The following is a 288,358-nucleotide window of genomic DNA, read 5'->3' as shown; positions in this document are numbered from 1 at the left end:
ATAAATATTCAGCTAATCTCTTCCACTGCTCGTTTCATCACTGTCCCACAAAGAGAGGTTGCAAAGGTCAGTGCGTGTACTGCTGTGGTTGTGTCATGGAGTTAAAGTCTCACCAGAAAACGATGCCCTGACATACTCATGCAAAGTGCAGGAAATACCGAAACACAGTTTTAAAAGGTTGAAATGCTCAGACAAGAACATTAGGTGTCCATAATTTCTAAAAACCAGCTCACAGCTCAAAAGATGATACTGAAAAATCACATACTGATCTCCTAGTACATGTTTTTTTTGTGGCTTGCTTGCAATGCAATATCATTTTTTTCTAACAATGTTTTAAAGGGTGTAGACACATTTGGAGTCATTTTTTTTATTGATTTAGATGTACTTTGTATTAAAAGATGCTTTGTAAAGGGTGTTTCTGAAAAGATTTCCTTCTGTATCATTTATGTTTCACAATATATTGCAGCCGCAGAATGCCGTTCTGTGATAAATCCGACAAGCTGGCTAATGGCTTGCTTTCCATCCCTTCTCTGACCTCTGCTGAATGAACTTCTAAGCTGATTTATGACCAATTAAAGTACCCTAACATGGCACATACTGTAGCTATGCCATATTGGCTGTGTCACAAGCCGTGAGGGTACAACAGGAGCACAATAACGAGAAGATCACTGTAGTCTCAGTCTTCATTTTAGAGACAGTGGGGGGGGGGGGGGGGGGTCACTAAATGTTTATGGTAAGAAAATCTCTTTCTATCACATACAGTCACTATCTGTGGCAGAATACCACATTTAAACAGTCAATATGGAATACCTTATCAGGTAGATTTCTGAGTTTACAGCGTCAAATGTGGACAACACTAATGCACAACACCATACTATAACATCATGCTAATAAGTGATCGATAAATGATATTTCTTCATCCGATATATAAAGTATACTACTACTATAGTTAGTAGACACCTTGCAGTATTCTTTCAAGACCAGTACGTTTGGTTATTTAGCTGTAATTTCTCTGGTCAACTCTTTAAACATATTTGCAAATGCAAAGAACTTTTTAATAACTTTTTAATCTTGAATACAAAAAAAAAACCTTTTCTGAAGGCAAGAACCAAATAGGCAAGAGTACTTTGAAACACTGGGTTTTAGGTGAAGACAGTGCTAGTCTTTGAGGAAGGTTAGGTCAAGGCATGACATAAAGGGCATAGAGGTCTTTGTGATGATAGCAAAAAGAGACAAGAGAGCCTATAGAAAGAAATGTGCTGAAGGACATATGCCAGGAAGGGAAAGAAGGTTACGTGGGTGGGGGGAATGCTTGAGACATGATGAAGATGAAGGGGTACGGGAAGTGCTTGTTATTACTACAGATGTGCTTGGTAGGCTAGCTCCACAATGCAGAGCGTGGCTGGTGACCTTTGAGGCAAGTCACAATGGTTTCAGCTTACAGCACCTGTCACTCTGAGCTGTGAGGAAGTGGTCTCCAAACTTTCTTTCTACCAAGTCATTAATCAGAATATCGTGGACACCTATAACGGTTGATGAGTTATTAATACTATGATATTTCACACTCCGGCCACGTGTGGAAACATTTCTTTCTCACATACATGCACAATAAGTATATGACTATATATTTAAAGGGAACCTGTCACCTGGATTTTGGGTATAGAGCTGAGGACATGGGCCGCTAGATGGCCGCTAGCACATCCGCAATACCCAGTCCCCATAGCTCTGTGTGCTTTTATTATGTAAAAAAAAAAAATATTTTATAGATATGTAAATTAACCTTAGATGAGTCCTGTTTCCTCTGTGCTTCAGAGATGAGTCCAGCGTTCTCTGACTCTGAACCCAGCCACGCCCAATGTGAAGTAGCCCAGCACCGCCCCACATCCTCCGAATCTCCTCCTTGCTCCCCGATGTCACAAAGCTAGAGCGCTGTAATCTCGCAATGTGCGAGCTAGCGCATGCACAGTTCCTTCCCTGAGGCTGATGCCAGCACAGGGAAGGAACACTATGCCGACACTGCGCATGCGCTAGCTCGTGCATCGCGAGATTACGGCGCTCTGGCTTTGTGACGTCGGGAGGCAAGGAGGAGATTGAGAGTATGCGGGGCGGTGCTGGCCTCCTTCACAGTGGGAGTGGCTGGGCTCTGAAAATGTTAGTAGCCTCATTTACATATACATAAAATCGTTTTTTTTACACAATAAAAGCACACAGAGCTATGGGGACTGGATATTGCGGATGTGCTAGCAGCGATCTAGCAGCCCATGTACTCAGCTCTATACCCCAAATCCCGGTGACAGGTTTCCTTTAATGTAGTTACCATGTTACAAAACCACACATGTAATACAGAGTTTACACACTCTGTGGTTCAACAATGATGCCCCGTGTAGCATAAGCGGGTCATTCAGAAAGTTCAGTTGTAAAATACTCAGTGGACAACATGTGACATCATTAATCTGATTGTAGATTTTATTTTCTATACTATTGCTATCACTTTAAGAGGACCTGTCCGCTTTCCTGACACGTCTGTTTTAGTAACTACTTGCATTCCCCATGTAATAACAGTTATGGGTCATCTAACCTTATGACTATAAGAGGTGTCATTCCTGTATTGATCCTCTAGATTTTATGAATGAATTACTAGCAATTTGTAATGAAGGTCCAGATGGGTATTACCAGTTGGGGGCATGTCCCTGCACAGACTGACACTGGCAGCACTGATTGGACTGTGCAAAGATGCATAGAAATCAAAGTTATTTTGAGGTATACCAGTCAAAAAGCCCTTTTCTGCAGACTAATCAGACTAAGGTTAGTTTCACACTAGTATTAAAATCCAGATACTGACTTTCCCTATCGTAACCCATTGACTATAATGGGACCCGATGAGGATTCAGCCTGTTTCCGACATTAGTGGTGGGTTTCAGCCAGAAAATAAAAAACGGTGCTGGCACTAATGCCAGAAACAAGCTGGATCCCTGCTGGGTACAATTATAGTCAATGGGGCCCTTTATGCTACACTGGATACAATGAACTCCGGCAGACTGTACCTCTCCCAGAATATCCTGCCAGTGAGAAACTAGCCTTAGGGTCCATTCACACATCCGTGTGTGTTTTGCGGATCCACGGATCCGCAAAACACAGACGCATTTTGCGGACCGCACATTGCCGACATTGACAGAATATGCCTATTCTTGTCCGCTATTGCGGACAAGAATAGGACATGTTCTATTTTTTTCAGGATCGGAATTGCGGACCCGGCAGTGCGGGTCCGCAATTCCGGATCGGGGCCGCACGAGCCATAGAAATGTATGGGTCCGCATTTCCGTTCCGCAAAATGCGGAATGTAATTGCGGATGTGTGAATGGAGCCTTAGAAGTTTATAACAGATTCAGGTGTTAGTGAGAAACAGGCTAAAGATCCCTGTTGCTCTTAAATACATTGTTGTCTGCCAGGGTGCGTATGCCTCATACTGTATTTGTTTCTTGCAATCATCCGGTAGGTATTCAATTCTGCCTTGAGAATCAAGAGACACTGTTGGTACGTGGGAAAGGTGACTACTATAGGTGAAGTCCAGTTCTGTGGTCTTGTGAACAGCTGATGCTGTTACTCTCTACTTTCACGATTGGAGGTTTGCACAGCACAGAAAACAGAATGGGAATCATTACAATTTTTACACACTATGTATTAGTTCAGAAAAACTATTGCTAAACTCATCTGAAACAGGTTTAGTTTCTACTTAAAGGGGTTGTCCAAGTTATATTTATTGATGACCTATCCTCAGGATCCTACACCCGGTACCCCCCGCCGATCAGCTGTTTGAAGAGAAGGCGCGCGCGCCGTGCTAGCGCTGCCTCCTCTTCGCTGTTTACCTTCTAGCCGTTGCATCTGCAGCAGTGAGCAGGTGTAATTACACGTAACCATCCCATTCATTTCAATGGTACTCATCGCTGTATAGGAGCGATCCATCCCATTGAAATGAATGGGACGGTTACGTGTAATTACACCTGCTCACTGCTGCAGATGCAACGGCTAGAAGGTAAACAGCGAAGAGGAGGCAGCGCTGGCACGGCGCGCGCCTTCTCTTCAAACAGCTGATCGGCGGGGGGTACCGGGTGTCGGACCCTTGCCGATCTGATATTGATGACCAATCCTAAGGATAGGTCATCAATAAATAGAACTTGGACAACCCCTTTAATTCAGAAAACTATTTTTGGTTTCAGTCTCATGAGAAATGTCAGGCCATATCATAGCTACATTCAATTGCTATATGCACTGGCGTATAAGCTGTGGCACATTGTTCCTCCATGTGCCTGAAGCCTGTTTTAGGCTACTTTCACAATCGCGTTTTGGCTTTCCGTTTGTGAGATCCGTTCAGGGCTCTCTCAAGCGGTCCAAAACGGATCAGTTTTGCCCTAATAGATTCTGAATGGAAAAGGATCCGCTCAGAATGCATCAGTTTGCCTCCAGTCACCATTCCGCTCTGCCTGCAGCGCTTTGGTGTCCGTCTGACAAAACTGAGCCAAACGGATCCGTCCTGACACACAATGTAAGTCAATGGGGACGGATGCGTTTTCTATGACACAATCTGGTACAACAGAAAACGGATCCGTCTCCCATTGACTTTGAATGGTGTTCAAGACGGATCCGTTTTGGCTATGTTACAGATAATACAAACGGATCCGTTCTGAACGGATGCATGCGGTTATATTATCTGAACGGATCCGTCTGTGCAGATGCATGACGGATCCGCACCAAATGCGAGTGTGAAAGTAGCCTTAGGTGTACGCAAAATAGAAATGTGCCTATAATTTAGTAAATATCTTTTCAAGGTTGATGGTGGTCAGAAAGATGATCACAATAATGTAAATTATGAATGCAAATAAAATGTTACATACTAAAATTATTTATTTTTTTATTCCAAAGAGGAACCATCATTAGTTAAGTATTCTCTTTATTTGCGGTTGCTAATTTTGCCTGCTTTGATCACCCCTGTGCACCGGAACAGTTCTCCCAGGTATGTAGAGAGATGTGGCCCCTTTGTAACCTCTGCTGTTTGAGACAACCTAATTAGGCTTGAAGATACAGATGACCCTTTCAAGTCCTGTAAACTGAGCCTCTTTACCTTATTGCAGGTAGATAGCCATTATTATGATGTGCATCACAAAAAGAGGAGAGAAAGGACCTTGTTTATTTTCTATGTCTCAAGGTAGATCATTTCTAACCCCAGGGGAGGAGAAGGTGACCAATGACATGGCTGAACAACTTACTTTAGTATATTAAAAAAAGCCAGAAGTTGAAACAAAAAGTGATATTGAATACTGTGTAGACACAGGGCAACTGTGTGTTTGTAGTTCATAGGGCAAGAAACAAACAAACAGGGATCTTCATGAAGAAGAAAAGTGATGAGAAAAAAAAACTAACTTAGGCCTATTGCACACGACCGTATGGCTTTTTCAGTGTTTTGCGATCCGTTTTTCACGGATCCATTGTTCCGTTTTTTGTTTCCGTTGTGTTTCCGTTTCTGTTCCGTTTTTCCGTTCCGTTTTTCCGTATGGCATATACAGTATACAGTAATTACATAGATAAAATTGGGCTGGGCATAACATTTTCAATAGATGGTTCAGCAAAAAACGGAACGGAAACGGAAGACATACGGATGCATTTCCGTATGTGTTCCGTTTTTTTGCGGACCCATTGACTTGAATGGAGCCACGGACTGTGATTTGCGGGCAATAATAGGACATGTTCTATGTTAAAACGGAACGGAAAAACAGAAATACGGAAACGGAATGCATACGGAGTACATTCCGTTTTTTTTGCGGACCCATTGAAATGAATGGTTCCGTATACGGACCGTATACGGAACGCAAAAAACGTCCAGTAAACGGGAAAAAAAAACGTCCGTGTGCAATAGGCCTTATTGGAGACAGAAGAAAGAGGGACTTGTGGGGGCAGCTGTGCCCATCCCCGATGGATCTGCAAGGAAATATAGTGGTTGATGAAGAGGGATTATTGATATTCTGCTTTCCGAAATGTCAAATATTTATTGATAATCCCGACATCTTGTATCTGCTATGGATTGTTCTCACTTGTGTTTCATCTGACTTTCTGTCTGCCATCAATCTTTAATCATGAGTCCGTAGACAGCTAGCCCTGATACCGAGTCAGCAGACTGTAAGTGCAGACTGGAGGAGTTTAGTCATAAGGGGTAGACAGCAGTGGCGTATCGCCAATGGCGGCAGACCACGCGATCGCTATGGGGCCCGTGAGGTTGGGGGGGGCCCGGCAGGGCTGAATGGCCCCGCCCCCTCACTTTCTAGTCTTACGGCTTACAAGCTGGTTTACACAGCAGCAGAGGAAGGGCGCATCAGTGGCATACTAAGGGAGGGGCAGTCTGCCCCGGGTGCCGGCTCTCAGGGGGGTGCCAGAAGTAATGAGCGCTTATTATCTTCAGCTGGGGGCTAGCCGACTAGCTTGAAGATCAGAATTTTGATCGAGTGGTCAATAAATAATGTGAAAAGAGGTTCAGCTAGGGGTCAGCTTTATTCATGTAAAGAATTTTTCAATATGAGACAAAAGTTCTGAAGTACTTTGCTGAATATGAGCAGATAATATTGCTCGAAACACTTCAGAATTCATCCTGCTGCTTTTGTCAGCAGTCACATCATCAATAAATACAAGAGAACAAGTTCCATTGGCAGCCATACATGCCCACGCCATGACACTACCACCACCATGCTTCACTGATAAGGTGGTATGCTTAGGATCATGAGCAGTTCCTTTCCTTCTCCATACTCTTCTCTTCCCATCACTCTGGTACAAGTTGATCTTGGTCTTATCTGTCCATAGGATGTTGTTCCAGAACTGTGAAGGCTTTTTTAGATGTTGTTTGGCAAACTCTAATCTGGCCTTCTTGTTTTTGAGGCTCACCAATGGTTTACATCTTGTGGTGAACCCTCTGTATTCACTCTGGTGAAGTCTTCTCTTGATTGTTGACTTTGATACACATACACCTACCTCCTGGAGAGTGTTCTTGATCTGGCCAAATGTTGTGAAGGGTGTTTTCTTCACCAGGGAAAGAATTCTTCTGTCATCCACCACAGTTGTTTTCCATGGTCTTCCGGGTCTTTTGGTGTTACTGAGCTCACCGGTGCGTTCCTTCTTTTTAAGAATGTTCCAAACAGTTGTTTTGGCTATGCCTAATGTTTTTTCTATCTCTCTGATGGGTTTGTTGTGTTTTTTTCAGCCTAATAATGGCTTGCTTCACTGATAGTGACAGCTCTTTGGATCTCATCTTGAGAGTTGACAGCAACAGATTCCAAATGCAAACAGCACACTTGAAATGAACTCTGGACCTTTTATCTGCTCATTGTAGTTGGGATAATGAGGGACTAACACACACCTGGCCATCGAACAGCTGAGAAGCCAATTGCCCCATTACTTTTGGTCACTTAACAAGAGGGAGGCACATATGCAAACTGTTGTAATTCCGACACTGTTCACCTGATTTGGATGTAAATACCCTGAAATTAAAGCTGACAGTCTGCAGTTAAAGCACATCTTGTTTGTTTCATTTCAAATCCATTGTGGTGGTGTATAGAGCCAAAAATGTTAGAATTGTGTCGATGTCCCAATATTTATGGACCTGACTGTATATTCAGTATCTCACAAAAGTAAGTACACCCCTCTCATTTTTGTAAATATTTTATTATATCTTTTCATCGGACAACAGTGAAGATATGATACCTTGATGCAATGGAAAGTAGTCAGTGTGCAGCTTCTATAACAGTGTAAATTTGGAGTACCTGCAAAATAACTCAACACACAGCCATTAATGTCTAAACCGCTGGCAACAGAAGTGAGTACTCCCTTAAGTGAACATAGCCAAATTGTGCCCAATTAGCCATTTTCTCTCCCCGGTGTCATGTGACTCGCTAGTGTTACAAAGTCTCAGGTGTGAATGGGGAGCAGGTGTGCTAAATTTGGTGTTATTGCTCTCACTCTCTCTCTTACTGGTGACTGGAAGTTCAACATGGCACCTGATGGTAAAGAACTCTCTGAGGATCTGAAGATATGAATTGTTGCTCTACATAAAGATGGCCTAGGCTATAAGAAGATTGCCAACACTCTGAAACTGAGCTGCAGAACTGTGGCCAAAACCATACAGCGGTTTAAGAAGACAGGTTCCACTCAGAACAGGCCTCGCCATGGTCGACCAAAAAAGTTGAGTAGACGTGTTCAGAGTGATATCCAGACGCTGTCTTTTCAAAATAGACATATGAGTACTGCCAGCATTTCTGCAGAGGTTAAAGGGTTTGGGGTCAGCCTGTCAGTGCTCAGTCCATATGCCGCACACTGAATTAAATTGGTCTGCATGGCTGTCATCCCAGAAGGAAGCCTCTTCTAAAGATGATGCACAAGAAAGCCCGCAAACAGTTTGCTGAAGACAAGAAGACTAAGGACATGAATTACTGGAACCATATCCTGTGGTCTGATGAGACCAAAATAAACCTATTTGGCGCAGATGGTGTAAAGCGTGTGTGGCGGCAACGAGGCGAGGAGTACAAAGACAAGTGTGTATTGCCTAAAGTCAAGCATGGTGGTGGGAGTATCATGGTTTGGGGCTGCATGAGTGCTGCTGGCTGTGGGGAGCATTGAGGAAACCATGAATGCCAACATGTACTGTGACATACTGAAGCAGAGTATAATATATAGAATTTAGACTCCTGTACTCCACTTGATTTTCAAGAATAATGCTTTTATTAGTGTGCGGTTCCAGTCTGACTGGAACCGCACACTAATAAAAGCATTATTCTTGAAAATCAAGTGGAGTACAGGAGTCTAAATTCTATCATTATCTGGTTTGGGAACCATCTCCTACCACCCACGCTATCAGATTGGAGTACCATCCAACCTTATACTACTTATACTGAAGCAGAGTATGATACCCTCCCTTTGGAAACTGGGCCGCAGGGCAGTATTCCAACATGATAACAACCCCAAACACACCTCCAAAACAACCGCTACCTTGCTAATAAAACTGAGGGTAAAGGTGCTGGACTGGACTAGCATGTCTCCAAACCTAAACCCTATTGAGTATCTGTGTGGCATCCTCAAACAGAAGGTGGAGGAGCGCAAGGTCTCTAACATCCCCCGGCTCCGTCATGTTGTCATAGAGTAATGGAAGAGGATTCCAGTGGCAACTTCTGAAGCTCTAGTTAACTCTATGGCCAAGAGAGTTAAAGGGGTTCTCCGGGCTTTTAATATTAATGACCTATCCTCAGGATAGGTCATCAATATCAGATCGGCGGGGGTCCGACACCTGGCACCTCCGCCGATCAGCTGTTTGAAGAGGAGGCGCGCGCCATGCCAGCGCTGCCTTCTCTTCACTGTTTAACTTCTCGCCATCGCCTCTGCAGCGGTGAGCAGGTGTAATTACACCTAACCGTCCCATTCATTTCAATGGGACGGATAGCTCCCATACACTTGTATAGGAGCGATCCGTCCCATTGAAATGAATGGGGCGGCTTGGGTGTAATTACACCTGCTCAACGCTGCAGAGGCGACGGCGAGAAGGTAAACAGTGAAGAGGAGGCAGCACTGGCACGGCGCGCGCCTCCTCTTCAAACAGCTGATCGGCTATCATGAGGATAGGTCATCAATATTAAAAGTCCGGAGAACCCCTTTAAAGCAGTTCTGGAAAATATTTACACTTTGGAACAATTTAGACATTTTCAGTTAGGGATGTACTAACTATTGTTGCCAGCGGTTTAGACATTAATGTCTGTGTTGAGTTATTTTGAGGGAACAACAAATTTACACTGTTATACAAGTTCTACACTGACTACTTTACAGTGTATCAAAGTGTCAGATCTTCAGTGCTGTCCCATGAAAAGATATAATAAAATATTAGCAAAAATGTGGGGGTGTTCTCACTTATAAAGTCAAAATATTTTTATTAAGGAATATCATCAAAAATATAGAATACAGATGGTGCTGTTCTACACTCGCAGGTGAGTACAGTCATACATGAGCATGTAAATCCCATACAAGGGAATGAAGACATAGATCTGCACAAATGATAAAGTAAATTAACAAATAATACAGAAATAATAGAAACAGTTCCTCAGAGTGTACCAATAAGGGGATGGAAGGAAGGGAAGTATATGAGTGAGGGTTTTCATCTTACTTTAGCGAGGAAGATCAGGAGGGGGACTTCCACAATCTCCACGTTTTTTCATATTTCTTTGTGTTACAGGTAGCATTATTAGATGCAGAGGCCATAATTTGTTCATAGAGACAGGTTTTATTGACCCTTTGGGTTACTTCGAGAATAGTAGGCGGGTAAAGAGATTTCCACTTTAAAGTAATAGCTAACTTGGCTGAGAGGAGGATACAAACTAGGCCCCTGTATGATATGGGTATATCCATGATGTCAATCATCAATAATGGAAGAGAGGGGGAGGAAGAGTTCAGAGTTGACTTTGAATCTGAGAGCTGGGAAATCAGGGAGAAGACCTCAACCCAAAAAGGCTTAACTATTGGACAGTCCCATAAAATATGAAACAGCGTACCCTTACGACCACAGTCCCTCCAGCATAAAGGGGAGACTGACGGGTATATAGTATGCAGCCTTTCAGGGATTGAAATACCACCTTAGAGCGGTCTTTACAAATGACTGATATTGAGTTACACAGGTTATGTTCTTTGAGACATTTAAAAGCTGATTGCCATTGTAAAGGTGAGTATTTGGACTTTAGATCTTGTTCCCAAGATAACAGCGGTGCGGATTTAAGTGTCCTTACTACTAAGCTGAGAGTATAAAGGACGTAGGGATTTAGAAATTTGGCTTGGTAGTGACCATATCTCTAATATCCGTCTGTTGATGGCTGGTATAGTGGGGTTTTCAGCTAGGAAGTGCCTAATTCTAAGGTATTTATAAAATTCAACATTGGAGACCTTAAATGTGCTATATAGACAGTCAAAGGAGGTCAGACTGTCAACTTGATATAGTTGGGGGATTTCTGTCAAACCATATTTGCTCCACATTCCCACACCCAAATCAGGGATAAGATGGTCTAGAACAACTAATGGGGTTGGGCCCAAAGTGGAATGAGTGTCTTTGGTGGTGAGGGTATGATATTTTATCCAACAGTCTAGGGCATTAGAGGCGAGGAAGGACAATTCTGGTCTAATAAAAGTCTTCGATAGCAAGGCTACCAATAAGGCTCTAAGGTTGCCCCCTAAAACCTCTGTGGAATCAATATGAGTCCATTGTTTAGAGAAGTCCAACTTCCACCAGCTCTCCAATGGGCCTATTTGTGACGCTAGATAATAGTCATGGATATTTGGCAAACTGATGCCTCCCAATTGTTTCCTGGTGTGCAGGATTTTTGACGCAATTCTAGGCTTCTTGCCATGCCACAGGAAAGCATTTAATACCTTGTTACACTGAGAGAAATATGATATAGGGAGTTTAATGGGGAGAACCCTAAATAGATAGAGAAGTTTAGGCAATGCAAACATTTGGAAAGTGGCCAATCTGCCTAACCAAGATATTTTAAACTTATCATATTGTTCTAGGTCTTTTTTAATACCAGATAGCAAAGAGGGGTAGTTGGCCAGAAATAGTCGATGTGTTGAGGAGGTAAGGTTAATACCCAAATACTGAATTTGGTCAGGTTGCCAATCTAGAGTGAATTTTTCTTGGAGAAGTTTAACTGTTTGGGGGGTCAAATTAAGGGGTAGAGCTTGGGATTTGGATGAGTTCAACTTGTAGTAAGAAAGTTGACCAAAAAGGGTAATAATGTCTAGGGCTGAGGATAAGGAGGATGCAGGGTCTGTAAGCGTAAGTATCACATCGTCAGCATACAAACTCAATTTATGATTGCGGTCTGCTATCTGAATACCTGATACCTCCCTCTCCAATCGTAGAGCCTGGGCAAGGGGTTCAATAGATAAGATGAACATTAGGGGGGGAAAGGGGCATCCCTGTCTGGTTCCATTGGAAATGGAAAATGGCTTAGAAAGGGTCCCATTTACCCAAACTCTAGCAGATGGGTCTTTATATAAGGCCTGGATAGAAGCAAGGACAGGGCCCTCTATCCCCATTTTGGATAAAACCGCAAAGGAAAAAGACCAACAGATGCAGTCAAACGCTTTTTCAGCGTCAAGTGTCACGAAAAGTGCCGGGGTTTTCTTTTTTTGGATATGGGAGAGTAGATTCAGGACTCTTCTAGAGTTCTCTTGTATTTGGCGGCCTTTGACAAACCGACCTGGTCAGAATGTACTAATGAAGGGATTAGGGGGGCCAGTCTAGATGACAGGATTCTGGCAAATATCTTTATATCCGTGTTGAGGAGTGATATGGGACGGAAATTTTTTGGATCATCAATTGGTTTGTTGGGTTTGGGAATAGTCGGTGTACTCACTTTTGTGAGATACTGTATATATACATATATATATATATTTTATTTATTTAATTTTTTTTCATATATATATATATATATATATATAGCAGCACTCCGGTCTTGTAAAGAAATTCAGTGACGTTTATTCACACTTATTTGCAATGCAGCATTTCAATGCACATGGTTGCTATGGTGACATGGTAACAACAATATTGGTTCCGTTCCCGTAGACATGCGCATTGGCGTGTTGCCAGTGTGCTGATTGTGACCGCGCGGGGCACATGCGCGAGAAATGGAGAGATCTCGCGAGCCCTGCTGGGCCCCGACGCGTTGCGCACTAGACGCCAGGGGACGCCAACATTGAATCGCTAACGGTTTTCATGACGTGGGTTTGTCCCTCTTTTAATTTCTTTCTTATTGTTTTGATATATACACACACTTTGGCACAGCTGCACTTTATATAATAATCAGCGATACTTATGTTGTTATGCTGATCTAACATGAGTTTTTAAAGTTGTGTTCACATTGACATATACGCTACGTTTGAACTATAATGGCACATGTATATGTATACACTGTAATGAATTGTATTATCATGTTTTATATGGATATGTGTAAATTGTATTTAATGATTAATCATGTTACCTTAATTGGACTCACCCACATAAATATGTTTGAGAACACTGTGTTCACTAGCTTGACAAAGGCTCCATTGAGAGGGCTGAAATGCTGCATTGCAAATAAGTGTGAATAAACGTCACTGAATTTCTTTACAAGACCGGAGTGCTGCCATATTGTTTCTATTTCTATTGAACGGCTCCTATCCAAGAGCAACTGTGGAATTGCACCCGGAATCCAACAGAGTGCTGCTGATTTATTTTCTATTTTTATATATATATATATATATATATATATAAGCAATAAAAGATCCGCCGCACTCCTTGAGGAATGAAAAAAATGTGCTATTTATTCACACATATCAAGTGACAACGTTTCGGTTCTCTCACAGAACCTTTTTCAAGTCAGGTGAAACATAAAGTGCAAGAGTGCTAGTATACACTCACCTAAAGAATTATTAAGAACACCATACTAATACGGTGTTGGACCCCCTTTTGCCTTCAGAACTGCCTTAATTCTACGTGGCATTGATTCAACAAGGTGCTGATAGCATTCTTTAGAAATGTGGGCCCATATTGATAGGATAGTATCTTGCAGTTGACGGAAATTTGAGGGATGCACATCCAGGGCACGAAGCTCCCATTCCACCACATCCCAAAGATGCTCTATTGGGTTTGGATCTGGTGACTGTGGGGGCTATTTTAGTACAGTGAACTCATTGTCATGTTCAAGAAACCAATTTGAAATGATTCGAGCTTTGTGACATGGTACATTATCCTGCTGGAAGCAACATTTTTCCAGTCTTCAACAGTCCAATTTTGGTGAGCTCGTGCAAATTGTAGCCTCTTTTTCCTATTTGTAGTGGAGATGAGTGGTACCCGGTGGGGTCTTCTGCTGTTGTAGCCCATCCGCCTCAAGGTTGTGCGTGTTGTGGCTTCACAAATGCTTTGCTGCATACCTCGGTTGTAATGAGTGGTTATTTCAGTCAACGTTGCTCTTCTATCAGCTTGAATCAGTCGGCCCATTCTCCTCTGACCTCTAGCATCCACAAGGCATTTTTGCCCACAGGACTGCCGCATACTGGATGTTTTTCCCTTTTCACACAATTCTTTGTAAACTCTAGAAATGGTTGTGCGTGAAAATCCCAGTAACTGAGCAGATTGTGAAATACTCAGACCGGCCCGTCTGGCACCAACAACCATGCCACGCTCAAAATTGCATTAAAAGTGCATTAAAAACATTTACATAAAAATATACCTTGTTGGGAGATTGCAGCTGTATGTAGCAAACGAGGAGGATAAAACTTGCTTTAACTCAGAACTGGGCCCCCCACCCAAATATAAAGACCAAAAGTTTGGACACACCTTCTCATTCAAAGAGTTTTCTTTATTTTCATGACTATGAAAATTGTAGATTCACACTGAAGGCATCAAAACTATGAATTGACACATGTGGAATTATATACATAACAAACAAGTGTGAAACAACTGAAAATATGTCATATTCTAGGTTCATCAAAGTAGCCACCTTTTGCTTTGATTACTGCTTTGCACACTCTTGGCATTCTCTTGATGAGCTTCAAGAGGTAGTCCCCTGAAATGGTTTTCACTTCACAGGTGTGCCCTGTCAGGTTTAATAAGTGGGATTTCTTGCCTTATAAATGGGGTTGGGACCATCAGTTGCGTTGAGGAGAAGTCAGGTGGATACACAGCTGATAGTCCTACTGAATAGACTGTTAGAATTTGTATTATGGCAAGAAAAAAGCAGCTAAGTAAAGAAAAACGAGTGGCCATCATTACTTTAGGAAATGAAGGTCAGTCAGTCGAAAAATTGGGAAAACTGGCCTGACCGCGGACTGGAATGGCTGCGTGAGTTAGAGCTCTCCCGCCACACACACACACTCGTATAGCCTGGAATACCACATTTACAGCTTAAAGATGGGCAAAGTTGGACGTTTTCCACAAGGGGAAAGTAGAGCTTTGGGTAAACCGCCTGTGAACCAGGGGGATGTTACCTATTTCTTTGAAAAGCGGCACAAGCAAACCCCCGCGTCTCCCTCCAAGATGGCGCAGCCAGAGCGGGAAGAGGGGAGAACCTCGAGTGACGAAGAGGAAACGGCCGGAGAGCAGGCACTCACAGCAACGGTCTTGAAGGAGACTCTGCGGCAGGCACTACAGCCGGTGAGAGACGATCTAGCCGAAATAAAAGCGGATCTACAAGCCATAGGCACCCGTACAGAGGCCCTGGAAAATAAATGCCTCAGCCTGACCTCTCACGCCGAGACCCTCGCAGCCAGATCAAATCAATTAGAGGTGCATGTGAATACTGCCCTCACCCTGATAGAAGATCAGGAGAACAGGAGTCGCAGGAGGAATATAAGATTTAAAGGTTTACCTGAATCCTGGGCAAAAGACGCTCTCCCTAAAGTGGCTCTAGAAATATTTGCTGACCTGTTAGGCCCAGAGCGCGCAGACAAGATCACTATTGAATGCATTCACAGATCCCTCCGGCCTAAGCCCAGACAAAATGAAGCTCCCAGAGATGTTATCTGTGGATTGCTATCTTATGTGGACACTGCTCTTATATTACAAAGTGCAAGGGAACAAGCCCCAATACACTATGGAGAAGCAGAGGTGGCCCTTTACCAGGACATAGCACCATCCACACTGCGAAAACGCAGAATACTAAAACCGCTGTTGGATCAACTTAGAGCAAGAGACCTGCAATATTCATGGCTATTCCCTTTCGGATTGTCGATCCTTAAAGAAAATAAGCGCATAGTCATAAAAACTCCTGCAGATCTTGAAGATGCCTGGCAGAAGCTGGAGATGACTCCGATCGACATACCTTCCTGGTCGCTAGAAATGGACGTAGAGGCCTTACCCTCCTTGCCTGCAAGAGAAGAGTGGACCACTGTGACGCGTCCTAAGCCTCAGAGACCCAGGCCTTACAGAGGAGCCACGTCTACACCACACCGCTGAAAAGAGCGCTGATGAGTTATGCCTTCTACATCTTTTCCCATGCTTGTGATGAACACCCAAGAAGTTCTCCAAGAATGTGGCCTAAATTTTGTCAAGAGGACGTTTAACCTGCAGATCACCTATAGAAGAAGCAGAACTGTTCACCCTTAAAGCGCCGAATCACGTATAGTATCATAATACCATGCTGAAGCGATCCTTTTATCCTTCCCCCCCCCCCTTGCTCTCTTTTCCCACTTCCCCCCCCCTTTTTTCTCCCTCCCCCCCCCTTTTCCTTACCTTTCCTACAACCCTCCTTACCCTATTTTAGATTATATGGGTGGTACATAACAGTTCTAATTCATAGGCAGATAATGCACTGCAGTATAGGTCATATAATGGCTAAGTTGCAAATTGTTGTGTTCTCTTTTATTACCCCTCATGATGGTGGTTTAGACGCTGAGGGATAGTTCTTGTTACAGAAATGTACATTGAGAGGTTCTTTTTTATTTATCTTGCAATTAATGTACATTTGTTAAGTAATGTTAAATGTGCAGAAATGTGCTTTCAGAGAGAATACATCACAGCTATCATCTGATAGCTATATAATGGATAGATTACTATTTGCTCAATATGCATCTGTCTGTAATATTAAATGTGTAGAGATGTTCTTCCAGAGCCTACATGGAGAATTAGATGCTCTCTGGAGAGACAACTTAAAACTCCAGCCCATCTACATTAGTCGAGCCACAAATAACTACAAACCCAGAGGTAGTGTGTTCAGTCACATATTAAGGCAAATTAAACGGATTAGAGGAACTAGAGTAACCTACAAGGTTCTTATCAGATAACTACTCAAAGCCCAAACATGATAAGACACCCCTTTTCTCATTATGTCATAAATGGCACTGAACCCATACTCTAGGGCTTGGCCCCTAGTTGTAGCGCTGTATGAGTGTGTGCCACAGGTCAAGGCACAAACTAATTTTGACCGACCCCACCCTTCGCCCTTCATTTTTGAACAAACACACAGGTTCAAGACAGAAGCAGCTCAAATTTGATCTCTATAGGTCAAGTAAAATCTTTCCACCTTTTATTATTCTTTTACTCTTTCTTTCTTTTTCTTTTTCTTTTTCCAACTACCCTAGCAACTCCCTTCCTCTTCCCTTATCCTTCCCTCTCACCCAGCACCACATTGAGAGCCTCTCAGTCGTATAGGGGGAAAACACAATTAGTGGTAGCCACACTAAAATCCGGAACACCTTTAACAATAAATAGCTGGTTCTTTTTTCGCCTCTCCTTTTCCTCTCCTCACATTAAGAAGTCCAACTTCCCATTATCTGTCATCTCAGGGGGATAGGAGGCAGTGAAATCATGAGCAGCCTAGGAATAGTTTCCTTTAACGTTAGAGGTTTGAACACTCCTAACAAGCGATACCATGTATTGTAATGGATATAGCCAAAAGATTGAAGGCCTCTGTGGTTTTCTTACAGGAGACACATTTTAAGCAGACTAAAATACCCAAATTGCAAATGAAATTTTTCAATAGCTGGTTCCACTCATGTCACCCTATCTCCGCCTCCAAAGGCGTGTCAATCGCCATACACAAATCTTTACCACTAAAAGTGACGGGTCAGTTTTCTGATTCCGAAGGTCGTCTACTTTTTTTAAGGGCTCAGATATACACAACAAGAATCACGTTAGCAAACATTTATGCTCCTAACCAGGACCAGGTCCCCAGGCATTGGATTCTCTTCAACTATTTGCAGAAGGACCAATCATACTAGGTGGAGACCTCAATACACTACTTAATCCTCTACTAGACTCATCTACCGCAAGATCATCTACTTCTATGACTGCTCTAGCTAAATTACGCTCTAAACTGACTGATCTTTCTCTTGTAGATGCATGGCGTACCTGGAACCCCTCCGCCCGTGACTACTCCTTCTTCTCGCAGGTTCACAATTCTCATCAACGACTTGACTATTTACTGGTACATAAGTCGCTCCTTCCATGTATCACAGCCACAGGTATCTCGGTCATCTCCATTTCAGATCACGCACCAGTACACTTGTCCCTTAGTTTGACAGATCTCCCGAAAAAAATGTGCCGCTGGAGACTTAACGAATGCATCCTGGAGAATGCTGAGGCCTCAGCAGATGTTGAATCCCAGCTAATAGAATATTTTAAATATAACAATGACTCAGGCCCTTCAACACCGTATATTTGGGAAGCCCACAAAGCTTTTATAAGAGGTATTTTTATTTCCTGGGGCTCAAAACTAAAAAAGGATAGACAAAAAGAAATAGACAACTTACTAAACCAGATAGCAGAATTAGAAAAGGAACATAAACGTACCAGATTACTTAGTACACAGTCTGAACTAAAAATACTGAGAGAAAAACTTATATCGGCCCTCCAGGATAAGTCAGCGAAAGCATACCTACACTATAGATACAGGTTATATGCGCACGGTAATAAAGGTGGGAAGCTTATGTCCTCCTTACTAAAAAAGGAAAGAGCTAGGCAACACATTCATGGAATTAAGAAAACAACAGGGTTGATGACTTCATCTCCCCTGGAGATGGCTGAAGCCTTCCATCAATATTATTCAGCATTGTACAACCTAGAACAGAAGTCTCCCCCAGACGAAACCCTACCAAAACAAGAACTAATTGATAGTTTTTTGAAAGACTTGAATATGCCGGATCTAGATCAGGCAATGGCGAATTCGCTTATAGTCCCAATAACCGAGGAGGAGGTACGAGCGGTTGTCTCATCCTTCCCCCCGGGCAAGAGCCCCGGACCTGACGGTTTGCCACTGCTTTACTACAAAAAGTTCAATACAATATTGGTCCCTCAACTCACTAAATTGTGTGAATCTCTAATGAGAGGGGAATCCCTACCCAAACAGTCGCAAGAGGCTCACATCACACTTATTGCCAAGGAGGGTAAGGATCCCGTGGATTGCGGAAGCTATAGACCTATCTCACTCCTCAACCTAGATATCAAAATTTGGGCAAAGCTCCTCTCGGCTAGGATCAAGGTGCTTCTTCCGCATCTGATTGGAGACGAACAGTCCGGATTTGTCCCTGGCAGAGAGGGCAGAGCTAACACCGCGAAACTCCTTACAGCAATACAACATGTATACTCCTCAAATATTCCGATGGTCCTTCTCGGTGTAGACGCCGAGAAGGCGTTCGATAGGGTGAGTTGGGCATTCCTGAAATCTGTTCTTCTCAAAGTGGGTTTCCCAACCATATTTTTAGATGCAATATTCACCTTATACTCCCAACCATCAGCCTCTATAATTGTAAACGAACACCTTTCTGCCCCCTTCGTAATCACTAATGGCACACGCCAAGGGTGTCCACTGTCTCCCTCACTTTTCATCATAGTGATGGAAGCCTTGCTACAAAGCGTTAGACAAAATCCCACCATCAGTGGAATTAGTACACTTAAGGGTGAACTCAAGATGTTAGCCTTCGCAGATGACCTGCTATTCCTCCTTACGGATCCTTTAAAGGGTCTTCCGGAGTTAGTACAGATATTTGATAGCTTTAGTGATGCCTCTAACTTCAAGGTGAACGTGTCAAAATCAGAGATTTTAAACATAACACTGGACAGACGTCGCGTAGAGTTACTCAAAAATAGCTCCCCTTTTGCTTGGGCTAAATCAACTATTAAATACCTAGGGGTCCATATCCCATCCAAACTAGCTAAGATATATGATACCAACTTTAAACCCCTATTAGAGGAAATAAAATCAACCTTGGCAGATTATGACATACCTTTAATATCATGGATAGGAAGAAAAAATGTCATACAAACGTATGTAATTCCCAAAATAACCTATAAGCTACAGATGCTTCCAATTACTCTTCCACAGTCCTTCTTCAAGGCTGTGAAAACTGCCTTCTCGGGATACTTGTGGAAACAGAAGAAACCGCGCTTAGCTCACTCGCTACTAACCAAAACTAAGGATAGAGGTGGACTCGGACTGCCTGACGTCCAGACCATCTATAAAGCAATACAACTGGGGCGTTGGTTGACTATGGCCTTTCCACAAGATTATAGTCCAAACAAAATAGAGATGTCAGACACTTTGAAGGGGTCTTCTCTCAGGAATCTATGGCTCCCTCCCAAACATGGTAGACGAATCAACAAATCTAAAGAAGACTTGTTGAGGGGAGGACCTTCACAAACCTGGCACTCACTTTCCCCACATCTAGCCCCTCTCACCTCACCATTACTTCCGGCGAGCCTGATACCTGTGGCTGTGGGGAGAGACTCGCCGTCCTTCGAACCAATGTGGGAACATTTCAGCCACGTGCCGGTTGGGGAGTTCCTTGCGGGCGGAGTGGTTCCTGACCTGACGAATATGAAAGACTACCTATCAAACTTCTCACCCACATTCCTACACGTCGCCCACTTCAATAGATGTTGCAAAGAATTTATTGGCAGTTTCTTCCCCTTAAGGGAAAAGACAGAGTTTGAGCTATCAATATCCAGGCCTGAATGTCGCGTGAGGAAATTATCAAAACTATTGCTTTTATACAGAGAGGCAACGGACACGGGTATCCCGGGATACATAGCCTCTTGGGAAAAGGAATTGGGCGTCACGTTCTCAAGTACAGATAAAAAACATATACTTCAAAACTTGCACGGTCACTCAAGGTGTGTCCGGTTACAAGAGACTCAATATAAGGTTACCTCAAGACGGTATAAAACCCCTGAATTTCTTTATACACATGGTTTGTCGCCCACAAACTTATGTTGGAGGTGCAAGACAGAGATTGGCACACTCACTCTTATATGGTGGTCTTGCCCCGAGATTAAACCCTTTTGGAATGATGTGGAGCGAGTGATAAATGAATTCAGAGAGAAACACTTGTCTTTAACCCCTATTGTAGCTCTGCTAGATGGTGTCTCGGAAAACTATAAACCTTCTGTCTCAAATTTGATAACCCATATGCTGATGGCAGCCAGGTCCTTGATCCCCCTGAGATGGCTAGATACCTCACCTCCCACATTGGATCAATGGTTGGAGAAAGTAGGACAAATATGCAGATTCGAGGAGATGTGTAGCAGATCATCCAGATCGCATCACAAATATCTCTCAGTCTGGGCTCCATGGCTATCATCCCACCACGGCAAGAGAAATAAGTGAAAAGTTGAAATCTGGAATGAGACGCTATCAGTTGCTGTCATTGTCCCCCCCCCCTCCCCCCCCCCTCCTCCCTCGTCCTCACCCTTACACATCTCTTTCTTTCTTTCTCTTCTTTACTCTGCTATAATTTTAATTCTAATTTTATTTCACTTACCACTTTAGGAAGCTCTTCTATACCAAATCTCAATATAGCAGCACTTAAACTGAAAAATAACAGCCCATAGAGTGTTTGGTTCTCATTGATTATGTTGATATACATGTAATTTGTTACTCGCATTGATCAATATAAGTACCAGTTGTTGGAGAGATAAGAGATTGTCCGTATGCAAACGATACACTCTGTAAATGTCTGACACTGATGTTTTCTGGAGTCTGCAAACTCCTTTATTACCCTTCTACTGCCTGATCCAATGTAAGTTGTAACTACTGTTTTGTTGTCAATAAAAACATAGTTGACAAAAAAAGAAAAATTGGGAAAACTTTGAAAGTAAGGGCTATTTGACCATGAAGGAGAGTGATGGGGTGCTGCGCCAGATGACCTGGCCTCCACAGTCACTGGACCTGAACCCAATCGAGATGGTTTGGGGGGAGCTGGACCGCAGAGTCAAGGCAAAAGGGCCAACAAGTGCTAAGCATCTCTGGGAACTCCTTCAAGACTGTTGGAAGACCATTTCAGGGGACTACCTCTTGAAGCTCATCAAGAGAATGCCAAGAGTGTGCAAAGCAGTAATCAAAGCAAAAGGTGGCTACTTTGAAGAACCTAGAATATGACATATTTTCAGTTGTTTCACACTTGTTTGTTATGTATATAATTCCACATGTGTTAATTCATAGTTTTGATGCCTTCGTAGTCATGAAAATAAAGAAAACTCTTTGAATGAGAAGGTGTGTCCAAACTTTTGGTCTGTACTGTATATATACACACACACACATACACATTTGTCTATGGGGGACATTCTGTGTCTGTAGGAGGGTTGTTGCTATTAGAGCCATACCGCAAACCTCCTCCCCCATGGGTATTTATATATACAGTATATATATATATATATATATATATATATATAGAGAGAGAGAGAGAGAGAGAGAACAAAGAAGTAGGACTGCACTCCAAGATAGTGATAAAATCAGCAAGTGGTTTATTCACCCATAATATGGCAAGTCTTGCGACGTTTCGGCTCACAAGAGCCTTCCTCAAGCATGGTAACAGTGAAAGTGAGAGCATTATAAAGGCATTTACAAAGTGTCCAACCCATAAGGGTGTGGTTACAATCAATTACAATTGAAAACATACGATGCATAGCAATACAAATAAAGTGATGTGCATAAAGTGAGCAGTGGTATACAATTCATGACTAAGGGATGCCATCCCTACAAAGTGTATTAAAATGTATGCGATACTTCATCTAAGCTAAAATCACAATTATATAAGTGATAGTATGATGAAAGTGGATCACAGAAGTCAAACCGTAGGAAGCGATGGGGCCTGCATATACCATGGCGTTCTTTGTGCGTCTCCAGGTCCTCATTGCGCATGACCACACTGACATCATCCGATGCATCACAGTGTAAAGGTCAAGCGCAAGCGCTCTGCCTGGGTCGACATGAGAGCGCCATTTTACATAAGGGAAAGATACCTAAAGGTTACGTACAGGTTGTCTATTTAACTGTTGTCCACACGGAACAATCATATCTCCGACCGCTGCAGGGATCTCCTACATATATCAGCAAATGGACAGGGGTCCCGTCCAAATGGGCGGGACACCTGACCAAAGCGCCATTACAAGCACAATTGCCAAAAAAATAGCAGTCGTAGAGGGATGATCCCTCAATTATACCAACAGCCTTATCTTAGTGAAATATAATGACATATCTGGAGTAACGCATTAATACAAGAACGCTGATGTCCACCTCGGGTCGCATAGCTTCCAAAGGGTCTGGTTCTAGGATCCACATCCAATTTAGTGAAAATATAAAATCCTAAAAAGCAGAGAAAAAATATTTTAGTTTCAAAATAGATCTTTTTCATAATTGCAGATAAATCTTTCACGGTTATCAAGCACCAATATACAAAAATGAGAAAGACAAAGCGCAAACATGCCAAGGGACCGGGGGCCAGCCACAGATCCTAGGTCTCTCACCTGAACTCCATATTGAGACCCCTGGGATGCAGGCTATCCAGATCATATATCCAGCGTAACTCTCTTTTCTTCAAGAGTGTCAGGCGATCACCACCTCTTCTAGGAAGCCTGACCTGATCAATGATCCAGCATCTTAGATCACGCTCGGTGTGTCCGAGGGATCCAAAATGTCTGGACACTGGTAGGTCAGTACGTTTCTTCCTTATTGAATTCCTGTGGTTATTCAACCCTACTTTCAATTCTGTGGAAGTTTCCCCGACATATAATAGGTTACAGGGACAAGCCAACACATAAACTACATATGACGAGGAGCAGTTTAGATGGAACTTTATCGGATACTCTTTGTTGGTAAGCGGGTGTGTGAAAGATCTAGTTTTACATATATATCGACAATTGACACAACCGAGACACGGATAACATCCAAGTCTCGGCTGTGTCAATGTCCGCTGTATGCTGGTTTTCTTTGGACCTGCATCCGCTCTGACCAAGTGGTCTTTAAGATTTTTGTTTTTACGGTACGATAAAAGGGGCGGAAGCTTAAACTCTGGTACATCTTTAATAGACCTGCTTAGGATACCCCAGTTGTCCTTCAGGATACGTCCTATCTCCATACTACATCCAGAATATGTGGACATAAATGGTATCCTCTGAGTTTTTTTAGAGGTGGTATGTGTTATTTCAGTATTCATATGTAGGATTTTGTTCTTATGTGCATCTAATAATCTGCGAGGATAACCCCGCTCCCTAAACTTATCTGACATCGTATCCAGTGTAGTCTCCAACTCAGTGTGGTCTGAAACAATGCGTTTCGTACGGAGGAACTGCGAATGGGGGAGGTGTTTAACCAGGCTGCGTGGATGATTGCTTTCATAACGTAGGATAGTATTTCTATCTGTCGATTTGACATATAAGCCTGTGCCAACCATACCATCAATTAGCTTGACGTTCGTGTCTAGAAATGACAATTGCGTTTTAGAGTGTGATATAGTATACTGAAGATCAGGATCTATATCATTCAAATATGTGTGAAACTCCCTCAATTGTGGTTCAGTGCCCGACCACAGGAGGAAGGCGCTTTGGTCAGGTGTCCCGCCCATTTGGACGGGACCCCTGTCCATTTGCTGATATATGTAGGAGATCCCTGCAGCGGTCAGAGATATGATTGTTCCGTGTGGACAACAGTTAAATAGACAACCTGTACGTAACCTTTAGGTATCTTTCCCTTATGTAAAATGGCGCTCTCATGTCGACCCAGGCAGAGCGCTTGCGCTTGACCTTTACACTGTGATGCATCGGATGATGTCAGTGTGGTCATGCGCAATGAGGACCTGGAGACGCACAAAGAACGCCATGGTATATGCGGGCCCCATCGCTTCCTACGGTTTGACTTCTGTGATCCACTTTCATCATACTATCACTTATATAATTGTGATTTTAGCTTAGATGAAGTATCGCATACATTTTAATACACTTTGTAGGGATGGCATCCCTTAGTCATGAATTGTATACCACTGCTCACTTTATGCACATGCACTTTATTTGTATTGCTATGCATCGTATGTTTGCAATTGTAATTGATTGTAACCACACCCTTATGGGTTGGACACTTTGTAAATGCCTTTATAATGCTCTCACTTTCACTGTTACCATGCTTGAGGAAGGCTCTTGTGAGCCGAAACGTCGCAAGACTTGCCATATTATGGGTGAATAAACCACTTGCTGATTTTATCATATCTTGGAGTGCAGTCCTACTTCTTTGTTCTCTATACCATTGGGGATTGCCGTTACCCTACGTTGGACCTTGCACCCACATGCTGGCTGGTGCTCCCACTGGACTTTTTCTTCTCTATATATATATATATATATATATATATATATATATATATATACACACACACACATACACTAGTACAATAATTGTTCTTTATATTTGGGTGGGGGGCCCAGTTCTGAGATTCGCTATGGGGCCCTTGAATTCTATGTATGCCCATGGTAGACAGGTAGACAAGAAACCATGGTCAGCGACATCTTTGCAGACTTCAGAAAACAAAGGGACCTTGTTACATGTCCAGGAAGACATGTCCTTTAAATGCTATTTACATAAAATTCTGCATGAAAAACGAGTTACCGTACTTTTCTAATTTGCTTTCTGTTCCAGTTGTGAGATATTCTAATGGTGCCTCCTAGTGTTTAATCTGTAGAGTAATGTGTGTGTCCACCTAATGAGGATGCTCAGTTCCATGTTTCAACTGTGACCAGCCGTATCTCCTGTTAGAAGCTGTGGCAGTTACAGGGAGAGACCTGCAGCAGAAAGGTCACAACCCCAGAGCTGCCCGTCTGCAGATAATGATTGGGGAGACCTCATGATCCATGTGAGGTACAGTTATGGTTTTAGCTTTATTAGAAAGATATTTTATAATGTCTGATTTTCATTAAAAAAAATTATATCAATCATGACATGCGCCTTTTAAGACATGGTCCTGTAAAGCATTCACGTGTATTTAGTGATATACATTTATAATGCTATAACAATTATTGTGTTTTTGTACATTTTTTAAAGCATGTTACTAATTAACTATTGACAACCTTATCCTGTTTGCTTTTCAGTTTCTTAACTTAGGTACACAGCTTATGTCTGCCCATCTAATTCATAAAGTTTATGGCCTGTTTTAAAATTATGTTTTCTTGATAAAGTGATGTCCTTGCACATTATACTTTGTCAAACAGTAAGTAAAATTTTGACCTACCTAGAAATAAAACATGCTGCCTTCTCATTTTTAAGCAATTAACTGAAGGTCACTTTTGCTGAAGATCAATAAGTAACTAGAGGAGAAGTGTGAAGATGTGTGAGTTTCACTTAACAACAAGCTAAAGACTAGCCAGGTGTGATTAACTGAGACATATGTACATACACACATTTGTCTATGTAACTATAAAGCTATATCCACATGTGCGATATTTTCAAGTTTAGACAACAGAAAATAAGGAGAACTAGATTTAAACTAATTTAGTCTAGGTTAATGTAGGAGGTCAATGCCAGCTTCCCTAATCATCTGGTACAGTACACGGGTTAATGTCAGTTTTAGAGTTGAGCAAATCAATTCTAAATTAATCCGAATCATCACAAATTTCACAAAAAAATTTCTTCCAAACCAATCCTAGGTTTTGGCGATTTACTTTGGATGAATTGCCAAAAAAGAGTGCCGCTCATTTTACATTTACATATCAGTGAACTAGTGAGGGAAGAAGCACAGAGAAGAAGAAGACTGGGAACATATGACCCCAGGTGGGGCTTCTGCCAGGGGGCTTGTCCACAATGCTTTTCAGTTGGCCTGAAAGCCAATAAGAAGGGAGGATATTGGCCGTTCTATCAGGCTGTATGCTGGCTCTGAAGCGCAGACTCTATTGTAAGCTCAGCTACTGATGAGACAGGACATGTCTGTTCTATCTGCAGTAGACACAAAAGATTACAGCCATATTAAGGTCTTGCAAGGACAGTGAAGAAGATCTATTCAGTTGACCAAAAAGTCAATTTTTCTTATTGGGGACAGCATATGAACAGTTGGTGTTCTGTGTCTCTTACATTCAGGATAGGTGTACCATGTGCTGGAGTGTACAAGACAAGACACAGAAGCTTTTAAAGAGACAGTACTCTTTTTTTGTGCAGCCAGCCTTTTTTGTCCAAAAACTGTTGCAAAGCTTCTAAAGTTCATAGTGTGAAAAAGGCATATTTCCCAGCATCATCAGCAATATATATTTCACTGCATATGCTGTGCAGATACACCTTTTACTTTCCAAAAACCTGTTGCAATTTTTCTATTGTATATAAGTGCACAATTGAATGTATTTTAGTGCGTCATCCTCCATCAGGTGATAGATTATTATTGATGACAAAGAGGATGACACTGTGGACTGAATGTCACAGCAAGATGATATTAATGTCACATCTGTGGTTGACTGAGCCTTTGAACCAGGTGTCAGTGCATTCATTCTGCGCCTTCTTGCAGTTCCAGAGAAGTCTTTTATTTATATTATCTTTGTCTTCACCGCCCCTCTTAGTGGGGCACCTTTTTTGAGCTAATAACATCCCATGTTCTTCAGAAATGCCATGAAGAGGAGGTTCTGACAGAGGCAGGAGACCTAATAACTAAAATACATAGCTGTGTTGGTGGTGGTGGTAGTAGTAGTGGCACTTGTAGCCATGGTGTTAGCGCTAGGGGCACTGGTAGCAAAGAAGGGAATCTTAAGGGGGGGCAAAGAAGCCCATGATAATATATTACAGTCTGATATAAGTGGCAGAGAGAGTGAGGATTATGATGGTTGTGTGTTGGACAGGACCTGGACATGGGAACAAGATTGGGGTACTAAGTAGGAAGTGTCATCAGATGAGGAGGATGTGGGCGCAGTGGAAATAAATAGCAGAGGAAACCTATGGCCAGACATAAAAAAAAACTGAAAGGGCCAGATCTGCTTCTATTGCAGTCATACTGTGAACTGGTGATGTCACTGACAAAACCACTGCCATGTGCAGGATCTGCATAATCAAGATAAGTCATGGGCATCCAAACACAAACCTAGGCACCACAGCTGTATTGTGGCACATGAGACAGCATCATCAGATCCAGTCAGAACAGAACTGGCCAGCAATCGGAACAAGACTGTCCTCCTTCTCCCAGTCTTCTTTGTGCCAGTCAGGCTGCCTCCACAAGCAGTACAGTGTCCTTGTCATCGTCATCTACTGCTTCTCCTTCTCAGATTACTCCTCCTCCTGGCCAGCAATATGCTTGTGCGCAAGCTGAACTCCCACCTGTCACGGCTGAGGATGGGGGAAATCCTCAGCCGCGTGGAGCCCGCTGATGTTTCGGCTGCTTGGCCATGAAGACAGGATTAGGGAGCAGGTCACCTCCTAAGGCATCCCTAACCTGACCCTAGCTCCTAGCTGCATGGGCCAACCTTGATGGTAGGAGGGCCCATGCTCCGGAACCTAAAAGTCCCTGCTAGCCCTCAAGATGACCCTCACCTAGGAGCTAAGTAAGACAAGCCCACTCCTCCTAGACACGGAGGAGCAGGAGTCTCAACGGCCAAGCTGCAGGAAAAGGGGAGACATAAACAGCTCTATGGATATGGCAGGTGAACAAGGAGTTCCACCTACCTGCCACAGCCTTGCTGACTGGATCCCTGTGTTAGCAGGGTGCAGATCACAAACGCATCCCCACACAGGGACCCAGATCCATAGCTGCACAAAATCACATATAAAACATCACACGGACATCACACATAACTAGAAATAACTTAAAGCGACATTATGGTTATGACATTAAGGTTTTGACATAAAGGTTTATGACCACAGGGGTGGCTCTTACTGGCAGGTAATAAATACATGAGGCTGCTCTCAGCTAAGCATGGCTGAAGCAACCTGAAGGCCTGCAAAAGCAGTGAGGCTTTATAGGCCAAGAAGCCACACCCCACAGTCGGACACACCCAGTGATCACACACACTAGGAAGGGGATTAACCCTTCCAACACCAGGGAAGGGAAAACACCACTTAAAGGGAACGTGCACACAATAACATAAAACACAGTGCACACATCCACACATCACACACAAAACCGCATGCGCAGCGTAGCGAGCTGCATGGCACAGCTCAGCCTGCTACGCTGCCACATACATACTGTTGCCAGCGGCAACCACAGGTGAGGCCAATACCACAGCCCTCACCTGTGATTGAACACCAATGAAAACCGCTGACAACCGCATGCGGTTCAGGAGTCACGGTCATAGCCATGGCCGTGACACCACCTGACCTAGTTGCGGATGGTGCACTTGTTGCCATACAACTTATTGGATTACACTGCCTCAGTCTCGATGGAAGATACCAAGCCATCATTATTTCTCAAAAAAAGCCATTCCTTCCTTGTAATCTCACATGGCAGAGAATGTGGGCCACTCCTTGGAATTGTCACTGTTGCAGCAAGGTGCACACCACCATCAACACCTGGAGCAGCTGTTACATGCAGGAATAGTACATATCTTTCACAGACCACTGGGTCAATGTTTTGCGCAGCAGTGGTGATGCAGCACCACATCAATGAGAATAGGTCCTAATGACATGTTTGTGTTGGTCTTGTTATCCACCTCCTCTATGACCTTCTCAATGGACATCCTCTCAAACCCAACAGAAACTTCCACTCCGCCTCCTTCCTATCATATGTGTAAACTGAAGCATTGCCATGCAGCATGGTGGCTCAGTGGTTAGCATTGGTGCCTTGCAGCACTGAAGTCCTAGGTTTAAATCCGAGGGAGTTTGTATGTTCTCCCCGTGTCTGCATCGGTTTCCTCTGGGTCCAAAGACATACTGATAGGGAATCTAGATTGTGAGCCCTATTGGGGACCATGAGTGATGATAATGTCTATAAAGTGCTATAGAATATGTCAGTGCTACATAAGTGAGTAAGATAAATAAATGAAAAAAATAAATGCTGTCTTAAAGGGCATCTATCAGCAGATTTGTACTTATGAAACTGGCTGGCCTGTTACATGTGCACTTGGCAGCTGAAGGCATCTGTGTTGGTCCCATGTTCATATGTTTCCGCATTACTGAGAAAAATGATGTTTTTATATATGCAACTGGGCCTCTAGGAGCAACGGGGCGTTGGATTCGTGTTTTGCATTACCTGTCTATTCTGGAGTTCTGGCAGCTGAATCTACCATCAATAACTACATGCATATCCAGAAACAGGGTGCCCTGTTACAGGCTGCGGCTTGCATGAAGAGGTTCGCTGACCTTTATTTTCTCCTAGTAAAACGGTTCTCTTCCAAAAATATCAGACTCAAAGTGCGCTTGTACAATTGGCACCCCAGTATATTGGTCCTTTTGAGGTTTTGAGACAGTTCCTTCATCTCTACATATCCCTAATTCTTTTCATTGATCTCCACAGCACCCTGCCCCCTTAACAGTGACCTCCACAGCACCCCACCTCCTTAACAGTGACCTACGACCTGCCCAGTGCCCCACCCCCCTAACAGTGACCTTCACAGCGGACCTCCTTAAGGCCCCTTAACACGAGCGAGAATTCCGAGCGGGTGCAATGCGTGATGCGAATGCATTTCACCCGCACGGAATCCGGACCCATTCATTTAAATGGGGCTGTTTACGTGAGCAGTGGTTTTCACGCATGACTTTTGCGTTGCGTGAAAATCGCAGCAATTTCTATATTCTGCGATTTCACGCAACGCTGGTGTCACGGTCCCTCCCGTGACAGAGGTGAGAAGATCGGATAGACTTGCTGCACGTGAGGCTATCTGACAGGTCTCTCTGTTTTCCTCTTAGAATGTTGTTGTTTGGCAGGATCTCACCTCTCCTCAGGTTCTGCTCGTTTATCAGTAATGAGGCTCTATTTAGGTCTACCTCACACTCAGAGACGTAGCTAAAAGGTCATGGGCCCTGGTGCAAAAGTTCATCCTGGGCCCCCCTTCCCTCAGTGCTTTGTGGCCAGGGGCAGGGAAGCACATAGCCTTCCTGCTGCCTGAGGCAAAAATTGAAACGGCAACCCTCCCCATGCCAAATTCTTGACCCAACCCATTTCCTCCAGCCAGAGGTGTAACTTGACCAGCATACGCTTTCTATAATACCGGTGTCTTCTTATGTGACACAAGGGTCTTTGGGGCCCCTCAGGCCCCTGGGCTTGGTAGCAACTGCTACCTATGCACCCCCTATAGCTACGCCCCTGCTCACACTGCTGACCATGCTGTTGATATTTCCTGTTGGAGTTGCTAGAGCTTGTTTGTTTTGGCTTTCCTGTTTCTCCAGACATCCCAAAGCTAAGTATTTGTTGCCTTTTCTGTTTGTTGTTCGCTTGTTCGCTGGTTTCTGTTTTGTTCTAGGCCTCAGGGAGACGTGGGTTCCTTGATCTTGGAAAGAACCAGCTGTCTCGTCTTCTGCTACCTATCCTAGGGATCGTCAGTTTCAGCAGGGTCTACGTATCCGGCGTATGAGCATTTCCACCATCAGGATCTGCTCATACTGGCAGAACTTAGGGAAAGGCCTAGGGATAACTAGGAGGTCACCATCCCTCTTCTTTAACTTTTGAGACCTAGACTGTTGTCTATTTCTTTTGTGTGTATCTGGTGTTTTCCCCTTCCCCTTACCCGTTACATTTTAGTAGTTACAACAGAAAGCGACGTGCTGAGACAGTTGTCAATGCAGTAAACACTCCAATCGAGAATCTGTCTCGCTTGCCAATCGATGGTAGGGTTATTGTTTGGTTAACCATGGTAAACCTAGGACCAGAGGGGCAGGCAAGCCCTCCAGCACAAAACATGAAATGGATTCAATATGAGAATCTCCCACCTTTAGGCAAATGTCCTGCCCTATTTGAAACAGACACTTTTGAGAGACAGGGGCGGAATCAATCGCAAACATAGAAATATCTTTGTCTAATGCGCTTGTTGTCAAACCATGCATACGGACAAACTGACCATTCACTAGGTTAACCCCTGCCCCACTGTCAGTAAATACTTCCATTTCCACAGTTTTGGAGTCTAGCGCCACCTTGCCAGGCAGGACAAATCTGGAACTACTGGTAAATGACAAAAGTACATTCTCAGATTCCCCAGCCACACTACCAAGAGTGAGAAGAGGACTAAACACATTAGACTTTTTTTTCCCCTTTTCACCTTGATGGTTAACATAAGTACATACAGTACAGACCAAAAGTTTGGACACACCTTCTCATTCAAAGAGTTTTCTTTATTTTCATGACTATGAAGGCATCAAAACTATGAATTAACACATGTGGAATTATATACATAACAAACAAGTGTGAAACAACTGAAAATATGTCTTATTCTAGGTTCTTCAAAGTAGCCACCTTTTGCTTTGATTACTGCTTTGCACACTCTTGGCATTCTCTTGATGAGCTTCAAGAGGTAGTCCCCTGAAATGGTCTTCCAACAGTCTTGAAAGAGTTCTCAGAGATGCTTAGCACTTGTTGGCCCTTTTGCCTTCACTCTGCGGTCCAGCTCACCCCAAACCATCTCGATTGGGTTCAGGTCCGGTGACTGTGGAGGCCAGGTCATCTGGCGCAGCACCCCATCACTCTCCTTCATGGTCAAATAGCCCTTACTTTCAAAGTTTTCCAAATTTTTTGGCTGACTGACTGACCTTCATTTCTTAAAGTAATGATGGCCACTTACTTACTTAGCTGCTTTTTTCTTGCCATAATACAAATTCTAACAGTCTATTCAGTAGGACTATCAGCTGTGTATCCACCTGACTTCTCCTCAACACAACTGATGGTCCCAACCCCATTTATAAGGCAAGAAATCCCACTTATTAAACCTGTCAGGGCACACCTGTGAAGTGTAAACCATTTCAGGGGACTACCTCTTGAAGCTCATCAAGAGAATGCCAAAGCAGTAATCAAAGCAAAAGGTGGCTACTTTGAAGAACCTAGAATATGACATATTTTCAGTTGTTTCACACTTGTTTGTTATGCATATAATTCCACATGTGTTAATTCATAGTTTTGATGCCTTCAATGTGAATCTACAATTTTCATAGTCATGAAAATAAAGAAAACTCTTTGAATGAGAAGGTGTATCCAAACTTTTGGTCTGTACTGTACGTTAACAAAATGTCCTCCTTTACCACAGAAGAAGCAAAGTCTTTTCTTAACCCTAAAGTTTTTATCACCTGGTCCAGGAGTGACCTGCCCCAATTGCATTGGCTCATCAGACATGAGCTCGAGTGTCTCTTTACCCAGAGTGTCAGAAGCGGCCACTTCCCCATATGATAGTACGTCTCGAGCGAGAGGAACTTTAGATCTCTCCCTCAGGCGTCTATCAATACGTACAGCTAGCGACATAGCTGCCTCCAATGATTCAGTATTTTTGTGAAATACCAAGGCGTCCTTCAGGTTCTCAGACAGCCCTTGACAGAATTGATTACGGAGAGCTGGGTCATTCCACTCTGTATCAGTTTCCCACCTCCTAAATTCAGAGCAATAGGATTCTGAAGAACGTAGATAAGCCCCAGAGTTCTGAAAAATTAATCTACTGACCGGAGGGATTGTGATCTGGTTGGCAAAGAGAAAGCCCAAGACTGAGCGTCACCTTTCAGTAATGAAATAATGATCCCTACTCTTTGATTCTTGTCCCCAGAAGAGTTAGGACGTAGTCTAAAATATAATTTGCATGACTCCTTGAACCGAACAAAGTTGTCACTTCCCCCGGAAAACCTATCCGGGAGAGTGACCTTAGGTTCAGGGCAGGCCTGGTTCCCGCTGCTGGAACCCACCGCCTATGGTCTCTGAAACTGGGCAACAGCCATGCGGAGGTCAGCCACCTCCAAAGACAGCCCCTGCATACGATCGAACAGTGCAGAACCAGTATCCATAGCTGCACTGACAAAACAAAGGAAATGCCTCACCAAAATTTTTATCTGCCAGGTAAAACCAGATAGCGACACATATCTTTTTTTTGTAATCTGATTTAATTTTGCACATTTATGATTGCACATTTTTTTATTCTTTTTTTTTTTTTTTATATATTTTCATAACATGATTATGGGAGCTGCCCTCTTGCCTGAGCTGTTATTAACAACATTTGCAAAGTATAAAAAAAAATGCTTTATGGCACCCCCATGGTCCATATACCCAGTGGTCAGGAGGGGACCCTATTGACTTACATGGGAGAGTTTTCTAGGCATGCTCTGTGACCCGTGCAGAGGTAATTGTACAAAGAAAGAATAGATAAGATCTGACAATCACCCATTGTGAATGGTGGATCCTGTCTTATCTATACACAGAGATATAATTACAGACAGGAATAGAATTATATATAACTGCAGTAAAGTGATCTGTATAAACTAAGAAGTGGCGCCAATTATTAGGCTTAGTGGCCAGTGTGAAAATTGCAGGAGTTTATGTTTTTTGTTTAAATATAAATATTGACCTGGAAAATTAAAAATAACCATCAATAATTCTTTAAATATATGTTAAACTTAAAAACATGATTTAAATAATGTCATTTTCTGATGACACATTCCCTTTAACAGTGACCTCCACAGTGTCCCGCCCCTTAACAGTGACCTCCACATCAGCTAACCACCTTAACTGTCCTTAACTGTGACCTCCACAGTGCCCCACCCCCTTAACTGTGACCTCCAAAGATCCACACCCCCTTAACAGTGACTTATAACAGCGAAGAAAAATGGCTGAGTTATTATAGAAAACAAGTGTATGTCAGTGAGATGAAGACGGAAGAACCTGCAAGCATCTATTGGCTAATAGGGGTCATGTGACCAAGTATACACTGCGTGCAGAATTATTAGGCAAATGAGTATTTTGACCACATCATCCTCTTTATGCATGTTGTCTTACTCCAAGCTGTATAGGCTCGAAAGCCTACTACCAATTAAGCATATTAGGTGATGTGCATCTCTGTAATGAGAAGGGGTGTGGTCTAATGACATCAACACCATATATTAGGTGTGCATAATTATTAGGCAACTTCCTTTCCTTTGGCAAAATGGGTCAAAAGAAGGACTTGACAGGCTCAGAAAAGTCAAAAATAGTGAGATATCTTGCAGAGGGATGCAACACTCTTAAAATTGCAAAGCTTCTGAAGCGTGATCATCGAACAATCAAGCGTTTCATTCAAAATAGTCAACAGGGTCGCAAGAAGCGTGTGGAAAAACCAAAGCGCAAAATAACTGCCCATGAACTGAGAAAAGTCAAGCGTGCAGCTGCCAAGATGCCACTTGCCACCAGTTTGGCCATATTTCAGAGCTGCAACATCACTGGAGTGCCCAAAAGCACAAGGTGTGCAATACTCAGAGACATGGCCAAGGTAAGAAAGGCTGAAAGACGACCACCACTGAACAAGACACACAAGCTGAAACGTCAAGACTGGGCCAAGAAATATCTCAAGACTGATTTTTCTAAGGTTTTATGGACTGATGAAATGAGAGTGAGTCTTGATGGGCCAGATGGATGGGCCCGTGGCTGGATTGGTAAAGGGCAGAGAGCTCCAGTCCGACTCAGACGCCAGCAAGGTGGAGGTGGAGTACTGGTTTGGGCTGGTATCATCAAAGATGAGCTTGTGGGGCCTTTTCGGGTTCAGGATGGAGTCAAGCTCAACTCCCAGTCCTACTGCCAGTTTCTGGAAGACACCTTCTTCAAGCAGTGGTACAGGAAGAAGTCTGCATCCTTCAAGAAAAACATGATTTTAATGCAGGACAATGCTCCATCACACGCGTCCAAGTACTCCACAGCGTGGCTGGCAAGAAAGGGTATAAAAGAAGAAAATCTAATGACATGGCCTCCTTGTTCACCTGATCTGAACCCCATTGAGAACCTGTGGTCCATCATCAAATGTGAGATTAACAAGGAGGGAAAACAGTACACCTCTCTGAACATTGTCTGGGAGGCTGTGGTTGCTGCTGCACGCAATGTTGATGGTGAACAGATCAAAACACTGACAGAATCCATGGATGGCAGGCTTTTGAGTGTCCTTGCAAAGAAAGGTGGCTATATTGGTCACTGATTTGTTTTTGAATGTCAGAAATGTATATTTGTGAATGTTGAGATGTTATATTGGTTTCACTGGTAAAAATAAATAATTGAAATGGGTATATATTTGTTTTTTGTTAAGTTGCCTAATAATTATGCACAGTAATAGTCACCTGCACACACAGATATCCCCCTAAAATAGCTAAAACTAAAGACAAACTAAAAACTACTTCCAAAAATAATCAGCTTTGATATTAATAAGTTTTTTGGGTTCATTGAGAACATGGTGGTTGTTCAATAATAAAATTAATCCTCAAACATACAACTTGCCTAATAATTCTGCACTCCCTGTATGTCGGTTAGGATGTGACTGAAGGACCTATGAGCTTCTATTGGCTAATATTGTTCATGTGATGATGCCATATTTGCATTTTTTGGGAATATCTCAAGAAATGAGAGTTAAGACTCAGTCTAAAACCTTTCTAAGCACCTGATTTACCTATATGCCAAATTTGGTGCAGATTGGTCCAGTTGTTTGGCCAGGCATAAAGAACAGACAGACAACAGACAGAAATTCATTTGTATATATATATATATTGTGGGGGATTAGCTCTTTTCCGGGGGGTTGCAATCACACACTTCTTCACAGACACCAGGATTTAGGGGCCAAACTGTGCTTTATTGTGGCACACGGCATAAAGAAAAACACACAAAGCCAAAATAAAATACCTTGCCCGTCTGGGCCCTATCTAAACACACAGGTTTCCCTGACTCACCTAAAGCGTAACACAGTTCACACCCGTGATGAGATGCGGCTTTCCCAGCCCAACCTCCAGGCTGCTCCCACACCAGTGTCTCTTGTGGGATAGTGGTCTCTCAGCCCTCCCGGCTCAGACCACACAGAGCCACTCCAGCCTTCTGTGTGCAAGTCCCCCAATGTCCAGGCTATTGCCTAGCCTCGTGTCCCCTCAGCCTTGCCTAGCTGAGACCACACTGACAGAGCCTCACCAGGCCTCTGTCTGCACACTCTCCAGAGTGAGACACACCCAAGATCCAGTAGCAGGATTAAATAGGATCCCTGGACATGAGCATGCCCTAAGTCCCGGACTGGAACCTGGGGAAACACCACCTCAATGTTCACATTGCCACATATCCCCCCCCTCTGTTCAAACCTGTGGGGGTGAACACATGTACCAACTGGATGCTCATGACAGGGCATCCACATTTTCTTGCCATTGCCTGGCTCAACCTTCCCCCTGGAAGATGTGGTCAGCGTCAGAGGCTTCCCTTTATTTTGCCAGACCCATGCCATCAGTGCTTGGTTTGTTACCCACACTGACATCTTGCCCAAGAGACATTGTCTAAAATGTTCCCATGTCCATGTGACAGGCAGACCCTCTCTTTCTATTTTTTTATCTTTCTCCCTCTTTGACTTACACAGCTGCTTCAGCCGAGCACGCTTCTTATGACTCGCCTCTTTTTGTCTCTTTATTTTAACAGCAGATCGTACGTTTCTTTTTCCTTTACTCTTAGAATTTCGATCTCGGCTTCTGGAACTCCCTTCAGAATATATTTTTATGCAAACGACAGACTCTCTGTTTGACTTCACTGGCTCTTCCAGACGCTTAGGCCTTTTCTTTTTGTCTTTGCGAAGCTCCGTCAGCAGAGCTGGCTTGCCCCCGCTCGCTTCTTTTCCAGCAGTGGTTTTCTCAGATGGTGCCTCAGTTTCAGGGTCTTCTGCCTCTTCACTGCCTCTCCCCACTTCGGCTTTACCCTTGATCTCTGGAACATCCAAGGATTTCTCCCACTTCAAGAGCTCGGCCTTAGCTTCCTTGGCCTCTGTCTCTTTGGCCTTTACTTTATTAGCCTTCTCACCATTCAGGGACATGGCATCATATCCTTGCTTTCTTAATTCCTCCTTCCCTGTCGCATCAAGGTTGGAGGCACTGGGGTCTTCAGCATACTTCTTGTCTTCTGGCGTTTTCTCCAGAGGCTCACCCAGGACACCGGTCTCCTTTTGGGGAGGAGTCAGGAGAGACAGCCCATCGTAATAACCCGGATCCGAAAACTGATCGTTCACCTCCTCGTACTTCTTACCCAGCAGCCTGCTGGCTATTTGGAAGGCCTTGTATGCAGAGGGGACGTCTTCCAGGCCTAGGCTACACGCTACCACGGGTCTGTGGTCTTCGGCATCCACATCAGCCCCATCATCTGGTTTAGCAGAAGCATCTTCCATCTTCTCTGCCACAGCCAGCACCACAGTGCCACCATCTCCAGACCCATTCTTAACAGGCTCTGGCTTAGACTTCTTCATCTCATAGACGTTCTTCCTGACATCATCCTTTGAGCTCATGAGATCTTCCATCCCTGCTCCGAGTTGTCTGTTCAGCCTCTCACATTCATCTCGCTCCTCAAGCGCTTCTTCAAGGGATCGAGCCGAGGAGAGGGTCTCCTGTTCCAGATGCTCTTCACTTGGCTCTGCTGCAGCCGATGTAGGAGTATCACCATTCCCCCCTGTGGGGGTTTCACGCAGGGTCTCTTTAAGCACTTTGTTTGTATCTACTGCAGTCTTCTTCGGTGACTCTGTGAAGACATCTAGTCCCTTCTCTATCATATCTAGGGACTGTGTGGAGAGAGAAAAATCTTCAGGATTGCAGCTGTACTGACGTGTCAGGTCATCTACCCCTGTCTGGGTATGGGTCTCAGACACTAGGCTGCCATCTCCCCACTCAGCTCTCGTCACGTCATGTATAACTGTCGTCTGGTCGCTACTATTGACCACCTGAATTTTGCAATACCTTGACTTGGTAGCTTCCTTCTCGGAGTTGCTAATAGTCACAGCACATATATCGCCTATGTCACTGGTGTCATTATTAACACTGAATTCTAGAGGCACTGCCGAGTTAATCCCTACCTGGGACATTACATTATTGACCATAAAACACTGTGGAGACTGCATGTCCACCTCTGGTACGTGTGATACTCCCTCTAGGACTGCTACCCTTTCCCCATGACAGTCAATGTGCAGCTCCCTTAGACCTTCATTTACACGGGCAAGTACAGGTTCTGCAGGAGTTTCGTCACTATCTGCAGAAGTGTCTACCTTGCCCCATAACAACGAAACGTTATCACAACCCAACATCACATCATATAAGAACATATTGGTAACATCAGGTCCACAAGACCCAGTTCTCATGGTAGTCTCACACTCAGTGACAATCATCGGACAATTCTTATTAACTGCATGACTGTCCCGTACACTTAGCATTATATTACTTTCCATATGGTCACACACTTTTGAGACAGTTTCTAGCCTCGGTGACATATCACCCACCGGCCCAGCGGGTAGCAACTGCCGCCTGCTCAATGTCACTGGGTCTGTTACACACGGGATAATCGGAACGATCTTACTGATTGTCGGCACGGATTCGGCACTCACGGGAGATGAGAGGAGTCCAGGAATATCTCCAGCACGGTCATCACCCTTCTCCTTGATATAGTAGTTGCCACGGGAAACGCCTTGGCCTTGACTCCAGCCTTTTTCCAGACAGTCACTCCATCCGCACCCTTTAGGACTTTGCGCACACGTGCAGGAAACATAGGATCTCCTGAGAGCTGCACCACTCTCCATCTCCTTTTCTTCCCGACGGTTGCCCTTGGCAACGGCATATCTCTGCTTTTTCTCTGGCGTTCTCAACACACTGCCAACCTCTGGGAACTTTGTGCAGGGTCCATACAGCGTTGAGGACCCTCTATTTAGGGCTAGCTGCAGCTGCGCCTCCAGAGCCTCTCGCTCAGCATCAAATTTCGCCAACTCACTTGGGGTACAACCCATCTGTTTTACCAGTTTTTCCTGCCGTTTAATCTCCCACGTCCGTCGGACGTATTCTTCCCCGAGACCCATGGCAACAAACAGTCTTGTAGCAGGAAAAACTTTTAGCAGCGAGTCCCCTTTTTCTGGGCTACTGGCCCTTTAATTCACTGCACAGTAACTCCTTTGCAACCCAGCAAAAAGTGTCCAGAACAGCATGAGCAGCACCTGCTCCTTTCAGTGAGGTCGTTGTCCCTAGCAACCACGTTGTGTTTTTTTTTCAGCACGGACATGTGCCCGCATCCGACACCATATGTGGGGGATTAGCTCTTTTCCGGGGGGTTGCAATCACACACTTCTTCACAGACACCAGGATTTAGGGGCCAAACTGTGCTTTATTGTGGCACACGGCATAAAGAAAAACACACAAAGCCAAAATAAAATACCTTGCCCGTCTGGGCCCTATCTAAACACACAGGTTTCCCTGACTCACCTAAAGCGTAACACAGTTCACACCCGTGATGAGATGCGGCTTTCCCAGCCCAACCTCCAGGCTGCTCCCACACCAGGGTCTCTTGTGGGATAGTGGTCTCTCAGCCCTCCCTGCTCAGACTACACGGAGCCACTCCAGCCTTCTGTGTGCAAGTCCCCCAAAGTCCAGGCTATTGCCTAGCCTCGTGGCCCCTCAGCCTTGCCTAGCTGAGACCACACTGAGAGAGCCTCACCAGGCCTCTGTCTGCACACTCTCCAGAGTGAGACACACCCAAGATCCAGTAGCAGGATTAAATAGGATCCCTGGACATGAGCATGCCCTAAGTCCCGGACTGGAACCTGGGGAAACACCACCTCAATGTTCACATTGCCACAATATATATATATATATATATATATATATATACACACAGTACAGACCAAAAGTTTGGACACACCTTCTCATTCAAAGAGTTTTCTTTATTTTTTATGACTATGAAAATTGTAGATTCACACTGAAGGCATCAAAACTATGAATTAACACATGTGGAATTATATACATAACAAACAAGTGTGAAACAACTGAAAATGTCATATTCTAGGTTCTTCAAAGTAGCCACCTTTTGCTTTGATTACTGCTTTGCACACTCTTGGCATTCTCTTGATGAGCTTCAAGAGGTAGTCCCCTGAAATGGTTTACACTTCACAGGTGTGCCCTGTCAGGTTTAATAAGTGGGATTTCTTGCCTTATAAATGGGGTTGAGGAGAAGTCAGGTGGATACACAGCTGATAGTCCTACTGAATAGACTGTTAGAATTTGTATTATGGCAAGAAAAAAGCAGCTAAGTAAAGAAAAACGAGTGGCCATCATTACTTTAAGAAATGAAGGTCAGTCAGTCAGCCGAAAAATTGGGAAAACTTTGAAAGTATGGGCTATTTGACCATGAAGGAGAGTGATGGGGTGCTGCGCCAGATGACCTGGCCTCCACAGTCACCGGACCTGAACCCAATCGAGATGGTTTGGGGTGAGCTGGACCGCAAAGTGAAGGCAAAAGGGCCAACAAGTGCTAAGCATCTCTGAGAACTCCTTCAAGACTGTTGGAAGACCATTTCAGGGGACTACCTCTTGAAGCTCATCAAGAGAATGCCAAGAGTGTGCAAAGCAGTAATCAAAGCAAAAGGTGGCTACTTTGAAGAACCTAGAATATGACATGCTTTCAGTTGTTTCACACTTGTTTGTTATGTATATAATTCCACATGTGTTAATTCATAGTTTTGATGCCTTCATAGTCATGAAAATAAAGATAACTCTTTGAATGAGAAGGTGTGTCCAAACCTTTGGTCTGTACTATATATATATATATATATATATATATATATATATATAAAAGAAAGAGATAAAACATAAAAGAGCCAACACTCCATAATGTAAAACCCAGATATTAAAAAACGTAAACAAGATATTACAGCCGCTAACCAGATAGAAATAATTAAACACCAAATACACATGTGGGTGATAGTTCCCGGCATGCTTTACATTCCAATAATGGCTGCTGCTCCAGACTGGATCCACAGATCAATGAGCAGGAGAGGATAATTTGGGGCACCGATGTATCTGCCATACCAGACTTTTTGGAATATGTCAATGAGAATCTGTACTGTCTTAGATTTACCCACTCATATGATCCTTATTTAATAAGTTTTTTGGATCTGAGACTTACAAGCATACATGATCAGACTGTTCTTACCCAGGTAATACCATTTTGAAAGCTAACAGTCATCACCCTATACACACCCTTAAGGCGATTCCAACCGGTGAATTTATTAGGGCAAGAAGAAACTGTAGCACTTCAACAGCATTCAACGAAGAATGTATCCAAATTAAATGTAGACAAAAAAAACGGGGCGACCTGGACTGGATGCTGATAAGGGCATTTAGTATTGCATCCAAAAAATCGAGAGAGGAATTGTTATTTAAATGGAAATTTACTAATGTATATAAAAAAGCTAAGGATTCAGATCAACCTACTCTCGTTCTAACTTATAGCTGCCAGTTCACACAGGTCCAGCAAATGATACAAAAATGCATACCTATTCTATTTGAAGATGATACACTTTAGGCTACTTTCACACTAGCGTTCGGAGCGGATCCGTCTGATGTTTCATCAGACGGATCCGCTCCTATAATGCAGACGTTTGCATCCGTTCAGAACGGATCCGTCTGCATTATAACTTAGAAAATTTTCTAAGTGTGAAAGTAGCCTGAGCGGATCCGTCCAGACTTTACATTGAAAGTCAATGGGGGCGGATCCGCTTGAAGATTGAGCCATATAGTGTCATCTTCAAGCGGATCCGTCCCCATTGACTTACATTGTAAGTATGGACGGATCCGCTCGCCTCCGCACGGCCAGGCGGACACCCGAACGCTGCAAGCAGCGTTCAGGTGTCCGCTCACTGAGCGGAGCGGAGGCTGAACGCTGGCAGACTGATGCATTCTCAGCGGATCCGCCTCCACTGAGAATGCATTAGGGCCAGACGGATGCGTTCGGGGCCGCTCGTGAGCCCCTTCAAACGGAGCTCACGATCGGACACCTGAACGCAGGTGTGAAAGTAGCCTTATGCGGTTTTGAAAAAAGGTTGCAGAGTAGTTTCTAGGCGACCTAACACTAACTTTTCTTTGAACCCAAGGGTGTAGGTACCCCGATAAATCAAGAAGAACACATCAGAATGATATTACTCTATAATAGACAATATAGAAAAATAGAAGCTATAATAAAAAAGCACTGGCACCATATACTAAGAGACAAAGTGATTGGCCATTTATTAACCAATGGTCCACAGATCACTTACACAAGCTCCCCAATTTATCACTTAAAATTGCACCTACAATAACCAAGAAAAAACATAAGGAGCCTACTGCACATGGATGGTATAACCTGAAGGGTTTTTATAGATGTGACCATTGTAACAACTGTAAAATGACGGAAAAAAACCAAAAACAAAACACAAACGTACTTTCATCAAACAACACCTTTTCCTGGGACATCAAAGACTTTTTAACATGTAATTCAACAAGTGTAATTTATGTAGTAGAGTGTCCATGCAAAAAACTATATATCGTCAGGACAAAAAGAACTTTAAAGGGATGCTGTCACCTCGTTTTCGGTTATAGAGCTGCGGACATGCACGGCTAGATCGCCGCTAGCATGTCTGCAATATACCTGTCCTATAGGGCTGTGTCCTTTTATTTTGTTTAAAAAATGATTTTAGAGATATGTAAATGAGCTTTGTAAGGTGCCCAAGGGGCTGCACTAACCTTCCTGGTGCCCAGCCACGCCCCCCTGTGCAGGAGCCCAGCACCGCCTATGTCCTCCGAATCTGCTCCTTTCGTCACAGTTAGATTGCCGTAATCTCGCGATGCGCGAGCTCGCGCATGCGCAGTGCCGGTTTAGTGTTCCTTCCCTGTGCTGGCATCAGCCTCAGGGAAGGAACTGCGCATGCGCAAGCTCGAGCATCGCGAGATTACGGCAATCTAACTGTGACGAAAGGAGGAGATTCGGAGGACATAGGAGATGCTGGGCTCCTTCACAGGGGGGCGTGGCTGGGCACCAGGAAGGTTAGTGCAGCCCCTTAGGCACCTTACAAGACTCATTAACATATCTCTAAAATAATTTTTTTAACAAAATAAAAGCACACAGCGCTATAGGACCGGTATATTGCGGATATGCTAGCGGCGATCTAGCCGTGCATGTCCGCAGCTCTATAACTAACGAGATGACAGAATCCCTTTAAAGAAGAGAATTTCTGAACATATAACAAACATCAAAAAAGGATACGAAAAACATTCTTTGTCCCTACATTTTAAACAACAACATAATAGGGACCCTACAGGGATGACATTTGCAGCTTTAGGCCTCATGCACACGGCCGTTGTTTGGGTCCGCATCCGAGCCGCCATTTTGGCGGCTTGGATGCGGTCCCATTCACTTCAATGTGGCCGCAAAAGATGCGGACAGCACTCCGTGTGCTGTCCGCATCCGTTGCTCCGTTCAGCGGCCCCGCAAAAAAAATATAACATGTCCTATTCTTGTCCGCAAAACGGACAAGAATAGGCAGTTATATCAATGGCCGCCCGTTCCGTTCCGCAAATTGCGGAAGGCACACGGGCGGCTTCCGTTTTTTTGCGGATCCGTGGTTTGAGGACCGCAAAAAATGGCATGGTCGTGTGAATGTAGCCTTAGAAAAAGTTAAAACACATTGGAGAGGTGGGAATCATGTCCTAATGATGTCTAGACAAGAATCTAGACGTATTTATGAATTTGACACTTTACTACCAGGGGGCCTGAATTCAGATTTTGAACTATATGGATTTTTATAGAAACGGGGGAGTGTCCCACCCTAATGGAACATCGTGTGTCTGGCTGTTCTATCAGCACCACGATCTTCCCTCGGGGTGGGACCCTACCACCCTTTTATCTTCTAACAATGCACCACCTTGTCAAAAGCAAAAGAATAAGACAATAGAAACAAAACAACTTATGGACCTCTAAAGTTATGTGGCAAAAGGAATAAAAAAAATTGTGATCTATTTTATGCATTTCAGTATGGTATATATATTTTTTATTCACATTTTTATTCATTTTTTTAATCTAATATTTTTTTATCTTATATTTTATTCATACTCCGATTTCGAATTATGGAAGGGTATCTAAACGTGAAAAAGCAACTAAAAAGCAAAAAAAAGCATTATAATGAAAAAAACGCATACAAACCGCAACAAAAACGCAGATCAGTTTTTTTAAAAAGTTTTTGAAATCTCATCTTCCCAAATAAGGTGTTATATGTAATAAGGCCTCTTTCTGTATTGCCGTTGCTGTATTACGGAACGCATTTGCAGATCCGCAATACACGGGTGCCGTTCTGTGGGCATTCGGCATCACGGATGCGGACCCATTCTCTGCTCATCAAACCCAATACTTTTCACGCATCGCGGGGCAGTGGTGGGTGGACTTGCGCCGTTCCGTCATGCGCATCTCCAGTGACGTCAGACGTTGGCTGCCCTTGCTGGAGGCGCGCGATCGGAAGGGCGGAAGTCCCATTATAACCCGGCCTGCTGGCTATCGCGATGCGCCGCATATGGAGTTAATACTAGATAGACCATGTGACCAGTAGTAAACCCACCATTGGCTAAAAGATAGTTAAAAACCTCCAACATCAGAAAGTAGCCACTCCTCCTGAAGAAGCAAACGCGCGTAGAGGGGCACGCCAGGTAGCAACAGCTCATCCACTCAGCATATCCGGTAAGAAAGATCCAGACTTGTTTAGCATGCTCCTGATAAAATATCTTCACTTTGAATGTTAGTTGGACTTTGCGCAAGTCATTACTGCCCGCCTGACTCACCTCACGTTTCGGGGATCTCATGATAGATACTCGTATCCCTCACATACATGTTGTTGAGTTATAGATTATCCAGTTGTATGCCATATGTGATTTTATGAGCTGCCGGCACAGGCACTTTATTTGTTTCCACATGTTTGTACATCTGTATGTATGTCTTATATGTCTTTTATGCTTTATTTAATAAACTTTGATATTTGGGTATTTTTGCAGTACCAGTACTCTTTGTTGATTTATGTTAAAATATAATACAACCGGATCCGTTCTGAATGGATGCATGCGGTTATATTATCTGAACAGATGCGTTTGTGCAGATCCATGACGGACCCGCACCAAACGCGAGTGTGAAAGTAGCCTTACCTGTGTTTTGGGGAAAGACCAGTGCTCCTTGTTATACATATTCTTTTCTCTTTTTATAATTTTAGAAGTTTTTGAAGAAGCATCTGAGCTTCATGAAGACGCCACCCAGTATAAAATCCCTGTATGTGTTTATTGTGTTTTATTTTTTTCCATGATGCAGTATTTCTATTTATCGCGTTTATGGTACGGATCAAAAGCGTTAGGGAATTCCTTATGTATGTCCCCATTTGCCTTTGCCTCGGGTGGGGGATGAGAGACACTTAACCGTGCCGCTCTCCTCCATGGGGGCCCCTTCGGAGGAGGACTCCATGTGAAATGGAGCCCTCGTCCGTCTGGGCAATCTTGGTAGACTTCACATTTATGTGGTTATCCCTGGTCCCCCCTCAGAGATATTTAGAGATATGGTGGTTGAGGATGGGTGGCATTTATGATGCCGGCGGTCCCCCTACCATGATGGGAAGGACACGATTCCCAGTTTTTACTGGGGCTTGATGTCCCCTGTTGAGACATCTCTTATCTCTGTTGATAATAATGGATAAGCCAGATTTTTTTGACCTGTTATTAAACTCTGCGAACTTGTTTACTCTGTCCCCATGGTTACCATTGATAGAACATCACGATCCGCCCCGACATACGCAGTGAGCAGCTTATGGGTGGCGAGTCCCATTACAACTATGGGCAGAGACACCGTATCACTCTCTTGACACATGCACGAGAGTGGTCGGTGTTCTCGCGCTACTTGCGGTTAGAGCAAGCGCACAGAGCCTCATGGAACGCCGTATATCTTACACATGGCTGGTATTATGGGTCAGCGCTTCATGAATTTAAAAACAAACACACATATGCACTTTATTTGCACAGGTGCACTTTATAATTAGTGTTGATGACTCACAATTATGAATTTTTATATTTACACAGTACTATGTAATTGGAAGTTACGTTTTAAATTAACTATTAAATTTGTTCACTCAAAGTTGACACTATGATCATGTAATACACGTTGATTTGATTTAGATGATGTTTATGATTGATTGAACAATGAATCCATTATTTGTACCTTGATACTTACCTTTCTATATGTACACTGATTGTGAGCACTGTTATCACTGCTTGACAAAGGCTCCATAGAGATGAGCTGAAACATTGCATTGGGTTTAATATAGATCCACCTTTTTTCACTGAAGACCGGAGTGCTGCCTTGCCATCTGTTTTTCTCTCTCTCTATATATATATATTTTTTTTTTATATATAAAGCAGAGTATATGTATGTCTGCTAAAGGAATCCGCACCGTCACATTTACAATCACGAAATTGGGCACACAGGTACATCAGGTGTCTGGGAAGGTTTTAGACCAGGTCTCAGCTCTCTAGGACGTACTGTTTCTGAGATATTCCCCAAAAAATGCAAATATGGCACCATCACATAACCTGCATTACCCAATAGAAGCCTGCAGGTCTTTCACTCATATCCCAACTGTAATACACATGGTCACATGACCCTTATCAGCCAATAGAAGCTCACAGGCCCTTACTCTGAACATACACACAGTTTTACACCAGGTTTCCATAACAACCTAGCCATTTTTCTTCACTGCTGTAGGTCAGCTTTAAAGGGGCAGGGCACTGTGGATGACACTGTTAAGGGAGCAGAGTGCTGTGGAGGTCACAGTTAAGGGGGCAGGCTGCTGTGGAGGTCACAGTTAAGGAGACCGTCCGCTATGGAGGTCAGTGTTAAGGGGCAGATTGCTGTAGAGGCCACTGTCAAGGGGGCGGGGTGTTGTGGAAATCACTGTTAAAGAGATGGGGTACTGTGGAGGTAACTAATAAAGGGGTGGACCGCTGTGGAGGTCACTGTTAAGGGGATGGGATGCTGTGGAGGTCACTGTTAAAGGGGCGGGCACTGTGGAGGTTACTGTTAAGGAGGCAGGGGACTGTGGAGGTCACTATAAAAGGGGCAGCTGCTGTGGGGGTCACATTTAAGGCAGTGGGGTACTCTGGCAGTCATTGTTAAAGGGGTGGGCGCTGTGGAGGTCTCTGTTAAGGGGGCAGGGAATGGTAGAGGTCACAGTTAAGGGGACGGTCCACTATGGAGGTCAGTGTTAAGGGGCAGGGTGTTGTGGAGGTCAAATTTTAAGGGAACGGACCTCTGTGGAGGTCACTGTTAAGGGGGCGGGTTATTGTAGAAATCACTGTTAACCAGATGGGGTACTGCGAAGGTCACAAAGGACAGGGGATGTAGAGGTTACTGTTAAGGGGGCGGGGGACTGTGGAGATCACTGTTAAGGGGGCAGGTTATTGTGGAAATCACTGTTAAGGAGAAAGGGTACTGTAGAGGTCACTAATAAAGGGGCGGCCGCTGTGGGGGTCACTGTTAAAGGGAAGGGCACTGTGGATGTTACTGTTAAGGGAGCAGGGGACTGTGGAGGCCACTATTAAAGTGGCAGCAGGGTACTGTGAGGTCACTGTTAAGGGAGCGGGGTACAGTGGAGGTCACTGTTAAGGGAACGGGGTACTGTGGCAGTCACTGTGGAGGTCTCTGTTAAGGGGGCTGGGAATGGTGGAGGTCACAGTTAAGGGGACTTAGTGTGCCTCCCTGTGCCTCCCCCACGGACTCCATGCTGGCGGAGCTGCTTCCTCTTCCATCTTCTTCTTGCCCCACACAGATTGTCCTGATGCAGCTGAATCAAGACATAGGAACACTGTGGCCATGGTGATGGTGACACACACACACACACACACACAGGGAGACACACACACACAGGGACACACACAAAGACAGACATACAGGTAGAGACACACACAGCGACAGACACACAGGTAGAGACACACACACAGCGACAGACATACAGGGAGAGACACACCCAGAGACAGACACACAGGTAGAGACAGACACACACAGGGGCAGATACTGGGACAGTCAAATACACTAAGAGACAGACACACACACTGAGACTGTCAAATACACATAGGGACAGATACACTTTTTATTTTTTTATTTCACCTTTTAATTTTGTGACTTAAAACCATAAAAAGTTAGGAAAGACCTTTGACGGACAACTGTCACTATTAGGCCTCTTTCACACGGGCGTTGCGGAAAAATGTCCGGGTGCGTTGCGGGAACACCCGCGATTTTTCCGCGCGAGTGCAAAACCTTGTAATGCGTTTTGCACTCGCGTGAGAAAAATCACGCGTGTTTGGTACCCAAACCCGAACTTCTTCACAGAAGTTCGGGCTTGGGATCGGTGTTCTGTAAATAGTATTATTTTCCCTTATAACATGGTTATAAGGGAAAATAATAGCATTCTGAATACAGAATGCTAAGTAAAACAGGGCTGGAGGGGGTTAAAAAAAATAAAAAATCATTTAACTCACCTTAATCCACTTGCTCGCGATGCCGGGCATCTCCGTCTGACTCTTTTACTGTCTAGGACCTGTGGAGAGCATTAACTATAGTTTAAGGACCTGGGATGACGTCACTCTGGTCATCACATGGTACGTCACATGATCTTTTACCATGGTGAATCACCATGGTAAAAGATCATGTGACGTACCATGTGATGACCGGAGTGACGTCATCCCAGGTCCTTAAACTATAGTTAATGCTCTCCACAGGTCCTAGACAGTAAAAGAGTCAGACGGAGATGCCGGCTACGCGAGCAAGTGGATAAAGGTGAGTTAAATGACTTTTTTTTTTTTTAACCCCTCCAGCCCTGTTTTACTTAGCATTCTGTATTCAGAATGCTATTATTTTCCCTTATAACCATGTTATAAGGGAAAATAATAAGGTTCGGGTCTCCATCCCGATCGTCTCCTAGCAACCGTGCGTGAAAATCGCACCGCATCCGCACTTGCTTGCGGATGCTTGCGATTTTCACGCAACCCCATTCATTTCTATGGGGCCTGCGTTACGTGAAAAACGCACAAAGAGGAGCATGCTGCGATTTTCACGCAACGCAAAAGTGATGCGTGAAAATCACCGCTCGTGTGCACAGCCCCATAGAAATGAATGGGTCAGTATTCAGTGCGGGTGCAATGCGTTCACCTCCCGCATCGCATCCGCGCGGAATACTCGCTCGTGTGAAAGGGGCCTTAGGGTTGTGCTGGGTCTTGCGACGGTACAGCTACACAACAGGTTTTTTGATGCAGTTTTTGAAACAAAATGCAGGAGTGGATAAGAAAAGGAGAGAAAGTATTATCCACTCCTGGTTTTGGCTTCAAAAACTGCGTCAAACAACCTGAACGTGTTGGTCATACCCTTACACGCAGCAGCATGGACAAGTGACCACTCTCGAGAAAAACATGACTGATAGGATCATTGGAGAGAACAGTTGTGCTACTGCCTCCACTGTATATATAGTGTTCTCATGAGTGCTGTTTATATAGTGACTATGAAGGCAGAGACTATAAAATAGCTGTCTCTGATGGTCACACACTCAAGCTAAGACTACATGAACCCACAAGTACACAAGCTAACCTTGCTGTAGAACAAGGCCTTGAAATGATAGACCTAAAAAGCCATACTTGATGACTAAGAAGTTCATATTAGAAGCAGAAATCTCCACTATGTTTTCCTGACAGCAGATAACTAAAAGACAATAAACACAAAACCAGTAAATATCAGTTTTTCTATATAAATTGACATTGACACAATGCATTCTTCAAGGAAACCACCAGAGGGCAGGCTATGTTCACATGTTCAGGTTTATTTTACACAGAAGTCATTAATTATTGAGGTTTTCATTTAATTTCCTCTACCACCTCTTTTCTCATATTGTTGTTTTTCCTCCTTTGATTTTTACCCCTTCTCCCACCATGCCATAAATATACGACATTGCAAGCTGATGTCATAACAATTCTAACAATTTTTGGGGTGCTTTTTATTTTTAACTTTTGTAAAAATGAAACATAACTTTATTTTTCCATCCACATAGACGTTTAAGGACTTTTTTTGGTGTGGGGCAGGCTGCACTTTCTCACCTTGTATACAATGTAGTGGGAAGCTGGAAAAAATTCCAAATGGGGTGAAATAAAAAAAAAAAAAAAAGCTATTCCACCATAGTTAAATTTTTACGGCGTTCTCTATGTGGTAAAACTGACCTGTGTTACCTGTGCCTTAATTTCCCAGGTAAGTACAATTACAGTGATATCACATTTATATATTTATATTGTTTTTTTTCTTGCGTTTTAGTACTGAAAAAAAAAACTTTTTTCATATTTCCCTCTATTGAGCTGTCCAAGGGCTCATTTTTGGTGGGGCAAGCTGTAGTTTCTATTGATACCATTTTGGAGTGTGTATGACCTTTTGATCACTTCTACGAAAAAAAACTGCAATTTAGCCTTTGATTTTTTTTCCATCACAGTACAGGATAAATGTACTTATATTTAAAAAGTTCTGGTGTTTTGGGCTGTGGTGGTGCATATGATCCTTATTTTTTTTATACATTTATTTTGATTATGGGGAAGGGGGTGATCTGAATTGACATTTTTTTTTATATATTTGTAAAAACTTATTGTTGACTTTAGTTTTTAAGTCCCCCTCCCAAGGTGCTTGAATTTGCCATTGTCAGACCGCTTTTCGCATACAATGCAATGAATCAGCATTGAAATGTATTCTTATGGAGCTCTGCCACCTGCAGGCCTCCAGAAGGACTACAGCTATCATAGCGTGTAACTGTTCCATGTAATTACCACAAACAAACCGCTTCCCCAATCTCAGCTAGGGGTCCCTGGGAAAGCCGCCTCAGATAATGTGATCACAATTGACCACAGCATCTGAGAAGTGAAGATTAGCCCCAGGTGTCTCCTGTGTCTGGCGCATGTCATCAAGGGGTTAAAAGCAGAAAACTTAAAATTTGGAAAATTGAAAATTTTGTTAACCACGACCAGGCCATTTACCATCTTCCTGACCAAGCTTAATTTTACAAATCTGACATATGTCACTTTATGTGGAAATAACTTTGGAACACTTTTACTTATATAAGCCATTCTGAGAATGTTATTTCGTGACACATTGCACTTCATGTTAGTGGTAAATTATACAGTAGGCATAATCTGATTGGCTGCTATGGGCAATGAAGCCAGTTTTCCTTTACACCAGTTTTAATAAATCTCCCTGTGCATGTTTTACCTTTATTTATGAAACAAATCCAAAATGTACCTAAAATTTTGAAAAAAATCACCATTTTCAAAATCTGAATCTTTCTGCTTTTTAAGACAGTGATGACAATATAAAGTATTTTATAAGGTATCATTTTGCTAATGTGATTTAATTTTTTTAGGATGTCAGAAGGTTCAGGCCTCTTTCACACGAGTGTGACGGATTAGGTCCGGATGCGTTCAGTGAAACTCGCACAATTTTGCAAGCAAGTGCAGTAAGTTTTGTCTGCGATTGCGTTCAGTTGTTCAGTTTTTTCCACGCGGGTGCAATGTGTTTTGATGCATTTCTCACGTGCGTGATAAAAAACTGAAGGTTTACAAACAACATCTCTTAGCAACCATCAGTGAAAAATGCATTGTGCCCGCACTTGCTTGTGGATGCAATGCGTTTTTCATTGAGGCCCCATTCACTTCTATGGAGCCAGGGCTGCGTGAAAAACGCACAATATAAAACATGCTGTGTTTTTCACACAACGCAGAACTGATGCGTAAAAAAAAATGCTCATGTACACAGACCTATTGAAATGAATGGATTCAGTGCAGGCGCAACGCGTTCAACGTCACGCATTACACCACCTCTGAAAACTCGCTCATGTGAAAGGGGCCTTTAGAAGCAAGAAAAAGAAAATTTCCAAAATCAACTTTTTCTCAACATATCTCATTGGCCTATCCCATCCCGCATTATGGCCTACTGAGTGGGCTAATTTTTACTTCCTCCCTTATTGGTGTCAGGTTCGTATTGCTCCTCCCATAGTTAACGCCACCCACTGATTTCACATTTTTGCGATAGTTTCTCACATCCTGCGCATGTCAATGGACTTAGAATAGTTCTCATTGCAGCGCATTATCTGTGCATGCTCGAGAACTTAGGTTTTTTCAGCTTCGGAATTCATTTCACAGCGCTTGCTCGCAGTCTTTACTTCTGAGCCCGGTTTAATTACCACTACACATGGGAGGAGCAATACGAACCTGACATCAATAAGAGAGGAGGTAAAAAAAAAAATAGCCCACTCCCAGAAGGCCATAAAGCGGGATGCGATAGGCCAATAAGATATGACGTAACAGGAAGAATTAAAGGATCCTGCCACGCCCATCTAGCACATACTGCCCGATTCCCTGAATATGCCAGAGCAGTTGGCGAAACATGTCGAGGGCAGTGCCTGAGGGATGATGTTTTAGGACAGGAGTGAAGCCCAGTATGTGTTATACTATAGTCTAAGGCCCCTTGCAGACGAGCGTGTCCGCGCGAGTAGGTACCCAATTGCAGTCAGTTTTGACTGCGATTGCGTTCCGTTGTTCAGTTTTTATCGCGCGGGTGCAAAGTGTTTTGCATGCGCATGATAAAAAACTGAATGTGGTACCCAGACCCGAACCCGGACTTCTTCACAGAAGTTCAGGTTAGGGGTTGTGTAGATTGTATTATTTTCCGAAAATAATAGCATTCTGAATACAGAATGTATAGTACAGTAGGGCTGGAGGGGTTAAACAATAATAAAAAATAATTTAACTCACCTTAATCCACTGGTTCGCGCAGCCGGCATCTCTTTTGTCTTCTTCTTTGAGGAATAGGACCTTTGATGACGTCACTCCGGTCATCACATGGTCCATCACATGATCTTTTACCATGGTGATGGATCATGTGATGAGCGCAGTGACGTCACCACAGGTCCTTTTCCTCACAGATGAAGGGAGAAGAGAAGCCGGCTGCGTGAACAAGTGGATTTAGGCGAGTTATATTTTTTTTAACCCCTCCAGCCCTATTGTACTATGCATTCTGTATTAAAGAGGACCTTTCACTAGAATAGAAAATGTAAACTAAGTATACAGACATGGAGAGCGGCGCCCAGGGATCTCCCTGCACTTACTGTTATCCCTGGGCGCCGCTCTGTTCTCCCGGTATAGACTCCTGTATCTTCATATGTTCGGGTCCACCCAGTTGAGCCTGCCGGCGTCTCTTTCTCCCATGCTGTAGCGCTGGCCAATCGCAGCGCTCAGCTCATAGCCTGAGAGGTTTTTTTTTCTCTCAGGCTATGAGCTGAGCGCTGCGATTGGCCAGCACTCCAGCCTGGGAGAAAGAGACGTCGGCAGGCTCCACTGGGTGGACCCGAACATATGAAGATACAGGAGTCTATACCGGGAGAACAGAGCGCCGCCCAGGTATAACAGTAAGTGCAGGGAGATCCCTGGGCGCCGCTCTCCATGTCTGTATACTTAGTTTACATTTTCTATTCTAGTGAAAGGTCCTCTTTAAGAATGCTATTATTTTGCCTTATAACCATGTTATAAGGGAAAATAATAAAGATCGGGTCCCGATCGTCTCCTAGCAACCGTGCGTGAAAATCGCACCGCATCCGCACTTGCTTGCGGATGCTTGCGATTTTCATGCAGCCCCATTTACTTCTATGGGGCCTGCGTTGCGTGAAAAACACAGAATATAGAACATGCTGCGATTTTCACGCAACGCACAAGTGATGCGTGAAAATCACCGCTCGTGTGCACAGCCCCATAGAAATGAATGGGTCCGGATTCAGTGCAGGTGCAATGCGTTCACCTCACGCATTGCACCCGCGCGGGAAAACTGGCTCGTGTGAAAGGGGCCTAAGTCATAGGCAAGGAAAATAGTAAGTGAAGGAGTCTGGAGCCAGTGCGGGGCTGCCAGCCTCTAACTACAATAAGATAGCATTATAAAATCAGAAGTTAAAAAACATTCTAACAAAAAAGGCGACACGACTGAAATTTTAAACATTTAGTTTATTGGTCAATAGGAAGATTATAAAAAGTAACATTAAAAGTTGAGTTTTATGGGAACAAATAAGACATATGTCAAGTTAAGGCGAATAGTAGTCTGACTGACTAATTGTAAATAATGATCTAAGGTGACTTTACACATGTCTGGGTCAAATCTATATACTGTCCATGTCTATATGCATCACCTATGTTATGCCTATGTATAATGTATGTAAGACCTATATGTATCATGTGTTTTAAGTCTATGGGGGAGATCAAACTGGTGTAAAGTAGAACTGACTTAGTTTCCCAAAGCAACCAATCAGATTCCACCTTTCATTTTTGACAGCTCCTTTGGAAAATGAAAGGTGGAATCTGATTGGTTGCTATAGGCAACTAAGCCAGTTCTACTTTTACACCAGATTGTTAACTCTTGACCTATATGTATCATGTATATTACATGTATAATACACTCACCTAAAGAATTATTAGGAACACCATACTAATATGGTGTTGGACCCCCTTTTGCCTTCAGAACTGCCTTAATTCTATGTCGCATTGATTCCACAAGGTGCTGATAGCATTCTTTAGAAATGTTGGCCCATATTGATAGGATAGCATCTTGCAGTTGATGGAGATTTGAGGGATGCACATCCAGGGCACGAAGCTCCCGTTCCACCACATCCCAAAGATGCTCTATTGGGTTGAGATCTGGTGACTGTGGGGGACATTTTAGTACAGTGAACTCATTGTCATGTTCAAGAAACCAATTTGAAATGATTCGAGCTTTGTGACATGGTGCATTATCCTGCTGGAAGTAGCCATCAGAGGATGGGTACATGGTGGTCATGAAGGGATGGACATGGTCAGAAACAATGCTCAGGTAGCCCGTGGCATTTAAACGATGCCCAATTGGCACTAAGGGGCCTAAAGTGTGCCCAGAAAACATCCCCCACACCACCACCAGCCTGCACAGTGGTAACAAGGCATGATGGATACATGTTCTTATTCTGTTTACGCCATATTCGGACTCTACCATTTGAATGTCTCAACAGAAATCGAGACTCATCAGACCAGGCAACATTTTTCCAGTCTTCAACAGTCCAATTTTGGTGAGCTCGTGCAAATTGTAGCCTCTTTTTCCTATTTGTAGGGGAGATGAGTGGTACCCGGTGGGGTCTTCTGCTGTTGTAGCCCATCCGCCTCAAGGTTGTGCGTGTTGTGGCTTCACAAATGCTTTGCTGCATACCTCGGTTGTAACGAGTGGTTATTTCAGTCAACGTTGCTCTTCTATCAGCTTGAATCAGTCGGCCCATTCTCCTCTGACCTCTAGCATCCACAAGGCATTTTTGCCCACAGGACTGCGGCATACTGGATGTTTTTCCCTTTTCACACCATTCTTTGTAAACCCTAGAAATGGTTGTGCGTGAAAATCCCAGTAACTGAGCAGATTGTGAAAATACTCAGACCGGCCCGTCTGACACCAACAACCATGCCACGCTCAAAATTGCTTAAATCACCTTTCTTTCCCATTCTGACATTCAGTTTGGAGTTCAGGAGATTGTCTTGACCAGGACCACCTCCCTAAATGCATTGAAGCAACTGCCATGTGATTGGTTGACTAGATAATTGCATTAATGAGAAATAGAACAGGTGTTCCTAATAATTCTTTAGGTGAGTGTATATCATCCATGCAATGTACAGTCGTGGCCAAATGTTTTGAGAATTACATAAATATTGGAAAAGTTGCTGCTTAAGTTTTTATAATAGCCATATGCATATACTCCAGAATGTTATGAAGAGTGATCAGATGAATTGCATAGTCCTTCTTTGCCATGAAAATTAACTTAATCCCAAAAAAAACTTTCCACTGCATTTCATTGCAGGACCTGCTGAGATCATTTCAGTAATCGTCTTGTTAACTCAGGTGAGAATGTTGACGAGCACAAGGCTGGAGATCATTAGGTCAGGCTGATTGGGTTAAAATGGCAGACTTTACATGTTAAAAGGAGGGTGATGCTTGAAATCATTGTTCTTCCATTGTTAACCATGGTGACCTGCAAAGAAACGCGTGCAGCCATCATTGCGTTGCATAAAAATGGCTTCACAGGCAAGGATATTGTGGCTACTAAGATTGCACCTCAATCAACAATTTATAGGATCATCAAGAACTTCAAGGAAAGAGGTTCAATTCTTGTTAAGAAGGCTTCAGGGCGTCCAAGAAAGTCCAGCAAGCGCCAGGATCGTCTCCTAAAGAGGATTCAGCTGCGGGATCGGAGTGCCACCAGTGCAGAGCTTGCTCAGGAATGGCAGCAGGCAGGTGTGAGCGCATCTGCACATACAGTGAGGCAAAGACTTTTGGAAGATGGCCTGGTGTCAAGAAGGCCAGCAAAGAAGCCACTTCTCTCCAAAAAAAAACATCAGGGACAGATTGATCTTCTGCATAAAGTATGGTGAATGGACTGCTGAGGACTGGGGCAAAGTCATATTCTCCAATGAAGCCTCTTTCCGATTGTTTGGGGCATCTGGAAAAAGGCTTGTCCGGAGAAGAAAAGGTGAGCGCTACCATCAGTCCTGTGTCATGCCAACAGTAAAGCATCCTGAGACCATTCATGTGTGGGGTTGCTTCTCATCCAAGGGAGTGGGCTCACTCACAATTTTGCCCAAAAACACAGCCATGAATAAAGAATGGTACCAAAACACCCTCCAACTGTCACGGATGGTGTTGCAGAAACCTAGAAGTCACAAATAAAGATCCGACTGACTTGATCCCAAACTAAGGAACATATGGGTGAGCCCTATAAAATCCCTAGAGCTCTCCCTGACTGCTCAGCCCATGCAAAGATCTTTATGATAGAAAATTGCATGCCCACGTACCTAGACTGAGTGACACCTGAAAACCCTATAATAGTGAGGGGACACGACCACCAGCTCCCTGCACTCAATACGGAGGGAGTCAGGGTCAACTAGAATCAAGCCAACAGGAAAGCACAAATAAAGAAATAGACTTATCTGAGGAACCAGCAGTTGCAGCATCTAGCAGTGATCACAATCCAGGAAGTAGTATAAACCGCAAAGTGAGGCAGTATGGGAGGGGATATAAAGGGAGGCAATCACTGCTAATAGATGACAGCTGGGAGAGGGAGAAGAGATGACAAAACGAAACGAAAACAAAAGAACATCATGCAAGAGGTACTGAAGAACGTCTGTCAGAACTTCTCAGAGATTTGGCGGTGACACCAACAGCAACTTCTTCCAACAATCCAACAACAGTTTGGTGAAGAACAATGCATTCTCCAGCACGATGGAGCACCGTGCCATAAGGCAAAAGTTATAAGTAAGTGGCTCAGGGACCAAAACGTTGACATTTTGGGTCCATGGCCTGGAAACTCCCCAGATCTTAATCCCATTGAGAACTTGTGGTCAATCCTCAAGAGGCGGGTGGTCAAACAAAAACCCACTAATTCTGACAAACTCCAAGAAGTGATTATGAAAGAATGGGTTGCTATCAGTCAGGAATTGGCCCAGAAGTTGATTGAGAGCATGCCCAGTCGAATTGCAGAGGTCCTGAAAAAGAAGGGCCAACACTGCAAATACTGACTCTTTCCATAAATGTCATGTAATTGTCGTTAAAAGCCTTTGAAACTTATGAAGTGCGTGTAATTATATTTCACTACATCACAGAAACAACTGAAACAAAGATCTAAAAGCAGTTTAGCAGCAAACTTTCTGAAAACTAATATTTGTGTCATTCTCAAAACTTTTGGCCACGCCTGTACATCTAGATGTAATGCATTATACATATACAGGTGAAATTCAAAAAAGTTGAATATTGTGCAAAGTTCATTTATTTCAGTAATGCATCTTAAAAGGTGAAACTAACATATGAGATAGACTTATTGCATGCAAAGTGAGATATTTCAAGCCTTTATTTGTTATAATTTAGATGATTATGGCTTACAGTTTATGAAAACCCCAAAGTCACAATTTTGAGGTACCCTTTACTCAGGGGGTATGGATTAATTAGCTGACTAGAGTGTGATACTTTTAGCCTAGAATATTGAACCTTTTCACAAAATTCTAATTTTAAGCTGCATTAATGCAATTCCTTTTAATTTGCATTACTGAAATAAATGGACTTTTGCACGATATTAAAATTTTTTGAGTTTCATCTGTATATACATCTTGAATGTAATATCTGTTTGTAATGTTTAAATACATGTATGTAATGTCCATGTGTGTCATGTCTATACGTACCATGTGTGTCATGTCTATACGTACCATGTGTGTCATGTCTATACGTACCATGTGTGTCATGTCTATACGTACCATGTGTGTCATGTCTATACGTACCATGTGTGTCATGTCTATACGTACCATGTGTGTCATGTCTATACGTACCATGTGTGTCATGTCTATACGTACCATGTGTGTCATGTCTATACGTACCATGTGTGTCATGTCTATATGTATCATGTCTATATGTATCATGTATGTAATGTCTATACGTATCATGTATGTAATGTTTGCCTGTATTGTGTTTGTAATGCCTGTCAGTATCTATTATGTCCATCTGTATGTAATGTATCATGTATATATGTCTGTATGTATACAGACCTCCCAAGTGTCCGTCTTTTTGACCCAAGTCCCTCTTTGCTCCTTAAAGAGGACCTTTCACCAGAGGAAAGCCTAGCCAGGCTATGAGCTGAGCGCTGCCATTGGCCAGCGCTACAGCATAGGAGAAGAAGACGCCGGCAGGATCAAGTGGGTGGAGCCTAACTACTTACATACCGGAGGCTATACCGGGCGAACGGAGCGCGCGCCCGGGGATAACAGTAAGTGCAGGGGGATCCCTGGGCGCCGCTCTACACCTCTGTATAGTTAGTTTAGAGGCTTTCCTCTGGTGAAAGGTCCTCTTTAAATATCCCTCTTTTTGATCGGAGGTTTAGATTTACATTATTACATTTACAATATGTGTTTCCCTGGTTCCTATATATATGTATCTTAAAGAGGACCTTTCACCGATTCTTACCCTATGAACTAAGTATACAGACATGTGGAGCAGCGCCCGGGGATCTCTCTGCACTTACTATTATCCCCGGGCGCCGCTCCGTTCTCCTGCTATGCCCTCCGGTATCTCCGTTCCCTAAGTTATGGTAGGCGGAGTCTGCCCTAGCGCTGGCCAATCGCATTGCAGAGCTCACAGCCTGGGAGAAAATAACCTCCCAGGCTGTGAGCTCTGCGCTGCGATTGGCCAGCGCTAGGGCAGACTCCGCCTACCATAACTTAGGGACTGGTATCTCCGCCTACTATAACTTAGTGAGCGGAGATACCGGAGGGCATAGCAGGAGAACGGAGCGGCGCCCGGGGATAACAGTAAGTGCAGTGAGATCCCCGGGCGCCGCTCTACATATCTGTATAGTTAGTTCATAGGGTAAGAATCGGTGAAAGGTCCTCTTTAAAGCCCCCTTGCATATTATTTCAGTATTTGAAGCAATTGGGATTTTAGACATTTTTATATTCATATAGTTTTTGCGCTATTGTGTAAAAAAAACTAATCAAGTATATAAATATACAGGAAAAGTGGATCTTTCATATAATAAACTAAGTCTCCCTCTTTGACAGTCGAAAAAGTTGTATGTAGTGTATCATATATGAATGCCTGTACATGTAATAACTATTTGTATGTAGTGTACCATGTATGAATGTCTGTACATGTAGTTCCTATCTGTATGTAGTGTATCATGTATGAATGCCTGTACATGTAGTAGCTATCTGTATGTAGTGTATCAGTATGAATGTCTGTACATGTAGTATCTATCTGTATGTAGTGTATTATGTATGAATATCTGTACATGTACCTATCTGTATGTAGTGTATCATGTATGAATGCCTGTACATGTAGTACCTATCTGTATGCAGTGTATCATGTATGAATGTCTGTACATGTAGTACCTATCTGTATGTAGTGTATCATGTATGAATGCCTGTACATGTAGTAGCTATCTGTATGCAGTAGGGCTGCAACAATTAATAGACTTTATCGATAATATTCGATAACGGGATTCGTTGTCGACGAATCCAGTTATCGAATAATCGCTGATTCATTGCTATGCGGGCGGTTTACTTTAAATCAGCGCATCTTTATTTTACCTTACAATAAAGCTCCAGTAACAGGCAGAGCGGACAGCGGCGTAACGTCACTTACTCACGTGACGCGCCTGCTCTGCCTCCTTCATTCATAAAGTGGGCGGAGCAGGTGCGTCACGTGAGTGAGTGACGTTACGCCGCCGCCCGCTCTGCCTGTTACCTGAGCTTCATTATAAGGTAATAAAGATGCGCTGAGTAAAAGATACTGCCAGAATAGTCTGCTGTGAGCAGCGGGGCTGGGGCTGTTATGGGGAGGGGGATCTGTGTATGGCACTGCTATGGGGAAGGGGATCTGTGCACTGTTATTGGGAAGGGGATCTGTGCACTGTTATTGGGAAGGGGATCTGTGCACTGTTATAAGGAGGGGGATCTGTGCACTGTTATAAGGAGGGGGATCTGTGGATGACACATATAGCATAAGATGCTATATAGTGTCATCTATAGATCCCCCCATATCAGTGCCATCCACAGATCCCCCTCCCCATAACAGTGCCATCCACAGATCCCCCTCCCCATAACAGTGCCATCCACAGATCCCCCTCCCCATAACAGTGCCATCCACAGATCCCCCTCCCCATAACAGTGCCATCCACAGATCCCCTCCATAACAGTGCCATCCACAGATCCCCCATAACAGTGCCATCCACATATCCCCTCCATAACAGTGCCATCCACAGATCCCCTCCATAACAGTGCCATCCACAGATCCCCCTCCCCATAACAGTGCCATCCACAGATCCCCTCCCCATAACAGTGCCATCCACAGATCCCCCTCCCCATAACAGTGCCATCCACAGATCCCCCTCCCCATAACAGTGCCATCCACAGATCCCTCCATAACAGTGCCATCCATAGATCCCCTCCATAACAGTGCCATCCACAGATCCCCCATAACAGTGCCATCCACAGATCCCCTCCATAACAGTGCCATCCACAGATCCCATCCATAACAGTGCCATCCACAGATCCCGTCCATAACAGTGCCATCCACAGATCCCGTCCATAACAGTGCCATCCATAGATCCCCCATAAGTGTCATCCACAGATCCCCCATAATAGTACCATCCACAATTTGTTTTAATATGGCCTTTGAACATAATTTTTCAAGTAAAATCATATAAACCTTTTTGTTTTGTAATTTTGGTGTTTTTCCCGATTAAATTATAGACAACTAATCGATTATTCAAATAATCGTTAGCTACTACATGTACAGGCATTCATACATGATACACTGCATACAGATAGGTAAATGTACAGGCATTCATACATGATACACTGCATACAGATAGGTAAAGGTACAGGCATTCATACATGATACACTACATACAGATAGGTACTACATGTACAGGCTTTTATACATGATACACTGCATACAGATAGATACTACATGTACAGGCAAATGAAAAGAAGGAAAAAAGGAGGAAGTTTATTCAGACACTAAAGGATCTAGAGGGAAAATTCCCCTTGTGTCTGACAGTAGGCGCCGACAGTGGTGGTGACTGAAGTATAAAGTAGCGCAAGGGTGGCAGCCAAAAAAATGTCCAAGCAGGGCACTCAATGTAGATTTTGAAAAAACAAAAATAGGGGTGGGGGGGGAGGTATAGAAAAGGCGCCAAACCGAGCAAAAATGCACTAAATTTTTTTTTTTTTTTTTTTTTAATATATCATGGTGCTAGTGTGCTAGCATAATAAAAAAAAGCTTCTATATATAAAACCACAAAATAAAATAATGATAATAAGAATTATTGATAATTAATAATGAAAAATAAAAAAAATTAAAATTAAAAATGAAAAGAATAAAATGAATAATGAAAAAAAAATATTAATAAAATTGATAATGAAAAAAATTGATAATGAAAAAAATAATAAAAAAAATAAGGAAAAAAAAAAATAATAATAAAAAATATTTTTTTGTGAAATGAATGCGGTCCCTGCTGTGATGAACACAGAGGGTTAAAACCAAGGTTAAAAGAAAGGAATAAAATGGATGAATGAACATCCAGTGAGGCACTTACTTCACTGGGGGGTCGTCAGCAGGATAAGCATAAAACACCTGTGACGATTCCCCCCTGGCCAGGATCGTGTGTAGAGTCTTAGTGAATGATGGCAGCAAGGCAGTGTGCTTCTGATCAAATCACCTTTATTGGATAAGTGGCTCAACGCGTTTCGGGGATCAATGTTTCCCCTTCATCAGGAGCAAGTGGCTATAGATGTACAGGCAGTCATACATGATACACTACTAGGGCTGCAGCTATCTGTATGCAGTGTATCATGTATGAATATCTGTACATGTAGTATATATCTGTATGTAGTGTATCATGTATGAATGCCTGTACCTTTACCTATCTGTATGTAGTGTATCATGTATGAATATCTGTACATGTAGTATGAATGCCTGTACCTTTACCTATCTGTATGTAGTGTATCGTGTATGAATGCCTGTACCTTTATCTATCTGTATGCAGTGTATCATGTATGAATGCCTGTACATGTAGTACCTATCTGTATGTAGTGTATCATGTATGAATATCTGTACATGTAGTATATATCTGTATGTAGTGTATCATGTATGAATGCCTGTACCTTTACCTATCTGTATGTAGTGTATCATGTATGAATATCTGTACATGTAGTATGAATGCCTGTACCTTTACCTATCTGTATGTAGTGTATCATGTATGAATGCCTGTACATGTAGTATATATCTGTATGTAGTGTATCATGTATGAATGTCTGTACATGTAGTATGAATGCCTGTACATTTACCTATCTGTATGTAGTGTATCATGTATGAATGTCTGTACATGTAGTATGAATGCCTGTACATTTACCTATCTGTATGTAGTGTATCATGTATGAATGCCTGTACATGTAGTACCTATCTGTATGTAGTGTATCATGTATGAATGCCTGTACATTTACCCTGTAGCGTATCATTACCCTACCTCGTGAGATTTCCCTACCTCCTGACTTCCTGTCGCATCGGAGATGACGTATGGGGGCGTCGAGCCGAGGTAGGGAAATATTACGGCCCAGTGCGCAAGCGCGGTTAACTCATGAAAATCCACCCGATATACGCGCCTGCGCAGTGTGGGGGTAGGGAAAAATTACGTCCTAGTTCGCAAGCGCCGAGGGTAGTATAAATATCCATTTCAAAAGCGCTTTTAACCCTTTGCAGGAGCTATTCTCATATTGGTTCTTGAGTGATTGTTATCTTATATATAGGTTCTATTATATAGGGGGTCTGTCTGCGCAGTATATGGGGGGGTCTGTCTGCGCAGTATATGGGGGGGTCTGTCTGCGCAGTATATGGGGGGGTCTGTCTGCGCAGTATACGGAGGGGGATGTCTGCGCAGTATACGGGGGGGGGGGATGTCTGCGCAGTATAAGGGGGGGATGTCTGCGCAGTATAAGGGGGGGGATGTCTGCGCAGTATAAGGGGGGGATGTCTGCGCAGTATAAGGGGGGGGGATGTCTGCGCAGTATAAGGGGGGGATGTCTGCGCAGTATAAGGGGGGGGATGTCTGCGCAGTATAAGGGGGGGGATGTCTGCGCAGTATAAGGGGGGGGATGTCTGCGCAGTATAAGGGGGGGGATGTCTGCGCAGTATAAGGGGGGGGGGGTGTCTGCGCAGTATAAGGGGGGGGATGTCTGCGCAGTATAAGGGGGGGATGTCTGCGCAGTATATTGGGTGGTGTCCGCCCAGTATATTGAAGTTGTGGGGTCTACGCAGTTTATTGGGGGGCTATCTACGCAGTATATTTGAGTGGTCTGTGCAGCATATTGGTGTGCTTTCTGTGCAGTATATGGGGGGATGGATGGGCAGTATATTGGGGGATGGATGTGCAGTATATTGGGGGATGGATGTGCAGCATATTTGGGGGGGGGGGGGGCAGTGTATTATATTTGTGGGCTGTGCGTTAGATGTGGAAAAAATAAAAAATAATTCCCTAGATCTCCTATGCCATGGCATGTTTTTTGCTACGAAACTGCAGCCATCTCGTCACTCGGAGAAGGATGAGAAGCTGCCCCCCAGCCAGAGGGACTGCCCCACATCTGCCACCAAATCAGTCGCTCACTGGATTCAGTAATCTCCGTCTCTGTGTCTCCCACAATCCGTGTGTCTGTCTGCTGTGTATATGTGGACCGTTAGTCTGCATGCAGTGCGTCTGTTCTGCCATTTACTCTAACCATTTAAATTTTTTTTTTTTGTGTCACAACTCTGACCAGCATGTTCTCCTATGGAACACGAAGTACCTGAAGTGGAATGAAGAAGCCCATGTTTGAGGCCCGCGCCCCTGGCTGGAGCAGTGAAGGGGCATCTGACAGGTGACAAGCTGCTCCTGTTTGCACCGCTACTTCAGCATTGTGTACGGTGATCACCGCGAGTTCAGAGGTCGGCAACCATAGGCCGTCCACATGCTGTGAATTACATCGCCCATCATGCTGGCAAAGCAGTATGGGAGGTGTAGTCCAAAACATCTGGAATACCAAATGCGTATGAATGAAAAGTATGGTGTGGGTGACTGGTCAGTAACAAGGGTTGAAGCCTTGACGTGGCGTTACTGCTCACATGTGTATCCATGTGCCAATTCAACCAATGTGAGTGACTGTAATACTGATGAGGTAACTAAATACTGTGACGATGGAGAATTAAACGACCGTATCTCCTACACACTGCTTACACCGTGACCGTATCTCCTACACACTGCTTACATCGTGACCGTATCTCCTACACACTGCTTACACCGTGACCGTATCTCCTACACACTGCTTACACCGTGACCGTATCTCCTACACACTGCTTACACCGTGACCGTATCTCCTACACACTGCTTACACCGTGACCGTATCTCCTACACACTGCTTACACCATGACCGTATCTCCTACACACTGCTTACACCGTGACCGTATCTCCTACACACCGCTTACACCGTGACTGTATCTCCTACACACTGCTTACACCGTGACCGTATCTCCTACACACTGCTTACACCGTGACCGTATCTCCTACACACTGCTTACACCGTGACCGTATCTCCTACACACTGCTTACACCGTGACCGTATCTCCTACACACTGCTTACACCGTGACCGTATCTCCTACACACTGCTTACACCGTGACCGTATCTCCTACACACTGCTTACACTGTGACCGTATCTCCTACACACTGCTTACACCGTGACCGTATCTCCTACACACTGCTTACACCGTGACCGTATCTCCTACACACTGCTTACACCGTGACCGTATCTCCTACACACTGCTTACACAGCAGAGCTACCCTGTTTTGGACAGCCAACTTATGGTGTAATGTAGACGTAGCATCGGACATGGATGGTGTTTTTAAAGGTCAGTTTTATTATTTATTTATTTTCATACAGAACTAAGAGCAGCGCTCTGGAGACTGAACAAACTCCTGATGCGGAAAATTAATGGATCGCCAACACCAGACCTCCTGTCCCTCATGCATCTGCTCGGGAGAATCCGGGTCCCCTACCGGATCCCTCTGCTCAACAGATGCTCTTAGGTTGACATCCAAATTTAAGAGCCCTGCTGAGCATGCAGAGATCCGGTGTGCCAAAGCAAAATGATTATGTGGACCGTGTAGAGGTTGTTTCCAACACTGTAGAAGGTTTGGACGAACATCAGAAGGAGTTTGGTGCTGCCTTGATTCGCCGCTGGGAGGGGGCAAAGTCGGCGATCCAATGCAGCCCTAACTACCATTATGGGGTAAGCATAATCAATTTGGTGGACTCAATGACGCCCGAGCAGTTGCATGAGTTTAATATCAGGCTAGAGAATGTGTCACAGAAATTGGCCACCGCCCCCACAACCCCATCCCACACCAGTGACCATTACCGACAACCTTCCCATTCCCAGCCCCCGAGCATGTGTTCCCTTCTGTCTCTTATTCTACTTCTCCGTCCCACTATTTCCCCCCCACCTCTACACATGCTCGGGTACCCTCCTCCTCAGACCCTTATACAACCCACAATTTCAACCTGCATCCTTTCCTGTGGACTGTATTTTTAGCTCAGAGAATAAAGAGGACAGGGGGGCTACCATTGCCAGCTCCAGACCACCTACCCGACAGTCCAACTCCCCTCAAAATGTACATATTTTTTTATAGTATATATATAAAAAATATATATATATATATTTTTTTATATGAATATATTTTAATTTATACAAAAATAAAAAATTAATAGTTAACTTCAGTGTATTTGTGTTTTCATTGGCTGGTACAGGTTAACAGTAACCTTTGGGACTACAGCTGCGGTGACATTAAAACTACCATAGGGTCACTACTGTGCGTTTATTAAAAAGTTTATTAAAAAGTATATTTTTTTTCAAAACAGCATTATTGCCAAAGGTGGCTGAACCATGAACAATACAATCAATAATGAGCTATCTTTTGGCTCTTTATTGATCGTAGACCCTATGATTGGCACATGAACAACAAATGCTTGTTCGTTGTTCAATCTTGCCCCTTTTCATACGAGCCCTTGTGGGAGTCACGGTCCATCAGCATCAGGAATTCATTAACAAATGGTAATTTTACAGTTTGATTAATGATTTCCCTATGACGCTATGACATAACTAGTGTGATTACCACAATGGACGCACAAGGGACTAACTGCTGTTAAAGGGGTATTCCAATCAATGGTGGCATATCGCTTGGATATGCAACCATTGTCTGATAGGTGTGGGTACCACTGATGGGACACGCACCTATATTGAGAACGGAGCAGGTAGCGCTGTGGCTGGAGGACACCAGATTTAATGGGGCCCGTCGACCACTGTTTGCTAATCCACAACTCTCACATAGAAAAGAATGGATGGCGGCAGAGCATGCGCATTGCGCCATACTCCAATTTCGGGGATCAGTTCTCAATATAGGTGCGGGGAACAGCACCTAAAAGACAATGGGGGCATATCCAAGCGATATGCCCCTATTGTCTGAGATGAGAAAACCCATTTTAAGGCCTCTTTCACACGACTGTATTCCCTACAAGAGGGCCATATGTCCCGTAGTGGCATTGATCGTGCCAACAGGAGTACACACAATCATAGATGACAATGATACTGTGCAAGTCGAGCTTCCGGTGGGACTATTGTTTAGCACTGATAGATCATATGAGTGCGGGACAATAGCCTATTGTGAGGCACAACATGAACAACATCATGATGCCATGTACTCCTGTTCGCACCATCAATATGGCCCGTTAACTAACACTATGCATGTTTTAGTGCATATAGTCGTGTACAAGAGTCCAAAAGGTGTGGTCCGTGATCAGAGCTGAAACCGGACAGAATTAAAATTTCAAGAAGACGGCCCCCGCGAGATTTGCAACGGAGCATTTACATGATTCAAAGCAAATGACAACCCTGGGATCTGAATACATGAAGTGGGGGGACAGATTGTAATCCTACTCAATCAAGAAAGGATCAGCTGAACGGAGGCAAAAATGGAAACGAACATGACAAAATGATCCGCATTACGGATGCTCGGAATGGCTTTCGTACGTTTCCATTTAGTCATTTTATATGCAGTGTGTAGGAGATACGGTCACGGTGTAAGCAGTGTGTAGGAGATACGGTCACAGTGTAAGCAGTGTGTAGGAGATACGGTCACAGTGTAAGCAGCGTGTAGGAGATACGGTCACGGTGTAAGCAGTGTGTAGGAGATACGGTCACGGTGTAAGCAGTGTGTAGGAGATACGGTCACGGTGTAAGCAGTGTGTAGGAGATACGGTCACGGTGTAAGCAGTGTGTAGGAGATACGGTCACGGTGTAAGCAGTGTGTAGGAGATACGGTCACGGTGTAAGCGGTGTGTAGGAGATACGGTCACGGTGTAAGCGGTGTGTAGGAGATACGGTCACGGTGTAAGCGGTGTGTAGGAGATACAGTCACGGTGTAAGCAGTGTGTAGGAGATACGGTCACAGTGTAAGCAGTGTGTAGGAGATACAGTCACGGTGTAAGCGGTGTGTAGGAGATACGGTCACGGTGTAAGCAGTGTGTAGGAGATACGGTCACGGTGTAAGCAGTGTGTAGGAGATACGGTCACGGTGTAAGCAGTGTGTAGGAGATACGGTCACGGTGTAAGCAGTGTGTAGGAGATACGGTCACGATGTAAGCAGTGTGTAGGAGATACAGTCACGGTGTAAGCGGTGTGTAGGAGATACGGTCACGGTGTAAGCGGTGTGTAGGAGATACGGTCACGGTGTAAGCGGTGTGTAGGAGATACGGTCACGGTGTAAGCAGTGTGTAGGAGATACGGTCACGGTGTAAGCAGTGTGTAGGAGATACGGTCACGGTGTAAGCAGTGTGTAGGAGATACGGTCACAGTGTAAGCAGTGTGTAGGAGATACAGTCACGGTGTAAGCAGTGTGTAGGAGATACGGTCACGATGTAAGCAGTGTGTAGGAGATACGGTCGTTTAATTCTCCATCGTCACAGTATTTAGTTACCTCATCAGTATTACAGTCACTCACATTGGTTGAATTGGCACATGGATACACATGTGAGCAGTAACGCCACGTCAAGGCTCCAACCCTTGTTACTGACCAGTCACACACACCATGCTTTTCATTCATACGCATTTGGTATTCCAGATGTTTTGGACTACACCTCCCATACTGCTTTGCCAGCATGATGGGAGATGTAATTCACAGCATGTGGACGGCCTATGGTTGCCGACCTCTGACCTCGCGGTGATCACCGTACACAATGCTGAAGTAGCGGTGCAAACAGGAGCAGCTTGTCACCTGTCAGATGCCCCTTCACTGCTCCAGCCAGGGGCGCGGGCCTCAAACATGGGCTTCTTCATTCCACTTCAGGTACTTCGTGTTCCATAGGAGAACATGCTGGTCAGAGTTGTGACAAAAAATAAATAAATTAAATGGTTAGAGTAAATGGCAGAACAGACGCAGTGCATGCAGACTAACGGTCCACATATATACAGCAGACAGACACACAGATTGTGGGAGACACAGAGACGGAGATTACTGAATCCAGTGAGCGACGGATTTGGTGGCAGATGTGGGGCAGGAGATCTAGGGAATTATTATTATTTTTTTGTTAAACTAGGGTTGTACACATCCAACACACAGGCCACAAGTGCTGCACAGCTCCACATCTAACGCACAGCCCACAAATATAATACACTGCCCCCCCAAAAAAAAATATGCTGCACATCCATCCCCCAATATACTGCACATCCATCCCCCAATATACTGCCCATCCATCCCCCCATATACTGCACAGAAAGCACACCAATATATTGCGCAGACAACTTCAATATACTGCGTAGATAGCCACCCATATACTGCACAGAAAGCACACCAATATGCTTCACAGACCACTCAAATATACTGCGCAGACACACACAATATACTGCGTAGATAACCCCCCATATACTGCATAGATAGCCCCCCAATAAACTGCGTAGACCCCACAACTTCAATATACTGGGCGGACACCACCCAATATACTGTGCAGACCTGCCTATATACTGCGCAGACATCCCCCCGTATACTGCGCAGACATCCCCCCGTATACTGCGCAGACAGACCCCCGTATACTGCGCAGACAGACCCCCGTATACTGCGCAGACAGACCCCCCCATATACTGCGCAGACAGACCCCCTATATAATAGAACCTATAATAGATAACAATCACTCAAGAACCAATATGAGAATAGCTCCTGCAAAGGGTTAAAAGCGCTTTTGAAATGGATATTTATACTACCCTCGGCGCTTGCGCACTGGGACGTAATTTTTCCCTACCCCCACACTGCGCAGGCGCGTATATCGGGTGGATTTTCATGAGTTAACCGCGCTTGCGCACTGGGCCGTAATATTTCCCTACCTCGGCTCCCCGACGCATGCGCAGTGTCCCGGTGTGCTGCTAAAATCAGCAGAGATTTTCCCGATACTGTCCTTTTGCGCATGCGCTGATGGTCAACCCTAAGGCACGCCCCCATACGTCATCTCCGATGCGACAGGAAGTCAGGAGATAGGGAAATCTCACGAGGTAGGGTAATGTAACGCTACACCGGTGTAGCGTTATACTACCCTACCTCGTGAGATTTCCCTACCTTCTGACTTCCTGTCGCATCGGCGATGACGTATGGAGGCGTGTCTTTGTTTTTACTATCTGCGCATGCGCAAAAGGCCAGTCTAGGGAAAATCTCATTGCCGATTTCAGCAGCACACCGGGACACTGCGCATGCGTCGGGGAGCCGAGGTAGGGAAAAATTACGGCCCAGTGCGCAAGCGCGGTTAACTCATGAAAATCCACCCGATATACGCGCCTGCGCAGTGTGGGGGTAGGGAAAAATTACGTCCCAGTGCGCAAGCGCCGAGGGTAGTATAAATATCTATTTCAAAAGCGCTTTTAACCCTTTGCAGGAGCAATTGTCATATTGGTTCTTGAGTGATTGTTCTCTTATATATAGGTTCTATTATATAGGGGGTCTGTCTGCACAGTATATGGGGGGGGGGGTCTGTCTGCACAATATATGGGGGGGGGGTCTGTCTGCACAGTATATGGGGGAGGGGTCTGTCTGCACAGTATATGGGGGGGGTCTGTCTGCACAGTATATGGGGGGGGGTCTGTCTGCACAGTATATGGGGGGGGGGTCTGCACAGTATATGGGGGGGGTCTGTCTGCACAGTATATGGGGGGGGTCTGTCTGCACAGTATATGGGGGGGTCTGTCTGCACAGTATATGGGGGGGTCTGTCTGCACAGTATATGGGGGGGTATGTCTGCACAGTATATGGGGGGGGTCTGTCTGCACAGTATATGGGGGGGGTCTGTCTGCACAGTATATGGGGGGGGGTCTGTCTGCACAGTATATGGGGGGGGGGTCTGTCTGCACAGTATATGGGGGGGGGGGTCTGTCTGCACAGTATATGGGGGGGGGGTCTGTCTGCACAGTATATGGGGGGGGGGTCTGTCTGCACAGTATATGGGGGGGTCTGTCTGCACAGTATATGGGGGGGGGGTCTGTCTGCACAATATATGGGGGGGGGTCTGTCTGCACAGTATATGGGGGGGGGGGGTCTGTCTGCACAGTATATGGGGGGGGTCTGTCTGCACAGTATATGGGGGGGTTCTGTCTGCACAGTATATGGGGGGGTTCTGTCTGCACAGTATATGGGGGGGGGGTCTGTCTGCACAGTATATGGGGGGGGGGTCTGTCTGCACAGTATATGGGGGGGGTCTGTCTGCACAGTATATGGGGGGGGTCTGTCTGCACAGTATATGGGGGGGTTCTGTCTGCACAGTATATGGGGGGGGGGGTCTGTCTGCACAGTATATGGGGGGGGGTCTGTCTGCACAGTATATGGGGGGGGTCTGTCTGCACAGTATACGGGGGGGGTCTGTCTGCACAGTATACGGGGGGGGTCTGTCTGCACAGTATACGGGGGGGGTCTGTCTGCACAGTATACGGGGGGGGGGTCTGTCTGCGCAGTATACGGGGGGGGTCTGTCTGCGCAGTATACGGGGGGGGTCTGTCTGCGCAGTATACGGGGGGGGTCTGTCTGCGCAGTATACGGGGGGGATGTCTGTCTGCGCAGTATACGGGGGGGATGTCTGTCTGCGCAGTATACGGGGGGGATGTCTGTCTGCGCAGTATACGGGGGGGATGTCTGTCTGCGCAGTATACGGGGGGGATGTCTGTCTGCGCAGTATACGGGGGGGATGTCTGTCTGCGCAGTATACGGGGGGGATGTCTGTCTGCGCAGTATACGGGGGGGATGTCTGTCTGCGCAGTATACGGGGGGGATGTCTGTCTGCGCAGTATACGGGGGGATGTCTGTCTGCGCAGTATACGGGGGGGATGTCTGTCTGCGCAGTATACGGGGGGGATGTCTGTCTGCGCAGTATACGGGGGGGGTGTCTGTCTGCGCAGTATACGGGGGGGATGTCTGTCTGCGCAGTATACGGGGGGGATGTCTGTCTGCGCAGTATACGGGGGGGATGTCTGTCTGCGCAGTATACGGGGGGGATGTCTGTCTGCGCAGTATACGGGGGGGATGTCTGTCTGCGCAGTATACGGGGGGGATGTCTGTCTGCGCAGTATACGGGGGGGATGTCTGTCTGCGCAGTATACGGGGGGGATGTCTGTCTGCGCAGTATACGGGGGGGATGTCTGTCTGCGCAGTATACGGGGGGGATGTCTGTCTGCGCAGTATACGGGGGGGATGTCTGTCTGCGCAGTATACGGGGGGGATGTCTGTCTGCGCAGTATACGGGGGGGATGTCTGTCTGCGCAGTATACGGGGGGGATGTCTGTCTGCGCAGTATACGGGGGGGATGTCTGTCTGCGCAGTATACGGGGGGGATGTCTGTCTGCGCAGTATACGGGGGGGATGTCTGTCTGCGCAGTATACGGGGGGGATGTCTGTCTGCGCAGTATACGGGGGGGGGGTCTGTCTGCGCAGTATACGGGGGGGATGTCTGTCTGCGCAGTATACGGGGGGGATGTCTGTCTGCGCAGTATACGGGGGGGATGTCTGTCTGCGCAGTATACGGGGGGGATGTCTGTCTGCGCAGTATACGGGGGGGATGTCTGTCTGCGCAGTATACGGGGGGATGTCTGTCTGCGCAGTATACGGGGGGGATGTCTGTCTGCGCAGTATACGGGGGGGATGTCTGTCTGCGCAGTATACGGGGGGGATGTCTGTCTGCGCAGTATACGGGGGGGATGTCTGTCTGCGCAGTATACGGGGGGGATGTCTGTCTGCGCAGTATACGGGGGGGATGTCTGTCTGCGCAGTATACGGGGGGGGATGTCTGTCTGCGCAGTATACGGGGGGGATGTCTGTCTGCGCAGTATACGGGGGGGATGTCTGTCTGCGCAGTATACGGGGGGGATGTCTGTCTGCGCAGTATACGGGGGGGATGTCTGTCTGCGCAGTATACGGGGGATGTCTGTCTGCGCAGTATACGGGGGGGATGTCTGTCTGCGCAGTATACGGGGGGGATGTCTGTCTGCGCAGTATACGGGGGGGATGTCTGTCTGCGCAGTATACGGGGGGATGTCTGTCTGCGCAGTATACGGGGGGGATGTCTGTCTGCGCAGTATACGGGGGGGATGTCTGTCTGCGCAGTATACGGGGGGGATGTCTGTCTGCGCAGTATACGGGGGGGATGTCTGTCTGCGCAGTATACGCGGGGGATGTCTGTCTGCGCAGTATACGGGGGGGATGTCTGTCTGCGCAGTATACGGGGGGGATGTCTGTCTGCGCAGTATACGGGGGGGATGTCTGTCTGCGCAGTATACGGGGGGGATGTCTGTCTGCGCAGTATACGGGGGGATGTCTGTCTGCGCAGTATACGGGGGGGATGTCTGTCTGCGCAGTATACGGGGGGATGTCTGTCTGCGCAGTATACGGGGGGGATGTCTGTCTGCGCAGTATACGGGGGGATGTCTGTCTGCGCAGTATACGGGGGGATGTCTGTCTGCGCAGTATACGGGGGGGATGTCTGTCTGCGCAGTATACGGGGGGGATGTCTGTCTGCGCAGTATACGGGGGGGATGTCTGTCTGCGCAGTATACGGGGGGGATGTCTGTCTGCGCAGTATACGGGGGGGATGTCTGTCTGCGCAGTATACGCGGGGGATGTCTGTCTGCGCAGTATACGCGGGGATGTCTGTCTGCGCAGTATACGCGGGGGATGTCTGTCTGCGCAGTATACGCGGGGATGTCTGTCTGCGCAGTATACGCGGGGGATGTCTGTCTGCGCAGTATACGCGGGGATGTCTGTCTGCGCAGTATACGCGGGGGATGTCTGTCTGCGCAGTATACGCGGGGGATGTCTGTCTGCGCAGTATATAGGGAGGTCTGCACAGTATATTGGGTGATGTCCGCCCAGTATATTGAAGTTGTGGGGTCTACGCAGTTTATTGGGGGGCTATCTACGCAGTATATGGGGGGTTATCTACGCAGTATATAGTGTGTGTCTGCGCAGTATATTTGAGTGGTCTGTGCAGCATATTGGTCTACTTTCTGTGCAGTATATGGGGGGCTATCTACGCAGTATATTGAAGTTGTCTGCGCAATTTATTGGGGGATGGATGTGCAGTATATTGGGGGATGGATGTGCAGTATATTGGGGGATGGATGTGCAGTATATTGGGGGATGGATGTGCAGTATATTGGGGGGATGGATGTGCAGTATATTGGGGGATGGATGTGCAGTATATTGGGGGATGGATGTGCAGTATATTGGGGGATGGATGTGCAGTATATTGGGGGATGGATGTGCAGTATATTGGGGGATGGATGTGCAGTATATTGGGGGATGGATGTGCAGTATATTGGGGGATGGATGTGCAGTATATTGGGGGATGGATGTGCAGTATATTGGGGTCTGTCTGTGCAGTATATTGGGGGATGGATGTGCAGCATATTGGGGGGGGGGGCAGTGTACTATATTTGTGGGCTGTGCGTTAGATGTGGAGCTGTGCAGCACGTGTGGCCTGTGTGTTCGATGTGTACAACCCTAGTTTAACAAAAAATAAAAATAAATTCCCAGCCAGAGGGACTGCCCCACATCTGCCACCAAATCCGTCGCTCACTGGATTCAGTAATCTCCGTCTCTGTGTCTCCCACAATCCGTGTGTCTGTCTGCTGTGTATATGTGGACCGTTAGTCTGCATGCACTGCGTCTGTTCTGCCATTTACTCTAACCATTTTAATTTTTTTTTTTTGTGTCACAACTCTGACCAGCATGTTCTCCTATGGAACACGAAGTACCTGAAGTGGAATGAAGAAGCCCATGTTTGAGGCCCGCGCCCCTGGCTGGAGCAGTGAAGGGGCATCTGACAGGTGACAAGCTGCTCCTGTTTGCACCGCTACTTCAGCATTGTGTACGGTGATCACCGCGAGGTCAGAGGTCGGCAACCATAGGCCGTCCACATGCTGTGAATTACATCGCCCATCATGCTGGCAAAGCAGTATGGGAGGTGTAGTCCAAAACATCTGGAATACCAAATGCGTATGAATGAAAAGCATGGTGTGTGTGACTGGTCAGTAACAAGGGTTGGAGCCTTGACGTGGCGTTACTGCTCACATGTGTATCCATGTGCCAATTCAACCAATGTGAGTGACTGTAATACTGATGAGGTAGCTAAATACTGTGACGATGGAGAATTAATCTACCGTATCTCCTACACACTACTTACACCGTGACCGTATCTCCTACACACCGCTTACACCGTGACCGTATCTCCTTCACAATTATGTCCGGTTTTAGCTCTGATCACGGACCACACCTTTTGGACTCTTGTACATGACTATATGCACTAAAACATGTATAGTGTTAGTTAACGGGCTATATTGATCGTGCGTACAGGAGTACATGGCATCATGATGTTGTTCATGTTGTGCCTCACAATGGGCTATTGTCCCGCATTCATATGATCTATTCTCTATTTGTGCTAAGCAATAGTCCCACCTGAAGCTCGACTTGCACAGCATCATTGTAATCTATGATTGTGTGTACTCCTGTTGGCATGATCAATGCCAGTGTGGGACATAAGGCCCTCTTGAAGGTAATACAGTAGTGTGAAAGAGGCCTTAAAATGGGTTTTCTCATCTCAGACAATAGGGGCGTATCGCTTGGATATGCCCCCATTGTCTTATAGCTGCTGTTTCCCGCACCTTTATTGAGAACTGGTCCCCGAAATTGGAGTATGGCGCAATGCGCATGCTCTGCCGCCCTCCATTCTTTTCTATGTGAGAGTTGTGGATTAGCAAACAGTGGTCGACAGACCCCATTAAATCTGGTGTCCTCCAGCCACAGCGCTACCTGCTCCGTTCTCAATATAGGTGCGTGTCCCATCGGTGGTACCCACACCTATCAGACAATGGTTGCATATTCAAGCGATATGCCACCATTGATTGGAATACCCCTTTAACAGCAGTTAGTCCCTTGTGTGTCCATTGTGGTAATCACACTAGTTATGTCATAGCGTCATAGGTAAATCATTAATCAAACTGTTAAATTACCATTTGTTAATGAATTCCTGATGCTGATGGACCGTGACTCCCACAAGGGCTCGTATAAAAAGGGGCAAGATTGAACAACGAACAAGCATTTGCTGTTCACGTGCCAATCATAGGGTCTACGATCAATAAAGAGCCAAAAGATAGCTCATTATTGATTGTATTGTTCATGGTTCACCTTTGGCAATAATGTCGTTTTGGGGAAAAAAAAAAAAATACCAAGGGCTTTTTAATAAACGTACAGTAGTGACCCAATGGTAGTTTTAATGTCACCGCAGCGGTAGTGCCAAAGGTTACTGTTACCCTGTACCAGCCAATGAAAACACAAATACATTGAAGTTAACTATACATTTTTTAATTTTTGTATAAATTACAATATATCCATAAAAAAATAAAAATAAAATATATACATACTATAAAAAAAATAATGAAATTTTTTGTGGAGTAGGACTGTCGGGTAGGTGGTCTGGAGCTGGCAATGGTAGCCCCCTGTCCTCTTTATTCTCTGAGCTAAACATACAGTCCACAGGAAAGGATGCAGGTTGAAATTGTGGGTTGTATAAGGGTCTGAGGAGGAGGGTACCCGAGCATGTGTAGAGGTGGGGGGGAAATAGTGGGACGGAGAAGTAGAATAAGAGACAGAAGGGAACACATGCTCGGGGGCTGGGAATGGGAAGGTTGTCGGTAATGGTCACTGGTGTGGGATGGGGTTGTGGGGGCAGTGGCCAATTTCTGTGACACATTCTCTAGCCTGATATTAAACTCATGCAACTGCTCGGGCGTCATTGAGTCCATCAAATTGATTCTGCTTACCCCATAATGGTAGTTAGGGCTGCATTGGATTGCCGATTCTGCCCCCTCCCAGCGGCGAATCAAGGCAGCACTAAGCTCCTTCTGATGTTCGTCCAAACCTTCGACAGTGTTGGAAACACCCTCTACACGGGCCACATAATCATTTTGCTTTGGCACACCGGATCTCTGCATGCTCAGCAGGGCTCTTAAATTTGGATCTCAACCTAAGAGCCTCTGTTGAGCAGAGGGATCCGGTAGGGGACCCGGATTCTCCCGAGCAGATGCATGAGGGACAGGAGGTCTGGTGTTGGCGATCCATTCATTTTCCGCATCAGGAGGTTGTTCCGTCTCCAGAGCGCTGCTCTTAGTTCTGTATGAAAATAAATAAATAATAAAACTGACCTTTAAAAACACCATCCATGTCCGATGCTACGTCTACATTACACCATAAGTGTGCTGTCCAAAACAGGGGAGCCAAACGCTCTGCTGTTAAAGACAGTCCCTTAAATTAAATTTCTGTTTACATTTCATTTACATTTCTTTTAAAAAAATATATAATTTACCTTCTTTGTGCCATTGTGCGTCGTCGTAAACCGTCGTCGACATCCTATGCACTGCAACTCCAAAAACTGTCAGTGAACAGCTGAGACTTTTAGGAGGGTGCACAGGTCTAGTTAATAAATATTACTAATCAATTAAAGAACTACATGAGAAAATGGATAACCGTGATTGATATGAGGGGTGCCTGGTGCTGTCCCATTATTACAGAATAAATATGAGGGGGGAATATAGTGCAATGAGGAGGGTATATAGTGCAGAGCAGGAGGGGGGAAATGAGGGGACTGGATTGTAACGGACCGTTTCAGCAGACAAGGGGTTAAAATCCGTTTAGGCGATATGCCCCTTTCTGAGAGACAGGCCCAGCTACTGCAGAACACCAATGTCCCGAACTGGATACAAAGTAGCACTCCAAACTGGAACCTCACGAATAGCTGCTAGCAGACGAACAGGAATCAGCTTACACCCCTGGCAATCAGTCTCTAACAGCATACAGCGGATCCCCCCAATAACGAGACAAGGCTCCGTGTTGAGGGTCAAGCAGTGGTCTGAGGTGCTGGCACACCCAGCCTAGTTTTTATTACAGTTGTTTGCAAATACAGGTCCGCCCACAGGGAGGTATAAAACAACCAAGCATATCTGGTGTACACACCCCTAGGGGACCAGAATGAAGACTGTGACATAGGACAGATATGCAGCACTGTAGGATACACAGAGACAATACATCCCCACAATGCATCATGGTTTCCTCCTCTCTGCCCTGGAGACACCCGAGGCGTAATCCAATTATCTCTCAGGACAAAGGGAGATCGCCAATACACATGTGGATATAACAGGACAGACATCACCATTTAAACACACAATGGGACAATAGAAACCCACCCAGCATATTCCTCCCAAGCTGACAAGTTACACTTATTATAAATTGTTACAACTTTGTGAGTTTACATTGGCCATACATATAACTAACATCAATTTAAACAGTATAACTTGGGGACAAACCTATCCAAAATTCACTTGAATAGGTTCAGGGGTTTAAAAGTTAGTATGGGCCATAATCCTGAGGCAAGAGGCTTTTAAACAGGCCTCTCCAAAACCCAGTGGCGAGGTTGGTTTCGCCACATGGATATACTGCGCAGACAGCCCCCAAACATATACTACGCAGACAGCCCCCCAACCATATACTACGCAGACAGCCCCCCAACCATATACTGCGCAGACAGCCCCCCAACCATATACTGCGCAGACAGCCCCCCAACCATATACTGCGCAGAGGGGACTGGATCACCGTGATTGATAAGAGGGGGCACATTATATAGGGAGATCTGCACAGACACCACCCCCAATATACTGCACAGATCTCCCTATATAATGTGCAGACACCCCCCGCAATAGCAGTATATTGCGGGGGGTGTCTGCGCAGATCTCCCTATATAATGTGCCCCCTCCTATCAATATTATCCTATCAGTATGTTGCAGACACCACCCCTGCAATATACTGCACAGAGGGGACTGGAACACCGTGATTGATAGGAGGGGGTATATAGTGCACTGAGGGGGTATAGATTGGGAGGTTGGTAAAAATAAAATATTTTGTTACCTTGTGTCCTGGTAAGCCTTCGATGACTGATGCACCCACAGGATGGTGAGAGGGTGATAATTGTAGATGAGTAATATATAGGTTTTCAAACCTGCAGTATGAGAGGACAATCAATCAAGAACCAGCTCATATGAGAATAGCTCCTGAAAAAGGTAAAAGCGCTTTTGAAATGGATATTTATACTTACCCTTGGCGCTTCCGCACTGGAACATAATTTTTCCCTACCCCCACAATGCGCAGGCACGTATATCGGGTGGATTTTAATGAGTTAACCGCGCTTGCGCACTGGGCCGTAATTTTTACCTACCTCGGCTCCCCGACGCATGCGCAGTGTCCCAGTGTGCTGCTGAAATCGGCAGTGAGATTTTACCTAGACTGTCCTTTTGCGCATGCGCAGATAGTGAAAACTAAGGCATGCCTCCAGACGTCATCTCTGATGCGACAGGAAGTCAGGAGGTAGGGAAATCTCACGAGGTAGGGTAATGTAACGCTACAGTGGGTACCACCGATGGGACACGCACCTATATTGAGAACGGAGCAGGTAGCGCTGTGGCTGGAGGACACCAGATTTAATGGGGTCCGTCGACCACTGTTTGCTAATCCACAACTCTCACATAGAAAAGAATGGAGGGTGGCAGAGCATGCGCATTGCGCCATACTCCAATTTCGGGGACCAGTTCTCAATATAGGTGCGGGAAACAGCAGCTATAAGACAATGGGGACATATCCAAGCGATACGCCCCTATTGTCTGAGATGAGAAAACCCATTTTAAGGCCTCTTTCACACGACTATTACCTTCAAGAGGGCCTTGATCATGCCAACAGGAGTACACACAATCATAGATTACAATGATGCTGTGCAAGTCGAGCTTCAGGTGGGACTATTGCTTAGCACGAATAGAGAATAGATCATATGAATGCGGGACAATAGCCCATTGTGAGGCACAACATGAACAACATCATGATGCCATGTACTCCTGTACGCACGATCAATATGGCCCGTTAACTAACACTATACATGTTTTAGTGCATATAGTCATGTACAAGAGTCCAAAAGGTGTGGTCCGTGATCAGAGCTGAAACCGGACATAATTGTGAAGGAGATACGGTCACGGTGTAAGCAGTGTGTAGGTGATACGGTGACAGTGTAAGCAGTGTGTAGGAGATACGGTCACAGTGTAAGCGGTGTGTAGGAGATACGGTCACGGTGTAAGCAGTGTGTAGGAGATACGGTCACGGTGTAAGCAGTGTGTAGGAGATACGGTCACGGTGTAAGCAGTGTGTAGGAGATACGGTCACGGTGTAAGCAGTGTGTAGGAGATACGGTCACGGTGTAAGCAGTGTGTAGGAGATACGGTCACGGTGTAAGCAGTGTGTAGGAGATACGGTCACGGTGTAAGCAGTGTGTAGGAGATACGGTCACGGTGTAAGCAGTGTGTAGGAGATACGGTCACGGTGTAAGCAGTGTGTAGGAGATACGGTCACAGTGTAAGCGGTGTGTAGGTGATACGGTCACAGTGTAAGCAGTGTGTAGGAGATACGGTCACAGTGTAAGCGGTGTGTAGGAGATACGGTCACGGTGTAAGCAGTGTGTAGGAGATACGGTCACGGTGTAAGCAGTGTGTAGGAGATACGGTCACGGTGTAAGCAGTGTGTAGGAGATACGGTCACGGTGTAAGCAGTGTGTAGGAGATACGGTCACGGTGTAAGCGGTGTGTAGGAGATACGGTCACGGTGTAAGCAGTGTGTAGGAGATACGGTCACGGTGTAAGTAGTGTGTAGGAGATACGGTCATTTAATTCTCCATCGTCACAGTATTTAGTTACCTCATCAGTATTACAGTCACTCACATTGGTTGAATTGGCACATGGATACACATGTGAGCAGTAACGCCACGTCAAGGCTCCAACCCTTGTTACTGACCAGTCACACACACCATGCTTTTCATTCATACGCATTTGGTATTCCAGATGTTTTGGACTACACCTCCCATACTGCTTTGCCAGCATGATGGGAGATGTAATTCACAGCATGTGGACGGCCTATGGTTGCCGACCTCTGACCTCGCGGTGATCACCGTACACAATGCTGAAGTAGCGGTGCAAACAGGAGCAGCTTGTCACCTGTCAGATGCCCCTTCACTGCTCCAGCCAGGGGCGCGGGCCTCAAACATGGGCTTCTTCATTCCACTTCAGGTACTTCGTGTTCCATAGGAGAACATGCTGGTCAGAGTTGTGACACAAAAAAAAAAAATTAAAATGGTTAGAGTAAATGGCAGAACAGACGCAGTGCATGCAGACTAACGGTCCACATATACACAGCAGACAGACACACGGATTGTGGGAGACACAGAGACGGAGATTACTGAATCCAGTGAGCGACGGATTTGGTGGCAGATGTGGGGCAGTCCCTCTGGCTGGGAATTTATTTTTATTTTTTGTTAAACTAGGGTTGTACACATCGAACACACAGGCCACACGTGCTGCACAGCTCCACATCTAACGCACAGCCCACAAATATAGTACACTGCCCCCCCCCCCCAATATGCTGCACATCCATCCCCCAATATACTGCACAGACAGACCCCAATATACTGCACAGACAGACCCCAATATACTGCACATCCATCCCCCAATATACTGCACAGACACACCCCAATATACTGCACAGACACACTCCAATATATTGCGCAGACAACTTCAATATACTGCGTAGATAGCCCCCCATATACTGCACAGAAAGTAGACCAATATGCTGCACAGACCACTCAAATATACTGCGCAGACACACACTATATACTGCGTAGATAACCCCCCATATACTGCGTAGATAGCCCCCCAATAAACTGCGTAGACCCCACAACTTCAATATACTGGGCGGACACCACCCAATATACTGTGCAGACCTCCCTATATACTGCGCAGACATCCCCCCTTATACTGCGCAGACATCCCCCCGTATACTGCGCAGACATCCCCCCGTATACTGCGCAGACATCCCCCCGTATACTGCGCAGACATCCCCCCGTATACTGCGCAGACATCCCCCCGTATACTGCGCAGACAGACCCCCCCATATACTGCGCAGACATCCCCCCGTATACTGTGCAGACATCCCCCCCGTATACTGCGCAGACAGACCCCCCCATATACTGCGCAGACAGACTCCCCCCATATACTGCGCAGACAGACCCCCCCCCATATACTGCGCAGACAGACCCCCCGTATACTGCGCAGACAGACCCCCCATATACTGCGCAGACATCCCCCCGTATACTGTGCAGACATCCCCCCGTATACTGCGCAGACAGACCCCCCCATATACTGCGCAGACAGACCCCCCCCATATACTGCGCAGACAGACCCCCCCATATACTGTGCAGACAGACCCCCCCATATACTGTGCAGACAGACCCCCCCATATACTGTGCAGACAGACCCCCCCATATACTGTGCAGACAGACCCCCCCATATACTGTGCAGACAGACCCCCCCATATAATAGAACCTATATATAAGAGAACAATCACTCAAGAAGCAATATGACAATTGCTCCTGCAAAGGGTTAAAAGCGCTTTTGAAATAGATATTTATACTACCCTCTGCGCTTGCGCACTGGGACGTAATTTTTCCCTACCCCCACACTGCGCAGGCGCGTATATCGGGTGGATTTTCATGAGTTAACCGCGCTTGCGCACTGGGCCGTAATTTTTCCCTACCTCGGCTCCCCGACGCATGCGCAGTGTCCCGGTGTGCTGCTGAAATCGGCAATGAGATTTTCCCTAGACTGGCCTTTTGCGCATGCGCAGATAGTAAAAACAAAGACACGCCTCCATACGTCATCGCCGATGCGACAGGAAGTCAGAGGGTAGGGAAATCTCACGATGTAGGGTAGTATAACGCTACACCTGCCACGAATGGCTCTTGTCCGCTGCATGTCGTCACTAGGACGCGTCCACATCTCTTCGTAGACAGATCGAGAGGAGGCTCCTGAGAGACTCTTCCTCCTTGGAGTGTGCCGCCTGGTCCTGGTCCTCAGCCCCCGGAGAAGATGCAGCAGTCCCAGGCCTTCAGCTACCCGGAAGTCGCCCGAGACGAGAGCGCAGTGAGTGCGGGTGCACAGCATCCATTACCGGCTGCAGGTCCTCCATAGCGGCGGAAAGCGCATTGTCAGGAGCCTGCTTCCTCACACACTGCAGCCGTTACTACCGGAGGCCATGATGCCGGTGTGAATAAAGCATCAGCTGCCAGTGTACGGTCTCGTGTGTATCTCTGCAGAGCCATAGACTATGCTGTAATGATGCCATCAGCACCGGTGTACGTTGTACAGACCCCGAGTGCCCCCTTTGCTCCTTAATGACCTTTTTGACGAAGTATAGATCGGCATTATTAAATGTACACTATTGATCCAGGAAGCATGTGTCTGGTTCCTCTCTGTATATTGTGTAAAAGAAAACGATTGATACAGATACGAGGAACAACGGATCTTCCACACAATGAATCATCAGTGTCCCTCTCTGACCATCCGAAAAGTTAGGAGGTGAGGGCAGAGCTACGGCGAAGGGGGGCCCGGTGAGGGCAGAGCTACGGCGAAGGGGGGCCCGGTGAGGGCAGAGCTACGGCGAAGGGGGGCCCGGTGAGGGCAGAGCTACGGCGAAGGGGGGCCCGGTGAGGGCAGAGCTACGGCGAAGGGGGGCCCGGTGAGGGCAGAGCTACGGCGAAGGGGGGCCCGGTGAGGGCAGAGCTACGGCGAAGGGGGGCCCGGTGAGGGCAGAGCTACGGCGAAGGGGGGCCCGGTGAGGGCAGAGCTACGGCGAAGGGGGGCCCGGTGAGGGCAGAGCTACGGCGAAGGGGGGCCCGGTGAGGGTCATTAAAGGGGTTATCCAAGATCTATAATGACCCTCCATATGCCTGGGCCCCTCACAGAGCTGGTACTTACCTCGCTCCCCGGTACCTGTGCCGCTTCTGATGCTCACATAGCTGCTGCTGCATCTCCCCGAGTGTCACCCATGATGCCATTTAGGCTCATTACCGTTGTGGCCTGCTATTGGCTCATCAGCCCCTCCCCTTCCTCAGCGGCGGCTGTGCAGCATCAGAAGCAACGCGGGTGCCGTGGAGCGAGGTAAGTACAACATCTGTGAGGGGCCCGGGCATATGGGGGCATTATAGATCTTGGTTAACCCCTTTAAGGAGACTGGGTGTGAATAGTTATGCTTTGGGTGAAGTTAGAGGTGTGGCTTAGTATGAAAAAAAACTTGCTGCACATATTGTCCCTCTGCGACTTTCTAACATTGGGAGGTATGCATTGTACAGTGTGTAGTACTCAATGGCGGATCTACATTTACACTCGGACTACAACAATGCCGACATTAAAGTCAGTTACATAGGAATTACATTCAACCATTGCCAACATTCCAACCATGGAAGAATTTTTGCAATAGTGAAAAGGTTGATGCTACTTTATTTTTCTGTATGGCACAACGGAAGGCTCCTGAATTTGATGCAACCCGCGTGCTCCTTGAAGACGTCGTACAGCCTGAGTTTGGATTATTGCATATTGTGAAGAATACCACACCTCGTGCCCTCTTGACGTCAACTACGTCGAGCTCACGAGACGTGGTATGGTCACGGGTCTACCAAAAATGTGAAGTTACGCCCTCCAGTGGAGCACGTAAGGTCAGGTTGGTATAGCTTACACACACCTTCTGTCCACGCGGGCACAGAGAGGCAACAAGCTGAGAGAGCCTTTTCACTGCCGCAGTGAAACAGCGACTCCTCAGCCCGGGTATCTGCCACCAGTTCTCGTTTAATATAAGCCCGGTCCGCTAACGGGATTATATAGGGTCAGAAACCAACCCGCGGTAGCTTATAACTAGGCCAAAACACGGACGTGGAGATTCGTGATCGAGATACAAGATAGCACAAGATTAAATTATAGATTTAATCGCCGTATGGGCACACTAGATTTAACACAATATACACAGACAATATATACAGTGGTCCGAGGTTACAGATTACAGGTAACTTTCACACTAGCGTTCGGAGCGGATCCGTCTGATGTTTCATCAGACGGATCCGCTCCGATAATGCAGACGTTCGCATCCGTTCAGAACGGATGCGTCTGCATTAAAACTTAGAAAATTTTCTAAGTGTGAAAGTTGTCTGAGCGGATCCGTTCAGACTTTACATTGAAAGTCAATGGGGAACGGATCCGCTTGAAGATTGAGCCATATGGTGTCCTCTTCAAGCGGATCCGTCCCCATTGACTTCCATTATAAGTCTGGACGGATCCGCTCGCCTCCGCACGGCCAGGCGGACACTCGAACGCTGCAAGCAGCGTTCAGGTGTCCGCTCACTGAGCGGAGCGGAGGCTGAGCGCTGGTAGGCGGATGCATTCTCAGTGGAGAATGCATTGGGGCCAGACGGATGCGTTCGGGGCCGCTCGTGAGCCCCTTCAAACGGTGCGCACGAGCTGACACCCGAACGCTAGTGTGAAAGTAGCCTTATATGGTTACAACAGGGTTAAGCAGTGTAAAAGTCAGTTACCGGGTAAGATGAAAGTTCCTTTTGGTTGGGAGATGTTCTTTGCTGGAGTCCACATGAAGGGCCGTGATCTCAGCTATTTCCTGGGTCCCTCTAAACACATTTGTAGGATGTGACCCCTCTTCAGAGAAAGACCAGCCTACTTGCTGGCACCAGACTTTTAACCTGTAGCCGGCCCCTCCCGGCCTCAGGGAGGGGTCCACTCCCCCTCTTCTGGGCTGGCAGCAAATGACACACAAAACCCTTTAGGGTTCATAGCTCCAGACCAGAGGGTCATAGGAAGATGGTTCTGGGACCAATGGACCTGCCTGGGTTCCGGCTACAAGTAGAGCCCAAACCTGGTATCCTATGTGGTTTCTATGGGGAGATACGGAGATCTCCCTACCCTGACCTCGTCCCATTAACCAAAGACCATGGGAACGTACCTCATGGCCACCGGGACACAAATATGTATCCGGTTTGCGCCTGCGATGGCCAGGCGGTTCATAACTCCTTATGAAAGGTAGGTGCCAACATGTCTGGGAGGTCTCATTGATTCGGGGCAAGGGCGGATACCCCCTGCTGGGGGTTTTCCTGCAGGATTCAGTTGGCTCCAAACTGGTGGAGGTGAGGTGTGACCTTCTCCTTGAAGCCTGGACCCCCTGGGGGGGGGGGGGGGGGGGCGGCTTTCTTCCTTGCCATCTGACACTCAGGTGGCTGGGGGGTGGAAACTAATTTTGCATGTACACTGAACATGCCGAGAGGTGCATCAGATGACAATCAGGCCTGGGGCTTTGAAGCAGGGCCCTCCTGTGGAGTTCACTACCTCCGCTATCTGTCAGCAAATGGGGGTGTGAGGACATGGCTGACAGTAAATATTAATCCATATTCCTCACATATATTATAGTGCATGCACTTGTTTGCTGCTCAGCTACACCACCAGATGTGACGCTTGTACTGAAATTATCCTTGTGTGTCCTGCAGATAGACGACTACCATGGGGTGAAAGTAGCTGATCCGTACAGGTGGCTGGAAGATCCAGACAGTGAGCAGACCAAGGTATTTCCTGTACCTGACACCCCGGCGTACCATATAAAATGGATTTAGGTTTTGTTCAGCTTCTCTCGGGGGCACTTACCTCACGCTTCCTTCTCTTCAGACAGCTGAGACCCCTGCCAATCTGATATTGATGACCTATGCAGGGTGGGACAACCCCTTTAAAGGGCTTCTGTCAGCCCACTAAACCGTTTTTTTTTTTTTGCTTAATAATAACCCCTACACTGCGATTTATCCATACATAAGTAAAATAATAATTTTGGTTCAGTAGAATTTGCTAAAACCCTATTTTTATAATATGTAAATTACCTTGCTACCAGCAAGTAGGGCGGCTACTTGCTGGTAGCAGCCGCATCCTCCGATGGTAATGACGCCCCCTCTGCTTGTTGATTGACAGGGCCAGGGAACGGAATAGTTCTCTGCTGGCCCTGCCTGTTTTCATTCAATATCTGGCGCCTGCGCCGCGGCCGTACCTATCTTCAATCTGCGTAGGCGCACTGAGAGGCGGCCACTCACTCGGCCGCTTCATCCTCAATGCGCCTGCGCCGATGACATCACATCTACACCCGGCGCAGGCGCATTGAGGATGAAGCGGCCGAGTGAGTGGCCGCCTCTCAGTGCGCCTGCGCCGATTGAAGATAGGTGCGGCGCAGGCGCCAGATATTGAATGCTAACAGGCAGGGCCAGCAGAGAAAGATCCCGTCCGCTGGCCCTGTCAATCAACAAGCGGAGGGGGCGTCATTACCATCGGAGGATGCGGCTGCTACCAGCAAGTAGCCGCCCTACTTGCTGGTAGCAAGGTAATTTACATATTATAAAAATAGGGTTTTAGCAAATTCTACTGAACCAAAATTATTATTTTACTTATGTATGGATAAATCGCAGTGTAGGGGTTATTATTAAGCAAAAAAAACCAAAAAAACGGTTTAGTGGGCTGACAGAAGCCCTTTAAGGCCCCTTTACACTGCTTGATGGAGCAGACGATCGGAGGCAAACTGATGCATTCTGAGCTCATCCTTTTCCATTCAGAATTCATTAGGGCAAAACTGATCCGTTTTGAACCGCTTGTGAGAGCCCTGAATGGATCTCGCAAACGGAAAGCCAAAACGCTAGTGTGAAAGTAGCCTAACATGAACGATATGTATTGTCTCGAGGTGCGTTCAGTGAAAGTCGCACCATTTTGCAAGCAAGTTCAGTCAGTTTTGTCTGCGATTGCGTTCAGTTTTTTCCACGCGGGTGCAATGCGTTTTGATGCGTTTTTCACACGCGTGATAAAAAACGGAAGATTTACAAACAACATCTTTTAGCAACCATCAGTGGAAAACGCATTGTGCCTGCATTTGCTTCCGGATGCAATGCGTTTTTCACTGAAGCCCCATTCACTTCTATGGAGCCAGGGCTGCGTGAAAAACGCAGAATATAGAACCTGCTGCGTTTTTCACACAACGCAGAACTGAACCCTTCCTAAGCCAGTTTTCGTTTACACCAGTTACACCAGTTTGATAAATCTCCCCTAATGATTATAGGTGTAGGCTGAAAGACTAGAACAAGCGTTTATACAAATGCTCACCCCTGATTATTGGTTCGTGTAAAATGACCTCGAATGCGCCAAGCATGAATTAGCTGGCAGCACATCTCCACCAATTTTCTGGCTGCTAATTCTAATCTAAAGGAAGTCAGCTAAGAGTTGGTATACAATGAGAAAAGAGGTGAAAGTCCTAAAAAGATTCACCAGATCTATTACTCAGCTTGCACCTCTGTGATAAATTTGGTAGCTATTGTGACTACCTGCTCTAATGGTCCCTTTACACGGGTCGATGATCTAGCGTTTCTTCCTGACAATTACTGCTCACTGGTGGAGGAGACCCATGCATTTACATCCAGCCCCTCCAGAGAAGGGAGAGGAGCGATCACTAATGCCATCGCTCTTCCCCATACTGTCTTGTTGTTTCCCGGCAGCACATCGTGTTTGTACAGCACTATCTGCCACTGGAAACGTAGTTAAAGGGGTTCTGCACTTTCATTTAACTGATTATCTATCCTCTGGATAGATCATCAGCTTCTGATCGGCGGGGGTCCGACACCCGGGACCCCCGCCGATCAGCTGTTTGAGAAGGCAGCGGCGCTCCAACAGCGCCGCGGCCTTCTCACTGTTTACCGCTGGCCCAGTGACGTCACGACTAGTATCAACTAGCGTGGGCGGGGCTAAGCTCCATTCAAGTGAACAGAGCTTAGCCGCGCCCACGCTAGGTGATACTAGTCGTGACGTCAGTGGGCCGGCGGTAAACACTGAGAAGGCCGCGGCACTACTACCTTCTCAAACAGCTGATCGGCGGGAGTCCCGGGTGTCGGACCCCCGCCGATCAGAAGCTGATGATCTATCCAGAGGATAGATCATCAGTTAAATGAAAGTGCAGAACACCTTTAAATAGTTAATACATTTGAAAAAAGACATACGTCCATCAAGTTCAACCAAGGGATAGGTGGGGACGCGAATCCCAAAAGGAAGTGAGACTCAGATTTCTACACGTTTTCATAAGCATTAATGTTTTTTACTTTAAAGGGATTCTGTCACCAGGTTTCACCCCCTCCAGATAAAAATCTGGTTATGTTCAGGGAGCTTTAACCATTCCTAATGTGGTCTTATAAATGTAATCTGTAGGCTCATTTTGCTAAAAATACGCTATTACTAACCTGTCATTCATAAAAATAAGGTGCCCAAGGGGATGTAAATGGCTCCAAGCTGCCGCCCGCACCTGCTGCCGTTCGTGCCCAGTGCCGCCTCCTGCTCTCCCTCCCCCCCTCCTCCTGCTGTAAGATTGCTGTGACGTCTCCTGCTCTCCCTCCCCCCCCCCCCTCCTGCTGTGACGTCTCCTGCTCTCCCTCCCCCCCCCCCCTCCTGCTGTGACGTCTCCTGCTCTCCCTCCCCCCCCCTCCTCCTGCTGTGACGTCTCCTGCTCTCCCTCCCCCCCCCTCCTCCTGCTGTGACGTCTCCTGCTCTCCCTCCCCCCTCCTCCTGCTGTGACGTCTCCTGCTCTCCCTCCCCCCTCCTCCTGCTGTGACGTCTCCTGCTCTCCCTCCCTCCCCCCTCCTCCTGCTGTGACGTCTCCTGCTCTCCCTCCCTCCCCCCTCCTCCTGCTGTGACGTCTCCTGCTCTCCCTCCCTCCCCCCTCCTCCTGCTGTAACATCGCAATGTTACAGCAGGAGGAGGGGGGAGGGAGGGAGAGCAGGAGACGTCACAGCAGGAGGAGGGAGGGAGAGCAGGAGACGTCACAGCAGGAGGAGGGGGAGGGAGAGCAGGAGACGTCACAGCAGGAGGAGGGGGGAGGGAGAGCAGGAGACGTCACAGCAGGAGGAGGGGGGAGGGAGAGCAGGAGACGTCACAGCAGGAGGAGGGGGGAGGGAGGGAGAGCAGGAGAGGTCACAGCAATCTTACAGGAGGAGGAGGGGGGGGAGGGAGAGCAGGAGGCGTCACAGAAGATTATGAGGCGGCGCTGGGCATGAACGGCAGCAGGTGCGGGCGGCAGCTTGGAGCCATTTACATCACCTTGGGCACCTTATTTTTATGAATGACAGGTTAGTAATAGCGTATTTTTAGCAAAATGAGCCTACAGATTACATTTATAAGACCACATGACGAATGGTTAAAGCTCCCTGAACATAACCATATTTTTATCTGGAGGGGGTGAAACCTGGTGACAGAATCCCTTTAAGAATTCGTCTAAACCAGGCATGCTCAACCTGCGGCCCTCCAGCTGTTGTAAAACTACAACTCCCACAATGCCCTGCTGATGGCTGTAGGCTATATAAACCTACAATGTTGTTAGAGAACAAACAACAAAAGAATGCCCAAAATATTCCAAAAATATTATTTAGTTCATTGTAATAAACATATCATGATTTATAAAATACTAGAAATAACAAAAAATGAAGAACCAGCATAAAAACAGGGCTCAACTCAAAATACAGTTAAGGAAAAATAAAACAGACGCTAGAATCTAGCAATAGAGGGAGAGGTTAAACGCTCAAAAGATAATAATGCACAGAACCTTATAATAAAGGATATAGAGGAGCACAGCAAATAACTACTGATAGAAATCAAAGCATACCACAAGACATGATGGGGGGTGAAAACAGCAGGCACAGGTCAGGATAGGAACCTCGACGCGTGTTTCGCCTCAGCTTCGTCGGGAGGTGAATGAAAATGTAGCCATATCCCCCTATTTATATCTCCCATAGATCCCAAACACATGTGGTGTCAATAGAAAATCACAGCAGCTGGTGCCTAATATCGAGCGCTCCATACCTGATGATGCACGCCGAGCCCACAATGACGACGCCGCACTCGTCAGGAGGAGGGGTGGAACGCACGCTTCCCAAGGAGATGTAGTAATCTCTCCCTCTATTGCTAGATTTTAGCATCTGTTTTATTTTTCCTTAAAGGGAACCTGTCACCAGGATTTTGTGCATAGAGCTGGGGACATGGGCTGCTAGATGGCCGCTAGCACATCCGCAATACCCAGTCCCCACAGCTCTCTGCGCTTTTATTGTGTTAAAAAACCTTTTTGATCAATATGCAAATGACCTGATATGAGTCCTGTGTCCGGAGATGAGTCAAGCAGAAAGGAGCCCAGCACCGCCCCGCGTCCTCCGAATCTCCTTGCTGGCTGACGTCACAGAGCTGGAGCGCCGAAATCTCGCAATGCGCGAGCTAGCGCATGCGCAGTGTCGGCATCATGTTCATTCCCTTTGCTGGCATCAGCACAGGGAACGAACTACGCATGCGCTAGCTCGCGCATCGCGAGATTTCGGCGCTCCAGCTCTGTGACGTCAGCCAGCAAGGAGGAGTTTCGGAGGACGCGGGGCGGTGCTGGGCTCCTTTCTGCTTGACTCCTCTCCGGACACAGGACTCATATCAGGTCATTTGCATATTGATCAAAAAGGTTTTTTAACACAATAAAAGCGCAGTGAGCTGTGGGGACTGGGTATTGCAGATGTGCTAGCGGCCATCTAGCAGCCCATGTCCCCAGCTCTATGCACAAAATCCTGGTGACAGGTTCCCTTTAACTGTATTTTGAGTTATGTACCAGGGTGATGACCATATGTTTTTTTACTCAGCAGTAGCAGCATCATTAGTGCTACTTCATGTGGAATCACCTTGATATACACCATCGGCATACTTGACATGTCTTCCATCTTTTGGTGGGTAACAGCGGCATAGGCCTGTGGATTGCGGCATCCGTTTTTCTGCTGGTTCTTCATTTTTTGATATTTCTAGTATTTCATAAATCATGATATGTTTATTACAATTAAATAAATTATATTTGTGGAATATTTTGGGCATTCTTTTGTTTGTTCTCTAACAACATTGTAGGTTTATATGGTTTCTAATCCCTTGCCCTGACTTATAGTTTGTACATTGAGGCGTTCTTTTTGGTTCTATATTGATAGCTGTAGGCTGTTCAGGCATGCTGGGAGTTGTAGTTTTGCAACAGCTGGAGGGCCACAGGTTAAGCATGCCTGGTCTAAGCCCTTTTTGAAACTGTCCACTGTTCCTGCTGTGACCACGTCCTGAGGAAGTCTATTTCCTCTCCAGTTGGAGGCAGCGCCCCCTTGTCTTTTGAGGGCATTTTACTTGGAACAGTTTTTCTCCATATCTTTTGTATGGCCTATTTATATATTTGTATAGGTTAATCATGTCCCCCCTTAGACGTCTCTTCTCAAGACTAAATAAATTCAATTATTTTAATCTTTCTTCATAACTAAGACCCTCCATTCCCCTTATCAGTTTAGTCGCTCTCCTCTGTACTTTTTTCAGCTGCAGTGCATCCTTTTTATGGACTGGTGCCCAGAACTGAACTGACCACAACAACGCTTTGTAAAGTGGTAATATTACATCTGTGCCCAAACGATGATAGTTAGTGCCGCACAAAAGATACAATTACCCGATGAACACACGTTTTGCTCGTTCATCAGGTAATGAGCGGTGAATTTACAGCCCCAGATCACTAGTAATGCTGGTTAGCGATGATCTTTTCAAATGTCAGCCCATGTAAAGGGCCCATTAGTTTACAATGTCTGTTAGACAGCATTCGTAAACGTGGGTCTAAGTGTTCAATTTCCCTGCAGCACTACCACTTGAGAAGCTATGGATAATAGTCGAATTAGTAGGATGTTTAGCATGACCGGTCTTCCAGAAATATTTGTCTGTAGCTGCTCTCCACTTTGGGCAACAGATTAGGATCCTGAATCAGAAGATATTTTATCTTCAAATTTACTAAAGGGGTAAATAAAGATGGGGTTTTCTAAAGTAGACAACCACTCAAAAGGAGTTTTACGGTAAAAAATTTTTTTTAACAAGCTCCTATGGCTTGGCTCATGAGACAGAAGATTCATACTTACCTGCTCCAGAGGTCTGCACTACCCCCGCTGTCTCCATCTTCTGTTCCCGGCACTGTTTACCTCTAGCTGGCTATGGGAATGGTCACTTGCATCACTCCTGCCATTGACTGACTTCAGCGGAGACACCCTGCTTGTGGCCACATCACTAGTGAAACCACAGCGTGGAGCAGATAAGTATGAATCATCTGTTTCAGAGGCCATGCTGAAGGAACGTGTTAAAACGTAATTTTGTACCAGAAAATCCCATACCAGGCCCTTAAATAATAAGTACTTTTATAAATACTTTATTAGAGAACATGAATGAATAAAGCAAGGGCTACATGGCCCCAGCAGGGTTCGAATTCTTGCAACTGTTGGGTCATGGCAACTTGCAGTTCACAGTTCGACCCCATTCACTTTCAGAAGTTGCAATGTAACATTGAACTGCAGCCATCTTTGGCCGTACATTTCATCTTTGGTCGCATATTGCTTGTAGCCCAAGCCTTAATCCCACAGTTTCTTGGAATTGTTGGAATGCTGCAAATTTTTGTTTCTTCATGCATGGGTTAAAGAGGTTATCCAACTTAAAACTTTTGTAAGACCCTTTTAGAGTGGCTGGACCCGCATTAGGGTTCATGCTGGATTCCAGCTCCATGGCCACCTCCACATTTCACCTGTCTCTGGGAATCAACATCCTGTTGAATGGGCCTTACATGTCCACTGTAGCCAATTGCTGGACACTGAGGTGACGTGTCATACACGCGGTATGTCACTGGGTCACTGCTGCTGCCAGTGATTGGTTGCAGCATGCAGTCTGTCAATAGTATGTTCATTCTCAAAGATCCGGAACCTGTGGAGGTGGCCATTGAGTGATAGAGCTGGGACCCAGCAGCGGGGACCGGGCCAATCTGAAGGGGACTGATAACGTTTTTAAAGTTTGATAGCCGCTTTAAGTGGCAGATTTATTTATTTTATTTTTGCAACTTTATATGATTGAGGTTTGGAACAATCCAGTGCATGTGGCTGAAACAAGCTATCCACATATCGATCGCATATTTATTACATTTTTGGTAGTTGAAGTTAGACTACGAGAACCCTCCACTGATTCCAAGAAGGGTCTTTTAGCCCTCACCAGTCTGATATTAAGGTGGCTCTCAAATCTTAACTTGCGCCTGTCTCTAATATTTCAAACGTTTTCTAAACTCTAGTTACTCTGTAAATCTTTTTCCTGTATGTAATACTGGATGTCAGTTGCGTGACTGTGTATTTCTTTATTTCTTTTTTCAGGCCTTTGTTGAGGCGCAGAACAAACTTACTATGCCATTTCTTGAACAATGCCCTGTCAGACGGCTATTTAAAGAACGAATGACTGAGCTGTACGACTATCCCAAATATAGCTGCCATTTCAAGAAAGGGAAGAGGTAATTAAATGACCACATAGATGAATGCGTACTGCTTATTTTTCTTTTTTACCTATTACGAATTTTAGAATTATTTTATTCAGCTGAGGGATCTTCTACTTATTTAACCACCTCCGGACCGCTGTACGCACAGACGCGTCCTGGAGGTGGTTGATTCATTCCGAGTGGACGCATATACGCGGCATCTCGCGAGACGCGAGATTTCCTGTGAACGCGCGCACACAGGAACGGAAGGTAAGAGAGTTGATCTCCAGCCTGCCAGCGGCGATCGTTCGCTGGCAGGCTGGAGATGTGTTTTTTTTAACCCCTAACAGGTATATTAGACGCTGTTTTGATAACAGCGTCTAATATACCTGCTACCTGGTCCTCTGGTGGTCCCCTTTGTTTGGATCGACCACCAGAGGACACAGGTAGCTCAGTAAAGTAGCACCAAGCACCACTACACTACACTACACCCCCCCCCCCCCGTCACTTATTAACCCCTTATTAGCCCCTGATCACCCCATATAGACTCCCTGATCACCCCATATAGACTCCCTGATCACCCCCCTGTCATTGATCACCCCCCTGTCATTGATTACCCCCCTGTAAAGCTCCATTCAGACGTCCGCATGATTTTTACGGATCCACTGATAGATGGATCGGATCCGCAAAACGCATCCGGACGTCTGAATGAAGCCTTACAGGGGCATGATCAATGACTGTGGTGATCACCCCATATAGACTCCCTGATCACCCCCCTGTCATTGATTACCCCCCTGTCATTGATTACCCCCCTGTCATTGATCACCCCCCTGTAAAGCTCCATTCAGACGTCCGCATGATTTTTACGGATCCACTGATAGATGGATCGGATCCGCAAAACGCATCCGGACGTCTGAATGAAGCCTTACAGGGGCATGATCAATGACTGTGGTTATCACCCCATATAGACTCCCTGATCACCCCCCTGTCATTGATCACCCCCCTGTCATTGATCACCCCCCTGTCATTGATCACCCCCCTGTCATTGATCACCCCCCTGTCATTGATCACCCCCCTGTCATTGATCACCCCCCTGTCATTGATCACCCCCCTGTCATTGATCACCCCCCTGTCATTGATCACCCCCCTGTCATTGATCACCCCCCTGTCATTGATCACCCCCCTGTCATTGATCACCCCCCTGTCATTGATTACCCCCCTGTCATTGATTACCCCCCCCTGTCATTGATTACCCCCCCCTGTCATTGATTACCCCCCCCTGTCATTGATCACCCCCCTGTCATTGATCACCCCCCTGTCATTGATCACCCCCCTGTCATTGATCACCCCCCTGTCATTGATCAACCCCCCTGTCATTGATCACCCCCCTGTAAGGCTCCATTCAGACATTTTTTTGGCCCAAGTTAGCGGAATTATTATTTTTTTTTCTTACAAAGTCTCATATTCCACTAACTTGTGACAAAAAATAAAATCTCACATGAACTCACCATACCCCTCACGGAATCCAAATGCGTAAAATTTTTTAGACATTTATATTCCAGACTTCTTCTCACGCTTTAGGGCCCCTAGAATGCCAGGGCAGTATAAATACCCCACATGTGACCCCATTTCGGAAAGAAGACACCCCCAGGTATTCCGTGAGGGGCATATTGAGTCCATGAAAGATTGAAATTTTTGTCCCAAGTTAGCGGAACGGGAGACTTTGTGAGCAAAAAATAAAAAATATCAATTTCCGCTAACTTGTGCCAAAAAAAAAAAATTTCTATGAACTCGCCATGCCCCTCATTGAATACCTTGGGGTGTCTTCTTTCCAAAATGGGGTCACATGTGGGGTATTTATACTGCCCTGGCATTCTAGGGGCCCCAAAGCGTGAGAAGAAGTCTGGTATCCAAATGTCTAAAAATGCCCTCCTAAAAGGAATTTGGGCCCCTTTGCGCATCTAGGCTGCAAAAAAAGTGTCACACATCTGGTATCGCCGTACTCAGGAGAAGTTGGGGAATGTGTTTTGGGGTGTCATTTTACATATACCCATGCTGGGTGAGATAAATATCTTGGTCAAATGCCAACTTTGTATAAAAAAATGGGAAAAGTTGTCTTTTGCCAAGATATTTCTCTCACCCAGCATGGGTATATGTAAAAAGACACCCCAAAACACATTCCCCAACTTCTCCCGAGTACGGAGATACCAGATGTGTGACACTTTTTTGCAGCCTAGGTGGGCAAAGGGGCCCATATTCCAAAGAGCACCTTTCGGATTTCACTGGTCATTTACCTACTTACCACACATTAGGGCCCCTGGAAAATGCCAGGGCAGTATAACTACCCCACAAGTGACCCCATTTTGGAAAGAAGACACCCCAAGGTATTCCGTGAGGGGCATGGCGAGTTCCTAGAATTTTTTATTTTTTGTCACAAGTTAGTGGAAAATGATGATTGATTTTTTTTTTTTTTTTTCATACAAAGTCTCATATTCCACTAACTTGTGACAAAAAATAAAAACTTCCATGAACTCACTATGCCCATCAGCGAATACCTTGGGGTCTCTTCTTTCCAAAATGGGGTCACTTGTGGGGTAGTTACACTGCCCTGGCATTCTAGGGGCCCAAATGTGTGGTAAGGAGTTTGAAATCAAATTCTGTAAAAAATGACGAGTGAAATCCGAAAGGTGCTCTTTGGAATATGGGCCCCTTTGCCCACCTAGGCTGCAAAAAAGTGTCACACATCTGGTATCTCCGTATTCAGGAGAAGTTGGGGAATGTGTTTTGGGGTGTCTTTTTACATATACCCATGCTGGGTGAGAGAAATATCTTGGCAAAAGACAACTTTTCCCATTTTTTTATACAAAGTTGGCATTTGACCAAGATATTTATCTCACCCAGCATGGGTATATGTAAAATGACACCCCAAAACACATTCCCCAACTTCTACTGAATACGGAGATACCAGATGTGTGACACTTTTTTGCAGCCTAGGTGGGCAAAGGGGCCCACATTCCAAAGAGCACCTTTCGGATTTCACTCGTCATTTTTTACAGAATTTGATTTCAAACTCCTTACCACACATTTGGGCCCCTAGAATGCCAGGGCAGTATAACTACCCCACAAGTGACCCCATTTTGGAAAGAAGAGACCCCAAGGTATTTCGTGATGGGCATAGTGAGTTCATGGAAGTTTTTATTTTTTGTCACAAGTTAGTGGAATATGAGACTTTGTAAGAAAAAAAAAAAAATCATCATTTTCCGCTAACTTGTGACAAAAAATAAAAAGTTCTATGAACTCACTATGCCCATCAGCGAATACCTTAGGGTGTGTACTTTCCGAAATGGGGTCATTTGTGGGGTGTTTGTACTGTCTGGGCATTGTAGAACCTCAGGAAACATGACAGGTGCTCAGAAAGTCAGAGCTGCTTCAAAAAGCGGAAATTCACATTTTTGTACCATAGTTTGTAAACGCTATAACTTTTACCCAAACCATTTTTTTTTACCCAAACATTTTTTTTTTATCAAAGACATGTAGAACAATAAATTTAGAGCAAAATTTATATATGGATGTCGTTTTTTTTTGCAAAATTTTACAACTGAAAGTGAAAAATGTCATTTTTTTGCAAAAAAATCGTTAAATTTCGATTAATAACAAAAAAAGTAAAAATGTCAGCAGCAATGAAATACCACCAAATGAAAGCTCTATTAGTGAGAAGAAAAGGAGGTAAAATTAATTTGGGTGGTAAGTTGCATGACCGAGCAATAAACGGTGAAAGTAGTGTAGGTCAGAAGTGTAAAAAGTGGCCTGGTCTTTCAGGGTGTTTAAGCACTGGGGGCTGAGGTGGTTAAAACATACATGAGGTTGATTTGGCAGATGAAGTCATTTTGCTGGATGTGTTTCAAAATCTTAAAGGGTAACCTGTCACGTGGAATCTGATCTGCAGGCAGCATGTTATAGACCAAGAGGAGTTGAGCAGTTAGATATCTAGTTTTAGGTGAAAAGATTCAGCAAGGCTACTTTCACACCTGCGTTTAGGTCGGATCCGTCTGGTATGTGCCCAGACGGATCCGCACCTATAATGCAAACGCTTAGATCCGTTCAGAACGGATCCGTTTGCATTACCATGAACAAAAAAATATATATATTTATTTTTTTTTTTTTTGTTCATGATAATGCAAACGGATCCGTTTTGACTTTACATTGAAAGTCAATGGGAGACGGATCCGTTTGAAAATTGAGCCATACTGTGTCAACTTCAAACGGATCCGTCCCCATTGACTTACATTGTAAGTCTGGACGGATCCGTTTGCCTCCGCACGGCCAGGCGGACACCTGAACGCTGCAAGCTGCGTTCAGGTGTCCGCCTGCTGAGCGGAGCGGAGGACAAACGGAGCCAGACTGATGCATTCTGAGCGGATCCGCATCCACTCAGAATGCATTAGGGCTGGACGGATCCGTTCGGGGCCGCTTGTGAGGCCCTTCAAACGGAACTCACAAGCGGAGCCCCGAACGCTAGTGTGAAAGTAGCCTAAAACTTGTAATTTATTCATTTAAATCTCTGCTCTTTTTAGGCTTAGAAGCCCAGACGGGCATTCCAATTCAGTGATTGACACACAGATATAGCTGTCAGTCCCTGAATAGGACTGCCCATCTGGGCTTCTAAGACTGGAAAGAGCAGAGATTTAAATGAATAAATTACAAGTTTTACTGAATCTTTTCCCATAGAACTATACATCAGTCTGCTCAGCTTCTCTTTCTCGGGACTCCAAGAACAACATGGCCGGTTCCCTTTAAGGGTACGTCGCAAAAAGAAATGCTAAAAATGTTCAGTCTTCTCTCTCCTTCAGTAATAACTATTTGTGTGGGTGCACACTCAGGCCCAAAGGTGCCCATACACCTTCAGCTGAACCCTCAGTAAGACAGATGCACCCTTCGCTCAGCCTTGTTTGCTTGTGTTCTCTGGTGGTGGCTTATCTCCTTCTAGAACAGAATGATCAGGCATTGAACTTCAGCATGTTCGATCCTTCTTTCCCCCAGCATCATCTGTCAGGGGAGGGTCCCTTACACTTTACGCTTACATTTATGGGCATCTTAAGATAATGTGACGTCCAGAAAAGATACAGACACTTTGCTAAAGTAAAAAAATAAAAATGTTAAGCACATCATTACCAGGGTGTTATACCCTGCTGGTCTTTGTTCACATGCTGTGGAATAATATACAGATCCCAAAAATCTGCAGCTTATTCTGCACACCCTAATGTCTCTCTATGTATTTTTCATTTTTATTGCATTAGACTATAGTATACAAAAAGTGCAGGAAATCCACCCCATTTGAACATGGCCTTAAAGAGGTTTTCCAGCAGCATGGCCCTAAAACAGAAGATTCATGCTGACGTGCTCCACACTTCTCTAGTCCTCCGTGTTGCCCAAGCTGTCTCCACCTTCCAGTTCTCATGCTGTTTACATCTGTCTGGCTATGGGCATAGTTACGTGCACCACTCCAGCCAATGGCTTCACCGGTGACGTGCTGCTTGTGGCCACATCACCGCTAAAGAAAGACATTTGCGAAGTGGTGCATGTGACTACGTCCATAGCCAGCCAGATGTCAATAGTGTCAAGATCGAAAGATAGATACAGCATGGGTAGCGCAGAGGACTGTAGTGTCATGAAGCAGGTAAGGCTACTTTCACACTGGCGTTTTGGTTTCCGTTTCCGAGATCCGTTCAGGGCTCTCAAGCGGTCCAAAACGGATCCATTTTGCCCTTAATGCATTCGGAATGGAAAAGGATCCGCTCAGAATGCATCAGTTTGCCTCCGTTCCGCCTTTATTCCGATTTGGAGGCAGCCACCAAAACGCTGCTTGCAGCGTTTTGTTGTCCGTCTGACAAAACTGAGCCAAACAGATCCGTCCTGGCACACAATGTAAGTCAAAGGGGACGATCCGTTTTCATTGACACAATCTGGCACAATAGAAAACGGATCCGTCCCCCATTGACTTTCAGTGGAGTTCAAGAAGGATCCGTTTTGTTATGTTAAAGATAATACAAACGGATCCGTTCTGATGCATGCGGTTGTATTATCTGAACGGAGGCGTTTGTGCAGATCCATGACGGATCCACACCAAACGCGAGTGTGAAAGTAGCCTAAGTATGAATCAGGGGGCATGCTGTGGGCACTTGATAAAAAAAAAAAGTAATAATTTTTACCGGAAAACCCCTTTAATGACTAGAAAAGTTACGGTAAGTGCATTTTGGTATGTGCTTTATTTTTTTTGGTCTTTTTGTTAGGTTATCTAAATCATTTTTGCACTTTTTTCCATGAATCTCTGTACTATTTTAAATGAAATGTGTGATCTGAAAATGACCTAATCACCTTTTTATGTTAAACATATTTTGTAGAATTTCTGGGTGATTTTTATTTATTTATTTTAAATTTATATTGTTAAAAATTTAAAAATCGCCCTATTTCTGCACTGGCCACTAGATCTAAAATATTTTAGCTGCATGGGCCATAGACATAATAGACTGGAGGAGACTGAATTTTCTAGGGCATGTTCTGTGACCTGTGTAGAGGTCCGGCGGGAATAGTCAGGGTGCATTCACACGACTGTCCTTGTTATATCATTTTTTTGTGGACCTATTTTAACAATACTTATTTTTCAGGGGTGAATTGGGAACTTAAAGTGGCCCTGGAAAAAATACTAAAAGTGGCCCCGGTTTGTAGTCTGAGGAAGGTAGGGCCAGCAATATCCTATTGCGGCGCATTATACCACCCCAACAGAGCCAAATACCACAGTCCATCACAAAATATTGCCAGCATCACAAAATACACTGCTCAAAAAAATAAAGGGAACACTTAAACATCACAATGTAACTCCAAGTCAATCACACTTCTGTGAAATCAAACTGTCCACTTAGGAAGCAACACTGAGTGACAATCAATTTCACATGCTGTTGTGCAAATGGGATAGACAACAGGTGTAAATTATAGGCAATTAGCAAGACACCCCCATTAAAGGAGTGGTTCTGCAGGTGGTGACCACAGATCACTTCTCAGTTCCTATGATTCCTGGCTGATGTTTTGGTCACTTTTGAATGCTGGCGGTGCTTTCACTCTAGTGGTAGCATGAGACGGATTCTACAACCCACACAAGTGGCTCAGGTAGTGCAGCTTATCCAGGATGGCACATCAATGCGAGCTGTGGCAAGAAGGTTTGCGGTGTCTGTCAGCGTAGTGTCCAGAGCATGGAGGCGCTACCAGGAGACAGGCCAGTACATCAGGAGATGTCGAGGAGGCCGTAGGAGGGCAACAAACCAGCAGCAGGACCGCTACCTCCGCCTTTGTGCAAGGAGGAACAGGAGGAGCACTGCCAGAGCCCTGCAAAATGACCTCCAGCAGGCCACAAATGTGCATGTGTCGGCTCAAACAGACTCCATGAGGGTGATATGAGGGCCCGACGTCCACAGGTGGGGGTTGTGCTTACAGCCCAACACCGTGCAGGACGTTTGGCATTTGCCAGAGAACACCAAGATTGGCAAATTCGCCACTGGCGCCCTGTGCTCTTCACAGATGAAAGCAGGTTCACACTGAGCACATGTGACAGAGTCTTGAGACGCCGTGGAGCACGTTCTGCTCCCTGCAACATCCAATGCCAAACCGGTCATGCTGGAGGGTCAGTAATGGTGTGGGGTGGCATTTTTTTGGAGGGCCGCACAGCCCTCCATATGCTCGCCAGAGGTAGCCTGACTGCCATTAGGTACCAAGATGAGCTCATCAGACCCCTTGTGAGACCATATGCTGGTGCGGTTGGCCCTGGGTTCCTCCTAATGCAAGACAATGGTAGACCTCATGTGGCTGGAGTGTGTCAGCAGTTCCTGCAAGACGAAGGAATTGATGCTATGGACTGGCCCGCCCGTTCCCCAGACCTGAATCCAATTGAGCACATCTGGGACATCATGTCTCGCTCTATCCACCAATGTCACATTGCACCACAGACTGTCCAGGAGTTGGCAGATGCTTTAGTCCAGGTCTGGGAGGAGATCCCTCAGGAGACCGTCCGCCACCTCATCAGGAGCATGCACAGGCGTTGTAGGGAGGTCATACAGGCACGTGGAGGCCACACACACTACTGAGCCTCATTTTGACTTGTTTTAAGGACATTACATCAAAGTTGGATCAGCCTGTAGTGTGTTTTTTCCACTTTAATTTTGAGTGTGACTCCAAATCCAGACCTCCATGGGTTGAAAAATTAGATTTCCATTTTTTTATTTTTGTGTGATTTTGTTGTCAGCACATTCAACTATGTAAAGACCAAAGTATTTCAGAAGAATATTTAAGTGACTCAGATCTAGGATGTGTTATTTTTGTGTTCCCTTTATTTTTTTGAGCAGTGTATTTTGGATTATTAGGGGGGGAAATGACAAAAATTTACATTTTCTAAAATGGTTGTAGTACAAGCCCTTTCTCCATGTATTTATGTATTGTATTGCATTGGTTTACTATTCAAAGTAACACTCAATCTTTTCCATTTAAGGTATTTCTATTTCTACAATTCTGGCCTTCAAAATCAAAGAGTGATGTATGTTCAAGATAATCTAGATGCCGAACCCCGGATTTTTCTGGACCCTAATACATTTTCTGAAGATGGCACTGTTGCATTGCGAGGTTAGACAACTTTGATATTGCAAGAAAAATGCTTTACAGCGTACCTAACCTTTCAACAAACTTTGCATTGATCAATACTGCAGTGTGTGTATGTGAGGAATAGCACTATTTCTGGCCATTATATCACTTGTATCTGGCATTTTTAGCAGTTTTCTACTTTGCAGGCTGTGTCTCTAGTTTGCCGTTTTTGTACATCTGGTGGGTGGAGACTAGCTCTCATCCACTACACACAGTAAACAGAGTAATCTGTTACCCTAACACACACATTCAGAAGCAGCCCCAAGATCATGGAGAACATTAGAGAGGTTTTGACCTTCATGGATGTGGATTTAGCACTTAGTCTGAGAGAAACTACCGTATTTTTTGATTTATAAGATGCACTTTTCCCCGGCGCCAACAGCACTTACAGGAGGGTGTCCCCACCCTCAGGACAGGAAACGGCGCAGGAGCACATGATTTAAAAGGCCTCCTCCCCTTACCTATTCAGTTGTTGTTTTCTGTCCTCAGGATGCGTGGGAGCTTCTCCTGCAGTGACAGGAATGTATTTTTCTTTCGCCCAGCCTTGCTTCTTCCCCACATTAGGTGGGAGGTCTGGTGCAGGGAACAGGTACCCCGGGGACGCGCTGCCACCCTTACCCCGGGGACGCGCTGCCTCCCTTACCCCGGGGACGCGCTGCCTCCCTTACCCCGGGGACGCGCTGCCTCCCTTACCCCGGGGACGCGCTGCCTCCCTTACCCCGGGGACGCGCTGCCTCCCTTACCCCTTCCTCGGAGTAAGCCCTGCAGGCATCCCCGGGCTCGCTATATTCCCAGGTAAGGGGAAATCGCTCGGGATCCTGACCCGTGACGTCACCAGGCGAAATTCTCCTTGGACAAGAGAATCTCGCATTAATGCGGCGGCTTCTGATAAGAGCGCGACTGCTGAATCATTCAAATGCAATAGGCCGGCTGAACAAGTGTGCGCTCACCGCCTGCAGTCATGCTTGCCCCCGTGGATACTGACGCCGCAAGAAAGCCTGGAGATCCCGCTGCCTCTGCCCTCAGCTCAGTAAACCTCCTCCCCTGGCGGAGTTATTTTTTCTATCTTTTCTAGGTCTTTTAGTATGCACAGCTCCTTGGGTATTATTGGTGGCAGTGAAATTCCACCCTGGTGAATGTGGTGGCCTTTTAAATATTCATGGACCTATAGCCCTTTTTTTATTTAAATCTTAGGGCACTGAGACCATGGCACCTAAACCAGCTAGTGGAGATTCAAGACACAGAAAGTGCGCCATCTGCAGGAAGTTATTTTCCTCTAAATCTAAAAAAAAGCCTTATGTCAGAAGTGGACCGAAAAAGTGGTTACAGAGGGAGTCGTCTTCCTTCCTTGATTCCATGAGAGCTATTATTAAGGAGGAAGTTAATGCGGCAGCGGACTTAAGAATTGCACCACAATCCCCACGTCCATCCACGTCTCATAAATCCCATACTTCTGAGGTGGCATTTGATCTGGATGAGGGGGAATTATTATCTGATCCGGACTCTGCTTCCTCAGATGATGGCTCGGGTAGACCTTTGTTTCTCCCAGAAGAAACAGTCTGTCTTCTAAAGACATTTGGTTCCACCATGGATATTCAAGATGTAAAGGAAGCCCACTCCATTCAGGATCAGATGTTCCAGGGTCTGGGAGAAAGAAGAACGGTCTTCCCCATCCATAATAACATTAAGTCTCCGATATCCAAAGAGTGGAGAGATCCTGAAAGGAGAACGGCTGTAACAAACTCCTTTAAAAGAAAATATCCTTTTGCAGAGACTGAGTTTAATCTGTGGGACGAGACGCCAAAGGTTGATGCCCCAGTTGCCCGCATTTCTAAAAAAATCTCTCTCCTGTTTGACGATATGGGGCTCTTACGAGAGCCCATGGACAAGAAATCGGAGAGTTTATTAATAAAAGCCTGGGAGACAAATACGGCTCTGCTGCGCCCTAGTATAGCTTCTACCTGTACAGCCAGAACACTGTCTGTCTGGCTTAATCAGTTTGAGGACCACTTAGCTGCGGGTACCCCAAGAGAAGAAATCTTGGCCTCCTTGCCTATGTTAAAAAAAAAAGCTTTAAATTTTTTAGCCGACTTGTCTGCTGACTTAGTCAAATTTTCCGCCAGGTCAGCCGCTCTGTCTAAGGCGGCTTGTAGAGCGATCTGGCTTCGGTCATGGTCAGGTGACGTGAGCTCAAAAAGCCGCCTGTGCTCAATTCCCTGTGAGGGAGATGGCTTGTTTGGCTCAGGGTTAGATGATATCCTAGAAAAGGCCTCTGACAAGAAAAAAGGATACCCCTTGGAAAGCCGTTATTTTCATCAGAGGCGATCCTTTCAGAACCAGAAAAGAACAAGACTGGATCAAAAGAAGAAAGAAGGATCAAGGAAGTGGCAGCCTTCTAGGGTCAGAGGAAGAGGATTCTTATTTAATCTTGAGAGCTCCTGCCGTCCCATCCAATGACAACAGAGGACAGGTAGGAGGCAGGTTAACAGGCTTCACTTCAGCCTGGGAACAAATAGGAGCCTCCCCGTGGGTATTAACTACCCTAAAAGAAGGTTTAAGACTGGAGTTTTTATCCCCTCCTCCAGATCGATTTATGATGAACAAAAAACTGTCTCAAAAACAAAGACAGTCATGTATGAATCAGAAATCTCTTCCCTGGTAGAAAAAGAGAGTTCTCCTTTCAGTTCCAGAAGATCAGTGCGGCAAGGGTTTCTATTCTCAGATATTTCTAGTACAAAAGCCAAACGGATCCTTCAGTTTAATAATAAATTTAAAATCCCTGAACAAATCCATCCTCTACAAGAAGTTCAAGATGGAGACTAAAAAATCAACCATCAACTTGCTCCCTCAAAATTGTTACATGGTAATGATGGATCTCCAGGATGCTTACTATCATGTTCCAATATATCTACTTCATCAGAAATATTTTAGGATCGCTGTTTTCATAGGAGAACATCTAAGCCATTTCCAGTTCAGAGCTCTTCCATTCGGTCTCTCCTCAGCCCCAAGGACAGTGCTTCTCCTGTCTAACATAGTGTCCCTGCAGCCGCCCCCCTCATACATATTCATGCATCCTGCACAGCCTCCACTCCTCCTTCGATCTGCCCCCTCATACATATTCATCCTCTTGCCTCATATTCCTCCCCCATATGTACGCCCATAAACTTCTCCTTGCTCTATCTCTGGCATCTGTCATGTGCTCAGTGTTTGCAGAGCTTAGAGACAATCTGACACACTGTAAGGGACACGCTCCCACATGCATCCATAAACATACCTGACATAATCACACTGTAAGGGGCACGCTCCCATATGCATCTATAAACATACCTGACACCATCACACTGTAAGGGGCACGTTCCCACATGCATCCATAAACATACCTGACACCGTCGCACTGTAAGGCCTCTTTCACACTGACGTTGCGGGAAAATGTGCTTTGCGGGAACACCCGCGATTTTTCCGCGCGAGTGCAAAACATTGTAATGCATTTTGCACTCACGTGAGAAAAATCGCGCATGTTTGGTACCCAAACTTCACAAAAGTTCGGGCTTGGGATCGGTGTTCTGTAGATTGTATTATTTTCCCTCATAACATGGTTATAAGGGAAAATAATAGCATTCTGAATACAGAATGCATAGTATAACAGCGCTGGAGGGGTTAAAAAAATAATAATAATAATTTAACTCGCCTTAGTCCACTTGATCGCGTAGCCGGCATCTCCTTCTGTCTCCTTTGTTGAACAGGACCTGTGGTGAGCATTAAAGGGACACTGACAGGCCTAATAAGCATATTTAGGTATATATATGACAGTACAGGTCTTATAAAGTGTATTAGAATCATCTAAGTATCAGGCCTGTCCACCTTATAACTATAGTAATGTGAAGTTTTATAACCTGCTTGAATCGTCTTCAATCTGCCCAAGGGGCGGCGTTTCATCTCCACATGCGCCCAGCCAGCCTCACCCCAACTGCCGTTTTGAAGCGCCGGCCAGCTCATCAATATTCACTTCGCTGGGCGGCTACTCTGAAGCGCTGCTCTGAACTGTGCCCGGCGCATGCGCATAAAGCAGAGGCTGCATCGGCCTCTGAGATGTGATCCCGGCCAGTGAGGGTGCCGGGCGCATGCGCTGAAGATGAGCCGGAGGCCGATGCCCATAGGATTGTATTGGGCATGCACCGGATCTTGTGAATATTGATGAGCTGGGCGGCGCTTCAAAACGGCAGTTGGGGTGAGGCTGGCTGGGCGCAAGTGGAGATGAAACGCCGCCCCTTGGGCAGATTGAAGACGATTCAAGCAGGTTATAAAATTTCATTTTACTGTATTTATAAGGTGGACAGGGGGGATACTTAGATGATTCTAATACACTTTATAAGACCTGCACTGTATGTGTATATATATATATATATATATATATATATATATATATATATATATATATATATATATATATATATATATATATATATTTTTATACACCTAAATATGCTTATTGGGCCTGTCAGTGTCCCTTTAATTACAGGAACAGGACCTTTGATGACGTCACTCCGGTCATCACATGATCCATCACCATGGTAAAAGATCATGTGACGTACCATGTGATGACCGGAGTGACGTCATCAAAGGTCCTGTAACTGTAATTAATGCTCACCACAGGTCCTATTCAACAAAGGAGACAGAAGGAGATGCCGGGCTACGCGATCAAGTGGACTAAGGTGAGTTAAAAAAAATTGTATTTATTTTTTTTAACCCCTCCAGCGCTGTTTTACTCCGCATTCTGTATTCAGAATGCTATTATTTCTCGTACTTTTTTCCATTGATTTTTCCCTTATAACCATGTTATAAGGGAAAATAATAATGATCGGGTCTCCATCCCGATCATCTCCTAGCAACCGTGCGTGAAAATCGCACCGCATCCGCACTTGCTTGCGGATGCTTGCGATTTTCACGCAACCCCATTCACTTCTATGGGGGGCCTGCGTTGCAAAAAAAATTCAGAATATAGAGCATGCTGCAATTTTTCACGTAACGCATAAGTGATGCGGGAAAATCACCGCTCATGTGAACAGCCCCATAGAAATGAATGGGTTAGTATTCAGTGCGGGTGCAATGCGTTCACCGCACGCATCGCATCCGCACGGAATACTCGCCCGTGTGAAAGGGGCCTAAGGGGCACGCTCCCACATGCATCTATAAACATACCTGACACCGTCACACTGTAAGGGGCACGCTCCCACATGCATCCATAAACATTCCTGACACCGTCACACTGTAAGGGGCACGCTCCCACATGCATCCATAAACATACCTGACACCGTCACACTGTAAGGGGCACGCTCCCACATGCATCCATAAACATACCTGACACCGTCACACTGTAAGGGGCACGCTCCCACATGCATCTATAAACATACCTGACACCGTCACACTGTAAGGGGCACGCTCCCACATGCATCCATAAACATACCTGACACCGTCACACTGTAAGGGGCACGCTCCAACATGCATCTATAAACATACCTGACACCGTCACACTGTAAGGGGCACGCTCCCACATGCATCCATAAACATACCTGACACCGTCACACTGTAAGGGGCACGCTCCCACATGCAGCTATAAACATACCTGACACTGTCACACTGTATGGGGCACGCTCCTCTATATATATTTCAAGGTATATTTCAAGGTTATTTATTTCAAGGTAAACCTTATATACTGACCTGGCAATCAGTTGAAACCGATGTATAACCACAGGAAAGTGAAATGCACACACTGCAACTCCAAAAGGAGAATGTGCAAAAAAGATTCATTCCAAAACACAAGTACAGGGATAAAAAATATATTTTAAACTAGACAAAAGCAGCCTCATTACATAAATAGGATTCTCCGTTTATTTCAAATCAACAAAAAAAAAGCAGACTGATTACACTATTACCTTTTTCTTTCAACTGAGCCATTGTTTTTATTATCTTTTTTTTTTTTTTTACACAATCAACATGCCATTGTCTAAATGCTATATATGCAATTGGCATGGCCATGTCATCCTGTGGTGAAAGGAATTCCTCCTTTCTAAAGCCTTCTGCCCCATTAGCTAGTAATTCTGATGGGAGGCGTTTTCTATGCTAACAAGCATAGTAATCCTCCTCCATTCATTGTAATGCTGAAGGTCAGGTGATGTCACCTACTGGGGGCGGGGCTTAGCGCGATGACGGCTGGACAAGTTACCGCCCCTCCAACCTCTCTGCATAATTATCTAGACTGCCAGTGACGTCACCGGGCTCCCTGAGCAGAGGAGGCTTTGCTCGCCTGCCAGGCTATATATGCAATTGGCATGGCCATGTCATCCTGTGGTGAAAGGAATTCCTCCTTTCTAAAGCCTTCTGCCCCATTAGCTAGTAATTCTGATGGGAGGCGTTTTCTATGCTAACAAGCATAGTAATCCTCCTCCATTCATTGTAATGCTGAAGGTCAGGTGATGTCACCTACTGGGGGCGGGGCTTAGCGCGATGACGGCTGGACAAGTTACCGCCCCTCCAACCTCTCTGCATAATTATCTAGACTGCCAGTGACTTCACCGGGCTCCCTGAGCAGAGGAGGCTTTGCTCGCCTGCCAGGGACCCGGGACGTCACTGAAGATAAGAAAATACTCACTTCTGGCCATGAATTGAAAGGAGGAAAACAGGGCTTCAGCAATATGTTCTAAAGGTACCACATGCATGTTTGTAATGTTTATTAGATTACTAATAGACAAATGTCCCCAATCCCGGGGAACCCCTTTAACTGCGGTCCATGTCAAAGGAGAAGACAATATAGTAGCCGACTTTCTCAGCCACAAAACTTTGAAGGAAGGAAAATGGTCCCTAAATTCTCAAATATTCCAGATGATCTGCGAAAAATGGGGCATACCAGACCTAGATCTATTCGCCACAAGGGTCAACACACAGACCAGGAGATTTTGCTCCCTCTCCCGTCAGGATCAGCCTTTATGGATAGGTGCTCTCTCCCAGCCATGGCCGAAGACGCTACTTTATGCATTCCATCCCTTCGGTTTGATTCCAAGAACTCTGATGAAGGTAGAGGAGGAAGAGGCTCAAGTAGTTTTCATTGCTCCATTTTGGCCAAGAAGGTCTTGGTTCACCCTGCTGCTCCGGCTGTCTGCGGGAATATTCTCGCCCTTGCCTTAGATCCCGGATCTTCTCCATCAAGGTCTGGTATTTCATCCAAAGATAAGCAAGCTCAACCTGACGGCCTGGCGACTGAACACCTCGCCTTGAAGAAGAAAGGGTTGTCGGATGATGTCATTACCACTTTAATGTTGATTCGCAAGCCTATAACATGCAAAATCTATTTAAGAACCTGGAACGCTTTTTTTTATCCTTCTCAAATAATAGCCTTTATCCAGACCTACCTCAGATTCTTGGTTTCTTACAGGCAGGATTGGATAAAGGTCTTTATGCCTGCTACACTCAAAATACAGATATCAGCTTTAAGTGCTTTTCTAGATAGAAAGTTGGCAGACTCGCCTCTTATTAAACGTTTCCTAAAGGGGGCTACGAGAAGGTTGCCTACTATCCGTTCAGTCATTCCACCCTGGGACCTAAACTTGGTCCTCTCAGCCTTGATGGAACCTCCATTTGAACCAGTGGATCAGATTCATTTGAAACTACTCACCTACAAAACAGTTTTTCTAGTAGCAATAACAACTGCAAGAAGGATTGGAGAAATCCAGGCATTTTCCTGCAAGCCTTCATACCTTTTGGTCCTGGACGATTGTATAATTCTCAGACATTGTCCTTCCTTCCCAAGGTTGTTTCCAGGTTTCATTGTGAACAGTAAGTATCATTGCCTTCCTTTTGTCCATTTCCAACTACTGAAAGAGATACAACCTGGATGTTAGAAGAACCGTGTTATCTTACCTGGATGCCGCAAATACAGAGTGGGCCATTTATATGGATACACCTTAATAAAATGGGAATGGTTGGTGATATTAACTTCCTGTTTGTGGCACATTAGTATATCTGAGGGGGGGGAACTTTTCAAGATGGGTGGTGACCATGGCGGCCATTTTGAAGTCGGCCATTTTGAATCCAACTTTTGTTTTTTCAATAGGAAGAGGGTCATGTGACACATCAAACTTATTGGGAATTTCACAAGCAAAACAATGGTGTGCTTGGTTTTAACTTAACTTTATTCTTTCATTAGTTATTTACAAGTTTCTGACCACTTATAAAATGTGTGCAGTGTGCTGCCCATTGTGTTGGATTGTCAATGCAACCCTCTTCTCCCACTCTTCACACACTGATAGCAACACCGCAGGAGAAATGCTAGCACAGGCTTCCAGTATCCGTAGTTTCAGGTGCTGCACATCTCGTATCTTCACAGCATAGACAATTGCCTTCAGATGACCCTAAAGATAAAAGTCTAAGGGGGTCACTGGATATGTGAAATTGCTACATGATGATGTGTTTCCCTCTTTATGCACTGAAGTTGGCACGTTCCCTGAGTTTTTCCAGCAAGATGGTGCACCCACCACCACATTATGGGTGTCAGGTCCGAGCATTCCTAGATGAACAGTTTCCTGGAAAGTCGATTAGTCGTCGTGGGCCAGTTGAATGGCCCCCAAGGTCTCCCGATCTGACCCCCTTAGACTTTTATCTTTGGGGTCATCTGAAGGTAATTGTCTATGCTGTGAAGATACGAGATGTGCAGCACCTGAAACTACGGATACTGGAAGCTTGTGCTAGTATTTCTCCTGCGTTGTTGCTATCAGTGTGTGAAGAGTGGGAGAAGAGGGTTGCATTGACAATCCAACACAATGGGCAGCACATTGAACACATTTTATAAGTGGTCAGAAACCTGTAAATAACTCATGAAAGAATAAAGTTACGTTAAAACCAAGCACACCATTGTTTTTCTTGTGAAATTCCCAATAAGTTTTGATGTGTCACATGACCCTCTTCCTATTGAAAAAACAAAAGTTGGATTCAAAATGTCTGACTTCAAAATGGCCGCCATGGTCACCACCCATCTTGAAAAGTTTCCCCCCTCATATGTATTAATGTGCCACAAACAGGAAGTTAATATCACCAACCATTCCCATTTTATTAAGGTGTATCCATATAAATGGCCCACCCTGTAGTTTCAGACAATCGGATCCGCTCTTCCTCCAATACCAAGGTCCTAACAAGGGAAAGGCGGCCAGCAAGTCATCCATAGCAAGATGGATCAGGGATGTTATTTCCTTAGCCTATGTCCAGAAGGATCTCCATCCCCCTGCCAGAATAAGAGCTTACTCAACTAGCGCTGTGTCATTCTCCTGGGCAGAGTCTGCTTCAGTTTCTCTTGACCAGATCTGTAGAGCAGCTACGTGGGCAAGCCCTTTGACTTTTTTCAATCATTACAAACTAGATATTCTTAAGAACCAAGACTTGTCTTTTGGTCGTAGAATCCTTTCTGCTGTTGTCCCTCCCTAGAGTTGATTACTCTGTTAATCCTCCTGTAAGTGCCATTGTGGAGGCGCTGGGGAAAAGGGTTAATTACTCTTACCAGTAATTGTTTTTTCCAATAGCCTCCACAACGGCACAGGGTTTTTCTCTCCCTTTTTTTTTCTATTTCCGTTTTTTGTCAAATGATGTAATTTGATGTTTAATAATTTTTTTGCTTATGCATCACTTCTATGTCCTCTCTTATTGACTGAATAGGTAAGGGGAGGAGGCCTTTTAAATCATGTGCTCCTGCATTGTTTCCTGTCCTGCGGGCAGGGACACTCTCCTGTAAGTGCCGTTGTGGGGGCTATTGGAGAAACCAATTACCGGTAAGAGTAATTAACCCTGCCCCCCCCCCCCCCTCCCAAAAGTGGGGGGAAGGAAATGGCCATGTGTCTTATAAAGCGAATACTAGTGACCGCTTCCATTATGGAAGCGCTCACTAGTATACATTAGGAGCGGGGAGTGAAGCATTGCGAGTGCTTCTGGTACTCGCCCTCCCTGGTCTGCACTCTCCTGACCCCGTACAGCATCAGGACATAGTGCTCGCACTATGACCTGATGCTGCACGCAATCAGGTGACCGTGCAGCGTGGGCCAGAGTAGACATGGGAGTGTGACTGCTGCCGGAGATGGAGAGGAGCCACGGCGCAGGAAAGGTAAGGAGTTTTATTTTATTTTATTCTGGTCTGATGGTTCTGGCAAGGAACTCTGATTGGGGGTCTGAGTGAGGGCTGATGCGGTCTGACATTGAAGGCTGATCTGAGGTCTGATGGGGGTCTGAAATAAAGGGCTGATGGGGGTCTGACTTTGAGGACTGATCTGAGGTCTCATGGGGGTCTGAAATAAAGGGCTGATCTGAGGTTTGATGGGGGTTTGAAATAAAGGGCTGATATGGGGGTGTGACATTGAGGGCTGATATGGGGGTGTGACATTGAGGGCTGATATGGGGGTGTGACATTGAGGGCTGATATGGGGGTGTGACATTGAGGGCTGATATGGGGGTGTGACATTGAGGGCTGATATGGGGGTGTGACATTGAGGGCTGATATGGGGGTGTGACATTGAGGGCTGATATGGGGGTGTGACATTGAGGGCTGATATGGGGGTGTGACATTGAGGGCTGATATGGGGGTGTGACATTGAGGGCTGATATGGGGGTGTGACATTGAGGGCTGATATGGGGGTGTGACATTGAGGGCTGATATGGGGGTGTGACATTGAGGGCTGATATGGGGGTGTGACATTGAGGGCTGATATGGGGGTGTGACATTGAGGGCTGATATGGGGGTGTGACATTGAGGGCTGATATGGGGGTGTGACATTGAGGGCTGATATGGGGGTGTGACATTGAGGGCTGATATGGGGGTGTGACATGGAGGTCTGATGAAAAATATTTTTTTCTTATTTTCCTCCTCTAAAACCTGGGATGCGTCTTATCAGGTGAATCTAATAACACGAAAAATACATTATGTATTCTCTCATGCTGTTCCTGTCTCTAAATTCCTGTTCACCCCTCCCCCCTTCCTTGTCAATAAACTTGTATTGACATGTAATTTGATCCTTCAGTGTGCTGGTCCATCCTGGGTGGTTTCAAGACAAATATCAAAGAAAAAAGCATTTACCAATGGGTAGGGGGGGGGATAAACAGCTGATAACAGGAGAACTATGCATTTCTCTCTGATAAGATTTATTACAAACTTTCTGTTAGTCATTGATATTATCGATTTATGCAAAGTTGTGTGAAAAGTTAGTGGACATTTAAAGTGTACATAAACTTACAACTAAATGTTATTAAAACTTATTCTAAATGTGCTGAAAACAATATTTGTAATATACTTAATAATTTTTATATTTTATAATTTTTTTACTTTTGCTAGCAACATAGTCACCTGAAGTTCGGGTATCTATTGCAATTCATACTCTTGTACACCGCTGTGTATGGGAGTACAGATTTCCCTGGGGCCACACTGAGCAATGTACAGACTGGAGCATTGTTTCTCTGTCCTGTACCAGGGCTGCTCTGCTAAAGCCTGGTATAAATGGGCTATGTCTTTTGCAGAGCTGACACAGGCAGGAGGAGCGATGTTCTGTGCTACTATGCAGTTCCCTTACTTAAATAGCGAAATGTAGGTGACAGATTCCCTTTTAAGTAAAAAAAAAATAAATGCCTTTCCCGCTTAGGCTACTTTCACACTTGCGTTCGGAGCGGATCCGTCTGGTGTCTTCACAGACGGATCCGCTCCTATAATGCAAACGATGGTATCCGTTCAAAAAGGATCCGTCTGCATTATATTTCACAAAAAAAAAATCGAAGTGTGAAAGTTAGTCAGACGTTCCGTCCAGACTTTGCATTGAAAGTCAATGGGGGACGGATCCATTTGAAAATTGCACCATATTGTGTCAACTTCAAACGGATCCGTCCCCATTGACTTACATTGCAAGTCTGGACGGATCCGTTTGCCTCCACACGGCCAGGCGGACACCCGAACGCTGAAAGCTGCGTTCGGGTGTCCGCCTGCTGAGCGGAACGGAGGCTGAACGCTGGCAGACTGATGCATTCTGAGCGGATCCGCATCCACTCAGAATGCATTGGGGCTGGACGGATGCGTTCGGGGCCGCTTGTGAGAGCCTTCAAACGGAGCTCACAAGCGGAACCCCGAACGCAAGTGTGAAAGTAGCCTTACAAACACTTTTTTATATGGAGAAAAAAGACTACATACAATTAGTATGACTGCGTCCACAACAACCCATACAGTAATAGGATCATTGGGGGAGATTTAACTGGTTTAAAGTAGAACTGGCATAGTTTCCCATAGCAACCAATGAAATCAGATTTCAACTGTCATTTTTCACAGAAAAGGAAAGGTGGAGTCTGATTAGTTGCTATGGGCAACTAAGCCAGTTCTACTTTACGCCAGTTTGATCAATTTCCCCCATTATTTTTTATTCGTATGATGAGTATAGTAAAAAAGAAAAGTACATGAAATGTATGAATGAATGGAAAAATGCCAACTTTTTTGTTCATTCCTCCTAGAAGCAGTAAAAAGTGATCATATCTACCCAATGGCCAATGACACCATTAAAAACTATAACTGACCCGAAAAAAATAAGCCCCCACACAGACAGAATGTTCTCTCTTTGGCAACACAAAAGCAAATAATTTTTAAGAAATTAAATTTTTTCGTGTAGAAGGAAAACATAAAAATTAGCGTACTTTTACTGAACCACCATAGAATAAACTCTATTATACCACATGGTGAACAACCTACAAATAAAACCCCAACACAATGGTGGAATTGTTGTGTTTTTGCACCGAATTTTTTTTTTATAAGTATTATGCAGTTCATTATCTGTACCCCCAAAATGGTACTATTAAAAAAAGTGTGATTAAGGCCTTGTTCACATCAGCGTTCAGCCTTTCCGTTCTCCTGCTCCGTTATAAGAGCAGGAGAACGGAAAGGACGGATTCGGCTCATAACTGAGCCGAGCGGAGCCTACGGACCCCTTAGACTATAATGGGGTCCGTTAGGTTTCCACTCAGAAGATGATTTTGGAGCGGAGACAAAAGTTGTGCATGCAGGATCATCTTCTGAGTGGAAACCTAACGGACCCCATTATAGTCTATGGGGTCCGTAGGCTCCGCTCGGCTCAGTTATGTGCCGAATCAGTCCTTTCCGTTCTCCTGCTCCTATAACTGAGCAGGAGAACGGAAAGGCTGAACGCTGATGTGAACATAGCCTTAATATACAATAACACTAACAAATCACATACAGAATAAAAAAAAGTAAATATCACTAACCTAAATATGGGGTAGGGATCTGGTCGATCATGCTATAACACATGGCTGTCTACCACGTTTTAACACATGACAGACACCCCAGGGTGTACAAGATAAAGGGCAAATCAGTACTTACATCCTACCTTGGATGAAGTGCCTGGTGGAATCCCAATTAATTGTTAGCACAGACCACAATTATTCCCATCAGCCCCTCCTCCAGTGTGCATCATGCATGTCTCTGAGATCACTCAGGAATGTGTTCTTATCAGCACAATGGAGGATGAGTACTATATTTACAAGGCACATCATTACACAGAATGGTAATAATAAAAGGGAACAGAAATAAAGGGACAGAACCAATCAATACTTAAAAAATACCCTTACAATGCAATTTTATAACCATATAGCAATGCTGGTGCAGCTGACATTTTTTATATACCTATGGCCAGCTATGACCTAATGGAGCATGGAGTTGGTTCAGCACCTGGGTGTTATTTTAATATAGAACAGAAGTAAACCTGGTTTTTCAGCTCTGCTCAAGGCCATTCAGAAGTACATTACACTATTATTTCTCACTATATGTAAATGGCATGGGCTTACAGTCTACATTTACACTGTTGAATAGTTATTGGACTGCAGTAGTTCATGGTCTACTAATTAAACATGTTACCTTTGTTCAGGCTATGCGTTTACCGAAGACGGGGAGTATTTTGCCTATGGGTTAAGTCACAGTGGCTCAGACTGGGTTACAATCAAGTTCATGAAAGTTAGCAATCAAGAAGAGCTCCCAGACGTTCTGGAAAGAGTAAAGTTCAGCTGCATGTCTTGGACCCATGATGGCATTGGGATGTTCTACAACTCTTATCCTAAACAAGAAGGCAAAAGTGATGGTGAGTTACGTTACGAGTGTGATTTTAAAAAGCACCTGTCATTACACAGCAAAAGCCACAATCTTCAGGCGGTTTGCTCTTTACTTGTATAGTTTGGGTCTTTTTTTACATCCATTAGGGTTGCCTCTTAAAGGGGTTGTCCAGGTTCAGAGCTGAACCCGGACATACCCATAACCCATAATTTCACCCAGGCAGCCCCCATGATGTTAGCATCAGAGCATGAAATGCTCCGATGCACTCCCTTGCCCTGCGCTAGGTCACGCAGGGCAAGGGCTCTTTTATTTACAATAACACACTTCCGCCCAGCAGTGTGTTCAGTGACGTCACCGGCTCTGATGGGCGGGCTTTATTGCTGCCCTAGCCATTTTACAGGCTAGGGGAAGCGCTGAAGCCCGCCCATCAGTGTCGCAGACGTCACCGGGCTCACTGCTGGGCGTAAGTTTTCGGCTGGCAGCCCCATGGAGAGCCCAGTTAGTCACCGGAACTCCAGAAAATGCCTTTGCCCTCCGCAATTTAGCGCACTGCAAAGGAGAGCGTCGGAGCATAAAAATGGATGTCTGAAAACCCCACTCACATGTATTTTAGTGTACATTGTTGCAGATTTTTGACACCAAATAGCATCTGCATCTATACATGGCTTAAACCGTAGACTTTTGTGTATGGACTACGTCTTTAAACATCTACGTTCACTTTCACGTTTGTGTCGGGTTATATAGCATGTTCTGCTTTTTTGTTCTGGGAAATGCTGGGCAACATGACAGAAACCCAACTGAACCAATTATAGTCCAATGGGAGCCTTTCACTTTAGATGTTTTCCTAGTTCTGCTCCTGTAATGTACAGTGCTGCCCATAATTATTCATACCCCTGACAAATTTTTACTTAGTTACTTTAATTCAACCAGCAAGTAATTTTTTTTACGGGAAATGACATAAGTGTCTCCCAAAAGATAATAAGACTATGTACAAGAGGCATTATTGTGGGGAAAAAAAACATTTCTCAGCTTTTATTTACACTTGAGCAAAAAATACAAGATGTTCCGCACTGTGGAAAATCTCAGAGGACGTGGTCGGAAGCCAAAAGTGACACCTGTGCTGGCCAGGAGGATAGTTAGAGAGGTGAAAAAGAATCCAAGGATGACCACCAAGGCCATCCTGGTGAATCTGGGCTCTGCTGGTGGCAATGTCTCAAGGCAGACAATCCAACGGACACTGCACACTGCTGGGTTCCACTTTTCCAGATAAGGCACACAAAAGCTCGCTTGGCCTTTGCAAAAGCTCATCTGGACAAAGAAGAAAACTTCTGGTCTTCTGTGTTATGGTCAGATGAAACAAAAATTGAATTGTTTGGTCACAATGATGTTTCCTTCATTTGGCGTAAAAAAGGAGAAGCCTTCAACCCAAAGAACACCATCCCCACTGTCAAACATGGTGGTGGGAACCTAATGCTTTGGGGGTGTTTTTCAGCCAATGGACCAGGGAACCTAATCACAGTAAACGGCACTATGAAAAAAGAGCAATACATGAGGATTCTCAACGACAACATCAGGCAGTCTGCAGAGAAAATTGGCCTTGGGCACCAGTGGACATTTCAGCATGACAATGACTCAAAACACACAGCAAAAGTGGTGAAGAAATGGTTAGCAGACAACATTAACGTTTTGGAGTGGCCCAGCCAGAGTCCAGACTTGAATCCAATTAAGAATCTAAAATGCAGAGAAGTGGCGCACTGGATTGGTGCTAACAACTGGAGAGGTGCTCTCAGTAAAAAGGAATCACTCTCTGAAGCTTGGCTATATGAGCTTATTACGCTCACCTGCACAGCAAGCCCAGCGCGGAAAAAGGAGGCTGTAAATTTATCCAAGTGCCGGCTCTTAGACTTCACGGAGCGGCGCCGGAAAGACAGACAACAGATCGTGACCATCACAAGACATCCCCGAATTCAAAGCACCGACACAGCGGCGGAGCACAATTTCACAGCGAAACAGTGAGTAATAGCGGGACGCCGCATCAACAAATCACTGCATCATTAGCTGTATTGCATCATTAGCTGTATTGCTACTTCGTTCCGTGGAGATTTTTGTGCAAAATATTCCAAAGAACGATTTCTACTATATCCAAACCAATTTGGATGGACATTACACTATAAGACTTGTTGCATCCCTCAAATACCCAGAGGCTATATTTTATGTATTTTATGTTATTATTGGTACCAAAAGTTTGAGGATCCTTTTAATATCCGGATTGTACGTTTTATCGTTTTAAGTAGTAATATATGAATTGTTTGTGTTGTATTATTAATAAACTGTGAGGTTCCTGTATTAAGAGAGTGCCTAGTATCTTTTTAAAGGGAACCTGTCACCGGGATTTGGGGTATAGAGCTGAGGACATGGGCTGCTAGATGGCCGCTAGCACATCCACAATACCCAGTCCCCATAGCTCTGTGTGCTTTTATTGTGTAAAAAAAAAACTATTTAATACATATGCAAATTAACCTGAGATGAGTCCTGTATGTGAGATGAGTCAGGTACAGGACTCATCTCAGGTTAATTTGCATATGTCTAAAATCGTTTTTTATACACAATAAAAGCACACAGAGCTATGGGGACTGGGTATTGCGGATGTGCTAGCGGCCATCTAGCAACCCATGTCCTCAGCTCTATACACAAAATCCAGGTGACAGGTTCCCTTCAACTTTTTTACCAATTAAGAATCTGTGGAGGGAGCTAAAGATCAGGGTGATGACACGAAGACCCTCCAACCTGAACAATTTGGAGCTCATTGCTAAAGATGAATGAGCAAAAATACCTGTGGAGACATGCAAAAAGCTGGTCTGCAATTATAGTAAGCGTTTGATTGCTGTAATAGCCAATAAAGGCTTTTCTATTGATTGTTGAGAAGGGTATGAATAATTTTGGACTGGACACTTTTTGCTCAAATGTAAATAAAAGCTGAGAAATTGTTTTTTTTCCACAATAATGCCTCTTGTACATCGTCTTATTATCTTTTGGGAGACACCTATGTAATTTCCCGTCCAAAAATTACTTGCTGGTTGAATAAAAGTAACTTTAAGTCAAAATTTGCCAGGGGTATGAATAATTATGGGCAGCACTATATATCGTCTAACCAGCCAGTCTTAAAGTGGCACTGTACTTTGGGAAAATAGACATATCAAAAGTTTGATTTGTGGAGGTCTGAGTAGTGAGAACTCTGCCGATCGCAAGAATGAGGAGAAAGAAGCATTCATTAGTGTGCGCTCTTCTCACTGCAGGAGAGATGGCGAGAGGGGGTTCATCTTAAATCCTTCTCCTGCAATAAGGAGCGACAATGGCCTATGTTACGGATTACCCTCCTTGTTCTAGCGATCAATTATGGTCTCAGCACATGGACACCACCTATTAAAACTTTTGGTGTGTCACAATGACCTATCAGAAGCTTTCCCAAAGTACCATGCCACTTTAATCTTCCGTTGGCTTAGGAAAGGAGACTACAGAAGTTTCTACATATTTCACGGTGTCCCATGCACGGCTGGCTTATGCAGAAATATATTAACTGTGGCACTTTAACTTTGTATGTTGAAGATCTTAACATTTGTGGTGCTAAGATAAACAATCTTTGTAAAACAATTTTACGAGGCAATTTTTGCCTCTGTTTTAGCGGCTTCAGCAGATCCTCTTTAACGAGAATGGAGATGGATCATAAAATTCTTCATGTTGCAGGGACTGAGTTTCTCTGCCTCGGATGTGGACTGTGCATACTAAGCATGGGCAGAGCATGGAAAGTGTAATGATCATTGAATTATAGCGCCCTCTTCTTCTTCCCACCAGAAGACTTTCCTTGTTAATAACTTGTCTATAGGAGTCTTAACATTCTGCCTATAACCCAGTGACTAAAGCCAGCAGTTAGACTTACATAGCTCATTTATGTCACTTGCTAATTGCGTGTTTGACATTGTGTTTACATTTTTTTAAATAAAAGGTACGGAAACCGTCACCAATCTCGACCAGAAACTCTTTTATCACGTCCTTGGAACCGACCAATCACAGGATGTATTATGTGCTGAATTTTTAGATGAGCCTAAATGGATGGGGGGTGTTCAGGTAAGAAGAAACCTCCTTTTTCTCTTTGATAATAACGAACGTGACATTAACTATAGCCCCTTTATAGTGTTACTAGGAGTGTGACCATACAGGGCAGATTTTCCAGTTTGGTGCGGCACATCACTCCTCTGCCTTTACCCTTCTGCCAAAGCTTGACATAGCCCATCTATAAGAAAATAGGGTCCAGCACCAGTGTAAAATCCAGGTATATTTTATTCTATATCCGTAGCAATATACAGGGGAGACGCCAGTCCGGTAAACTGTTGACACATATCGGACACCTTACTTGTCCTTAGTTGTAACACCGTGTGACCGTCGCTGCTGGCTGGTTTAAATCAATATCCGGTATGAATGTTGAATGTAAAACCTGGATACCAGACCAAAACTGGTATCATTGCCTATATCAGCCAGGCAGGTTTCAGGGTTTGTGTGCTTTCTATGTGGAGGTATATAGTTTGGTTTCTCAGTGATCAATTAACAACACTTTGATAGAACAGCTTGCAGTATGTTTGTGTGTCCAGTAGGGGGAGTTTGAAAACAGTTTTTAGTTACCGTAAATTGTTTATGATCTGAGCGGTCAAGTTTTAATATTTCTGTTTTTTATAATTGCCCTGCTTTAAAATATATATTTTTGTCAGTTTATATTATATTGTGCAGTTTTTCAATGGCATGCCAAGATATGCAACTCTAAAATAAGTGACATTTATCTTATGCCTATTGTTCCAGTGTTTTTCAACCATTTAATTTATTTTTCCCTGAATGGCCAGATGCTTTTTAGCAGCTTTTTGTATTTCTTGACCTACAAAAATCATTTTTGCACCTTTTTCTTTTTTTCTTGGTACATGAGACTGTTTAAAAAAATCATCTTTTTATTAAGAATTTTTTTTTTCTTTTTCAATTTTATTAGGGCTAATGTGCACAAAAGTTACAAGATTTTTTTTTTATTTTTTTTTTTATTGTTATTTTTTCCCCTAAATTTGCATGTTTGAATGGGTTCCCTATTTTGTTTTATTCTGTTTGATATGCAATATGTATAGTCTTGGTTTACAGAGTGGCTGTGGCGTCGGTTTGAATTGGCGGTGTGGCCAATGTGTTCATAAACGACCTCTGGGGACATTCACTCTTTATAATTTATTTTAAATGTCCGAGATGAAAATAACCACAGTAAGTGGAAGGACTTTTCCGTCACTCCCATAGCAGTAAATGGGAGCAGCAGAAACAGCGTAGCTTGCTCTGCTTTAATGTTTGCATGGCTCCCATTCATTGCTGTGGGAGTTATGGAAACAGCGGAGCTGCGCCCTTTCCATAACTCCTCCTCCTCCTTGAGCGTTTCTTGCTGCAGTTATTTCACGGCCGAGATAGGCCAACTCCTTTCATTTTGCAGTTTTCCAGCATCCATAAGAGTCCCCATTAAAGGTGAAAACAGCCCCTAGTAGTTGCATTATTCACGGATGGTCTGCTAAGACCCAGCAGTTCTGCTATGCCACGGTGAACCCAGCGACTATATGTTCACATGGTCCAAGAAAGGCAGTGGCATTACAGGGCACTGCAAGTTCCCAGCTACATGAGGGGTATAAAATATCTGCTTAAGGCCTCATGCACACGGCAGTTGTTTTGGTCTGCATCCGAGCCGCAGTATTTGTGGCTTGGATGCGGACCCATTCACTTCAATGGGGCCGCAAAAGATGCGGACAGCACTCCATGTGCTGTCCGCATCCGTTGCTCCGTTCCGTGGTCCCGCAAAAAATAAATAACCTGTCCTATTGTCCGTTTTGCAGACAAGAATAGGCAGTTATATCAATGGGTGTCTGCACATTGCGGAACGCACACTGACGCCATCCGTGTTTTGCGGATCCGCAATTTGCGGACCGCAAAACACACCGGTTGTGTGCATGTAGCCTAAGAATGATTTAAATGTATTGGCTGGTTTCTAGGTAGACTTTCTCCACTGTATGGAATTCCCAATAATTCAGGTATTTGTGGTGATGACTGTATGCCTAATTGTCCTTTATCGAGTCCCATCCTCAAGCAATACCGCCATCAGTTTGACCTAGTAGTATCGCTAGAATTTCTTTATAGGATGAGAAATCCTGAGGCAATGAAATAAATTCAGGTAAAAATGAATAAAACTCCTGCCCGCTCCAGCTTTCTAGTCTATCGAGATGTATGCAGCGTTCATTCCTTCTTATGAAATCTTCAGATGTATGCTACCCTCTCTGTCATCAGACAGATAAAATAGATCTCTCTCCCTTGAGAAATTGGAATTATCATTCATGTTCAGGCTTGGCGTGTGAAAGCCTCATAAAGATGCTTGTGTGTTTCTTTGAGATTCAGAATTTCTTGTTTGCGTCCCTTTCAAGTCCGGGCTCCAATATATTTTTGCATTAAGTTCAGAATAATGAGTTTTGTGTATGCTATTTTTTTGGGTTTGCACCTCTTTACTCAACATCCTCGTTTTTGATTACATGTGTTCTTATGAGCGTTACTTTTTTTTTTTTTTTCCCCACATTGATCTATAACTTGGCATGTGTATCTTATGTTTCTGGCACCATTGACTTGGGACGTTTTTGTGAATATACATAAAAATTGGAAACATTGAGGCTTCTGTTGCTTTTATACTTGAACATTCTGAGTAAAGGCTTTAAAAGAAACTTGTCAGGAAGATACAATATTTCACACCAGTCATCCTTATGTAACGTAGGTTGTAAGGCTGAATAAAGACATACGTCCATCCAGTTTAACCTATTATATTGCTAAGCTGATTCAGGAAAAAAACGGAGCTAGAAGCCAGCTGTCTTCATATCTGGGAAAAGCTCCTTCATGACTCCAAATTTCAGAATAAATCCCTGAATCACCAACCCATCATAAGTAATAAAAAAAAAAACAGGTGTCTCTTGAACTTCTTCAGGCTATGTTTACATTTAGTTTAAAATGTCAGACAAAGTAGCTTGGCATGAAGAGGTATTTTGTTGAATAAAATGCTGGGCTTCCTGCCATATGCCCCGTGGACCCCATTATGGTCAGTGAGATCAATTAGGTGCATTGGTTTCCGCCATTTTCATCGTTCTGCTCCATAATTTGGCGTTGAGAAAATAGACTGGGTGAGTTCACCATGACAAGTTCCTCTTGGAGAGGGTTCAACTATCTCACTGCTCTTACAGCAAAGAATTTATGTTGAGGTAGAAACCCTCTTACCAGTTTTTGGTATAAATAGATCATGGGAGAGATCTCTGTATTGACCTTCGATGGAGCATTAAATGCGCTGTTCCATCTAGGACATTTATGGCATATTTGCAAGATATGCCATAAATGTCCAGTGTCCAACTTGCAGGATAACAGACTGAACTGGATGGACAAATGTCTTTTTTCGGCCTTATATACTATGTAACAGGTCCCCGTCGTGGCTGGGCAGGAACGGAGAGGTTACCTGTGCACCAGGTCTGCCTGGACATTTTCTTGATGGGTATTGTTACTTGACTATTTGATGTCATGTATATCATATGCAGCATACTTTGTCCTTTGGTAGCGTACATTCGTCCGTATTTAGGACTGGATGTGCACATGGTTGTGCATTGGATTTATTATTATTTGTCCTGCACAAGGTCCTTATTGTATGCAAAGTTTTAACTCTTTTGTCTGTTGTCTAATAAAAATAATATTGCTTTTACTTGGTGTGCAGCCTTTTATACGGTTGTTCTTTTGTTAGCTTATCATTTAATTGTCTATTACCATGGCTGGCACTCCATTTATAGTAGAAGTGTGCCCCCTAGCTGCTTTTTGATACAGGAATGGAGAGGTTGCCACACATGTGCGGCTCTCGCAAATTTCTTTAGTAGCACTTCTGAAAATAGTCCAGTGCCCATACCCAGTCATTGTCCATACATAGTGGACATTTATGGATATACCATAAATGTTGTAGAGGAGAATAATCCTTTATGGGTCCATTCACAAGTCCGCAAAATGGGTCCGCATCCGTTCCGCAATTTTGTGGAACAGGTGCGGACCCATTAATTTTCAATGGGGCAGGAATGTTTTGTCTGCATTCGCAGATCCGCACTTCCGTTCTGCAAAAAAATAGAACATGTCCTATTCTTGTCAGCAATTGCGGACAAGAAAAGGCATTTTCTATGAGAGTGCCGGCGATGTGCGATCCGTAAATGAATGCACATGGCTGGTGTCCTTTTTTTGCATATCTGCAAAACGCATACGGACGTGTAAATGGACCCTAAGGCAGGGTTTCTCAACTCCGGTCCTCAGGACCTACCTACCGGTCAGGATTTGAGAATGTCCCACCGAATAAAAACCTGTGGTAAGTCCTGATGCATGAATACGAATTATATCACCTGCTCAATACTAAGGAAATCCTGAAAACATGACTGGTAGGTGGGTCCCAAGGACCGAGTTCTTAATAATGATGTACGTGCTGACGTGATGTTCTGCTATTATTGAACATTTTCTCTTTGGTATTGGACATGCCTGCTGAAATTACTGGACTGTATAGATTGTTGCGGTTGATATATCGCCGACACCATATTCCTTACATAGATCAACAATTACCATAAAATGATGCAGAGATGCATTTTATTTTTGTTAGTGCTATAGTTGGAACAGTGTTGCGTATATCGGTTTTCGACTTCAGGACACACCAATTATTTCTGTCTTTTCAATCACTGCATTTCAAAAGCTGTGACCTTTTTTTTAGTTTTCCATTGACATGGCAAATGAGGGCATTTTGTTTTTGTTGGATAAGTTGTACAGTTTTCTAAATCCCAGGGCTTTAAACCTGTGAACTTTGATCACTCATATAATGCACTGCAATACCTCTGTATTGTTGTGTATTATTACATATACATTGAAAATGACAGAACGCCTATTAGGGTACATTCACACTAGCGTTTTTATTTTCCGGCACTGAGTTCCGTCACAGGGGCTCTATACCAGAAAAGAACTGATCAGTTTTATCCACATGCATTCTGAATGGAGAGTAATCCGTTCAGGATGCATCAGGATGTCTTCAGTTCAGTCATTTTGACTGATCAGGCAAAAGAGAGAACCGCAGCATGCTACGGTTTTTTATCCGGCGAAAAAAACTGAAGACTTGCCTGAATGCCGGATCCGGCATTTTTCCTCCATAGGAATGTATTAGTGCCAGATGCGACATTCAAAATACCGGAATGCCGGATCCGTCCTTCCAGTCTGCGCATGCGCAGAACGGTAAAAATGTGAAGAAAGATGCAAGACGGATCTGTCTGTCTGCATGACAAGCGGAGAGACGGATCCATTCTTGGAATGCATTTGTGAGACTGATCCGCATCCGGATGCGTCTCACAAATGCTTTCAGTCACATGCAGATCGGCGGATCCGTTGATGGAACTGCCCGCCGGATCACACTGCCGCAAGTGTGAAAGTAGCCTTAGACAGTATCTGATCAGTAGGGGTCCAACACACAGGACCCCTGCCGATCAGCAGGCACTGAAGCTCCCACAGCTTAGCCTAGGCCATACGAGGTCACATTCATCGGTCACATGGTTTAGATGCAGCTCAGCCCCACTGATGACCAGAGGATAGGTCATCAGTAGGAAAGTCTTGGAAAACCCTGTTTACTCTGATGTCACAAGCGTAATACAGCTGGAACCCACAAGTGATGATGCGGGCACAGCTCCCGAACCTGTGCCGTTACTGCGATGTTACATTGTAGCACTCTTACTTGCTGAGTGGGAAGGGGCATTTTATGCTGAGCTTTCATTTCGATTCAAAGCAATGTAAAAAATAAATTAATCTCTTTAGTTGTGCAACAAGATTTTTTTGTAGCCTTATTTCTGGGATTGTAATAATAATGGCCTATCCTGATCAGCAGGGGTCCCCGCTGTTCTGCAGTACCTCCGGCATTGGAAATCCACAGCTCTGTCAATGCTGGTAACTGCAGCGCTGCTCAGTGGGAGCTCATGCGAGGCCACCTCACCTTTCTTGATGGACCGCAGTTGTTAAGATAGGAGGGGGGTCCCAGAGAGTTGGACCCGGATCTATCAGACATTTATGGCATGTCTTATGGATATACCCTAATTTTCCAGGTGGAAGGAAACGTCCCTTTTAACCTTGCTGCGGGGAACAAAAATCCCCATATAAAGAAAAATAATCTACACTGCTGTGTTGGTGACTGGTAGTGATCCTCCAATCTCTGGTGCTAGTTGTGAAAGTGCTGATCGCACATATCAATACGTTCCACTATCCTTCACTTATAGCAACCTCCAGATCCCCCCATGATGATCGCTGTCTGAAGGACAGTCAGTGAATAAGACCGTTGACGTTGTGACTTGTAACATTTATAAGAGAGCTGTGACAGTTGTTTCACGGAAAGCTGAGCAATTTTTGTAACAAGTGCAGTCTGCCGAACCAGCATTTATATCTGGCAGGTGCAGAGCCACCTAGAGGATGGTGTAAACCACTGCACCCCACATATCAACTCTTCATTTTGTCTTTACACTTCGATGAAAAATTTGCTCCATGAAATTGACATTATCTTGTCTGCAGGTTTCAGATGATGGCCAGTACATAATATTGTCTATCAGAGAAGGCTGTGATCCAGTCAACCGTCTGTGGTATTGTGACTTGCACAAGCAGCCAAATGGTATTACTGGTGAGTACGGACTTCAGCTTAAAACACTGCATAAAAAACCTGAACAAAACCTGCATGTGTGAATATACCCTAATGATTAGAAAAACATACAGGGTCAGATTTACGATTGAAAACGTGTCAGTTTTTTCACAATGTGCACCAAAAAACTGCCATCCATGCCTTGCACCACATGTAGCAACTGTTTTAGAAGCTTTTCTAACCTTTTTGTGCATCAGTCTATAAGGGTGTGTGTGGTTTAGCTAGAAAAGAGGCTTGACCTTTTTGGAGTAAAACTACGCCAATTTATAGCTTATGTAAACATAGACCAGACAGTCTATAGATGCGCCAGCTTTATCTGCCACTGTGATAAATCTGGCGCAGCTTAAGGCTGTCTAAGTTTACACTGTCTTACTGTTTTAACATCTGTTTCCCTGCTGTCCCCTCATTTAGGCTACATGCACACGAATGTTTGTTTCCGTGTCTGTTCCATTTATTTTTTTTTGCGGATAGGATGCAGACCTATTCATATTAATGGCATCCGTTTTTTTTTTGTGGACCACAAAACACATAGAGACGTGTGCATGTAGCCTTAGGGGCAGAAATACCACAGTTCTGGAGCGCATGCAGAATTTTGCCGCATGGACAATATTTTTGCCACATGGGCAGAATTCTGGCATTAGTCTTGCCCAAATTTATAAATGTCCATACTCCACAATCGTAAATTTGTCTACCATTACAACTGTGATTTGTATTCTTACATAATGCGAGGTGTGACAGTATTAGTGAATCTGCTGCATAATTTTTATTGTCTAACAGAGTACGAATAGGAAAACATGTACTGTAATTAATGCTTAAAGGGGTTTTCTCATCTGAGACAATGGGGCCCATCGCTAGGATATGCCCCCCATTGTCTGATAGGTGCAGGTCCTACCGCTGGGACCCGCACCTATATGGAGAATGGAGCCGGCCAAAGTGGTGGCTGGAAGACTCCGATCCGGCCACACCAAGCTCTCTCACCGTAGAAGTGAATGGAAGCGCACTGCACATGACCGGCCACAGCTCCCATTCACTTCTATGGGCCTGACGGAAATAGCCGAGCCAATGCTTAGCTATTTTTGGCGGCCCCATAGAAATGAATGCAGGGCAGCTGCGCATGCGCCCTCCACTACTTTCGGGGCTCCGTTTAGGAGATAGGTGCAGGTCCCAGCGGTGGGACCCACACCTATAAGACAATGGGGGCATATCCTAGCATTATGCCCCCATTGCCTGAGATGAGACAACCCCTTTGCGTCAAGAAACCTAGATCAAACCAAAAAATAATTGTTCATGGTCAAGTTTACACACTATAGGGGATGACTTTCTGACCACTGTATGCTGTGCTGTTTGAAAGGGGCTTGGATACGGAAGGAGTCGCAAAAAAATATAAACTCAAGGAAGAATTGCATTTTGATATTGAGAATGTGTTGTCCTATGAAGTACTGGTCCTTGATAATTGGTTATATACTGCATTGCTGCAGTATATTCATCTATATCCATGAACGCATAGCAGTCTCACCTGTGCAGCCTTGTGTGAGATCATTGCCTGCAAGGTTTAAGAACGTGACAGCTCCTTAAAATTTGCTCATTGTAAGACCTAGATTTTTAAGGATCTTTTTCTAAACCTGGAAGTCTTCTATAAGCCCATGTTATGAAATGCACTAAGCCAGCAGCACTTGTACATTATTGCAAAAGAAAAACTACATATCACCGAAGACATAACTACAAAACACCATCGCAGATTTCTAGAAAAAGCCAAATAGGGAGGGATTCCTCGGCAAGATCAACAAAAAAGTAACCAAAAGGTCAGTTAGCATTTTATGCTAAGAAGATGAATAATGTGTCAAGGGTCACCACACTGAATATGTACTTTAAAGCATTTATTGCCTGTACACATTGGATAAAAACAGGTTTAATACAAATGATATTTCATAAAGTCTCTGTGATATGTCTTTTATTTGCAGTACACAAATTCCGTGGCTTATCCCTTTTCAGAACAGGTTGTTATAGAAGACTTTCACAAAGATCTTTGAAGAGTACCTCTAATGAAAAATGAAAACTTCACCATGCTCTTAGGTGTACAGTACCTTCCGAAGCCTAACCTTTCTTCCTAATTCATAAGAAGAGGTTACCAGATATAGTGGTGGCTGTAGCCTAGTCCTGCTCACCCTGGGCAGACTTACTAAATCCATTCTAATATTTACACAACTGATTTATCACTGTGGTTCATGTTGTATGATACTGCTAAAAGTTAGATGCTTTTGTCTAACTCTACTCCATCTACTTTAGCAAACACAAACTTTTCAATCCCCATTGCAAATTAGGGTAAATAACCAAATAAACAAACTCGAAGTCGTTTGCAATAAATCAAACTAGAAATTTAAAAGAAATTTGTCCCCAATTTTTTTTTCTGCCGTTTAAAACCACATAGTAACACTTCACCTTTTTTCTAATCTCTTTATTTTCTGATTGTAGATTTATTTTATTCAATTTCCTGAACATTATTAAGGGGGTGGCCATTTTGCCTGAGCTGTTCTTAACAGGAAAAAGACTATTGCTTTACGGCAGCCTGATGAGTCATAGACACAGTGATCAGGAGGGGACCTCATTGACTTCTATGGGAGAGTTTTCTAGGCATGCTCTGTACCCTGTGCAGAGGTCATTGTACAAGGAAATAATAGATAAGATTTGACAATCACCTATTGTGAATGGTGGATCCTGACTTATCTGTCATTCTAATCCTGTGTATATAGATAAGCAGGTAACTGCAGTAAAATGATCTGTACAGACCAAGAAGTGGCGTCTATTACTATTCTTAGTGGCCACTGCGAAAACTGCAGGATTTTATGGTTTTTGTTTTAAATATAGATATTGAAATGGAAAATTAAAACTAACCTCATTAAAAATTCTTTAAAGTGTAACTGTCCTTCTTTTTTTAATTTGTGTAATGTATAACGGCAGTGATACTGACCATCTTTGTAATATACTTTAATTACTAAGATCATTTATTTATATTAGAAAAATAGCTCTAAAGTGGCCCATTTTGAGCCTTAGCAACGCTCCTCTGTCTTCTGTTTACATAACTGTCGAGACTTGCTAACACTGACTATGGTATGTAAACAGAAGACAGAGGAGCGTTGCTAAGGTTCAAAATGGGCCACTTTAGAGCTATTTTTCAAATAGAAATGTACGATTTTAGTAATTAAAGTACATTACAATAATGGTCAGCATCACTGCCTCTACATATTACAAAAATAAAAAAAAGAATGACAGTTATACTTTAAAAATATGTTAAACATAAACAACATTATTTAAACAATAGGTCATATTCTGATGACACATTTCCTTTAAGTAGCTCAACACAACTAATAGAACAAGATGTATTTAATGCACTGAATAGAATCCCTCAAAAGAACAAACATTTGCAAATCAGGTGTTATACTTTTTACAACTAATGAAGGCTTCTATTAGTTACATTAGGTGTGCTTGAGATAAAAATACTTCTGTTGGCTAGGGGTGTGTTGGAATATAATGTTTGATTTCATGTTGGAGGTATGGGTAAGTCAAGAGTGGTCCAAAATGTTGAGATCATTGCATTGCGTACAAACAAGGGAAAATATGCAAAAAGATTGTAAAGGCACTGAATGTTCCTAAAGATATAGTTGGAGGCTTAATTCACAAGTTCAAAGTTAAAGGAACACTGGCTACACTACCTGAACATGGCAGAAAAAGCTATCACAGCTGCCACCAGATTCCTGAGGAGAAAGGAGGACAAGAACCCTTGAGTGACTGCAAAAGACCTGCAGGCACTGAGGTTTCAGTTTGCACAGCAAGGCTTTGTTAGCATTTTCTGTGGACAGCACACATACTCATTGATTTAAATGTGTCTGTTCACATATCAGTAGTTTTACTGACTGTGGGTCAGAGAAAAGTCATAGAGACATGCACTATTTTGGTCCCTGGTGCGGACCAATCACGCCTATTGAAGTCTACGGGTCCGTAAAAATCACTGTCACAACAAGTATGGCATCCATGTTTAGGGCTCGTTCACAGGACCGCTGCCCCTACGTTGCCATATTGCGGCCCACATTTGTGGTTCCGTGTGCATTCCATATCACGGATGCTGACACATTTCACTTCAATGGGTCCGCAAATCCGGAGATGCGGAACGGAACACTACAGAAGCACTTGCTCTATCTTTTTGCGGAACGGACGAATGCAGACTCATTCAAGTTGAATGGGTCTGGATTCATCCCGGCGGCCGTATGGAGGTTGCCCGTGCAATGGGGACCGCAAATTGCGGTCCCCAATGCACGGAAAGGCCCACCTACGGCTGTGTGAATGAGCCGTTATTCTGTTTTTCACCTACCACTGATAGGAGATGCTCTAGAAATTAATTTTCAGCTTAGTGTTTATGGAATAGGAAGACACACTGAGGGCAAAAAAACGGACACGAACCAAAAACAGATTCTTCACGGATGAAACACCGGCAGATTTTTTCGCTGATGCAAAAGGACATGGAAATGTGAACGAGGCCTTAGCTGCATACTACAGTCGTGTCCAAAAGTTTTGAGAATGACACAAATATTAGTTTTCACAAAGTTTGCTGCTAAACTGCTTTTAGATCTTTGTTTCAGTTGTTTCTGTGATGTAGTGAAATATAATTACACGCACTTCATACGTTTCAAAGGCTTTTATCGACAATTACATGACATTTATGCAAAGAGTCAGTATTTGCAGTGTTGGCCCTTCTTTTTCAGGACCTCTGCAATCCGACTGGGCATGCTCTCAATCAACTTCTGGGCCAATTCCTGACTGATAGCAACCCATTCTTTCATAATCACTTCTTGGAATTTGTCAGAATTAGTGGGTTTTTGTTTGTCCACCCGCCTCTTGAGGATTGACCACAAGTTCTCCATGAGATTAAGATCTGGGGAGTTTCCAGGCCATGGACCCAAAATGTCAACGTTTTGGTCCCCGAGCCACTTAGTTATCACTTTTGCCTTATGGCACGGTGCTCCATCGTGCTGGGAAATCCATTGTTCTTCACCAAACTGTTGTTGGATTGTTGGAAGAAGTTGCTATTGGAGGGTGTTTTGGTGCCATTCTTTATTCATGGCTGTGTTTTTAGGCAAAATTGTGAGTGAGCCCATTCCCTTGGATGAGAAGCAACCCCACACATGAATGGTCTCAGGATGCTTTACTGTTGGCATGACACAGGACTGATGGTAGCGCTCACCTTTCCTTCTCCGGACAAGCCTTTTTCCAGATGCCCCAAACCATCGGAAAGAGGCTTCATCGGAGAATATGACTTTGCCCCAGTCCGCAGCAGTCCATTCACCATACTTTCTGCAGAAGATCAATCTGTCCCTGATGTTTTTTTTGGAGAGAAGTGGCTTCTTTGTTGCCCTTCTTGACACCAGGCCATCTTCCAAAAGTCTTCGCCTCACTGTGCGTGCAGATGCGCTCACACCTGCCTGCTGCCATTCCTGAGCAAGCTCTGCACTGGTGGCACTCCGATCCCACAGCTGAATCCTCTTTAGGAGACGATCCTGGCGCTTGCTGGACTTTCTTGGACGCCCTGAAGCCTCCTTAACAAGAATTGAACCTTTTTCCTTGACGTTCTTGATGATCCTATAAATTGTTGATTGAGGTTCTATCTTAGTAGCCACAATATCCTTGCCTGTGAAGCCATTTTTATGCAACGCAATGATGGCTGCACGCGTTTCTTTGCAGGTCACCATGGTTAACAATGGAAGAACAATGATTTCAAGCATCACCCTCCTTTTAACATGTCAAGTCTGCCATTTTAACCCAATCAGCCTGACATAATGATCTCCAGCCTTGTGCTCGTCAACATTCTCACCTGAGTTAACAAGACGATTACTGAAATGATCTCAGCAGGTCCTTTAATAAAAGCAATGAAATGCAGTGGAAAGGTTTTTTTGGGATTAAGTTAATTTTCATGGCAAAGAAGGACTATGCAATTCATCTGATCACTCTTCATAGCATTCTGGAGTATATGCAAATTGCTATTATAAAAACTTAAGCAGCAACTTTTCCAATTTCCAATATTTATGTCATTCTCAAAACTTTTGGCCACGACTGTAAGCCATGAAGGTCTTCATGCCAGAACTCCAAGACATACACCTCTATTGACCAAAAAGCACAAGAAACGTAGTCTCCAATATGCTCCAAACCTTTTAATAAGCCACAAAAGTTTTGGAATTCTGTTCTGTGGAGCAGTGAAACAAAGCTGGAACTTTTTGGGCCTATGGATCAGCAGTATGTCTAGAGAAAGAAGTATAACTCATAAGCTGAAATGAACACCTTGTCTACATTTTTGGTGGTGGCACAGTGATGCTCTGGGGCTTTTTTGCTTCCTCTGGCACTGAAAACCTGAGGCTGGAGGGCACAATCAGGGAATCCTAGTACAAAATGTTAAACCTTCTCTGAGGAAGTGTGGTCATCTTTGGACCCTCCATCAGGGCAATAATCACAAGCATACCTCAAAGTCCACTAAGGCTTGGTTACAGAAGTAGTCCTGGAAGATTCTGAAATGGCTGTCAACTGACTTGAACGCCACCGAAAATTTTGGGTGAGATTTGAAGAATGTGGTTGCAGCACATAAACCCAAGAATATTAATGAACTGGAGGCCTTTGCCCGTGAGGAATGGGCTTTCTCCGGAACTCTGCCAGAAACTGGTGTCTGCCTATGCATCACATTTGTAGCAAATTGTACCAGCAAAAGAGGGCTACTAAGTCCCAAAGCTACTTATCATGGCTTTATATAATTGAGACTGCAGTAGTCTTTCTGTCATTTTATATTGAATTTGAAGAAACCATTTTTTTATATATTAGTTCTGTTGAGCTATTTAAATTGTTCTTGATTGATTTATTACAAGCAGCTAAAAGTGTGTGATTTCAGCTAATAAACCTAATTTGCATTGTGGTTGAATAATTTTTATATCCACTGTATTTGGTTGGCTTAATTTGCGACAAATATTGGAGAACATTGTAGCATTTTAAGTCCTGTCTCTTCATACTAAACCACACCTCCCCAATTTGCAAAAAGTGTATGAAACACGTAAGGGGTTGTCCAGGACTAGAAAAAAATATCAGCTTTCTTCCACAAACAGCCAAACCCTTCACCATGGGATGTGTCTGATATTGCAGATCCATTCGAGTCAAAGGGACAGAGCTGCAATACCACACACAACTTGTGGAACCAGTCGGCTTGTTATTCCCAGTTTGGGTGATACAGTTGCAAGAAAAAGTATGTGAACCCTTTGGAATGATATGGATTTCTCATTTCTGCACAAATTGGTCAAAAAAAGTGATCTGATCTTCATCTAAGTCACAACAATAGACAATCAGTCTGCTTAAACTAATAAAACACACAGAATTAAATGTTACCATGTTTTTATTGAACACACCATGTAAACATTCACAGTGCAGGTGGAAAAAGTATGTGAACCCTTGGATTTAATAACTGGTTGAACCTCCTTTGGCAGCAATAACTTCAACCAAACGTTTCCTGTAGTTGCAGATCAGACGTGCACAACGGTCAGGAGTAATTCTTGACCATTCCTCTTTACAGAACTGTTTCAGTTCAGCAATATTCTTGGGATGTCTGGTGTGAATCGCTTTTTTGAGGTCATGCCACAGCATCTCAATCGGGTTGAGGTCAAGACTCTGACTAGGCCACTCCAGAAGGCGTATTTTCTTCTGTTTAAGCCATTCTGCTGTTGATTTACTTCTATGCTTTGGGTCGTTGTCCTGTTGCAACACCCATTTTCTGTTGAGCTTCAGCTGGTGGACAGATGACCTTTTAAGTTCTCCTGCAAAATGTCTTGATAAACTTGGGAATTCCTTTTTCCTTCGATGATGGCAATCCGTCCAGGCCCTGACGCAGCAAAGCAGCCCCAAACCATGATGCCCCCACCACCATACTTCACAGTTGGGATGAGGTTTTGATGTTGGTGTGCTGTGCCTCTTTTTCTCCACACATTGTCATGTGTGTTTCTTCCAAACAACTCAACTTTGGTTTCATCTGTCAACAGAATGTTTTGCCAGTACTGCTGTGGAACATCCAGGTGCTCTTGTGCAAACTGTAAACGTGCAGCAATGTTTTTTTTGGACAGCAGTGGCTTCCTCTGTGGTATCATCCCATGAAATCCATTCTTGTTTGGTGTTTTGCGTATTGTAGATTCGCTAACAGGGATGTTAGCATATGCCAGAGACTTTTGTAAGTCTTTAGCTGACACTCTAGGATTCTTCTTCACCTCATTGAGCAGTCTGCGCTGTGCTCTTGCAGTCATCTTTACGGGACGGCCACTCCTAGGGAGAGTAGCAGCAGTGTTGAACTTTCTCCATTTATAGACCATTTGTCTTACCGTGGACTGATGAACAGCAAGGCTTTTGGAGATACTTTTAAAACCCTTTCCAGCTTTATGCAAGTCAACAATTCTTAATTAGGTAATCTGAGAGCTCTTTTGTGTGAGGCATCATTCACATCAGGCAATGCTTCTTGTGAAAAGCAAACCCAGAACTGGTGTGTGTTTCTTATAGGGCAGGGCAGCTGTAACCAACACCTCCAATCTCATCTCATTGATTGGACTCCAGTTGGCTAACACCTCGCTCCAATTTGCTCTTGGAGATGTCATTAGTCTAGGGCAGGCATCCTCAAACTGCGGCCCTCCAGCTGTTGTAAAACTACAACTCCCACAATGCCCTGCTGTAGGCTGATAACTGTAGGCTGTTTGGACATGCTGGGAGTTGTAGTTTTGCAACAGCTGGAGGGCCGCAGTTTGAGGATGCCTGGTCTAGAGGTTCATACTTTTTCCACCTGCACTGTGAGTGTTTACATGGTGTGTTCAATAAAAACATAGTAACATTTAATTCTTTGTGTGTTATTAGTTTAAGCAGACTGTGATTGTCTATTGTTGTGACTTAGATGAAGATCAGATCACATTTTATGACCAATTTGTGCAGAAATCCATATCATTCCAAAGGGTTCACATACTTTTTCTTGCAACTGTATATTGTAGTTCTATACTATATATTATTTTTCCCTTATCGAAGAGGAAGAAAAGGGTATCAGTATCAGCTCTTCTCTTATTCTGGCCCACCCTTATTTTACAGGGTGCACCCTGCAAGTGAATAATGCCACTTAAAGGAGTATTTTTAAAAGAATAAAAATTGGCCAGAACTTCTTAAAAATAACAAAGTAACATTACTCACCTTCTCCGATCACACACTGCTGCCGTACAGATACTGCTCCTGTCCCTGCTGTTCTGCATTTTTTGTCCCAACTCAACATGCTAAGAAAGGCCAGCTCAGCCAATTACAGGCACAGATCACTATTAGGGTCCATTCACACGTCAGTATTTTTACCTTTCCAGATAAACGTTCCTTTTTTTTTTTGCGGATCCTTTTTTTTTAGTACAACCTTCAGGTTTTTTTTTTTTCCATCCATTTTCCTGTCAACGGATCCGCAAAATCGGATGACATTCAGATGGTTTTGTGCATGTAATCCGCATTTATGCGGATCCATTGACTTGAATGGACAACAGACCCGAAAAACGGACAGAAAGTAGGACAAGCTTAATTTTTTTTTCAGGATCCGCATACTCAAAAATAGGAAAACGGAACGGATTCTGTGATTCTGACAGCACTATGATTGGTGTCCGCATTTTTGCAGAGGCAATTGAAATTAATGGATCCGAAAAAACGTTCCAATTTAAATCGGAACGGAAACGGAGTGTTATAATGGACGTGTGAATGGACCCTTAGGCCTCTTTCACACGACCGTATGGCTTTTTCAGTGTTTTGCGGGCAGTTTTTTTCCGGATCCGTTGTTCCGTTTTTTGTTTCCGTTGTGTTTCCGTTTCTGTTTTTCCGTATGGCATATACAGTAATTACATAGAAAAAATTGGGCTGGGCATAACATTTTTCAATAGACTGTTCTGCAAAAAACGGAACGGATACGGAAAACATACGGATGCATTTCCGTATGTGTTCCGTTTTTTTTTTTGCGGACCCATTGACTTGAATGGAGCCACGGACCGTGATTTGCGGACAAGAATAGGACAAGACTCAAAATCTAGCGGAACGGAATTGCGGACATACGGAAACGGAATGCTCACGGAGTACATTACGTTTTTTTTTTTGCGGACCCATTGAAATCAATGGTTCCGTATACGGAACGCAAAAAACGTTTGTGTGAATGAGCACTGGACTTTTGCTAGTGTTTCCAGCATGTTGAGCCAGGATAGGAGGTGCAAAGAAGCAATGGGTATTCAATGTTAATCAGTTATAGAGCAGAAGGAACTGACCAGATGATGTACTCTTGTTTTTAAAATATTCATTAAAACAGAATAAAAGTCCCAAAAAATAAAAACATTAATAGCATGCAACGCTATAATTAATAAACTGTACACAAGGTAATTTGTATACATTTTGATCAAAATACATAAGCCCACTCACCACGACAAGGTTGCCTCTTTTGAATGGGTACCTAGTTTAATTTAGCACAGCAGCAAATGTCTACCACTGCAACACATCGCCTGCAGGCATCATGAGCCAGCAGTCCAACAGCACCACTGCTATCAGACTAAGCCCCACCAATCTACAGGCGCAGTACCGCAATATGTAAATGGATGTCAAAAAGCTCTACAATTGAGGAAAAAGTAGGAATTTAATAACCCTTAAGGTAGCTTCACCCTGTTTAGGTTTCCTGATACAGTTTTGGAAATCAAAATCAGGAGTAGATTATAAAAAGAGAAGTATAAAGGACAGATGCAACATATCCTCCTCTTTTAATTCACTCCTGAATTTGGCTTCCAAAACTGAATCAGGGAACCTGACAGTGTGGCCGTACCCTAATAAAGTATTCTTTTAATAAAAAATACCTGGGCCGAATGGGAGGAGTGTTGATACCATGAAAGAAAGTAAAGCAATAGTAAAATTTAAAAACAAAAAAACAAAAAAAAACATGCATCTCAGTCCATGTATCTGCAGCACTCTGCTTGTCTGTGTGTGCTCCTGCTTACTCCTCCCCCCTACCCTCTAACTTTAAAGGGGTTCTGCACTTTATTTAAACTGATGATCTATCCTCTGGATAGATCATCAACATCTGATCGGCGAGGGTCCGACACTTGGGGACCACGCCGATCAGCTGTTTGAGAAGTCAGCGGCGCTCCAGCAGTGCCGCGGCCTTCTCACTGTTTACCGCCGGCCCAGTGACGTCACGACTAGTATCAACTTGCCTGGGTGGGGCTAAGCTCTGTTCACTTGAATGGAGCTTAGCCCCGCCCAGGCAAGTTGTTACTAGTCGTGACGTCACTGGGCCGGCGGTAAACAGTGAGAAGGCCGCGGCGCTGCTGCCTTCTAAAAACAGCCGGGTGTCGGACCCCCGCCGATCAGATGCTGATGATCTATCCAGAGGATAGATCTTAAGTTTAAACAAAGTGCAGAACCCCTTTAACAATGCCTTCATTATGTAAATATGGATTAAATGGTCACTAACTTTTCACACAAGTTTGCATAAATCAGAAGTACGACCACAAGAAACTTTGTAATATCAGTGAGAAATATCTAGCCCCTTGCTAATTGCTTTTCACTTTGAGAAAAGTGCGATGTTAAACGGGAACAGCTTCACAGGTGGATCATATTAGACATATTAATTCAAGCCTATGGAAAGTGGAGGGAGAGGAGTAATCCGAAGTACACGCAAACAATCAGAATGGTGGTGTCATGTTTGGGTGAGGGAATAAGGCCTGGAAACTAGGGAAAGGAGATGGACACCTCCTAGTAACACCCTAATCAAAGTCCTGACTAACTACCAGTATGAATAGACCCCAGAAGTAGGCGAGTTCATACACAGGAATACCTAGTGTCCTAACTCACCCTATAGGATCCTGGTACTAATGGCAGGGGCGAGACTACCTGTTCCTCTAAAAGGAAGGACAAACAGGAGTCTCCCTCAGGCCTTAATACAAATGACAGGGAAATGTAACACACAAAATAACACAAACAAATTACAAAAAGGAAAGAAAACACTTCAAGTGGCTATGGCAGCACCAGGAACTCAGCTGAGATCCACACACTAGCTATCCACAACTCTCATAGCATAGTGGGAAAAACAACAATAAATAGAGAAGGTTAAATGACCATAATAGCCACTCCTGAGGAAAGAAGGTGTGGTAAGCATCAGAAACAACACAGACATCATTTGATCCAAACGGAAAACATGTCAGATCAAACCACGTGTTGCCAGTCTCACCGATCTCCTGCCAACTGTCGCGGGAACGTCAGTGTCTGCTATGGTAACTGATTGGAGCCCCTCTATTTCACTGCTGGGGCTCTGATCGGAACTGCCACTGCACCACCAATGAATATACTGAGGAGGAGTGGACCCTGTGGTCACTGGAAATACTGGGGGGGGGGGGGGGGGGCGATGAATATAATTAACCCGTTAATACAAATGTAAGCTGTTGGTGCCGGCTGTATCACACAGCCTCAATGACAAGGATCCCACTGAAGCGTGGGGTACTGTAGATCGCTGTGTCATTGAGGCCGGGTGTCGGCTGTGTGATGGAAAACACACAAAGTACTACTGATTAATGCAAAGTTTGTTGAAAGTTTAGGTACACTTTAAGGGTATTTTTCCCACTGAAGGTAAGCTTTAACTTTCTTCTAATTCCGTATAGTGTGTTGTTCTTAAACCAAAGTCTTTTTGTACTATGTTTAGATATTGTTCGGACCTTTTTTAAAAATATGACATGAAGTGCAGAGTTCTTCTGTATATCTGTATTTAATTGACATTTTCTAGGTGAGTGCGGAACTTAGGAAACATGTGCTTGTTTAGATAATTTGTATTTCCTATTAAACACTTTCCTTTGGTACTGTCATTTCATGCCAATATGATAATTGAAATGCATTAAAGGAGAAAATTGGATCCCAGCTCTTCTGATACTTTATGAATTTTTCACTTCCTTGGTGCCTGTTGGGAAGAGATTTTGGGGTATCAGTTGGTTTCTTTTATCCACTGAAAACCAATTGAATTTATGTAAGACATGCTCAAACCCTCAATGAATTATTTACTCAGAGTCCATTACAAGGAAGCATTCATTAATATATTTAAAATATGTAGACTGTAGGGCACATTAAATAGTTAAATATTACGATTTATGTAGATTTTGCTGGCTTAATTTTAATTACTGTACTATAGAAAGTTTATAGCAAGTTTATTTTTTTATACATTGTTATGATATATCATTGTGTGAAACTTAGGGTACTTTCACACTAGCAGCAGGACTGATCCAACAGGCTGTTCACCCTGTCGGATTCGTCCTGCCGCTATTTCGCCAGACAGCCGCTCCATCCCCATTGACTTTAATGGGGACGGGGCGGAGCTCCGGCCAAGCACGGCAGTTCGCGGTGAGAGGCCGCCGGACTAAAAAGTCGGACATGCAGTACGCCGTGCTACGCCGGAGCTCCTCCCCTCTCCCCATTATAGTCGGCAGCGACACGGCGAAATAGCGGCAGGATGGATCCGACAGGGTGAACAGCCTGTCGGATACATCCTGCCGCTAGTGTGAAAATAGCCTTAAATAAATAAAATAAAGTATACATATTGGGTATTGCCACGTCTGTAACTACCTGCTCTATAAAAGTCACATGGCCTAAACCCTCAGATGAACACCGTAAAAAAAAAAAAAAAAAGTCGCCGCAAATTCGCATGCAAACAGATGCATTTGTGAGACGGATCCGGGTGCGGATCCGTTTGACAAATGCATTGCAATGCCGGATCAGTCTTTCCGGTTGTCATATTTTTTCACATTTTTAAAGGTCTGCGCATTGCGGCAATTTTAATGCCTGATCCGGCACTAATACATTTCAATGGAAATTAATGCCGGAAACGGCATTCAGGCAAGTGTTCAGGAATTTTGGCCGGAGAGAAAAATGCAGCATGCTGCGGTATTTTCTCCGCCCAAAAAACGTAAGAGGGACTGAACTGATGCATACTGAACGGAATGCTCTCCATTCAGAATGCATTAGGATAAAACTGATCAGATTTTTTACGGTATTGAGCCCCTAGGACGGAACTCAATACCGGAAAAGAAAAACGCTAGTGTGAAAGTACCCTAACATCGCAAAAAGTGTAATAGCAAGCTATCATATGCACCCCAAAATAGTGCCAATCAAACTGATATGTCATCCCGCAAAAAATGAGACCCTACCTAAGACAATCGCCCAAAAAATAAAAAAAACGACGGCTCTCAGAATATGGAGACATTAAAACATGATTTTTAGTTTAAAAAATGCTGTTATTGTGTAAAATTTAAATAAATAAAAAGTATACATATTGGGTATCGCCGCATCCATAAGAACCTGCTGTATAAAAATATCACATGACCCTAACCCCTCATGTGAACACCATAAAAAGTATGTCAAAAAAGGCATTATTCATCACCTTACATCACAAAAAGTGTAATAACAAGCAATCAAAGTCATATGCACCCTAAAATAGTACCAATCAAACCGTCATCTTATACCGAAAAAAATTTGCCCAAAAATAAAAACTATGGCTTTCAGAAAATAGAGACACTAAAAAATCATTTTTTTTCAAAAATGCTTTATGTAAGACTGAAACAAACAACCAAAAAAGTTGTCATATTTGGTATTGTCACGTCCATAACAACCTGCTCTATAAAAATACTACGTGATATAACCTGTCAGATAAACATGGTAAATAACAAAAAATAAAAATGGTGCCAAAACAGCTATTTTTGTTACCTTGCCTCACAAAAAGTGTAATATAGAGCAACCAAAAATCATATGTACCCTAAAATAGTACCAACAAATCTGCCACCTTATCCCATAGTTTCCACAATGGGGTCTTTTTTTGGAGTTTCTACTCTAGGGGTGCATCAGGGGTCTTAAAATGTGACATGGCAGCTTAAAGGGCTTCTGTCAGCCGACTAAACCGTTTTTTTGTTTAATAATAATCCCTATACTGCGATCTCTGCATACATAAGTAAAATAATAATTTTCGTTTAGTAGAATTTGATAAAACGCTATTTTTATAATATGTAAATTACCTTGCTACCAGCAGGTAGGGCGGCTACTTGCTGGTAGCAGCCTCATCCTCCGACCCTAATGAAGCCCCCTCCGCATTGTGATTGACAGGGCCAGGGAACGGAATAGTTCTCTGCTGGCCCTGCCTGTTTTCATTCAATATCTGGCGCCTGCGCCACAGCCGTACCTATCTTCAATCTGCGCAGGCGCACTGAGAGGCGGCCACTCACTCGGCCGCTCCATCCTCAATGCGCCTGCGCCGATGACGTCACATCTACACCCGGCGCAGGCGCATTGAGGAGCGAGCGGCCGAGTGAGTGGCCGCCTCTCAGTGCGCCTGCGCAGATTGAAGATAGGTACGGCCGCGGCGCAGGCGCCAGATATTGAATGAAAACGGGCAGGGCCAGCAGAGAACTATTCAGTTCCCTGGCCCTGTCAATCACAATGCGGAGGGGGCGTCATTAGGGTCGGAGGATGCGGCTGCTACCAGCAAGTAGCCGCCCTACTTGCTGGTAGCAAGGTAATTTACATATTATAAAAATAGCTTTTTATCAAATTCTACTGAACGAAAATTATTATTTTACTTATGTATGCAGAGATCGCAGTGTAGGGATTATTATTAAAAAAAATAAATAAAATGGTTTAGTCGGCTGACAGAAGCCCTTTAAAATTATCCCAGTGAAATCTGCCTTCCAAAAACCATATGGTGTTACTTTCCTTCTGTGCCCTGTTGTGTGCCCGTACAGTAGTTTACGACCACATATGGGATGTTTCTGTAAACTACATAATCAGAGCAATAAATATTGAGTTTTGTTTGGCTGTTAGCCCTTGCTTGGTTAGCGAAAAAAATGTAGTAAAATGGACATGAAGTAGACATATGGGGAATGTAAAGTAATAACTATTTTTGGAGTTAATATTTTCGATCATAAAAGTAGAGAAATTGAAATTTGTACTTTGAAATTTTTCAAAATTTTTGGTAAATTTGGTATTTTTTAAAATAAATAAAATGAAATTTTTTGACTCAATTTTACCAGTGTCATGAAGTACAATATGTGACGAGAAAACAGTCTCAGAATGACCTGGATAAGTCAAAGCGTTTTAAAGTTATTACCTCATAAAGTGACATGTCAGATTTGCTAAAAATGGCCTGGTCAGAAAGGTGAAATATGGTATGGTCCTGAAAGGGTTACTAGCCTAGCCTCACGTTTACACTGTCTGGCCCTGTCAATGAAAGTGCAGAAGGCGTGGCAGTTGCAGAGGGAGCAGAGCCTCTGAGTAAAGCCTCATGCACATGTCCGTGAAACACGGACCGTGTGATACCGGCCTGTATTTCTTCTGAGTGCAGGAGTGCACGGCATCATTGGTTGCTATGACGCCGTGCGCTTCGTGCTGCCGCCGCTGTACAGTAATACAATGGTATAGATCATACGAGTGTATTACTGTACTGCAGCTGCAGCAGGAAGTGCACGGCGTCATAGCAACCAATGACGCCGTGCGCTCCTGCACTCAGAAGAAATACAGGCCGGTATCACACGGTCCGTGTTTCATGGATGTGTGCATGAGGCTTAACAGATGTCTTCGGCTGCCAAGCCTACATGCAACAGGTCATCCAGCCAGCTAGGTAGAAATCTGCTGACAGAAGCCCTTTTAAGCTGTGACGGTTTGTAGGTCTTGTATATAAAAACTAGCGAAGATGATAATTGGAGCAGTTAGCTAGCACAACTAGTCATTTCACTTGTTTCTGATTGGATCTTATGGTCAACCACTCTACGGCCTCTTTCACACTGGCGTCGCGGGTGAGGTCCGGATGCAATGCAGGTGCATTCAGGGAAAAACGTGCGAATAAGGTACACAATTTTAGTCAGTTTTGACTGCAATTGCGTTGCGCGGAAGAAAAGGAGTGCAATGCGTTTTGCACGCGTGTGAGAAAAAACTGACTGTGGTACCCAGACCCGAACCTGGACTTCTTCACTGAAGTTTGGGTTTGGGTTTGGTGTTCTGTAGATTTTATTATTTTCCATTATAACATGGTTATAATAGAAAATAATAGCATTCTTTAATACAGAATGCTTAGTATAATGTCAATTGAGGGTTAAGAAATAATAAAAACATAACTCATCTCATCTACTTGATCGCGCAGCCGGGATCCTCTTGTTTGTTCTTGAAGGACCTGCCAAAGGACCTTCGATGACATCATCGCGCTCACCATGTGGTGAGCGCGGCGACGTCAGCACAGGTCCTGCTGAATGAAGATAGAAGGACCTTGTCATACATCCCTCGTCTCCTTAGCAACCATGCGTGAAAATCGCACTGCATCCGCAAAATGCGATGTGATTTTCACGCAGCCCCATTATTTTCTATGGGGCCTGCGGTACGTGAAAAACGCAGAATATAGAACATGCTGCGATTTTCACGCAACGCACAAGTGATGCATGAAAATCACCGCTCATGTACACAGCACCATTGAAGTGAATGGGTCCGGATTCAGTGCTGGTGCAATGTGTTCACCTCACTCGCCCGTGTGAAAGGGGCCTAACCTCTTATGTGAACTTATTTTCATACATGAAGCCTAGTATGGTAGAACCACACAAGCATATGAAAACATAAATACTACATGTAGATGCTGACCTTGGTCGGCTTCATGTAACTAAAGATGCGGTGGCCCTGTTACACCTTTCTATTTTAGAAAATGTCTTTTTCTAGTTATTTTGTCGTCGCCTTACAACAGTTTAGTCTTCTTCTCACTTGACTTGCAGCAGCGATCTTTACTTTTCGTGATCAGAAATGCAGGGTAAGCTCCAGTTTACGTTTTATGGTCTTTTCTTTATCGATATAGTGTTCCAGTTTTCATTTGCTTCTTGGCTATAATACTGATTTATTACAACCAGCAGTTGCCGGGTAACTTCATTTTTAATGACCTCTTAGCTGCTGGAACATTATTAATGGGCAGTATTTGATTCTGCTTTGTCAGCAGGGTAGAAGAAGAAAGAAGGAAGACCTTCACATACACTTTGCTAATGCTATTGTAATTTTGACCTTTACGTTGCTTTTATATACCAATAATGTTTGTTAATCCCATTCATTGATCGTTTCTTTCCAAATTGAATTTACCCGTTCATTTGACATTATGCATTTCCATTGCATATTAGGCTTCTACCATTTTCACTGTTTTTGACTTTTGAAAAATTTGGGTTTTAACCCTTTCCCTGACACATTTTTAGTTTTTTTTCCTCCTTGTCTTCCAAGAACCATGTTTTTTTTCCCTTCACATGTGGGATTGTTTTTAGTGGGATAAGTTGTACTTTCGAATGGCACCATTTATTATTCCATACTGTGTAGTACAGAGCTGGAAAAAATTCTAGATGAGGTGGGATTGGGAAAAACACAATTCTGCTATTGTTTTATGGACTTCGTTTTTAAAGCATTTGCGGTACCCAAATTTATATTGTTTTTTTTTTAATACTTAAAAAAAAAAAACTTTGAAGAAAACTTTTCTGTACATTGCCATATACTGACACCCATATTTATTTTTATATTTACATCTGTTTAGCTGTTTTATGGCTCATTATTCGTGGGGCGATCTGTAGGTTTTCAAATACCATTTTTGGTGTGTGTGACTTTTTTTTATGCAGTTTACCTTTAAAGGTAGAGTTGAGCGAACACCTGGATGTTCGGGTTCGAGAAGTTCGGCCGAACTTCCCGGAAATGTTCGGGATCCGAACCCGACCCGAACTTCGTCCCGAACCCCATTGAAGTCAATGGGGACCCGAACTTTTCGGCACTAAAAAGGCTGTAAAACAGCCCAGGAAAGAGCTAGAGGGCTGCAAAAGGCAGCAACATGTAGGTAAATCCCCTGCAAACAAATGTGGATAGGGAAATGAATTAAAATAAAAAAAATAAAAATTAACCAATATCAATTGGACAGAGGTCCCATAGCAGAGAATCTGGCTTCACGTCAGCAGAGAATCAGTCTCTTCATGCCATAGCAGAGAATCAGGCTTCACGTCACCCACCACTGGAACAGGCCACTGTCACATATTTAGGCCCCGGCACCCAGACAGAGGAGAGAGGTCCCGTAACAGAGAATCTGGCTTCATGTCAGCAGAGAATCTGGCTTCATGTCATAGCAGAGAATCAGGCTTCACGTCACCCACCACTGGAACAGGCCACTGTCACACATTTAGGCCCCGGCACCCAGACAGAGGAGAGAGGTCCCGTAACAGAGAATCTGGCTTCATGTCAGCAGAGAATCAGGCTTCACGTCACCCACCACTGGAACAGGCCACTGTCTGGGTGCTGGGGCCTAAATATATGACAGAGGAGAGGTTCATTCAACTTTGGGTTGCCCCGCAATATAATGGTAAAATGAAAATAAAAATAGGATTGAATGAGGAAGTGCAATAATATATTGTTAAGGGGAGGTAGTTAATGTCTAATCTGCACAAGGGATGGACAGGTCCTGTGGGATCCATGCCTGGTTCATTTTTATGAACGTCAGCTTGTCCACATTGGCTGTAGACAGGCGGCTGCGTTTGTCTGTAATGACGCCCCCTGCCGTGCTGAATACACGTTCAGACAAAACGCTGGCCGCCGGGCAGGCCAGCACCTCCAAGGCATAAAAGGCTAGCTCTGACCACGTGGACAATTTGGAGACCCAGAAGTTGAATGGGGCCGAACCATCAGTCAGTACGTGGAGGGGTGTGCACAGGTACTGTTCCACCATGTTAGTGAAATGTTGCCTCCTGCTAACACGTTCCGTATCAGGTGGTGGTGTAGTTAGCTGTGGCGTGGTGACAAAACTTTTCCACATCTCTGCCATGCTAACCCTGCCCTCAGAGGAGCTGGCCGTGACACAGCTGCGTTGGCGACCTCATGCTCCTCCTCTGCCTTCGCCTTGGGCTTCCACTGGTTCCCCTGTGACATTTGGGAATGCTCTCAGTAGCGCGTCTACCAACGTGCGCTTGTACTCGCGCATCTTCCTATCACGCTCCAGTGTAGGAAGTAAGGTGGGCACATTGTCTTTGTACCGGGGATCCAGCAGGGTGGCAACCCAGTAGTCCGCACACGTTAAAATGTGGGCAACTCTGCTGTCGTTGCGCAGGCACTGCAGCATGTAGCCAGGCTGCCCAGAGGTAAGGACAAGCTGTCCTCTGTGGGAGGCGTATCGTCATCGTCCTGTGTTTCCCCCCAGCCACGCACCAGTGATGGGCCTGAGCTGCTTTGGGTGCCACCCCGCTGTGAACATGCTTCATCCTCATCCTCCTCCACCTCCTCCTCGTCCTCCAGTAGTGGGCCCTGTCTGGCCACATTTGTACCTGGCCTCTGCTGTTGCAAAAAACCTCCCTCTGAGTCACTTCGAAGAGACTGGCCTGAAAGTGCTAAAAATGACCCCTCTTCCTCCTGGGCCACCTCCATCATCGCCCTAAGTGTTTTCTCAAGGAGACATAGAAGTGGTATTGTAACGCTGATAACTGCGTCATCGCCACTGGCCATGTTGGTGGAGTACTCGAAACAGCGCAACAGGGCACACAGGTCTCGCATGGAGGCCCAGTCATTGGTGGTGAAGTGGTGCTGTTCCGCAGTGCGACTGACCCGTGTGTGCTGCAGCTGAAACTCCACTATGGCCTGCTGCTGCTCGCACAGTCTGTCCAGCATGTGCAAGGTGGAGTTCCACCTGGTGGGCACGTCGCATATGAGGCGGTGACCGGGAAGGCCGAAGTTACGCTGTAGCGCAGACAGGCGAGCAGCGGCAGGGTGTGAACGCCGGAAGCGCGAACAGACGGCCCACACTTTATGCAGCAGCTCTGACATGTCGGGGTAGTTGCGAATGAACTTCTGCACCACCAAATTCAGCACATGCGCCAGGCAAGGGATGTGCGTCAAACCGGCTAGTCCCAGAGCTGCAACGAGATTTCGCCCATTATCGCACACCACCAGGCCGGGCTTGAGGCTCACCGGCAGCAACCACTCGTCGGTCTGTTGTTCTATACCCCGCCACAACTCCTGTGCGGTGTGGGGCCTGTCCCCCAAACATATGAGTTTCAGAACGGCCTGCTGACGTTTACCCCGGGCTGTGCTGAAGTTGGTGGTGAAGGTGTGTGGCTGACTGGATGAGGAGGAGGAAGCTGAGTAGGAGGAGGAGGAGACAGGAGGCAAAGAATGTTGCCCTGCGATCCTTGGCGGCGGAAGGACGTGCGCCAAACAGCTCTCCGCCTGGGGCCCAGCCGCCACTACATTTACCCAGTGTGCAGTTAGGGAGATATAGCGTCCCTGGCCGTGCTTACTGGTCCACGTATCTGTGGTTAGGTGGACCTTGCCACAGATGGCGTTGCGCAGTGCACACTTGATTTTATCGGACACTTGGTTGTGCAGGGAAGGCACGGCTCTCTTGGAGAAGTAGTGGCGGCTGGGAACAACATACTGTGGGACAGCAAGCGACATGAGCTGTTTGAAGCTGTCTGTGTCCACCAGCCTAAATGACAGCATTTCATAGGCCAGTAGTTTAGAAATGCTGGCATTCAGGGCCAGGGATCGAGGGTGGCTAGGTGGGAATTTACGCTTTCTCTCAAATGTTTGTGAGATGGAGAGCTGAACGCTGCCGTGTGACATGGTTGAGATGCTTGGTGACGCAGGTGGTGGTGTTGGTGGTACATCCCATGTTTGCTGGGCGGCAGGTGCCAACGTTCCTCCAGAGGCGGAGGAAGAGGCCGAGGCGGCGGCAGCAGCAGAAGAGGTAGCAGGGGGAGCCTGAGTGAGTTCCTTGTTTTTAAGGTGTTTACTCCACTGCAGTTCATGCTTTGCATGCAGGTGCCTGGTCATGCAGGTTGTGCTAAGGTTCAGAACGTTAATGCCTCGCTTCAGGCTCTGATGGCACAGCGTGCAAACCACTCGGGTCTTGTCGTCAGCACATTGTTTGAAGAAGTGCCATGCCAGGGAACTCCTTGAAGCTGCCTTTGGGGTGCTCGGTCCCAGATGGCGGCCGTCAGTAGCAGGCGGAGTCTCTTGGCGGCGGGTGTTCTGATTTTGCCCACTGCTCCCTCTTTGTCTTTTGCTACGCTGTTGGCTCGGTCTCACCACTGCCTCTTCCTCCGAACTGTGAAAGTCAGTGGCACGACCTTCATTCCATGTGGGGTCTAGGACCTCATCGTCCCCTGAATCGTCTTCCACCCAGTCTTGATCCCTGACCTCCTGTTCAGTCTGCACACTGCAGAAAGACGCAGCAGTTGGCACCTGTGTTTCGTCATTATCAGAGACGTGCTGAGGTGGTATTCCCATGTCCTCATCATCAGGAAACATAAGTGGTTGTGCGTTAGTGCATTCTATCTCTTCCACCCCTGGGGAAGGGCTAGGTGGATGCCCTTGGGAAACCCTGGCAGCAGAGTCTTCAAACAGCATAAGAGACTGCTGCATAACTTGAGGCTCAGACAGTTTCCCTGATATGCATGGGGGTGATGTGACAGACTGATGGGCTTGGTTTTCAGGCGCCATCTGTGCGCTTTCTGCAGAAGACTGGGTGGGAGATAATGTGAACGTGCTGGATGCACTGTCGGCCACCCAATTGACTAATGCCTGTACCTGCTCAGGCCTTACCATCCTTAGAACGGCATTGGGCCCCACCAAATATCCCTGTAAATTCTGGCGGCTACTGGGACCTGAGGTAGTTGGTACACTAGGACGTGTGGCTGTGGCAGAACGGCCACGTCCTCTCCCAGCACCAGAAGGTCCACTAACACCACCACGACCATGTCCGCGTCCCTTACTAGATGTTTTCCTCATTGTTCCCGTTCACCACAATTTTGAAAATGGCAAATTTGGGAATAGTTTTTTAACCCAGAACAAAAACTGTGCTTTTACGGTCACTACAAATAATTTGACCAGCTAAAACAGTACTGATTTGGAGGAATATAAATGTCAGGGCTATTTTTTAGGCGCTGTGTGACAGGTATACCTTTAATCACAGAATTAGACTTGTATCTGCACTTTAGCGTGTGTGTTAAGTTTTTCAGAATGACACCATCAGCACCTTGAATCTAATCTACCCTTTTTGGGAAAGATTTAAAGTAGGCCTGATATAGCAGAAACTACTAATTTTGAGAGTGGCAAATTTGGGAATAGTTTTTCAACCCAGAACAAAAACTGTGCTTTTACGGTCACTACAAATAATTTGACCAGCTAAAACAGTACTGATTTGGAGGAATATAAATGTCAGGGCTATTTTTTAGGCGCTGTGTGACAGGTATACCTTTAATCACAGAATTAGACTTGTATCTGCACTTTAGCGTGTGTGTTAAGTTTTTCAGAATGACACCATCAGCACCTTGAATCTAATCTACCCTTTTTGGGAAAGATTTAAAGTAGGCCTGATATAGCAGAAACTACTAATTTTGAGAGTGGCAAATTTGGGAATAGTTTTTCAACCCAGAACAAAAACTGTGCTTTTACGGTCACTACAAATAATTTGACCAGCTAAAACAGTACTGATTTAGAGGACTATAAATGTCAGGCCTATTTTTTAGGCGCTGGGTGACAGGCTCAACTTGCCCCTGATGTAGTATATGGCCAAAAAATAACCACACTGTTGATGGTTAAATGCACTTGGGTGACACAAGCTCAGCCTGCACCTGATGTAGGATATAGCACAAAATAACCACACTATTGATGGTTAAATGCACTTGGTAGCTTGTGCTGGCGCACAACAAGCCACAAAATGGCCGCCGATCACCCCAGAAAAAAGTGATATAAAAACGCTCTGGGCAGCCTAAAAAAAGTGAGCAATTCAATATCAGCACTTCAATGATCCACAGCTGTAGATCGATCACTGAATGAAGTCTTTTGGAGGAGTTAATCACTGCCTAATCTCGCCCTAACGAGACTTTCAAAAAGCGCCAAGAAAGCGACGAACCCCGAACCCGGACTTTTACGAAAATGTTCGGGTCCGTGTCACGGACACCCCAAAATTCGGTACGAACCCGAACTATACAGTTCGGGTTCGCTCATCCCTACTTATAGGATAAATACTTAAAGAGTAAATAAACTTTTCTAAAACTAGCTTTTAAAATGTTTTAAATAGCCCAAAATGACTTTTGTAATGCACTTTATTAATTAATTAAAATGTTTTCCTACTCAAATTGGCACCCAGTCCTGGGTGCTAGTGCACCTTATCATTATTCTAGTTACAGCGCTCAAGGCTCTCTATAGCATATTGCTACTCCTGTACCGATGTGCTATGGTGAACTTTCAGCAGAGCAGGCTCAGGCAGGAGCGCTGCACCTTCAGGTTTCATTGGCTCTGCTCGGCTTTTTATTTATTTATTTATTTTTTAGCAGAGCCTATGCACCTTTTGAGGTTTCGGCAAAGGTTTATGTCCCCTTTAAAGGGGTTGTGCAGGGGTTTTAGATAGATTATCCTCAGATTAGGTCATCACTATCTGATCGGCGGAGGACCAACACCTGGAACCCCCATCAATGAGCGGTTTGAAGAGGAGGCAGAACTCCATGCGAGAGCTGCTTTCTCTTTAATGTACTATGCGTCGTCTCCTTTGCAGCGGCGGCGTAGTTACAAGTACTTGCTTCATTCAAGTGAATGGAGCAAGTCGTTGTAATAACACTGCACTTCCAAGATGACGAGCAGTGTAATGAAAAGGGAGTAGTGCTCGCATGAAGCGTCAACTTCTTTTTAACCAACAGATCAGCGAGGGTGCCGGGTGTCTGACCCCTGCCGACTTGAGGATAGGTCATCAATATAAAACCCCTGCACAAGCCCATGTACTTGGCATGTTACTGATCAAAGTTGATTTTTAATTTATCATATTTGAACATACTGAACAATTCCCACAGCTGTGTTTGTATTGGATAACACTGACATAATGCTGCCAGTGTTATCCAATACATTCCAGAACTGTATGGGTTACATAGCATCATAAATCAATATAATGCTATGGGACCCCGTCAGTGCTGGGAGGTCAGCCCGGGAGCTGCTCTGCGGACTCGCAGCGTGACACACGCTCGTCTGCAAGGGGCCTTACTCCTTCATATTTTACTCTCACTAGTCCATCTTGGAGCTGTTTACATCTGTTGAATGATATTATCCGCTCTCCTTTCAAGCTCTTGGTCAGATACTCGATGTACTAGGTTGTTCTGATCATGCTCACTGGGGCCTGTACTAGAAAGGGAACAAACTTTAGATCCTTATTTTACCAACATCTTTGGCAAAAAAGTTACTGCATGGCAGAGAGTGCGTGTTCACATGCCTGTTGAGTGACATTCATTAGATATTCACTATCGATGATATGGGCAGTTGGATCATTAGCTCAAGAAATTCTCATAATGACTGTTGGTAAGGTGCAATCTTAAAAGGGTATTCCCATGTCAGACAATGGGGGCATATCGCTAGGATATGCCCCCATTGTCTGATAGGTGCACGTCCCACATACAACGAGAATGAAGTGGGAAGCGCTGTGGCTGGAGGACCCCGGATTTCCCGGGGTCTGTCCATCACCAAGCGCTGCTCCCATAGAAGTGAATGGAAGCGCACTGCACATGTACGGCACATGCTCCCATTAATTTCTATGGGCCAGACAGCAATAGCTGAGCCAGCTCTCGGCTATTTTCAGCAGCCCCTAGAAATGCATGGAGTGCGCTGCGCATGCGCAGTGCACCCTCCGTTCATTTCCCGGCTCCGTTCTCATTGTAGGTGCGGGTCCCAGCGGTGGGACCCGCACCTATCAGACAATGGGGGCATATCCTAGCGATATGCCCACATTGTCTGAGATGGGAAAACCCCTTTAAAGGGAATCTGTCAGCCCCAAAACACCCCAACCTAGCATAAACGGTGTATAGTGTCAGTGATGCCAAGTTTGGTCATGTAATTTTTATCTTTATACTCATTTGCATTCTGTTGCTGTGCTCCGACAAACCAGCAATAAAATGCGGTGAGAGGACTCCTTTTTCAGTCTTCTCCATTACGTGTGTGAGCTCAGGAGTCCTCCCAATGTATTTTACTGCTGGTTTGTCAGAATGCAAGTGAGTTTAAAGATAAAAATGACATAACCGGACTCCTAAGCCTAGAATGATCAGGAAAGGGCTGCTCCATCCTCAGTTGCCCACAGATCAGACCACATGTTCAATGTGACGGGTTCTCTTTAAATGAATTGAAAATGGAGCAGCACTGCAACATTTCATGTTTGATTACAAGGCCTAAAGATTACAGCAGTAAAATGTCACCCCTACTGAAATTGCAGAATGATTTTATCTTTCCTGGATGAATTCAGTATTTTCAGTTGGTGCTGTTTATGAGCCATTGAAATGGGCACCTGGAGGTCAACCCTACCTACGTGTCGGAGCGCTGCTGAAATGATTTGACATTTTCCCAGCCGAGTGTCAGGAACAGTAAGAATGTTCTGTCGACATCAAATGACCCCTTTTAGAGACATGGCATCACGCGCTCTAGTGTACCTATTTTTTCTGACATTTTTTAAGTATTGCTTTTATTTGCGTACAACCAAGCGACATGCCTTTTTTGAGTGTGTGTTTGCAATGTCAGCATGTCATGTTGAAGCAGCCATACTTTGCACAAAAATTAATTTGTTATAAATACTTTTATATTTTTACCTTACAAAGGTGTTTCTATTTTTCAGTTTTGTTGCAGCAGCCTTTTTTCCATAGTGACAACAGGAAGTGCAGCCATGTTGGTTGTCACTTTTTGATTTAGCTTCTCAGTAACTAAAGACCAGCTGTGTTTGACATTATGGGGCAGATTTACTATTGAAAATGTGCAATTTCTTCTACATCGTTTGCACCAAAAAAAAGGGCATATATGCTTTGCACTGCGTTTATGAAGTGTATTAGACATTTTTCTAATCCTTTTACGCCTTGTCTTGGGAAAGTATTTGGGCATGGCATAAATGCACCTCAGGTCACCAAAAATGGACCAACCTTTTGGCACATTTTTGGACTAAAACTTAACCCCTTAAGGACGCAGGGCGTATCGGTACGCCCTATTTCCCGAGTCCTTAAGGACTCAGGGCGTACCGGTACGTCCTAACTTGAAATCAGTATTCCGGCGCCCGAGGGGTTAAACGGAACGGGATTTCGGCTGAAATCCTTCAGCCGGCATCCTGTGACAACGCCAGGGGGGGGGTCATGTGACCCCCCCGTGTCGGCGATCGCAGCAAACCGCAGGTGTTCCCTCACTAGTGTTCCCTCTGAACTGTTTTAGACATGTCTGGTAGCCCCCTAGTTCATTTTGGAGGTGAGCTGCTCCACTGTAGTGTGTCAATCCGCCTTGCACTTCTTTGTAGCCAACGTTCACCTCTGACATCAATGGCACATGGTGCTACACAGTTTCTACGTCACTTATTCACAATGGTGCCATTTGTCCACTCACAATACACTTTCACCACAGCCGCACGTGAACAGTCCAAAAACTGCGCAGCTTTAGAAATACTCCCACCCTTTTTGCAACTCTGATAATTGGTAACAATTCTATAACATCACTTATTGCACAGCTTTCCTCATTCTGTCTACACTCAGTTCTGATGCATGGGGCACTATTAATGTATCCTACCATTATTAGCTCAGTATATGTAAATGAATTTAGAATGTCCAGAGGCCAATAGCTTGTTTTCTTGTTCTGTTTTCTAAATTACACCGTGCACTTGCCAGAAAGTGTGCATCCAATATTTTCTTTCTTCTGAAGGCAAAGTTGTACAGTTTTAATTGGCTCTAAAATGCCAGCCGTGACCACTTAATTGGCAGGAAAGTGAAACTTGTGATCTCTGTCCAGATATGTCCCAATTTGAACATAATTTCCATCTTCTGGTATTTGAATTCATTGAAATGGTAATTTCCTGGTAAACCAGCAGTGGGTTAATAGATTCTGTTTCTGTTCATTGTGATCCATAAGCTTGGAGAATATAGTGGATTGTTTCAAGCCGGCAGGAGTGTAATGGACATTTACATACTATCAGTAAGGCATAAACTTTTTTAATTTATTTTTTTATGTCTTTTTAATATTGATTTTATTATCATTTTGTATGCTGTTTATTTCTTATTTTTACTATACTTGGGTTCTATCTATGGGTTAAATTGAACTCTCTGCTATTCAGTTCACTTAGTTGGAGATAAGAGCGACCTTGATGTGAAAGAACTCATCATGTGGAAACTCAAACATACTCTCTTTGTGGCATCTCAAATCATGCCTTTGGCTTGAATGTTCCTAGGACAATTCACCAAGAAGAGCAACTGCAAGGCATTCTAATTTCCATAGGTTGCTGTTTCAGACATTGACAACCTATAGACCCTTGTTTCTAATGATCTATAGTTTGCATTCTGGGCATAAATGTTTCTTGTCCCTTTGCTTCCTGATCCAGTCATGGTTCACTCCTGCTTGTAGAAGGGGCATGTGTTCAAGTGACTGTAGGATGGAAAACAGAATCCAGTTCCCTACTGTATTAAGTTTTTTTTCTTTTATCTCTCCTGTAGATCCTGATTAAATATTCATTTTTTCTTACAGGAATTCTTCCATGGGTAAAGCTAATAGATAATTTTGATGCAGAGTATGAATATGTCACAAATGAAGGCACCGTCTTCACATTTAAAACTAACCGCAGTGCCCCAAACTACAAGCTGATCAACATAGACTTCAGTGATCCTGGTGAATCCAACTGGAAAGAACTTGTGCCAGAGCATGAAATAGATGTTCTAGGTAAGTGTATGTTAAAGCTGCCTTATTTTTCTAGCAGATGACAGAAATAACCTGACAAAGACAGATCAATCAGGCACTGAAGCATTTATTAATATTAAGGCCTCATGCACACGACCATTGTAAGATATTTCTATTAAAGGGGTTGTCCAACTCCTATAATGCCCCCCCAAATGCCCGTGCCCCTTACACAGATTGTACTTGCCTTGCTCCCCGGCACCCACATCGTTTCTGATGGCCGCCTCTGCATCTCCCTGTTGCGCAGATCAAAACATCCGCCAACGGGGGGGCAGCCAGTAGCAGGCCGTGACGGGAATAAGGCTTCCTAGCATCATTGGTGATGCTAGGGAGGCTCGTTCCCATCGCGGCCTGCTATTGGCTAACCACCTATCACTGGATGTTTTGATCCTCATGACAGGGAGATGCAGCGGCGGCCAAACTACATGAGTGCCGGGGAGTGAGGTAAGTACAATCTGTGTGAGGACCCCGGGCATTTGGGGGGGCATTATAAGAGTTGGATAACCCCTTTTAAAGCCTCATGGATAAGACCTTAGTAGGATATTATTATTAAGGCCTCATGCACACGACCATAGTTGGATATTACTACGAAGGCCTCATGCACACGACTGTAAGTGTTTTGTGATCCCCACAAACCGGAACTGCAAAACACGGATACCGGACCCATGGACTTCAATGAATCCATGGTCCATATGTTGCTGCAAAGTATAGGGCATGTCCTATACTGTACTTTACTGCAACATCTGGACCATGAACCCATTGAAGCCAATGGATCTGTGGCGTGCACACGTCTGGTATCCATGCTTTGTGGGTATCCGGTTTGTAGACCACAAAACACTAATGATGTCACTGAGTATTTCACAATTTTGCATTGTATATATTTGTCAGAAAATTAGGCCAAAGCCTCCTTTCCAAAGTGTTTAGAATTCTGAATGTATGGCACCAAAGCAATGAGAGATTTTTTTTTTAGCACCATGTCTATAATCATCACATAAAGGGAATCTGTCACCAGGAAATTCACTCTTAATTCAGGCACAGTGCCATGTAGGCCTAACTAAGATGAATGTAATGATACCCTTCATTTCACTGTTCATTCCTTCATTCTGGAATCAAAGTACCTCTACTCCTGTCCTTAAAATAAATGCAGGTCCCAGAGGTGGGACCCGCACCTATCAGACATTTATGGCATGTTTTGCAGATATGCCATAAATGTGAAGATGGGATTACCCTTTGAATATGTGGGAGGATCAGCACTTCTTTAGTTGTACTAAGAAGAAACAAATGCATAGTAAGTTTTAAAAAAACAGTTCCATTGGGTTAAACTTTTTATACTTGTACAATACCATTTGAACCATATTAAGAAAATGGTCCATGGAAAATCCAATAGAAATAATATCCAGTAGATTTATATGCCTCCTTTTGTAAATGCAGCTTAATACCTCTGTTCTCCTAGTTCAAACTGTTTTTGGGCAAACTTTTTTACACGATTAGGTTTGGGAAGAAGCTTCACTCCACAAGGAATGAAGGTTGACTTTGTCATGTCAGAAATTTACACTTCAAACTGATCCTCTGGTATTCATAACCTAAACCTTCTGGTATGTCTAACTTTCTATCTTGCCTTATGACCAGGGAGAGAGATCCCTCCTCTACTGGACAGGAACCCAAAGATCGCTTTAAAAGGCCCATCCTCCTTTCTCTCAAGTTATTCCTGTTTCCTGTCAATAGGACAGGGTAGATGGAACTCACAGCCAGGATCGCTATGGGGATGCAGGGCCCCCGTAATACCGACAGATGTGGAGGTTACCTGTCGGCTTCAGTCTCCTATAGGAGCCACTGTGCATGGAGACTGGAGTCTTCGCTCTTGCCTGTGAAAAAGCGCGCTAGTTTCAGACGGAGCTCCAGTCAGCCTCCCGGGGAACAGCTTAAGGCCCCTTTCACACGGGCGTGATTTCCGGCGCGGGTGCAATGCGTGAGGTGAACGCATTGCACCCGCACTGAATCCGGACCCATTCATTTCTATGGGGCTGTGCACATGAGCAGTGATTTTATCACTTGTGCGTTGCGTGAAAATCGCAGCATGCGCATCTTTGTGCGTTTTTCACGTAACGCAGGCCCCATAGAAATGAATGGGGTTGCGTGAAAATCGCAAGCAAGTGCGGATGCAGTGCGATTTTCATGCACGGTTGCTAGGTGACGATCGGGATGGGGACCCGATCATTATTATTTCCCCTTATAACATGGTTATAAGGGAAAATAATAGCATTCTGAATACAGAATGCATAGTACAATACGGCTGGAGGGGTTAAAAATAATAATAATAATAATAATAAATTTAACTCGCCTTAATCCACTTGTTCGCGCAGTCGGCATCTCTTCTGTCTTCATCTGTGAGCAATAGGACCTTTGATGACATCACTACGCTCATCACATGATCCATCACCAAATGGAAAGTAATTAGGTAAATGGGGTCCTGGGTAACTCATCGCTCGTCTCCTTGGCAACCATGCGTGAAAATCTCATTGCATCCGCACTTGCTTGCGGATGCTTGCAATTTTCACGCATCCCCATTCATTTCTATGGGGCCTGCGTTGCGTAATAAACGCAGAACATAGAACATGCAGCGATTTTCAAACAACGCCCAAGTGATGCGTGAAAATCGCCACTCATCTGAACACCCCTTTTGAAGTGAAATGGGTCCGGATTCAGTGCGGGTGCAATGTGTTCATCTCACGCGTTGCACCCGTGCGGAATTCTCGCCCCTGTGAAAGGGGCCTAAGGCCTTCACAAAAAGTCTGGACTCCGCCTTGGGATTTGAGCTTAGTTCTTTCCAGTCTTTCCCAGGCCCCGTTTGAACCTTTGGACTCTATCCCAATTTTTGCCATGTCTGCTGTACCCCCTTATACAACTATTCTGGAGGACTGAGTGATAATTAAACCTGACCATGCATTTTCTTCGTCCCTAGGAAAATCCATCAAATGAGGGTGAAGGGGGTTCCATAATTTAGATGTAAGAAGTTGTCTTATTAGATATTTATAGGTTACAGGGTGGAAAGGTTGCTAGTTGTACGCTATCATGGTAGATTATCAGTGTTATCAAAATAGCATATTCTTCAAGAGCACTTGAGTTATTGGAAGGTTTATCAGCGCATTATACCAGACAACCACATGGAGCTCGCCAAATACCTTTTTCAGGCATTATAGGCTAGATTTGACCCTTCCTTTGGTCGTAAGGTGCTTAAAGCAGTAGTCCTGGCATTATTTTGTCTAGTCTAATCTCTCATAGGTGCTGTTATAGGGCAAAATGGAAATACCAAGAGTAAACTTACTGGTAATCGTTTTTTCATGAGCCCATGACACACCAGCCTTGGTACTTTAGGTCCAACGTGCCATACTGTACTGAACTCCTTTCATATAGTGGAAGCTGAAACAAAAGTAAACTGCATACACGGCAAATCATTTTGGAGGCTTTTGTGGCATTTTTTTGTGTTAAATATATTGGGGCACATTTATTAAGACCGGCATTTTAGATGCCAGTCTTAATAAACCCCTAAGCTGGCGGTGGATCCGCCAAAGTTATAAAGAAGCGCCAGCCTCTGCCAGTTCTAAATGGAAGACAGCTTCAGAGCTGTCTTATATTTAGACCTGTTTCAGGCGTAGAAAATGGAAATGAGACGGGGCTAACTGCCCGTCCCCGCCCATGCCGCGCAACTAACCGCCCTATTTAGGCGTATTTCAGATTGATAAATAACCCCCATTGTTTTTCTTCCTAAAGTAGTAGTATTCATAGTTATTGGCTACTTTAGATAGAAATGAAATAAGCAGCAAAAATGGACTCCTTCTTTTGTACCTTACTGTCTAATGTTTCAAGAGTAGAAACAAAAAAATGTTTTTTAGGAAGCACAGTAGTAACTGGACCCATGTACAGTGAATCTAGTATGTATTTTGCCTGTGTTGTTACAGTCGGCACTATGCTTCAAATATATCAGTTTAGAATTTGTATGCAGAACGAAATTTCCATTACACTTCAAAAGGTACCCAAGATGTTCCAATTAGCAAAGAAGAATCCGGGTAATTGCTTTCTGAATGTAAAGTGTTTTGACAGGCTGAATCCAACCTATTAGGTTTAGACATGAAACTGCGAGCAGCAAACCTGGCCAGAAAAAAGTCTTTTGTCTGATTAAGTTCATCAACAGTTTGGAATAATTTTACCAAGATAAGAGAAATGTTGTGTGTGTAGTGTTTTTCTTTTTCTACTTTTCCTTTTCTACGCCATTATATTTCTGTGCATTTTTCCTAGATTTTATCTTGTTCTCAGCTTTACAAACATACCTTGACAGCCATAGATTTTGTGTTTGGACTTCAATGAAAATCCCACTGACGTTCATCCCACTAACGTCATTCCATTGCGGGTGATTTCCTTGTGAATTTACAAATTGCGCAAAAACTGGAGTTAGGGCGGGTTCTCACCAGCATTATAAATTCTGTTATGGGGTTCCGTTGCAGAAATGCAAAACGGAACCCTTTAAGAGGCATTCCGTTTTGCTCCGTCCCAATACAGGTCTATGGCTAGAGATGACCGAAGCGAGCTTCAGATGCTACATTTGAAGCAGCTTCGCAAAACAATTTGTTATACTACTGTACGGAGATTTGTCTCCGTACAGTATTAGAATGTATGGGCTCCGATGAGCCAAAGTAAGATATTTACGAAGTCACACAAGACTTCGTTGAATAACTTCGATAAGTTCGGTTCCAAGGTTTTTCACTGCAGTAATCAATTATCGAAGTGATTCAAGGAAGTCGCGTGCGACTTCGTGAATAACGGACTTCGGCTCATCGGAGGCAGTACATTCTAATTCTTTCCGGAGAAAGATCTCCGTTACAGCATTATAACTAATTTTTTCACTCATCTCTAACTATGGCCACAAATAACAATTCCATTTTGTTCCGTTATACGTGATGGAAAAGAGTCCTGTCGACGGGATTTCTATTTCCGTCATGTATAATGTAACAAAATGGAACAGTTATTTGTGGCTATAGACATGTATTAGGACAGAGCAAAACAGAATGCCTCTTAAAGGCTTCCGTTTTGCATTCAGTCCTAGAATTCTGTTATAACGGAACCCTATAACGGAATTTATAATGCTGGTAAGAACCCGCCCTTATCCGTGGCTGATGTCCACACACAGATTTTTCCCATCAGTTACACAGCAAGCTAAATGCAAAACTGTGGTAGACACACGAGGATCACTTTAGGATTTCTGCCAGTTTCTTTATCCGATTTCTCTGAAGTAAAAATCCACCATGGAAACACGCCCTAAAATTTCACTTGAATAGAATAAAATTGTAGTGCACACATAAGGCTACGAATATTCATTATTTGATTATGTATTTTGCAACTGTTATGATGGTTAACCGGATGTAAAAGGCATGTTGTTTTGATCCAGTTTTTAGCCAAAAGTAGGGTGTCTAAACTAAAGTGTATAAAATAGTATAATGCTTTTCACTGAGAACAGAGTATCACCCTGTCTGAACACTGCGTTCCTAGTAAGAGACCATTTTGAAGAGATGAGGAACTACCACCCAGTCAGAGTATTCACATGTTTACAGCAGCACAAACTTGTTCCTAAATGGTTTCTAATTAAATCAATTGAATGGGAAGGAAAATAAAACCATTATTATTATTGTCTGTATTCCTTTAGTAACATAGTACATAACATATTACATAAGGCCGAAAAAAGACATTTGTCCATCCAGTTCGGCCTGTCATCCTGCAGGTTGATCCAGAGGAAGGCAAAAAAAAATCTGATATTGATGACCTATTCTGAGGATAGGTCATCAATATTAAAATCCCAGAAAACTCTAAGTTTATATCCTCTTATCTGTGTAAGGCATCAGTCTGCATTTATCGTTAGTACTTGACATACTGTATGGTGCAGTGCAATTTATTGTCACACTTTCCCCATGAAATATATACGTAGCCTTCCTCTGTGGACAATAATCTATGAATGCAGATATGTTATATTTACTGTACATCTGCCCTTAGTATGCTTACACAGGCCTGGTTTATTCCTCAGTGTCTGCTCTATGAAGAGACACTTTAATTACCGTGGCGAATACCGTGACTCTTTCCATGGAGATCCAGCAGACATGTAAAAATGATTATTTTTTGTTCTAATTTTCTGCTGTTTACTGCAGGATACAACAATTTCACCTCATTACCAACTTTGTTTCAAGGTTAATCAAGGGACTAATCATTTGTATTCTTACTATGGTGAATCAGCCTTTCCATAGCAATCAGAAACAGTTGGGGTTAATTAATTCAGCGGAGACTTGGGCTAAATTTAGTCTTCAGAAATTGAGTTCAGAGGAAACCTCATTGTAATGTAAAGTTTTAAAAATCTATGTGTATATAGCTGTGCCTATTGCATTTCTGATGTGTGGCAGTAACTAAGATAGGTTTCCTATCTAAATAATTTTAAAGATGCACTCCCAAAAATCTTTTATTCTCTGACCTGTTAGAAGGTACGTAATGTAAACTGTAGTGAATGTAATCTTCTTGTCTGTATTTGTAAGTTATCCCCTCCCTTCTGATTCTTAGCTGTGTCATGTGACCAACACTGTTCTCCAACTGACATAGGACAGGAAGTCAGTTACTTCTGTATTCATTCCTATGAGGCGGACATTGAGGCTCCCTTAGGAATACATAGAGAAACTAGCTTTCTGTGCGCTTCCTGTTATTTGCAAAGTCAGTGCTGGTCACATGACACAGCTGAGGATCAGAAGGGAGGTTATATCTCACAAATGCAGTGACTGGTAAGAAGATTATCTTCACTACAGTTTACACTTTACACTTTTAGAACTGGACATAGAATAAAACATTTTGTGGGAGTGATTCTTTAAAGGGAACCTGTCACCTGGATTTTGGCTATACAGCTGAGTACATGGGCTGCTAGATCGCTTGTAGCACATCCACAATATCCAGTCCCCATAGCTCTCTGTGCTTTTATTGTGTCAAAAAAAAAAGAAAAGATTTTATAGATATGTAAATGACCCTTAGATGAGTCCTGTCTCCTCCGTGCTTGAGAGATGAATCCAGCGTTCTCTGACTCTGAGCACAGCCACTCCCAATGTGAAGGAGCCCAGCACCGCCCCACATCCTCCGAATCTCCTCCTTGCTCCCCGACGTCACAAAGCTAGAGCGCCGTTATCTCACAATGCTCGAGCTAGCGCATGCACAGTTCGTTCCCTGAGGCTGGGAAGGAAAACTATGCCAGCACTGCGCATGCGCTAACTCGCACATCGCGAGATTACGGCGCTCTGGCTTTGTGACGTCGGGGAGCAAGGAGGAGATTCGGAGTATGTGGGGCATTGCTGGGCTACTTCAAGGTGGGAGTGGCTGGGCTCTGAAAATGTTAGTAGCCTCAATTACATATACATAAAATCGTTTTTTTGACACCATAAAAGCACAGAGAGCTATGGGGACTGGATATTGCGATCTAGCAGCCCATGTCCTCAGCTCAATGCCTAAAATCCAGGTGACAGGTTCCCTTTAAAGCTGTTATCCAAAGTCTAAAATATCCGACCCAATGCCCAGGCCCCACGTATACATTATACTTACCTGCTCTCCGTCGCTCCGGATCCCTGCACAGCCTCTACTAGGGAGGCTCGTTCCTGTTGCCGCCTGCTTTTGGCTGAGAGGCAGACCCCTCAGGGCTCATTTTGATGGCCAATTCTAAGGATGAAAAAGAACCATTTTAAAGACCTATCATCAAACCCTCTGTCCATATTCCCTGCTAGGACATCTGAATGTCATTGAGGGAGTTTTCACTTTTAACCACATTTCATTGTAGAACAGTATCAGATCACTTTTATTAAGTGTGAATGATTTCCACAGATGAATAATGTACTGAATACTCAGATGTAGCATCTTTACATAGTCCCATTTTCACTGTGCAACCTCCTTATCTACTCCGCATTCATCACAATAGAAATCTTGCTCTGCAGCTTTCCAGTGGGGGTGAAATCTCATAGAAAAAGTATAATGACAACAGATAAGAATGTGTGCCTTTTATTAATGACTGCTCCACACATTTGGCCTTTTGTGGTGTATTCATTCTGCTTGCGCAGATGCTATTGTACACTTTTCATTCTTGCTCTTTCATAAATCCCAGCCTAGATAAATAGATTAGATTATTCCTGACAAGGAGATTTGCTCTTTATGAAGCAACATCTGTATTCTTCTATGGCACCAATCTGCTTTGTACTGATTGGAGATCCAGCATTGAATTTAACTGAAATGAAAACGCTACGCCTTATCGGAACCAATCTGTGATCTTTTTTTTTGTAATATCTTATGCAAACACTGCTATGAAGTGGCTCTGGCCTCTAAAATGTTATTTACAATACAAATAAAATGATTTATTACCTACCTAGCAATCAAAAGGATGTAAAAAAATTAATAATGCAAAAATAACGCTACTTAAAGGGAACCTGTCACCTCTACTATGCTACCCTCACTGAGCATTTCTAATGGTTCATTGTGTTACCCTAAACATATAAATTACACTTAATTTCATTTGCAGACGAATTCAATAGGTTTTATGCATTTTTGTACTTCCTGGCCTTTTATGCAAATTAACATAAAGTCATATCTTACTTGTGTGACCAGAGAAGAGTCATATTTTCAAGCTCTGACTCATCTCAGGTTAATTTGCATATGTATCAAATCAGTTTTTTACACAATAAAAGCACACAGAGCTATGGGGACTGGGTATTGTGGATGTGCTAGTGGCCATCTAGCAACCCATGTCCTCAGCTCTATAGCCAAAATCCCAGTGACAGGTTCCCTTTAAAGCTTACCTAACCTTTCAACAAACTCTGCACTAATCAATATTACAGTGTGTGTACGTGAGGAATAACACCATTTCTGGCCACTACGTATATCTCGTGTATCTGGCATTTTCTTAGCAGTTTTCTGCTGTACATGCTGAATGTCTAGTTGGCAGATCTCTCAGACATTTTGGATAACTGATAAAACATATTACAAAGTTTCTCCTGGTCGCTTGTACTATTGATTTATGTACAGTTGTGTGAAAGTACGGTGACTCTTTAAATTGGTTATCCAGGAATTTGATATTAATGCTTATCATCAGGATAGGTCACCAATATCAGATCAGCGGGGTCCAACTCCCAGCACCCCTGCAATTCAGCTGTTTCCAGTAGCCAAGCCACTCGCCGCAGCTCAGGTGAGCGCTGTGGTCTACAGCTTACAAAGCACAGCGCTGTTCATTGTATATCGGTTATACTTAGTATTGCAGCTCAGATCCTTTAACTTGATTGGAACTGAGCTGCACCCAGGCCACATGACCAATATAAGGTGAAGTAACTGGCCTAGGAAGAGGTCTAGGTGCCGTGGTCTTTTTGAACTACTGATTGGTGAGAGTTTTGGAAGTTGGGCCACCACCAATCTGATATTGATGACTAAGGATGATAGGTCATCAATATCAAATTCCCAGATAACCTTTAACCTAGTAGACTAGCCTACAGGATTTTTACCAAATTGGCAAATCTGTCTTAGAATACAGCTTCGAAGGTGATCAGCTAGCCACTGAGGGTTTGGTTGCATGCAACCACTCATTTCTGTTGCATGGAAATTGTAGTAATTTGTAGCTATCCTAGTGAATTGGCATGTAATATTTGGTTGTGCAGAGTCTGCTAGAGGACATTTGGACGGTGGTCTACCTGATGGGATAAGCCCTTTAACCCCATAAGGATGACCACCATAGTTACAGAGGAAGTCCAGGGTTTAAACATGGCACAGACTTAGAAGGTAAACAGGCGCTGTAGCCACTGTGTGCCTGAAGGGAAACCTTCAAATGGCTCCTCCATGCCGAGATCAAAGGAGTAGTCAGATTACTATGGCAGCCTCAGTCCCTCTGAAGGATCCAATGCCTGCCACAAATCTCCAATAGATTACAATGGTAATTCATTTCAATCTAGACAATTACATGTTTAGTTCCTCAAGGGAGGTTTAAATTAAGTAAAACAAAGTTTATAAAGAAAAAATACAAATAAAAAAGAAATAAATAAATATATATATATATATGTAAAATCACCCATCCCACAGATCATCCCACAGCTGCTAGAGGGTGTGGAGGAGGATCCATAGAACGAACATGATGATCAAGGTGGTCTCACAGATTAGGGGGCCAGGATAGTCAGGATAGTACTTGGAAGTCTCGGTCAGGCCTTACTGCATTATCTTACTGGAAGAACCCATCCGCCCCAGGGAAGACAATCAGCATGTATGGCCGTACGTGATCTGTATGGATGGATTCATACCCAGATCAATTGAGATTGCCTTTCACGTGGATGAGTGGGCCCAGAGAATACCACAAAAACATTCATCAGACTGTAACGCTGTTACCACCAGCTTGTATTCTACCAACAATGGTTGCAAAGTGCTTGTTCTCTGATGTTTCTCACCTGACACCCCAACGTCCATCTGGTTAATGAAGCAGAAAATATGACTCATTGGAGAAGGCAATCAGCAGAGTTCCAATTCTGCAAAAATTTAAGTCTTTTCTGCTGCAACTTTGTTAGCAGAGGTGCAGTGACTATTTATCTTCGGATCCCCAGTAGGGTTCACTGAACTGTTTTAGACACACATCTGATAGTCCCTTGGTTCCTTTCAGCAGTGAGCTGCTCCACTGTAGCGTGTTGGTCCGCCCTGCTTGGCCCATGTTCCTCTCTCACATCAATGGCACAAGGTGCTCTGCAGTTTCCACGTTGCTTATTTGCAGTGGTGTCCACTCATAATACACTTTCGCCACAGCAGTACGCAAACAGTTCACCAACTACGCAGTTTTGGAAATGCTGCCACCCATGGCTTGAAAGCCAATAATCATCCCTTTTTGCAGCTCTGATAAATCGCCCCTTTTACCCATGACAGCAACAAGGGATCTGGATGCAGACAGCCTATTGCACAGCTTATATACCCACCAAGCCAGCTCATGACACATGACTTCCTTCATTAGCTGGTCGAAAGTAGGAAGTGGTCATAATAGTGTGACTCAACTGTGTATATAAACGTACTGACCCTCAGAATAAAGGTAACAAGTCAGTTATACCACACTACTTTGCAATATAAAATGGTGCCATTAAAGGGCATCTTTCAGCAGTTTTGTACCTATGAAACTGACCTGTTGCACGTACGATTGGTAGCTAAAGGCATCTGTATTGGTCCCATGTTTATATGTGTCTGCGTTGATGAGAAAGTTGTAATATATGCAAATGAGCCTCTAGGAGCAATTGGGGACGTTGCCGTTACTCCATGAGGCTCTGCAATTGCCACACCCTTTCCACTTTGACTTTAGGAGAAGTCAATCAAAGTGCAGAGGGTGCAGCATTTACAGAGAGAGCAGAGCATCTAGGTGTATCGGCAATGCCCCCATTACTCATAGAGGCATCTGCATATATTAAAACTGGATTTACATATATTAAAACTTTATTTTTCTCAACAGTGCACGCACATATAAACATGCAACCAACACAGATGCAACAGATCAGCCAGTTTCAAATCTTCTGACAAATTCCCTTAAAATAAATTAATACTTGTCTTGCAAAAAAGAAGCCCTCATACAGCTATGTGAATGGAAAAATAAAAATGTTATGGCTCTGGGAAGGCAGGGAGTAAAAAATGAAAATTGGCTCGGTCCTTAAAGGACTGAAGATTTTTCAGCAACTGCATGGCCTGCCTCCGTAAACAGAAGATTCATTCTTACCTGCTCCCTGCCAACCAGTCCTCTACCATGCCTCCGTTGTGTCCATATTCTGGTCTTTAACTTGTTTTCTTCCTGTGCTGCTTGGCCAATGACTGGCTTCAGCGTTGACATGGCCATGCCCATGCAGAGTCAGAAGAAAACAAGCCAGGGACGGAACATGAACACAACGGACGCATCGCAGAGGATTGGGGCAGCGGGGAGCAGGCAAGTATAAAATCTTGTGTTGACGGAGGAAGGCTGCAGGCACTTGCTAATAAATCAGAACCCCTTTCAGAGTTAAAATTCTAACTCTATGTAAAAATTATACAGTACCTGTAGTGGCAGTATAAAGTGAGCAAAATTCTGTTGCGTCACCCAGTAATTACAAAGAAAATCTATCAAGTGTATGAGGTGGCTGCTGAGCCACAATATTAGAGGGTATATTTATTAGCATTTACATCCATTAAGGACCAATTTTGTGGTCAAAAACACATTAGTGAGATAGGTCAGAGGAGAATAGCTAAATATTGCAGTAGACAGGAAGGAAATAGTAGCTTACATAAGCATTTCATGCCTCCACTGGCTGAATCCACAGGTCATCAAACTATGAAGTGTCTATGCTATATGGTGCAGAATCTGATTGAAATGTGTTAGACAAACATTATGGACTTAGGAGTATGGCCTAAATCACATGTTTCAACAGATGATGGTGTAATGGAGTAGGAAATGTTTTCTCAGCACACATTAAAGGGGTCTTCTGGTACTTGATATTTATAGCCTATACTCAGGTTAGAGCATCAATATCAAGTGGTGGGGGGGGGCTGACCCCATACCCACAGCGATCACCTGTTTCAGGTAGCTGCTGGTGCCTGAAATTCTACACTGAATGGAACCAAAATGCGCAAGATTCCATCCACTGTGTAGTGCCTGTTATGGGGTACTGCAGCTCAGCTTGCATTCAGGTGAAGAGCTTTCCATCCACTGTTATACAGTCAATGACAAAAAAGATAATGCTCCAAGAAGTTGGAGCCCCAGCTGGTCCCATAAATGTTCGACTGGTGATGAATCTGATGACTGGACTGCACAATGGATGCGGTGTCCTACAACTTAACAAGCATCGTTCATCTCAATCGGCCATTTTTATTTTGGGTAATCTACTGCTACCTTGTCTGTTTTGTCTAGTACAACCTATTCCCTTTTACCCTTGAATTAACCTATATATAGATCCATCCGATCCTGAAAGGCGTTGTCCATTCACCAAATAAAAACGTTCATGTTCATCTGAGAGGATTACTTTCTAGCGCAACCGTCTATCTTCTTTTCTACGTGCTCTTTGTAAATCTGGTGACTGGACAGGCCTAGGAAGTGTTGCAGTCTGGTAGAGACATTCCTGGGAACCCTTTTGATTTGTGTGGGCAAGCAGTACCTGGCTGAAAAATGCCGGTTGGAAGCCCTACTATGAGAGGCAACAAATGTGGCTGCAGGATGTCCTCCACATACGGTATCTCTGAACTGTTGGTGTACCTCATATTACTACCAGCGGTGACCAACTGTCATATACAATGGCTCCCCTAGATCATCCTGCCAGCAGTTAGTGTAGTGTATTGTTCTATATCAGGATTGAAGTGCTCACCACGAGGCCTCGAAACTCAAACCCAACTGTCATCTGATCCGAAACAGGACCCAGATTGATCTCTAAAGACAATACAGTTCCAGTCTGTATCAGTCCAGGTTTCTCTTTCACAACACCACTGCAGAATTAGGTCCCGGTGGCTTGCTGTTGATGGTAGGATACATAATGGGTGCACTGAGACCTTCTGCTAAGCACCTGGGAATGGTCCAGGGAAAGAGAGGGGCATGTAATGAAAGTGCCAATCGTGTCTGGAAGGTGGCCAAAGAACTTGTGGGAACTACTTGTGCTTGTCGGTGGATCAAAAATCTTCTCTACTGGTGGTTTGTCTAGGCTGTCCGGAGCCTGTTCACCATGTGTGTGTGTGTCCTCACATAACTATTGCTCCTAACATGCATGTGCTGTCTGCATATTTTGCGGCCCCATAGAAATTAAATGGTTTGCGTGCATTCCGCAAAAAATATTGATCGGATCATGTGAATGCCCCCTTAGAAGCTGCTCATTTACTGTCAGTGGAGATGTAGTTAAATTAATGGGTCCCTTTAATACATGATTGAACTGGGTCTGCCAAAGCAGGAACTGCTGCATGATAGCAGATCTCTGCTGTGGATCATATACAGTAGTACCCACCAGGGGACCTCCCTTGTATGATGTCTATATGCCCTAATATGGTGTATGAACATGGATTATCAAATTGAGAATTACCGGTAGATGATTATTTCCAATATCCAAATTTTGATTTTCAACTGTAGGAGAGTGGCCACAAAGATAATCTTCTTCTGTAGAGAAATTAATACTGCATGCATTTTACAGATTACCTCTTGTCTTCAATGGACACCATCTATAAACCCAGACAACACAGTTGGCCTGTGATCAGCATATCTTGGGGGGACCATACAGACAGAAAACCATTGTAATACATAGACTATGTTTAAGAGTGTACATAGTGTACTTTTGCAGAGTAGGCAATGCCACGCTATATGACAGCGTCTTTTTAGTCTACTCCCAGATATGCTGCTCTCAGGAATCCCATACAGTAATGCGTGCTTATGGTGTATTATTTACACTGGGGAAGTCAGTGCTTAATGCATTCAAAATCAATGCTATTACTGGCTCTGGTCGGTAATCTCTTGTTCAACTTACATTAAAGGATTTCTAAAAGAATCCCACAGGTTACAGACTCTGCACAAAAAGTTTTCAAACTATGGACACCATAGTAGATATTGTACAACAGTCTAAGGTGAGCTTATTCTTTAAATAATAGAGCTTAGTTGTCATTGTATGTGAAATTATTTACTAAAACAGACGTTAGGAGTAGTGACAGGACCTCCTTAATGGTACCATTTTGATCTTTCTTAATTTTAAATTTTTTGGGGGGGAGGTGCCCAAAAACAATTCTGACGTTGGGAACTTTTTTCTTATGGCATTTACCGCACATAGTAAACAACATGATGTGGGTCATTTATCAAACTGGTATAAAGTAGAACTGGCTTAGTTTCCCATATCTACCAATCAGATTCTTCCTTTCATTTTCCAGAGGAGCTGTCCAAAATGAAAGGTGGAATCTGGTTGCTATGGGCTTACTTTACACCAGTTTTATAAATAACCCCCGATATTTTGGGCATTATCGGATACAGCAGTTAAAATATAGCTTTTTAGTATGGTATGGTATGCACCCCCTCATGATCAATGACGTACATGTACGCCATTGATCATAAGAGCTTAAAACTGAAAATCCATTAATAATGAATTATTATAAATAGTAACTGCTATTTCTCTGGGGTTCTGACAATTAGGACCTCCACCTATCTCTAACAGTTGAAAGTCAGACTGACGAAGATAGAAGAACACTTTACTTAGCTGTCTCCATCAGTCTAATAGGCTTTGAACAGGGAGGCAGTGTGGTAGGAACACGGGACTCCTGTTCTAACAATCAATGGAGGTCTCAGTGGTCGGACTCCCAGAAATATAGCAGTTATCACCTAGTCTCTGTATATCTGCTAATTTACTACTGGACTACCCCTTTAACCCCCTAGTGTTGCCTTCAAATGACATGCCTTGAAAGTATATACAGGTAATTATCATATTACGTATAATGACAAGATATCAAAGTTTTCTGATGTGAGAATGTATGAATTAGCTAACACACTAAAACAATTGTTTTTATTGCATTGTTTTCTTAGAATGGGTAGCCTGTGTTCATTCAAAGTTCCTGGTCCTATGTTACCTCCATGATGTGAAGAATGTGTTACAACTACATGACCTTGCCACAGGCAGCCATCTTAAAACCTTCCCTCTGGATGTTGGCAGCATTGTGGGTTATAGTGGCCAGAAGAAAGACTCAGAAATATTCTACCAGTTCACTTCATTTTTATCACCTGGTGAGTAGTTGTTCTTTTATTTTTGCAACATTATTGTGAAATTCTTTTACTACTTTCCTTTTATAAGGTCCTGTTGCTGTCAATGTTGTGCATATGCCAGTACTCAAGGAAACCAAATAAGAAACGCACTGAGGATGTGCATGGGTTTGCTTGCTTGTCTTCAGGTTTCTAATCCTAGTGCTCTTTGGAGATCTGTAACTAATGAGTGACAAGGTAGCAGGAAGGAGGCTAAGAGCAGGAAATAAAGCTAGCACTGCAGGGGCGTTGCTAGGTGTCAAAAGATCCAGGGCCCAAGCCCCAATTCATATGTGTCAAATTCCCGATTCAACCTACCACCTTCCCCCCAGTGCTAATGGCCTGTTTGGATGGACATTACATTCAGGGCCACCAAACATACAGGAGTATACATCACTACATGCCTGTTACACCCAGTGATGTCTCCTCTGATTTATGTACAAGTTTTGTTTCCCTTATCTTCTCCATTTGGCCCATATTTCAGGCATGCCTTGTCTCTGCAGAGTTTGCCACACAGATATCTTAGATTCCTCACTTTCCTATCATCCTACCCCTCCTGGTGCCCAAACAGTGGTGCTCCCCTTCTACTGCTACCCCTGATGCGTAGTGAGGACAGATAGGGGTTAGAGCCAGCAGGCAGCGCATATTTATCTTCATTTATGCCAGTTTTGTGGTGTAAATGTTGAAAGAAAACTACTGCAGCTCCGAGCTGACTTATTTTTCTGTTTAGTTGCACAGACTGCCAAAGAATGCATCTAATTTAATGTGAGGCCTGTTCCTCGCCATAAATTAAGCACATCCTCTGGCAGCACAAGGGATATCAATTGTGGCATAGAAAATGCCATTCTTAATAAATATTTTCTTAGGTCTTTTGGGAAGCCTGGTGTGTAGTGGTTAGTACCTATCAAAAGTGGTCCATGGAGGGAATGGAATGACAACTGGACTATATGCATCAGTGTGTATTCCCAACCGTCATTCCAAACTTCACCCAGCCGTGGTCGTGTGGCTTCAGGAAACTGGGGCCATAAATGTCTAGATTGGAATATCCCATTAAGTGTATTCTATTTTGACAGTCAAATGACTTGTGTACTATGATAAGCCAATTATTTCACTACCAGTCCTAAATACCAGGGCGTTGGAGTCGAGGAGTCAGAGGCAATTTTGGGTACCTGTAGTCAAAAATTAACCGACTCAGACTCCTACTAAATTTAAATTGGAATAAAAAAAGGAAAAAAAAAGCAAGTTTAAATGTCCCAATTCACTAAAAGTTATAATTAATTTCTTCTCTACTGTAAGAATGAAGGCCAATGCTTGAGGTGCTTCACATTACTGCAAAACTAACACGTTAAGTGACCGTGAAGAAGCATGCTTTTCATATGCTTCACTATATGGCACTCAACACACAGTTAAGGAGCGTCAATACTCATACTTTCCATTGTGTTGTGTTCCGCTGTTACAGGGAACGCAACGGCCATGGTTAACCTAGCCTCTCACTGATAACTGATTAAGTAAATGTTTTTTGCAGGACTAGAGACACTTGTATAAGTGAAGGGAATGGATAGTCAATAGTTCAAGACTGAAGCTGTAAACCATTTGAAAAACTGCTGTCATTCAGCTAAGGCTATAAAAACTTGTAAACTCAGATTGTTAGCTGAAACTTTAAACATGACTATGGGATTCTACTTCCCCTGCCCTGTCCTGGATCCTCCCACTGCCCGATCTTCAGCAGAAGACCAGCACACAAAGGAGAAGGCAGCAGCTTCCTAGCCAGTAGTTCTGTGGTAATGACATGTATGCTGCCTTTCTTTCCTTCAAGGAATGTATAAAATACATTTGCATATTAAATACAGAGGAGTCGGAAGTACCAAAAACTGAGGAGTCCGTGTTGGAGTCTGAGTCTGAGCATTTATCTACCGACTCCACAGCCCTGCTCAATACATTACAGTAGTTTTTCCTGGGCACAATAAAGAGGTTGTCCGGTTTTAGCAAGAAACCAGACAACATCGGGGAATAGCCTAAAATAACGAACTGAGCAGTGCTTTCCTAGCAGATCCCGCAATGCTGCTCTGATTTTCCCGCCCAGCCTCTGTTTATCCCGCTACATCAGTGTTGTAACATCGACAACATGTGACTGCTGCAGTCACATCACTGGCCTCTTCAGCACACAGTTGAGGATAGCGATTGGCTGCAGCAGTCTGGAGCTGAGAGAAAGCTGAGAAAACCGGAGAGGTGGCGTGGTATCTGCTAGGTAATTACTGCTCAATTCTTTTATTCTATGGTTTATGCTATTCCACAATGTTGTCTGGTTTCAGCAAAAAAACAATATGACCAGAGTTATTACTCCGGCTTCTTTCATAAAAATGTTCATATACACCTCTTCATCAGAAGTACCCTGTCAGTCGGAATTGTTGATTGGCCCCTGCTTTTACATCAGCCTTAGGGCTCATTCAGACGGCCGTATGCTGTCCGCAAAAATACTGAATGCTATCCGTTTTTTTGCGGATCCGCAAAAAAACGGATCTGCAAAAAAACGGATAGCATTCAGTATTTTTGCGGACCCATAGACTTCAATGGGGCCATGTCCTGATTTTCACGGACAAGTATAGGACATGTTTCATTTTTTTTTGCGGATCCGCAAATAAACGGATAGCATTCAGTATTTTTGCGGACAGCATACGGCCGTCTGAATGAGCCCTTACCCGAATACTGTGCACCACTATGGACTACACAATATTACAGTGATCCCTATGGCAAAAGATTGGTTTTACTCAAAGATAAAAATGAAACCGTAGTCCGGCACAAGTCAGATGTTCCCGTAGCAAATTCTACCACGTCTGCAAATGTAAGAATGTGTCTGACTTTGCTCTCTTATTACCAATCAGACTCCGATGTTTATGGGCCTTCAGTCTTTGGCTATTTCTTGTGTGAACAGTAACGATTGTTAAGCTTTGTGTTATGAACAGTGTAATTATTGGACCTCTTATTTATATGGTTTACATTGATTTCAGTTTCAAATGTGCAGAAACATTTGGATTGTTCAATTACTGTCTTCATCTTGAAATCTTTATAAGGAATAATTGAGCAGTCCTTATAAAGGGCTTCATTATCTTCTGAGTAAGTGCTTATAAATAATTCACTGCATAAATGGACCCTGGGCTGTTTGGTAGCAGTACACCGCTTTTGTCATTCATTATAGTCCATAGTGCTTTCAGATCCATTGTTCTCCTCGTGATCTATGGGTACTCAGTTGACATTCCGGAACTCTTGTTTCAGGTATTATTTATTACTATGACCTGACCAAAGACACCCAGGAGCCAAGGGTTTTCCGGGAAGTGACTGTGAAAGGATTTAATCCGGCGGACTACCAGACAGTGCAGGTGATTAAAAGAGAAACAAGCTTTATATATTTGCATCAAACATTGTATCTATTTTTTACTTTCCTGTCTTCTAGGCTTCAGCAGCTCTGCTTTGATTAATGTGCCTCATGGTAAGAGGGGCATAATCTGTCTCGAGGTAGGCAGACAGCTGACTGCCTAACCTGCGCCGTTACTTCATCTTACTTGGACAGGCGACTCTTTCAAGTCCTGTCATTCCTGAGGAACACAGTGTGATGATGGTTCGATAACGACACCTGTCAGCTTAGGAGTCGTCTGAGAGTCAATAGATCAAGGAATTAATGTCAGAAGGAAATGACTTCCGCTGTTGCATGTAACCCATGCTGGCAAGAGTCTCAGTAAGATGAACGTCGGCAGTAGTTCTTCTCTCTGTGAATCATATTAATATGTATTTTATTGTATATAGAGACAGCCATAGCTTCAGTACCGCCTTCCCTGAGCTGTAATTAAGTCTAGGTCAGAATGCTGACAAACAAAAAAAGTTATTTGTCTGCAACTTTCAGTCTTTTTACTCTTTAAGAGGTGTAGTTTGGCTGTCTGACCGATTCCTGGCATTGTCTTCTGGAATTCACACCGGAGGTACAGTGAGGAATTCAAACATCTCCCAGTTGATATGGGTTGATAAGGGTCTCGTTTTTATTAGGGGTGCACTTTTCATCTTTGTATCTGGGTAACAGACCACCTGAATTCCATGAAAGGTCACATGAATGATGAATAGCTTTTTAAACCTTGATAGCACCACCCATTGATAAAACGGGTACATAATGGCTACTGGTTCATTCATACCGAGTATCTCAAAACTGTGATCTGGAACGGTTACAAGTGGGTTGTCACTTACAGTCTGGCTAGTAAAAGAATAACTATTTCACCAATGCAAACCTGCCCAATATATAAGACAGATTGAGAACATTTCAGGATTATTACATAACCAATGCGTCATTGGTACCAATCGAGTATGTGCTTTCATTGACCCAAGAGTTATTTTTTATGGAAAAAAAACGTATCTACAGCTTCTTTTTTTTCAGCGTTTTTTTTTAACATACTGAAGGATTCGGGACTTTCCTGGTTCGGTGCACTGCTTTGCTGGAGTCTGGATCCCAACTGCCATAACCTTTGTGTATTTATAAAGCTGAAATCTGGTTGATTAATGCATCACTTTTATCTTCGGCAGCACCGTCCATGTGCAATGCCCATATAAGAGACCAGCACAGTCCCAAAATACAATAAAAACCGGGCAGCACTCCAGAGATGAAAAAGTAAAAAACTTTATTCGCCCATTGTGGAAGTGACGTTTCGGCTCAATACTAGAGCCTTTCTCTAGCTTTCTCGCTTGAGAAAGGCTCTAGTATTGAGTCAAAACTTCGCTTTTCTTCCACAATGGGCGAATCAAGTTTTTCACTTTTTCATCTCTGGAGTGCTGCCTGTTTTTTTATATTACCGTATTTGCTTTGATGATGGTGTCCCTTTTAAATTATCTTTTCCTATGGGTGGAATCCATGTTCATAATACACAAAGGACATTTTCTTTCATTAAATATGGCATTTCATGGGCTCCTTCTGTAGTTGTATTGCCACAGCTCCAGAAGATGAATAGCCATTCATTCATTTATTCTCATTCTGAATAGTTTCTTTGAATTGTTAAATATGAGGCAAGTGAATCTGTGCCCAGTTTTGAAGCTGAACCGTGTCTTCTAACAAATGAAAATGTATAAGCCGCTTAGCTTGAAAACAAACATATATAAAGCATTTTCTTGCTTGGTTTGAAGATGTGGGTTTTAATGGAAATTGCTCTTGCTGAAAGCATTGTTGTCACATTGCAGCTCAGATTAGCGCTTTATCTGTACAATTTGATTGAATGGGACAAAATACCTTTCTCTTTATATGAACATCTCAACTGCTTTCATGTTCTTGGTCTGCATTTGTCAATTTTATAAAAGGATAAACACTATAGTGTTTTCCCCTAGGACTGAGAGAAAACCCTGTATGATGACCGTATTCAGCTGTAGATCTATCCATAATCTTTTACCAGGACAGGCCCAAAGACAAACTAGCCAAATTTAGAGGTCATGAGGCTTTCACCTATTTTGCATCTGACGTATTCCCTAGATGGCTACTTGAAACAGAAGAGACGTCCAGTACATAGTATGTTAAAACGCTGCATCTTCTTTATTCCATCGTAGATACAGTCAGTGTACAAAGCAGTGGTCGTCACTTCCCATCACCTCCCGTCAGACCAACATATTTCGAACCAGACAGTTCTACAATTCCCTCGATGGCTGTTTGAGGGGCGACAGACAAGTGCTGCGGCCTCTTCATTGTATACCAAGCACAGCGCCATCCATTGTGTAGTTTCTTTGCAGGTCAGTCCTTTCACTTAAATAGGACTGAACTGGTGAAGTGACCAATGGGTGTGACGTCACAGTCTGAGGAAGAGGCCTCAGCACTCGCCAAAGCACTGTTTCCCCTTCTAACAGCCAATCGATCAGCAAGTGTCAGACCCCACCCCAATCAGATATTGATGACCTGTCCTGAGCATAGGTCATCAGTATTTGGGTCCTGGACAACTCCTTTAATATGGTAGTAGTGTTATTATGTGGTTTCCATACATCTATGTAACGCTATATTTTTGTAACTGAATGGGGGGAAAAAAGCAGCCCAGAATTCCGCTAGAAGTCTTTCGAAAAAATAGATCTATGAGAAACCTCTGTATAAGGGCTCGTTCACACGCAATACGAAAACGGGCATTACACGTTCGTGTGAACGAGCCCTAAGAGCTTATGCACACAGCCATAGCTGTTTTTACAGTTGGCAAATTGTAGATGTGCAAAATACGGATACCGGCTGTGAGCATTCCGTATTGTGCGGAACGGAAAATTCAGCCAATAATAGAACAGTCCTGTCCTTGTCCATAATGCAGACAAGAATAGGAAAAGTGTGGGATTTTTTTTAGCGAGAGCTGCGGAACGGACATACGGAAGCGGACAGCACACGGAATGCTGTCTGCATCTTTGCAACCCCATTGAAGGGAATGGGCCCACATCCCACCTGCAAAAAATGTGGATCAGATACGGACTAAAACAATGGTCGTGTGCATGAGCCCTAAGTCATATATTCCCAGTATTTTAAACTAGATGCATTAAACAGAAAGAACTCTGTTCTGCAGTACTTATAATGAGCCTATACTGTACCGCAGAGAATTAGAATCGGTGTGTACTATGTGCACTGGTGCAGAGTATTTTCCACAAGTTTGATGCTGCGGCTGAGCGGAATCCTGTTTTTTTAAAATATTTATTTGGGTGCATCATTTATCAACTCTTGCGAACAGAAGGCTCCTCAGTTTATCTTTGGGTTTTAATCCTAATATTTTGTGTTGCAATTACACCATTTAAATATAAACCTCTGTATTGTTGCACAGCAATATACACCTTTTCGGCATTTCATATGTCTATTGGTAGAAAAACCATTTGATGGTAACTGAATGGTTTCCAGTTTGCATAGTCTGAAGTGGGATAAACATGGGCAATTTGTCAGCGGACTTCCATAATGCCGCCGGTATGTTAGTCTGAACTATAACCATGCAGTGGCTCTAACGCATTATTTGCCAGGCCACATAATTCTGAGGCCAGAAACCTTGTATCCTGTCTTTATCCCAGATACTGTAGAATTATCTGTCTGTTTGGTTGTGTATTGGATCCCGCTGTTTTGAGAAGGGATTCCAGCCACATGAGAAATATCTTCCTAATAAAAGGGAAAATCTCTGTAAGAAGTGATGATCCTCTAAGCTGAACGCTGAATTATTCTTCAGGAATTTTGTGTTTAAAATCCACTTTGCAGATTTGTCTCCTGAAATAACTGTGGACAGTACTGCTGGGCTTGGCATGCTTCACAATTTTTATCAATGCTCCATGTTGCTTTTTCGCAGTGAGTATAAATATTTAGCAGTGTTTGTGCTTAGTTGTTAGAGAAATTAAGTTCTGAAGATCACCAGGCGAACCAATGGAGCCGCATACTGATAAAGCACATTTACTGAAACTGCTTTGTATAGTGGCTGGAATACGTCATCATGCCAGAACAAAATTTTTGTTCTAAGAAGTTAGAAGAAACATTTGGAGTGTCCTGATATACTTGACAAAGCTATGACGCGCCATTTCTTTAATACAGAGAACCATTCCTTAATACACCCCCGTGCACACACACTAGAGTTTACTTCGTGGGACGACAATTCTTTCTCTGAAATTTTCACAATGATTGTGGCTTAACATCCAACCAAATGCCTTTCAAACTCTTGACTGATTATTCACTTAGGAGTGCTAAGTCTAGAAAAAAAAATTGTACTGTAAGAGTTTGTATGTGTTCCTCAAACAGTCTTGTAGAAATCTCACAGATAATGGTGCCCATATGCATTAGATGAAAGTCGGTGAAACCCACCAATTTTTCATGGAAGTCTAATAGCAGCTTATTCCCATTCCTTGCTCCTCAGCCAGGTGTGCACATGCAGGGGGCATTGGGAGGAATAACGTCTTAAACAAAAGAAGAATGAGTGGCCCCACAAAAAATACTAGATGAGTGGAAAACAGGTGCCCCACAAATTGTGAACATCAGACCAAAGGAATTCTCTTTTTCTGACACTTGGACAGGGTATGGTCGGTGAACTGGTGAATCCTTGGGCCAGATAATATGTGATTGTGGCAGGTTCATGATGATCATTGCAGATAAAACCTTTTTTTTTTACTTCATTTTTCTTGTTCTTTGTTGTCCCATATGCTAGCTACTTTTTCTAGTATCAGTGGACTTCAGTCTTGCCTTTGATATACCCTTCCTGACCAAGTGTGCAACCTTATCATGGGTTGCCACTTAGTTTTCCTTATTTTTTATGTTTTAATCAATAAATTGTTATTTGTATATTTGCACATTGTTTAATGTGCATTTTCTCTTTATGTCTACGACTAGTAAATGTCAGAGAGGTCTGGGCGTAACAATATTTGTATTGTGCACAGGGGGTAGCCTCCTGCTGAAGCCCGTATATACAGTTGCAAGAAAAAGGGATGTTAGCATATGCCAGAGACTTTTGTAAGTCTTTAGCTGACACTCTAGGATTCTTCTTCACCTCATTGAGCAGTCTGCGCTGTGCTCTTGCAGTCATCTTTACAGGACGGCCACTCCTAGGGAGAGTAGCAGCAGTGCTGAACTTTCTCCATTCATAGACAATTTGTCTTACCGTGGACTGATGAACAGCAAGGCTTTTGGAGATACTTTTATAACCCTTTCCAGCTTTATGCAAGTCAACAATTCTCAATCGTAGGTCTTCTGAGAGCTCTTTTGTGCGAGGCATCATTCACATCAGGCAATGCTTCTTGTGAAAAGCAAACCCAGAATTGGTGTGTGTTTTTTATAGGGCATGGCAGCTGTAACCAGCACCTCCAATCTCATCTCATTGATTAGACTCCAGTTGGCAGACACCTCACTCCAATTAGCTCTTGGAGATGTCATTAGTTAGGGGTTCACATACTTTTTCCACCTGCACTGTGAATGTTTACATGGTGTTTAATAAAAACATGGTAACATTTAATTATTTGTGTATTAGTTTAAGCAGACTGTGATTTTCTGTCTATTGTTGTGACTTAGATGAAGATCAGATCACATTGTCACATGACCAATTTGTGCAGAAATTCATATCATTCCAAAGGGTTCACATACTTTTGCTTGCAACTGTATAGTAGTTTTAGCCATAGAGAAGATTGTGAGGAGAAAGGAAAGTGGCTAATTTCCTTAGATACATACAGAACATTTCTAAAATTTAAAATAAAGTAATAGAAGTCCTTATTTAACTCTATAACAACCAAGCGCTATACATATACAGTGCTGTATTAAAGCTACTGCTCCTGTAAGGCTACTTTCACACTTGCGTTCGGGGTTCCGCTTGTGAGTTCCGTTTGAAGGCTCTCACAAGCGGCCCCGAACTGATCCGTACGGCCCCAATGCATTCTGAGTGGATGCGGATCTGCTCAGAATGCCTCAGTCTGGCACCGTTTGACCTCCGTTCCGCTCAGCAGGCGGACACCTGAACGCAGTTTGCAGCGTTCGGGTGTCCTCCTGGCCGTGCAGAGCCAAACGGATCCGTCCAGACTTACAATGTAAGTCAATGGGGACGGATCCGTTTGAAGATGACACAATATAGTGCAATTTCAAACGGATCCGTCCCCCATTGACTTTCAATGCAAAGTCTGGACGGATCCGTCTGACTAACTTTCACACTTTGTTTTTTTTCTGAAATATAATGCAGACGGATCCGTTCTGAACGGATACCATTGTTTGCATTATAGGAGTGGATCCGTATGTGCAGACACCAGACGGATCCGCTCCGAACGCAAGTGTGAAAGTAGCCTAACCTAGGAGGAGTAGGACAGGATCCCAGCTGTCAGTAACAACCGGGGACCTGGGGGAGAAGACAGAAGTGGTATATTACTGCTTCTGCCTCCTTTTTCTCAGTGCATAGTGCTCACTGAGTGCAGTCAATAAAGGCATCACCTATGCTGCTTCCTCTTCTTGACCCTGCAATCATGCTGGGTATCTCCACCGTAACAGAGCTGCAGGGTCTTAGCAGACCCTGATCAGCTCTGACTTTGTACAGTGATCCCAAAGGAGGCTGTTTTTCCCTGTAACTGGGGCGCCTTTGGATACAAAATCCACGCCACAAATTCTTGCTTTATCATACTGCAAGCTGTGGAGCATCCCAAATGTTTTTTCCTCATGGATTCCACATGGCTTCCTCAGTGTACCTCCATATATAATCAGAGGTTTAGTGTGCGCCCATTGATTTGCCTTACCTGGCATACACGTATGACACATATTCCATGTCACAGCTTTACTGGGAAATAGGCATACACAAGAGAATATCCCATGGCACAGCTTTACTGGGAAATAGGCATACACAAGAGAATATTTCCCATGACATAAGCAATGTTTCTCCGCTTTGCCTTTTGTTTCATGCACCTGTTACCTGCAGAGAATTCAAGGTGTGGACTAAGTCCTGTGATGTGGATCACTAATAATCAAATATCGTGAATAGCAGGGTTAGTGATTTGTTGATTACAATTAAAACATAACTTTTATTATAGATAATTTAGAATAATAGGCCCAAAGATACAATGATAAATAATTAATAATCAGAGTGGCGGTATAACGGGTAGTTGTGCACGGCGGCACCCAAAATATAATTGAGAGAATGCTCGGCGGCATCCAAAAATAAACCGTACTCCTACCACTCTGTAGTCTGCGTCCAGGGTGCAGAATGCGTCCTGATGATGTCACGATGTTTGACTCCTAAGAAGACGCTGTTCTGCTGTAAGGGTGGCGGGGTACAGCTGTGGCCCTGGTTTGCCCTATAAATGTGGTCTATGGCTTGCCCTGATACTAGTGGGGGATAGCAGCCTAACCACAGGGCACTCGTCCTTAAAAGGGCGACCCCGTCCGGAACCTTGCCCTGTCGCCTGGCCCTGAATGGCCCTACTCTAGTCCCGCTCCCTACATGCACATTTCAGCAAGATAGCATCATCAGGGGAGATGTATAGGACTCTAAAGGCTTTTAAAGATCAGTGATGATAAATGCTAATCCCATCACTGATCATAGATGGACTTTTTGTGGAGTGCTCGATAATGCTCCACCTCAAAAAACGGGCATCCTTAGATAAGCCACGGGCAGTAAATCGCACCCGCGCTCTTTTGCCGCCAGAATTTAAACGCCAGATACGGCTCACACCTGTCCGGCGTGCCGCGTCATTGATTCGATGCGTCTGACGTGGCTCAGACCCATGCGCATGCGCGGGTGGCCGGGAATCATACTCGTACGTCATCTCGGCCGCGCATGCGCTATGGTCCCGCTCGGCAGTGGTCACATGGGGCGCCGCTCAAACAAGATGACGTGAGCGCGTCCTCTCGTCCTGTGGCAACAGGGCGGTCAGCTGAGATTGGTTGCCATGGAGCTGGGCGCGTCCCCAGCAACCATTCGCTGGTCGGTCTAGTGATATAGACCTCAATAGGTAAAAAGGCATTTACGGCATATTGATCACAACTAAATGATACAAGGATAGGTTGGCTGGAGTTCAGAACTCAGATCCAGGTGAATCAAGCAATTAAGTAGATACAGACAGATCTTACTACATAAGGTTTATAATACTGGTCCAAACACCTCAGTGTGCGTATACCATGATAACTGATAATAATTATAATAATACGCGCTTCGCAGAGGTCATAATACATGATTAGGATGAAATTCACTTAATCCATTTGTGTTTTTATTATCAGAGACATTAATCGGAGACGTTCGTATAGGGGTTCACTTCAGGATGGATGATTGGGATATTTAAACGAAACAGCTATAGTTAAGTTGTTCGTTCAGTCCAGTAGGTGAGACCGTCCGCAGCCTAAAGATCCATCTCGTCTCATGCTGTAGTAGTAAACGGTCCCAATCACCTCCTCTGACTGGTTGTTTCACCAGTTCGATCCCTATGGCGCTCAGGCATTTGGGATTCCCATTGTGGACTTCATGTATATGCCTCGAGACTGATGTGTCTCTCTTGTTCGCTATATCTCCCAAATGTTCCCCTATACGTCTACGCAGCTCCCTTTTGGTTTTCCCCACGTACTCCATTTTACACGTGCATGTTAATTTGTATATTACGCCGCTGCTGCGGCAATTAATGAAGTCGCGTATTTCGAAGGAGCGTTGTAGGTTTGTACTCTCAAAAGTCTTGCTGGTTTTGAGGGTGCCACATGCCACACAGTCACCACCACATCTGAAACAACCCAAAGGTCTACGGTCTAACCAGGTACCCCTTGCCGGTGCAGGCTGGAGGTGACTATGGACTAAGACATCCCTCAAACTTTGCCCCCTCCTGAACGTGATCTGCGGATAGTCATGAATACTGTCCCGGATGTCCGGGTCCATCAGAAGGATGGGCCAATGCTTCTGTAGTACTTGCCTGACATTGTGTGACATGTTATCGAACGTCCCGATTAGGCGAATTTTATGATCTCCATCTGTTTTTACTTTAGGTGACAGGAGATTAATGCGGGGTACTGCTAAGGCTTTTTGGTAGCCCTGTCGCAGTACCTTGTCCGGGTAACCTCTAGAACGAAACCTCTGTCTGAGGTCTCTTGCCTGCCTGACAAATTCATTGTGGTTAGAACAATTGCGACGCAGGCGCAAATACTGTCCACCTGGGATACCCTTTTTCAACGGTGTGGGGTGTCCACTAGTCCAGTGGAGTACCGAGTTGGTGGATGTGGGTTTCCTGTAAATCGTGGTCTGTATTTCATCCGATTCACCCCTAGATATGCATACGTCTAAGAATGGTAATGTCCTCCATTCTATCTCGTGGGTGAATCGCAGGCCCACAGAGTTACAGTTCAACCCACCAACAAACTCGGTAAATGCCTCCTTGGAGTTATTCCAGATGATGAAGATGTCGTCAATGTACCGGGCCCATATTAAAATGTTCCCGGTACCCGACGACACCTCCTCAGAAAAAGCTGTGGTAGATTCCCACCAGCCCAGGAACAAATTGGCATAGGATGGCGCACATGAGCAACCCATTGCCGTGCCCCTGAGCTGGTGGTAAATCTTCCCACTGTAGAGGAAAAAATTATGAGTGAGGAGATATCGCAGTAGTCTCAAAACAAAGGTATTGTGTCGAGTGTACTGCTGTCCCCTCATACTCAGAAAATATTGTACCGCCCCTAGGCCTGCCTCATGAGGAATTGATGAATATAGCGCCTCAACATCTATGCTGGCCAACCACGAATCTGCATCTATGGTGATACCTTCTAATCTTTTAAGCAGATCTGTTGTATCTCTTGTATAGGAGGGAAGTGAAATGACAAATGGCATAAGGATTTTATCTATATAAATGCCCAGATTCTGACAGATACTTCCTATTCCAGACACTATCGGTCTACCTTTCAGTGGTTTGGTCCCTTTATGCACCTTGGGAAGGCTGTAAAATGTCGCTATGATGGGAAACCTAGGAAAGAGAAAGTCATATTCAACATCACTGATCAGACGGTCACTCCTGGCCTCTGTGAGGATCTTTTTTAGTTCGGTCAGGTATGAATCGGTTGGATTCGAGGGCAAAACAGCATAGCTGTCTTTGTCCTTCAGGATTTGATAACACATAGTTTCGTAGTCCAGCCGATTCATAACCACCACGTTACCTCCTTTGTCAGAAGGTTTGATAATGCATGTAGAGTCATCTTTCAGTGATTTGATGGCCATTCGTTCCTCCCTTGTACAGTTCGGAGTCTGGTGTGATGGGCACAATGTGGACAGGTCCTCTAACACCAACTGAGAAAAAATATCCAAACATGATACATCCATCAGGGGGGGCATCCTTCTACTTTTGTTGGTTAGTGTGGTAAAGGGACCCTCGCCTTCTGGTTTTGACCTGTCCTCCGCCAGACTGTGTAGCAGTTGGACATCTGATAATAAATCAGGTGGAATTCCTAGCTCTCTGCATTTACGTTTGTCATTATTCTTGAACAGTTTGTGCCAGCGTAATTTACGAATAAATAGCTGCACATCTTTTGTCCATGTGAACAGGTCAAAACCACGTAACGGGACGAAAGAGAGGCCTTTACTCAGGACCGTCATCTCCAATTCCGAGAGGGCCCTGCTGGATAGATTAATTACTTTTGGGCCGTCCGGTCTCGAGAGCTGGTGCGGTTCCTGAGATGATATGCTACTCCCTGATCTAAAAAAGTGTTACCTGCACCAGATTGTTTTATCACTTGGGCAGATATCTACGTAAAGCTGATGTGCCAGTGAGGTAGAGCATAACCTCTGCTTCTCATATGATGGATTTCCCAGTGTCTTCTGATTACTGGGAGTTAAGCATTGTGCAGCATTCAGCAGTCTGTTGTTCACTGCCCGCTGGCTCTGGATTTTGGAGAGTTATTTAATCTTTACATAAAAACTTTAAGCAGCTGTTATTTACTGTGGAAAGTTAATTAAATTGCAGCATCCATTGTATTTCTTTGTAATTTTTCAATTCTAGTAAATTTACCTCCAGTATGTTTCCCCATGTATACTACAAATATAGGTTGCCTCCACTGGGGGGGGTGTGAGTTGAGAGAGTTGGAAGTCTGTAGGCATATCAAGTATTTTGGGAAAGTGCTATACATCATCAGTGTTATAAATTATCTATTGAATTATTACTGTCTGAGTAATTCTAGTTTTTTAATTCAGTCTGCTCTAAAAATCACAATTTAGTATTTATTTAGAATTTCCTCCCAGAATTCCAGAGAAGCATGTATGGCCTATATGTCTCCTCACACCGACTAAGACACTCTCTCCCCGGTTAAGCCATTACTCTCTGCTCTGCACTTATGACGGGCAATCACCCCTGAACATCTGTCTGCAGATGAGTTGCTGGATTATTTAGTATCCAAGTCATGTCTGAATGTCTATGTAAGGCTGGGTTCAGACCTGAGCGTCTTTGATATGCGCGTTAAACGCGCGTTTTTGACGCGCGTTTTTGACGAGCGTTTTTTGCAATAGTAAACGCGCGTTTGACGCGCGTTTGTGTGATTGACTGCAATGTCCTATGGCCACAAACGCGCGTCAAAACGCCCCAAAGAAGCTCAAGTACTTGTTTGAGCGTAGGGCGTTTTACAGCGCGTTTTTCAGCGCTGTAAAACGCTCAAGTGAGAACCAGGGCCATAGGGAAGCATTGGTTTTCATGTGTTGAGCGTTTTACAGCGCGTTTGAACGCGCTGTAAAACGCTCAAGTGTGAACCCAGCCTAAAGGGTTGAACGTTGACTTATAGGATAGCTGCCTTACATCTGGTGGCATTAGAGGCAGAGCTTGTTAAGAGCTCATTTGCATCCCTTTTTTCCCAGAATTCCAGAGGAGCAGGTATGGCCTATATGTCTCCTCATGCCGACTAAGGCTCTGTCTACCCTCAAAAATTTGGAAGAAAAGGTTAATTCCTCAACAGTACAACATATCATCATTGAGAAATTAGCCATTCGGGTTTTCCGTTTCACCTTAACAGTTTGTGGATCAAATTATGTATAATGGAAATGCTGCACTTTTTTTCTGCAGAAGATACTCTAAGACTTGTGCAACAGCGTGACACTGACACATATCTTATGACAAATATACTGCTCATACTATTACCAGTTCTGCACACCAAACATACATGAGTAACAGACATCCAATAAAAGGCAAATCCAGCACTTGAATGAAATGGAAAAAAATGTAGCGTTTATTCCATACTTAAAATCCGATACATCAAGTCCAAGTGCAGAAACGGCACACCATCTAATGCATTTCCAACCCCTCCTGGTCCTTAGTCATAGATGAGCAACAGACATGATTTTCTGTGATAATGCAGACATAATATAGATATTGTAAAAATTAATTTTAAAGTCTAACCCCCAATGTCCTCCACAAGATGGACAGCCGTGTGAATATGTATTCCATTATATACATGTGCACATTATGGTAATTACATAATTTTACAAATATAAAGTAACCATAAATAATGCAGATACTTACTAATATATACTGTAACAGGATTAGCTCACGGGATCACAGTCTCCTGGGATAGACGGGCGCTGTAGGCACACAAAACACAGTCCAGGCCAAGCAAGTATGGTGCAACTGACCGCACCCAGTTTTATTTGGCTTTTGCCGGCAAAAATATTAAACAAAACGGTACAACATAAAAGAAATGCCTAGCCGTCTGGGGGCTACGTCTATACATACAGCAGTTCCTAACTACAGGAAACTGAGCCTTATTGCCCAGCACCATAAACCAAACACACGGTTGCTTTGTACTCCCATCAGAGCTTTTCCTAGGAGCAGAGAACTCTGCTAGTGAGCTGTCTGCCCCTTTTTATAGTCCACCCAGGTGATTAACCACATTCACCATGAATACCTGGAGTGGCTAATTGGAGCAAGGACCCACCCAACTCTCCCTGCTCCAAGCAGCCAGGCCCTTCTAACCAGGTTTCTGATAAAACCTTACACACACACAAAACCTAGTTTTTCCTTCAATTCCCTGGCGGCTATTTAGAACGTATAAGACAGGAACCTAGGTGAGATGTAGACTCCTTCTACGACTTTCCCCCTGGTCCTGTCACAGTACATACATATATTCAGTATAACATGTTGAAATAAGTAAATGTGCTCTTTGATAATATATTCTCTCTTAGCCTTGACTTCTGGTGCAGGCAAGGACAAAGCAAGTACAGGTTTTCCTTAGCATGTAGCAAGTGATCTTGAACAAGAGCAGCACACGGGCATGTCGTTTGTTTTAGACTCTCTCGAGGTTTTCTTTCAGTATAATTAGCTCCTTGTGACTTGCTGGGTTCTTTTCACACCCAAGGCATTAGCAGTGTGTATAATTTACAGGAACTCCTTCAAGATATTATTGGTCTTGTTAAAAGCCGGATTTAAATGGCATACCACGCTATTTTGTAGTGTTTATTGTGATGCCATTTAGTTTTTATGCTTCACACACTGGGCTCCAGGTCTCTTGATATGTAGTGTGCTAGAAAAAGTCAAATCAAGCCAAGGGCCATGCAATAAAGACTGGCTAGCTCTGTTTTCTAAATGTATTCCCATGTTTTCTTAGAACACAGTGTTATACCATTCTTCTGTTATTCCTCCTAAAAACGTATGATTAAATTGACAACTGTGTGTTACCAGCTTGGGGGTCTGTCTCTGCACAGTCTGACACTGTCGACTCTGATCGGGTGGTATCAGACTGAAGGGTCCCCCCCCTTTTGACTATAGGAATAGTAACACCCAGATGTCAATTTATGTCATACATTTCTTGGAGGAATAACAGGAATGATACAATGCAGCTCTCTAAGAAAAGTTGCTCCAGAATCCTGATTTCCTGGGGAATACAGTTATTCGCTAATACAGGCAGGTCAGGAGATGTGATGGGTTCTCTTTTAATTGATCTTTATTCTCCCTTGTGACAGCAATTAGCAAAATCTGATCTTTTCATTCATGAATCGTTTCCCGTTTAGTCTTCAGACACCATGCATTAGCACATCTTAAGGTGCTTTTATACATGCCATTTTGATGCATTTTTTTAAGCCAGGGTCAGCAGAGCATCGTAATCGTCATCTTGTTTTAAATGAGGTTTTCTGGGAATTAAATACTAATTGTTGGGGGGTTCAAGTCCCGGCACCCCAACCAGTCAGCTGTTGGAAGGGATAGTAGTGGTTGGGTGAGCACTGCTTCCTCTTCCTCAGCCTGTGAAGTAGAGTCCAGCCCAGTCCCATTCAAGAGAACGGGACTGAGCAGCAATACCAAGCACAGCCACTATACAACGTACGGCACTGTGCTCCTCCAAGCACTGTGGCCCCTGCAAACAGCTTATCAGTGGGGGTGATGCCACTTGGACTCCTACAAATCAGATATTGATGACTTTTCCTGAGTATTTAATTCTCAGAAAACCCTTTTAAAATTAGGAGTTTTCTAGCCATTGCCAGAAATTCCCTCTAGTCCAGGATTAGTGTTTGTTGAGATGGAATCATTTCCCATTATTCTATATTATCAGTTTTACAAGCTACTTGCCCAAATGCACGAGTGCTAGGCGAGATTGAATTTGTTGTCAGGAGATCTCTGCATCGAAGTCTTCTTAAAAGCCTCATACAGTGTGTCTCAAGAGTAATTGATCTGTATTCAGCACTTAATCTCTGCAACTTTTGACTGGATTGTAGGAAAGCTTATACTGTACGTACGGTAGCTGAGGTCAGCTGGAAAAACATCCAGAATGTATATTCATTCCTGACATGAAGAGCAATCAAACTATTTGCTAATAGTTGGCCTTCTTGCTGAATACACTACTTGGAACTAGCTATTTCTTGTTGCACAGGATGGAAATAGATATCCCATTGCAGACTTTGTTTTGTTAAATACCCCACTGTCTTCCAAATGAGGTTCAGTACTGCCGCATTCATCATATACCGTAGTAGACTGGTAAGAAGAAATGTGTCCTAAGTGAGTAACTTAGGGTACTTTTACACTAGCGGCAGGACGGATCCGACAGGCTGTTCACCCTGTCGGATCCGTCCTGCCGCTATTTCGCCGTGCCGCCGGACTGGAGCTCCGGCGCAGCACGGCAGTGCGCGGTGAGAGGCCGCCGGACTAAAAAGTCATGCAGTACTTTTAGTCTGGCGGCCTCTCGCCGTGCTGTGACAGAGGTCCAGCTCCGTCCCCATTATAGTCAATGGGGACGGAGCGGCGGCATGGCGAAATAACGGCAGGACGGTTCCAACAGGTGAAAAAAAAAAATTGTGAGGCAACATAGACACTAAAGGTGTCACATTAGAGAGAAGTTGGTTGAACAAACATCTGGTGAATGTTCATTTTGCAGACACAGCCATACACATTTTAGTCCATGTTGGCCGTAATAGTTTTTGGCCATGTAATTCAATGAAACCGGGCAATGGACGATTGATCTTTTCTTTTTTTTTTTAAGAAATTGTTTCTCAAAACCTAACCCAATTTGCCTGAGCTACTGGTGAAGGTGCGCGTGTGTGCCCATTTCCGAAAGTCATCTTCACCTGCCGGCGGTCTGGCAAGGCTGTAGCAGCGCTTGAAATTGCCATCTTTGTGAGCAGCAGAGGGCAGTAGTGAAATACCAGCTGAAACATGGTCGTTGCCTTTCCAGTCAGCTTCCACTCTTCACAAGTGACGAGTGGGCATGGATGTCTGACCTCTGTTAGGTTTTATGCAACTTTGAGGCGATGCCGCTATTATCAGCGTAACCATCCCACTTCTGTGTCCACTGAAACTCTCGCTGCTCACAATGAAGGCGGACGCTTTGCATGTGGAAGAGGTGGAAATGGGGGAAGACAGTACACAGGGTGATAGCCAGACCACCCTCCGTTAGTGTTCTCAGTGCAAATTGGATGATGATGATGAGGAGGAGGAGCAGGAGACGGTTGCCTCCGCTACAGAGTGTAGTACCCATAGCAGGTTTATTCCATCTGTTCAGCGTGGATGGGCCGAAGAAGGGGATGAGGAGATTGAGAATCATCCTCCTGATGAGGACGGCGAAGTCTTGTCTGTTGGAACTACTCGTTGTTCAGCCTTCTCGACCTCCGCTACAAAGAGAACTTCTCATCTCTCATTCCTGTGGTGGAGAAGACTAGCAAAATGGTGCAATACCAGAAAGTCCTTGTGGAAAAATTGCTCCAAAAATTTCCAGCTGAAAATGCTGGCGGCAAAGTATGTATTTCCTTGGGCAACCAAGGAGGGGAGACGAGGGGAACACATAGCAGTTCCAACAGAGGCAGGACAACACTCTCCAAGGCCTGGGACAGTTTCATGACAACCCGCCAGCACCCTCACCCTGATGCGCAGCCTAGTGTCTCAAGGAGGGAAAAATGTTGGAATATGGTGAAGGAGTATGTAGCAGACAGTGTCAGCGTCCTCAGTGATCCCTCTGTGCCTTATAACTATTGGGTGTCCAAGCTGGACACGTGGCACGAACTTGGTCTCTACGCCTTGGAGGTGCTGGCCTGCCCTGCCGCCAGCGTTTTGTCCGAGCGGGTATTTAGTGCTGCTGGGGGCATAATAACTGATAAGCGCATCCGCCTGTCAACTGAAAATGCTGACAGGTTGACTCTTATCAAAATAAACAAGGCCTGGATTGCCCCTCACTTCTCTACTCCACCAGACGAAAGTAGCTGAGCATAAAGGCACTCTAAATGCGGCTTCTATGGTATATTAATTACACTGTATTCCCATGCACCCCTTCCACCACAAAAAGGGTATATGGTTCAATCTTCCTTTTCTCGTCCTCCTCCTCCATCATATCAACATGCTTATTAGGCTGCCTTCACTCCTAATGTTTTAGATGGTCAGATCAGCAGCAGGCCCTCGCCACTAATGTTTTAATGGTCAGATCAGCAGCAGACCCTCACCCCTAATGTTTTAGAGGGTCACCAGCAGGACCTCCCCCATAATGTTTTAGGTGGTCAGATCAGCAGCAGCAGGTCCTCGCCCCTAATGTTTTTGAGGCTCACCAGCAGGCCATCAGGGTGTGTATGATGCCCTCCTTTATGTGTAATAGAGGGTGTATTGGAGTGCTGGTTCCTTGTAATTTTTGGCAGCCCTTTCACTTAGTGCATAGGCTTTATAAGTGTAGGTGTCCCACTACCTGAACAATTGTACCCCAAATTGAATGAGACCCTCCTTTGTGATATACAGGTTTGTATCGGAGTGCCTCTTCCTTGTAATTTGTGGCAGCACTTGCACTTTATTTACAAATAAATATACAGGAAACAATGTTTCTTAACAATTTTTCCTCTAAAATCGATTTCATCTTCAGTTTTGTGCGTATTATTGTCAGTCTGTAAAAGTGGGGTACTACTCGGACAACATCGTTCCCAGCAGCAACCTGGGAGTCATAGATGCATCCAGACATCCTCCCCATGCTGTTCCCGAACCATTTCAGTGGTGTTTCCATCAATTTCTTACCTTTTCCTGTAAACCAGACACCCTCCCCTCTTCAGAGCAGGGAGTGCCTGGTTTAATGCTTGGGTTCTCCCATTGATTTCCATTGTGCTCGGGTGCTCTGTAGAGCACTCGAGCATCCCAAAGTGTTCTACACTTTGGTGCTCGATTAACACTAGTCATTAACAATTACTTATTTTCTTTAACCAAAAACAGACTTTTGGTGAAAGCTTTCACATTTTTAAGCCACTTTCCCACGAGCTAGTTTAAAGTCTGGATCCGATGCAAACACAACTGGGCTGAATCCTAAGGCCTCTTTCACACTTGCTTTGTCCGGATCCGGTGTGTACTCCACTTGCCGGAATTACACGCCGGATCCGGAAAAACGCGGGTGTACTGAAAGCATTTGAAGATGGAGCCGTCTTCAAAATGCGTTCAGTGTTACTATGGCAGCCAGGACGCTATTAAAGTCCTGGTTGCCATAGTAGGAGCGGGGGAGCGGTATACTTACAGTCCGTGCGGCTCCCGGGGCGCTCCAGAATGACGTCAGAGCGCCCCATGCGCATGGATGACGTGTCCATGTGATCACATGATCCATGCGCTTGGGGCGCCCTGACTTCACTCTGGAGCGCCCCGGGAGCCGCACGGACGGTAAGTATACTGCTCCCCCGCTCCCCGCTACACTTTACCATGGCTGCCAGGACTTTAGCGTCCTGGAAGCCATGGTAACCTTTTAGAAAAAGCTAAACATCGGCTCCGGCAATGCGCCGAAACAACGTTTAGCTTAAGGCCGGATCCGAATCAATGCCTTTCAATGGGCATTAATTCCGGATCCGGCCTTGCGGCAAGTCTTCAGGATTTTTGGCCGGAGCAAAAAGCGCAGCATGTTGCGGTATTTTCTCTGGCCAAAAAACGTTCCGTTCCGGAACTGAAGACATCCTGATGCATCCTGAACGGATTTCACTCCATTCAGAATGCATTAGGATAAAACTGATCAGGATTCTTCCGGCATAGAGCCCCGACGCCGGAATTCTATGCCGGAAGAAAAGAACGCAGGTGTGAAAGAGCCCTAACCCATTGATCACTGATCCTTCCTTCACCCTCCTATATTCAATCAGAAATATTTCTAGAATAAACCCCTTTCTCACTATAGAAACCACAAAAACTCTCATTGTTGCCCTGATCCATTCCCGCCTCGATTATTGTAACTCACTATTAATTGGCCTCCCCTTCACCAGACTTTCCCCTCTCCAATCTATCTGTTATGCAGCAGCCAAGGTCATCTATCTGTCTAACCGCTATTCTGATGCCTTCACTCTGTGCCAGTCATTGCATTGGTTGCCCATACAGTAGAGAATCCAATTTAAGCTGCTTGTTCTCACCCACAAAGCTCTCCACAGTGCTGCACCCCCTTACATCTCTTCCCTCATCTCTGTCTCTACCCATGCTCTACGCTCTGTAGACGACTTACAAATGACATCCACCATAATCCGCACCTCGCACTCCTGGCTCCAAGACTTCTCCCGAGCTGCACCAGTTCTCTGGAATTCCCTACTCCAAGAACTCAAGTTAAATTGCAATATACAGTTTTAGGTGCTCCCTAAGAACACATCTTTTTAGGGTGGCCTATCACATCCCATGATCTGACTCCTCTCCATATCTAGCCCATCTATCATCATTTCCCGAACCTGATCCTCTACCAAATTCTCCACCGCACCCATGCACCCAGAAGCACTACAGATATCGGCTCGTGACTGGCTAATGCACCTTTATATCTCCTCCTCTATTTTCCCAAGATGGCTGGACCATTGTACAAAACAAGCACTTGTTACCTGTTGTGTCACCACTATCTCCTCATAGATTGTAAGCTCTTGCGAGCAGCGTGCTCATTCCTCTTGTTCTAATTATTGACTTGTCTGTTGCTATGTTATTTTATCACTGTTTGTACATGAACTGATCACCCCAGCATGATCTATATTGTTAGATGTTAGAGTTAACTTAAAGTTTTACAGTATTATTCTGTTTTTGTTCTCATAGGAATTTTACTCTAGCAAAGATGGGACCAAAATTCCGATTTTTATTGTCCACAAAAAGGGTATTAAATTGGATGGTTCTCATCCTGCTTTTCTGTATGGCTATGGTGGTTTTAACATCTCTATCACCCCAAGTTACAGGTAAGATTTTTTTATGGATGTACGAATGCAGAAAATACTGAAAACAATGGGTATTGTGCTTTGTCAACATCAAGTGAAAAAAGAAGACTTGATGTTTGAAGAAAATATTGGGTTAACAGCTACACTGTTCAGACTGCCAGTGATAACCCTGCACAAGATATCTGTTGGTTTATTGGGATTAGCACAGACAGAGAAGTACATCAAGCCAAGATTTTAAGAAATCTCATCCACACATTGCGGAACATACCCACATTGTAAATTGACCTGTGGTGCATATTGTAAATGTTCAGCATGTAAATTTATGCTTTAGATTTCCACTATGGATATTTCCTTTGGCAATGCATAGAGTAATTGTACCAGATTTTGCTGCAAGAAATTACCCTAATCAAAGTCCGTGGGCAGTATCTCTGACTACACTTCCAAAAACATATCGGGTACATATATATGTCTCCTGTTGGAAAAATGACCCACATTATAGGCCTCTTTCTTCTGGCATTTTCCCTCATGTAAGCAGTAGGTATGGGACCCTATCTGGTAAATGCTAATGTTTGTTAGATGATGAAAGGACTTCATGTGTCTGGTGGAGGATTCTTTCAAACATGCTTGCATTAGAAATTGGGACGACATTTTGGAAAAGTCAAATTCTGACTTCATCTATATTTAATACCTTTTCATTCCAGTGTATCCAGATTGATCTTCGTAAGGCATTTAGGTGGCATTCTTGCTATTGCAAATATCCGAGGTGGAGGAGAGTATGGGGAAACGTGGCATAAAGGTTAGTTTTACCTTGTTTCTATGAGAATCTGCTTGCTTAAAGGGGCTGTCCACTTTTTTTATTTTTTATTTATTACCTATCCACAGGAGGTAGATGCTTATATAGCATATAATTCTGAGAAAGGTTGAACTTTATGGACCTGTTTTTTTTTTTTTTTTTTAAACCTATTTTTGGACAATATTCATCTTCTCTTGTCATGCAATGTGAATGGTGTTTATAACGCCAGTTTTGAGCTTTTGCTGTGGCATGAAATGCGTCAAAACTATTAATAAGCAGATGCCTCTTAATAGTTTTACTGCGTCTCGGCAGTTCCATGATCCAGAATCTGCTAGGAGCTGCCGTACAATGCCGTAGACTTGTGCCAAAAAACTAGTGTAAGTCAGCTGAAATGTGCCGATCTGCGAACCCTCCACCCACCCGTATCCTGCTCACTTTTTACTAAAGTGTTGTAATTATTGTATCTTATTGTTTAAAGCATGTATTGCAAGAAGGACATTTTCTTGTATGTATGTTCATACAAAACCACAGATCATTTATTTTCCAATTAAAGGCTATGGATACTGTTGTCAAGAAAAAAAATAAAGATTTTTACATTATTAGTGGTTTTCTTGCATTAATAAAGTTGCACCAAGGTTCTTCATTACTTCATATATTTTCAGAGCTCTTGATATCCAGTTTGTAACCTGCTCTGAGTTTTAAAATTTTTGCTCCTGTGCACACGTTTAGGCCTTGCGTCCGATGTATATCGTATTTTTCGCTTTAAAAGACGCACTTTTTTTCTCTCTCAAAAGTAGGGGGGAAATTTTATTGCGTCTTATAAAGCGAATACCAGTCAGCACTTCCATTATTGAAGCTCTTATTAGTATGCAGTAGGCATGGGGAACCGGGAGAGAAGCGCTGCGAGCACTGCCGGTACTCGACCTCCTTGCACTGTCTAGTCTGCGTACAGCGTCAGGACACACTATGACCTGACGCTGCACACAGTCAGGTGACAGTGCAGTGCAGGCCCGGAGAAGAACAGGAAGTGAAGAATATAGAGGAAACCGCTGGACCTGCAAAGGAGCAGTGGCGCAGGAGAAGTAAGTGAATTTATTTTAAAGTCTGGTACAGAGTTCTTACATGGGGGTCTGATCTGATGGCTTTCGGTGGGTGCACGTCCCCAATATGGTTTCCCTCCACCCGGATCACTGGATACAATTGTATACTTATTGAGGAGACAGCACACCAGGAATTTTGAATAATGTTTCTTTAATTCATTAGTATTCAGACACCAGTGGTAATTTATTTTTACAGTAGTGCAACATTTCGGACATTTTCATTTTAGTCCCCTTTTTCAAGCTGATGATTATAAGAAAAGAAAAATTTTAAATTACATAAATCCTTTAGAGTAACATGATTTTCTTATATACCAAGGATACAGAAGAGACGTGGGGTCGTATAGTACATGATCAGACACATTGAGGTATACAACTGCATGATTGAAAACAGATACATGATTAGAAAAATCATGGCTGTTCCACATATCAATGATTGGAATAACAGCACAAAAAGCATTTATATATTTGCCCTGCATGTATACATGATTGGTAAGTATATTGTAAGAAAGGAACAAAAAGCAAGGGGCAGAAAGGAAAAAGAGACCAAAATGGAGCAAAAGAAGACACAGGAAAAGGATAATGTGAAAAAATATGACAGTGTGGCCCAAAAATTCAGAGAAAGAGTTCATTGAGAGCAATAGAGAACCAGATGTCCAAGGCATCATGAAAGTCAAGAAGAGTACATGATTAATAGGGGTGGAAGTAACATGATTCAGGCACATATATTTATATCAGTAGAAAAAGGGGTATATGGGATTTCCACATGGCTGGAGCCCAGTAGTGTAGAGATGTATGAAAAGGGATCTCCATGTTAAAGCAGGAGATTAAACTCCTATTCAAGGGTAAATAAAAAGGTTGTAAATGGGTAAGGTTACCTGGTATATGCTTAGGCCGCGGGTTTGGTGTGCATGGTAGATAGGGCGGCTGCAGCATTTTAAAACCGCTGCTACGGGCGTCATGGCCCAATCGGAGGCTAGGCCTATTGGGTCGGCGCAATGACAGGAACTTCGATAGCTGTGCTGAATGCGGTCGTGGGCATGTGCAGTCGGTCCAGGAATGCCCGGGCGCCATCTTGGGTGATGGCGTGATGTGCTGGATGCGGCCTGGGGGAGGCGGCAGACAGCGTGGGCATGCGCAGTATGTCCAGGAATGCCCAGACGCCATCTTAGGTGATTCATCTGTATCCAAGGCAAAGTTGGGGCATGCGCAGTAGAAAGTCAGAAGGGATTATTGATGAGGGAAAAGGGGATTAATGGGCAACTAGGCATGGGTCGTGTTAGGTTCCCTGTTGACTATTGGCTAGAGTAGTTAGCAATATATAACGTGGCACAATAGGAGTATATATTTATTAAGTATTATCGGTTGTAGATAAGGTGTTTAGGTATATATAAATTAGATAAATGTCTCATTAGATCCATACATGTATATTTCATCATGAGAATCAACAAATAATAATAAGAACGTTGATGGAGAACGGGCTGAAATGGTCTCCTGTAGAAGTGCATACTTACTGTAGGACCCAATTTGTGCTTCTCGGGTGTCCCCACCCGATACTAGACTGGAAAAAAGATACTAGACTGGAAAAAGGTCCTGTAAGGGAACATAATAAATATTCATTAGACAAGGAGGTGGTCATGATAACATATCAATACTAGTTACATATATTTATCATTTTTATTTAGGCCCCCTGGATGGAGGGTACCCAGACGACAAATTCATTGCATTTCACGGTTGAGTAGAGTCTCTTCCCTATTTCCCCCTCTTCGTGGTGGGGGACCCAGTCGATTACCTGGAATCTTAATTGGCTGGATGAGTGTTTGTGGTATAGGAAATGTTCAACTAGAGGTGCTTATATTTTTTGTATGGATGTTAGATTTATGTTGGCTGATTCTGTCCTTAATCTTCTGTGTAGTTTCGCCAACATAGCCAACACCACAAAGACATTTAATAAGATAAACTACAAAACTGCTGGTACATGAGAAGTGGCCTCAAATGTCATATTTCTTTCCTGAACAGGGATGTGTAAATGAGGGTCCCTTGGTGACATTTCCACACTAAGCGCAGTTGAGGTATGGGTAGGTGCCCAGGTTTTGGCTGCCTGTGATGGTGGTTTTGGGCTCTAACATATCTAGGGCCTAAATCTGAGCGAATTAGATGGTCCCTAATGTTCCTTTGGTGTTTGTATGACATAAGCGGTTTGGACTTGAAGGTGTGTGGGAAGCTTCTCTGAAGGATGTGCCAATGTTTATGGATGATCCGGCTTCTATCTGTACTGTATGTAGAGTATGTGGTGACGCACGGAATCCTGTAATCATCATTGGCTGGTTTGGGTTTAAGAAGTTCATCACGTGTGTGCTTCTTTGTGTTGTCCAAATGTCGTTTAAGTAGTGGTGTTGGGAAGCCTCTAGACATAAATTTGTTGGACATTTTGATTAGCTTTGTTTGAGAAGTTACTGGGTCGGATACAATTTTTCTGAACCTTATCAATTGTGACAGTGAAAGGGAGTCAATCAGGCCAGGAGGATGACAACGATCATAGCGAAGTAGACTATTCCTATCTGTTGGTTTTGTGTAGAGGTCAAATTCTAGTGTGTTGTCCCTTACCTTAAGTAAAACATCCAGAAAGGGTATTTTGGTTTGGCTTGTTTCTAAGGTGAAGGCAATGGATTCGGCGCCCGAGTTGATAATTTTACACAATTGTTATAGAGGTCGTGTTTATGGACGACCCTCTCTTCAAACGCATTCATGTATTTGATGGCGAAAGTCGGTGCAACGTTACAGCCCATGGCGGTCCCGGATACTTGCAGGTAGAATTTGGTCCTCAAATAAAAAATAGCTCCTCTTTAATACGAAGTTGAAAAGGTCAATGATTGATTTTTCCATTTCATCCACCATGATGGCCACAAGTGAGAGATGATCCTTGACGTCTGTATGGGCAGGAATATACAGACAGCGTTTAAATTGCCCCCACCCCTTCTCACCCTCAGGGTTTTTCCTGCCCCTATGGGGTCAGCATGCAGAGAGAGGCCTCCCTGTGGGGAGGTGAAGATTGCTACTTTTACCTTCATCATCCCTCGCTGCCTTCCCGCAGCAGGGGCTAAGGCTGGGCAGCGGGGGCCTCATGGACGCTCGCTCCGGCTCATGCTGGGGCCTGCGTTCCGTCCAGTTCGCGGTCTTCCTTCGACAACTAAGTAGGAAGCAGACCACCGATGCCTGCGGTCTCATGGGACGCTCGCTCCGGCTCATGCTGGGGCCTGCGCTCCGTCCATATCGCGGTCCTGCTTTCACAGGTATTAGGAAGCAGACCACCGATGCCTGTAGTCACGTGGGACGCGCGCGCTTCATTGACCCTTGCGATACTGAATGGCGGAGCTACAGCGCACGCGGATGACATCAGACGCGGATACTACTAATTGTGGTGCTCGTGCGGCTTAGAAACAGCATCTCTGCCACCATGTCAACACGTGAAGCTCCAGCATCCCGTCAGGAGGGCACTGACCCCTCTCCGGCTGCACCTCCCGTGATTTCCCCTATGGGGATGATGGTCTCTTTTATTTTATTTTATGTTACATACCTATGATTTATCATATGATATTTGGTTGCTCTCCTCTGTTCCTTAGGGAGCTAGAGAAACAAAGTCTAAATCCAGACCTCTAAAGTGCGCTACTTGTGCCAAGAGATTTCCGGATAACTACAAAAATAAATTATGTAAAGTCTGCATATCGGACATCTTAAAGGAAGAGCAACCATCTATCTTTTCTCAGATTAAATCTTTTATCCAGGTGGAGATCAGATCTTCCATGGCCTCGCTGAGAGCCCCTAGTCCCTTCCCACCACCTAAGAGATCTAAACTATCCGTTCAATCCTCCTCTGAGCCAGAGGACATTGACGAGAATGCCTCTACCTCTAGACGAGGTTTTGAGGAAGATCTTATTTCTGATAAAATGATAAGAAATACTACTTCTCCTCGGATGAGATGGAAGCGTTACTTAAAGCCATAAGGTCTACCATGGGCATAGAGGATGCTCCCAGACTACGTACGGTACAGGACGAGATGTTTGGGGGATTACGAGCTAAAAAATCTAAAGTATTCCCCATCAATGAAAGCATTAAGGATATGATCCTGGATGAGTGGATCGAACCCTAAAAGAGGCTAGGGGTATTAAAGGAATTCAGAAATAGATTAAGATTCGATCCAGCCGAATGTAAGATATTTGAGATCCCCAAAATCGACATTCAGGTGGCGAAGGTAGTTAAGACGGCTTTACCGTTTTAAGATTCCTCACAGTAAAGTGATCCAGTGGAACGCAAAGCAGACTCCCTCCCAAGGAAAGTTTGGAGTCAAGACTAATATTGCAGCCACATCTGTAGCCCAATATTGCAGCCATCTGTATTTCTGGTTATCAGAATTAGAGGAGCATCTAAAAAATAGGACTCCCAGGGAAGGCATTATAAATTCTATCCCACTATTAAAATCCGCAACTGCTTTCCTGGCTGACAGTTTGGTTTTCCACCAGAGATACAGCTTTGTTTAATGCGGCTAGAAGAGCCTTGTAGATAAAAGCCTGGTCGGGGGACAAGGCCTCCAAGGCCAAATTATGTTCAATTGTCTTCTCAGGTGAATTTGTATTTGGGCCAGTGTTAGATAAAATACTGGAAAAAGCTGTCGACAAAAAGAAGGGGTTTCTGGAAGAGAAAGAAACTAAAACTGCTTTCCTGATAGCCATAACATCTGCTAGATGTAAAAGTGAAATTCAGGCCCTTTCCTGTAGAGAGCCATACCTGAATGTTTTTGAGGACCGAGTAACATTGAGGCTAGATCCAGGGTTCCTCTCCAAGGTGGCATCAGATTATCACCAAAGGATGAGGCTGAAGAAACATGGCATCCTCTTGATGTTAGAAATACAATTTTACAATATCTAGAAGCATCTAAGACCTTTAGGAAAGACGATAATCTTTTAGTTCAGTTTGCAGGTCGAAACATAGGAAGGAAACTTTCTAAAGCCTCTGTAAATCGCTGGATCAGAGCTACAATAGGATGTTGTTACTCCCTTCAAAATATTCCTTGTCCTATGGGTATTAAAGCTCACTCTACCAGGGCAACTGCCTCTTCTTGGGCAGAAAAAGGAGGTTTTGTTAGATCAGATTTGCAAAGCGGCTACTTGGTCTAGTATCAACACCTTCATTAAACATTATCGCCTTAATCTGGCCGCCTCTGCAGATTTAGCATTTGGCCAAAAAGTACTGCAGACTGCTTCCCACCCTATGTAAATATTTGTTAGTTCTCACTAGTGGCCATCATAGTGGATGAAATGGAAAACCGTAATTAGACTTACTGGTAATTCCGTTTCCTTGAATCCACCATGATGGCCCATATACAGGTGAAACTCGAAAAATTTGAATATCGTGCAAAAGTCCATTTATTTCAGTAATGCAAATAAATGGACTAAAAGGAATTGCATTAATGCAGCTTAAAATTTACATTTTGTGAAAAGGTTCAATATTCTAGGCTCAAAGTGTCACACTCTAGTCAGCTAATTAATCCATATCCCCTGAGCAAAGGGTACCTCAAAATTGAGACTTTGGGGTTTCATAAGCTATAAGCCATAATCATCCAAATTTTAACAAATAAAGGCTTGAACTATCTCACTTTGCATGTAAGGAGTCTATCTCATATGTTAGTTTCACCTTTTAAGTTGCATTATTGAAATAAATTAACTTTGCGCGATATTCACATTTTTCGAGTTTCACCTGTATATTCCCTCTCAAAAAATAAAAAATTTAGATCTTATATTAAATTCCTATATCTAGATTTGGGTATGAAGTAATACTCAAATGGACACACACACACACATTGCTCACCTACCTTGGTAATTTGGAAGAACACTGAGGGTGAGGAGGGGTGGGGGCAATTTAAACTCTCTCTGTATATTCCTGCCCCTACAGAGGTCAAGGGTCACCCCTCACTTGTGGCCATCATGATGGATTCAAGGAAACTGAATTACCGGCAAGTCTAATTACGGTTTTCGTCACTTGTAAACTCCATTTTGTCTTCTAAGACCTTAGAAACATAGGCAATGCCCTCATCGGTGGGGATATTGGTGTACAGGCTGGTCACATCCATAGTGACCAAGAGACTGCTACTCCAGTCAACCTGCAGGTCCCTGCAGAAAATCAGTTGTATCTAGGATGTAAGACTTACCTCGCTGGGCGTATGGTCGCAGTAGTTGGCCTAGTACTACGGCTGAGGGTTCGAAAACCGATTCGCAACCCGACAAAATAGGGCGACCAGGGGGGGGTTATTAAGACTGTTATGAATTTTTGTCAGCATACATTACGGGGATTCTTAGGTGTCAAAAATTCTGCACATTTTTTGTGGATAATGCCTTTCTCTAATGTATGGAGTGTCTGCTGTAATGATGAAGCTGGCTCATGGTCAATTGGTATGTAAGTGTTCCTATCACTCAGTTGTCGCATGACTTCCTTTCTATAATCCTCTCTATCCATTATAACAATGCCCGAGCCCTTGTCTGCTGGTTTAATTACAATTTTTTCATTATTCTTAAGACTGTCTAGTGCAATTTTTTCCGCTTTACTAAAGTTGCATCTCACCTTGTGTCGAAAATTATTTATTTTTAATATTCAAGTTGCTTCAGGTCCTTCTGGATGAAGGAAATGAAGGTTTCAACCGCTTCATTATTATGTGGTGGTTCAAAGGTACTGTTGGGTTTACATGTCTGTGTCCTTTATTGGATGGTGGACAGTGTCGTTGTCGTTTCTTGAGTTGCCCAGGTTGGTTTGTCTATATCGATGTGAGCTCTAAGGCGAAGGGATCTGTAGAACCTTGACATCTCTGTATCTAGTGTAAATGGCACAGAAGATGGGTTGGTGCGAACCCTAATCCTTTGTTTAGAAATGGGTATCTGCGTCATTTAGTCGTAGGTTGGAGAGATTCACTACCAGGCTCTCTTGGTTTTGTGTGGTGATGTCCGTTGGGTTAGGTGTCATTGTGCACGTGTTCGGTTGCTGGATCTGGTTTGGATCGGCTCCCTCCTGTTGCAGTTATTTTAGTTAAAAGCGTATAGGGGCGTATTTCAGTAGATTTAAGTAATTTGCTATGCCTGTTTTTGGCCTGCCCCCTTTTCCCGCCACCTTGCGGGACCCCCTATGTTCATAAGAAGTAAACGAACAGAGGGAAGAAAGTTATATTGTTGTCTGTTACAATGAAGACACACAGGTCTGTATAGGAGCTGTAGAAAATTTTAATAAAGACCATTTGCTAAGTTGACTGTCACTTTATAAAAAAAAATAGCATTTTGTTAGCTATTTCCCCCTCTTCCTTGATAACCATCAGTACATCTTATCACACATATATCTTAACATTGTCTTTTGTTCATTTTTTTTTATGTCCATATAGACATGATAGGATCTCAGTGCCACTCATTTTCACTCAGGTGGTGTAATAAGCAATTACAATTTTTCATGCATATTCTTCCTCCTTTACCTTTCTTCATTGTACATGTGCTATTCTGACTTAACATCTTAATATTTTGCATATTTCTGGTGCTTCAGAGAAACAAATGATGGGTGGATTAGCCTTTCCGTCCTTAATTCATCTGAGTATATATATTTTTATCCACGGATGTCTCATTTCCTGGTTACAAAAGATTTTATAGAGGTTGTCCCGTGTTTTCAAGTTATCCCCTATCCAAAAGGTAGATAACTAACTTATTGGTGAGGGTCTCAACTACTTAGACCCCCCCACTGATCCTGAGAACAGGGGTCCTATTCCCCTGTTCTCAGGATCAGTGGGGGTCCTAGCAGTTGGACGCCAACCGATCAGTTAGTTATCCCCTTTTCTGTGGATTTTAGTATGGAATGAATGATTCATTTATGTTTTTCCTTCTTTTACAGCTGGTATCTTGGGTAAGAAGCAGAACTGTTTTGATGACTTCCAGTGTGCTGCTGAGTATCTAGTGAAGAAAGGGTACTCCACTTCACAGAAAATCACCATCAATGGAGGTTCAAATGGTGGCCTTTTAGTTGGTATGTTGTTTTATGTACTTCGCTTTTGCTAAAACTATGCTGTTAGGGTTATGTGAGTCTTATCCACTATATCTGCAACAGACACTCTTCCTACAATAGAAAGGTGTCAAAACACACAGATCATTGCATCTGGGACAGTGTAACTCATGCTGACCCCTGTCTACTACCAACATCCCCTACAATGGGCACATGAGCATCACAACTGGGCCATGGATCAATGAAAAAAGGTTGCCTGGTCTGTTATGTGCATCACCTTAGGATGTGTTCACACTTCATATCATTACACCTCCTCTCTGAGTAGGCTTCACTACTGTTTTGGCTCACAATAACTGATGGAAGTAACTGACCACATTACTGAATTGTGAACTCTGCCTTACTTGTGCTGGAAAAATAAGCCAGATCCAGGGGCGTGCACAGAAATCATGAGGCCCCATAGCACAGAATCCCCCACCCACCCCAATAAAAAGTACAATCCTTGCACTAACATAATAAGAACGTTATTGGTAAATTTTATGTGCATTACGTTTGTTATGTCTGCATGCAACGTCTAAAGGGTTAAAATGGCGAAACTGAAACTAGCTGACACCAACAGCTGATGGCACAGGCTTAACTCCTGAGCCTGTGCCTTCACTGTGCTACACATCTACATGGCAGTCCCTGCCCCTCATTGCCCCATTAGAAATAGGCTGTTACTAATAGGACAATGTATATGCACACATATAAACACCAGTACAACCATAACCCTGTCCCTTTCCACCCCGAATCACACATTACACACCCAGCAGAGCAGACGCAGCACACTGAGTGCAAATGGTCACTGACACACTGTGTCCCCCTCCCCTGCACATTGCAGAACAGTATGTGAGTGACTACATTAACAGTCAGTAAGACCATGAATGTGCTGCTGAGTGTAGAATTCAGGAGTGGGACCTTTGCTTTTGGATGCATATTCTCTTTCTCCAGAGTCCAGTTATCCAGGCCAGGAGCTCTCCAGATCAGTGGACAGGAGGTCAGAGCACTGAAGCGCTGCTGTACTTACTTGGGCGCTCTCTCACAATGCTTTCCTGCTCATCTCACTGTATTGGTGCCAGATGCATCAGGCAGGCAGAGCAGCACAGGTCAGGTGGCCATGCCTAAAATTCAGCTGACCAATAAGCAGTGCAGGGAGCACAGCATCGGCCTGCTTATTGACCAGCTGTGGATCTGGCTGACTGTGACAGGTGGCGGCAGCAGGGCCAAGGAGGAAGGGAGGCGTGTATTCATGTTGAAAAGGGGGCATGGCTATTTAGCCTAGTCGGGCTTCCCAAACTAACACGCCCCATAGCAACTGCATGGTCAGCCTCTGTGGGCTCTTCACCAGTGGCCTGATACATGGAGGCGCCACTTTGCAGCCGAGCAAATGCTCTTTACTATTTTCGGAAGTCCCAAAACAGTGAATAGAGAGCAACCCCCTATGCAGGGCCACCCCTCCATTAGCTGCTATGGCACTTCTGAAAACAGCCGAATCAGCATTCAACTATTTTAGATGTAGGGGTGGCTGTGCATGCATTCACTTTGGGCCCCATTCTGGAGATAGGACCAGGCCCTACACGTATCAGACATTAACTGCATATTCTAGTCAATATGCCATAAAGGTCCCAAATAGGAAAAACCTTAAAGGGTAAGCAAAATCAGTTTTAAACTGGGCATGATATCTGGTAGGGTGGCCTCTCCACATTATAATGATATTTTTATGTGCTTAATTCGATGCTGCAATCCAAAAATCTATATACATTTGAATTTAATATGTTAATTAGCTGTTAAGTGCCCCAAGGGCAGGCCCAAGTCACTCTGTGCACTTGACAGCAAATTTATGTTTTTAATAAAAGCTATTTTTCTGTGGATTGCAGCATTGGGTCGGATGAATATAATATGGGATTGACAGACACTCTCTAAAGCAGGCATGCTCAACCTGCGTCCCTCCAGCTTTTGCAAAACTACAACTCCCAGCATGCCCGAACAGCCTACAACTATCAGCCCACAGCAGGGCATTGTGGGAGTTGTAGTTTTACAACAGCTGGAGGGCCGCAGGCTGAGCATGCCTGATCTAAAGGATCTGCTGCTAATGTCTTAGTGCCAGATACCACAGGACACGTTCAAAGGTTTTGTAGAGTCATTGCTTTGATGGGTCAGAGCAGTTTTGATGCCATGAGGGGGACTTACACAATACTAGGTAGATGGTCTTAACTTTAATTCTGGTTTGCATCAACCTACTTTAAAATAATCACTTATGAAGGCAGCTGTAATTATGTAATGTATTTCATTTACCTTTATTGCTCCTATCTCCCGTTCTGGGTTGTGATCACATGACCATTTCCTGTTATGTAAGAAGCAGCAACAGGGCAGTGATAGGGGAGTGTATTTATAACTAGCCGGGTGTTGTTAGGAGCGGTGCTGGAGCTGTGGCGAAAAAGAAGTGCATCATGGGTTTGGTTGGATACAGCAACAGGCAGTGCTACAATGGTGAAAACTGGTCAGGAGAGTCCAAACTAGAAAAAGTAACATGGGAGGGGGGGGGTGTACATGAGGTAAGCAACTACGTGAGCATGTCTGTTAAACTCATAGTAATCCCAGAATATATATATACAATATTGTGCAAAAATGTTATGGTCCCTTTAGACAGGCCAATTTTGCACGCGATTGTCGGGAAGGAAGCAACAATTTTTGTGACTGCATAAATTATGCGATTACACATTGAATGAGTGTTTTGCACCGCCAGATAATCACTAACAAGCGTTTCTTTGATGACTCCTTAGCGATTATCTGGCTGATTCTCGGCCCATGTAAAGGGCCCTTTCGACTGGTGTGGAAAAATGCTGCAAAGTAAGAATGCTTTCAATAAAAGAAGCGTTAGTACTTTGCATTTTGTTAAATGATAAAAATAAAGTGAAAGTGAATGAACGAAAGAAAAATCTAAATCAAATTAAAATTTGCTGTGACCACCCATTGCTTTCAAAACAGCATCAGTTCTTCTAGGTACACTTGCACAAATTTTTGAAGGAACTCAGCAGGGAGGTTGTTCCAAACATCTTGGAGAACAAACCGCAGATCTTCTGCGGATGTAATCCTCTTGTCTGTTCATGTAATCCCAGACAGACTCAATGATGTTGAGATCAGGGCTCTGTGGGGGCCACATCATCACTTCCAGGACTTTGTTCTTCTTTACGCTGAAGCTAATTCTTAATGACATTGGATTTATGTTCAGGGTTGTTGTCCTGCTGCAGAATACATTTTGAGCCAATGAAACGCCTCCCTGTTGTTATATCATGATGGATAAGTATCTGCCTGTATTTCTCAGCATTGAGGATACCATTAATCCTGACCAAATCCCCAACTCCATTTCCTGAAATGCTGCCCTAAATTTGCAAGGAACCTCCATCATGCATCACTATTGCCTACAGCTACTCATTATTGGCCTGCACTCCAGCACCTTGGTGAACAAACTGCCTTCTGTTACAGCCAAATATTAAAAATTTTGACTCATCAGTCCAAAGTACCTGCTGCTATTTTTCTGCCTCCCAGTTCCTATGTTTTCATGTATAGTTGAGTCGCTTTGCCTTCTTTCCATGTTGAAGGTATGGATTTTTGCCTGCAATTCTTCTAAGAAGACCTCTTCTGGCTAGACTTCTTTGAACAACAGATGGCTATACCTGGGTCCCACTGGTTTCTACCAGTCCTGAGCTGATTATAATATAAAAGGCAAGGTTCATTGTGTAAACAAAAAGAAGGTGCAACATACGTCCAGGTTGAGCCCAGGTATAACACTATTGAAGATAGGGTATAGTGATCTAAAGGTTGTGCGTTATGCAGCCAGCAGGTATAGTGCCTCCAGAAATTGACACCTAATCTCCCAGGAGGAAGAAACAGCAATAGGATAAATTACCCTTCAGCGCAAAAAGCCATCACAGGTGTTAGGTGTTTTATTTGGCAACGTACAACGCATTTCGTAGATCACAGGTCCCCTTCTTCAGGTAAAACTTGCAAAGTCCACTTCGATTCCTATTTTAACCACTTTCCGACCGCCCATTGACTATAAACGTCCTGGGCGGTCGGGTTTATCTCTGATCGGACGTTTTATGACGTCCTTTCAGAGATGGTAGCTGCATGGAAATTGTGCGGCTGCTGTGTCGGGGAGCTGCTTTCAGTGACGGCAGGGACTGTTTCTGGATGTCCCTGCTTTCTAGATCGCTCTATACACAGCACTGAACGAGCACTGTGTATACAGCCAGGAAACAATGTGCCCCTTCCTGTCCCGGCCCAGTGGTCATGTGACCGCGGGATAGTGCTGTACAGCCTCTCTGGGGAATATGTATTCCCTCTGTAACTGGGGCTACTATGTCAGCCCCAGTTACAGGAGAAATCAATAGTGGGGAAAAAAATTTAAGTTAAATGTCACCCAGAGGTTTTACAGTGGGATGCAAAAGTTTGGGCAACCTTGTTAATCGTCATGATTTTCTTGTATAATCGTTGGTTGTTACGATAAAAAATGTCAGTTAAATATATCATATAGGAGACATACACAGTGATATTTGAGAAGTGAAATGAAGTTTATTGGATTTACAGAAAGTGTGCCACAATTGTTTAAACAAAATTAGGCAGGTGCATAAGTTTGGGAACCACAAAAAAAGAAATGAAATCAATATTTAGTAGATCCTCCTTTTGCAGAAATTACAGCCTCTAAACGCTTCCTGTAGGTTCCAATGAGAGTCTGGATTCTGGTTGAAGGTATTTTGGACCATTCCTCTTTACAAAACATCTTTAGTTCATTCAGGTTTGACGGCTTCCGAGCATGGACAGCTCTCTAAGTCACACCACAGATTTTCAATTATATTCAGGTCTGGGGACTGAGATGGCCATTCCAGAACGTTGTACTTGTTCCTCTGCATAAATGCCTTAGTGGATTTTGAGCAGTGTTTAGGGTCGTTGTCTTGTTGAAAGATCCAGCCCCGGCACAGCTTCAGCTTTGTCACTGATTCCTGGACATTGGTCTCCAGAATCTGCTGATACTGAGTGGAATCCATGCGTCCCTCAACTTTGACAAGATTCCCAGTCCCTGCACTGGCCACACAGCCCCACAGCATGATGGAACCACCACCATATTTTACTGTAGGTAACAGGTGTTTTTCATGGAATGCTGTGTTCTTTTTCCTCCATGCATAACGCCCCTTGTTATGGCCAAATAACTCAATTTTAGTTTCATCAGTCCACAGCACCTTATTCCAAAATGAAGCTGGCTTGTCCAAATGTGCTTTAGCCCACCTCAAGCGGCACTTTTTGTGCTGTGGGCGGAGAAAAGGCTTCCTCTGCATCACTCTCGCATAGAGCATCTCCTTGTGTAAAGTGCGCCGAATGGTTGAACGATGCACAGTGACTCCATCTGCAGCAAGATGATGTTGTAGGTCTTTGGTGCTGGTCTGTGGGTTGACTCTGACTGTTCTCACCATTCGTCGCTTCTGTCTATCCGAGATTTTTCTTGGTCTGCCACTTCGAGCCTTAACTTGAACTGAGCCTGTGGTCTTCCATTTCCTCAATATGTTCCTAACTGTGGAAACAGACAGCTGAAATCTCTGAGACAGCTTTCTGTATCCTTCCCCTAAAGCATGATGGTGAACAATCTTTGTCTTCAGGTCATTTGAAAGTTGTTTTGAGACCCCCATGTTGCGACTCTTCAGAGAAAATGAAAAGAGGAGGGAAACTTACAATTGACCCCCTTAAATACTCTTTCTCATAATTGGATTCACCTGTGTATGTAGGTCAGGGGTGACTGAGCTTACCAAGCCAATTTGAGTTCCAATAATTAGTTCTAAAGGTTTTGGAATCAATAAAATGACAACAGTGCCCAAATTTATGCACCTGCCTAATTTTGTTTAAACAATTATAGCACACTTTCTGTAAATCCAATAAACTTCATTTCACTTCTCAAATATCACTGTGTGTGTCTCCTATATTATATATTTAACTGACATTTTTTATCGTAACAACCAACGATTTATACAGGAAAATCATGACTATTAACAAGGTTGCCCAAACTTTCGCATCCCACTGTATATGACCTAATGTGTAAAAAAAATATAATAATAATAACGTTTTTCATTAAAAAAAAGTAATTTAAAAAAGTTTCACATGTAAAAAAAATTAAGTCATTTAAAAAATGTTAAAAATAGAAAAATAAAATAAGACATATTTAGTATTGCCGCGTCCGTGATGGCCGGCTGTATAAAAATATCACATGATCTACCCCATCAGGTGAATGCTGTAAAAAAATAAAATATATTAGTCAAACGTTATTTACCTCACCTTTCAAAAAACATAATGTTAATCAATCAAAAAGTCGTATGTACCCCAAAAGGGTAGCAATAAAAATGTTATGTTACCTCATCCTCAAAAATGAGCCCCATGAGGTAGGCACTCACAGCCATTTGTGGTGGAGTTGCACTAAGATTACTTCCTACTGGCAGAAGATATGTAAGGTATTATCTGAGATTTGTAAGATGCCATTCCCAGCCTCTCCGAAGGTGTGTCTCTTTGGGGTGTTCGGGGATCTCAGGTGCCCTAGAGATGCGCAAAAGTTGAGTAAAATTCTACTGGCAGCTTCCAGAATACTCATTGCAGTTTACTGGAAAAAGACGGAGATACCCCCAATAAAACAGTGGATCAATAGATGCGATCAATTATACCGCCTTGAGCAGATAGCTCACTGGGAAGCCTGAACACCACACAGATTTGAGGCGATCTGGCAACCTTGGAAGAATTATAGGGGCTTTTCAAACTGATGGGCATTGCTTTATGGTTCTCGTGAACATCAAAGGTAGCATTACATTAATTCTTTGGAACAAGTCCTACCACTTGACAACATAATGGAAGCTTCCCCCCCCAATCCCCATCCCCTTTCTTCCCTCGGACCTTCCTATTTCCCTTTCCTTTCCTCTTTTTGTTTGTTAGGGCTCATTCAGACGGCCGTATGCTGTCCGCAAAAATACTGAATGCTATCCGTTTTTTTGCGGATCCGCAAAAAAACGGATCCGCAAAAAAACGGATAGCATTCAGTATTTTTGCGGACCCATAGACTTCAATGGGGCCATGTCCTGATTTTCACGGACAAGTATAGGACATGTTTCATTTTTTTTGCGGATCCGCAAAAAAACGGATAGCTATCAGTATTTTTGCGGACAGCATACGGCCGTCTGAATGAGCCCTTATTCTGAGACCTGATTTTTCTCATTTGATTGTACTATATCAGATGCATTCTTATATTTGCGCCCTTGTAGGGCAAGTAAAGATGTCCTTACTGTTGTAAAATCAATAAAAACAATTTTAAAACAAACAAAAATGAGCCCCCACACAAGACCGTAGCCCGAAAAATAAAAAATAAATGGCTCTAAGAAAAAGGCAAAACGCTCTTATTGTGTAAAACCTAAAAAAAAAAAGACCTATTTGGTATTGCCGTGTCCGTAACAACTAGCTCTACAACAATATCACATGATCTACCCCATCAAGTGAACGGCGTTAAAAAAAATATATATTTAAATTACGGCAAAACTGCTTTTTTTTTTGTCACCTCACCTCCCAAAAAACATAATATAAAGCGGTATACAGCACATATGGGGTGTTTCTGTAAACTGCAGAATCAGGGTAATAAATATTGAGGTTTGTTTTTGCTTTAATTCCTGTGGAATACTTAAAGGGTTAACAACATTTCTAAAACGAGTTTTAAATAGTTTGCGGGATGTAGCTTCTAAAATGGGGTCATTTATGGGTGGTTTCTATTATGTGGGTTTCTTAAAATGACTTCAGAACTGAACTGGTCCTTAAAAAAATAGATTTTGGAAATTTTCTTAAAAATTTTAAAAATTGCTTCTAAAATTCGAAACCTTCTAACGTCCTAAAAAATTTAATTACATTACCAAAATTATGCCAACATAAAGTAGACATATGGTGAATGTTAATTAATGAGTATTTTATGAGGTATCACCTTTTTGTCTTAAAAGCAGAGCGATTCACATTTAGAAAACAGTGAATTTATTTCAAATTTTCATTAACTTTTGGATTTTTTTTATAAACAAAGATGAAATATATTGACTCATTTACCATTAACATGATGTACAATGTGTCACGAGAAAACAATCTTTGAATGGCTTTGGATAAGTAAAAACATTCCCAAGTTATTACCACATAAAGTGACATATGTCCGATTTGCAAATTTAGGCCTGGTCAGGAAGGGGGCAAATGGCCGGGTCTGGAAGTGGTTAAAATGTATTTAAATACGCAGATAGGAGTACAGTAGTAATTCACTAAAGTTTTGTGCAACTTCAGACGGGACGAAGTTTGGCTTCACTGAGCCAATACATTTTAATGCTGTACGGGAATGGCATGCCCCCATTGTCTGATAGAGGTGGGACCCGCACCTATGTCGCAAGAGCAGACTGCAAAGTTCCGGGGGGTGCACGATGCATACGCGGCCACCCTTCATAAATTTTTATGGGGCCACCGAACCTTCGAAAATAGCCAATTGCCATCTGTGTTGCATCGTGTTTCACGGATCATTAAGAAGAGATTCTTTGAAAATTATTTTTCAGCTGTTCAGTGACAGTGAAACAGGGATGCAACACGGACAGCAAAAAACGGGTGAATCACTGACCACCTGCTCACAGATTTGATCACTGACTTGTGAATAAGACCTTAGGGAGAATGGGAATTTGACGTACTCCCTGCTGAGCTGTGCCTCCTTCTAGGTTACTATGACAACCCTGGGAAGCCTCAGCAGGCCCCAGGCTGTCATGGTAACTGATCGGGACCCCCGCAATTTCACTGCCTTACCTCACAGATGCCGTGATTGCTTTTGAATGCGGGATCTGAGGGATTAAGGCTGGGTTCACACGGGCGTTGCAGGAAAAGATGCGGGTGCGTTGCGGGAAAATGCGTGATTTTTCCGCGTGAGTGCAAAGCTTTTTAATGCGTTTTGCACACGTGTGAGAAAAATTGGCATGTTTGGTACCCAGACCGGAACCCGGACTTCTTTACAGAAGTTCGGGTTTGGGATCAGTGTTGTGTAGATTTTATTATTTTCCCCTATAACATGGTTATAAGGGAAAATAATAGCATTCTTAAGACCGAATGCTAAGTAAATTAGGGATGGAGGGGTTAAAAAATAAAAATTAAACTTGCCTCATCCATTGTTCGTGCAGCCCGGCTCGTCTTTCTTCTTCTTTGAGGACCTGGGAGTAAAAGGACCTTTGGTGATGTCACTGCGCTCATCACATGGTCCATCACCATGGTGATGGACCATGTGATGAGCGCAGTGACGTCACCAAAGTTCCTTTTCCTCCCAGGTCCTCGAAGAAGAAAGAAGGTGAGCCGGGCTGCGCGAACAAGTGGATGAGGTGAATTTAAAAAAATGTTTAACCCCTCCATCCCTAATTTACTTAGCATTCTGTATTAAGAATGCTATTATTTTCCATTATAACCATGTTATAAGGGAAAATAATAAAGATATGGTCCCCATCCCGATCGTCACCTAGCAACCATGCGTGAAAATTGCACCGCATCCGCACTTGCTTGCGAATGCTTGCGATTTTCACGCAGCCCCATTCACTTCTATGGGGCCTGCGTTGCGTGAAAAACACACAATATAGAGCATGCTGCAATTTTCACGCAACGCACAAGTGATGCGTGAAAATCACCGCTCATGTGCACAGCCCCATTGAAATGAATGGGTCCTGATTCAGTGCGGGTGCAATGCTTTCACCTCACGCATTGCAACCGCGCGGAAAACATGCCCGTGTGAAAGGAGCCTAAAGGACTACAGCGGCCCGATCCATACAAGCCCTCACACATTATCACGTAGATAATGCGTGAATCAGTTAAAGGCAAAGGGCGGTTACACCAAATATTGATTTGATTTACATTTCTCTTGTTCATTCATTTTGCGACTTGATAAATTGATAATTTCACAGTGGGTTTAATATATATATATATTTTTTTTTTTTTCTAAGGATAGAGAGTTTTTTCTTAGAAATGAGCTAACTCTGTAGAGAAAAGACCTATATTTTTCTGTAGGACAGAATTACATGTCATGTTCGGAGCTGACCTACACGTTTTCAGATCTGACATTCACTGCACAGATGTTTCTATCATTATCATTAGGAGCCAAGCTCAAGGATCCTAGTGCTCCCTCAAGGTTTCTTTCTCATTGTTCTGTCCTTTATCAGTAATATACGTACAAGGGTGTTTATTGTCCTTTTTCATTTCATCTGAAATACTGCCTGGATATATGTATTCCTGATGTATAGACACTCCAATAAAATCTGGCATCTGTAGAATTATTTCTCATAAATTAAAAACCATTTTCTTTTTTACTAGAATAAAAAAAATATATTACTTGTAAAACTATAAAATCAATGTCTCCCATGAAATGTAAAATGAGCCCAAAATGACATCCTGAGCAAATTTTCTTGACAGAACATGTGACTGATGTCACTGACCATAAAAACGTGTTCATGGCGGGATGTGAATCTCCTTCAACTTGAAACAGTAAATTGGATAATTAGGCTACTTTCACACTAGCGTCGGGGCTCCGCTTGTGAGCTCCGTTTGAAGGCTCTCACAAGCGGCCCCGAACGGATCCGTCCAGTCCTAATGCATTCTGAGTGGAGGCGGATCCGCTCAGAATGCATCAGTCTGGCAGCGTTCAGCCTCCACTCCGCTCAGCAGACGGACACCTGAACGCTGCTTGCAGCGTTCGGATGGCCGCCTGGCCGTGCGGAGGCAAACGGATTAGTCCAGACTTACAATGTAAGTCAATGGGGACGGATCCGTTTGAAGTTGACACAGTATGGCTCAATTTTCAAACGGATCCGTCCCCCATTGACTTTCAATGTAAAGTCAAAACGGATCCGTTTGAATTATCATGAACAAAATGCAAACGGTAATGCAAACGGATCCGTTCTGAACGGATCTAAGCGTTTGCATTATAGGAGCGGATCCGTCTGTGCAGATACCAGACGGACCCGCTCTGAACGCAAGTGTGAAAGTAGCCTAAAGTGTACATTTGTTGTACAGTATGTTATGTAAGGGATCGCTCTCTCACAGGGGGTCTCAATCACAGACTTCTCCTCTGACAACGGGGTTCAAGTCCAAATGGTGCTTTATTTTGGCACTTCAGCACCATCACAAACATAAACATCGAAAATAAACACCTGCCCGTCTGGGCTTTACCTAATACACGCGTTGTCTCTATCTCACCTATAGAGCGCCGTTCACACACGGGATTAGATCCGGTTTCTTCAGCCATATACAGTCCAGCAGCCTCCAGGCTGTGACAACACCAGCACGCTGGGGGGAGATGGTCCAGAAGTCCTCCTGACTCTGACCATGCAACCCTCTTTCTGTAGGCGTCCCTGGGCCCCCCAAACTATAGGCTTTACAAAGCCTCTTGGCCCCTCAGCCCTCCTGGCTGAGACCACACAGAGCACTCCTTGATTACAGCAGCAGGCCTCACCTGCGATCACCTCCGGCAACAGACAATACATGTGGTGGAAGGGTGTGGACTGGCAGATCCCACTACCAAACCTATCCCCCAGTCCACATGAATTCCAGCCCAGAACAACATCTAGACACAACTGTCCCAGCAAACTACACTTTGCTGAAACCACTGCAGGATTCTGGATTTCAGTTATCTCACCCAGCTGAGGTATCTGGGTGGGATATACACGCCTCCCAGCACTTACACTGTACACATCACCACAGTTAATAGGATATGATCTACTATAAATGTCTGATAGATGCAGGTTTCTCCCATGGAATATGCACCAAGGTTAAGAACAAGGTTCCGCCTCCCATATATAAGAATGGAAAGCACTGTGCACATTAAGAGGACATTCCTCCATTATCTGTGCCCTCACAGATGTACTGCCAGGCTTCTCCAGGCCGAACGAGGATTGAAAGACCCCCTGTTCTAGTAGGTGATCCAGCCCTGTAGAATGATGCTGGTTCCCCTAGGGTGCAGGAGACAGAGCAGGATGCAGTGTCTCCTAATGGCCAGTTAAAAGCAACATGGACCATGGCTGGTCCATACTTCTACTTAAAGAATCTGCAATGCAAGTTATTTAGAAAATGTTAGGTACACTTTAACTTGTGCTAGCTGTAAAACTCCTACAAGAACATTTTTAAAGAACATCATGTTATATTTTTAATTAACTTGGAAAATATAATTTGTGTGCATATGTCCCATTTCTATTACTGTATTGTACTAATGTGTTTCACCATGCAGATGTGATAGGAAAGTTTGAGGAATTACACTAAGTATTTAGCGGGAAAAGGTCCTAATGTATTTGCACTTAACAGTTTTATGAAAATGAACGTGGAAGGTATAGTACAGTTAATGAGTTAGAGACGACCTGATGGGACGTTCTACAGCATTTACCTCAATACATGATTTATGAGGCATCTGAATGTATAAAATGTTTAACATTATTTTATAGCTGCATGTGCTAATCAGAGACCAGAGCTGTTTGGATGCGCCATTGCTCAAGTTGGTGTTATGGACATGTTGAAGTTCCACAAGTTCACTATTGGTCATGCATGGACAACAGACTATGGGTGCTCCGACAATAAAGAACACTTTGAATGGCTATACAAGTAAGACTTGTGCATTTTATTGTAGATTCAGTAAACAAATAATAAATGATATGGTACTGTTCAACCATTTTGTTCTGTAATGTTGCATACAGTGTAAATCGTGGGGAACATTTAAAGAAATAGGCCAGTTTTCTCACTGACTTTCTTATAGTTTCCATCAGACAAGGCACTTTAAAAAAGGTGGGTTGGGTTTTAAGGTAATCCTATCTGTATATCTTTGGAAGGGAATCGGCACGGTTGTCTCATACTAGTCACAAGTGATGGTCCTATTGCAGAGACCTCCACCAATGACATGTCAGAAAATGATCCAAGGTCACTTTTAATAACAAATTTATCCAACAACAATTTTGCTCTCAAAATATAACAGTCCCACAAATAATATTTTTATAATTAAATGCAGCCTATAATTAAAAGCATATTATTTTTTTTTATATATATATATATATATATATATATATATATATACTTATTTGAAAAATGCTTATTTTCTCAGATATTCCAAGAATAATGTTGGTACAGCGCTACCTGTTGTTTCTATTGAACAGTTTTTCTGTGTCCACCCCAATAAATGTGCTGAGGTGGACACACCTGCCCAGACTTGCCTGTCTCTGTGCTCCTGATGTGGTGAACCGGCTGCTTCTGAAGCTGCATCACCGTGTCTGTTTGTCAGAGAAGATGCTGATCCACTACATTTACAGTAATGTTGTCCTGCTCTCTTGTCAGTTGTTTAGCATTTTCTCTAAGAGGCCTGACTGTCCACTACGGCACATTTGCTGAGGTGAACACAGCAAGGGGTACTATTCTAACACTATTTTGGATTTTTGTAATGTACTTATAAAAATGTTTATAAGTATGGGTTGGATTTAGCTATAAAAAAAAATTGTGAGACAACCCCTTTAACAGATGGTTATACCACCTTTAGCAGCAATAAGTGTTCTTAAAGGGGCTGTCTCACTTCAGTAAGTGGCATTTATCATGTAGAGAAAGTTAATACAAGGCACTTACTAATGTATTGTGATTGTCCATATTGCGTCCTTTGCTGGCTGTATTAATTTTTCCATTACATTATACACTGCTAGTTTCCATGGTTACGACCACCCTGCAATCCATCAATGGTGGTTGTGCTTGCACAATATAGGAAAAAATACTAGCCTATGTGCGCTCTCAAGGTCCCGGCCACCAGAGAGGCTGACGCTTTTTCCTATAGTGTGCAAGCACGACCACCACTGATGGATTGCAGGGTGGTCTGTAACCATGGAAACGAGCAGTGCATAATGTGATGCAGATGTAGATTTGTATTTTGTGTTATTTTCATGCCTCAATACCCAGTTAAGCTTAAGCTTACAGACAGATACCCAAACATTCTCATTTCTTTTCCAGTACAGGACATAATTAAATTTATTGTGGTCCTGAGGCACCAATTTGTCGAACATTCGTCACCCCGTGACTGCCATGGTTGACTGTTATGGCAGACATAGGGTCTGTGTTGGGCAGTTTGAGACTCCATCGAACTTTAGAGCTCATCCAAGCATTTTTGAATATATGAGATGAGCATTGAGATTAGTCTTGGATTGCAGCTTTAAGTTGCCTATTGTATTAGCATTGGGTGACCTGAGCAATGACTGTAGCTGTAGACAGGGAGGCCTGGAGATGTTTGGATGATGATGTAGGATGTTTTGTGACCTCCTCAATGATCTGTTGCTTCAGGTCTGCCACTCCTGCAGATATTTGCCACTCATCCACTTCTCCTGTATTCTGGCTCTTATTGTTTTGATCAAGACCCAAAGACTTAGAAATGTTTTTTAACCCTTAACCCACTGATATATTTTCTTAGATATTTTTCAAATTATGAGTTTTTATAGAACTGCAGTAGTCACTACTTCATTTTTGCAGAAGATATAGAATGAATAAAACTAAGTGGCAGTTATCCTTTTAGAAAATTAATTTTATAATATAATCCATTATTCTCAGGAAAGGTTCACAATGCTCCAAGGTAGGGCAAGGCTTCAGATAAATATATAATGTGTAGCTTGATGGATATTCATATTAGGCTACTTTCACACTAGCGTTCGGGGCTCCGCTTGTGAGTTCCGTTTGAAGGGCCTCACAAGCGGCCCCGAACTGATCCGTCCAGCCCTAATGCATTCTGAGTGGATGCGGATCCGCTCAGAATGCATCAGTTTGGCACCGTTTGTCCTCCGCTCCGCTCAGCAAGCGGACACCTGAACGCAGCTTGCAGCGTTCGGGTGTCCGCCTGGCCGCGCGGAGGCAAACGGATCCGTCCAGACTTACAATGTAAGTCAATGGGGACGGATCCGTTTGAAGTTGACACAATATGGCTCAATTTTCAAACGGATCCGTCCCCCATTGACTTTCAATGTAAAGTCAAAACGGATCCGTTTGGATTATCATGAACAAAAAAAAAAAAAAATTTTTTTTTTTGTTCATGGTAATGCAAACGGATCCGTTCTGAACGGATCTAAGCGTTTGCATTATAGGTGCGGATCCGTCTGTGCAGATACCAGACGGATCCGCACCTAACGCAGGTGTGAAAGTAGCCTTATATGGTTAGATAAAATGTCAAGCAAATATATAAAATTATGCTTGATGTTTGCAATATTATCAGAATCTTATTAAAAAGATCTTTTTACGTTTCATTGACAGGATAATAGAACCTTTTCTTGGAGCAACATCAAGTTTGTCATTTAATTATTTTCAATAGAGGGAAAGTTTTATTAAGAAATAACCTGAAAGCCATGTTTTGGGTACAGACTGATAAGAGGTGTCAAGCTTGGGACGGACTTTAATGAATTTTTTAAACGATTACAGTAATTTTAAACGTATGCAGGAAAGGAGGTGCTTGGTTAGGCTTCTTTCTACCACCGCGCTGCTGTAGCACAGGCGCCAGCTGTTACAGAGCACTGTAGGATGCCATAGACCAGCAGTTCTGGACATTCCGTATTTTACTTTAACTGGTCACAAATCCTGGCAGATGTGTTGGTGAAACCAGAATAATCATTTGTAAATTCTCATTTCAGATACTCACCACTTCATAATATCAAGGTGCCTGAAGGAGATGGGAAGCAGTATCCAGCCATGTTGCTGCTCACGGCAGACCATGATGACAGAGTTGTTCCTTTACATTCTCTAAAATTTATAGCTACTCTGCAATTCATCGTGGGTCGAAGCCCAAAACAGACCAATCCTCTCCTCATCCACGTGGATACCAAAGCCGGCCACGGGGCAGGGAAGCCAACTGCCAAAGTGATTGAGGAAGTCTCTGATATGTTTGCTTTCATTGCACAATGTCTAAATCTCAGTTGGGTTGAATAAGTAAAACTGGATGGATTTCATTTTTAACACAAGGGCTTTTCTGTCACATGACAAACTTCAGTATATTTCTTTGCAAGACTGAATTTCCTATTTTATCATCATTTTACATGCATCCCTGTTACTTGAGCCACAGTATACTGTATCATGAATTGAGATGGTCTTTTTCTTAATCAGAGCGTGAACGGTATATCTTTTTATCAGATATGTTTCGAAGGTACTGCCCTTCAAGTAACTTTACGCATACTTTATCCACAGCATTTGAGAAGTTGTAAATGTGTATGACGGAAATCAAATAAATATTTGCTTCCACTTTGTTGTCTTTTATGTATATTCTTCATTTGTGTTACTATATGTTTCAAAAGGTCCTACAATTATTAAACAGCATTTCTCCCAACTATTATGGTATTGCAGCTTAGCCCTATTCACGCAGAGCTAAAATACCACTCCCAGCCTATGCACTAGTAGTACTGGTTTCTAATCTTAAGGCCCCTTGCAGACGAGCGTTTGTCACGCTGCGAGTCCACAGTGCAGCTCCCGGCCTGACCTCCCAGCACTGACGGGGTCACATAGCATTATATTGATTCATGATGCTATGTAACCCTTACAGTTCTGGAATGTATTGGATAACACTGACATATTGCTGCCAGTATTATCCAATACATTCCAGAACTGTAAGGGTTACATAGCATCATAAATCAGTATAAAGCTAAGTGACCCGTCAGGTCGGGAGCTGCGCTGCGGACTTACTGCTTGTGGTACACTCGTCTGCAATGGGCCTAAGGGTATGTTCACACGGCTAAAATCTACTACTAATCTGCCACTGGATTAGCAGCAGAAAACAGATGTTTCCTGCTGCTAAATCCACATTCAAAACTCCCCAAGCGTTTTCCCATTTACTTTTAAGGGGTTATCCAATTAATGTAAAAAATGAAAGTCAGACTTAATATAGTATGTGACAATCTCTTTCTAACAAATCTAGAACCAGGCCTGTACCTCACTGATTCATTACATAAATTTCTCTGCTAGATTTATTTCAAGCTGGCAGCTCGGGGGGTGTGTCCTTTCTGCTGCAACTCAAGGGGTATATCTTTCCTTCTGCAGTTCTCTCCCCATCACAACTCAGGAGACAGTTGAAGGATAGAACTGAGCATGTGCGGCCTTCTCAGTGAGGTGAAGAACAGAGAAATAAGAAAAAGAACAAACAGCAGGTGGCGCTATACAGATACATTTTATTGAATAAGTCTATGGTTATACTCTATTTTAAAGGGTTTCTGTCACCCCATTAAACCGTTTTTTTTTTTTTTTTCTTTACTAATAATCCCTATAGTGCGATCTCATGATACATAAGCAAATTAATCATTTTGGTTCAGTAGAATTTGCTAAAAATCGATTTTTAAAATATGCTAATTACCTTGCTACCAGCAAGTAGGGCGGCTACTTGCTGGTAGCAGCCGCATCCTCCGATGGTAATGACGCCCCCTCGGCATGCTGATTGACAGGGCCAGGGAAGGGAATCGTTCTCTGCTGGCGCTGTTAGAATTTGAAATCTCGCGCCTGCGCCGTACCTGTCTTCAATCGGCGCAGGCGCACTGAGAGGCGGCCGCTCTCTCGACCGCTCCATCCTCAATGCGCCTGCGTCGATGACGTCATCAAGTACACCCGGAAGAGATTTATTATTAATAATCGTTGGTGGTATAGTGTTAATAACTGTCATTTTTTTTAAATTATTTATTCCCATTTCGTTGGTGGTTTTTGTGGCAGCATGCTTATTATGTACATACTTACCTGATTCGAGCATCCAGCGACGTCACCAGACTCTCCGCCTCCTTCCAGCGATGCCGGCGTCTTCTCTTCCGGGTGTACTTGATGACGTCATCGACGCAGGCGCATTGAGGATGGAGCGGTCGAGCGAGCGGCCGCCTCTCAGTGCGCCTACGCCGATTGAAGACAGGTACGGCGCAGGCGCGAGATTTCAAATTCTAACAGCGCCAGCAGAGAACGATTCCCTTCCCTGGCCCTGTCAATCAGCATGCCGAGGAAGCGTCATTACCATCAGAGGATGCGGCTGCTACCAGCAAGTAGCCGCCCTACTTGCTGGTAGCAAGGTAATTAGCATATTTTAAAAATCGATTTTTAGCAAATTCTACTGAACCAAAATGATTAATTTGCTTATGTATCATGAGATCGCACTATAGGGATTATTAGTAAAGAAAAAAAAAAAAACGGTTTAATGGGGTGACAGAAACCCTTTAAATTACAAGCAGTTCAAAACTGCAAAATATTTTTTTAGGGACAACCCCTTTAATGTTAAATGTGCACATGGTGTAAAATGGAAGTTTTTTTTTTTTTTTTTCAGTAGCTGATTTGAAAAACACTTGAGAAGTGACATTACTTCTTGAAATCAGATTTGATTATGGATTTCATATAAGTAAATGGTGAAGCAGAAAATCCTCAACCAAATACTCTTCTAATACTCTACTACTACCTGCCACCAAAAACCATCTTTTTTCAGCAAGTACTCTGCTACTGAATTGTCTGCTACTGATTTTGCCATGTGAACCTAGCCTTACAGTTCCCAATCCTCTAGAACCCCTTTAATGAAGATCTGTCAGCTCCCCTTACATCTCTTTTTTTACTTATATTCCCTGTAATATAAAAAAAAATCACAAAGCATATTTTCTTAGAACTCTGCACTGTGCCTCTGTTATTCCTCCTAAGAGATTATAAATAAATTGACAACTGGGTGTATCCGTACACATTCTTACACTGTCCAGTCAGTGCTGCCTGTGTTGGGACATGCTTTTTTGAGAGAGGTAATGGCAATACCATAGTTTCTATTCAAGTAATTAAAAATAAGAAGAGAACATTATGATCATTTATACCACAGATTGCATTAACAATGCAATACAAGTGTGTGTATATCTCATATATAAAAATGAGTTTGTCTGTTTATGCGCGAACAAACAACTGGACCGATCTTCAGCAATTTTGGCATTCGCTGTGGATGTCACTGCTTAGGGTGCAGGCCGCTGTGTAGGTCACTGTTAAACTGATGGGCACTGTGGAGGTCACTGTCAGAAATTTTTAGGAATTTCTATCCTTGTATGGACAAATTGATTCAATTGAATTTATATTGATGCACCTTTATATTGTATGTTTGTAACACGTGCACATAGCTTGAGAAAGACAGCAACAAGCTGCTGACACTGGGTATTAAACTACACGTTTTTCGTTGAAATCCTTGGTGTGCTGCTGGCCTTCTTTCATTTCTATATATACATATATACAGTCAGGTCCATAAATATTGGGACATCGACACAAATCTAACATTTTTGGCTCTATGCACCACCACAATGGATTTGAAATGAAACAAACAAGATGTGCTTTACCTGCAGACTGTCAGCTTTAATTTGAGGATATTTACATCTAAATCAGGTGAACGGTGTAGGAATTACAACAGTTTGCATATGTGCCTCCCACTTGTTAAGGAACCAAAAGTAATGGGACAGAATAATAATCATAAATCAAACTTTCACTTTTTAATACTTGGTTGCAAATCCTTTGCAGTCAATTACAGCCTGAAGTCTAGAACACATAGACATCACCAGATGCTGGGTTTCATCCCTGGTGATGTTCTGCCAGGCCTCTACTGCAACTGTCTTCAGTTTCTGCTTGTTCTTGGGGCATTTTCCCTTCAGTTTTGTCTTTAGCAAGTGAAGTGCATGCTCAATCGGATTCGGGTCAGGTGATTGAGTTGGCCATTGCATAACATTCCACTTCTTTCCCTTAAAAAACTCTTTGGTTGAGGGGGCGTGGCCAGCCATGCAGGAGTGAGGACGTGTGTGCTGCGAGCTCCTCCACAGCACCGGAGAAAATCCACCCTCTAACAATGGGCAAAGTGACCAAAAAGGGTCGGGCCCGTTCTGTGGCCCCCTGACATCCTCACAGGGGGACATACCCAGGCTCTTTGCCAGACAGCCTGCAAATCCGGGCCCCGACATGGCCGAGCGCTTTCAAGATGGCGCCGCCGGCCCTGATGCGTCTCAGCATACCACAACATTAACGGAGCCAGGATCTCCCCATCACTCAGCGGATCGATGTAGAGCCCGGTCCACATCGGTGCCGACCCTGCACAGCGATCCCCGCCAAGCCCAGACACCTCATGACCTGGAAGAAGGAGTCCATGGACCGCACTCTGAGCTCTCACCTCCGGCTCAGAGAGGAGGCCTGTCAGCTGCTGCGCTGTCCCCTCGATTCCCAGCATTGCAGGTCAGTGAGGAAGAGTTCCCCCCGTTACAGAGGGCTCCTCAAACAGCCTCTCACCCCATTGCCCGGGGACATGTAACCTCCAGCCCATCAGAGGCCTCACTGCGCCCGGGGAAAGGATCTCCTATTGGGTCCCCCTGGTTGTGTGCCCCAGACAGCCATGTGGGACACTCCCTGATACAGGGCGATGCTCTTCACCGGGGGCAATCCGGAGAGGCTAACAGAATGGCCCCGAGCTCACCGCGGGTCATGGCCTCTTCGCCGTACATATTGCGAGAACCCCTCTCTCCTCACTCTTTTGGGCCGTCCCTAGCGACTTCCCCGCATTGGTCCACAAGCTCATCATGGGACGGATCCCATCCACGCCATGATGGCGCTGCCTCACCAGGCACACAGACCCTGGCCGCCTCTGCAGCGTCAGCCTCCTAGGGCTTCCCACCATTACCCCAGAGACCCTCGTCCCCTGCTCCTCAGTTTGACGAGGACTCTCGACCACCTACCATGGCGGACTTACGCAACTTGATGTGTTCGCTTCCCACCAAGACAGACCTCTCTAGCTTTGCAGCTAACATTTTACAAGAATGTAAAAATGAATTCACACAAGTACGCTCGGAGATGGCCCTGATTGATACAAAAGTGGACGCCGTTCAACAGGAACATGCTTCCTTGTCTGCAGACGTGCAAGCCTTGAAAGACACTGTACACCTTGCAATATCACCTGGATGATGTTGAAAACAGAAGCCGCCGCAACAATATTCGGATCAGAGGCCTTCCTTAGTCGATAACGCAGGTGGTACTTTTACCTACCATTGTGAAAATTTTCAATGATCTCCTGGGACGTCCACCAAGCTCCAACATCGAAATCGATAGAGCTCATAGGTCATTGAGACCCCCCAATCCTGATCCCTCAAAGCCAAGGGACGTCATTTGCAGAGTCCACTTCTACGCCATCAAGGATCAGATCCTGCTCAAAGCCCGACAGATGTTGTCCCTGTCCTATGAAGGTGCCCCCTTTATCTTACTACAGGACTTATCCCGCCATACCCTAGCCCAACGCGCTACCTTGCGCCCACTCTTGCACCTCCTCAAAGAACGCAGCATCCCTTACCGCTGGGGCTTTCCTTTTGCTTTACTTGTGGGCCCCAAGGATCAAGTTGTCACTCTACGGGACCCTACAGATCTCCCCCATTTCCTGCAGCAGCTGGACTTGCCGCCGGTTGATTTGGGACCTTGGCTGTCTCTTCTTCCGCCTGCCCCTGAGTTAACGGGACGACGTCGTCCATCACCTACTGAAGGCGCTCCCAGATCCTCTGTACCGACCTCAAGAGGACGACTCCAGAAAAGACCAGGCAGCCTGAGACGCAGATCCCCACGACCACCTCACCACCTGAGGGGCTCCCTGCATGACCTGCCTGGCTTCTATTTGCTAAATGTTACATGCTGGTCCTTAGTTATTTGCCCATTTTTTCTCTTTCTCTGTCTCCCTGCTCTTAAATGGTTGGTGCTCATAATTTCCTATCTGCATCTGCCAGTGTTGTGGCGGGTCAGCTCTTGTCTGGCTACTACTTTTTCCCCCAAATAAGTAGAGACTCTCCCTGGGGGTGACGTAACCCCAAGCCATAGCCTCTTTGGACCTTCTGGTCATTCAAACCGCTCTACCTTTCTCTCTCTGTTTTTCACCTCCCCTTTGTTTACTTCTAATTGTTTTTTCTCTTTGTTTTTGTCGGTCGTCTCCCCTCTCCCCACAGCAATGGGGTCATTGAAGATCGCATCATTCAACGCGAAAGGTCTCAACACCCAGGTACTTCACCATTTTCATCGCCAAAAGGTACATGTTGTTTGTTTCCAGAAAAAACACTTTAAGGAAGGTGGCGCCCCGAACATACGGCATCGACACTACACAACCTGGCACTTTGCAAACAATCTGGTAAACAAGACAAAAGGAGTCGCCATAGCGATCCACTTTACCTCACCAAGTGCTGGGATGTACTGCCGATCCAGATACGAGATACCTGGCCCTTGCATTACTGATTGGGGGACGAGAATTTACCTTCCTCAACGTGTATGCTCCCAACCAAAATCAAGCACCCTTCATCGTAAACCTAATTAACAAAATCATACCGCTGCTCCGGGGGACTGTTCTACTATGTGGTGACCTCAACCTGACCCTTGACCCCACACTTGACAATTCGACTGGACGTGCTTCCCTCACATACTCCACTATTAAAAGGGTCAAACGGGCACAGCTTCAACTACAATTACGTGACCCCTGGCGGCTCCAACACCCAGCTGACAAAGATTACACCTTTTACTCTGCCCCCCATGACTCATATAGTCGTATTGACCATATCCTTATTCAGCAGCCGGCCCTATCTTGGCTTGATTCCACACAAATAGGAAACATCCTATGGTCAGACCACACCTCCATATACTGTTCCCTGAATCTGCCCTTTCTTACCAGACAGGAGCGGTCGTGGCGGTTGAATGAAAGTCTCCTTCTTGACTCTGGGTGTGCTGCTGACCTCACAAGCAGTATAATGAACTTCTTGTCGGATCACAAGGAGGATACTACCCCAGTACCGATCCAATGGGAGGCCTTGAAATGTGTCCTTTGAGACGTGCTCATTAAACATGGCTCCCGTCTCAAGAAGGAGAAAGCACACTCGCTTAAACTTGCTCTTCAAAAAGTCACTTCCCTGGAACTTGCCCACAAGCGAGCACTTACCCTGCAAACTCTCCACGATCTCCAGAATGCACGTATGGAAGCTAAACGCCTCCTAGAAGCATCCTATAAACGTATGATACAAATATGCAGGAGTAAATTCTATGAATATGGAAACAAAAGTGTCCGTATGTTGGCAAGGGCTCTAAGGGGAAGACTGGCATCCTCCCACATTACCGCTATCAAAAACTCCCATGACCGTATGGTACATACTACCACGGACATTGCGGCCGCTTTCCACTCTTTCTACTCGAAGCTCTACAACCTACCCCAAACATCCCCTCAAGCAGCGAGTAAAGCCCCCAACCCTCCTCTCCTACTTCCCAAATTATCCGCACTTGACTCCTCCACCCTGGAGTCTCCATTCACGGACGCAGAACTTCATATAGTTCTTCAGTCGCTCCCGGGTGGTAAGAGCCCAGGCCCCGATGGGTTCACAGCTAGGTTCTACAAATCCTTCACTTCTACCCTCTCCCCTATTCTACTCCAGGTCTTCAATGGAGTGTCTCCTGGGCTCCCCTTCCCGGCACAGACCACCGAGGCGTATATCACTGTTATCCCGAAATCGGGAAAAGACCCGCACCTATGTGCCAGCTACCGTCCTATCTCCCTTTTGAATGTAGATCTTAAGATTATTGCCAAATTAATGGCAAATAGATTGAATACTTATCTACCTTCACTGATCTGCAATGACTAGGTCGGATTTGTGCGGGGAGGGAGGCCCGGGATAACACTCTTAAAACCTTAGATATCATCCACTATGCCAAATCAAAGAAGATCCCCCTCATGATACTGTCACAACCAGACAGCTGAGAAGCTCTGACAGGAGCCTTCCAGATCCTCCTCCTTGAGTTTCTTTATTATTCCCAGAAGACTGCCTGAATCTCCTAGAGGGACAAACATTTGCCAAATGATTTATACCTCCACAACAAAAACAAACCCTCCCATGCGGGCTGAATCTTCTATTGTCAGAGGCAATCAACCCCAGCTGCATGGGCTCCTGCTCAGAAGGGGCTGACAGCGACTGAGACCCCTGCGCACAGAATGAGACCGCTGCACTGTCCCGGGACTGAGTATGACAGGAAGGAGAGATCTCTCCTCTCTCTCTAAGACGCCTGTCAATACGAATGGCCTGAGACATAGCAGAATCCAAGGAGGTAGGTCTCTCATGAAAGGCAAATGCATCTTTCAATCCCTCTGAAAGACCATGGCAAAATTGACTTCGGAGTGCAGCATCATTCTAACCAATATCAGCTGCCCATCTCCGAAATTCTGAGCAGTATATCTCTGCGGATTGTTTACCCTGGCATAACAGACGTAGTCTAGACTCAGCCAGAGCAATACGATCCGGATCATCATATATCTGACCCAGGGCTAAAAAGAATTCATCCACTGAACGGAGGGGCCGTGCCCCCTCCGGCAGCGAAAAGGCCCAGGACTGAGCGTTACCCCTGAGCAGCGATATAATGATCCCCACCCTCCGTTTCTCATCACCAGAGGAATGGGGAAGAAGGCGAAAATGGAGTTTGCAAGCCTCTCTAAAACGCACAAAATACTCACTACCCCCGGAGAACGTATCCGGGAGCGAGATCTTAGGCTCAGAAAAAACTCCATGAACGCAAGCTGAACCGGTCACTTGAAACTGAGAAAAAGTCTTACGGAGATCAGCTACCTCCAATGAAAGACCCTGGAAGCGTTCAGCCAAAAGTGAAACCGGATCCATGCTTGAGACGGTTTTGGCGGCTTATAATGTCACGGATGGTGTACAGGAAACAAGACAATGCAATATGAACAATGACTCACTGGATCCACAACTAAGGAACAAAAGGGAGACCCCTGCATGAGACCTGCCACTCTCCCTGACTGCTCAGCCTATGCGAACACCCCAAAGGTGGATGGGCGCATATCCACGTACCTCGGCTATCTAATACCTGAAGACCCTACAATAGTGAGGGGACACGACCACCGGCTCCCTACACTAGACACGGAGGGAGTCAGGGTCTCCTGAAATCCAGCAGACAGAAAATCACAAATAAAGGAACAGCACTTATCTTGCAGAGGACTGGGAAATAGGAACAGCATGCACACACACTCCAGGAAGTTGTATAAGCCGCACACTACTGCATTATGGGGAGGAACTTAAAGGGAAGCAATCAGTCCAACTGCATGACAGCTGAGATAGACTAACGAGATGAGGAACTGAAACCAAAACAAAGAAACTCAAGGAGGAGGATCTGGAAGGCTCCTGTCAGAGCTTCTCAGCTGTCTGGTTGTGACTAGGGGTGCACCGAAATTCCGGCAGCCGAAAATATCGGCCGAAAATGTACCTAATCCATTTCGGCCGATATTGTTACATATCGGCCGAAAATATGGGGTGTGGGATTTGTCACCCACCAAGTAGCTCACCATCTGCGGGCGGGCGCCGGGCGGTTTACTTTAAGTCACTGCATCTTTATTTTACCTTACAATCGTGACGCTCCAGTAACAACTCTGCAGGCAGAGCGGAGGGCGGCGTAACGTCACTTACTCACGTGACGCGCCTGCTCCGCCTCCTTCATTCATAAAGTGGGCGGAGCAGGTGCGTCACGTGAGTAAGTGACGTTACGCCGCCCTCCGCTCTGCCTGCAGAGTTGTTACTGGAGCGTCACGATTGTAAGGTAAAATAAAGATGCAGTGAGTGATGCTGTGAGCAGCAGGGCAGGGGCTGTTATGGGTAGGGGGATCGGTCTATGGCACTGCTATGGGGAGGGGGGATCTGTGCACTGTTATGCCCATAACAGTGCACATATCCCCCCCTTCATAACAGCGCCACCCACAGATCCCCCTCTCCATAACAGCACCACCCACAGATCCCCCTCTCCATAACAGAGCCACCCACAGATCCCCCTCTCCATAACAGAGCCACCCACAGATCCCCCCCTCCATAACAGCGCCACCCACAGATCCCCCTCTCCATAACAGCGCCACCCACAGATCCCCCTCTCCATAACAGCGCCACCCACAGATCCCCCTCTCCATAACAGCGCCACCCACAGATCCCCCTCTCCATAACAGCGCCACCCACAGATCCCCCTCTCCATAACAGCGCCACCCACAGATCCCCCTCTCCATAACAGCGCCACCCACAGATCCCCCTCTCCATAACAGCGCCACCCACAGATCCCCCTCTCCATAACAGCGCCACCCACAGATCCCCCTCTCCATAACAGCGCCACCCACAGATCCCCCTCTCCATAACAGCGCCACCCACAGATCCCCCTCTCCATAACAGAGCCACCCACAGATCCCCCTCTCCATAACAGCGCCACCCACAGATCCCCCTCTCCATAACAGAGCCACCCACAGATCCCCCTCTCCATATATAATATGATTTATTAAATTCATGAAAAAGAATTATTAATAAAATCATTAAAAAAAAAGTATTTTAAAAGTATTTGGGCAAAAAGGCAGTTTCGGTTTCGTTTTCGGTCAAGGGCATCCAGAATTTTCGGTTTCAGTTTCGGACCAGAATTTTCATTTCGGTGCACCCCTAGTTGTGACAGATACTTTCCCTGGATGCAGAAAAGGCCTTCGACCGGATATCCTGGCGCGCCATCTGAGAGGCTCTCTTACACAAAGGCCTGGGCCCGATATTCATGTCAAAGATCCTGACATTATACCAACACCCCACTGCTAGAGTCAAAGTAAATGGAGCCCTTCCCCCCCCCCCTTTCCAATCCACAATGGGACACGGCAAGGCTGCCCATTATCCCCCTTGCTATACGTCCTGGTCATGGAACACCTGCTGGCCTCTATACGTGCCAATCCAGGTTTCACGGGAATATAAATGTGCGGCGTTCGCTGATGATCTCCTTCTCTACATAACCAACCCACCCATTTCTTTACCATCTTTGCCTAGGGAGATATCTCACTTTGGTGCCTGGACCAATTTCAAAATTAACACGTCTAAATCGGAGGCCTTGGATGTCTCTTTGCCAAATGACTTGACCCCCGCCCTTAAAGGGCTTCTGTCACCCCACTAAAGTGATTTTTTTTTTTTGGGCTAGTTAAATTAGTTATATTGCGATATATGAAAATATAATGGTGTTACTTACTTTGATCCAGCAGTTTCTTCCAAAAACGAAGTTTTATAATATGTCAATTAGGTCTCTACCAGCAAGTAGGGCGGCTACTTGCTGGTAGCTGCTGCAGAAAACCGCCCCCTCGTCATGTTGATTGACAGGGCCAGCCGGGATCACCTCCGAATGAACACAGGCGCGCGATTTTTGAAATGCTGACAGGGCTGGCCGGAGGAGGAGATCCCGGCTGGCCCTGTCAATCAATACGACGAGGGGGCGGTTTTCTGCAGCAGCTACCAGCAAGTAGCCGCCCTACTTGCTGGTAGAGACCTAATTGACATATTATAAAACTTCGTTTTTGGAAGAAACTGCTGGATCAAAGTAAGTAACACCATTATATTTTCATATATCGCAATATAACTAATTTAACTAGCCCAAAAAAGAAAAATCACTTTAGTGGGGTGACAGAAGCCCTTTAAAGCTTCTTTTCCCTTTGCTTGGCCACCAAATGGTATAACATATCTAGGGATAAAAATGTCAGCAGATCTCTCACGACTCTATAAACTGAACTTTATGCCCTTTCTCCTACAGTTCCAAAAAGACCTAGATGGGTGGCGCAAGCGAGACTTCTCCTGGTTTGGTAGGATCAGTATATTAAAGATGACCCTCTTGCCAAAACTACTGTGCCTTTTACAAACCATACCCCTCCGCATCCCGTCCACATTCTGGTCCCAACTCCGCAGATGCTTCACGCAGTTTGTGTGGGCTCCCGGCCGACCGCGGATAAACTGGAAGATAATGACTCGCACCAAGGAGACGGGAGGGGTGGGTCTCCCTGACTGTCGACTATACTACCACTCTGCAGCCTATGCCCGACTGTTGGACTGGACGCGTACTGACACATACAAATCATGGGTGCAAATTATACAGGACACCTCACCATGTTCTGTAACAACTCTCCCATGGTTGGTGGGCTCTCCACGTCATACGTTATCGCAATTGTCCTTTTCTGCCCATCATACCCTCGCAACCTTAGCATCCATAGGTCGCCTAACTTCATTGATTGACCCTAAAGGCCCTCTGGTACCGGTAACTGACCACCCCAGATTCCCTCCAGGTCGCTCATCCAGACCCTTTCTTCAGGGCACAAGACTCCGCCCCATCAGGTTCTACCATGTTCTCTCCGGTCCCACACTGAAACCTCTGTCCCAATTACTAGAAGCTCCACTAACCCGTAATTCCTTTGAGTATCTGCAGCTTCAGCACTTTTATACCTCCTTAAGCATAACCCACACTCTAGCCCGGAAACTCACTGAGTTTGAGCAGATGTGTGTCTCCCCCTAAGCGATCTCGCACCCCATATCCTCTATATACAAGCTGCTGATACACCGTCGATCCTCATGCCTTCCTCCATATTGTCAAGCCTGGGAGCGGGACCTGGGAAACCAATATACCCCAGCCCAGTGGAACAGATGCTTCCTTCTATCGCACAAATCAACAATCTCGACCAAAGCTCAAGAAACGAGCTATAAAATTGTATCTAGATGGTACAGAGTACCAGCGTTACTCCATAAATGGTTCCCGACAGTATCGGACCATTGCTGGAGATGTCTCAAGGAGGAAGGCACGATGATCCACGTGTGGTGGAATTGTAGTGGCTTACGTTCTTTCTGGAACTTTGTCCATAAAACAATCAAAGAAGTCGCAGGTGTCCCTATTCAAAACTCTCCAAAAGCCCTCTTGCTGTTCGACTGTGTCCTGAATGTCCCAGCATATAAGAAATCCCTCCTAAAATACATGGTACAGGCAGCGAAGGCGGTGATTCCCAGGCATTGGAAATCCACCTCTTCCCCCTCGCCTGAGGAGTGGTTTGATGAAATCGCCCTGTACCAGAGACTAGAGGACCTCATCAGTATTACACCCGCCGACACCTTACGATATGTGAAGACATGGAGCCCCTGGGAGGCCTTTCGCTCCTCAGCCTCATTTCGGGATGCGCAGGTCTAACCTCTTCTAAGAGGAACTATAACCCTTTCCCTTCTCCTTCCTTCCCCCTGATCCCTTGTCTATTGTTTCGTCTGTCTGTCCACTATCATAAGAAACATGTCCATTCGGGCATATCTACCTCTTATTATTCTGTGATTTATATTGCTTGATGTCGGGTTTGATACACCCACTACAGTTCTACAGACATCATACTTGAAATGTTCATTGTACTTGATTTTGCAATTGTTTTATATTGTTATGCTGCAAAAACGTAAATAAAACCTAAATGAAGAAAAAACTCTTTGGTTGCTTTTGCAGTATGCTTTGGGTCATTGTTCATCTGCACTGTGAAGCGCCGTCCAATGAGTTCTGAAGCATTTGGCTGAATATGAGCAGATAATATTGCCCGAAACAGTTCAGAATTCATCCTGCTGCTTTTGTCAGCAGTCACATCATCAATAAATACAAAAGAACCAGTTCCATTGGCAGCCATACATGCCCACGCCATGACACTACCACCACCATGCTTCACTGATGAGGTGGTATGCTTAGGATCATGAGCAGTTCCTTTCCTTCTCCATACTCTTCTCTTCCCATCACTCTGGTACAAGTTGATCTTGGTCTCATCTGTCCATAGGATGTTGTTCCAGAACTGTGAAGGCTTTTTTAGATGTCGTTTGGCAAACTCTAATCTGACCTTCCTGTTTTTGAGGCTCACCAATGGTTTACATCTTGTGGTGAACCCTCTGTATTCACTCTGGTGAAGTCTTCTCTTGATTGTTGACTTTGACACACATACACCTACCTCCTGGTAAGTGTTCTTGATCTGGCCAACTGTTATGAAGGGTGTATTCTTCACCAGGGAAAGAATTCTTCGGTCATCCACCACAGTTATTTTCCGTGGTCTTCCGGGTCTTTTGGTGTTGCTGAGCTCACCGGTGCGTTCCTTCTTTTTAAAGGGGTTATCCGGGATTGGGGACATTGTTGTAAGGGTGCAACAAGCACATAAATATTACATACATTCCTGTCCTACCTTTGCCAGAGTTTTCTGATGCCCTGTATTTCTTTCATAAATTCTCAGCCGGAAGTTCAGATTTTTAAAGATTCAGTGACGTACCGACTCCTTACTGGTGTGCTAAGCCTCTTCCTTCCGCTTAGCAAGGAGCCCGGTGACGTCACCAGCACACAGGATCATTCTGCAGCTAGCAAGGAGGCTGTCAGTAGGAGGGAAATGTCTGAGCTAAACTACGCCCCTCTGTGACATCACCGGGCACAGAGGGCGTTAGTCTGGGAGGAAGGAGGCAGTATTGGAGGAGGGAACTCGCCTCACTAAGGAACGCCCCCCTCTGCCGATGATGTCACCGGCCATAGAGGAGTGTTATTAGGAGTAGAAGGAGGCTCTATTGGAGGCAGCAAACTATGCTATTTAGCATAGTGCACGCCCCCCATGGTCATTTGCAATGAATGGGATGTGCTACAGTATGGGTGCTAACCACGCCTCCCATGTCCCTACATGCCAGTCAGATCGCTCCCTGACACTATTGTCTTTTATGCACTGCTAGCAGAGAGCAGATACATGGAAGCAGGGAGGGATCCAGTTTGTAGGCTTAGAAAAAAGTGGTTTTAGGGGAGGAATACTGATGAGGAGTATGAGTGGCAGGAGGCGGAATACTGATTAGGGGGAGTGGTAAGGCTTGTAAGATCCAGCTGCAGAGTCACACAGCCTAGTGAGACCCATAAGGCAGTGTGGCCGGAAATGACATAGCACAGGAGCTGCTATGTAAACAATACTGACAGCAGTATTAGGTACTCATAGGAGCAAAGAGGATGAAAAAAAAAATACACAGAGCATCAGAATGACTTTACTGCGTAATATCAAGGTGATTATTAACGTTTTTAAAAATTACTTTGATCCCGGACAACCCCTTTAAGAATGTTCCAAACATCAGATGGGTTTGTATTGTTTTTTCAGCCTAATGATGGCTTACTTCACTGATAGTGACAGCTCTTTGGATCTCATCTTGAGAGTTGACAGCAACAGATTCAAAATGCAAATAGCACACTTGAAATGAACTCTGGACCTTTTATCTGCTCACAGTAATTGGGATAATGAGGGAGTAACACACACCTGGCCATGGAACAGCTGAGAAGCCAATTGTCCCATTACTTTTGGTTCCTTAACAAGTGGGAGGCACATATGCAAACTCTTGTAATTCCTACCCCTTTCACCTGATTTGGATGTAATACCCTCAAATTAAAGCTGACAGTCTGCAGTTAAAGCAAATCTTGTTCGTTTGATTTCAAATCCATTGTGGGGGTATATAGAGCCAAAAATGTTACAATTGTGTCGATGTCCCAATATTTATATATATATATATATATATATATATATATATATATATACACTGCTCAAAAAAATAAAGGGAACACAAAAATAACACATCCTAGATCTGAGTTAATTAAATATTCTTCTGAAATACTTTGTTCTTTACATAGTTGAATGTGCTGACAACAAAATCACACAAAAATAAAAAAAATAGAAATCAAATTTTTCAACCCATGGAGGTCTGGATTTGGAGTCACACTCAAAATTAAAGTGGAAAAACACACTACAGGCTGATCCAACTTTGATGTAATGTCCTTAAAACAAGTCAAAATGAGGCTCAGTAGTGTGTGTGGCCTCCACGTGCCTGTATGACCTCCCTACAACGCCTGTACATGCTCCTGAGGGGTCTCCTCCCAGACCTGGACTAAAGCATCTGCCAACTCCTGGACAGTCTGTGGTGCAACGTGACGTTGGTGGATAGAGCGAGACATGATGTCCCAGATGTGCTCAATTGGATTCAGGTCTGGGGAATGGGCGGGCCATTCCATAGCATCAATGCCTTCGTCTTGCAGGAACTGCTGACACACTCCAGCCACATGAGGTCTAGCATTGTCTTGCATTAGGAGGAACCCAGGGCCAACCGCACCAGCATATGGTCTCACAAGGGGTATGAGGATCTCATCTCGGTACCTAATGGCAGTCAGGCTACCTCTGGCGAGCACATGGAGGGCTGTGCGGCCCTCCAAAGAAATGCCACCCCACACCATTACTGACCCAATGCCAAACCGGTCATGCTGGAGGATGTTGCAGGCAGCAGAACGTTCCCCACGGTGTCTCCAGACTCTGTCACGTCTGTCACATGTGCTCAATGTGAACCTGCTTTCATCTGTGAAGAGCACAGGGCGCCAGTGGCGAATTTGCCAATCTTGGTGTTCTCTGGCAAATGCTAAACGTCCTGCACGGTGTTGGGCTGTAAGCCCAACCCCCACCTGTGGACGTCGGGCCCTCATATCACCCTCATGGAGTCTGTTTCTGACCGTTTGAGCAGACACATGCACATTTGTAGCCTGCTGGAGATCATTTTGCAGGGCTCTGGCAGTGCTCCTCCTGTTCCTCCTTGCACAAAGACGGAGGTAGTGGTCCTGCTGCTGGGTTGTTGCCCTCCTATGGCCTCCTCCACGTCTCCTGATGTACTGGCCTGTCTCCTGGTAGCGCCTCCATGCTCTGGACACTACGCTGACAGACACAGCAAACCTTCTTGCCACAGCTCGCATTGATGTGCCATCCTGGATAAGCTGCACTACCTGAGCCACTTGTGTGGGTTGTAGACTCCGTCTCATGCTACCACTAGAGTGAAATCACCGCCAGCATTCAAAAGTGACCAAAACATCAGCCAGGAAGCATAGGAACTGAGAAGTGGTCTGTAGTCACCACCTGCAGAACCACTCCTTTATTGGGGGTGTCTTGCTAATTGCCTATAATTTCCACCTGTTGTCTATCCCATTTGCACAGCAGCATGTGAAATTGATTGTCACTCGGTGTTGCTTCCTAAGTGGACAGTTTGATTTCACAGAAGTGTGATTGACTTGGAGTTACATTGTGTTGTTTAAGTGTTCCCTTTATTTTTTTGAGCAGTGTATATATGTATATATTGTGACAGGACCAGGGGGAAAGTGGTGGAAGGAGTCTACATTTCACCTAGGTTCCTGTCCTATACGTTCTAAAAAGCAGCCAGGGAATTGACAGCAAGGAAAACTAGGTTTTCTCTTTGCAAGGGTTTTGTTAAAAACCTGGTTAGAAGGGCCTGGCTGCTTGGAGCAGGGAGAGTTGGGTGGGTCCCTGCTCCAATTAGCCACTCCAGGTATTCAGTGTAACTGTGGCTAATCACCTTGGAACCTGAGTGTGCTATAAAAGGGCAAACGGCTCACTAGCTGATCTCTCTGCTCCTGGGAAGAACCCTTATGTGTGAGTAAAAACAACAGTGTGTTTTGTTGATGGAGCTGGGCACAAGGCTCAGTTTCATGTAGTTAGGGACTACTACCTGTCTAGAAGTAGTGGCCAGACGGCCAGGTATTTCATTTGTTTTGAACTGTTTTGTTTAATTCTTTTTCTGCAAAAGTCAATAAAACTGGCTAAGGCCAGTTGCACCATACTTGCTTGGACTGGACTGTGTTTTATGTGCCTATAGCGCCCGTCTATCCCAGGAGACGGCGGTCCCGTGAGCTAATCCCGCTACATATGGTGGAGGCTGCGCTGGCACAAAAATCCAGCAAGTTTTATGTCCTGGGTTAAGTCTGCTGTTCTGAAAAAAACAAACAGTGCAGATATGGAGGAAGTGCTGAAACAGCTGATCCAGGCTAACATACAGCTCCAAAAGGCGAATGCTAACCAGCAGGAAACCAATCGGTTGTTCATGGAGACTACGCAAGCTGGTTTCAGAGAACAGCAATCGCTTAATAAAAGTCTGGTGGAGCAGATAGCGGTGCTGGCTGAAAGGCCCCATGTCCAGGAGGAATCCATCTCTGTGGGGAGGAGAGTGCAAGCTTCCCTTCAAAAAATGGTAGCAGGGGATGATGTGGAGACCTACCTCACCATTTTTGAAAGAGCCGCTGAAAGAGAGAAACTCCCAGCCGAACAGTGGGTAGACACCCTTGCTCCTTTCCTGAGTGGGGAGCCACAGAAAGCCTACTATGATTTGAGTGAGCAGGATGCCAGACAGTACCCAAAACTGAAAGCAGAAATTCTCGCTCGCTTGGGTGTAACATCTGCGGTCAGAGCCCAGCGAGTGCACAACTGGACTTTCCAATTGGATAAACCAGCGAGGTCGCAAATGTATGATCTTTTTCACCTGGCTAAAAAATGGCTACAGCCAGAGGTATCTACAGCCACTCAGGTGGTGGAAAGAGTGGTCCTGGACCGGTTTGTTTGTGCTCTACCAGTTCGGATACAGCGCTGTGTGGGACAAGCGGACCCCAGGGATGTGGATCAGCTCGTCGCCCTAGTGGAGCGGTATCTGAACACCGAGGAGTATCTCCAAGACCTCTCTCCTACTTGGCCGGCCCAAGGGAGCCAGAAGTCTACTGATCGCGGTAAGACTGTTCCTAATCTAAAGGGGGCGAGGGAGGGCCGTAAAGTAGGAACTGAGACCGACCTATTAGCCAGACCTCTTAAGCCAGTTAGCCCTAGACAGCCTTGGGCGTTCAAAAACATTGTTTGCTGGCGATGTCAAGGACTGGGCCACGTGGCTGCCAACTGTCCTTTGGCTGAGCCTATGGAGTGTGACAGTGGGCGGAGGAGGTCATTGTTTGCGGGACCTGCCTACTCTGCCTTGCCGACCCCAGATATGGAGCGACAAACTTGCAGCTTGGTGATTGAAGGACACTCAGTTCAAGCTCTGTTGGACTCTGGTAGTCTAGTGACTCTTGTGCATGGCAGCCTGGTGGACACTAGGAAGCTGCAAAAGAGACAGATGGGGGTCATCTGCATACATGGGGATACAAAAGAGTACCCCACTGCTATAGTCTCTTTTGAAACCCCGTGCGGGAAAGTAACCCATGAAGTGGGGGTTGTAAACAGTCTGTTGCATACTGTCATTGTGGGGTGTGATTTTCCTCTGTTTTGGAAAATGTGGAATATGCTTGATAAGTGTTTAAGTGGGTCTGCTGTAGATCCCATTCCCCTGGCTGAGACTGAAAATGTGCAAACAGTAGGGGTGACCCAGAGTGAAACCGAGAATTTTCCCTTAGCAGTGCTTGCAGGTGATACTGATGATGTCCCGGAAATTGGTCTCCCTGACTTGCCAGTCTCCAATGATAACTTTGGGACAGCTCAACTCAGGGACCCAACATTAACCCACGCATGGCAAAGTGTGAAAGTAGTCAATGGGGTACCTCAAGATACTGGGGTAGAGAAAATATTTCCCCATTTTTCTATAGAGAATGAACTCTTATATAGAGTTGATGAGCAAAATGGGCAGGTTGTGGAGCAACTTGTGGTCCCAAAATCGCATCGCCAAAAGGTGATGGATCTAGCCCATTCACATGTGCTAGGAGGGCACTTGGCCTATGAAAAAACCAAAGACCGGATTTTGCAGAGGTTTTATTGGCCCGGGGTACATAAAGAGATAAACGAATACTGTGATTCATGCCCAGAGTGTCAATTACACAACCCGGTAGCGACCTTTAGGAGTCCGTTAGTACCACTCCCGATTATTGAAACTCCCTTTGAGAGGATTGCAATGGATTTGGTGGGACCTCTTGTTAAGTCTGCCAGAGGTCACCAATACATTTTGGTTGTCCTTGATTATGCTACCCGCTATCCTGAAGCAATACCTCTAAGGAAAACCTCTGCAAAAGTGATAGCCAAGGAGTTGTTCCAGATGTTTACTAGAGTGGGCATACCTAAAGAAGTACTCACTGACCAGGGGACGCCCTTTATGTCAAAGGTTACAAAAGAGTTGTGTAAACTGTTGAAAATAACTCACTTGCGTACCTCAGTTTATCATCCCCAAACGGATGGATTAGTTGAAAGGTTCAACAAAACCTTAAAAGGGATGCTCAGAAAAGTGGTGGCACAGGATGGGAAAGACTGGGATTGTCTTTTACCATATCTTATGTTTTCTGTACGGGAGGTGCCTCAAGCATCTACCGGATTTTCTCCGTTCGAGCTAGTGTATGGTCGGCACCCTCGGGGTCTTTTGGATATTGCCAAAGAGACCTGGGAGAGTGAGGCTACACCCTACAAAAGTGTGATTGAACACTTGTCCCAAATGCAGGAAAGGATTGGAAAAGTAATGCCCATTGTAAAAGAACACTTGCTGCAGGCCCAGGAGAGTCAGTCCCGGGTTTACAACAGGTCGGCTAAAGTAAGAAACTTCAACCCTGGGGATAGGGTATTAATCCTTGTCCCCACAGTAGAAAGTAAATTTTTGGCCAAATGGCAAGGACCTTATGAAATAGTTGAGAAGGTCGGAGAGGTGAATTACCGGGTTCACCAACCAGGTAGACGTAAGCCCTACCAAATTTATCATGTGAACCTAATCAAACCCTGGAAGGACCGAGAGGTGTTAGCAGCTTACAGCAGTGGGAAAAAGGAATGTAGCTTTGAGATACCAGAGGTAAAAATTGCAGACACTTTGTCAGGATCTCAAACCCAAGAGGCAAAGGAGTTTGTAATAAAAAATAAAGATGTATTTTCTGAGCTACCTGGTCGAACAGATATAATTGAACATGATATTGTAACCGAACCAGGGGTCAGAGTCAACCAAAAGCCTTATAGAATACCTGAGGCTAGACGTAAAGCTGTCTCCCAAGAAGTCCAAACAATGCTTCAGTTAGGGGTTATAGAGGAGTCCCATAGTGACTGGTCTAGTCCTATAGTCTTGGTTCCCAAACCTGATGGCACCATACGTTTCTGTAATGACTTCAGGAAACTGAACACTGTCTCAAAGTTTGATGCTTACCCAATGCCTCGAGTGGATGAGCTGATTGATAGGCTTGGTAATGCTAGGTTCTTTACCACATTAGATCTTACAAAAGGTTACTGGCAAGTACCGTTGACTGAGGGGGCCAAAGAAAAAACTGCTTTTAGTGTCCCTGATGGCCATTTTCAGTATGTAGTCCTTCCCTTTGGTTTGCATGGGGCCCCGGCCACATTTCAGAGGATGATGGACAAAATTTTAAGACCACATCGTAGATACGCAGCTGCCTATTTAGATGATGTGATAATCCATAGCACGGATTGGGAAAGTCATCTACCCAGGGTAGAAGCCGTCCTGAATTCTATTAGGGAAGCAGGGTTAACAGCGAATCCAAAAAAATGTGCCATTGGGCAAGAAGAGGCAAAGTACTTGGGGTACATGATTGGGCGAGGAGTTATAAAACCTCAAATAAACAAAGTGGAAGCCATCCAGAGCTGGCCAAGGCCTTTGAACAAAAAACAAGTCAGAGCATTCCTAGGTTTAACTGGTTATTATAGGCGTTTTATTGAAAATTTTGCCAGCATTGCGAGCCCTTTAACAGACCTTACAAAAGGGAAGGATTCAACCATGGTCAAATGGACCACGGAAGCGGAACAGGCCTTTCAGAACCTGAAGCAGGCTCTATGTGCCCACCCAGTGTTAGTCACACCAGATTTTAAAAAGGAGTTCATTGTGCAAACAGATGCCTCGGATGTTGGTATAGGGGCTGTGTTGTCGCAAGTAAGGGCTGGGGAAGAGCATCCTGTAGTATACCTGAGTAAAAAGTTAAATGAACATGAAAAGAAATACTCCATTGTAGAAAAGGAGTGTTTGGCAGTTAAGTGGGCCATAGAAGCTCTCAGGTATTATTTGGTAGGGAGAACATTCAAACTGGTAACTGACCATGCCCCCCTTAAATGGATGTGCCAAAACCGTGAGAAAAACAGGCGAGTGACCCGATGGTTCATGTCTCTTCAAGATTATAGTTTTACAGTTGAACATAGGCCCGGGCGTCAGCTTGGAAACGCAGATGCCCTGTCCAGGATGTACTGTTTAAGGGCACAGAGTGTTCCTACCCCAAGGTCGAAACAGGGGGGGAGGATATGTGACAGGACCAGGGGGAAAGTGGTGGAAGGAGTCTACATTTCACCTAGGTTCCTGTCCTATACGTTCTAAAAAGCAGCCAGGGAATTGACAGCAAGGAAAACTAGGTTTTCTCTTTGCAAGGGTTTTGTTAAAAACCTGGTTAGAAGGGCCTGGCTGCTTGGAGCAGGGAGAGTTGGGTGGGTCCCTGCTCCAATTAGCCACTCCAGGTATTCAGTGTAACTGTGGCTAATCACCTTGGAACCTGAGTGTGCTATAAAAGGGCAAACGGCTCACTAGCTGATCTCTCTGCTCCTGGGAAGAACCCTTATGTGTGAGTAAAAACAACAGTGTGTTTTGTTGATGGAGCTGGGCACAAGGCTCAGTTTCATGTAGTTAGGGACTACTACCTGTCTAGAAGTAGTGGCCAGACGGCCAGGTATTTCATTTGTTTTGAACTGTTTTGTTTAATTCTTTTTCTGCAAAAGTCAATAAAACTGGCTAAGGCCAGTTGCACCATACTTGCTTGGACTGGACTGTGTTTTATGTGCCTATAGCGCCCGTCTATCCCAGGAGACGGCGGTCCCGTGAGCTAATCCCGCTACAATATACAGTGGGGAACAGAAGTATTTGAACACCTTGCGATAAGTTCTCCCACTTAGAAATCATGGAAGGGTCAGAAATTCACATTGTAGGTGCATTCCCACTCTCAGAGGCAGAATTTAATAAACAAAATTCAGGAAATCACATTGTATGATTTTTAAAGAATACATTTTGTCTTGCACTGCTGAACATAAGTATTTGAACATCTGAGAAACAGCAAGAATTCTGTCAAAGACCTGTTACTGTGCCTTTAAAAAGTCCACCTCTACTCCACCCATTAATCTTAGTAGCACCTGTCTGAGCTCTTTAAAGAACCCTGTCCACCCCACAGTCAGTCACATGCCAACTACTACCATGGGCAAGACCAAAGAGCTGTCAAAAGACACCAGAGACAAAATTGTGGACCTCCACAAGGCTGGGAAAGGCTACGGGGCAATTGCCAAGCAGCTTGCTGAAAATAGATCAACTGTTGGAGCAATTGTTAGAAAATGGAAGAGGCTAAAGACGACTGTCAGTCTCCCTCGGACTGGGGCTCCATGCAAGATCTCACCTCGTGGGGTATCACTGATGATTAGAAAGGTGAGGAATAAGCCCAGAACTTCAAGGGAGGAGCTGGTCAATGACATGAAGAGAGCTGGGACCATAGTTTCAAAGGTCATTGTCAGTAGAACACTACGCCGTCATGGTTTAAAATCCTGCATTGCACGGAAGGTTCCCCTGCTCAAGTCATCACATGTCCAGGCCCGTGTGAAGTTTGCCAATGACCATCTGGATGATCCAGAGGAGGCATGGGAGAAAGGAAAAAGAAGGATGAGTTGCATCCCAAGAACACCATCTCTACTGTCAAGCATGGGGGTGTTAACATAATGCTTTTCTGCGAAAGGGACAGGGCGACTGCACTGCATTAAGGAGAGGATGAATGGGGCCATTTATTGTGAGATTTTGAGCGACAACCTCCTTCCCTCAGTCAGAGCATTGAAGATGGGTCGTGGCTGGGTCTTCCAACATGACAACGACCCGAAGCACACAGCCAGGATAACCAATGAGTGGCTGTGTAAGAAGCATATCAAGGTTCTGGAGTGGCCTAGCCAGTCTCCAGTCCTAAATCCAATAGAACATCTTTGGAGGGAGCTGAAACTCGGTGTTGCTCAGCGACAGCCCAGAAACCTGACAGATCTAGAGGAGATCTGTGTGGAGGAGTGGGCCAAAATCCCTGTTGCAGTATTTTTTAAAATGTATTCTGTCTCTCAGAGTGGGAATGCACCTACAATGTGAATTTCAGACCCCTCCATGATTTCTAAGTGGGAGAACTTGCAAAATCGCAGAGTGTTCAAATACTTCCTCACTGTATATACACACACAAACAACAGTTCTTTCTTTACTATATAGTATTTTTACTTCTCACATGCATTTACACATGATATGATGTACCAAAGTGCCAAGAAACCTTCTAGCTTTTGTGTGTTACTGTTATTATTAGTTTGTTTTAATTGCATTCTTTATTAAAATTAAAGAGGATCTTTCATCTGTTTAGTCTTAGTCTAATTAGGGTCTTACCTTATAGGGCGGCCCCCACTGATGTCATTGCACTTTCTTTTTTTTTTTTCAAAGAGGAGATCTGTGTTGGAGGAGTGGGCCAAAATCCCACAGCAGTGCGCTCTGATTGGATGCGCTCACAGCCAGGGAGAAGAGAACCGCGCCAGTCTCCGCCTAGTATAACCAAGTCGGGTAATTAGAATATAAGGCGCCAAAATCAACGGGGAAAACAGCGGACGAACGGGGGGGGGGGGCTTTGAAAAAAAAAAGAAGTGCGTTGACATCAGTGGGGGCCGCCCTATAAGGCAAGACCCTAATTAGACAAGGGTTAAACAGATGAAAGGTCCTCTTTAAGCTTTACTTTATTGTGGAAATCAGTGGTAAATAGCTGTTGAATTCTCTGCCTTAGCCCCGTCAGTTTGTTGCAGTTTGGATAACGGCAAAAAGAAAAAAGTCACATGCATGTAAGGCCCTATGAGTATTTTTGGTCTGCATCCGATCCGCATTTCTTTAGCAGATTTGATACGGGCCAATTTATTTTGATGGAGCCGCAAAAAATATGGACAGTACACGGTGTGGATGTGGCCTAAGGCTGCACTTTTTCTGGAGCTCAATAACCTTACAATCTTTATTAAATACTGTATATGATAGGAGCTGACAAAGAACAAAACTAAACACAAGACAATTCATTAAACATGCCCTAGACCAATGTTGGCGAACCTATGACACTCTCTGTGGGCACCCGCAACCTGAAAAAAGTTTATGGTGTACCAATATGCCTTAGACTATTCCTGCCATTCTTCAGCGCAGGGCGCACTATGAACAGCACAGGCAGCGCGCTAAATGATAAAGTACATGGAAGTTATACTATATTGGACTGTTGTTATATAGGCTAAATTGCCGTGTTTGCACTTTGCCATAAATAAGTGGTTTTTGGATTGCAGTTTGGGCACTCTGTCTCTAAAAGGTTCACCATGACTGTCCTAGACCCTCAATAAGGTCAAAAGACCCCCACATAATGCAGAAGAATTAACCGCCTCACGTCCGCCCATAGGATATAAACGTCCTATGGGTGGACGTCTATTTCTGACAGCACGTTTTAAAACGTCCTGTCAGAAATAGCAGCTGCACGCTAATCGTGCAGCTGCTGATCGGGTTGCCCGCTGTCAGTGACAGCAGGGCAACCCTAAGACAAGGCAGGGACAGTTCCCAGGTGTCCCTGCCTTCACGATCGCTGCAGACACAGCGCTCACCGAGCGCTGTGTCTGCAGAGAAGGAAGCGCTGTGCGCTTCCTGTTCCGGCCCGGCGGTCATGTGACCGCCGTGACCGGAGAGTGCAGGGGCTGTGTGAGGTCTCTCAGAGACCTCGATCAGCCCTGCTGTGAGGCTGTACAGCGCAGGATTGCTGCTGTACAGCCTCTCTAGGGGTGCATTTGTCCTGTAACTGGGGCTACTATGTCAGCCCCAGTTACAGGAGAAATCAACTGTGAAAAAAAAAAGAAAAAGTGAAGCAAATGTCCCCCAGAGGTCTTGTATGACCTTATGGGGGACGAAAAGTGTAAAAAAAAAAATAAAAAAAATAAAGGGTTGAAAAAATAAAATAAAATAAAGTTTCACATGTAAAAAAAAAAAAAGTTCCCAAGTTAGGAATAAAAAAAAAAAAATTAAAATAGAAAAAATAAAGTAAAATAGACATATTTAGTATTGCCGCGTCCGTAAAAACCAGCTCTATAAAAATATCACATGACCTAACCCCTCGGGTGAACACCGTAAAAAAAAAAAAAAAAAACGGTGTCAAAACAAGCAATTTTTGTCACCTTGCATCACAAAAGGTGCAACACCAAGTGATCAAAAACGCGTATGTCCCACAAAATGGTACCAATAAAACCGTCACCTCATCCCGCAAAAAATGAGCGCCTACATAAGAAAATCTCTCAAAAAATAAAAAAACTATAGCTCTTAGAACATGGAGACACTAAAACATAATTTTTTTGGTTTCAAAAATGCTATTATTGTGTTAAAGTGAAACAAATAAAAAAAAGTATACATATTAGGTATTGCCGCGTCCGTAAAAACCAGCTCTATAAAAATATCACATGACCTAACCCCTCGGGTGAACACCGTAAAAAAAAAAAAAAAAAAAACTGTGTCAAAACAAGCAATTTTTGTCACGTTGCATCACAAAAGGTGCAACACCAAGTGATAAAAAACACGTATGTCCCACAAAATGGTACCAATAAAACCGTCACCTCATCCCGCAAAAAATGAGCCCCTACATAAGAAAATCTCTCAAAAAATAAAAAAACTATAGCTCTCAGAACATGGACACATTAAAACATAATTTTTTGGTTTCAAAAATGCTATTATTGTGTAAAACTTTAATAAATGAGAAAAAGTATACATATTAGGTATCGCCACGTCCGTAACAATCTGCTCTATAAAAATGTCACTTGACTGAACCCCTAAGGTGAACGCTGTAAAAATAAATAAATAGAAACTGTGCTAAAACAACCAATTTTTTGGTCACCTTGCCCCATAAAGTGTTATATTGAATGATCAAAAAATCATATGTACCCAAAAATAGTACTAATAAAACTGGCACCTTATCCCCTAGTTTCCAAAATGGGGTCACTTCTTGGGAGTTTCTACTGTAAGGGTGCATCAGGGGGCTTCAAATGGGACATGGCATCTAAAAACCATGTGGAGTTCCTTTCCTTCTGCGCCCTGCCGTGTGCCCATACAGCAGTTTACGACCACATGTGGGGTGTTTCTGTAAACCGCAGAATCTGGGTAATAAATATAGAGTTTTGTTTGGCTGTTAACCATCGATGTGTTAGAGAAAAAAATTGATTAAAATGGAAAATCTGCCAAAAAAGTGAAATTTAAAAATTTGATCTCCATTTTCCTTTAATTCTTGTGGAACGCCTAAAGGGTTAACAAAGTTTGTAAAATCGGTTTTGAATACCTTGAGGGGTGTAGTTTCTACAATGGGGTCATTTATGGGGGTATCCACTATGTAGGCCCCACAAAGTGACTTCAGACCTGAACTGGTCCTTATAAAGTGGGTTTTGGCAATTTTCTTAAAAATTTGAAGAATTGCTTCTAAACTTCTAAGCCTTCTAACGTCCTAAAAAAATAAAATGACATTTCCAAAATGATGCCAACATAAAGTAGACATATGGGGAATGTTAAATAATAAATATTTTATGAGGTATCACTTTCTGTTTTAAAAGCAGAGAAATTGAAATTTAGAAAATTGCGATTTTTTTTAAATTTTTGGGTAAATTTGGTATTTTTTCATAAATAAAGGTGAAATATTTTGACTCAAATTTATGACTATCATGAAGTACAATGTGTCACGAGAAAACAATCTCTGAATGACTTGGATAAATAAAGGCGTTCCAAAGTTATTACCACATAAAGTGAGATATGTCCGTTTTGCAAAATTTGGCCTGGTCAGGAAGGGGGCAAAGGGCCCAGATGGGAAGTGGTTAAAGGGGTTGTGTCACAAGCAAATGGCATTTATCATGTAGCTAAAGTTAATAGAAGCCAGTTACTAATGTATTGCGATTGTCCAAATTGTCTCCTTTGCTGGCTTAAAGGGAACCTGTCACCAGTTTTATGGTGTCCTAACTAAGGGCAACATAAATAAGTGACTGATTCTCTTAGCACAATGCTGGGTCACTTTCTTTAATTGACCCAGTCAATCTGCCAACATCTTGTATTGAAAAGCTCCAGCTGATAATGATGAGTCCTGAAAATTCATGAGCTCCTGACTCTCCCCACCTACCTGCTGCTGATTGACAGTTATTTTCCATATGAATCAGCAGCAGGTGGGCAGGGGAGTGGCTATAGCTCTGAATTAAATATACGCTGGACTCACTGACATCACGCTGGACTCAAATCAGCTCATTAGCATGCGGCATGTGGCATCTTTGTGTGTATATTATGAGGTAACCATCTGTCACACCAGTAAGTGAATACATCTCAGGTACTTTTTAGTAGTTAATGATTGTATATAATTAGTTAGATTATAATCAAATATCCACATGACAGGTTCCCTTAAAGTCATTTTTCAAAATTGCGTTATGGATTCCGTTACCACGGACCATAACGCAATTCTACAGGGTGGGCCATTTATATGGATACACCTTAATAAAATGGGAATGGTTGGTGATATTGACTTCCTGTTTGTGGCACATTAGTATATGTGAGGGGGGAAACTTTTCAAGATGGGTGGTGACCATGGCGGCCATTTGGAAGTCGGCCATTTTGAATCCAACTTTTGTTTTTTCAATAGGAAGAGGGTCATGTGACACATCAAACTTATTGAGAATTTCACAAGAAAAACAATGGTTCACTTGGTTTTAACGTAACTTTATTCTTTCATGAGTTATTTACAAGTTTCTGACCAGTTATAAAATGTGTTCAATGTGCTGCCCATTGTGTTGGATTGTCAATGCAACCCTCTTCTCCCACTCTTCACACACTCATAGCAACACCGCAGGAGAAATGCTAGCACAGGCTTCCAGTATCCGTAGTTTCAGGTGCTGCACATCTCGTATCTTCACAGCATAGACGATTGCCTTCAGATGATACGAGATGTGCAGCACCTGAAACTACGGATACTGGAAGCCTGTGCTAGCATTTCTCCTGTGGTGTTGCTATCAGTGTGTGAAGAGTGGGAGAAGAGGGTTGCATTGACAATCCAACACAATGGGCAGCACATTGAACACATTTTATAACTGGTCAGAAACTTGTAAATAACTCATGAAAGAATAAAGTTACGTTAAAACCAAGCACACCATTGTTTTTCTTGTGAAATTCTCAATAAGTTTGATGTGTCACATGACCCTCTTCCTATTGAAAAAACAAAAGTTGGATTCAAAATGGCCAACTTCCAAATGGCCGCCATGGTCACCACCCATCTTGAAAAGTTTCCCCCCTCACATATACTAATGTGCCACAAACAGGAAGTCAATATCACCAACCATTCCCATTTTATTAAGGTGTATCCATATAAATGGCCCACCCTGTATAACAGAATGCCTTTAGAGGCATTCCGTTATTCATTCCTTCATAATAGAAGTCTATGGCCTGCATAACGGATCCGGACCGTTTCCGTTATGCAGGGGAGTCCTCTCCTGCATAACGGAAACGGGACGGATGCGTTATGCAAGCCATAGACTTCTATTATAACGGAATGCCTCTAAAGGCATTCAGTTATACATTCCGTCATAGAATTGCATTACGGTCCGTGGTAACGGAATCCATAACGCAATTCTGCTTTTACCACCAAACGAAGCGCAAACGAATTTTGCTCATTCCTAGTCATAACCATGGAAATGAGCAGTGTATAATGTGATGGAAAAACGAATCCAGCCAGCAGAGGAAGCAATATGGATAATAATTGAAGCGCGACAACCCTTTTAAGTTGCCAAAAAAGGACATAAATATATAACCCAAAAATTTGCACAATCCCCAAAATAACAATTGTAACATATACCAAATAATAATGTATTATATGCAAAGCCAAGTCAAAGTATAATACTTGGAAAAAAGAAAACTGGTACATGTTCTATGTATGGCCGTCATTAAGGTGGGTATGAAGTCTCGACACATAACGCTGGTGAATACAGTTTTATTAGGGGTAAGAAAACATATATTCACATCAATGTAGGATAAATATAAAAATATGAAAATTCATTAGCAATGTGATTGAAGATTACTCCATCTCATTTTTCATGTATTTTCATGTTTTCCTGCCAGCACCTATCTCTGCCAGGTCCTGACCAGATGTTCAAATGGTATCTCTTTCAGATCATCCAACTCATTTTAACATAAGATAAAGAAAACATAAGTAAACTCAAAATGAAGCTTTTAAATGATCATTCCATTGATTGAAGATAAATATTAGTTCAAAACCTGTATCATCCATGTAAAAAAGTAATTGCCCCCCTAAACGGAATAACTGTCTGTACCCCCTTGGGCAGTAACAATTGCAATCAGATTGTTTGCAATAATGTGTGATGAGTCTTTTACATCACTGGTTGGAGGGGAGGTGCAATACTTGGCCTGCCATGGGTGCTGGCAACCCACGCTACGCCACTCTGCTCCGGTTCCCTTTATTGCAGGTCTGGCAATGATCAGACTGCATGTGGCTAGTGAACTTGTGCCTAATTATCAATTGAATGTGGTCAATTTATTGCTTGGGTTATCCTTGTCTAATACTAAAAGTAGTTTAATGACTGAAACATTCAAGTCTATCAAATACACACAGATAGAAATAATTGGGAAGGGGGCAAATACTTTTCTCACAAAACTATTTAAAAAAATAAAAATGATATTTCAGTCACTTTGTATACAAAAATTTGAATGTTGAATGAAAGTTACATCGCACATATATTTTATAGTACAAAGTTATTAGATTTCCCAAAACCCATACGTTATTTTGACAGTCATAAAAATGTAAGAGGCAATAAAATTAGCGGAGTGTTCATTCATCACAGAAGCAAAATGACATTTTATGAAAAAGGGTGACTGACAACTTGCAGTATTCATCATCAGAGATAAAATGTCCTTTTGGTTAAACCTTGGATAAAATATATACATAATAAATGATTAATATACCATCTGAGATTTATTTTTTATCTTATTTTGTCTCATATTACAAGTACAGTATTTCAGAGAAATATATGAAGAAATCTTTGTGTGTTGCTCCTCCTCACTATCCTATGTCTGACTGGAGCAGGAGCCTCCATACAATATATTTCTTGTTTACTTTTAGCATTCATTTCTAGGTTTAGTGATCCTTTAAAATGACCAAATAAGGCTAGTTTTACACCTGCAGCAGCAATTCCGGCACACTGCCGGATGCAACTGGAAAGCCCTCCAGCCCCAGTAACTATAATGGGGTCTAGCCGAGACCTGTCCACAACTCCGCAAAGAATTGGCCAGTGAGAAAACGTTGCACACTGCGGTTTGTGTCCGGTCAATTCCTGGGATTTTCTGCCAAAACTGGCAGCCAGATCACAATGCTGCAGATGTAAAAGAAGCCTTACTGCACAACTCTTCTTTTTTTATTTTATAACACACTAGAATAACCAATATAAGACATTAAATTGTTAGACATTAAATTATTAAATTTTTAATATAATACTGTTCTGTTCTAACTGTTCTAACAGCTACCAGTGAGTGCTATGCAGTGCACATGAAAATCAAGTTCTATCCCTCCAATCTGCATTTTCCCACAGAAATCACGGCTTGCAGAGGGGGAGGGGGGGGGGGACAGGGTAGAGCACATTTTCAATATCTGCTCTCAAGGAACTCCCAACAGGCCATGGCTTAAAGGGAACCTGTTGGGGTATAGAGCTGAGGACATGGGTTGCTAGATGGCCACTAGCACATCCGCAATACCCAGTCCCCATAGCTCTGTGTGCTTTTATTGTGTAAAAAAACTGATTTGATACATATGCAAATTAACCTGAGATGAGTCAGAGCTTGAAAATATGACTCTTCTCTGGTCACACAAGTAAGATATGACTCTTATGTTAATCTGCATAAAAGGCGGGAAGTACAAAAATGCATAAAACCTATTGAATTTGTTTGCAAATTAAATTAAAAGTGTAATTTATATGTTTAGGGTAACACAATGAACATTTAGAAACGCTCAGTGAGGGTAGCATAGTAGAGGTGACGGGTTCCCTTTAAGGATTAGTTACTCTAAGGGCTTATGCACACAGCAGTAATTTTGGTCCACATCCGATCCGCATTTTTTGCAGATCGGATGCGGACCCATTCATCTCAATGGAGCCACAAAAGATGCGGACAGCACACCCATGCCCCGTCCGCATTCATAAGTCCGTTGTGCAGCCCTGCACGACTTTTGTCTCCGCCTTAAATATCTTTCTCTGAGCGGAAACCTAACGGACCCCATTATAGTCTATGGGGCCCGTGGACTCCATTCGGCTCAGTTATGTGCCAAATCCGTTCTTTCCATTCTCCTGCTGCTATAACCGAGCAGAAGGGAAAGGCTGAATGCTGAGCTAAACTCAGCCTAAGGCCTCTTTCACACGACCGTATGGCTTTTTCAGTGTTTTGCGGTCTATTTTTCACGGATTGTTCCGTTTTTTTTTCCGTTTTTCCGTTCCGTTTTTTGTATGGCATATACAGTCTACAGTAATTACATATAAAAAATTGGGCTGGGCATAACATTTTAAAAAGATGGTTCCGCAAAAACGGAACGGAATGGAACGGATACGGAAGACATACGGATGCATTTCCGTATGTGTTCCGTTTTTTTTTGCCGACCCATTGACTTGAATGGAGCCACGGAACATGATTTGCGGGCAATAATAGGACATGTTCTATCTTTCAACGTAACGAAAATACGGAAACGGAATGCATACGGAGTACATTCAGGTTTTTTTGCGGAACCATTGAAATGAATGGTTCCGTATACGGACCGTATACTGAACGAAAAAAACGGCCTGTAAACGGAAATCAAAAACGGTCGTGTGAAAGGCCTAAGCTACATTTTTAATGAGTTACAAAAGGAGACTTCCTTGACTCTACAAGAAGTTGAAGGTGGTTAGGTTCAGAAGTGCAAGATGCCTAATGCACATGAACGTATTTCATTTCCGTGTCCGTTCCGTTTGTTTTGCGGACTGTATACGGAACCATTAATTTCAATGGGTCCGAAAATAAAACGGAAGTTACTCTGTGTGCATTCCGTTTCCGTATTTCCGTTCCGCAAAAAAAAATAATAGAACGTGTCCTATTATTGTCCGCATTACGGACAAGGATAGTACTGTTCTATTAAGGGCCAGTTGTTCCGTTCCGCAAAATACGGAATGCACACGGACATCTTCCGTTTTTTTGCAGGGCCGTTTTTTGCGAACTGGAAAATACATACGGTCGTGTGCATGAGGCCTAACTCCGCAGTGTAAGGGCTTATTCACACAACCGTGGTTTGGGGCTCGTGTGCGGGTGCGGACCTATTCACTTCAATGGGGCCGCAAACTCTGTGTGCTGTCCGCATCCGTTGCTCCGTTCCGTGACCCCGCAAAAATTATAGATCGTGCCCTATTGTTGTCCATTTTGCGGACAAGAATAGTCATTTCTATAATGGGTCGTCCATTCCGTTCCGCAAATTGCGGAAGGCACTTGGGCGGCATCCGTGTTTTGCGGATCCGCAATTCTCGGACCGCAAAACACTGCACGTTCGTGTGAACAAGCCCTAAGGCTATCTGCACACGTTGCGGATTATGTGCAGTTTTCCTATGTGATTCTCATGCGGAAAAAACTCAGCACAACACAGTACTAGAAAAGTGTATTAGGCCTCATTCGCATCCTCGTTTCGAGATTTGCCAGGCTGTTCCGGCACAGAGCAGTCTGCCGGACCCTCTACTTCACCGACGGATCCCCATTGACTGCAGTGAGGTCAGGCGGTGATCCCGCCACCTTCCAGCATAAATGCTGGGTTTTGGCTGGATGAAAACTGTTGCATGCAATGTTGTTTTGCAGGCCTGATTGGTTGCTATGGGAAACGAAGCCAGTTTTCCTTCACCACCATTTTGATAAATCCCTCCTACTGTTTGTAAACCTGCACCTGTGTGCAAGCAGCCTTATTCTGCTCCAGTATAGGAGGACTATATGCATACGAAGTTATAGCACAAAATTGAATGTTATCCTACATTTATGCCCTATTTCATTCTGTAACATTTACTTGGACTATAGCTTTCAAAAGGATGTTTTTCTTCCCTATAGGCCAAACTCGCTTCCTTATAGGCCAAATACTAAAGGCTGACCATGATGGGTATACCTATATTTTCAAGCCAGTAACTAGATAAATCTGTAAAAGATTCTAACTAGAGATGAGCGAATCGAAGCTGACGAAGTGGAACTTCAGGAAAAATTTGATTTGCACCGAATGTGAATTTCCTCATGCTTTGTGGTAACAAATCTAATTTTTCCTAAAATGGCAGCTGCACGTGTAAGGACATAGAGAAAGGAACTCTGGGAAGGCGGGATTACCCATACTGACATGCATGCAGCCAATTAGCAGCCAGCCCTGTGATGTCACAGCCCTATAAATACGGCAGCCATCTTAGATTCTGCCATTCACCAGCGTACTTAGTGCAGGGAGAGACGTGTCTGCAGGCGCTAGGGAAAGTGCAAAAAAAAACGATTTACAAGTGCAGGGAAAGATTATTCAGGGTGTAGGGAAAGGATATGGAGGAATCAATCCACAGCATTTCTGTTGAACAGGGTTCAGTCAGGGAGGTGACAGCCTGGGTAATAGGAACATTACTATTAGACCTTGCAGCACTGACTGGGCACATAAATTGCCATTAATAAGCTCTGTAATTCCATCAAACCGTTCTTATTAAAGTGCAAGTGCTAAATTATACAGACATTAACAGGGTTTATTACAAGGAAATATTTATATGTTTTATTTGCCCTTGTGCGGTGCAGTTATATGTTCTAAAGCATTTTTCTGGCTTGTATTAGTGGGAAAAAAGGGCGTTTTAGCTGTTGTATGGTGAAGTGCGAAAATTACAGCCCCTTTTGTCGTGTATTAGTGGCAAAAGTAAAATATATTTGCAGCTCAGCGGTGCAGTTATCTGTTTCAAAGCATTTTTTTTGCGTGTATTATTGGAAAAAGTAAAAATATATTTGCCGCTCAGCTGTGCAGTTATCTGTTTTAAAGCCCTTTTTTGCGTGTATTAGTGGAAAAAGGAAAAATATCTTTGCCGCCTAGAGGTTTAAGGGAACACTTAAACAACACAATGTAACTCCAAGTCAATCACACTTCTGTGAAATCAAACTGTCCACTTAGGAAGCAACACTGAGTGACAATCAATTTCACATGCTGTTGTGCAAATGGGATAGACAACAGGTGGAAATTATAGGCAATTAGCAAGACACCCCCAATAAAGGAGTGGTTCTGCAGGTGGTCACCACAGACCACTTCTCAGTTCCTATGCTTCCTGGCTGATGTTTTGGTCACTTTTGAATGCTGGCGGTGCTTTCACTCTAGTGGTAGAATGAGACGGAGTCTACAACCCACACAAGTGGCTCAGGTAGTGCAGCTTATCCAGGATGGCACATCAATGCGAGCTGTGGCAAGAAGGTTTGCTGTGTCTGTCAGCGTAGTGTCCAGAGCATGGAGGCGCTACCAGGAGACAGGCCAGTACATCAGAAGATGTGGAGGAGGCCGTAGGAGGGCAACAACCCAGCAGCAGGACCGCTACCTCCGCCTTTGTGCAAGGAGGAACAGGAGGAGCACTGCCAGAGCCCTGCAAAATGACCTCCAGCAGGCCACAAATGTGCATGTGTCTGCTCAAACGGTCAGAAACAGACTCCATGAGGGAGATATGAGGGCCCAACGTCCGCAGGTGGGGGTTGTGCTTACAGCCCAACACCGTGCAGGACGTTTAGCATTTGCCAGAGAACACCAAGATTGGCAAATTCACCACTGGCGCCCTGTGCTCTTCACAGATGAAAGCAGGTTCACACTGAGCACATGTGACAGACGTGACAGAGTCTTGAGACGCCATGGAGAACATTCTGCTGCCTGCAACATCCTCCAGCATGACCGGTTTGGCATTGGGTCAGTAATGGTGTGGGGTGGCATTTCTTTGGAGGGCCGTACAGCCCTCCATGTGCTCCCCAGAGGTAGCCTGACTGCCATTAGGTACCGAGATGAGATCCTCAGACCCCTTGTGAGACCATATGCTGGTGCGGTTGGCCCTGGGTTCCTCCTAATGCAAGACAATGCTAGACCCTAGACCTCATGTGGCTGGAGTGTGTCAGCAGTTCCTGCAAGACGAAGGCATTGATGCTATGGACTGGCCCGCCCATTCCCCAGACCTGAATCCAATTGAGCACATCTGGGACATCATGTCTCGCTCTATCCACCAACGTCACGTTGCACCACAGACTGTCCAGGAGTTGGCAGATGCTTTAGTCCAGGTCTGGGAGGAGATCCCTCAGGAGACCGTCCGCCACCTCATCAGGAGCATGCACAGGCGTTGTAGGGAGGTCATACAGGCACGTGGAGGCCACACACACTACTGAGCCTCATTTTGACTTGTTTTAAGGACATTACATCAAAGTTGGATCAGCCTGTAGTGTGTTTTTCCACTTTAATTTTGAGTGTGACTCCAAATCCAGACCTCCATGGGTTGAAAAATTTGATTTCCATTTTTTAATTTTTGTGTGATTTTGTTGTCAGCACATTCAACTATGTAAAGAACAAAGTATTTCAGAAGAATATTTAATTAATTCAGATCTAGGATATGTTATTTTTGTGTTCCATTTATTTTTTTGAGCAGTGTATATTTGCAGTTCAGCGGTGTGGTGAGATATTTTACAGCCCAGTTTGCCGTGTATTACTGGCAAAATACAAATATATTCCCTTTTCATCATTGCACTTATCTGTTGAAAAGCCTTTTGTGTAAAAATAGAATAAAAAAAGGGCCTACCATATTTTTCGCCCTATAAGATGCACATGCCCATAAGACGCACCTAGGTTTTTGAGGAGGAAAAAAATATATATATATTTGAACCAAAAGGTGTGCTTTTGGTGGGTTTTGAACTAATGGTGGTCTGTGGATGGCACTATTATGTGGGCATCTGTGGATGGCACTGTTATGGGGGCATCTGTGGATGGCACTGTTATGGGGGCATCTGTGGATGGCACTGTGTTATGGGGGCATCTGTGGATGGCACTGTTATGGGGGCATTTGTGGATGGCACTGTTATGGGGGCATATGTGGATGGCACTGTTATGGGGGCATATATGGATGGCACTGTTATGGGGGATCATTGTGGGGGTATCTGTGGATTGCACTGTTATGGGGGCATCTGTGGATGACACATATATAGCATCTTATCTAATGTGTCATCCACAGATCCCCCATAACAGTGTCCTTGTGTAGTGAATGGGGGCCGGCATCTGGTTTTGTAATGGCAGCGGGGCCTGGTGCAGTCACTGTATTCTACTACACCGGGCCCCGCTCACTGTAGTATAAATCATATCTAACTTGTGGATATTGAAAGTGGGGGAAAAATCGCAGTGTGTCTTATGGGGCGAATGCTGCGACCGTCAGGTGTATCGGCTGAGAGGGAGGAGGGGCTGGGGGCCGGCATCTGGTTCTGTAATGGCAGCGGGGCCCGGTGCAGTCACTGTATAATCATATCTAACTTGTGGGTATTGTTAAAGTATTCAAATCATCTTAAATCCAGCGCTGTACTATTTACTACTAACTTCTTGGCAGTCAGGAGGCCGGGCGGGCGCTGCGATTCATAAAGTGGGCGGAGCAGGCGCGTGACATAGTAAGCTACGCTGCGAGCGCCCACCCGCTCGGCCTCCTGACTGCCAAAAAGTTAGTAGTAAGTATTACAGCGCTGGATTTAAGATGATTTGAATACTTTAACAATACCCACAAGTTAGATATGATTATACTACAGTGAGCGGGGCCTGGTGTAGTAGAATACAGTGACTGCACCGGACCCCGCTGCCATTACAGAACCAGATGCCGGCCCCCAGCCCCTCCTCCCTCTCAGCCGATACACCTGACGGTCGCAGCATTCGCCCCATAAGACACACTGCGATTTTCCCCCCACTTTTGGGGGGGGAAAAGTGTGTCTTATAGGGCGAAAAATACGGTAATTGCCATTCAGTGGTGCAGTGAAACATTTTACAGCTCAGTTTGCCATGCATTACTGGCAAAATATAAATATATTCGCCTTTCATCTATGCACCTATCCTTTTGTGTAAAAATTTTTAAAAAATTGGGCCTAATTGCCATTCAGCGGTGCAGTGAGATATTTTACAGCCCAGTTTGCCGTGTATTACTTGGGAAATACAAATATATTTGCCTTTATCGTTGCACCTATCTGTTGAAAAGCCTTTTGTGCAGAAATAGAAAGAAAAATTGGGCCTAATTGCCGTTCAGCGGTGCAGTTATATGAGGTGAAGCACTTTTCACGATATGGACCGAATTACGTAGTGGTGAACTTTTTTATGGAAAACAGACTTTTTTTGGGAAAATTGATGGGTGATAGTAGACTTTCTTCTGTATGTACTGAATCCCATTATCCTTTCTTTGGTGAAAATTTTTATTGCAACCGATTTGTCTTCGGGAAAATTGATGGGTGATTGTACACCTTCTTTTGCGGTATGGCCCGAATTATGTCGTCGTGGGTCCTGCAGTAAACATAATGAAAACGCTGATGACAACACACCAGCAAATTTTGCCTTTACCATCTATTCACAATTAAATCAAGCAGCCTCACTAAGTTGAAAACATTCATGTGTTTTTATCTGCTCCGTCTGCATTCAATCTCCACAGCACACAAACGTGACAGGAGTCCAGTTTCTTAAGATCAGGAGTTCCATCAGAATTGTGCATAACAATCTTGCTCCCTGTGAAAATCCATAATAAAAAGACTCTGTGGGCATACACATCAGAGGAAGCTGAAGCTGTTTGCCCCAATTTTAATTCAGGAGCAGTAAACAGCTGGAAGCAAATAGAGGTGGCTGAACTCCGCTGCTCTGAATCTCTTGTGAAGTCAATGTCTCCAGCAATGCCCCTCGCGATTTACAGCAAATACATTATTTCCATGTTGAGATACAAGAATTATGTTTGAGTCATGTAGTGTATGCAAGCCATGTGTGATCCCTCTCAATTAAGGGCTTATTTGCCGTTCAGCGGTCCAGTTATATGTGGTTAAGCCCTTTTTGTGGTGCAATTTTTTATGTGACACTGGCTTTTTTTCTGAAAATGTATGGGTGAATGTACACCTCCTTTTGCGGTATGGAACAACTTACTTAGTGGTGAAATTCTTTATGTGACACTGGCTCTTTTTCTGAAAATGTATGGGCGAATGTACACCTCCTTTTGCGATATGGAACAACTTACTTAGTGGTGAAATTCTTTATATGACACAGTCTTTTTTATTTTAAATGTATGGATGAATGTACAGTCGTGGCCAAAAGTTTTGAGAATTACATAAATATTGGAAATTGGAAAAGTTGCTGCTTAAGTTTTTATAGTAGCAATTTGCATATACTCCAGAATGTTATGAAGAGTGATCAGATGAATTGCATAGTCCTTCTTTGCCATGAAAATTAACCCCAAAAAAAACTTTCCACTGCATTTCATTGCTGTCATTAAAGGACCTGCTGAGATCATTTCAGTAATCGTCTTGTTAACTCAGGTGAGAATGTTGACGAGCACAAGGCTGGAGATCATTATGTCAGGCTGATTGGGTTAAAATGGCAGACTTGACATGTTAAAAGGAGGGTGATGCATGAAATCATTGTTCTTCCATTGTTAACCATGGTGACCTGCAAAGAAACGCGTGCAGCCATCATTGCGTTGCATAAAAATGGCTTCACAGGCAAGGATATTGTGGCTACTAAGATTGCACCTCAATCAACAATTTATAGGATCATCAAGAACTTCAAGGAAAGAGGTTCAATTCTTGTTAAGAAGGCCTCAGGGCGTCCAAGAAAGTCCAGCAAGCGCCAGGATCGTCTTCTAAAGAGGATTCAGCTGCGGGATCGGAGTGCCACCAGTGCAGAGCTTGCTCAGGAATGGCAGCAGGCAGGTGTGAGCACATCTGCATGCACAGTGAGACGAAGACTTTTGGAAGATGGCCTGGTGTCAAGAAGGGCAGCAAAGAAGCCACTTCTCTCCAAAAAAACATCAGGGACAGATTGATCTTCTGCAGAAAGTATGGTGAATGGACTGCTGAGGACTGGGGCAAAGTCATATTCTCTGATGAAGCCTCTTTCCGATTGTTTGGGGCATCTGGAAAAAGGCTTGTCCGGAGAAGAAAAGGTGAGCGCTACCATCAGTCCTGTGTCATGCCAACAGTAAAGCATCCTGAGACCATTCATGTGTGGGGTTGCTTCTCATCCAAGGGAGTGGGCTCACTCACAATTTTGCCCAAAAACACAGCCATGAATAAAGAATGGTACCAAAACACCCTCCAACAGCAACTTCTTCCAACAATCTAACAACAGCTTGGTGAAGAACAATGCATTTTCCAGCACGATGGAACACCATGCCATAAGGCAAAAGTGATAACTAAGTGGCTCGGGGACCAAAACGTTGACATTTTGGGTCCATGGCCTGGAAACTCCCCAGATCTTAATCCCATTGAGAACTTGTGGTCAATCCTCAAGAGGCGGGTGGACAAACAAAAATCCACTAATTCTGACAAACTGCAAGAAGTGATTATGAAAGAATGGGTTGCTATCAGTCAGGAATTGGCCCAGAAGTTGATTGAGAGCATGCCCAGTCGAATTGCAGAGGTCCTGAAAAAGAAGGGCCAACACTGCAAATACTGGAGTGTAATAATAGTATAGTATTTCTGGAGTGTAATAATATTACAGGCTATAGCTACTAGAGAGGGGTCGTTGATCCAGGGAGTTATTCTGATTGCCTGATTGGAGTCGGGAAGGAATTTTTATTCCCCTAAAGTGAGGAAAATTGGCTTCTACCTCACAGGGTTTTTTTTTGCCTTCCTCTGGATCAACTTGTAGGATGACAGGCCGAACTGGATGGACAAATGTCTTTTTTCGGCCTTATGTACTATGTTACTATGTTACTATGTTACTGACTCTTTGCATAAATGTGATGTAATTGTCGATAAAAGCCTTTGAAACGTATGAAGTGCGTGTAATTATATTTCACTACATCACAGAAACAACTGAAACAAAGATCTAAAAGCAGTTTAGCAGCAAACTTTGTGGAAACTAATATTTGTGTCATTCTCAAAACTTTTGGCCACGACTGTACACCTCCTTTTGCGGTATGGAACGACTTAGTGGTGAAATTCTTTATGTGACTGACTTTTTTTCTGAAAATTTATGGGTGAATGTACACCTCCTTTTGCAGTATGGACTCAAGTACTTAGTGGTGAAAATCTTTATGTGACACTGACTTTTTTTTGGAAAATGTATCGGTGAATGTATACCTCCTTTTGCAGTATGGACTGACTTATTTAGTGTTGAAATTCTTTATACGACACTGGCTCTTTTTCTGAAAATGTATGGGTGAATGTGCACCTCTTTTTGCGGTATGGAACGACTTACTTAGTGGTGAAATTCTTTATGTGACACTTGCTTTTTTTCTGAAAAGGTATGGGTGAATGTACACCTCCTTTTGCGGTATGGACTGAAGTACTTAGTGGTAAAATCCTTTGTGTGACAATGGCTCTTTTTCAGAAAATGTATGGGTGAATGTACACCCCTTTTTGCTGTATGGAACGACTTAGTGGTGAAATTCTTTGTGACACTGGCTTTTTTTAGGAAAATGTATGGGTCGATATGGGCCGAATTACGTAGTGGTGAAATGTGTTATGTGAAACAAGCTTTTTTTGGTAAAATTGCTGGGTTACTGTACACCTCCTTTTCCTGTATGGGCTGAATTACGCAGTGTTGAAATGTAAACTCCGCTGCTCTGTATCTCTTGTGAAGTCAATGTCTCCAAATATGCCCCTCTCGCAATTTACACCAAAAACATTATTTTAATGTAGAGATCCAAGAATTATGTTGGAGGCATTTAGTGTATGCAAGCCTTGTGTGACCCCTCTCATCACTCTCATGCTGTTCTGCATATAGTTTACCTGGGCGGACGGAGTCACACAGGGGAGGAACTGCTCTGTGTCCTTCAGCAAGAAATCGAATCCTGACTTTCTCCGCGACAACTGAAAATCGGAACCATGGTGACCGACAACGGGAAGAACATGGTGTCGGCGCTGCATCAAGCATGGCTGAGCCATGCGCCCTGCATGGCACACGTGTTCAATCTGGTTGTCAAGCGGTTACTGAAGTCTTCCACCCATCTGCAAGACATCCTAACAATGGCCAAGAAACTTTGCATGCACTTCAGCCACCGCAAAGCACACTCTCCTTGAGCTGCAGCGGCAGAACGGCATCCCCCAACATAGGCTGATATTCAACGTTTCCAACCATTGGAATTCCACCCTCCATATGTTGGACCGAGTGTAAGAACAGAGAAAGGCCATAAACGATTTCTTGATGATCCAAGTGGACAGGAGTAGTCCTCTGTGTAACTTCGATGTCAGCCAGTGGCAGCTCATGCGTGACACCTGCCGTTTTCTCAGGCCCTTTGAGGAGGCCATGTTATTTGTCAATCGCCAGAACTATGGGATGAGCAATGTCATTCCACTGCTTCATGTCCTGGAACAGATGCTGGTAAATCTGGCTGGTCAGGGGACTGGAGACATGGCGCCTAGAAAGATGGCGGCAGAGTTTGATATGTTTGTCTGTCAATATCTCTGTTTACAGTCAGTGAACGGGAACATAATTTATCGCTAGGATATGCAAACACCAACCGATGGGGTGTTAACCGCCAGAAGTAGGTCATCGGCATGAAGGAGCAGTCATTTTTACAACTCGAGGCATCCTCCCGGAAGCTTGACCTCAGCACGTCGACGGTCTGCATTGCGAAGCTTGTCTAAAAGATAAATCTCACAGTGCACCCCCTTGGAGGAAACTCTGGATCCGGCACAGGCTGCTTTGCTCCTTCAAAAACAATGGACTCTGTACAGCGTGACACCGATGTATAATTTCTCATACACCAGACTGAAAGAGCATTCCAAGCACCTGTCTGCCCACATAACTGCCGAGAAGCAGAAGGGTCTTGCCATTGAAGTAGGCTCAGAGCTGAACCTAAAAGCCAAATTTTCCTGTTTACCTGGACTCAAAGGAAAGGACAGAGATCCACTGGCTGTGCTCATACAGATTTCATCAAAGCCTCCACTCACCAAGGCAAGCACAGAGGGCCGGATTGTGTGGACAAGTTTGTTCTGCGGAACGTACACAGAGGACACTCTATTGGAGGTGTTACAAAAGACATTTACTTGCCCCCCGCTCTTCCTGTATAACGGCTCCGAGGCACTCACGGCAATCGTAGGGACGTGGTTCCAAAGAAACTTTGGCTGTTATTTGGGAAAGCTGGTGATCTGTTCTCAGGACCTTACTTGGCTAGCAGTGATGTGGACCGGGTATGACGTGTCTGGATCAGTGTTGGCCACAGAGCTTGTTTTCTCTGTGCCCGTCACACCTCGCATGGACATTTCTTATGCCATCCACGCAGAGGACTTCGAGACTTTATGGAATGATATTTATAAATCAAAGGACGAGGTCACGTTGGAGGAAGTGGACAATTTATTCCAATGTCTTTACTCACATTTCTTCAGACACTTTAGAATCCACTTATCAGCAACCCAGCTCGTCACGGAATGAGCTGGAGTCGGCTTGTTTGCTGGACTGTCCTCCAGTTATCAGCCATAACCCCATACATTTCTTGATCCGTATGCATTACCCTCATGGTCACCCCAACACTGGTCATCAATCCATTCTTGTTGATGAAGCACTTTGTTTTTCCAGTTTGTCTTTTAAATCTTGTGGTTTTGCCCCTTCTGTGTTGTATTTTATGTGTGTCAATATCCTGTTTGTTAAATAAATGTTGTTTTTTCTCCCCCCGTTCAAAAAAAAAAATTAGTTTGTGATTTGGTAGCCAAAAGCAGGAGTGGGTACAAAACACAGAAGACATGCAATTATTCCGTTCACGTGTCATCTCTGTTTTGGATCCACTCCTGTTTTTTTTGGCATTAGCAATACTGATGGATTACTGACCAAATGCTGACCGAGTGAAGGTGGATGCTTCACAGACAGGATCAGTTTTTTAGGGGTTATTGTTCTGATGGATCAGAAGAAGAGCAAAATAATCAGTGACGTCAACACAAACTTACTGCTGACACTCTCTCCACTCTGTTGGGGGGCTCTACTTGTATAAGCGTTTAATAGAACAGGGTCTGTAGACATCTTTGTGGAATCAGCTGATGATGGTGTAAAAGAAGTGCGCTTCTTCTTGGCGCTAACATCGACCTGTAAGGCTGAGTTCATACTTGAGTTATTTGGTCAGTTTTGTCCCCATGACTGCCCAAATAAGTGAAGTGTGCAGTGATTCTAAATGTAACGCCTGTCATCTGCATGTCATACGGACTCAAAGTATATATCACATATATGCCATACTTTAGAATAAGCTGCATTGGAGTACTCTTCGGTTTGATGTACTTAGAAAAATGTGAAATACAATGTCTTGTTTTACTAATTGTTTTCAGTATTTTAGAGATTTTATATTTATATAGACGTTTTATCAGTTTTTTTTATTTATATTTGTTGTTGAATGTCAAGGATAAGAGCAAAGCAACATGTGTTTCCGAATATAAGCTATTGAAAGTATATTATAGTTGGTATACATACTAAATAGCAAAAAACGCATGAGCACCAAAAAAACGCATGAAAACCACAATAGACTGAGATTTGTGACTCTTAAACTTCAAAATCCGGTCCAACTTTTCTATATATCCTGAGATGCATCAGTATAAAACCCGGCTGTCTTTTCATAGCAAGTGTAGCCACTGATGAAGGAGTAAGCAGATACTCCGAAACGTGTTTGGCGTGCATTATACACTTGCAAATCCGACATAGAAGCCGTGAACATTATGGGGAATATCCATTGATGTGGTACATAACCCTATAATAAAAAATTAGTGAAGCGCTTCACTGAAAAACATAGAGAAGATAGAGGTATACAAGCCCAGACGACACAACTGGATCTTGAAGGAGCTGATAGCCAGCTGATCCTCACTACGAGTGTCTGAAAGATCCGGGACACGTGGGATGCTGAGCGCACGCAGACTATACTCGGCAGTCCACAGCCCAGTCAGCGGAGATATCGGGGCTGCCGCATGCAATCAGCGCAGCACACTACTTGACAACAGATTGGGAGATACGAGATGTGGAACTTTCACAGCAACTAATCTACGTAAGAAACTACTAACCTCTCTTCTCAGATTTCTACACCACACCAATGGAGGTAAGCTTACCAGCCTAATCACCATGTGGGACGCCACAGATGGATGTAGATCTTACAACAGTGAGTACAACATATACAAAAGAATATAGAGCATTAGGAATAACCCCTATAATCAATTGTTATAGAGTCTCATTGAGAACATTTGAACAAGTGATTAAGCAAAACTATCACAATAGAGCATTTGGATTAATAATTAAGCAAAACTGTTACAATACAATAGAGATGCTTTTGGAATACATTATTATATGAATTCACAATTTCTTTTGAATATATTAGAACATCCTCTCTATTGTACTATGGATAATAAATAATTGCCATATTATTTTTTACTATTTTTCAATGTTTGATGGACATAAAATGATCATTCTAGAATAATTGATCATTCCAATTACCCTACCATAGTGGTTGGTTCCTACAGAGCATAGCGACGTTACCCTCAACTTTTATATTTGTATGTATTGTCGATTCAGAGACTTCTGTTATATTGTTCAGTATATGCTAGCTAACTTGCTGATCCCGTACACTGCCCAAATAGTTTGATATCGTCACACTATATCATCCGAGGTTGCCCAATGCTATGGTATACAAGCTAATTCAAGGGCAGTGTATCAGATCACCATCAATCTATTGTTACAAGCTCAACGACTAGTGAATATTTTTTAAAATTTTTTATTACATTTTATTTAGTATTGATTATTCTATTCAGCCTCGAATAACTTGTCTTTTTATTGTCCTTATGTGATTCCCAATGTATGAAGAATCAAAGTATTATTTCACTACTAAAGCAGACTCCCTATGCGTGTTGCTGCAAGGCACAGTGTTCTACACCACTAGAAAAGGCTCTCAGCAGCCAGGAAATAGCAGTTTTTTAATGTACTTCACTGCAAATTTATTCGGATCGAACCGAATTTATCCAAAATAATTCGGTGAACCAGTGAATCGAATTTTTTAAAAATTCGCTCATCTCTAATTCTAACTATAAAATTTTATGATAGCAACACAATTATATCTAATAGATCTAGAGAATACAATGATATTTAACCACTTAAGGACCACAGGTTTATACCCCCCTAAAGACCAGGCCCTTTTTTACAAATCGGCACTCCACAAATTTAGCGGTTTATTGCTCGGTCATGCAACTTACCACCCAAATGAATTTTACCTCCTTTTCTTCTCACTAATAGAGCTTTCATTTGGTGGTATTTCATTGCTGCTGACATTTTTACTTTTTTTGTTATTAATCAAAATTTAACGATTTTTTTGCAAAAAAATGACATTTTTCACTTTCAGTTGTAAAATTTTGCAAAAAAAACGAGATCCATATATAAATTTTGCTCTAAATTTATTGTTCTACATGTCTTTGATAAAAAAAAAATGTTTGGGTAAAAGAAAAATGGTTTGGGTAAAAGTTATAGCGTTTACAAACTATGGTCCAAAAATGTGAATTTCCGCTTTTTGAAGCAGCTCTGACTTTCTGAGCACCTGTCATGTTTCCTGAGGTTCTACAATGGCCAGACAGTACAAACACCCCACAAATGACCCCATTTCGGAAAGTACACACCCTAAGGTATTCGCTGATGGGCATAGTGAGTTCATAGAACTTTTTATTTTTTGTCACAAGTTAGCGGAAAATGATGATTTTTTTTTTTTTTCTTACAAAGTCTCATATTCCACTAACTTGTGACAAAAAATAAAAACTTCCATGAACTCACTATGCCCATCAGCGAATACCTTGGGATGTCTTCTTTCCAAAATGGGGTCACTTGTGGGGTAGTTATACTGCCCTGGCATTCTAGGGGCCCAAATGTGTGGTAAGGAGTTTGAAATCAAATTCTGTAAAAAATGGCCAGTGAAATCCGAAAGGTGCTCTTTGGAATATGGGCCCCTTTGCCCACCTAGGCTGCAAAAAAGTGTCACACATGTGGTATCTCCGTATTCAGGAGAAGTTGGGGAATGTGTTTTGGGGTGTCATTTTACATATACCCATGCTGGGTGAGAGAAATATCTTGGCAAAAGACAACTTTGTATAAAAAAAATGGTAAAAGTCTTTTGCCAAGATATTTCTCTCACCCAGCATGGGTATATGTAAAATGACACCCCAAAACACATTCCCCAACTTCTCCTGAATACGGAGATACCACATGTGTGACACTTTTTTGCAGCCTAGGTGGGCAAAGGGGCCCATATTCCAAAGAGCACCTTTCGGATTTCACTGGTCATTTTTTACAGAATTTGATTTCAAACTTCTTACCACACATTTGGGCCCCTAGAATGCCAGGGCAGTATAACTACCCCACAAGTGACCCCATTTTGGAAAGAAGACACCCCAAGGTATTCGCTGATGGGCATAGTGAGTTCATGGAAGTTTTTATTTTTTGTCACAAGTTAGTGGAATATGAGACTTTGTAAGAAAAAAATAATAAAAAAAAAAATCATCATTTTCCACTAACTTGTGACAAAAAATTAAAAATTCTAGGAACTCGCCATGCCCCTCACGGAATACCTTGGGGTGTCTTCTTTCCAAAATGGGGTCACTTGTGGGGTAGTTATACTGCCCTGGCATTCTAGGGGCCCAAATGTGTGGTAAGGAGTTTGAAATCAAATTCTGTAAAAAATGGCCAGTGAAATCCGAAAGGTGCTCTTTGGAATATGGGCCCCTTTGCCCACCTAGGCTGCAAAAAAGTGTCACACATGTGGTATCTCCGTATTCAGGAGAAGTTGGGGAATGTGTTTTGGGGTGTCATTTTACATATACCCATGCTGGGTGAGAGAAATATCTTGGCAAAAGACAACTTTTCCCATTTTTTTATACAAAGTTGGCATTTGACCAAGATATTTATCTCACCCAGCATGGGTATATGTAAAATGACACCCCAAAACACATTCCCCAACTTCTCCTGAGTACGGCGATACCAGATGTGTGACACTTTTTTTGCAGCCTAGATGCGCAAAGGTGCCCAAATTCCTTTTAGGAGGGCATTTTTAGACATTTGGATACCAGACTTCTTCTCACGCTTTGGGGCCCCTAGAATGCCAGGGCAGTATAAATACCCCACATGTGACCCCATTTTGGAAAGAAGACACCCCAAGGTACTCAATGAGGGGCATGGCGAGTTCATAGAAATTTTTGTTTTTTTTGGCACAAGTTAGTGGAAATTGATATTTTTTATTTTTTTCTCACAAAGTCTCCCTTTCCGCTAACTTGGGACAAAAATTTCAATCTTTCATGGACTCAATATGCCCCTCACGGAATACCTGGGGGTGTCTTCTTTCCGAAATGGGGTCACATGTGGGGTATTTATACTGCCCTGGCATTCTAGGGGCTCTAAAGTGTGAGAAGAAGTCTGGAATATAAATGTCTAAAAAATTTTACGCATTTGGATTCCGTGAGGGGTATGGTGAGTTCATGTGAGATTTAATTTTTTGACACAAGTTAGTGGAATATGAGACTTTGTAAGAAAAAAATAATAATTTCCGCTAACTTGGGCCAAAAAAATGTCTGAATGGAGCCTTACAGAGGGGTGATCAATGACAGGGGGGTGATCAATGACAGGGGGGGTGATCAATGACAGGGGGGTGATCAGGGAGTCTATATGGGGTGATCACCACAGTCATTGATCATGCCCCTGTAAGGCTCCATTCAGACGTCCGTATGCGTTTTGCGGATCCGATCCATCTATCAGTGGATCCGTAAAAATCATGTGGACGTCTGAATGGAGCTTTACAGGGGGTTATCAATGACAGGGGGGTAATCAATGACAGGGGGGTGATCAGGGAGTCTATATGGGGTGATCACCACAGTCATTGATCACGCCCCTGTAAGGCTCCATTCAGACGTTCGTATGCGTTTTGCGGATCCGATCCATCTATCAGTGGATCCGTAAAAATCATGCGGACGTCTGAATGGAGCTTTACAGGGGTGTGATCAATGACAGGGGGGTAATTAATGACAGGGGGGTGATCAGGGAGTCTATATGGGGTGATCACCACAGTCATTGATCACGCCCCTGTAAGGCTCCATTCAGACGTCCGTGTGCGTTTTGCGGATCCGATCCATCTATCAGTGGATCCGTAAAAATCATGCGGACGTCTGAATGGAGCTTTACAGGGGTGTGATCAATGACAGGGGGGTAATCAATGACAGGGGGGTAATCAATGACAGGGGGGTGATCAGGGAGTCTATATGGGGTGATCACCACAGTCATTGATCACGCCCCTGTAAGGCTCCATTCAGACGTCCGTGTGCGTTTTGCGGATCCGATCCATCTATCAGTGGATCCGTAAAAATCATGCGGACGTCTGAATGGAGCTTTACAGGGGGTTATCAATGACAGGGGGGTAATCAATGACAGGGGGGTGATCAGGGAGTCTATATGGGGTGATCACCACAGTCATTGATCACGCCCCTGTAAGGCTCCATTCAGACGTTCGTATGCGTTTTGCGGATCCGATCCATCTATCAGTGGATCCGTAAAAATCATGCGGACGTCTGAATGGAGCTTTACAGGGGTGTGATCAATGACAGGGGGGTAATCAATGACAGGGGGGTGATCAGGGAGTCTATATGGGGTGATCACCACAGTCATTGATCACGCCCCTGTAAGGCTCCATTCAGACGTCCGTGTGCGTTTTGCGGATCCGATCCATCTATCAGTGGATCCGTAAAAATCATGCGGACATCTGAATGGAGCTTTACAGGGGTGTGATCAATGACAGGGGGGTAATCAATGACAGGGGGGTGATCAGGGAGTCTATATGGGGTGATCAGGGGCTAATAAGGGGTTAATAAGTGACGGGGGGGGGTGTAGTGTAGTGTAGTGGTGCTTGGTGCTACTTTACTGAGCTACCTGTGTCCTCTGGTGGTCGATCCAAACAAAGGGGACCACCAGAGGACCAGGTAGCAGGTATATTAGACGCTGTTATCAAAACAGCGTCTAATATACCTGTTAGGGGTTAAAAAAATCACATCTCCAGCCTGCCAGCGAACGATCGCCGCTGGCAGGCTGGAGATCAACTCTCTTACCTTCCGTTCCTGTGAGCGCGCGCGCCTGTGTGCGCGCGTTCACAGGAAATCTCGGCTCACGCGAGATGACGCCAATTGACGTTAGCGTAGCCTGGGGGAGCCGCCGCAATGACGCCTTTCGGCGTTACAGTTGCGGGAAGTGGTTAACTTCCATTTTCACAATTATGTGCAGCTTTATTGAGTTCTATGATTTGCTTGACCAGTCACTAAAACTGTTAATCATATTATATGTACCTTATACACCATATTACTGACTGCAGCATAAAATCCATCTTACAATATCTTAAATAGATTCAAGTATATTTAGGTAGGGTGGAGATGTGTATATATATATATATATATATATATATATAATACATTTGTGCAAATTATATACTCGGCAGTTCTAGTGCATATATTACAATTTATAAGTATTCCGTTGTGCTCAAACATTAACATTCCATACCGCAGGCTCACTTTGTAAAATATGCACCATTATCACGTGAGTGATTAGACAAAACACATTTTTTTTAATTTGTTGCAGATAAAACTATTACACATCACATATGCATTTTTCAAAATGATTGATGTATTTTGGGCATGAAAACCATTTTTTGTAATATGTTTTTTATCCAAAAATGTTGCACTAGATGGCTTCTATAGCTCCTATATTAACTCTACACTGTGTGCAGAATTATTAGGCAAATGAGTATTTTGACCACATCATCCTCTTTATGCATGTTGTCTTACTCCAAGCTGTATAGGCTCGAAAGCCTACTACCAATTAAGCATATTAGGTGATGTGCATCTCTGTAATGAGAAGGGGTGTGGTCTAATGACATCAACACCCTATATCAGGTGTGCATAATTATTAGGCAACTTCCTTTCCTTTGGCAAAATGGGTCAAAAGAAGGACTTGACAGGCTCAGAAAAGTCAAAAATTGTGAGATATCTTGCAGAGGGATGCAGCACTCTTAAAATTGCAAAGCTTCTGAAGCGTGATCATCGAACAATCAAGCGTTTCATTCAAAATAGTCAACAGGGTCGCAAGAAGCGTGTGGAAAAACCAAGGCGCAAAATAACTGCCCATGAACTGAGAAAAGTCAAGCGTGCAGCTGCCAAGATGCCACTTGCCACCAGTTTGGCCATATTTCAGAGCTGCAACATCACTGGAGTGCCCAAAAGCACAAGGTGTGCAATACTCAGAGACATGGGCAAGGTAAGAAAGGCTGAAAGACGACCACCACTGAACAAGACACACAAGCTGAAACGTCAAGACTGGGCCAAGAAATATCTCAAGACTGATTTTTCTAAGGTTTTATGGACTGATGAAATGAGAGTGAGTCTTGATGGGCCAGATGGATGGGCCCGTGGCTGGATTGGTAAAGGGCAGAGAGCTCCATTCCGACTCAGACGCCAGCAAGGTGGAGGTGGAGTACTGGTTTGCGCTGGTATCATCAAAGATGAGCTTGTGGGGCCTTTTCGGGTTGAGGATGGAGTCAAGCTCAACTCCCAGTCCTACTGCCAGTTTCTGGAAGACACCTTCTTCAAGCAGTGGTACAGGAAGAAGTCTGCATCCTTCAAGAAAAACATGATTTTCATGCAGGACAATGCTCCATCACACGCGTCCAAGTACTCCACAGCGTGGCTGGCAAGAAAGGGTATAAAAGAAGAAAATCTAATGACATGGCCTCCTTGTTCACCTGATCTGAACCCCATTGAGAACCTGTGGTCCATCATCAAATGTGAGATTTACAAGGAGGGAAAACAGTACACCTCTCTGAACAGTGTCTGGGAGGCTGTGGTTGCTGCTGCATGCAATGTTGATGGTGAACAGATCAAAACACTGACAGAATCCATGGATGGCAGGCTTTTGAGTGTCCTTGCAAAGAAAGGTGGCTATATTGGTCACTGATTTGTTTTTGTTTTGTTTTTGAATGTCAGAAATGTATATTTGTGAATGTTGAGATGTTATATTGGTTTCACTGGTAAAAATAAATAATTGAAATGGGTATATATTTGTTTTTTGTTAAGTTGCCTAATAATTATGCACAGTAATAGTCACCTGCACACACAGATATCCCCCTAAAATAGCTAAAACTAAAAACAAACTAAAAACTACTTCCAAAAATATTCAGCTTTGATATTAATGAGTTTTTTGGGTTCATTGAGAACATGGTTGTTGTTCAATAATAAAATTAATCCTCAAAAATACAACTTGCATAATAATTCTGCCCTCCCTGTATATAGCAGCTACAGGAAGCTGTCCATCAGAGAGCTTGTCTGACTGCCTATTCGTATTGCCTTCTCGGATCTCTTCTAAATTAACTTCTAAATGATTTATGTCCAAATGAAAGTTCAACTTTGAAGCTGCAGAAGTCAAATGGTGGCAAAATGTTGATAATAACCTATTACAAAAATGTTATTAGCCCAAAATACATGTAAAATCGATTCTAAAGAAAAAGCCCACGGCTTTTAAAGGTGTTGCAAAGAATAAAAAAAAAAAACATTGTTACGTTCCTTCACAAACAGCATCACACCAGTCCATGGGTTGTATCTAGTATTGCAACTTGGCTTCTCTGAAGTGAATGAAGCTGAGCAGCAATACAACACACAAACTGTGGACTGGTGTGGTGCTGTGTCAGAAAAAAGCTGACATGTTTTACTGACCCCCTAATTATCATTTAGTCTCCCTTTTTTTTGCATCAGTGATATTGTGCAGTGTTATGTGATGGCCTTATATTTTGGATTATGGTCATGTTGGGAAGTTTAAGTGCACCCAATGCGCGCTTCCTGACTAATGAATGCAGATTCTCCTCCGATATCACCCTGCCATCAATTTTGACTACATTTCCTGTAACTCTGTCGCTCACATACACAAAAAACGAAACAAAACTGAAATCTACCTTCAAGTTTAGTAAGGCTGGTGTGCTTCTCTTCATAGGCCTTGTTGACTCCTTTTTAAACCTAGGGTAGGTTGACTAATCCTGCCTAATATTTAGAGAGAATAAGTTTAGGCAGTCTAAAAGATGGGCCAAATTTATGACAGTAGCACATGCTATATGATAAATGTGGTGTATCTTGCTAGAAGTTTGACACTTTACACCACTTATTGGTTGGCTTATGGCTGATTCACAATACCATGATCGGTCCATGTGTCAGCCGCTTCTCGTGGACAGACAGCGGCTTCCAGGGGCGTAACGATCGCGGTCGCAGGGGGTGCGACTGCGACCGGGCCCGACGGGGGAGGGGGCCCGCTGTACTAACATGTAATGAAGAGCTGTGACGGGGCCCGGCATGAAGTACAGTGACAATGCCAGCCCCGTCAGGGCGCTCCATTACACGTTTAATATTATGAGGCAAGGTGGGGGAGGTTTGCGCAGAGAGGGGGAGGAGGAAGAGGGGGGACGCGCGCACTCACTCATATACACTCGGCCCGGCAGTTCTTGTCACTGCCGGGCTGTCTCCAGATCATCAGTGAAGCAGGAGCTCTAGCGCTCCCTCTGCTTGCCGCACATCGCGCTGCTGGCTGTGGGAGGAGCTCTGAAGGCCCGGGAAACTGCCTTCAGTACAGCCAGCAGCGCGATGTGAGTGTGGCAGTGAAACATCAGGGAAGAGGGTAAGTATGTTTTTTTTTTTTTTTTGCAGACTGGGGGCAAAGGGGAAGGGGGGGCACAAAGGTGTGCATCTCTACTGAGGGGGCACCTAATCTGTCATAACTACTGTGAGGGGGGCACATATAAAGGCATTACTATGAGGGGGCACATATATCAACTACTGTGAGGGGGGGCACATAATCTGGCATAACCACTGTGAGGGGTACATATGTGGGCATATCTAATGTGAGGGGCACATAATCTAGCATAACCACTGTAGGGGGGCACGTATCTGGTCATTACTGTGAGGGGCAAATAATCTGGCATAACTACTGTGAGGGGGCACATATCTGGTCATAACTACTGTGAGGGGGAACATATCTGGCCATAACTACTGTGAGGGGCACATATCTTGCTATATCCACTGTGAGGGGCACATATCTGGGCATATCCACTGTGAGGGGCACATATCTGGGCATATCCACTGTGAAGGGGGCACATATCTGGGCATAACTACTGTGAAGGGGGCACATATCTGGCATAAATACCGTGAGGGGGCACATATTTGGCATAACTACTGTTAGGGGGCACATATTTGGCATATCTACTGTTAGGGGGCACATATCTGGGCATAACTACTGTGACAGGAACAAAGGTGGGCTTAATTACTGTGAAAGGCCACAAGGTGGGCATTAGTACTGTGAGGGGCCACAATGTGGGCATTAGTACTGTGTGGTAGCACTTAGGGGAAATGTCCTAAATTACCCTGCTATACATTGGCATAGCTCAGTCTACCAGGCCAGCACAGCGCCCCCTGCTGGTGATTTCATAGGGGCAGTCACCATCCCTTCCTTATGTGATTATTCATTTTTTTCTCTATCACCACAGGGACCTTGTTCTGGATCCAGTGGATATCACGCCGAAGCCAGCGACACCCTGGATGAGGTAGGACCAGATTTTATTAGGACTGGGTTAGTGTAGCCATGCATTGGGCTTAGGGCTCTTTAACACGAGCGGATCCCGTGTGGCTAATCCGCTGTGTGAAAGAGTGCCAAGCCCCGCTCCGGACAGCAGAGACACGGAGCATTAACATGATGGATAATGCTCCGTGCCTCTCTATGATCGTTTTGCTACAAACTCACAGTGACCACTTTATCTCACTGTGATTTTGTAGTAAAAAGGTCACAGAGAGGCACGGAGCATTATCAATCATGTTACTGCTCCGTGTCTCTGCTGTCCGGAATGGAGCTTGGCCCTCATTCACGCAGCGGACTAACCACAAGGGAAAGAGCCCTTCGTAAGAAAATCTGCCGCTTCTTTGTAAAAAGGGGGGGGGGGGGGGGGCCCGATCCAAAGTTTGCACTGGGGCCCATAACACTCTAGTTACGCCACTGGCGGCTTCCCTGACCTGAACTGAAAATCACTGATTCAGTTAGTGTCAGGGAAGCCACGGTCGGTCTGGGTAATGCGGCTGATACACGGGGTATCACAGTTGTGTGAATTAGCCCGTACTTTGCACCAACATTTTTGCCCATTTTTTATGCACAGTGGTGTATTTTAAATCATGCCCTCTCTGCAAAGCACCTAAAGGACTCTCAGACTGTGAGAAACAACTCTTCTCTGGTCTGATAAAACCGAGATTGAACTTTCTGGCCTTAATTCTAAGAATCATGTCTGGAGTAAACAAGCACACTACTCATCATCTACCCAATACCATCCCTACAATGAAGCAGGTTAGTGGCAGTAGCATACTGTGGGGGTATTTATCAGTGGCTGGGAAAGGGATAATGTTCAGAGTTGAGGGAAAGCTGAATGGAACAAAGTATAGCAATATTCCTAATGAAAAACTCATCCAAAATGCTCTGGACCTCAGACTGGGCCAAAGGTTTATCTTCCATCAAAACAATGACCCTAAGCACCAAAACAACACAGGAGTGACTTAGAGACAACTCTGTGAATGTCCTTGAGTGGCCCAGCCAGAGCCCTACCTGAACAAAATCAAATATCTCTGGAGAGACCTGAAAATAGCTATCCACCAACAGTTGCCATTCAGCCTGATAGAGCTTGAAAGGATCTGCAGAGAAAAATAGCAAAAAAAATCCACTTCTCCTGTACTGTGTATATATAAATGTAATCTTAAAACCCCCCTACAGCCAGCAGTGCCAGAACTAGCTTTTTGAGCTGAGCTGGAAACTCAGCTCTGTTCAAAGTTTCTGCAGACCAGCTCCTATGCACGTCACCCCATTACATATTTAGCAAGTATGTTACGTTATTTTCCCCTTGGTATAACAGTACTTACGTTATGTTCTTCGTGGAGTTCAAATATAAGGTACCTGGGAAATATATAGTTGCATTATTTAGGTTTCATTAATCATGTAATTTAATTCTATGTTGATGTTGACATCTACTCAGGACACAACTAGTCATAGCTACTCCTTCCCTGTCAACCACTAATTGTCATGTCTTTCTGTAGGCTATTAATAATTTATGGTACCAGTTGTTACAAAATAAAAAAATATTTAGGTGTAATTTAACATGAAGTGAAACATAATCCAAGAACTCTATATCACATGTAACTGAAACCTGTAACCACTTTATCTTTTCTAGCTTCATTACAAAATGACTGCAGTTCAACCTACAGATATGTCCACTTTTAAGGCCTCTTGCACACGAATGTTGTGCATCCGTTCCGTGCATTGGGGACCACAATTTGCGGTCCCTAATGCACGGGCAACGTCCGTGCGGCGGCTGGGATTGATCGAGACCCATTCAGCTCGAATGGGTCCGTGATCTGTCCGCACCGCAAAAAAATAGAACAAGTTCTATTTTTTTGCGGTGCGGAGGCCCGGACAGAAACACCACGAAAGCACTCCGTAGTGCTTCAGTGGGGTTCCGATTCGTGCTTCTGTTCCGTATCTCAAGTGAATGGGTCCACATCCGTGATGCGGAGTGCACACAGCCCAGTGCCAGTGTATTGCGGACCCGCCGAATGGGGGCTGCAATACGGCCACAGGCACACAGCGTTCGTGTGCAAGAGGCCTAACTGATCTTCAATTTAGTTAAAATCTGCAATGTCATGAAAACTATTTAGTACAATATCATGACATCTTATCCAAACTCTGCAGAGGCTCCAGTTCCCATCACAACTACTCTGTGTTCCGTGTACCATATTTACAATACTGTACGTGGTAAAGCTTAACAGACAGTATCAGAAAGGATAGAATTAAATACACAGCTCAGAAGACAGTGTCACACATGATATTAGAAACACAACTTTGCAGACAGTATCACACATGACAGAATTACATACACAGCTCAGCAGACAGAATTCCACAAGATAAGATTAGATACACCACCCAGCAGACAGTATCGCATATGATAGGATTGAATACAACAGCTCAGCAGACAATATCACACATGACAGAATTGGATACACACCTCAGTAGACTATCCTACAGGATAGGATTCAATACAGATGCTCAGAAGACAGTATCACAGATGGCAGGATTAGATACAACAGCTCAGCTGAAAGTATCACATGTAATAGAATTAGATACAGCAGTTCACCAGATAGTATCACACATGACAGGATTAGATACAAGAAACAACTTAGTTGATGTACAGTGGGATGCGAAAGTTTGGGCAACCTTGTTAATCGTCATGATTTTCCTGTATAAATCGTTGGTTGTTACGATAAAAAATGTCAGTTAAATATATCATATAGGAGACACACATAGTGATATTTGAGAAGTGAAATTAAGTTTATTGGATTTACAGAAAGTGTGCTATAATCGTTTAAACAAAATTAGGCAGGTGCATAAATTTGGGCACTGTTGTCATTTTATTGATTCCGAAACCTTTAGAACTAATTATTGGAACTCAGATTGGCTTGGTAAGCTCAGTGACCCCTGACCTACATACACAGGTGAATCCAATTATGAGAAAGAGTATTTAAGGGGGTCAATTGTAAGTTTCCCTCCTCTTTTAATTTTCTCTGAAGAGTAGCAACATGGGGGTCTCAAAACAAATCTCAAATGACCTGAAGACAAAGACTGTTAACCATCATGGTTTAGGGGAAGGATACAGAAAGCTGTCTCAGAGATTTCAGCTGTCTGTTTCCACAGTTAGGAACATATTGAGGAAATGGAAGACCACAGGCTCAGTTCAAGTTAAGGCTCAAAGTGGCAGACCAAGAAAAATCTCGGATAGACAGAAGCGACGAATGGTGAGAACAGTCAGAGTCAACCCACAGACCAGCACCAAAGACCTACAACATCATCTTGCTGCAGATGGAGTCACTGTGCATCGTTCAACCATTCGGCGCACTTTACACAAGGAGATGCTGTATGCGAGAGTGATGCAGAGGAAACCTTTTCTCCGCCCACAGCACAAAAAGTGCCGCTTGAGGTGGGCTAAAGCACATTTGGACAAGCCAGCTTCATTTTGGAATAAGGTGCTGTGGACTGATGAAACTAAAATTGAGTTATTTGGCCATAACATGGGGCGTTATGCATGGAGGAAAAAGAACACAGCATTCCAAGAAAAACACCTGCTACCTACAGTAAAATATGGTGGTGGTTCCATCATGCTGTAGGGCTGTGTGGCCAGTGCAGGGACTGGGAATCTTGTCAAAGTTGAGGGACGCATGGATTCCACTCAGTATCAGCAGATTCTGGAGACCAATGTCCAGGAATCAGTGACAAAGCTGAAGCTGCGCCGGGGCTGGATCTTTCAACAAGACAACGACCCTAAACACTGCTCAAAATCCACTAAGGCATTTATGCAGAGGAACAAGTACAACGTTCTGGAATGGCTATCTCAGTCCCCAGACCTGAATATAATTGAAAATCTGTGGTGTGACTTAAAGAGAGCTGTCCATGCTCGGAAGCCATCAAACCTGAATGAACTAAAGATGTTTTGTAAAGAGGAATGGTCCAAAATACCTTCAGCCAGAATCCAGACTCTTATTGGAACCTACAGGAAGCGTTTAGAGGCTGTAATTTCTGCAAAAAGGAGGATCTACTAAATATTGATTTCATTTCTTTTTTGTGGTGCCCAAATTTATGCACCTGCCTAATTTTGTTTAAACAATTATAACACACTTTCTGTAAATCCAATAAACTTCATATCACTGTGTGTGTCTCCTATATGATATATTTAACTGACATTTTTTATCGTAACAACCAACGATTTATACAGGAAAATCATGACGATTAACAAGGTTGCCCAAACTTTCGCATCCCACTGTATCTATTGCTATTATGTGATTATGTATGCGGAGCTATGTATCTAATCCTGTAATGTGTGATACTGTCTGCTCAGCGTCTGTGTCTAATGCTATCTTGGGCTACTGTCTACTGATATGAATGTGTATCTAATTCATGTGTACTACTGTCTGATGAGCTGTGTATAGAATCCTGTCCTGTGTGATAATGTCTGCTGAGCTACTGTATCTACTCCTATCATGTGTGATACTGGGGGAGATTTATCAAACTGGTGTAAATTAGAACTGGCTTAGTTGCCAATAGCAACCTTTAATTTTCCAAAGTTTCTGTGAAAAGTGAAAGGTGGAATCTGAATGGTTTCTATGGGCAACTAAGCCAGTTCTACTTTAAACTAGTTTGATAAATCTACCCCTTTGTCTGCTAAACTGTGTATCTAATGCTATCATGTGTGCTAATGTCTGCTGTCTCATAAGGAAACCATATTTGCGGATGTAAATAGGGGGGACATGGTGTCATGCCCCCAGTTATTTGCATGCGCAAAATATGTGTGTGTGTGATTTATGACTTACCTGGTAACAGCTGTATTTGGTGCAGGCTGAAGTTATCTGGAGCATCTTGATTGGAGGATGGATCAACGGCTGGTAGCGTAGAGAAACCTATAAAAGAAGGGAGATGTCAGTTGCTGCGCACTCACGTAAGTGGCAGTGAAGAATCCAGACCTGCACCTGAAAGAAGAAATGTAAGAATTACTCAAACAATTAATCACAAAGGCAAAAACTTAAGGAGGAGAGGACTGGCTCAGAAGACGTCTTCAGCTTGAGCACGACGTCTGGGATCCGGATCTGCAATCAATTCATCCGATCTGTGCATCCACTTCAGGCAGATGCGCAGAGCCGGCGACTTCAGATGACATCATCTCTGCGCACAGCCGCAGCGATGCTCCGCAGACTCCACCACCTACAAAAAGGGCAAGAAAAGAAAAAATAAGTTATTCACCACCACAAGAAGCTATACGACGCAGAAATACAATTATTTATGCGTCACACAACGCGGGAGAGAAGAAAAGGTCACATACTCACTAACGGTCGCCAGTCCCTCCAGGCAGGTCATCTAAGTGAGCTGAAAAAGAAAGGACATCAAACCGAACTCAGGATGGTGAGAATACTTTTACACCAATAGTAATTAGTGATGGCTTTCAGCAGTGCACTAAAACTTCAAACATGATTACTAACCCTAACACCATTTTAGAAGATAAGGTTCACTTATTTAAGGAATTTATTTCTTTCCTATCTCATAAGGAGTCAAATCTGAATCCGATTTTGGTATGGTCTTCGCCAGGCAGAAAACAATAATTGATCTTACCGGTAATTGTTTTTCTTGAAAACCATGATGCCACCCATGCGACTAGGACCTCCCATCCAGGACAGGAAACCTGAAGAGATAAAATGGTTCACACCCCCACCACACCTCAGTGAATCTAATAAACAGACAGAACAAAAAGGTTGAAAACAGAAAACAACACGCAAAGTGGTAAAGAAGAGAACTAATCCGGTAACTCCTCTAATTCCTTTTAGGAAAGTAACTCTACCAACTACTATACACATATATATATTGTTGTAGAAATATTAATAGTTGTAATCTGCTCGCATCAAACTTTGTGTAAAGAAATAGGTAAATCTCTTTTCCCTCAACCACAGTCAGAGGCAGACACAGGTGTTACCATCTTGCTTGAATTCTTGCTGAGCACTCCCCCGCCGTGCTCAGTCTGTTCACTTTTATTTACTCACAAAAGGTGTAAAAGGGGCTGGCCCATAACAAGGATGCAGGAAGTGATGACATGCAGGAAGTGATGACATAGGAAGATGAGAACATAGCCAGCTCACAAACACATGTATCCTATAACCACTGGAGAGAACCTTATCTAGCCTTGCTCAATGATCAATGCCCGATAAACTTACTATGATCCTCATGCATGTTTATTCACAGGACAACGTCATTATCTCCAGCGGCTGATCAGGCGCACTAGAGACAACAAACGCACGTTCCTTTCGTTATATTGTTCTCTTAACAAATGCATCCACGCCAAGCCAATAAATCTGCGTCTTGCGCGGGGGCCCTAGCCAGCGTCCATACATCAGCCAACAAAACACTGCTCTGCTGAACACATCAGTCTCCACCGGCCCACAGCCCAGTGCTTAGCACATGGACCATTCGCCGACGGAGACCTCTGCGCCCAGCAGCTGTGACAGGACATACACGGGAAGATATCCACTCCAATGGTTTACCCTGACACTGAAAGGCATGATGACAATACACAATATATTAAATACACATCCTAATAAAATTTCCACAACAATATATATATATATATTTTTTATATATATATATATATAGCGAGGGAAATTTTTGGGGTGCCATGATGGGTTTCAAGAAAAACAATTACTGGTAACAGCAATTATTGTTTTCCCCTCACCCATGACGGCACCCATGCGAGAATAAACTATGAGACAAAATTAGGGGGGGGACTACAGCTTGTAGCACTTTCCTCCCAAAGGCCGCATCTGAGTCAAGATGCAGTCTGTAATGTCTAAAAAAGGTATGGGGAGAGCTCCAAGTAGCAGCTCTGCAAATCTTGGCCAAAAAAGCATCTGCCCTCTCCACCCAAGAGGCCGCCATAGCTCTGGTAAAATAAGCTCCAAACCCCGTTGGAGGAGGCAAGCTAAGGGAAGAATAGGCAAGGGAAATAGCATTCTTTACCCATCTAGCAATAACACTAGTAGAAACTTTGCGGCCCCTATATTTACCCTGAAACTGGATAAGGAGATTCTCATCTATCCTCCAAGGTGACGTGGAATCTAGGTAAAACCCTAGAAATCTTATGACGTCTAGGCAATGGAATTTTTCTTCTAACGTATTGGCTGGATTTGGACAAAAAGAGTGCAGTATCACATCCTGACTTTTGTAAAAATCAGAGAACACCTTTCACTTAATGGTTCAAACGGCTGCTGAGATAGGGCCGAAAGGACCGTATTTAAATCCCAGGGAGGAGACAAGGGTCTTAAGAAAGGATGCAATCTGGAGGCTGCAGACAAGAATCTTTTAATCCATGGATGATCTGCTAACCTGGAATCAAAAAAATAACTTAGAGCAGCTACCTGAACCTTTAATGTGGATACCTTAAGATTTCTATCTAGCCTTGCTTGCAAAAATTCTAGGATTTAAAGGGGTCTGGGCTATGACCTAGGAAGGTAGAAAAAATATTCCAAACTTTAATATTTTTCTTTTGTGGTAACCGCCCTCTTACTTTTCCGCAAGGTGGAGACAACTTTGTCAGACAATCCCCTTCTCGACCAGGCTTCCCTTTCAAAATCCACACCAAGAGATGAAGAACTTCTGGGCTGGGATGAACTAACGGACCCTGGTAAAGAAGATCCTCTCTCAATGGCATAGTCCATGGGGGTTGTACCGCCAACCTCAGAAGACTCGAGTACCAGGACCTCTTTGGCCACTTTGGATCAGAATAACAGCGGCTCCTTCTCTCTCTATTTTCTTCAACACCTGTGGGATAAGGCAAAATGGAGGGAAGGCATATCCTAACTCTTGAGCTCCAGTCCTGTGCTAACGTGTCCACTGATAATGGGCTGTCCAAATGATTGAGGGACAAGAATCTCTCTACCTTCCTGTTGGCTCTTGAGGCAAAAAGATCCACTGTAGGAAGACCATACCTTTGGACTATCTGTAAAAAAATGTCTTTGTTCAGACACCAGTCTCCCTGTTTTATGGAAACCCGAGTGAGGAAGTCCTCCATGACATTCTCCTTCCCCTTCAAATGCACAGCTGAAAGAAAAAGTATTCATTCTTCTGCTATATAAAAGATCTCCTGGCATAGATGTAAAAGGGAAGAGACCCTCGTTCTTCCTTGATGGTTTATGTAGGCCACCGCTGTTGAATTGTCCGAATAGAAAACAATCTTCCTGTTTTTTATTTCCGGAAGAGCCAACTTCAGTGCCATCTCTACTGCTTTTAATTCTTTGAAATTGGAGGATGCTTTCTTCGCATTCAAATCCCACCTCCCTTGCCAGTACCTGTTCTGGTTATCTGGTAGTGGGCTCCCCAAACTCCAAGGGCTGGCGTCTGTGGTAATTATAGTCTTGTCTGCAAATGTCCATGGAGCTCCTGCTGATAGATTTTCTGGCACCGTCCACCACAACAGGGAAAGTCTTGTCTTTGAAGAAAGGTGGAAATTTTGATCCAAGGAACAAGGGGAGCCATCTCACGATCATAGGATGTCTGCTTGAAGATCTCTGGAGTTCCCTGATTGACTCTCTTCTTGGAAGGGGTAAAAAACTCCTTTGCAGACAGGCGTCTAACTTAATTCGAATGGGGGCCCACCATAAAGAGGAGGTGGGGAAATATACTCATCAATATATAACTTTTAATTCGATATACAATAAAAATACACCACGAGGATGGATCAACATAACATACATACAAATAAGGGGTCCAAGACTGGTACCCCAATGCTGGTAGAGAACAAATAAGTAAATAGATCTGCTGCACCTGTGTGGGTGCACGCAGTCTTACCCCACCAACCAGATGGCTAGGATCAGCTTGGCTTAGGTATTGCCTGGACCGGACGGCGTCCCGTGATGGCGTGATATCAGAGGAAGTAATGGTGGAACTGTGCCCTCTCTCACCCTAAAAAAGGGGGAGGGGGACTGCTCCCATACTGCCTACCTACACAGAGCACTAGCCCCGAAAAGGGCGACCCCGTCCGGATACCTGTCCCTAGTTTGGGACCTGATCACTAGCACTAAGAAAATACAAGTTCCTTCAGACCTCCCTTTGGGAATTTAATATATCGAATAAAAGTTATATATTAATATGTATATTTCCCCACCTCCTCTTTATGGTGGGCCCCCATTCATATTAGTCTCGAAATATTATTGAGGCACATTCACCTGAGCCTCATTCACTATTTGCTATTTTTGTCTAACTGAATTCCCCAAAAAATGCAAACTTGAGAAGGAATCAAATTAGATTTTTTTCAATTTATTATCCATCCTAAGTACTCTAAAGTGGAGCAGAGGAATTCTATATCTTTTTCTAGCCCCTCTTTTGACTGAGAGACTATTACCTGACAGTCTTACAAAAGCCGCTAATTCTGCTACCACTTTGGTGAAGACTCTTGGAGCCTGAGATACCCCGAAGCGAAGCGCCCTGTATTGGAGATCAACTTCACCTGAACTCAGAGTGCTGTTCTTAAAAACTTTTGGGAGGAAGAATGGGTTGGAACATAATAATACGCATCTTCCAGATCCAGGCTTGCCATCCAACAATCCTGGAAGAGGAGACTCACAGTAGATTCTATCATCTCTATGCAATATTTCTTGTAGACCAGGGATTTGCTTAATTTCTTCAGATTTAAAATAACTCTGAACGTTCCATCTGGTTTCTTCCCCAAAAACAAAGGGGAATAGAACCCTTTGCCCCTCTCTGTCTTGGGGACTGGACAAACTACTCCCTTGTCTTAGAGAAAAAAAAAACTTCAGATTCCAAAGCCCTCCTTTTTTTCGGACTTTTGGGACGAACTGTCTGAGTAAAAAAATCTGGTGGACGAGAAAGTAATTCCAGACGGAATCCGTTTTCTATTACACTTAGGATCCACTTGTTCTGAGAAATGGACCCCCAGGCTGGGAAAAACTGAGACAGTCTTCCTCCCACCTGACTTCTGGCGTCATTGCGGTTTGTCTTTTGGTCTATTGTCCTGAGGTTTGGAAAAAGAAAAAGATCTTTTAGGAAATTTTTCCCTTTCCCTTTGTCTTTTAAAACTGACCTGGGGTTTACGAAAAAAAGAAGTTTTCTGGGGAACCGGAAAACCCTTCTTTTTATCTGAGGCTCTCTCTTGGATGTCATCAAGCGAGGAACCAAACAACCTACAACCTTCACATGGGAGAGAGAAAAGTCTGGACTTGGAACCTTGCCCCTTTCCACGATTTAAGCCAAAAAACACGCCTTGCTGCATTTGACATGGCAGCTGCTCTGTCAGAAAAACAGACCACATCAGTAAAAGCGTCTGCAAGGAATTCAGCTGCCTTAAGGAAGGTAGGGAGGGAAGATAGTAAATCCTCTTTAGGGGTTTTGTCTTTAATATGAGACTCTAGTTGATCTTACCATAGCCTTAAGGACCTGGAGAAAAATAGCAGTATACCCGGAATTAAAATGGGATTCAAAGGATGTAGGTCTTTGGATCAACCTTATGTTGCCCCAAAGGACTAATCTTTGCATTTAACTAGTCAGTATGCAGATTGCAAACAAATTGCAAATACAGACATGAGTGCACTTTTTGCACAGGAAATCACCCAGCATCAAAATGCTTTAAAAAGCATGGTCAGCACCTTTCCAATAATAAAGAATCCAATAGAGGAGGTGACCCCATTGAACCTACCAAGGCTCATTCACTATTTAAAAATATACCCAAACAAAACGACGGCTCAAACATTAATTGAAGGTTTCTCATATGGATTTTATGTTCCGCCTTGTTCTAATACTCGATGTTCTTTTGTTAAAAATTTTAAATTGGTTAATTTAAATACAGTTGCAAGAAAAAGTATGTGAACCCTTTGAAATTATATGGATTTCTGCACAAATTGGTCATAAAATGTGATCTGATCTTCATCTAAGTCACAACAATAGACATTCACAGTCTGCTTAAACTAATAACACACAAAGAATTAAATGTTACCATGTTTTTATTGAACACACCATGTAAACATTCACAGTGCAGGTGGAAAAAGTATGTGAACCCTTGGATTTAATAACTGGTTATACTTCCTTTGGCAGCAATAACTTCAACCAAACGTTTCCTGTAGTTGCAGATCAGACGTGCACAACGGTCAGGAGTAATTCTTGACCATTCCTCTTTACAGAACTGTTTCAATTCAGCAATATTCTTGGGATATCTGGTGTGAATAGCTTTCTTGAGGTCATGCCACAGCATCTCAATCAGGTTGAGGTCAGGACTCTGACTGGGCCACTCCAGAAGGCGTATTTTCTTCTGTTTAAGCCATTCTGTTGTTGATTTACTTCTATGCTTTGGGTTGTTGTCCTGTTGCAGCACCCATCTTCTGTTGAGCTTCAGCTGGTGGACAGATGGCCTTAAGTTCTCCTGCAAAATGTCTTGATAAACTTGGGAAATTATTTTTCCTTCGATG

General features: G+C 44.0%; 1 protein-coding gene and 1 pseudogene across 1 annotated transcript; both read left to right on the top strand.

Moving 5' to 3' along the window:
* The first annotated feature begins 83,804 nt into the window (after positions 1-83,804).
* Positions 83,805-222,662, top strand: LOC120998230 (prolyl endopeptidase). The gene is made up of 15 exons (XM_040428816.1): positions 83,805-83,960; positions 87,362-87,436; positions 95,102-95,235; positions 103,736-103,866; positions 117,828-118,037; positions 122,013-122,134; positions 128,666-128,771; positions 157,383-157,574; positions 173,164-173,361; positions 176,650-176,753; positions 196,291-196,427; positions 197,108-197,202; positions 206,214-206,345; positions 218,864-219,020; positions 222,059-222,662. The coding sequence occupies exons 1-15, from the start codon at positions 83,907-83,909 to the stop codon at positions 222,351-222,353; spliced, it is 2,142 nt and encodes a 713-aa protein (XP_040284750.1). The 5' UTR covers positions 83,805-83,906; the 3' UTR covers positions 222,354-222,662.
* A 40,959-nt stretch (positions 222,663-263,621) lies between these two features.
* LOC120999197 lies at positions 263,622-265,664 on the top strand (annotated as a pseudogene).
* The last annotated feature ends 22,694 nt before the right edge of the window (positions 265,665-288,358 follow it).

This window comes from Bufo bufo, chromosome 4 (genome assembly GCF_905171765.1).
Source record: "Bufo bufo chromosome 4, aBufBuf1.1, whole genome shotgun sequence".
NCBI classification, from domain to species: Eukaryota; Metazoa; Chordata; class Amphibia; order Anura; family Bufonidae; genus Bufo; species Bufo bufo.
Note: the sequence above shows the minus strand (reverse complement) of the source record. Positions and strands in the feature narration are given on the sequence as shown.

Coding starts and splice junctions, on each gene's coding strand:
- LOC120998230 (XM_040428816.1), top strand. CDS start 83,907: ATGCAGCAGTCCCAGGCCTTCAGCTACCCGGAAGTCGCCCGAGACGAG. Junction 118,038..122,012: donor ACAAGAAGGCAAAAGTGATG/GTGAGTTACGTT, acceptor TTTAAATAAAAG/GTACGGAAACCGTCACCAAT. Junction 206,346..218,863: donor AAATGGTGGCCTTTTAGTTG/GTATGTTGTTTT, acceptor ATTATTTTATAG/CTGCATGTGCTAATCAGAGA.